The sequence below is a fragment of the Notechis scutatus genome, chromosome 12 (assembly GCF_049901735.1).
Source record: "Notechis scutatus isolate UNSWTSFEM ecotype Mainland chromosome 12, rNotScu1.2, whole genome shotgun sequence".
Classification (NCBI taxonomy): domain Eukaryota; kingdom Metazoa; phylum Chordata; class Lepidosauria; order Squamata; family Elapidae; genus Notechis; species Notechis scutatus.
Genome location: NC_142020.1, coordinates 9,194,669 through 9,436,803, shown reverse-complemented (window position 1 = coordinate 9,436,803; position 242,135 = coordinate 9,194,669). Strand labels below are relative to the sequence as shown.

At 44.4% G+C, this 242,135-nt stretch overlaps 7 protein-coding genes and 1 non-coding gene across 11 annotated transcripts; 5 read left to right on the top strand and 3 right to left on the bottom strand.

The window, feature by feature from the left end:
* Positions 1-13,398: 13,398 nt before the first annotated feature.
* On the top strand, positions 13,399-39,116 carry CCNF (cyclin F). Its single transcript, XM_026680711.2, has 17 exons — positions 13,399-13,532; positions 17,418-17,572; positions 17,829-17,935; positions 19,178-19,245; positions 20,478-20,671; positions 21,847-21,897; positions 22,984-23,088; positions 23,206-23,283; positions 25,062-25,213; positions 26,050-26,214; positions 27,939-28,062; positions 29,114-29,294; positions 29,646-29,733; positions 32,229-32,328; positions 32,866-32,990; positions 34,795-34,964; positions 36,707-39,116. Exons 1-17 carry the CDS (start codon positions 13,520-13,522, stop codon positions 37,129-37,131), a joined length of 2,301 nt encoding a protein of 766 aa, XP_026536496.2. The 5' UTR covers positions 13,399-13,519; the 3' UTR covers positions 37,132-39,116.
* Positions 39,117-40,857: 1,741 nt separating this feature from the next.
* Positions 40,858-200,190, top strand: VRK3 (VRK serine/threonine kinase 3). Of its 4 annotated transcripts, none has more exons than XM_087973248.1 (14): positions 40,858-40,977; positions 43,082-43,212; positions 44,272-44,418; positions 47,012-47,158; positions 47,465-47,514; positions 49,031-49,097; positions 49,304-49,388; positions 51,054-51,156; positions 51,504-51,596; positions 52,547-52,679; positions 54,071-54,191; positions 56,370-56,428; positions 58,443-58,591; positions 200,176-200,190. In XM_087973248.1, exons 1-13 carry the CDS (start codon positions 40,889-40,891, stop codon positions 58,589-58,591), a joined length of 1,374 nt encoding a protein of 457 aa, XP_087829374.1. In that variant the 5' UTR covers positions 40,858-40,888; the 3' UTR covers positions 200,176-200,190. The 4 variants fall into 4 exon arrangements, 3 of the variants coding, with proteins under 3 accessions (XP_087829374.1, XP_087829373.1, XP_087829375.1); XM_087973247.1 differs by lacking the exon at positions 200,176-200,190 and adding an exon at positions 59,987-60,570; XM_087973249.1 differs by lacking the exon at positions 200,176-200,190 and adding an exon at positions 59,987-60,570 and having other exon boundaries at positions 40,858-41,131.
* Positions 65,026-131,740, top strand: ABCA3 (ATP binding cassette subfamily A member 3). The gene is made up of 31 exons (XM_087973241.1): positions 65,026-65,135; positions 85,888-85,979; positions 88,998-89,256; positions 93,893-94,020; positions 95,334-95,499; positions 97,847-98,121; positions 99,349-99,465; positions 100,248-100,368; positions 101,950-102,123; positions 103,143-103,324; positions 104,069-104,215; positions 106,047-106,176; positions 107,498-107,652; positions 108,657-108,812; positions 110,032-110,242; positions 112,217-112,367; positions 113,291-113,389; positions 113,942-114,134; positions 116,265-116,568; positions 118,463-118,736; positions 119,298-119,502; positions 120,134-120,353; positions 120,451-120,609; positions 122,220-122,392; positions 124,299-124,433; positions 125,920-126,114; positions 127,383-127,570; positions 127,732-127,902; positions 129,408-129,595; positions 130,712-130,785; positions 130,986-131,740. The coding sequence occupies exons 2-31, from the start codon at positions 85,926-85,928 to the stop codon at positions 131,115-131,117; spliced, it is 5,136 nt and encodes a 1,711-aa protein (XP_087829367.1). The 5' UTR covers positions 65,026-65,135; positions 85,888-85,925; the 3' UTR covers positions 131,118-131,740.
* MCRIP2 (MAPK regulated corepressor interacting protein 2) lies at positions 141,922-155,680 on the bottom strand. Its single transcript, XM_087973240.1, has 5 exons — positions 155,246-155,680; positions 154,790-154,886; positions 144,854-144,981; positions 143,866-143,967; positions 141,922-142,323 (listed from the first exon to the last, which is right to left on the bottom strand). Exons 1-5 carry the CDS (start codon positions 155,298-155,300, stop codon positions 142,253-142,255), a joined length of 453 nt encoding a protein of 150 aa, XP_087829366.1. The 5' UTR covers positions 155,301-155,680; the 3' UTR covers positions 141,922-142,252.
* On the top strand, positions 162,381-162,451 carry TRNAG-CCC (transfer RNA glycine (anticodon CCC)). Its single transcript has one exon. It is a non-coding gene; the product is annotated as a tRNA-Gly (tRNA).
* Positions 163,966-170,996, top strand: METTL26 (methyltransferase like 26). Its single transcript, XM_087973239.1, has 6 exons — positions 163,966-164,356; positions 166,188-166,350; positions 167,278-167,337; positions 167,770-167,837; positions 169,076-169,154; positions 169,766-170,996. The coding sequence occupies exons 1-6, from the start codon at positions 164,157-164,159 to the stop codon at positions 169,811-169,813; spliced, it is 618 nt and encodes a 205-aa protein (XP_087829365.1). The 5' UTR covers positions 163,966-164,156; the 3' UTR covers positions 169,814-170,996.
* WFIKKN1 (WAP, follistatin/kazal, immunoglobulin, kunitz and netrin domain containing 1) lies at positions 171,623-198,344 on the bottom strand. The gene is made up of 3 exons (XM_087973245.1): positions 198,282-198,344; positions 177,481-177,803; positions 171,623-173,557 (listed from the first exon to the last, which is right to left on the bottom strand). The coding sequence occupies exons 2-3, from the start codon at positions 177,727-177,729 to the stop codon at positions 172,064-172,066; spliced, it is 1,743 nt and encodes a 580-aa protein (XP_087829371.1). The 5' UTR covers positions 177,730-177,803; positions 198,282-198,344; the 3' UTR covers positions 171,623-172,063.
* RAB40C (RAB40C, member RAS oncogene family) lies at positions 198,125-239,410 on the bottom strand. The gene is made up of 7 exons (XM_087973250.1): positions 239,272-239,410; positions 235,707-236,070; positions 209,269-209,329; positions 205,384-205,444; positions 203,739-203,816; positions 202,540-202,762; positions 198,125-198,830 (listed from the first exon to the last, which is right to left on the bottom strand). Exons 2-7 carry the CDS (start codon positions 235,858-235,860, stop codon positions 198,550-198,552), a joined length of 858 nt encoding a protein of 285 aa, XP_087829376.1. The 5' UTR covers positions 235,861-236,070; positions 239,272-239,410; the 3' UTR covers positions 198,125-198,549.
* Between the last annotated feature and the right edge of the window lie 2,725 nt (positions 239,411-242,135).

The following is a 242,135-nucleotide window of genomic DNA, read 5'->3' as shown; positions in this document are numbered from 1 at the left end:
AGTCATTTGTCTCTTCGAGCCAGCCCTATCCTTTGGCAGAGCACGACAACCCTTTTAAACAATCAATTTAGCATCTCATTTATATAGTTATTTCAGACAATCCACGACCCCTCTGGTCATTGTTTCAGAGTTATTTCCTTACCAGATTCCCCATTGCCTTCCACAATGGCAGAGCTTCAAACTCAAGGAGGTGTTCAGAGATGTTTCTGTTAAAAATTCTATTTAAATACAGCACCAGAGAGCAAAGAAAGTGTACAGTCACCATGTGTTTTACTGCTCATCTGTATAACTGTAACAGGAAATAGGACACTCTACTTAGAACAAAAGAGCTAGAGTATATATACCATAGACCCAAACTTGTAAACACTGCCATCTACTGGCTAAATACTACTGACAAGCAAAGTCAATGGGAAAGCCAGATTCACTTATCCCAAAGGTGCTTTTTCAAGAGGCAACTAGACCAGAAAGTCCAGTTGCCTTTTGAAAAAGCACCTTTGGCACAACCATGACCTGGATAACTCAGAATCTCCATAGATAGATTCACTTAACAACCATGTTACTAATTTAAACAACAGCAGTGATTCACTTAGCAAACGTGGTCAAAAAATGTTGTAAAATGGGGCAAAAATCACTTAACAAATTCCTCACTTAGCAACATCAATTCTGAGCTCAATTGTGGTCGTAAGTCAAAGGACTTCCTTTATCGGCAATTTGCTGCCAGACTCAAATTCCTTTGCCCCAGACTGATCCTTCACAGGTTGTTAAAGATATATTTCCACACACACACCCTTTGTGTTCTTCTAGAATTACATTTTAGTCTATTAAATCTGAGATTTTTTTTAAAATTTCACTGCTGCCGAGACAATTTTAATGGCTTTTATGATGCCGTTTCCACCAGTCTACATTTATTTTTATGTTTCTAATTCGCATTGCATTTTGCTTCTTCTGTGACTGGAAATTGGCTGGGCTGGTGATTTCTTTCGAGAGAAAATATGATTAAAATGAAAGAAAAGGAAGGAGAAATAATAAAACTCCTTGCCAGTCGCATGCCGTGCAAAATCACAGCTCATCGCTTGGCGAGGCCCTGCAATAACTTTGCGAGCAGAGTTCCCATCAATAATTTTGAAATTTTTTCTTTTCTTCCGTAACAGAGTTTGAGACAGCATAATCTGTTTGGGTCAGAAGAACACACGGTGATCAGACTGTGGTCAGGATGTTTTGAAACTGCAAACCTTTTATCCTCAGTGTTGCTGTACACAGCAATGGATCCAGAGAAGAGATTTGGCTAGGGCAGGGGGGTCTTCAAACTTGGCAACTTTAAAACATGTGGACTTCAACTCCCAGAATTAGCCAGTCAGCAGGGGATTCTGGGAGTTGAAACCCACAAGTCTTAAAGTTGTCGAGTTTGGAGACCCTAACTGGGGAATTCTGGGAGCTGAAATCCACAAGTCTTAAAGTTGTCGAGTTTGGAGACCCTAACTGGGGAATTCTGGGAGCTGAAACCCACAAGTCTTAAAGTTGTCGAGTTTGGAGACCCTAACTGGGGAATTCTGGGAGCTGAAACCCACAAGTCTTAAAGTTGTCGAGTTTGGAGACCCTAACTGGGGAATTCTGGGAGCTGAAATCCACAAGTCTTAAAGTTGTCGAGTTTGGAGACCCTAACTGGGGAATTCTGGGAGCTGAAATCCACAAGTCTTATAGTTGTCGAGTTTGGAGACCTAACTGGGGAATTCTGGGAGCTGAAACCCACAAGTCTTAAAGTTGTCGAGTTTGGAGACTCTAACTGGGGAATTCTGGGAGCTGAAACCCACAAGTCTTAAAGTTGTCGAGTTTGGAGACCCTAACCGGGAATTCTGGGAGCTGAAATCCACAAGTCTTAAAGTTGTCGAGTTTGGAGACCCTAACTGGGGAATTCTGGGAGCTGAAATCCACAAGTCTTATAGTTGTCGAGTTTGGAGACCCTAACTGGGGAATTCTGGGAGCTGAAACCCACAAGTCTTAAAGTTGTCGAGTTTGGAGACCCTAACTGGGGAATTCTGGGAGCTGAAACCCACAAGTCTTAAAGTTGTCGAGTTTGGAGACTCTAACTGGGGAATTCTGGGAGCTGAAAACCACAAGTCTTAAAGTTGTCGAGTTTGGAGACCCTAACTGGGGAATTCTGGGAGTTGAAACCCACAAGTCTTAAAGTTGTCGAGTTTGGAGACCCTAACTGGGGAATTCTGGGAGTTGAAACCCACAAATCTTAAAGTTGTCGAGTTTGGAGACCCTAACTGGGGAATTCTGGGAGCTGAAATCCACAAGTCTTAAAGTTGTCGAGTTTGGAGACCCCTGAGCTAAGGCATTCAGCCCCGCTTTGCTTAACCATGGTTGTTGAGTGAGCTGTGGTTGACTGGCTTCAGGGAACACTGCAGAACAAAGAGACCATTTTATGATTGACGTAATCCTCAGCCAAGTCCAGTTGCTGGAGCAAATCTGTCATCTGGGAAACGTATTTGACGGTGGAGAGGAAAGAAGAAACATTTCCTGCAGATTAACTGCCTGTCTACATCAATCTGTCTTTCCCCACAGCCAAGTCAGAAGAAGAGGAGGGTGGTGTGGGGGTGAGAGTGAGTGGGTGGAAGAGAGTAAGGAAGGTCCCGTTGCAGCATGAGTCAGAGAAACAACCTGACGGGCTTGCTGGCTGTCAGAAGAAATGAATCTGTGGCAAATTGATGGGTCTTTATTTATTGATCCATTTATACCTACTTGAATGGAGGAGCATTTAGAGACCGTCTAAAGCCCAACCACTTTGAACATAAATCATCAGGGGTGGTATTCAGCCAGTTCTGACCCATTCTGGAGAACCAGTAGCGGAAATTTTGAGTAGTTCAGAGAACCGGCAAATCCCACCTCTGACTGGCCCCGCCAACCCCATCTCTTCTCTGCCTCCCATCGAGTCCCAGCTGATCGGCTGGGTCTCCTTTGGTTGCCCTGCACAGGAGAATGGAGCTGGAAAGCAGGTTAAGTGGGGTGGGGAGGGAATGCAGATTTTGCAGTATCCTTCCCCTGCCACGCCCATCAAGCCACGCCCACAGAACCGGGAGTAAAAAAATTTGAATCCCACCACTGTAAATCATGCATGCTGGATTAGATTTCTGTTCCTGTGCCGGAAATCCTTGACTTACAACAGTCCTTTTAGTGGCCATTCAAAGTCGCAACGCCACTGAAAAAAAGGGACTTATGCCGGCTTTTCACACGTACGACCGTTTTCGGCATCCCCACGGTCAGAAGATCAACATTCAAGTCATATTTATGTTGGTTGCAGTCCTGTGTTTCCCTTTGGCGGAAGGAAGTCCAATTCGCTTCACAGCCGTGTTATGAACGTCACAACTGCAGTGATTGCCTTAATGACTGTGGCCACAAAATAGGGCGAAATTCACTTAACAACTGTCTCACTTAGCAACTTTGGGCTCCACTGTGGTCGTAAGTCAAGGATTACCTGTACTCTCTGTTCTCACAGGGGCCAACCAAATGCAGCCCAGTTTCCCGCCTTTGGAGAAATCACGGGGGTTAGTGCACCTGGACTGCAATAGAAAAAGCTACATCTTAGGTAATCCTCCTTTAATAATTAGGTTTCTCTCCTGTCAGGTAAGTCACTGGCTGACTCTGCACCCAAGGGAAATCACCATCATTCACTGACAGCTGTGGTATACGTTAAACTTTAAAAGGAAGAGAAGAAAATAGTGTAGTTTGATGAAGAGGACTAGGGGTGACATGATAGCAGTCTTCCAATATCTCAGGGGCTGCCCCAAAGAAGAGGGAGTCAAGCTATTCTCCAAAGCACCTGAAGGCAGGACAAGGAACAATGGATGGAGACAAGGAATCAAGGAGAGAAGCAACCTAGAACTAAGGAGGAATTTCCTGACAATTAATCAGTGGAACAACTTGCCTCCAGAAGTTGCAAACGCTCCAACACTGGGGGTTTTTAAGAAGAGATTGGATAACCATTTGTCTGAAATGGTATGGGGTTTCCTGCCTAAGCAAGGGGTTGGACTAGAAGACCTCCAAGGGTCCTTTCCAAATCTGTTATTCTAATTCTAACTCTAAAAATACAGAGTAAAAAAAAATGGAAGGAAAAATAAAAGGGGGAAAAATCAAGGAAAAGTAAAAATATAACAAAATAGAAGGAAATGTATAAAGAAGAAGTTTCAACCTTCATCACAACTCTTCCAGTTACATACATCAATCTCTTCATCTGACATTCCATCTCTTATCTATAAAACAACACCATAAAGCACCAACTTTTCCATTTTAGAGCCAGCAGAATAAGTGTGAATTTATAATCCTAACACTAACCCCCCCTCCTAATTGAGTACTGATGTGATCCTAATGCAAAGCCCGAGGTGATAATAAGCATGGGAAAATATGCTCTCTGGTTCTTCTAAAATAGTCTTTTTTTCAGAGTCAAGTACGGTACTTTCCGCCCGTCATCAGCTCGGTGAAATTTCTCAAGGGCTGCCATTTTTCCGATAGAAATGATTCCACTCCCATTCGCTTCCGTGTAATTGCGACAGATGATTAGAGATAATGGCAGGATGATGAAGGAGAAGGAAAGAGCTCCGTAAAGAGAAAGAAAGTGCTAAGGTTCCCAGGTTAGGTTCTTTATTTTTTTGATTCCTGAGCCTGAAAAGCAGCTGAGAATCATTTCCGAGGAGAGGTTAAATGTGAGTCGCACCTGATTTTGTGACCTTCTCTTTTTGCCATGGTTGTTAAGTAAATCATACAGTCATGAAGTGAATCACATGGTTGTTAAGTCAATTGTTAAGCGAATTCCCCAATTAGTTTTCAAGAAGGGACTGGACTGCCATCTGTCAACAAGGGTGTAGGGTCTGCTTCAGCGGGTGGGTTGGACTAGATCAGGGGTCGCCAACCTTTTGGACCTCAGGGACCACCAAACTCATAATTTTAAATCCCACGGACCAGAGACCCTGGGAAAATCCCCCAAAATGTCTGCAGGAAAATTCCCCACCCCGTTTCCCTACCGATCGATCTTTCTTTATTTGAGATTGCAGCTCCAGCTCCATTCTCAGGGGGAGAGAGAGTGAGAGAGACTTCATGCAAGGAAAGCAGCAGAAGTTTTTCTTTCTCTCCCCCAAACTCCACCAGAAATGAGTCTTTTGCGGCGCAGCCTCTTGGAGCAGGGTGCCTTGCAGGGTGCCCAAGACTCATTTCTGGCAGAGTTTGGGGGAGAGAAGGAAGGACTTTTGCTGCTTTCCTTGTGTGCAGCCAAAAGCAGAAGAAGAAAGAAGCGGAAAAAAGCAGCCCGGTGGCCAGGCCAGGTGCGTGGGGTGAGTGGGGCAAGTTCCCCCCCCTTCACCCTTTCCCCCCTCCCCTCGCTACCTTGTGTTGTTCACAATGCAAGCCATGCAAGCCCTGTGTTCCCACAGGCCATATGGGCGGGACAGCCTTGTGCTCCCGCGCAGCCTGGATTAATTGCTTTGGGGGTGACATTTCTCTGTGGACACCCAAATTTTCTCACGGACCACCAGTGGTCCCTGGCCCACTGGTTGGTGACCACTGGACTAGATGACCTACAAGGTCCCTTTCAACTAGGTTAATCTGTATCGGAAGGCAACTGGGAAGGTCACAAATGATCATCCTATCGCCCTGGGACACTGCAATGATTGTAAACCAGCTGGTAAGCGCCTGAATTTTGATCATGTGACCAGGGACACACTACAGTGGTCATAAGGCGAGGACCGGTTGGTTATATGTTCTACTTCAGCATTGTTGTCACTAAACAAATAGTCATAAGTTGAGGACTACCTGTGTGTGATATGTTCAGCCAATGGTTTCGTAAGGGGCGTGCATAAGCACACAATCGTGCCTACTGTCCCTGTCCTATTGTTCCCAATTATCAGTTCCTATTTCTTGTATTTAAACATGTTTGTTCTTGTTTCTGTTATATTGTAAGCTCTTGACTAAACAAACAAACAAACAAACAAACAAACAAATAAGAGCATGTTCTTCCAATTCTCTCTCTTCCCCCAAACTACATTCTGAATTAAACCTTCCTTTCCAAAGAATTGAGAACTAGGTATGAAGAGGAGGATAGGTGGGGGAGTTCCTAGCATTCTTCCAATATTTGAGGGGTTATCATATAGAAGAAAGGGACGCAGTGGCTCAGACGCTGAGCTTGTCGATCAGAAAGGTCGGCAGTTCGGCAGTTCGAATCCCTAGCGCTGTGTAACGCCGCGAGCTCCCATTACTGGTCCCAGCTTCTGCCAACCTAGCAGTTCGAAAGCACGAAGAATGCAAGTAGAAAAATAGGAACCCCTTTGGTGGGAAGGGAGCAACGTTCCGTGCGCCTTCGGTGTTTAGTCATGCCGGCCACATGACCACGGAGACGTCTTCGGACAGTGCTGGCTCTTCGGCTTTGTAATGGAGATGAGCACCGCCCTCTAGAGGCAGAAACAACTAGTGCGTATGTGCGAGAGGAAACTTTACCTTTTACCTTTACCACAGAGAAGATCTGTTTTCCAAAGCACTCTATGGTTTTTTCCCCAAACCCCAAAAACTTTAACCTTAGACTGTCTACTATTGACCTCACCCCTTTCCTAAGAGGTCTGTAGGGGGCGTGCATAAGCGCACCAACGTGCCTACTGTCCCTCTCCTATTGTTTCTTTTATTTTTCTTATATGTATCCATGTATTCATAAACTATGTTTTTACTTATACCTATTACCTTGTAAGCCATTGACAAATAAAAAATAAAACCTGAGGTCAGGACACAAAGTAACGGGTGGAACACCATTAAAGAGAGATCCAACCTAGAATTAAGGAGAAATTCTCCAACACTGAGAACAATTAATCAATGGAATAGTTTTCCTCCTGGCATTTTGGGTGCTCTCAAAAATACACTGGACAACCCTTTGACTGGGATGGAATAAGGATTCCTGCCTTTGAGGAGGGGGTTGGACTAGAAGACCTCTGAGGTCCCCCTTCCAGCCCTATGATTCTATCAAATAAAACCGGCTCTTGAGCTTAAGAGAACAGCAGCCTTCTTCTCCTCTTCCATTCCCCTCCTGCGGAGCAAGATTTATTTTTTTCCCAAGTCTCCCTTTCTTAGTGCCGGAGGCTTGTTCTAATGTCATGGTAGGTCCTCCCCTCTCGCTCCCCCCAAGACTTATAAACATAGGATGTCACAGAAATGCTGGGGAGCAATTTGGAGAGATGAGCTAGCTAGGTGGTGATGCAGCTGGAGAAACGAGAGGCTGCAGGAAAAAAATAATAATGATTTCGGGAGCTATTCTCGCACTAAATTGCTATGTGGGCTGCTATAGTAACAGGTCTTTTAAAGATTCTTTGACCTTCTTTGGACTGTCAAAAGGATCTCCTTGTCGAGCTGTACTTTTCCATCTCCCCCAGTTATGTCCAGCTTGGATTTTTTGTGGCTTGCCGTGGCCTCTAGAAGATTATTAGAAACAATCTTTATTGTCATGGCCCCCTTTTTAAAGGCATTGGATAGAGAGGCAGGCCTGGGGTTCGCTAAACCTTTCTCCAACGAATGGCTTCCGATATCTTGGACTCTTAAGGGCTGGATACAGGATAAAGTCCAGAAATATCATTGGCTGCATTTTAGGCGGTTGGCAATTGGCTCACAATTTACAATATGTCATGCCCCTGTCGAAATCTGACTCGGAGGAGGAAGCTGAACAGCTGACAGAGAGCGGGAGTGTGGCTCTGTTGGTTGTGGAAGAAACTGGGGAAGGGCAAAGTCTGGCTGGGCAGAGCAGGGCAGAGGTAGAGCAAGTGAGAGGGCATTCAAGGAAGACCCAGGCTCACCCCCTCTTCATCTTAGGGCACGCAGGGAAGAATGGAGAAAAGAGCAACGTGGGTTGCATGTCTTACGGGGAGGAAAGGGCCCTGATTCCCTTCATTAGCTGCAGCTGGGAACACAGTGTATAAAAAAGCTGCATGCAGCAAGTAAACGTGGAGGAGTAAATGTGACTTTACCTTGTATCATCGTGGCTTATCTGTATTCCTGGCGTCTTCCCAACTGTATGAGTTTTGCCATGCTTTCAAGTTTGAAATTCCTGCTCCTGCCCTGCCTAATTAATTATTTCAGTTTGGTTTGTTTGGATTTTAAGTTACAGTTTGTGTGTACCTTGTTTTGGACTGAATTTTCTAGTCAAAGGCTGTTCCTCGGAGAGTTTTTCTCCAGCTGAAGGTAACCTGGACATTGGGGGCAAAGCTGGAGGTAATAAAGGGGCTCTTATTGCTTATCTGACTGTGTTGCCTTTGTACCACACCCTGGGTCATCACACAATGCCTTTTTTTTTTTTTTTGCGCAAAAATCCAGAATGCACTCACTTAAAACTGCAGCATTTGTTTTGCAGCTCCTGGGTTCGCGTAACAACCGTTGGAGGGGGAAAAAAAAGGTTGTAAAGTTGTTTTTTGTCAAGCGGGCGCCTTGACTTACAACCATCGTGCCTTAGGATAGAAATTTTGGCCTCCCGAACCGGTCATACGCTGAGGGCTACTTAGCCATTTGTAAGCCCTTTTCAGATCTTTTTATTCTGGGCTTATTAAAAACAGGCATTCAAATGAAACCTCGCTGCAAGAAAGCACATTGAAATGTTTACCCATCCTTGTCACTTGAATGGCGTTTTTCCTTCCAGCGTCAAATTCCTAAATTACTGCAAGCGCTCGCTCTCTCTTTCTCTCTCTCTCTCTCTCTCTCTCTCTCTCTCTGCTGAATTACCAAAGTGAGTTTTTTTCTTTTTTCTTTTAATAAATGGCTTATTACGCCCAGGGAAATCAGACAGAATCTTAGAGCACTGGAGCGATCCTTCCTAGCAATCAACTGGTGTCTATCACTCATCCCCATGATTCACCCACTGCGATAAAGTTATCGCTTGCTTATGCAATGCTTGAGTGCACCACAACGGGGTATTTTCACAAGCAGTGTAACTGTATAAATCTGGGATGTATGCAATTAACCAGAGAGAAGCAAACGAGGGCTTGGTGGGTTTTCTGAAGTCAATTTATGAGTACAAAAATGATTCTTGCATAGGGAGTTAATATACTGTGCTATTTTTTTTATTTTTTATTTCCTTCCCATTCCACTCAGTTCCTTGAAGAGAGTATGTTTTTTTTCACTTCAGAGCTGGGAATACATTGAAGGCTGTGTTAAAGTGTGTGTTTGTGTTTCTGTGTGTTTGTGTGTGTTTGCAAGTTGCTTCTTTCAAATGGAGGGAAAACAAGGAACGGATTATTATGTAGGAAGTTACCAAACACCCCTCTCTTCGAAGAATGAAATGTTTTAAAGGTAAAGGGTTCCCCTAGCGCAGTGATCCCCAACCTTTTTGCGCCGCAGCCCGGTACCGGCATTAGCTGGGCACCGCGGCCCGGTACCGGCATCAGCTGGGCGCCGCCATCTTTTTGATGAAAAAGTGCTTCCGGTGACCTCACGGAAGCACGTTTTCATCAAAAGATGGTGGCGCCAGCGCTCGTGAGCTTTTCTGGCTAGAAATGGCCGGAAAAGCTCACCGGGCGCTGCGCCGCCATCTTTTTGATGAACGTGCTTCCCGTGAGCTTTCTACCCAGAAAAGCTCACGGAAGCGCTGGCACCGCCATCTTTTTTGATGAAACGTGCTTCCGGTGAGCTTTCTACCCGGAAAAGCTCACCGGAAGCACTTTTTCATGAAAAAGATGGCAGCGCCAGCAAGCCGCAGCCCGGTAGGAGTTGTTCCGCGGACCGGTACCGGTCTGCGGACCGGTGGTTGGGGACCCCTGCCCTAGCGCATATGTGCTAGTCGTCCCTGGCTCAGGGGGGCGGTGCTCATCTCCGTTACAAAGCCAAAGAGCCAGCACTGTCCGAAGACGTCTCCGTGGTCATGTGACCGGCATGACTAAACTCCGAAGGCGCACGGAACGCTCCTACCTTCCCACCCAAGTGGTCCCTATTTTTCTACTTGCATTTTTTACGTGTTTTTGAACTGCTAGGTTGGCAGAAGTTGGGACAAGTGATGGGACCTTACTCCGTTACGCGGAGGGATTCGAACCACCGAACTGCCGACCTTTCTGATCGACAAGCTCAGCATCTTAGCCAGAGAAGAGAAGAGAAGAGAAGAGAAGAGAAGAGAAGAGAAGAGAAGAGAAGAGAAGAGAAGAGAAGAGAAGAGAAGAGAATGTTTTAGGAAATATTAAAAAAGCAGGATAAAATATCTCCCCTAAAATATTTCATTCTTCTAGGAGACGGGTGGGTGCTAATTTCCTACATTATGTTTGGATCCTATTTTAGCATTATATGTGAGCAATTAAAATACAGGTAATCCTAATGTCCACAACTGAGCCCCAAACTTATGTCGTTAAGCGAGGCATTTCTTGAATTTCACCCCATTTTACGACCTTTCTTGCCTGTTGTTAAGTGAATCACTGCAGAGCAGTTGGTAAGTTAATATCATCATAGGGCATCATGTATGTTTTATGCACCACTCAGCAATTTAGAACATAGAATCATCGAGCTGGAGGGGATCTCAAAGCTCTTCTAGTCCAACCCCCTGCTCAAGGCAAGAGACCTTCTATATACCCTCCTGCTCAAACGGTTGTATTGTCATCAGGCTTATTTATGTGGTAAGCTTACTCCAGAAAGCTTTCTTTGCTTCTTGTGGGGCGGGTTGTCTCTCCAACATAAGTCAAGAGACCAAATCAGTTTTTAAACCACTTTTTAGCTGGTTTGTGTTAAGGCTGTGGAAGAAGGGGGAAAAGGTATGCAAGACAGTTTGGATGGGACGTCCCCTGGTGGACACCTGATGACATTGAAGGGTTTGGTGATTTGCGGCTGAAGAAATTACATAAAGCAATAGAGTAGGCTGGGCTAGAATAGAATAGAAAACAGAATACAAAATAAAACAGGATAGGATAGGATAGGATAGGATAGGATGGGATGGAATATTGGAATGAAGAACACAATATAATATTGGAATGAAGAATAGAATAGAATAGAATAGAATAGAATAGAATAGAATAGAATAGAATAGAATAGAATAGAATAGAATAGAATAGAATAGAATAGAATAGAATAGAATATTGGGATGAAGAATAGAATAGAATAGAATAGAATAGAATAGAATAGAATAGAATAGAATAGAATAGAATAGAATAGAATAGAAATTCAATGTAAACTGCTCCAAACTTGATTGCAGAAAGTACGACTTCAGCAACAGAGTGGTCAATGCCTGGAATGCACTACTTGACTCTGTTGTTACATCCTCAAACCCGCACTCCTTTAACCTCAAATTAACCACTATCGACCTCACCCCATTCCTAAGAGGTCTGTAAGGGGCGTGCATAAGTGCACCATTGTGCCCAGGGGTGGGATTCAAATTTTTAACAACCAGTTCTATGGGCATGGCTTAGTTTGTGGGCATGGCTTGGTGGTCATGTGACTGGGTGGACATGGCTTGGTGGTCATATTATTGGCTGGGCGTGGTCAACTCTACATCACTCACATCGAGGCACACATCTCCTCGCCTGGCCTCTCATGACGGTGGGGATGCTGCAACAGTCGTAAGTGTGAAAATGGGTCATAAGTCACTTTTTTCAGTGCCATTGTAACTTTGAATGGTCACTCCACACAAGCAAAGTGCCAGCAAAGGAGGAAAAAAAACTCAGAGAAGTTCCTGAGACAGGAAGTCTAGTCCTGCCAAGAATGTAATAAGGGTTAATGAAGAGGCAGTTTCTGTAAGCAACCCCAGAATGTTTCCTTCCTGCCTTCCTTACAGGATTAGGCCAGTAACTTCTTCTAATAACTGGTTCTCCGAACTGCTCAGAATGTTAACAACCGGTTCTAGCGAAGAGGTGCAGACTGGTAGAATCCTACCTGATCGTGCCTCCCATCCCTGTCCCCATTTATCTGTACCTATTTCCTGTATTCTTATTCAAGTTTATACTTGTACCTATTATCTTGTAAGCGACTGACCAATCAAATAAATAAATAAATAAAAATAAACAGATACAAACTCCAGGTAAACCGCTTCAAACTTGATTGCAGAAAATACGACTTCAGCAACAGAGTGGTCAATGCCTGGAATGCCCCATCCGACTCCGTTGTCACAGCCTCAACCCCTCACAGCTTCAACCTCAAACTGTCTACCATGGACCTTTTTTTTCCAAGACCTCACCCCATTCCTAAGAGGTCCTTAAAATGGGCTGCATGACTGCTGCTCTAGTTTGCTGGGTGTGTTGAGGGGGGGGGGGGGGGGGGGGTGCAGGGGGGGGGGGGGGGGGGAAATTTTTTGTCCAAGACTGGCGTCCTAATCTAATCAAATATTATATATTTATTATAATATTTTTATTTTTTTTTTGTTTTTTATTTTACAACCCTTCTCTTCATTCATGGGGTTTTTTGGGGGCCTGAAAGCAGACAAGCGTGGCCTACCTTTCCTGTTCTACTGTCCCCATGTATCTGTATTTACTGCCTTTGTTATGTTCATACCTATACTTGTTATCTTGTACATGTTTGACAAATAAACAAATAAATAACGTGGCTGAAGTTTGCCAAATGCCCAAGTTGGATACTTAAGTCATTGCTTTCCCTGATTTTCCCCCCCTCCCCTCTTTCTGTTTATAGAATACTTTTATTGTCATTGCATTCCACGAATACAATGAAATTTGAAAGCTACTCCAGCACAGTGCCCTAAACACATCACAATCACACTAGAGTATTTAAAAATTAAAATAATTATAATAATAGAACTGAATCACAAATGCACTGTTTGTTTAGATTTTTTTGCTATTGTTCTCTGCTTTTGCATTGTTTATTTGACTCTTTTTTGGGGGGGCAATATATATTTATATTTTAATTTAAATTTACATGTTGCCCCCCTCTCTTAAGAGGCGGGTTACATTGTGTGGATAACCTTTAAAAGAAAAAAAAGAATGAAGAAGTCTGGGCTAAAGCACCGGGTGCGAATCCAAGCTGGTACTCCCCCTCCCTCCAGGGGCATGGCAACGGGGATCGGGAAACCCATCCTGCGTTTCTTTCCATGGGACCCACGAGACTACACCGCTAAACTTCCCCGGGCGGCTTCCGCGCCTGCGCTTTAACGCCGCCGCTCCCCGCGCGCGCGCGCGGGATTCGAATCCTTCTCCTTTTCCCCAGGGCGAGGGAGCTTTTTTTTTTTCCCCGCTCGTCCCGCCCTTCGCCCCGCCCTCCGTCCAATCCGCGGCTCTTGCTAGGTTTAAAAAAGAGAGAGCGCGAGGTGACCGGCTCTTAAAAAAAAAAAAAAAAAAAAGGGGACGTGGTTCTAACTCGGCCCGCCCACTCTCAAGCGATTGGCTAGTTCGCGAGCCTCCGAAGGGCGGGGCTAAAGGTTTTAGAGCGGTAGGCAGCTTTAGTAAAGGGGGAGGAGCCTTCGCTGGGCTCCGCCCCCCGGCAGGCTCGGCGCTCACTGCGAACTAGCTTCTTGGCGCCGCGTCGGCCGTTCTGCGAGCGCTGCTCGGGGAGGCGAGAGTTCACCGGCCGGCTGGCAAGGATGAAAGCGGGCGGTGAGCGGTCTCCGCGGGTTCCCTGTTTGCAAAAGCCTGGGAGTTGCCCGTAGAGCTTGGGGAGAGGATGTACCCTTTACTAAACCTTTACTTTGGGAGGGGGTGTCTTCATTTAAGGGGGGGTTTCAAGCTTTGCTCCCATTGCTGGAAGGTCCTAAACGGGAGTGACTCATCCCCACGACCGGGAGTTGCTCGTTAAGCTTGGGGAGGGGATGTACCCCATATTAAACCTTTATTTTGGGGGGTTCTTCATTGAAGGGGAAGGGGTTCAAGCTTTGCTCACGCTGCTGGGATGTTCTACACGGGAGTGACTCATTCCCACGACCGTTCATCCCCGGGGGACCGGTGGTTTAGCCCCATTCCACCCTGCTTTTTTTTTGGAGAGGGGAGCCCCGCCTGGGTACGCGGGGGATGCAAGGCAGGGGGTTGGACTAGATGACCTCCAAGGTCCCTTCCAACTCATCTGTTAATCCATCACTTTATCCCCTCCTCCCTCAAATGGGTGCACCGTCTTCCCTCTTCCTTTTTTTTTGTTTGTTTGTTATATACCCCCGTGCAATCGTCGGAAAGCCTAATCCGGGCACGGGAGGGTAACGTGGGAACGGAGCCCCAAAGCTAGGTCGCAAGGCAAAACCGGGCTGGGAGAAATGGGATTCTGCTAGGAAAGGGTCCTCCTTTTTATCCCCCCAATGTCGATGGAGACCCTTTGGATTCTCCAGCAGCCCGTCAACTGGACAAACCCGCCGTCCCGAGGCAGAGGCGCCACCGGATGTCTTTGCAAAAAAACTTGGTTTAAAGTTGAGCTTCTCGTGGCTTGTTAGAACTTTTCCAACTTGGGCTAGCTTGTTTTTAAACCCACTTTTTTCTTTTGATAATAGTTTAGCCACCTTGCTTTTTTAATTTTATATATATATAGGAATATATATATTATATATATAATTTTTTAAAACCTCAACGGGGAGGACGTCCGTAGTTTTGGGCGGGTCGATTTAAAAAGTGAGCCGAGCCTATAAGAAGATCAGAGCTGGCTTGTCAGCGGTAGGGGATTGGCTTAAAGCTTCTGCATGGGCTCCATAAGACCATAATACAAGATTTTTCTTTTTTACAATAGGAATTGCCTTTGGGGTATATATATATATATTTTCCTCCCCCCTTGTACCAAAAAGACAGGTAGCTCATAAGTCCAGGTTTTTCATGGATTCAGAGCAAAATTTGATATGGGGAAAAACGATTCAAAGTCTTTGAAAGGAACATAGTTATCTTTTTTTTTTTTTCATGTATGGTAAAACCAGAACTCACTTTGATTAGAAGTTTTCAAAGAAAGAAATACAATTGTGTCTATTTTAAAACAACTTCCAGCTTTTAAAAGAGTCTTAACTGCTGGCTTCAAAGCTGTGCCATGAGGTTTCACCCAGTAGAATTTTGCTTTTTTTCTCTCTTTTTGTAAAGAGAAATGGATTTTGGGAGGAAAGAATAAATAGATTTCCTTGTTTTGACTTTCCTAAACATGTTTGAATCCAAGCATTCCCCCCCACCCCCCCAAGATGAGTTACTCTAATGCAATCTGAATAGACGCACACCTCAGATATATTGTGGGTTTAATTCCACAATTAAATTCTACCCCAATAAAGTTTAATTCTACCCCAATAAAGAGAATATAGAGTCACATGATTTTTTTTTGTTTCCCTGTGAGTATAAAACTTCTGTTTACACTATAATCTATTAAAGTGTGCAATGGCATCACGTCTTGAGGAAAAAGTCAATGTACAGGCCTTAATTAAAAATCCTTTTCTTGCTTTAAAATATTAATTTTAAAGTTATTTAAAATTAGTTAGCTACTACTAAATAATAGTAAATACTAATTACTAAATATAGGTGGTCCTTGACTTGCAATCACAATGGAGCCCAACGTTTCTGCTGGTGAGACAGTTAAGTGATTTTTGCCCCCATTTTACGACTTGTCTTGCCACCGTTCTTAAATGAATCGCTGCAGTTAGTTACGCAGTTGTTAAGTGAATCCGGCTTCCCTGTTGACTTTGCTTGTCAGGAGGTCACAAAAAGTGATCCCGTGACCGCAGGAGACACTGTAGTGGTCATAAATACGAGTCACTTGCCAAGCATCTGGATTTTGATCACATGACCGTGGAGATATGCTTGCAATGGTCATAACTAACTTTTTTCAGTACTGTTTTAACTCTGGTAACTAAAGGAAGTACTGAGCCATGGTGGCGCAGTAGTTAGAATGCAGTATTGCAGGCTAATTCTGCCGACTGTCAGCAGTTCGAATCTCAACAGGCTCAAGGTTGACTCAAACTTTCCTTTCGTGGTCGGTAAAACGAAGACCCAAATTATTGAGGGCAAGATGCTAGCTCTAAACCGCTTGGAGAGGGATATAAAGCACCGTGAAGCGGTATATAAGTCTAAGTGCTATTGCTATTGTAAGTCAAGCTCTACCTGTATGTAATTCTTATTAAAATGGATCCAAAAGGCACCAGGCTGGAAAGCGGGAGATCTTGAGTTCAAGTCCTGCCTTAAGCATGAAAACTGGCTGGCTGGCTGTGGGCCAGTCAGTGTCTTCTCAGCCCAGCTCACATTACAGAGTTGTTCTGGGGGAAATAGGAAGAGGAAGGGACGTTATGTATGTTTGCTGACTTTTGAGTTATTGTAAAAAAAAAAATAGCAAAGGCAGGAATACAAATGAATAAAATTGCCAACTTTGCCCATTTTAAAATGAGCTGAAATGTGGCGATCCTCTTTAGCAACAATTTGCTATTGCACAATCTGGGGAGATCCCATAATTAGCAAAAAGTAGCTTTTCAACAATGGTTTAAGGAGTCTTATGACATCGCCATGTCTCCTGCAGCTTCCTGGAGTCTTGCTAAAATTCCGAGACAGATCATTTTACAAAGGGTGGGTCAGGTTTGCTAGATAGCTTCTAGCCTAAGAGATCTAGGTGATCCTGCATGAGCCGGGAAAGAATTTGAAAGGATAGGATTCCCAGTTTATAAATCCTGACATATGTTAATGTTTCCATCAGTCAAAGAAATGGGTCAAACGTTTGCATCTTTGCTCAAAAGAAAAGTCACACTGAATTTTGTAGAGCTTTCTTTAAAATAAACAAGCACAGGATTTTTATGAGAGTAGGTCTGTTGTGGGAATTGGTGTAGTTTCTAGAAGAAACTCAAGACCTGGCGATGTCATTTGGCTTGGGAGTTCTACTGCTTCCACATCGGTTCCTATCGGAGAAGAGCAGGCAGAGCTGTGGACGGAGTTAAGCAAGTCATTAGCCAAGAGTCATTATGTAGCCACAAACGTTCCGACTCCCAAATTCCGTTGACCCTCATCTGGCACCAATTTAATATTAAACTTCAGTGGACTAGTTTCTTGTTTTCGCCCTTGAGCAATAAATCTTCTCAACTGCACCTTAGATGGCCCTGATTCTTTCATAGTTCCTCTCATTTTATGGCACTGATGTCAGGATTTCCAGCAGTTACCCCCATTTAAATCATGACTCTCGAGCCAAACTTCCAAAACTTAAAAAGGACTTATTAGGAGTTAAATTGTCCGGCACTGCCTGGGTGTAGCCCAACTCTGAGACACATCATTCATTGTCACCCTTGACCCTGGTTTTCCCCCACCCCCTGGGTGTATCCTAATTCATATTCTCCAATGGGACACATCCATAGCCAAGAGCCATCAATCATGCTCTCCAGTTAGAATTTTGCACGGCAGAAACTTCAGTCACCTAGTTACTATCTCTGAAAACATTGATGGAATGCACTTTCGGTTTGCAAGCTGCTGCACTGCTCCCCCCCTCCCTTTCTGTTGGCAACTCTAAAAAGACCATGGAAATACTTTATGAGTTGACAACTGGCTTTTTTGCAGTTACCCACTGCCGATGTTCCCGGTGCTTCTCGGTCCCTTCCAAGAGAAGGGTGAAGAAGAGACCCCGTATCCTGACCCTGCTGTCCCTTCCAGAAGATATTCTCTTCCACGTTCTCAAAGGTCTTCCAATAGAAGACATCCTTTCCCTCCGAGCTGTAAGTCCAAAGCTTGTTTATTTTTATTTTGCACTTTCCACATAAGGTGTTCTTGCGGAATAGTTAGTCCTACATTAGGACCCGCCATTGAGGCCAAAATGGTTGCTTGCGCCAACAATCCATTGATGCAAACAGAAGAACTTGTCCTTCCAGTCTCGCAGAATTGTTTTCCAGGGTATTCCACCTGGCTGAATGTTAATTGCCCTTAACTGAGGATTCCTTGGCTATTATGGTCTGCTTCTTCGCTCTCTTCCAGGTGCATTCTCATCTTAAGTATCTTATAGATAACCACACCTGCATTTGGGCCTGTGCAAGCTTTCAGGAACAGTGGCCGTCTCCGAGAAACTTGAATATTTTTGAAAGGTAACTTTTTAAATACTTTTTCTCAACCAACCCTAAAACCCGACTTTTTATTCAATATATCACTATCCTGAGAAGACATATTCTTGGTCAGCATTGCTGTTTTCTGTTTATTTATTCTGAAACTTGCCCAAGTCCCAAACTCATTCAATTTCCTCATCTTGTATTCTATATTAGTCAATGCTTCTTTTTCGTTTTTTTGTTTTCTTATCTTTCCTCACTTCTCCTTTCCCTCCCCGCTGTTTCCCTTATTTACTTTGCATTTTGTATTTTATATTCCTTTACAACTCAATAGAAATGTTAACTTGAAAGGTAACTTCTTAGAACTTGGGAAATCATCAGCTATGTTGCGCTATGCAAGAAGAGTTATTAAGTGACCGATTGTAGAGGTTATCACAGTGGGCAGAACAGTGAGTTTTAGTGCAAAAAAGTCTTCAATCTTTCCAATTTTCACCATCTCCCAGGGTAACTGAGAGGTTCTCTCAGGGTACCTGCATAAACAGGGATGGAATCCAGATCACGTGAAGTGTTAATATCACTTTATAATGCCTTGGTAAGGCCACACTTGGAATTCTGCATTCAGTTTTGGTTGCCACGATGTAAAAAAAGAAGTTGAGACTCTAGAAAGAGTGCAGAGAAAAGCAACAAAGATGATTAGGGGACTGGAGACTAAACCATAGGAAGAACAGTTGCAGGAACTGGGTATGTCTAGTCTAATGAAAAGAAGGACTGGGGTGACATGATAGCAGTGTCCTAATATCTCAGGGGCTGCCCCAGAGAAGAGGGAGTCAAGCTATTCTCCAAAGCACCTGAAGGCAAGAGAAGAAGAAATGGGTGGAAACTAATCAAGGAGAGAAGCAACTTAGAACTAAGGAGAAATTTCCTGACAGCTAGAAAAATTAATCAGTGGAACAACTTGCCTCTAGAAGTTGTGAATGCTCCAACACTGGACGTTTTAAAGAAGAGATTGGACAACCATTTATCTGAAATGTTTTAGGGTTTCCTGCCTAAGCCAGGGGTTGGACTAGAAGACCTCTAAGGTCCCTTCCAACTCTGTTATTCTATTCTATTCTAACGATGGTTTCTTCGAGAGGGGATGTTGGGTGGCCTGCCAAATGCTAAGACAGTTAAGGGGAGAATAAAACCCGGATTTGTTTTACAACTTCCCTGTATTTTGCTGAGCTCTGAATTCCTGCAAATAATGAGTCTGCTTTTCGGTTTCCCGCCCCCTCTGTGTTTATTCAGGGCTGCGGAAAAGGGTAACTTTGAAGCTGCTGTTAAACTTGGAATAGCCTACCTCTACAATGAAGGGCGTAAGTGTGTGTGCGCACCTCACTTTGGAGACAGTTGTTCTGGCCCTGCCAGGTTCAGCCAGGCCCAGTGTTGCTTGACACAGGGACCGTGGTTGTGTCAAATAAGTCAACACGTAGATGTACACGTCTGAAAAAGAAGCCCCCTGTTCAATCACCATCCTTCCCTCCCTCTCCTTTCCTTCCTCTTCCTTGCTTTCCCTCCTTTCTGCTTCTTTCTCCTTCCTGTCTTTCCTTTTCTCCTTTCCTTCTTCCCTCCCTCCCTTTTCTTTCCTTCCATCCATCCTGGTTCTCAGCAAATCTTTTTTCCTCCCTTCCCTTTCCTTCCCTTCCCAGTTCTCATCAAATCCTTCCTTTCTTCCCTTCCTTCCATCCATCCATCCATCCATCATGGTTCTCACCAAATCTTTTTTTTCTCCTTCCTTCCTTCCTTCCTTCCTTCCTTCCTTCCTTCCTTCCTTCCTTCCTTCCTTCCTTCCTTCCTTCCTTCCTTCTTCCTTCCTTCCTTCCTTCCTTCTTTCCTTCCTTCCTTCTTTCCTTCCTTCCTTCCTTCCTTCCTTCCTTCCTTCCTTCCTTCCTTCCTTCCTTCCTTCCTTCCTTCCTTCCTTCCTTCCTTCCTTCCTTCCTTCCTTCCTTCCTTCCTTCCTTCCTTCCTTCCTTCCTTCCTTCCTTCCTTCCTTCCTTTCCTTCCTTCCTTCCTGGTTCTCACCAAATCTTTTTTCCTCCCTTCCCTTCCTGGTTCTCATCCAATCCTTTCCTTCCTTCCTTCCATCCATCGTAGTTCTCACCAAATCTTTCTTTTTCCTTCCTTCTTTCCTTCCTTCCTTCCATCCATCATAGTTCTCATCAAATCTTTCCTTCCTTCCTTCCTTCCTTCCTTCCTTCCTTCCTTCCTTCCTTCCTGGTTCTCACCAAATCTTTCTTTTTCCTCCTTTCCTTCCTGGTTCTCACCAAATCTTTCCTTCCTTCCTTCCTTCCTTCCTTCCTTCCTTCCTTCCTTCCTTCCTTCCTTCCTTCTTTCTTTCTGTTTCACCAGGGAAACCTGGAGAACGCCTGCCTTGCCAGACCTCCTGGGGTGGGCAGAAAACCCTGGGAACAGATGGGCCCTGCTTTACGGGGTCTCTTGCCCCTTACGCTACAGCAGAGCCACGAGCATGGAACTTAGCCGGTAGTTGAAATTTCATCCTGCCTCCAAGGTTCATCATCTCTTCTCTCTCTCTCTCTCTCTCTTTAAGCATCCGTTTCCGATGAAGGCCGTGCGGAAGTGAATGGGCTCAAGGCATCCCACTTTTTCAGCCTGGCCGAGTGCTTGAACGTCTCCACCGTGCCTTTTGTCTGGCTGTTCATACGGCCCCCCTGGTCTCTGGGCGGGAGCTGTTGCAAAGCCGTGGTCTACGAGAGCCTCCGAAGAGAGTGTCAGCAGCGAAACGTAAAGCACCCTTGGTCCCGTGTCTTTCGATCTTTGCTTTGCAGAGCCTGCGGTTGCCCAGATTCATCGTCTTTTAATGACCCCATAATCCCTTGCGGGGTGGGGTCTGGGCGACTGAATGGAGCTGAGTGTTTACTGGCTGGATGCCCTTCCTGTCGCCAGTGCGGAGTTATATTCAGCAGACATACTCAGCGTGCCCAGAGAGAGAAAATATCTGCCTCTACCTAGGATTGAACTCGCAGCCTCCTGATTTTGAGGCGAGAGCTCCATCTCTAGGCCACCGCACTCATCATGGTTGCCCAGAATGGGCCTAGTCATTTTTGCATTCAGGGAAGTTAACATGAATGTACCAGCCACACAGTGCAAATCCTGAAAAAAACCTTTGACTTGCTTTAATTTTCTAGTCCTTACTTATTTCAGGAGATAGACTGATAGATTTTTTTTGAGTGGTGTGGTGGCCTAGACATGGAGTTCTCGCCTCACAATCAGGAGGCTGTGAATTCGATCCTAGGTAGAGGCAGATATTTCTCTCTCTGGGCACACTGAGAATGAATGACAAAACTCCGCATTGGTGACAGGAAGGGCACCTGGCCAGTAAATACACAGCTCCATTCAGTTGTCCAGATTTCACTTCACAAGGGATTATGGGGTCGTTAAAAGAGGATGATGATGGACCGATAGATTTTTGCTATGCCAAAGGAGCTACGAGTATATTTTCTAAAGCTGATAAAACCATAATCTAAATCAGTGTCGGGCGCAAACAACCATGAAGAGTTCAATTTAGCTGGTTTATTGCTTAAGTCTATAAACGGGAATCTTCTCAGACTGACCAGGTAAGACTAGATAAGGTTCAGCGGCATTCGAGGGGAGTCAGGTTTCACTCTTGTGCCCACCTAGGGATTCCAGCCTAAGTCCCCATTTGACTCAACCAGTCTCTCTGCAATAATCAGGATTTTTAAATTTTTCAGGCCCCTGAACAGTGGCAACATATATATTGAACTATAATGGACCGGTTCGTTTACGTGACTGTTCTCAGATTAATTTGCCATAGTAATGAAAAAGAAACTATCTTTGCAAGTTGAAAAGAAAAAAAGCATAAGACAATTCTGAAAATGTTGATTTCTAGTTTCTTTTTATACTAAATGTGTCCTTCACCCACTTTGATCTTTCTGTAGACTCGAGGATCGATTTTGTACTGTTTGGCAAAAGTTTTGAGTCTTTTTGAGGTAAGGACCGTTTTATTGTCCACTCCGTCAGCATGTGTTGGACGTATCTTTTGAATTCTGATGCTCTGAACGATACTAACGAAACAAGTTGCCTCTTGGAAGCAACCATCATTGGGCAGCAAAGTTGGCCGTTGTGCGAAGCAGTTGCCAAGTTGAAAAATCACATGAATGTGACAGCTTTTGTTTTTCTTACTCCCCTGACCTTTCAGATGCATACTCCAGCATTGGGATAATTAACAGGAGAGTTAATATCTATTTACATTCATTGGAGAGGAAGGGATTGCAAGGAAGTAAACAAGCACACAGTGAGGAATACACATCCAAAGGAATGTGCTAGCACCAGCAGCTGTGAGCACACTATGCAAAACATTCCCCTTTGTGTACCTGCTTACTCTCTTGTAATCCCTTCCACTCTACGCTCTGCTGGGTGGGCTGGGGAAGATAAAAGAGGTTATGTTTTCAGCTTCATCATAATATCCTATATTCCTGTTCCCAAGATCCCTATAGATGACATTGTTTAATCAAAGGGGACCAGAATGTGTCAGCCTTCTACAATCAGATCCGCCAGACAGATTGTGACTGTTTTACGAGGCTGAGTTGCTGTGGTGTTTTTATTTTTGGGGTTTAATGGTCACATGGTGCTCAATGGCTAAGACGCTGAGCTTGTCGATCAGAAAGGTCGTCAGTTCGGCGGTTCGAATCTCTAGCGCCGCGTAACGGAGTGAGCTCCCGTTACTTGTCAGAAGCATGTTAAAAATGCAAGTAGAAAAATAGGGAGCCCTTTGGTGGGAAGGTCACAGCGTTCCGTGCACCTTCGGCGTTTAGTCCTGCCGGCCACATGACCACGGAGACGTCTTCGGACAACGCTGGCTCTTCTTTGGCTTTGTAACAGAAATGAGCACCGCCCCCTAGAGCCGGAAACTATTAGCACACATGTGTGAAGGGAACCTTTACTTTTGCCTGTATGAACTTGGCAGCTATATGTACCTTGAAATTTACAACAAAATAAAATCCAGGACTGCTGACACTTTTGCATCCAGGACTGTTAAAAGAGAATTGCATTTGTTTCCCCCTTTCTTTTATTAGGATGAAGAGAAGAGGAAAGAAGCCCTGGAGATGTTTGATAACTCTTCAAAGCAAGGCTGCTTGCACAGCTCTTACCTCTTGTGGGAAAATAATAAAAAAACCGCGGTGAGTTCACAATTTCTGGTTGTAAGAGGCTGCAACGCGAAGGGGCTTCCGGGAAGAGTTCCTCGGCCCCCTGTGAGGATAGAGAGAAGGTGTGATGACTTCCTTCCTTTCTTACAGATGTCAGATCCTGGTCGATACCTTCAGAGCCTCAGACAACTTAGGGACTACGCAGCCAAAGGGTCTTGGGAAGCTCAGGTATGGTCTTAGCTCCTGGATCTAAAGTTTCCCACTTTGTAAAGGTATGTGAGCATGGCTTTCGGGGGATGAAGAGGAGAGATGCTGTCCATGAAACAATCGGAGAAAAGAGGCAGAAGCCCCCCCAAATGGCTTTAGGGTAGAGGAAGAAACTTAGGAAGGACCTGCCCTAATTGCTCGAATGGTTAAACGTGACTTTGAGGGATGAGGGAAAGAGAAGTTGCCTAGGCAACAATCAGATAACAGAGGCAGGAGCCTTCAGTCACCCCCATGGGTGGAGGGAAAAAAAACTTGGGAAGTCTAAGCTGTTAAAAGTGACGGTGGGCATTTTGTACTTTCAGACTTGCAAGATTCTGTTCATGTAGCTTTACAGTTAAGTAGAATTAGCTTATCTGGTTGTGTTTCCTGTCTGGTTTAGCTGGCAAGGCTGACATTAATCTTGCACATCTGAAGGTACCAATCTCCCACCATCCCCTTTTAACAGCCTGATCCATTAGGGTGGATGCTCCTTAAATTTCTTTCTCTGAGTGTTAAGTCACCGAGGCTCCCCTCTATCAATCCCTAGGCCGCAGCTCTTTTCTACCAAGGCCAGGGGTCTTCCAACTTGACAGCTTTTAAGACTTGTGGACTTCAACTCCCAGAATTCCTCCTCCAGTCATGTTAGCTCAGGAATTCTGGGAGTTGAAGTCCGCAAGTCTTAAACTTGCCCAAGTTTGAAAACCCTTGATCGAAGCCATTCTCACATACCGTTGCAATTTGGATGGATGGGTTTTGCATGCTTCTGCACCTTCCTGGGTTTCTTCTAAACGGCAACGCTCTGCATGTATACTCAGTGCCGTTCCCAGACCAGAAATCTTTTCCTACCCTTATGGCTAAGAGCTTTTTGATCCACAAAGGTTGATGGACCTAGTCAATGAACAGGAATCACAAGCCGTTGGCTTGGCTTGGTCCCTGCTGCACGGCCGGGTTGGATTTCCCAAGAAAGGAAGTATATTGCTCACTGGTGAGTCCGCAACTGAGAGAAGAGCCAAAACACAGTTGCACTGCTTGGAATTTGGCCCCCAACAGCTGCAACTAGGTGCCAGACAGTGATGTCATCTCTAAATCTCCCCCCGGTGTTGAGGGTTCAGTCACCGAATAGCAATAGACTTATATACCGCTTCACAGTGCTTTCCACCCTTCTCTAAGCGTTTTACAGAGTCAGCCTCTTGCCCCCACCAACAATCTGGCTCCTCGTTTTACCCACCTTGGAAGGAGGGAAGGCTGAGTCAACCTTGAGCTGGTCAGGGTCGAACTGTAGAGTCAACCTGAAATACAGCGTTCTAACCACTATGCCACTGTGGCTCTTTTGAAGAGCAACTAATTTGAATATTTCTTGAAATCTTGGCATCCCCAGGGAAAAAAAGTCTTAACTGAACAGTGAGTCTTTCCTTTGTTGCCCATCACAGCTGAGCTTTGCATTGTTGTTTGGTTGTTAAGTTGTGCCTACTCTTCACAACTTGCATGGACCGTAGCATGCCAGGGCTTCCACTGTCTCAGCGGAGTTTGCCCAAATTCACGTTCCTTGCGTCAAGGACATCATCTCACCATCTCATCCTCTGCCACCCCCTTCTCCCTTCCTCCTTCCATCTTTCCCAACGTCAGGGTCTTTGCCAAGAAGTCCTCTCTTCTCATTAGGTGGCTGAAGTATTTGAGGTTCAGGTTCTGTCCTCCAGGGTTGATTCCCTTCAAGCTGAGCGCCGTTGTCTTACCTTGAGTTGCTTTTCTACCTTGTGCAGATCACTCTTGCCAAAGCTTGCGGGAACAGAAACCAACTGGGGCTGGAAAGCAAGATGTCCGTCGAGGCGGTCTCCCAGTTTTTCCAGGCCTCGGTTCCTCTGAGCAAGCAGAGCATTTTCACTGTCCAGAAGGGCATGAATGAGACAATGAGGTAAAGATGTCCATTCTGCTGTTTTTGTCATTTATTTATTCAATTTATATGCCATCCATCTCGCCACTGAGTGACCCTGGGCAGCTTAATTAGCTGGGCCAGCAGGAATAAAACCACTTTACAAAACGGAATTGTTTTTTAACTTGGAATTTTAATCTCTCATCGCGGGGGGCAGGAAAACACCATTTATTAATTGCTCCTGAAACAGTCTGGAGCTCAAAAGTCGGTTTTGAAAGGTTTGAGATGTCACCAAATTTAGCAGCCTCACCCGGCTTCTGTCAGTTTTTTAAAAAAACATTAGGCTGAATGTGGCTTGGGGTGGTGGTTTCAATTTGTATTCCTTAAAGCATCCTCAAACACCATGTGGCCACTCATCGTGCTAAAAACTTGCAAGAAATAGTCTTGCACTCCATCGCTAAATGGTGAAAATGCTTCAAGTATCAATTTGGATTTGCTAAAACTGATTTTTTTTTTGGGGAAATGGTTTAGAGTTTTATGACACAATAAAGTTAATGTGGATTTTTTAAAAAATCATTACGTACAAGTGCCATACAGGTAGACCTCGGTTACAACCATTTGTTTAGCTACTGACAACGATGAATTTCTTAGCATCTATTAAAAAGAAGGTGACAAGTAGCTAATTTTAGTTTCTTCAGTCATTCCTCTTTGTTTTTAAAATTCTGTTTATTTACTTTGGAAGAAATCTTAAAATATATATATATATTGTAAAAAGGAGAAGGACTGATGAAAGAGGCACTGTGGGATAATTGTTACTCATCTTGACAGCAAAGATGAATTTCTAATTGCTTTTGTTTTATTTTGTTTTATTCTTTTAGATACATTTTGGTTGATTGGCTGGTAGAAGTTGCCACCATGAAAGATTTCTCCAGCCTCTGCCTTCACATGACCATTGGCTGCGTGGATCGGTACTTGAAACTGAGACCCGTGCCCCGGGCTCGGCTGCAGCTTTTAGGAATTGCATGCATGGTTATTTGTACCCGGTAAGCCCTGCAGCTCTTGGAGGTGCTAGGGGTGGCTTGGTCTGGTTTTACCAATTCTTGTTTAAGGGGGATTGCAACGGTTTCTGAATGCTATGGTGCTAGAGGCCCTGTATTTTGCTGCATTGGTGGAAAACACGAGGACTCGGGAACAGAACAAAGCAGAACAGAGCAGAGAGTAGAATAGAATATGGAGTAGAATAGAATAGAATACAGAGTACAGTAGAGTAAAATATGGAATAGAATAGGATACAGAATAGAGTAGAATACGGAGTGGAATGGAATAGAATAGAATACGGAGTAGAATAGACTGTAGAGTAGAGTAGAATACGGAATAGAATAGAATAGAATAGAATTCTTTATTGGCCAAGTGTGATTAGACACACAAGGAATTTGTCTTGGTGCATAAGCTCTCTGTATGTAAAAGATATAAGTGATGATCATAGTCGTTATAAATACATTTCATCATGTGATTTACATTCATTATGTAATACAGATGGAGAGATGGAGAGGAGATGTAGGTAGTGGTCTCAAGGTTATCCCAAAGGTGCTTTTTCCAAAAAGCGACTGGAGAATTTAGAATAGAATAAGCGGGAAGGGACATTGGAGGTCTTATAGTCCAGCCCTTTGCTCAAGCAGGAGAACCTGTCCTATATCATTTTAGATAAGTGACTGTCTGGACTCTTCTTAAAAACAGCCAGTGATGGAGCGCTCACAATTTCTGGAGGCCTTTCCGTGTTTTCACTTCTCATCTAAGAAGCTTCTTCAGAACTGTTTTGAAGAAGCTCCTTGGATGAGAAGCAAAACATTTTCAAAGAAAAAACCAAGAAAATCCAGTTGCCTTTTGGAACAAGCACCTTTGGGACAAGATGGTATATGTGAAAGACCTTGGGGGACTGGAGAAAGATGCTGCCAAGAGAATAGTTAGATAAGAGACAACCTAACCCACAATTGTATGATGGGTGAGGTAAGAACTCAGAAGACACCCTCCCTAGTTTCTTGGGCTCCAAAGGAGATGGGAGGATTGTACTTTAAGACTTGCAAGGTCCTATCCATGTAAGGGACTCAGTGGCCTAGATGCTGAGCTTGTCGATCAGAAAGGTCTGCAGTTCGGCGGTTCGAATCCCTAGCACGGCGTAACGGAGTGAGCTCCCGTTACTTGTCCCAGCTTCTGCCAGCCTACTAGAAGTTCGAAAGCACATTAAAAAAGCAAATAGAAAATTAGGGACCACTTTGGTGGGAAGGTAACAGCGTTCTGTGCACCTTCGGCGTTTAACCATGCCGGCCACCTGACCACGGAGATGTAACGGAGATGAGCACCGCCCCCTAAAGCCGGAAACGACTAGCACGGATGTGCGAGGGGAACCTTTTCCTTTATCCATGTTAGTTTTGCAATAAAGTAGAATAAACTCATCTGCTTGTGATTCATAACTGATTTAGCCTGCGAGGCTGGCAGGAGGTATCCAAAAGATAATTGCTGTGTTTTGCTGCAAATTCAGGCACACTTCGAGGCCCTGTCAAATGCTGCTTGAGCACATACCCTGGAGTTAGTTCTGCTGAGATTTGTTTTTTTTTTTTTAATTCCTCTCAGCTTCTGCCCTTTAAAAAAATCACACGAAGCCTTGGTGATTTAGCTGCTTCTGGAAGGGGGATATTAGTAAGAAACGGGGCCTCCGCTGTTTCTCCCATGGTTTGGCCTTTTCATGCAAATCTCTCTTGCGTTGCAGCTTCGTGAGCAAAGAGATTCTGACGATTCGCGAAGCGGTTTGGTTAACAGACAACACGTACAAGTACGAAGACCTCGTGAGGATGATGGGGGAGGTCATCTCTGCCCTGGAAGGCAGGATAAAGGTAAACTTGTATGGAGAGGATGGGCTTGGCCTTAAGCATTGGGATTCTAAGTCGAGGGCTACCTGTTCAATTGTTCCTGATAGCAATGTTAGAAGTGATGTGCTTGGAGCATATTTTGGACAATGAATGTGATCACTTTATTGCTACATGAAAAAATATTGAACAAATCCCATTCCTTTGAATTTTCCCAATGCTGCTTGATTCTGCTGTGACTTTCTCAGCTAGATTCAAAATTTAAACCTTATGTTTTCCTCCTCCCTTCCATCCTCTATTCATTCCTTCCTGCTATCCATGTCCTTCTATCCCTCCCTCCCTTCTTTCCTCCCTCCCTCCCTCCCTCCCTCTATTCATCTCCTTCCTTCTATCTGTGTCCTATCCCTCCCTCCCCTCCTTCCTCCCTCCCTTCCTCTATTAATCTGCTTCTATCCCTTCCTTCCTTCCTCTATTCATCTCCTTCTATCCATGTCCTTCTTCTATCCCTCCCTCCCTCCCTCCCTTCCTTCCTTCATTCATTCATCTCCTTCCTTCTATCCCTCCCCTACTTCCTTCCTCCCTCCCTTCCTTTCTCTATTCTTCTTCCTTCTTTCCTTCCTTCCTGTAGTTTGATTTATAAGAAACTATGGAGATTCTCAGTCATCCAGGCCATGGTTTTCCCAAAGGAGCTTTTTTCAAGAGGCAACTGGACTTTCTGGTTTTTTTCCCGACGTTTCACTTCTCATCCGATGAGTGTCTTCCAAGAAAAAAATCAGAAAGTCCAGTTGCCTCTGAAAAAAAAAAAGCTCCTTTTGGGACAAATAACCCAGAAGCAGCCACAAACTGGTGTTCATGCGTTTTGACTTTGAAACATATCGCACAACAGTGGGCTAGAAATTTAAGAAGCTGGTAGGGACTGGAAGTCTTAAAAAGAACCAAATATATTTAAACATTTAAAATAAATATAACAGCTAAGCCTCAGAAGACGTCATCTGGAGACTTACCTTGCCCAGGTTAGGAACATGTTTGACTTCCTGTTTTCTTTTTCTTTTATATGTTAAAAAAAAAAACCCCACAGATTCCTACTATTGTTGACTATAAGGAAGTGCTACTGAATGTTGTCTCGCTGGAGAGAAGGACAGCATCCCTGTATAGCTTCATCTGTGAACTTTCCCTGCTAAACACCGGGCTTTGCTGCTACTCCCCAGCCCGTCTGTCTGCAGCAGCCTTGTTGTTAGCAAAAGTGTTGCACAGACAAGGTGAGTTCCAATTTGAACAAAGCTGGCAACTGACTCGTGTTTATGACGGTTGCATTGTCCCGGGGTTATGACATCACCTTTGGAGATCTCCCGACTTTCAATGGGGGAAGCCAGATTCGTTTTAACAACCCCGCAAGCCACTTAGCTTCAGGTCGTAAAATGGAGCACAGTTCACTTTAGGGCTGCCTCGCTTAGCGGCAGAAATGTGGAGCTCAATTGTGGTCACAGGTCGAGGGCTGCTTATCTTCCCGAGTTGAGATAAAAGTTAAGCTTAAGATGTGCAGAAGATTTTTTTAAAAAAATTAACAATATTGATATGGTTTCTTTTTTTTTCATTTGTCTTCTCTCCAGCTCATCCTTGGACTAGCCAGTTGACGGAAAATACAGGATTTTCTCTGGAAGAATTAGTTCCCTGTGTGCTGAGTCTCCACAAGAAATGGTAAGCCTTCGAAATACAAGGAGGAAGAGAAAAGGAAAGAAAATGGGGGCACTGACTTCCAACCCTTCCTAGCACAGTATAAGATACACACTCCAACCACAACTTTTTTGCTTTTACACATTTAATACATAACCAGCCATTTCTATAACACCAAATCTTTCTAATCAACAAAACCAAAATCAGAGTTTTAGTTTTTTTGTTTTTGTTTTTGCACAAGCACAAATTCTAGAAGCGATATCCAAAAATGAGAACGTATTTTCCTCTTTAAATAAAGTAATCCATTTAACCCTTCCTGCTTTATCTTCCTCGCTATGGAAATAGTATGGGTTTCTATCTGCCCTTCACAGTCTTTGTGCACTGTGACCATTTTTATTTACAAAATTTATTGTATTCTTTCAAATTCTTTGGCCTGACTGAAGGGGTGGAAAAACTTTTTTTCCTTTTCTTTAAGCCTTTCTTTTTTCACACATACCCTTTCCTCAAAATACTAAATATTTTTTTAAAAAAAAAACGCAAACAAAAAAGCACCTTTTCTTTTAAATCAAAACTTTTTCCCATTCCTTTTCTTCCTTTAATTTCATTCATATATATATATATATATATATTTGTTTTCTGAGGTTCTCGCGGGTATTTGTATGTGGATCTTTGGTTATTCGGGTTTTCTCCCGCGTAAGATTGGAAGTATCTAGCCTAGATACTTCCAATATTGTAGTTATACAATAAGAGTAAGTAATGGAAGTGTGTGTGTGTGGGGTGGGGTGGTTGTGGGGGGTTTTCGCGTAAGAAAAGGAAGTGTAACCTTTGGGCTAAAATAAAATGGAAGTTAAGAAAAGAAGTGGTAAACCTTTGGGCAGAGAGGAGATTTCACAAAACTGGAACTTCAGCGAGTAACGGGCGGGTTTTTCTGCCCATTGAGATAAATAACCAGACATGCCCTCTAAATCAAGCAAGAGCTGATCCCAATAGAGGAGGACGTTTGTAGCTCAGGGTTGAGGATGCTCTCTGAACTTGGTGATTTTCTCGCAGACGTTTCATGACCCAGCTAGGTAACATCATCAATGCTAGAAGGGAGGTGGATTTGCGGAAAGGAAGAGGACTGTGGGTCCTTGGTTCTCTGTGGGCTTGGTTGTATTTATGCAGACGTTTCATGACCCAACTAAGTAACGCCACCAGTGCTAGAAGGGAGTTGGGTTTATATGCTATAGTAGTGGCTTGATCTGTCAGGGTTGGTGGGAGACACAGAGGAAGCCACTAATATATAAAATGAGCAGACCCCACTCCCTTCTAGCACTGATCATGTTACCTAGTTTGGGTCATGAAACGTCTGCAAAAAAACAAGCAAGCTCAGAGACCATCAAGGACTCCCCTCAATAGCTAATGGTTTGTTTGTTTGTAAATTTTTTTAAAAAAAATTATTTAAAGTACATACAATTCATCTTCCATTTAATGGCGTTTCGTCTGGGTACAAATATCTTGTGCAATAACAAATAAATTTTACATCCGTGTTCGTTTCTTTGGTATTAATGCTCTATTCTTATCTTATTAATGTACATAATATCTCTATTACTATAACACTCCTCTTCTTAACATGTTTCCTACTATAAACCTATTGTCAGGGCTCCGATAGTTACCCCAATTTAAATCATGAGTCTCTAGCCAGATTTCCAAAGGCTTAAAGAAGATTTATTGGGAGTAAACATGCCAGCACTGCCTGGGTGTAGCCGACTCTGAGACACATCATTCATTGTCACCCTTGAGCCTGGTTTTTCCCCCACCCCCTGGGTGTATCCTAATTCATATTCTCCAATGGGACATCTCCATAGCCCGGAGTCATCAATCATGCTCTCCAGTTAGAATTTTGCATGGCAGAAAGTTTGGTCACCTAGTTACTGTTTGTGAAAAACTATTTATGGAATGTACTTTCAATTTCCAAGCTGCCGCGCTGCTCTTTCAAACCCCTTTCCCCCCTCTCCCTTTCTGTTGACAACTCTAAAAAGACCACAGAAATATTTTATGAGCTGACACCTATTTTCTATATTCCACTAATCTATTAGCTATTTCTGGCTTTCATATTTTTTAGTCTCTAGCCATCGATAAAATAGTTCCCATGTCTTACAACATTCAGTTTGCTCCTCTTTAATTGCAAGTGTTAAATCTTCATTTCTGCACATTCTAATGTGTTTCTAATCACATTTTCCTCAGCAGGCATCTCTTCGCTTTTCCAATTTTGAGCAAACACAATTCTAGCTCCAGTTAACACACGAATAATCAAATATACCCAAATATAATAGCTGATCTTGATGTGGGTTCCTCCTGTTGTCAGAACCACAAAGGGGACCGTATTGGGCAGAAAATGATCGCGCCATTACTTGGGAAGCTGTAGTCAAACTTAGCTAGAGATTCCAGGCCAGAGAAAATTAAGGTATTCTGATACTCGTGACTGTTTTGGAGATTCATGGAGATGATTCCCTGTTTTTTTTTCTTTTTCTTCCTAGCTTCCATGAAGATGCTCCCAAAGATTATAGGCAGGTTTCCCTGATTGCTGTGAAGCAACGGTTTGAGGATAAGCGCTACGAAGAAATTGGAAAAGAAGAGGTAAGCTAAATAAAGAATCGGGTAGGGATTTGTTTTTTTCCACTGTTTTAAACATTTCTTTAAAGATTGTCATCTTAATAATATATGTGATGACCCGAAGGGGCGTGGCACAAAGGCAACACAGTCAGATAATCAGTAGGAGTCCCTTTATAAACTCCCAACTTTGCTCCCCATGTCCTGGTTACCTTCTGGGCTGGAGAAAAACTCCCAGGAACAGCCTTTGGCTGCACAGAATCAAATCCAAAATGTGGTCAACAAAAACTGTAAATATAAGTCCAGTCAAGGCAAAATGAGGTAATTAGTCCGGCAGGGCACAGGTTCACCATCATGGAACTAGACTCTTGGCTTGAGCAATAAATCCGAATTGCAACTAAGGGTGATCCTGGTTCTTCGCATCTGACTAACGGAGCAGTTGAAGAATCAAGTGGGGTTTTTTTGGGGGTTGGTTGGTAGAAGAAACGGCCAAATATTTGGCAGTGAGCAGCTTGGATGCCAGGATGAATGCAGTATCCCACCTCCGTTGACCTGTTACTCTAGGTGATGAGCTACAGCCAGCTCTGCTCCCTGCTTGGAGTGAAACAGGAAGACCCGGAGCCTGGATCTTCGTACGTGAACTCGGTGGAGACCTTCCTCACTTCTCCATCCGGAAAACGTTCCAAAAGGCAAGTTCGATACTTGGGTTCCGGTTGAATTGGCAGGGAGAGGGACCCTGCAGGGACAAGGAGGATCATGATCTCCCAACTCCAAATGGGAGTGGTTGCTTTGGGCCAAGCTGGTGGTCCTTAGGAGGCCTCCAAGGAGGAGAAAGATTGGACTGTAGGAAAACCACAGCGTCAGGGCTCTGATAATTCACCCCCATTCAAATCATGAGTCTCTAGCCACATCCCTCAGAGTTAAAAAATAATAATAATTTATTAGGAATGAACATGTCGGTGTTTCCTGGGTGCAACCAACTCTGAGACATATCATTCATTTCACCCTTGACCGTGGTCTTCCCCCCACCTGGATGTATATTCTCCAATGGGACACTTCCATAGCCAAGAGTCATCAATCATGCTCTCCAGTAATACTTTTGTGCGCCAGAAGCTTTGGTTGCCTAGAACTTATCTATGAAGCATTTAAGGAATGCACTACTTCTCCCACTCCCTTTCTGCTGTCAACTCTAAAAGACCAGAGAAATATTTTTGAGTTGACACACAGCTTCTGTTGTCTATAGAGATTCTCAGTCATCCAGGTCATGGTCGCTCCAAAGGTGCCTCTTGAAAAAGCACCTAAGGGACACGGGTTCTATTGCTTCAAAAAAATGCGGAATGGCTTTGAAGACGGCAGAAGTCAATGGGCGGAACATTCATTGACATCTCCAAGCTTTTCGTAGAAGGAAGAAGGGGTAGCATTTGCAAGACTTCTTGACTTTGCAGGCCCCAAAACCAGTCGAACTTTTGATTTCCATCTCTGTGTAATAACGGGATTCTAAGTTCTGCTTCCAAATTTGTTTTTACAAGCATTTTTTGCTGTCATTCAGGATTACTCGCCTTCTCAAGGGAAAACCTAGTCCGTGTGGCCAATGGGGAGAGAGATACGGTTGGGGGAAATGTCTAGGTGACCTCATGGTTTCCCTTTCCCTTAGCATGTTTCCCAAAGCTTACAGTGGCGTAGTGCAGAGATTCCTTCCAGGTCTTTCCGACACCTGGATTTCCGTTTCAGATCTGGCTGACTTGGCTGTTTTCCTCTGCACAATGCGAATGAAATCATCTTCGATTCTATTGCAAGAAAAAGCATAAAAACTCTTTGTATGTGAACAGGCAGCTGTTCGTTCATCCCAATCTCCCTTCTCAGTAATTGCGCTGCTGCTTTTATGATGGGGAAAAGCACAGGCAGTTCTTTGCAGCTCAGGCTGATTAAGATAATTGCAGATAAATTGTATTTTTATAGTATTTTATTCCCTCTCTCTCTCTCCCTCCCTCCCTCTCTACTCTACTCTACTCTACTCTACTCTACTCTACTCTATCTATCTATCTATCTATCTATCTATCTATCTATCTATCAAGGGTCTTCAAACTTGGCAAGTTTAAGACTTGTGGACTTCAACTCCCAGAATTCCTGTGCTAACATGACTGGAGGAGGAATTCCGGGAGTTGAAGTCCACAAGTCTTAAAGCTGTCAAGTTTGAAGACCTTGCTATAGCCCCTAGATTGTTAAAAAAAAACAACAGGTTATATTCCAGGTCACAGGATGGGGTGGACATAAAAATAAATCACGATGGAGCTACAATCATGCTATGCAAGCCTCACCTCCTTTATACGTGCCTTTGCATGATCTGATTGCAATGGCCATCTTGACTGTTCTCATGTGTGCCTACAAGCACCAGGCCTCAACCACCCTTGTCCTATATCTGGAGGTGTAGAGTCTCATCCTTGGCTCAGGTCTTCTGACAAAGAGTCATTCATGGTGGTGTTCCCTTCACAGGAGAAGGGAAGACAGCATCCAGGAGGATCGGGGTAGCTTTGTCACCACTCCCACGGCTGAATTGTCCACTCAGGAAGAAAGTCTTCTGGATAATTTTCTGGATTGGAGCTTGGATGCTTGTTCGGGATATGAAGGAGATCAAGAAAGTGAAGGCGAGAAGGAGGGAGATGGTAAGGTCCCTGTTTCTCTATAATGTTTCAGGATGTCTGTTGGTCTTGCTCTTCTGTGTCTGGATTTTAATTTCATTATGCAGCTTGGATACAGCCGTCTCTGGATTAAGAACGATTCCATCTTCAATTCAAATTTCTACTTATGTCAGAACTCGTACTTACAAACGGGCTGCCTATTGCCAATAGTTCTCGACTTAATAATCCTTCGTTTAGCCATCATTCGTAATTATAACACCAAAGTGGGAACTAGTCCGTGCACTTAACAATCAATGCAGACCAGTGCTGTTGTAACTTTGAACGGTCGCTAAACGAATGCTTGTAAGTCAAGGACTATCTAACAAAATAGGGAAGTAAACCTTTGCTGAATTTTGTTGTTGGTTCATTTCAGGGAAATCCACTTGGCTAGTTTTAGATCACAAAAGCAAATTGTCCTGGCCTAATTTTGAATTCCTCAGCATGTGTTTGACTGGAACAGGAAAAGTAGCAGAACCTGGGGGTGGAGTCAAAAGGGGGTTCAGCCTAGAATCTTTACGTAGCCACAAGTGAACTAAGTCCAAATCTCCTTGAGTGCCATTGGCCCTTATCTTAACTCCAGTCAGATGCTAATCGTTCATTGAGAAGATTCCTTTGCAATAGGCATGTAGAGCAATAAATCAGTGTAATTGGACCTTCATGTGTAGACCTGGCCTTCTAGGTCCGATACTGATGGTTGTGGTTCACTGATAGTTGAGTCAGAGGAGATGGAGGGGGTCTCTGGGTTGCCATTGGGGCCTGCGGAAGGCTCTGAGGAGCAGGAGGTCTCAGAGCCAGATGCAGAGCAGGGCCCACCTACTCATGTTTAGGCGGAGAGGCAGCTGTTTCCTGGGCCTGAGCTGAGTGAGGGGGACGAATAGGTGGGGCCTGTCCCAGATGCGTGAATGTGTAGAGAAGTGCAGAAAGGAGAGCAATGTAGGACTGAGGGCCAGCTACCAGGAAAAGAAGGAGACTTAAGTCCCTCCCTGGCTGGGATATAAGGAGGAGGGATGTGGGAGGCGCAGTTGTCGGAGACAACCATTTATGTTCCGGAAGAATTCCCTCCGGCGGATTCCTTGTCTGGATTTCCTACTCGGGTTGGTCAGGACTCTTGGTGTTGGGATTGAAGTGTCGAGCCAAGCTTCAAAAGAATCCAAAAGATTTATTAGGAGCAACATGTCAGCATTGACCCATATGAAGCCAACTCTGACACATGTAATTTACAGTCACTTGTGACCCTGTTCCCCCCTCCCCTCTGGGTGTGTCAAAAAAATCAGATTCTCCAACGAAGCACACAGGGTGGGTGTCATCAATCGCATTCTCCAGTGAAGGGTTTTCGAGGGCAGAAGATCCGGTAGCCTAGGCTACAATTTTTGTAAGATAAGCATGGAATGTACTTCTGGTTTTAATTGCCATACTGCTCCTTCAGGTGTTTTTTTTTCCCCACCCCTGCTTATGGCAACTCGAAAACAGGCATAGGAATGCTTTACGAGTTGACATGAAGTATTCATTGATGCTCCCTGCGGAAAACTCAGAGACTGCTATGGCTTGCAAATCACCTAAGGATGTGTGCACCTGGAGCTTTGTCCGTGAATGCCGTGTATTCCTGCCTTTCTAAATAAAAAGGGATTTCTCCTCACGAGTAGGCTGTAGAGTGGGGCTCATGAAGGCTGGGTCAGAACACTGACCATCTTATTTTAAGAGTTTTCTTCTGTTTCCCTGTGGTATAGTTACAGCTCCTCCTGGAATTCTGGATGGAACTCTACCGCCTCAGGACCTGAAGAAGCCTTGCTGTTGCCAAGAATCCAGCGACGATGAGAGCCTTCCCCAAGGAGGATGTCGGTACATCTTCAAGGATTATGACCATCCCAACGAAGAGAGTGGGTTCACCATCACCCAAGCATCTCCTGGGGAAGCCAGCTCAGGCTATGCCTCTGTCAACGGCACCAGCCCTCCTACCGACGGCACATTTCTCAAATCCAGCTTGGGGCAACCCCTGAGGCTGTTGAAGGATAAAATCGTACAGCTGCCTTCGCGCTCAGAATCTTGTTTACATTCCGCCAACGGCCGGTCAAGCAGGAGACAAGCCAAGCGGAAGAATGTAATGCCATACAGTGAAGAAGAGAAGAACCACTTAGGTTTCTTAAGCCTTTGAAAGCCGGAGGTTGTTGAAGCTTGAACCTTAGACTAGGCTGTTTCTCAGAACGTCAGAATCCTTCAAAGCAAAGAGCTAAAATGAGAGGTTGTTGTACCAAGTATCTTGGATGTTGTGGGTCATCACTCTCTAGGCTTCCCATGGTAGTTCCTGACTCCCTTAACACAACGGTCAGCTTTTCTTGAGGTTGCCACCATCTCTACATCCCAACACGGTAGCCAAATCAAAGGTGGCGGTGCTAAGACATGCAACGCAGAGGTCCTATTTTACATGGAAGACCGGCCTATCCTCCAAGACCAAATCATAGTCTTTCCCAGGAGATGTTGGGTTTGCTTGTGGGACAGAGAAGGTTAACCAAGTCAATCTTGGTTCACCTTCCACATCGTACAGCTGAGTGCTTCACTCCGATCTAGCAATTCAGAAGCAATCCTCTGTGAATTTATTTCTTTTTCTCTTGCAACTTCTCCATGAAATGAAGGAGGTCAGATTAGACACACACACATACACACAAATCCTTGGCCATCCTTTGAAATGTAAACATCTCATTGATGGATCTTGAGAGGGTGTGGAGCAGTGTTTTCTTAGCAGCTTGGAACTGTCTGGTCTTATTTTGGGAAAGTGGGGATACTACCTCATTTAAACTCTTCGTTATCTCAAATTGCTTTTTCTAATGTGACCCCCTTTTTCCAAGTTGGTGAGCTACTCTCTTGAGGGCACAGAGATTAGGAAGGATGGTCTGGAGCAACATTTCTCAACCTCAGACATTTTAAAACGGGTGGACTTCAACTCCCAGAATGCTCCAGCAGGCTGGCTGGGGAGTTGTGGGAGTTGAAGTCCACCTGTTTTAAAATGGCTGACGTTGAGAAACACTGCCCTGTAACTGGATTCTGCCATTTGTTGGAGAACATACGGCCACTGTTTACCAATATTTTTTCTATACATGATGATGTTTCCTGTCTTTCTATTCAAAATGATCGACGCAATTTGTGGACTAGTGTCATAAAGTTATTTAGCAAATGCATCCTGTCCCCTTTTGTTATCCTCTTTTTTAACCTTTCCCAAATTTTCCTTTGTCATTGTGTTCTTTCTTTCTTTCTTTGCTTGCTCCTTAACTTTCTCTGATTTTACATGTTTCTTTCCTCCTAAAAATGCAAGTCCATGGCCACACAACTGTGATGACAACAGTGTTATGTGGAGCAAGGGGGAAGAAGGCTGTGTGACGTTTGTATGTTTGCTTATTCGTGTCAGAAGCATCACAATTAAAACAAGGTATACTATACAACAGGAAATTTAAAATATATTAAAAAACAAAATTAAAACATGTACAAATTAGACAAATCTTGCCCAGAAACTAGCAACATTGTGTTCTGTCACGTTGCCGTGAGGTCCTAAAGTATACACTGTTCAGGGCACAAATGGCAGGTAAACTTATGTGTTCGCATGTCATCACAATCGCAAAGAGCACAATCTTTGCGATTGTGAGCCCGTTGATGGAAATGATGCCCGCGTTGATCAATTTAATAGGGTAGAAATTTTGAAAAATAAAAAAAATCCATTATATGGAAGGTCCATTCTATGGAAGAGCCCACGGATTGTCAGATATGTAATATGGCATTTTAAATGGGTTTGAATGACCTTGAAGAAACTAACCAGTTTCTTTTTGGATTGAATGATCACTGAAAAACAACCACCTTTCCATCTTTATATGACCAGGAGACATTGAAATAATGGTTTTTGTTATTTGTTGTCATATTGTACAATCAGAGCCTGGAGAAAAAAAATGTATTTTTTTTTTCAATGAATTATGCCTCTATAAACTGTCTACCAAGATTTTTAAAAGGCTTGTGTTTTTGAAGACTGCATGAATTTGAGGAATATTGGACCTGGTCAATGAGGTTTTTTTTAAAAAAAGAAAAGATTAATGTTAATGAAAGTTCATGTTGGCTAGTGATTTTTTTTTATATATAAAAACTAACTTTGTATACAAATGCCTGAGTCTTTATGAAGCATCATTTTGAAGTGTTTCAATATCTTAACAGGGTGGGTGAATTATAATCACAAAAGTTGTTTTAGCCTTGAAACCTGGAGCCAGAAAGTTCAGGTCAAACTGGCATGCTTAACCATGCTCTGTGGTTCAATGAGTTTGCTCTGTAGAGTGCTCCACTTATGGCCACTTGCATTTATGACGGCCAGAGAATGGGTGCTTTACCTCCTTGTAAAGCCGACACACAACCTTCAGCCATTGTAAATGGTCTCACACACACACTCATCCCCATGATCACCAGATTGCACATTGGGTGCTTGGTAACTGGTAATCTTTATGACTGCTGCACTCTGCAATCGCGTGACTGATATTGCCACTTTCCAGCAAATCACAGTGTTCACTTAATGACTGCCCTGACAGAGCTAAAAACCACTTTCGGTTCCATGAGTGCCTCAACCAACAACTGGGGACTTGTTTTTCTGGTTGTAATTGTGATCATAAGTTGAGGGCTACTTGTATAATTTATCACTTACAGCTTTTATGTACACGGAGAGCTTATGCATCAAAGACAAATTCCTTATGTGTCAAGTCACCAGGCCAATAAAGAATTCTATTCTGTTCTATAAACCACATGGTTGGGTCCGTGCAAGATTAAACCACAACTAAGCAATTCTGTAATGGCTTGGTTGCAATAGGGTAATATGAATGGATGATGAGTAGTGCAGGTTCGGTAGGACATATAAAGCAACGTCTAGTATATATTGGCCTCTATATGACTTATTAGAGGGTTAGTGGGGAATATCGTACAATATAATGGACCATGATGGACATACAGCCTCCTGGGGGATTTCCTGAAGTATTTGCAATAACAAAGTCACAACCAAGGCATTGTATGTCCTTTATGGATTGCCTCCAAGCAAGATGGGTAACATGCAAATCTAATAAATGATGCATTCCTTGCTTTGTTTTCTTCAATTTTCTTTCAGTACCACAGAGTCACCAAAGTGTGTTGTGTACAATACTGTACAAAAAATCCATTACATTGAGCTATGGAGCCTGCAATACAATACCCATGCTGCACTGCCCCATTGGCTCATTGGGATAGTCCAGACCCCGAAGGGGAAAATAGAGCAATATGTTGAAAATACCGAATACGCTGTCTCTTGATGGTTCACGTCACACATTTCAACCTCCAAAGGAGGAAATACGGCAATACGGACCGAGTTTACCCCGAAATGGAAGCTTGTGTTGTGTTATGGCACATGCCGCCCCTGGTGGCTGATGGGTGTAACTGCACGTTCGATGGGGAATCTAAGGCAAACGCCTGTATTGTGGGCAAAATAGGATGAAACAATATGTACGTTCATCGCCTTGAGTTATTTATTTAAAAAAATAATAAGATTGGGATTAAAAATTAAAGTCATGGCAGCTGTACGGCTCAGTGACCGGACGGGGTTTTAGTGAGGAAAATAGGAAAAATGCATCGTTTGGTACGTTCTGCCCCTGGTGGCTGATGGAGGTACTGCAGGCCCAAAACTCATGGCATGCATAAAGGTCCGTGGAGAAAACGGCCCATCTATCTTGGAGGACCAGTTGCTCTCTATCACCCGATAGCTTTTTTTTTTTTTTTTTGCCTTCTTCCCCCCGGAGCAATAAGTTTTCAAACTGCAGGGGGCGTGGCCAGGAAAGGAAAAGGGCGTGGCCGCGCACCGGAAGCCTGGACGCGCTGACGCTGCGAAAGCGAAAGTGAAAACGTCCTTAGGCGACGCCGCTATGAGATCCGGCTGGGCGGCTCAGAAGCGGCGGCTGCGGGCCGAAGAGGGCGACGTGGCCACCAAGAGGACCTCCGGGCAGGGCGCCGGGTGGGTATCCCCTTGCGCGGTCCTTAGGCCTCTGGATAGGCCGGAGCCTCCGATCTAGTACGCCTGCCCATGGGCCTTGGCGTTGCCAGGGGATACGGGGAGCTGACTAGGGAATTCTGGGAGTTGAAGTCCATACATTTCCACGTTGCCAGGGGTAATAGCAATAGCACTTACTTATATGCTGCTTCATCCCTCTCTAAGCAGTTTACAGTGTCGATCTCTTCCCCCCAACAATCTGGGTCCTCATTTTACCCACTTCACAAGGAGGGAAGGCTGAAGTCAAAACCTTGAATCAGGATTGAATTCCCGGTGGTGGGCAGAGTTGTGCACCATGGAAGGAAGGAAAGAAGGGAAGAAAGGAAGGAGAAAAGGAAGAACAATTGCAATAGCACTTAGACTTATATACCACTTTACAGTGCTTTACAGCCTTTTCTAAATGGTTTATAGAAAAGTTATAGATTCTTGGGGGCAATATTGTTGCCCCCAACAATCTGGGTCCTCATTTTAACCACCTCGGAAGGCTGACTCAATCTTGAGCCTGGTGAGAAAGAAAGTAGAAGAAAGAAAGTTCAGAGTATGTGGGAAATGACAACTGCAGATCTCCAGATCTGATTAATCCCTTACCTTGAATAATCATAATTTATTGAAGGAAGAGCAGTTGTTTGACTCTGCAAAAGATATTAAGCCAAAATTAAGTGAGCTAGAACGTTGTTTTGTAGACAATAGGTACTTTTCTAGGTGTTAAAAGACTTACAAAGGTCCTGTTTGGTTTTACCTTTTTATAGAAAGCTCATGAACGTGAAGGTCTATGGAGATTGTCATCTGGACCATGGTTGTGCCAAAGGTGCTTTTTTTCGAGAGGCAACTGGACTTCCTGGTTTTTCTTTGAAGATGTTTTGCTTCTCATCCAAGAAGCTTCTTCAGCGCTGACAGGATGGTGGGGAATGGAAGGATTTATACTCCTTGCAGACACCTGGTCATTTGCATCCTTTTTAGAGGGTCCTTGAGACCACTTGGAGGTTTATCTGTGTCCTTCCATTCCCCACCCTCCAGTCAGAACTGAAGAAGCTTCTTGAATGAGAAGCGAAACGTCTTCAAAGAAAAACCAGAATGTCCAGTTGCCTCATGAACATAAAGGTTTCTCCAGAAAGGATGTTTTTGACCATTGTAGACTGTGTATAAATAAGTAGCAAAGGAAATTTGCCAAGGTGGACAATATTTGTAGGTCAAGGTAGGGTTATTTTCTTGGTGTTCTCAAGTTTGCTTGTCTTCTGCAGAGATTTCGGGCCTGATCATGAGAAAGAGAAGTAGCCAGAGTGGCAAATATTCGTAGATCAAGTGTAGGATGAGGGTGAAGGTTCGTTCTCCGAGGTTGTGGGTTGGTTTCCAAACATTTCATTACCAGGCCAGGTAACATCTTCAGCGGAGTTTAGGGGAATTTATAAACAGAAGAACACACACTGACACCCCCTAAACTCCGCTGAAGATGTTACCTAGCCAGGTAAACAAAACATTCAGAAACGTGAGCAACATGATTCCAAATTACAACATTTATACATAGTCATACTTACATTTTCAACTTTCTTATTTAATATCACATCAAATTATTATCCACTCCACTAATCTTTAAATAAATGTCCATTTCATATTTCAATTCATTAATTCAATATCAAAGTCATTTCCTCACATATATTTTCAATTCTTTATCCCCTATTATTTCCATTTTCAGCTTACTACCTATTTTATTTTTCATTGTACATTGTTATCTTCATTAACTTTCTCAAGATCACAAAATAGTAAACAATAAAAAAGAGTAAAAATAAAATAAAATAAATATATTTAGGATCCACATGGTATATCCCCCAATCTACAGTATGTCTTATATTTATTCCAGCAATTTTATTTCTGTTATATGGACTTCTCTTTTCTTCACCCTAATAAAATAAAAGTTTGGTAGGTAAAGACTACTAGGGAGTTCACTGAGGTACTCAGCCCGTATATATTAAATACTCTTTTTTTCCCCCTGAGCACGTTCAGCTTTTTGGTATGCATCAGTTACTTGATGGATTTGACCTTTTTTTCTTTGTTGGTGACTTTTTTCCAGGATGGTCAATTTCTGTCCACAATGTGGACAGAAAGTTGAGGAAATGTTTCACTTCTGTCCGGCCTGTGGAGGCCGGCTTCCGGTTCCAGAAGAAGAGCCCATGCAGATCACTCCATCTCCTTCTTTGAAAGGTGTGTAACATTCATTAACACGTGGGTTAGTTGAAGGCTGAGAAAATGGCCTGGAAATCGGCTAAGAGGAAGTCATTCCCCCTTCGGCTTAGAGATGCTCATCGTGACACCATTGCGCGAATCACTTAATGCAAGTAGCCCTCAACTTATAACCACAATTGAGCCCAGAATTTCCATTGCTAAACCAGGTAGTTGTTAAGTGAGTCATGACCCATTTTACGACCTTTTAGCCCCTTAGATCAGAGGTCTCCAAACTTGGCAACTTTAAGACTTTTGGATTTCAACTTCAGCATAGCTGGTCGGAGAGTTAACAGATAACAGATAATCAGAGTTGGAAGGGACCTTGTAGGTCATCTAGTCCAACCCCCCGCCCAAGCAGGAGATGCCACACCATTTCTGACAAATGGCAGTCCAGTATCTTCTTGAAAACCTCCAGTGATGGCGCTCCCACAACTTCCAAGGGCAACTTCTGTTCCATTGGTTGATTGTTTTCATTGTCAGAAAGTTTCTCCTTGTTTCCAGGTTGAATCTCTCCTTGTTCAGTTTCCATCCATTGTTCCTTGTCTGACCTTCAGGTACCTTGGAGAATAGCTTGACCCCTTCCTCATCTCTGTGGCAGCCCCTCAAGTATTGGAAGACCGCTCTCCTGTCTCCCCTGATCCTTCTCTTCTTTAGACTAGCCAGGCCCAGTTCCTGTAACCGTTCTTTGTATGTTTTAGTCTCCAGTCCCCTAATCATCCTGGTTGCTCTTCTCTGTACTTTTTCTAGAGGCTCAACATCTTTTTTATAGTTCTGGGAGTTGAAATCCACAAGTCTTAAACTTGCCAAGTTTGGGGACCCCTGCTTTAATAGGTTCCCTTTTAAATGAAGTGCTTTCAAGGTTGGGGTCTCAGCCCCTCAGAATCACTCATCCCGTCTGGCTGCTGCTACCATATGTGCAGACAGATGAATGACCCCTTTACTACCCATAGCTGCTCAAGCATGCTGCATTTTTCTGGTTTGGGGTTTAGCGGTGAACATTTTGGCTGCTCCAACAGCGCCTCCTCCTCTCTTGCTCAGAATTAAACGAGGGCATCCAGGTTGAGCTGCCGCTCTTGCCTCAGAAGAAAAAGGTGCAGATAGTTTTTCCGAAAAAGGAAATGTCTTCAACTTTTGTCAAAGCTCCTCCCAAGAGCTCAACGGCATCCGTTTCTCCAAAGGCAAAAGGTAAGGAATTATGGACGTGGTCAGGACTAGAATTAGAATTAGAATTAGAATTAGAATTAGAATTAGAATTAGAATTAGAATTAATTAGAATTAGAATTAGAATTAATTAGAATTAGAATTAGAATTAATTAGAATTAGAATTAGAATTAATTAGAATTAGAATTAGAATTAGAATTAGAATTAATTAGAATTAGAATTAGAATTAGAATTAGAATTAGAATTTATTGGCCAAGTGTGATTGGGCACACAAAGAATTTGTCTTGGTGCAAACGCTCTCAGTGTACATAAAAAGAAAAGATACATTCGTCAAGAGTCAAGAATCATCAGGTACATCACTTAATGATAGTCATAGGGTACAATAAGCAATCAAATCCTACTAGGAAACAGTCAATACAAATCGTAAGGATACAAGCAACAAAGATACAGTCCTACAGTCCCAAGTGGGAGGGAATGGGCGATAAGGAGTGATGAGAAGATTAATAATAATAGTAGTGCAGACTTTGTAAATAGTTGGACAGTGTTGAGGGAATTATTTGTTTAGCAGAGGGATGGCGTTCGGGAAAAAACTGTCCTTGTGTCTAGTTGTTCTGGTGTGCAGTGCCCTATAGCATCGTTTTGAGGGAAGGTGTTGAAACAGTTTATGTCCAGGATGATGAGGAGTCTGTAGATATTTTCACAGCCCTCTTTTTTGACTCGTGCAGCATACAGGCCCTCGATGGAAGGCAGGTTGGTAGCAATTGTTTTTTCTGCAATCCTAATTACCCTCTGAAGTCTGTGTCTGTTAGTGACGTGGAGAACGTGATTGTTCAAGCTAATAGCAATGGCTGGATCACAAATGCTCGTTCTTTCACATCTGAACACCAACATTATGCCAATATTAAGCTTGTTTATTTATGTTACACAGTTTTTCTCAGCTATGCTGGCTGGGGAATTCTGGGAGTTGAAGTCTACCCACCTTAAAGTCGCCAAATTCAAGGGACACTAATCTGATCCCTTGACTTTTGTAGCCTGCATTTATTACATGGGTTCCTAACTGGGGGCGCGAGACAATATTACAGGGATTCCTAACTGGGGGTGCGAAAACTTGGGTTTAGAAATTTCAAAATTATAGTGTATATTTATATAATGATACGCATATAATTATTTCTTTTTTTAAGGAGTACGGAATATATTAGACATGTTCTAGGAGTGCGGGTATAGAAAAGGTTGGGAACCCCTGACTTATTACTATCTCATCCCTGTCTCAGTTCAAACTATGTTTTTAATACAGGTATCCTCATCTTATAACAACAGTTCATATTGTGACTGTTCAAAGTTCCAACAGATCTGAAAACTTACGACCTTTTTTTCACACTCAGTTGGTCACATAAACAAAATTCAGATGCTTGGCAACTGGTTCAGATTTAATGATGGTTGCAGGGTCCGAGGCAGAGCTGGTATTTAGCAGGTTCTGACCAGTTCTGGAGAACCGGTAGCGGAAATTTTGAATAGTTCAGAGAACTAGCCAATACCACCTCTGACTGGCCCCACCCCCATCTATTCTCCGCCTCCTGAGTCCCGGCTGATTGGCTGGGAATTCTTTTGTTGCCCTGCATAGGAGAATGGAGCTGGAAAGCAGGTTAGTGGGGTGGGGAGGGAAGGGGAATTTTGCAATATCGTTCCCCTGCCATGCCTACCAAGCCACGTCCACAGAACCGGTAGTAAAATTTTTGAATCCCACCATTGGTCGGAGGGTCATACTATCCCCTTTTCAAGGCCAGTTCTGTCCCAACTATTGTGTTAGTTGTATCGTGGCATTCTGCCAATTGATTATTGATAGTCCTTGAATTACAACGGTTCGTTTAGTGGCCATTCGAAGTTACAACGGCACTTTCAAAAGGGACTTATGACCATTTTTCACACTTACCACCCTTGCAGCGCTCCCCATTGTCACATGATTTATATTTGGATGCTTGACAACTGACTCACATTTATGACGGTTGCAGTGGCCTTGGGTCACGGGAATCTCCTTTTGCGACCTGGCAAGCAAAATCAGTGGGGAAAGTAAACTCACTTAACGGCCGTGTTACCAAATGAACAAGTGCAGTGATTCACTTAACGGCTGCGCCAAGGAAAGTCATAAAAATGGGGGGGGGAACTCACTTAGCCAGCGTCTCACTTAGCCATATAAATGTTGGGCTCCATTGTGGTCGTAGCTCGAGTGGTGCAGTGGCTTAGAGATGGAACTCTCGCCTCACAATCAGGAGGCTGTGAGTTCAATCCTGGGTACCGGCAGATATTTCTCTCTCTGGGCACAATGAGAAAATATCTGAATAAAACTCCACATTGGCAACAGGAAGGGCATCCGGCCAGTAAACACTCAGCTCCATTCAGTTGCCCAGACGCTGCCTCTGCTAAGGGATTACGGGGTCATTAAAAGACAAAATAGGGGTCATAAATTCGAGGGCTACCTGTCCTCCTCCCGTTTATCCGCTTGGAGAACACGATGGGTGGGGAAATCCTGGATCCCCTCAAGAACTTTCGGTTGGTTTTTGTGGAATAGAAGCGTATCTCTCTCGATGCCCAGTCAAAATCAGCATCTCTCCTTACGAAGGAAAGACGGCTTTCCGCTCACCGAAGAAGGAAAGATGCCCTTGCGTGAAGCCTCTCCCGGAGCGTGAAATCTTGACAGACCTGAACGATAAAAAGTGGATGATTTCAAAGCTTCTGAGCCAGTCGGATCGTGGGCTGATCTATGAAGGTATTCAGGGGGATCACCCATTTGTGGAGCGGGGTGGGTGGGGGAGAAAACTTGCACCTTGGTGTGCTCTGTATTTTTCTGAAGGTGAACCTGTCTTGAAAATGATAGGTTTTCCCTCCCTGAGGTTGGAGTCGTATTGAATAAAAAAAACCAACCTTAAAATAAACTGAAGGGGTAGGCTGACATATTGTCAATATTTCCATTTTTTCTCAAATGGTAAATCTTCGTTAGATCCTGCACATTTAAGGGCCTATAAATGTACCTCTCTTTCATTCCCTACCAATTTGTCATTTTATTTTTTCACAGCCAAATTAACGTCGGAACTCTCACCAAAGCACAAATACACCCTCAAACTGGTGAGTTCAAATCTCTGGGTTTAGATATAACGTAGGATTTCTCCATGGAGCTTGAACTGGCTTTTCTAGCTTGCTAAAGATAGGATTGCTTGCCTTTCTGCTTATTACTGTCATCGACCAACGTTTTATGCACATATAAAATTGAAAACAAGAAAATCGCTTCCTTCTCTAAGCGGTTTACAGAGTCAGCCTTATTGCCCCCAACCATCTGGGTCCTCATTTTACCAATCTCGGAAGGATGGAAAGATGAGTCAACCTTTTGGGAGTCCAAACAAATCCTTTTCTTAACTTCCAGTGATCAGCAAACTCATTTGCCTCTGAGATATTTAAGAAGCTATATTGTCTGGTGGTTAAGGCACCACGCTAGAAAGCGGGAGACTGTGAGTTCTAGTCCTGCCTTAGGCATGAAAGCCCATTGGGTAATTTTAGGCCAATCACAAGGAGACTGGGAATTCTAGTCCTGCCTTAACACATGAAAACTAGCTGGGTAATTTTAGGCCAATCACAAGGAGACTGGGAGTTCTAGTCCTGATTTAGATATAAAAAGCCACCTGGGTAATTTTAGGCCAATCATGAGGAGACTGGGAATTCTAGTCCTGCCTTAACACATGAAAACTAGCTGCGTAATTTTAGGCCAATCACAAGGAGACTGGGAGTTTTAGTCCTGACTTAGGCATAAAAGCCACCTGGGTAATTTTAGGCCAATCATGAGGAGACCCTGGGAGTTCTAGTTCTGCCTTAACACATGAAAACTAGCTGGGTAATTTTAGGCCAATCACAAGGAGACTGGGAGTTCTAGTCCTGACTTAAGCATAAAAAGCCACCTGGGTAATTTTAGGCCAATCATGAGGAGACTGGGAGTTCTAGTTCTGCCTTAACACATGAAAACTAGCTGCGTAATTTTAGGCCAATCACAAGGAGACTGGGAGTTTTAGTCCTGACTTAGGCATAAAAAGCCACCTGGGTAATTTTAGGCCAATCATGAGGAGACCCTGGGAGTTCTAGTTCTGCCTTAACACATGAAAACTAGCTGGGTAATTTTAGGCCAATCACAAGGAGACTGGGAGTTTTAGTCCTGACTTAAGCATAAAAAGCCACCTGGGTAATTTTAGGCCAATCATGAGACTGGGAGTTCTAGTTCTGCCTTAACACATGAAAACTGGTAATTTTAGGCCAATCACAAGAAGACTGGGAGTTCTAATCCTGTTTTAACTAGCTGGGTAATTTTAGTCCAATCACGAGGAGGCTGGGAGTTCTAGTCCTGTCTTAGGCATGAAAGCTAGCTGGGTGACACTGGCCCAGTCCTTCTCTCCTATCCCAATCCACCTCACAGGGTTGTTGTGGGGAAAATAGAAAGAGGAAGGTATGTTGAGTCCACCTCTTTGAGTTATTTGTAAAAATAATCATAAAGGCAGGATATAGATCTAGATATCCCAACTTTGTCATACGTATATACGTCTGTCTGTCTGTCTTTGTCCAAGAACTTCAGCGCTACCTGTTCCCTTTCTTTTCTCAGGATGCTAAAGAGGGAAAGCTGTTTAACGAACAGAACTTTCTACAGCGAGCCGCCAAGAAAGTCGCAGGTAAAAATGAACGTTGGAGGGTGTTTATAAGTGGGTCGTAGGGACATGAACACAGGACACCATCCTCAAACGTCTCCTGGACCGCTGTGAATCTTGAATCTCTTCTTGTTCTGCTTCCAGAGTGGGGCAGTTTGAGGGGGTCTGTCAGCCCAAGCTGTGCTACATCTATCTTTGGTTGCACTGTCCTGTTTGATCTCTCCCTGCAGTGGAGAAGTGGAAGAAGCAATATTTAATGCCGTTCCTGGGGATACCTGAATGTGTTGGTTTTGGCGTCCATGAGAACAGCTACAGGTGAGTCCCAGTGATTAAGAGAGTTTGATCTCTGTACTTCTCCCTTTTCACACCAACCCTGTGGATCTTCCTCTCTTTTTTGGCGCATGACTGAAGCCGTTCTTTTGTTACCATCCCTCGCGTGGCCTGTGATTTAAATCTTCAACATTCTCATTTTGTATTTAGCAAAAGTTTGTATTTTGTTTTTTAACAATAGCGCTCAGACTTATATACCACTTCACAGTGTTTTACAGCCCTCTCTAAGCAGTTTGCAGAGTCAGCCTCTTTGCCCCCAACAATCTGGGTCCTCATTTGACCCACCTCGGAAGGAGGGAAGGCTGAGTCAACCTTGAGCCGGTTAGGATCTAACTGCTGGCAGTGGGCAGAATTAGCCTGCAGTACTGCATTCTAACTACCACAGCTCTTACTTTTTCTTCCTGTTACAATACCTATTTGATTTGCACACTTATAACGAAGACTGAATTTTGTACACATTAGCTCCAGGTGAGAAGAGATTCTCCAAAGTTTGGAAGGATGTCTTGAAAATAAATGACCAGCTATCAGGCCCCAAGAGCAATACATAGAATTATAGGGAGTCCTTGACTTACCACCACAATTTAGCCCAAAATTTATGTTACTAAGCAAGACAGTTGCTAAGTGAGATTTCCCCATTTTACCACCCCTGCCACAGTTGTTAAGTGAATTGTTGCAGTTAAGCCAGTCATACGGTTGTCCAATGAATCTGGCTTCCTCATTGACTTTCTTATCAGAAGGTCACAAAAACAGGCAGGGATCACATGACCCCAGGACACTGCATTGCTCATAAATATGAGCCAGTTGTGAAGAATCCGAATGTCGGGGCTCCGGTAGTGACCCCCATTTAAATCATGAGTCTCTAGCCTGATTTTCATAGCCCAAAGAAGATTTATTAGGAGAAATCATGCTGGCGCTGCCTGGGTGTAGCCGACTCTGAGGCACATCATTCATTGTCACTTTTGACCCTGGTTTTCCCCCCACCCCCTGGGTGTATCGTAATTCACATTCTCCAATGGGACACATCCATAGCCAAGAGTCATCAATCATGCTTTCCAGTTAGAATTTTGCAAGGCAGAAACTTTGGTCGCCTGGAAAGTATGAAACATCCATGGAATGCATTTTTAATTTTTGCAGCTGCTACACTACTCCCCCCCCCTCCCTTTCTATTGGCAACTCTAAAAGACCAGAGAAATATTTTATGAGTTGACACCGAATTTTAATCACATGACCATGGGAATGCTGTAACAGTTGTAAGTGTGAAAAACGGTCATAAGTCACTTTCACCAGTGTTGTTGCAACTTCGGTCACTAAACGAACTGTTGTAAGTCAAGGACTACCTGTACTTCTGAGCAGTTTCCTGCATGGATCTTCACCTATAGACCGAAATCTCACCAAACTAAAGCAACTATTTGCAGCACAAAACCTTCTCTGAAAATCGCTAGGGAGCAGCCTTCTTGACTCTTTCTCCCACCAAAACTATCTAAGCTTCACCACTTCTTTGACCTTGGGAAGGCAGCCCCTCCCACCTGGGAATCCAGACTACATTCCACCCCGCTAGCCTGCCTAGTGTGGTTAAAAACCTGGTGGTTTTTAACTAGCAGACGATCAAGAGTAGATTCACATGCAACTTCAATCTCCTTTGATTGGCAGGTTCCTGGTCTTTCCCGAATTGGGTCGATCTCTTCAGTCAATCCTGGACGACAACAAAAATCAGATGACGGAGAAAGCTGTATTGCAGTTTGCAGTCAGGCTGGTATGGGATGCGAGGAAGGCACAGGGTGGGGAAGGAATTTCACTGATGGGCAGAAAGGGTGGCCTTAAAAGGACAGGAAGAGCTTTTTACTAAGGCAACAATCAGATAAAAGAAACCTGAGTCCAGGGCAGACCAGTAATCTGAGAAAACATCTCAAACAGGATCCTGCCTAGTTCCAATCAGTATAAAGCGGTGTGGAGGCGAATGGAGGTTTTCAAGATATTGTTAAAAACTGACTCTGCTGTCCCAGAGGTGCTTTTTCAAGAGGCAGTTGGATCAGCAACAGTCCTGAAAAACGGGAATTTGCATTGCTGACACTTCCCATCTGCCTTTCTCTTTGCCTCTAGCTTGACGTCCTGGAATATCTTCATGAAAATGAGTATACTCACGGGGATCTGGCTGCTGAAAACATATATGTGAATCCGGCTGATCTTACTGTGGTAAGGAAAGGAGTAAGAGTCTCTAGGACAACTGGCCACGGCCAACTGGCCACTGGACCAACGTTACATAATATCAAAGAAATGGTGAAATAGAATAATTAAAGAAAGGATGTAAAAGGAGGAACAAAATAGCAATAGCTCTTAGGCTTATACACCGCTTCACAGTGCTTTTACAGTCCTCTCTAAGCGGTTTACAGAGTCAGCCTCTTGCCCCCAACAATCTGGGTCCTCATTTTACCCACCTCAGAAGGATGGAAGGCTGAGTCAACTTTGAGTCGGTCAGAATCGAACTTCTGGCAGTGGGCAGAGTCAGCATTCTAACCACTGTGCACTATGGAGGGAGGGAGGGAGGGAGGGAGAAAAGGAAGAGCAATCACAATAGCACTTAGACTTATATACCGCTTTATAGCGCTTTTACAGCCCTCTCTAAGCGGTTTACAGAGTCAGCCTCTTGCCCCCAACAATCTGGGTCCTCATTTTACCCACCCCGGAAGGTGGGAAGGCTGAGTCAACCTTGAGCTGGTCAAGATCAAACTGCCAAATTGCAGGCAGCTGGCAGTCAGCAGAAGTACCCCCTGCAGTACTGCACTCTAACCACTGCGCCACTGGGGCTCCTAAATGAAGTGTGCATGACAAAATGAAAGTAATTTTTAAATTACTTTAAATAATCAAATAGTTGTGGGAGTTTTCTGGTGGTGAATTGTCTGCGGGGAATTGCCCCTGGTAAGCTGGCCACGGCAAGTTGGCCGGGGTCAATTGGCCCCCGTTCCAAGGAGCAGAGGGCAGGAGAACAAATCGGGGCGTTCTAATCAGGTTGTTACAGATCATAAAATGGGACAAAACTCATTTAACGGATGTCTCACTTAGCAACAGGAGTTTGGGGCTCGGTAAGTTGTTCCCTGTAGCTTTATTTTGAGGATCTTCAGCTCTTCTTCATTCTTACCCTCCAGGTTACTTTAGCAGATTTCAGCTTCGCCTTCCGATACAGCCCTGGAGGGAAACACGTGCCGCAGAGGGAATGCAGTCGGACTCCTCATGAAGGCACCTTGGAGTTCATCAGCCTGGACAGCCACAGGGGAGCTGGTGAGAGCCTGTTGCAAATGCAGGTCTAGATTTGCCCGTATCGCCTCTCTCGGTTTGGGAGGGTTGCTGTTCTGACCCAGCTCCCCAAACACGACAAACCCTCTTGACGTGAACTCAAAAAGATTCCTGTCGGCATTCCAGAAAGACCAAACTCCCCAACACCAAGACTCCGAGGCAGGCATTTTCTCAAAGTCCCTTTTTATTAGAGTTGACATACTGGCATATCATCTGGGAAAACCCGAATCTGAGAGATCTGGATTTTCCTCCAATAATTAAAAAAAAAATCACAAAATCCATCCCCTGCACCCGTCAGTCCATCCCCTGGTCCAATCACCATCCGTCCCAACTGGAGACATCCCATAACCACTCCTCATCCAGGTGCAGGGAAGGCATGACTTTGACTGCAAGGAAGAATGCTATTGTGTCTTAACTACCTACACTCTACAACAAGGATCTTCAAACTTGGCAAGTTGAAGACTTGGGAGCTTCCAACTCCCAGAATTCCTGAGCTAACATGACTGGAGAAGGGATTCTGGGAGTTGAAGTCCACAGCTTTTAAAGCTGTCCAGTTTGAAGACCCCTGCTCTACAAAATCCCACCTCCCAATTTCCCAGGCACAGGAATGTGGCAGCATGGAAGCTTCTGGTGCTAATATGGCTTCCAAAGCCGCCAATTCCTTTACTAGGAATGACGGAAGCCAAGTAGGTGTAACTGGGGAAAAACGACCCTTCAAATAACCTGGGCAGGGGTGCACAACCTTTGGGCTACAGCCCACTACTGAGCATGGTCTATTCCCAACCGGGCTGCGTTAGTGCCGGGCTGACTTCTATCCCACAAAATTATGTTGACATCAAGGGTTGTCCTCAGCTGATGTCTGAACATGGCGTAGATCCCCCCTCAAAAACATGGGGAAGCTGCATTCGCTGCTTGATAACTGAGACAGATCAACTTTGGAAATTTATCTATTTATTTATCCCACCCTTTTATTATTTTTACAAAGAACTCAAGGCAGCGAACACATCTGGCATATCTTCCTCCTCCTGTTTTCCTTACAGTAACAACCAGCTTATTAGTTCAGTTGGGGTGAGAGAGAGTGTGGCTGGCTGAAAGTCATCCAGCCAGCTTTCCTGGCCAAAGCAGGACTAGAATTAAACAGTCTCTTGGTGATTGACCGAATTACCCAGCCAGCTTTCATGGCTAAGGGGAGGAGTGGAACTCACAGTCTCCAGGTCATTGACCCAAAGTCTCTTAGCTAGTTGTCATGGGTAAGGCAGGACTACAACTCCCAAGCTCCTGGTCATTGGCCCAAAGTCACCCAGGCAGCTTTTATGCCTAAGGAGCATGACGTCTGCTTCCAATATTTCGTATGGGGATCTGCTTGTTCTTTACAGCTCCGTCCCGTCGAAGTGACCTTGAATCCTTGGGTTACTGCCTGGTAAAGTGGCTGTGGGGTGCCCTTCCCTGGTCTGCAGACCTGACAGATCCCTGCGTGGTCACAGAGGAAAAAGAGAGGTGTGTGCACACTTGCAACTCTTGGCAACTGCCTGCTGTTAGGAAAAAGACAAGGGATATTTCAGCTACCACCAGCCAAGGTTGCGGTGCCTACTGAGTGTTGATAATAGGATCCTGTTTGGTTTTTTTTTTTTTTCATCTTGGTCCCACATCTTTATTTTTCATCCTGGAGAGACAAAAAATTCCAATAGAAGAGAATGTCTGTAGACCAAGAGTTGAATTGTAAAGTCTTTGGTGCTCTGAGAGTTGGTTATTTCCTTGCAGACGTTTCATTACCCAACTAGGTAACATCATCGGTGATAGAAGGGAGTGGGGTTTGCAAAGAGGAGGAAGGAGAGAAGGAGGTGGAGGAGACCTGTGGGGTCCTTGGTGTTCTCTGAGCTCGGTGCGTTTTTTTGGCAGATGTTTCATTACCCAACTAGGTAATGTCATCAGTGCTAGAAGGAATGGGCTGTGCTCTTCATTTACATTCAGTAATTCGCCCTGTCAGTGTCAGTAGGGCTGTTGCTTACTCCATGGTTACTCCTTGGTTAGGCTGTTGTTTCCTGCTTGATTGTCTGGTTCCAATAGAATAGAGCAGTAGTGGCTAACCTTTTTGGGCTCCTATGCCAAAAATTGTGTTCATGCTCGCGTGCCAGCACCCAGAAGGCAATGCACAGCCCTCCCATGCCCCCTGTGCATGTGCGTGTAATCGCCACCACGCCACCCCCTTACCTGCACTGTGCCTCCCAGTTGATTTTTGGCCCGTTTGAGGCCTTTTTCGGCCTCCCAGAGGCTTGAGGAAAGCTGCAGCCTTTGTAGGCCCGGAAATACAGGAAGTGACGAAATGGTCCTATTTTTCGGCATGCAAAGGCTTTCCTCAAACCTCTGGGAGGCCAAGAAAGGCCTCAAACAGGCCGAAAATCAGCTGTGAGGCGCGCATGCGCAGTGAGGTAAGTTTACCTGTGGCTGGAGTGCCGGCACAAATGGCTCTGCATGCCACCTGTGGCACACGTGCCAAAGGTTCGCCATCATGGGACTAGAGCATCAGGGTTGAACCGTAATGTCCTTGATACTCTCTGGAATTGGTTTGTTTGCTTGCAGGTATTTTATTATCCAACCACACAAATGCTAGAAAGGAGTGCTAGTTGCTGTCTGTTTATACACAACAACTAAACCAAAAGCAGCAGCCTAACCAAGGAGCTATCCAAGAGAAAACAACAATTCCCCAAACACCTAGTGGGCAAGCTACCATATACAGGGAGTCCTTGACTTACAACCACAATGGAGCCCAAAATTTTATGTTGCTAGGTGAGCCATTTGTTAAGTGAATTTTGCCTTATTTTACGACCTTTCTTGCCCCAATGGTTAAATGAATCACTGCAGTGGATTAAGTGAGTAACTCAATTGTTATACAAATAATATCCCAATTACAACCGTAATGGGGCTGTCCATCACGGTCAAAATTCATGGCAGTCATAAAACAGGTTGGTTGCATGACAACCTGATTTTTTAGCACTTCTTTTTGCCATACTGGTTAAGTGAATCGGTATTGTTAAAGCAAACGCCATGGTCCTTCATTTAACCAGTGGTCCTCTAGAGGCACTGTCAGGGTTCCGGCGATTGCCCTAATTAAATCATGAGCTTCGAGCCAAGCTTCAAAATAATTCAAAAGATTTATTAGGAGCAACATGTCCTGGCACTAACCCATATGAAGCTAACTCTGAGACACGTAATTTACTATCACCTATGACCCTGTTTCCCCCCCAGCCCCCTGGATATGTCATAAATCAGATTCTCCAATGAAACACCTTCACGGCTGAGTGTCATCACTTTCCAATAAAGGATTTTCGCAGGCAGAAGATCCAGTAACCTAGGATACAATCTCCACAAGATAAGCGTGGAATGTGCTTCTGGCCTTCATCTGCTGCACTGCTCAGGCCTCCCCCCCCACTTCTTATGGCAACTTGGAAACAGGTTTAGGAATGATTTACGAGTTGACAGGCACAGTTTTGCCAACCTTCAGGTGTAAATACTGTTTTGGGGCGGAACCATTATAAAGGACAGTCGTAGGGCCCCAGGATGCTGGCGAACAGCCATCAACTCAAGTCAATGTGTATTGTCAATGCACAAGTCTCATCTCAGCTGTACTTCTCCTCCTGTTTAAGAGATTCATGTTGATTGTCATTTCCGTTGTAGGTGCAAAGTGGATGTTATCAAAAATCCAAGACTGTCCTCTGGCTGGGGAGCCTTACCAGGTAAAGGCGAATTGACGTGTTCTCATTTTCACTTTAGGGTTTACTTTTTAGAGGGTTACTTGGTGGTGCAGTGGTTAAAATGGCAGTACTGCAAGCTACTTCAGCTGTCTGCCTGTAGTTTGGCAGTTTGATTCTCACCTGCTCAAGATTGACTCAGGCTTCCATCCTTCCCAGATCGGTAAAATGAGGATCCTGATTGTTGGGTGCAAGATGCTGACTCTGTAAACCTCTTAGAGAGGGCCGTAAAGCACTGTGAAGCGGTATATAAGTCTAAGGGCTATTGCTCTTGCTCTTCCTTTTCTCCTTCCTTCCTTCCTTCCTTCCTTCCTTCCTTCTTCCCTCCCTCCCTTCCCTTCCCCTTCTTTCCTTCTTTCCTTCCTTCCATGGTGCACCGTGGTTAGAATGCAGTGTTGCAAGCCAATTCTGCCCACTGCCTGCAGTTTGCTCCTGACTGTTCAAGGTTGACTCAGCCTTCCACCCTTCCAAAATTGGTAAAATGAGGACCCAGATTGTTGGGGGAATAATAGGCTGACTGTAAACCGTTTAGAGAGGACTGGAAAGCACTATGAAACAATATGTGTCTTAAATGCTTTGACTACTTCGTGGTTGTTCTCGCAACAGCTCTCTCCACATTACAGGTAGTCCTCAACTTATGACCACAATTGAGCGCACAGTTTTTGTTGCTAAGTTGTTAAAGTGAGTTTTGCCCCTCTTTATGACCTATCTCGCCACCGTTGTTAAGTGAATCACTACAATTGTTAATTTACAATACAGTTGTTAAGCAAAATTGGCTTCCCCGTTGACTTCGTTTGTCAGAAGGTCGCAACATGGGATCACATGATCCATGGGACACTGCAACCGTCATAAGTACATGCCAGTTGCCAAGTGTCTGGCTCTTGATCATGTGACCATGGAAAAGCTACGACTGGTGTAAGCGTGAAAAATGACCATCAGTCACTTTTTTCAGTGCCGTCGTAACTTTGAATGGTCACTAAACAAACTGTTGTAAGTCGAGGACTACCTATATTCTCAGTGAGAAATAACCAGCTACGACTGCACAGCCAGTTGTGACAGGGCAGCTGGCTGGGGAATTCTGGGAGCTGAAGTCCGCCCATCTTAAATGTTGCCCCAGTTGAGAAACGCTGCAGAATTTGCAGTTAGGAGTTCTGGCATCCCAGGTTATATTCTCCACCGTTGCAGCAGACAAGTTGTGTCCTTGTGCTGCACTTTCTGTGACTTGCAATTTGCTTTTTTGTCTATTTACATATCTGGGAGACATCCTGATAAATGGTTCTCATTTCCTATTGTCTAGAACAGCAGGCCCTGAATATTCTATAAATATTCAGTGTGATGTTGTCTCTTTTTCCTTCTAATGCCTGTCATCAGGTACAAACTTGGTTTTAATGGAGCCCATGGCCCATCCACCAAGAATAAGTTAATCTGCTTTGATTTCTATTCCTTTTGAATTTACATGAATATGGACAGTCCTGGGTTCAAGACCACTGTAGAAATCTATTGAGAGACTGAATCAATCCAATCTCAGTCCAGCCTTTTTGTTTTTGGATAAAATCAAGAAAGACTTCCCTGTAAACTACCTCAAACTTCTGGATTGATCAACCAAGCAGAATAATTGTACTATAATTCTCCATTTTACTTTTATTGCTGTGCTTTGCCAGTCTTCTGAGTGAATATTATGTAGAAAGGCAGGTTAAAAATGTTGTGAGATTGATTCTTGGGATTTCTTACACACTCAAAGCCTCGGTTGCTTGGTCTTCAGGAAGACCATTGCCAAGCTGGGTCAGAAAAACCAATAGTTTTTAATCTAGTGTTTTCCAACTTGGCAACTTGCTGGCTGGGGAATTCTGGGAGTTGAAAGTTGCCATGTTGAAAAAACATTGGTGTAAGCCATAAGTTGCGACAACACAAATACTGCAATTGTTACTTAGAGAGGCCAGCTCTTTTCATCATCGTCCATGGAGATCTGTTTGATTAACTGATTGATTGTTTTTTAAAGAATCCATACAGAAATACCTGCAACAAGTAATGACTTTGGAATATGAAGAAAAACCAAACTACGAAGAACTGCGAATGTTATTTACGAGGCCTCTTCAGCTGATGAGAGCATCGGCCTATGACTCAGTGGACCTCAGAGTAGCACCCTAGGTGAGCTGTGATTTCATTTCCAGTCCCATCAAAAGAACATCACAAGCCCTGCTGGGTGGCAAATTCTTTCCTGTTGAGAGTATTACTTAAAAAGAAAACAAAAACCAAAGGAGGACACTTGTTTAAACTGGCCACTTCTGAGCTTGACGTAGCTGGAGATATCTGGAACAGGTAGGCAAATGTTGGGGTGGTGTAGTAGATGGATGGATGGGTGGGCAGGTGGATGGATGGATGGATGGATGGATGGATGGATGGATGGATAAGATGTGAGAGAGATGTAGGTGTGTGGATGGATGGATAAGATGATAGATATGGATAGACAGACAGACAGAAGATGGATGTAGGTCAGTAGATGGATGGATGATGTAGACAGACAGACAGACAGATATGGATGGACAAATGGATAGATGAATAAAGATAGATACAGACAGACAGACAGATAAAAGATGGATGTAGGTAGATAGGTGGATGGGTAGATGGATGGATGATAGAGATAGACAGACAGACAGATTGATATGGATGGACAAATGGATAGATGAATAAAGATAGATACAGACAGACAGACAGACAGACAGATAAAAGATGGATGTAGGTAGATAGGTGGATGGGTAGATGGATGGATGATAGAGATATGGATGGACGGACAAATGGATAGATGGATAAGATGATAGATATAGACAGACAGATAGAAGATGGATGTAGGTAGGTTAGTAGGTGGGTGGGTAGATGGATGATAGATAGATAGATAGATAGATAGATAGATAGATAGATAGATAGATAGATAGATAGATAGATGATAGATAGATAGATAGATATGGACGGATGGACAGAAGAGAGACAGACAGGCTGTCAAGGCACTATATAGCTTCACCCAGTGGCTTGCTGGCAGAATTGAAGCAGCCAGTTTTCATACAAGATTCCTTCAACATGTGAGGAGTGTAATGTGTAGTTCAACCTTTAGTGAGAGTAAAGAAGAATGTCAATTCGAGAAGAGAAGAATGATAAACCTTTTGCTCATCTCACTTATCGCACCGTTCATCATTCACACACACACACACACCTCTTTGCCCTTGTGTTGTGAGCAGTGACATTGAAAGCGGTTAAAATCACCAAGCACAGATTTTGAGATTGGAAACAGCTTATCCTGGGACCTTGTCCTATCTGGGGTAACGACATTTTGCCTTTTGCTGTGATGCATTTCTGCATCAATATGGCTCCTGGTTAGTTCAGACATATTTAGCAATTACAGCTTCGTATTAAGCAATGCTGATTTATCCTTTCATTAGATGTTGTTTTCAGTAGCAGAGAGAAAATTGTCATTATTTAGCAGCTTCTCCCTTTACTCTGACAAACTTGTTTTTGGATGTGTGTGTGTGTGTGTCCCCTTCTTTAAAGCTTTCAGAAAAACTGAATAAGAAGAGAAATGAAGAACAAGAATGAGCTTTACGGGTCTTGAAAAATGCACTTAAGAGTCGAACTCACTGGAATGTCTTCACATTGGAACAGTTGGCAACGTGGTTGGTGTGTGCGTTTGCTTTTTATTTCCAATTTTTAATAAGAGAGGGAAAGTGGTTTTCTTGGAAATGCTGTTAGGGTTTTGCTGTGACCTATAGCAAGCTAAAGATTTATCCAGGGACATAATTTAATTTAATGAATTCTGGCAAATCTTCCTTTGATAAATGATTAGTTACACATTTAATTTATAAAGAGTTGTTGTCCAAATATTCAACTCAAACCCTGAACCTTTAAAAAAAAGTGGGGGGGGGGAGAAGGATTGTAAATATTTTAATTTTGTTTTTAATCTTGCTTTTAGTGTCTTGAAAAGTTCATTGTATTCTATTGCATAAATATTTTATTCTATTATTTTATCTCTAGTTTAAAGGGTGCTTTGTCAGGCAGAAGGACTGAGAAAAAGGTTTTAATCTTTTTAACGTGTGCTTTGTTGATTTTGTAGTAAAAAGTTGTACGGTGAGGTCCAAGTTTGTTTTGTGTGATCTTTGCATGGCAGAAAAATCCAGCAACATAGGGAACATTTGAGATCAGCTCCTCATCTTTGTGGGAGATTGCTACATTTTCCCCTGCTTTGGTCCATAATTATTATAAATTAATTTGTTAGAATATATTCTTACCAACAGTTCTGTTTATTGTAACAGAACTGGTGCTGAGAAACTGATCTAAATGTCAGATGAAGTTAAAAATAAGACACCGTTAACATAAACCCACATTTTGGATTAGGTAGATATCTATGTATTAATCTGTAAACTTCCAATTGGTGTTGAAATATGGGCCCAGTTGATGGGGAAAATGAAGAAATTACAGTTCCGGAGTGCCATACTTTTAAGAAATCTTGCACCTCTAGCCAATGCACCATCTTCATTAATAACTGTGAGTTCAATAGTAGTAACTGTGAGAGGGATCTTGGAGTCCTACTAGACAATCATTTAAATATGAGCTAGCAGTGTGCTGCAGCTGCCAAAAAAGCCAACAGAGTTCTAGACTGCATAAATAGATGGATAGAATCCAGATCACGTGAAATTAATAACTTTATAATGCCTTGGTCAGGCCACACTTGGAATTCTGCATTCAGTTTTGGTCACCACGATGTAAAAAAAGATGTTGAGACTCTAGAAAGAGTGCAGAGAAGAGCAACAAAGAGGATTAGAGGACTGGAAGCTAAAACATAGGAAGAACAGTTGCAGGAACTAGGTATGTCTAGTCTAATGAAAAGAAGAGCTAAGGTTGACATGATAGCAATCTTCCAATATCTCAGGGCTTGCCAACAAAGAAGGAGATTCTCCAAAGCACCTGTAGGCAAGACAGAAAGCAACAGATGAAAACTAATCAAGGAGAGAAGCAACCTAAAACTAAGAAGAAATTTCTTGACAGTGAGGATAATAAACTAGTGGGACAGCTTGCCACCAAAAGTCACGGGTGCTTCATCGCGGGAGGCTTTTAAGAAGAGACTGGACAGCCCCTTGACCGGAATGGTATAGGATCTCCTACTTGAGCAGGGGGTTGGACTAGAAGACCTCTAAGGCCCCTTCCAACTCTGTGATTCTATTCTGTTCTTTGTCTCTTTTCTTTATTGATCATGTATTTTTCTGTATCTAACAAAGTGACAGCCGTGCCTGCTGTACGAGACTTGCAGGATGAATAAGAAACGGCATACCGAAGAACAGAGTTGGAAGAGATCTTGGCTGTCCAATCTCTTCTTAAAACCTTTCATTGAAGGAGCATCCATAACTTCTGAAGGCCAGCCATTCCGCTGGCGAATTGTTCTGTCAGGAAATATCTCCTTATTTCTAGGCTGGTCCTCTCTTTGATTGGTTTCCACCCATTGTTTCTCACGCTGCCTTCAGGTGCTTTGGAGAATAGCTTGACCCTCTCTTCTTTGGGGCGGCTCCTGAGATATTGGAAGACTCGCTCCCTGGTCCTTCTTTTCGTTCAACTAGATCTACCCAATTCCTGCAGCCGTTCTTCGTGTATTTTAACCTTCGGTCCCCCCTGATCGTCTTTGTTCTTAAAAATTCTGAAAAAAAAGCACAAGGAAGCCACCCAGAATTTGTTGGTATCCTTTATCCGTGCTAAATGTGGCTTTGTGTTGCCATCTCATGTCTGTTGCCGGCCTAGCATGAGTTACATTGAATAACAATGTTCTCCGTCAGATGATGAATCTCTCTGGGATTGTAGCCAAGACAAGCTACTGAGAAACGAGAAGAAAATAAACATGCCTGGAGAAGACAGCAAACTGGTTTAATTGAGATGCAAGAACAGGGGCTCCTGAATCTAACAAAGATCAGAAGTGGCTCGTATAATCCTGAATTAACTGTCAGGTGCAAGAAGTCAGGAACCAGGGCAGAGTTCAAAACTACTACAAGTTTGAGGGATCCTTGATGGTCTCTTGAGTTTAGTTGTTGTTGTTGTTTGCAAATGATTCATTACCCAGCTAGCTAACATTATCATGAGCACCAGTGATATTACCTAGTTTGGGTAATGAAACATCTGCCCAAAAAGTCAACCAAGCTCAGAGCACACTGAGGACCCCTCATTTCAACCCTGAGCTCCAAATATTCTCCTGTATGGTACCACATATGGATGTCACTCTTCAGAAAGCACAGAAGTGGCAAAAATTTGCATGTAGGCAAAGCTAGTTAGCTAGTTGGGTCATGAAACATCTGCAGGAAAATAACCAAACACAGAGAGCACCAAGGACCCCTCATTTCAACTCTATGCTACAAATATTATCCTTTATCGGTACTAAAAGTTTACTCCATGCTAACTATACACAAGAATCTGAACTACTAACGGGCAAGGCGAATTGGCGCCAGATAAGAGTCAATGCACTTCAAAGGGAGCTAGACTTAGGTTTCTTAGAGGAGCGTAGGGATTCCAAACAGATGATGCATTTGATCCCACCCTCCAGCTCAGCCTGGTCATCTCCTACATCAACTGAGCTAGCCCATGTGAGCACAAAACCAGGACTCCAAACTAACCACCAAGACGGTCCACACTATTAAAAATTTTTTAATCAAGATTAACACTAACCAAGCCTAGTCCGGTCCCCAGATCTTTACTGCCTTCATTTACCAGTCACCAGGTCTTTAGATGACTTGAGGTGGTTGGGAGAACGAGCCTTCAATGAGAACCAGAAGGTTGTTGTAACGGAAGAGAGAAAGGCACATCGCAAAGAAGAGCCCACTAACTGGTACACATCCTCAGCTGAAACCCTTAGATTGGGAGGCGAAGACCTTGCCACAGCTTGTAGCTATCACATTTTGGTATATGTCAGGGGTGTCCAACCTTGGTAACGTTAAGCCTGGAGGACTTCAACTCCCAGAATTCAGCCTGGGAGTTGAAGTCCTCCAGGCTTAACGTTACCAAGGTTGGACACCCCTGGTGTATGTTATGACCACGTGGCTCACATTCTAACAAATCACATTTAAAAATAAAATAAAAACAAGGTTTCCTGACATGGAAAGATTAACCAACTCGTTAACCAAAAAGTAAACAGGAGGATGCAGAAGAAATTGGTTTTTTTTTTATTATTATTTTTATTGTGGCCTGTAGGGAGACACAAATCAGAACACGAACCTGTTCAGGTGACCCAAAGACCAGGCCCATCCCAAGACCAACCAGCAGTTTATCTTGATGTCTCCCAAGGAAGCAAGAAGAGTTGGACATTTAAGTGTTCCTCAGAACTGATCTTCCAGCCGTTCCAGATAGGACTCAAAGGAGGAATCAGCCTAGACTCTCTACGTAAACACAAGAGGGCTAGATCTGACCCCACCCCTGAATTCCTTAAAGTCTTGTCCGGTCTTTCTGTCTGCAGAGATTCCTGTACTATAGGCAGAGAACAATAAAGTCACTAGTTTCACCTCTACACCTAATGGGTCTCTGTTAGCGCCTGACACTGCCCCGCTGATGAAGGGGACCAAGACCTTGCCTTCTTCAATGCATCAAAAATCATGCGCTTCAATGCATCAGAAATCTTCCCTCCACCCCCTACACGTACAGTCACCGTCGAGATGAATGAATTTACTTATTGAATTTATACACCGCCCATCTTGCCTGAGTGACTCTGGGGAGCTTAGAAACACTGCAATGAAATCCCAATAAACCCAAATCAACCACGCAGGTTAAAAAACAAAGAGCTAAGAACAACTTAAAACTTCCAGCTGCAAAAAATAAAATAAAAATCAGTGTTAAAATGCAGAAGATTTAAAAGGTTAGCAAGCCACCCCAGGGCTGCGTCACACAGAAACACCCCCTCCCACCATTCATAGGGGCAAAGCCAGGTCTTCACACTGGAAGCTGGGGTGGTGGTGGTGTGTGCTCACCTCTTGTGGGGGGGGGGGTGTAAAATATTCTTGCCTTAAGCCAAAAGATGAAACGAAGCAGGCTTCAGGCCAGGCCAGGCCCACCTTCCTGGACGAAGCCGTCATTGGCTTGAGAAGGCACCATACCGTCTACCTGAATCCATCCATCACCTGTTCCTGGATCTTTGAGGGGGGCTAAGATGCCGCGTTGGGTCGCATCTTCTTCAGGCCGCCCCACCACCCCCGGGCGGGTCCTGAGTTCTCACGGCGCCTTGCAGATTTTCCGCGATGGAGGAAGGGAAATATGGTCCTCCGGTCCAGATGTGCTTTTAATCCGGCGTCACATCTGCAGCGCGAAGAGGCTTGCTTGTGCCATTAGCAACCGGGAGCCATCAGCTGGGATGGAGGGGAAGGACCAGGAGGAGGAGGAGGAGGAGGAAGAGGAGGCGGCACTGGGAGGGGTGGGGTGGGGAGAAAAGCGACCCGCTTGGCTCCAAAACAAGGCGTCTCTCCGTGTCCCCCACCCACGCGTGTTCCCTGCGCGTCAGCGGGGAGGGGCTCAGCCGGCACTCGGTGCCCGCCTCCCTCCTCCTCCTCCTCCTCCTCTTCTCTTCCTCCCTCCCCGCCCAGTGCCGGAGAGCCGGGATGGCAACGGAGTCGGCGGCCGCAGGGACAACCGTCGGAGGAGCCGCGGCGGAGAAGCCCGGAGCGCGGCGGGGCTGAGCAAGGTAAAAAAAAAAACAACCCAGCCCAGCATCAACCGGCGGAGGCGCCTCGGCTCCTGCCTCGGATTTGGCTGCCTGGCTTTGTCCAGCCTCCCTTCCCTCTCTCTTTTCCCACCGTCCCCTCCCCACCAACCCCAGGGTGTGCATTTTGTGCTCCGTCTGCGTGTGCAAAAAGCACCCCCCTCACACACTTTGCAAAGACCGCCCCCTTCCTTGCCCCTCAAAGACCCCGGGGGTCTCTACCACCTCCCCAGTTGCTCCTTCCCTTTCTTCCTCCTTCCCCTTCTTCCTCCTTCCCCTGGCCTCTGCCTAATTTCCATGCCACCCCCCACCCGTCTGACTAGCCTGCCCTGCCCTTCCCCCCCCCTTTTCCTCCTTCTCCCGACCCTCCCTGGTTGCAGGGCTCCCCTTCCCCACCTCTGGCTGGCTGGAGCCCTAATGTTATGTACAGGGGGATGAATCACACACGCCCTGCTGAATGACATCACTCTCTCCTTCCTCCCTAGAGAGAAAGCTTTGCTTCCCCCCCCCCCCTCCCCAACCAGCCTGCCGGGCATCTTTGGGGTGGGGGGTGGGGTTAGGGGCTGCGTCTGGTTCCTTGGCCTGTCTGGAGAGCAAGACTGGGGGGGTGAAGAAAAGGGGGGTGTCTGGGTTTCATAACACAAAGGCAGCAGCCCCATGGCCAGCCTAAAGAGCTCCATCTGCAGGTAAGCCAGTTCCGGTCCCTCAGGGCTGATAGTTTTATTTATTTATTTTGTCGAGAGCATGTATTAAGCTCACAGATACAGGACTAAACAGGACGATTAATAAATGAAATGGGGATGAATAAAGGGAACATGAGGACAGGGACGGTATGCGCTTTTGCTAAGGCACTTACGATGCACATCTCTGCTCTATGCTAGCCGGGAAGGTTGGCAAGGCCGATGATCTTAGAGACACGTAGCCCCCTTCAGTGTTGTGTCTTTGATTTGGGGTGGGTTATGGGATGTCTCGTCCTTAAAGGGGTGGCCGTCGGCCTGCAAACTCTTGGGCCGGAGGAGTTTTGTGCGGGAGCCTTGATCTTAAGGCTCTTCTCGAAGAGCAGCGGCATTGCTTTGGAAGGGGCAGAGGAGCTGGCTTGGCACATTGCAGCGAGAGGCCGTGCCGAAAGGCGCCATCCATCATGCTTTCTCTGCGGGTTGTTGTTGTTTTTTGAAATGTCACCACTAGACAACGCACAAGGCAAAACCGAATCTTTCCACACCTCATGCTGGGTCAAGCGGGCTAGGTGGCACCCCGTGCAATGTGGCTTTGCGAAAGATGGGTCCTCGGTTTGGCAATTGTGCAAACGGTCCATCGTTTCCACGCAGGAACATTGCTACGGTGAACGGCTTCTGCACTGCAACATGGGGAGCCAGCTGGCGTTGACCTGCTTAGAAAACAGCTTTCTCTGTTGCTAAGAGTTTGAGCCAGCTCTCTCCTGGGCTTAGGGATGGAGGAGGCACTGGAATTAAGGTCAAATGAGGGCAGCTGCCAAGAAGGGGGGGGGGAACTGTTGGTGGAATGGCAGGAACTCAGCTGGCTTCCCACAGGTGCCACTGAACAGGAATTGGCTAGTGTGTGTTGGATGGATTGTGTGAACCAAATCCGCTGGGTTAAGAAGCTCTCATATAGTTGTTGTTTTTTTTTTAAAGAATGACTTACGGTTGGACCAACACCCTCCGTCTTTGCTTCACACTTTATTATTTGGGAGAGGTTGTTTTGTTATGAATCCAACTACATGTCGTTTACATGGACATGGTGGCTCAGTGGCTAAGACGCTGAGCTTGTTGATCCGGAAGGTCGGCAGTTCGGCGGTTCAAATCCCTAGCACCGCATCACGGAGTGAGCTTCCTTCCTTGTCCCAGCTTCTTCGAACCTAAAAGCACATAAAAAAATGCAAGTAGAAAAATAGGGACCCCTTTGCTGGGAAGAGAACAGCGTTCCTCCATGCGCCTTCTGCATTTAGTCATGCCGGCCACATGGCCACGGAGACGTCTTCGCACAGCGCTGGCTCTTCTTCGGCTTTGTAACGGAGATGAGCACTGCCCCCTAGAGCCGGAAATGACTAGCACGGATGTGAGAAGGGAACCTTCACCTTTACCTTACATGTAGTCCTCGGTGTACGATCACAGTTGATCCCAACATTCCTGTGGCTAAGCGCGACATTTGCTAGCTGGGTTTTGCTCCACGTTACGACCTTTCTTGCCACCATTGTTAAGCAAACCCCCTGCAGTTGTGAAGTGAGTAATACAGTCCTTAAGCGGATCTGGCTTCCCACATGGACTCTGCTCGTCAGAAGGTTGCAACGGGGGATCACGTGACTCCCGGGACGTTGCAACCATCCTAAATAGGAGTCAGTTGGTAAGCATCCAAATTTTGTTCACGTGGCCATGGGGAGGCTGCAACAGCCGTGAGTGTGGGAAACGGTCGTAAGTCGCTTTTTTCAGGGGCGTTGTAACTTTGAACGATCACTAAATGAATGGTCGTTAAGTCAAGGACTGCCTGTCATTGTGTCCTATTCCATAGTCAACCTACAAATGCTTTCTTAGCGTCACATGAGTCTCCAAAAATAAAATATAGAATAGGGATAGGATAGGATAGGATAGGATAGGATAGGATAGGATAGGATAGGATAGGATAGGATAGAATAGAATAGAATAGGACAGGACAGGACAGGACAGGACAGGACAGAACAGAACGGAACGGAACGGAACGGAATGGAATGGAGTAGGATAGCATAGGATAGGATAGGAAAGAATAGAAATAGAAATAGAAATGGCATAGCATGGAATGGAATGGAATAGAATAGAATAGAATAGAATAGAATAGAATAGAATAGAATAGAATAGAATAGAATAGAATATTAGAATGAGGAATGGAATGGAATGGAATGGAATAGAATAGGAAAAATTGAATAGAATAGGAATAGAATAGAATAGAAATAGAATGGAGTGGAGTAGAGAGTAGAGTAGAGTAGAGTAGAGTAGAGTAGAATAGAATAGAATAGAATAGAATAGAATAGAATAGAATAGAATAGAATAGAATAGAATGAGCTGGAAGGGACCTTGGAGGTCTTCTAGTCCAGCCCCCTGCTCAAGCAGGAGAACCTATACCATTTCATGAATGAATGAATGTTTTCTTCTGATCAGTCTTAACTCACTTCTATACATGAGCCCTATTGGGTGGGAGTAGCTGGGGGGCGGAATGTCCATTAGGAAGTCCAAGGGGAATCTGGTGGTCTTTGTATGCCTTTCATTGAACTGACACCTATCCATTGACTTGAGTTGGTTGCCTAGCAGAACTTCCACTGCTATTGACACCCGTTTCAGTGGCAAAGAGAAGGGCGAATGTTTTCGATGCTGAAATCTTGAACTGTAAAGGTACAGCCCATTTTTCCCATAATCGCACCTTGAACTATCTGCTGGACTTTCCTCCCCTTCTCCCTCCAGAAGTAGATCTGCCATCATCCCTCATTCTTTCGAGATTATATTTATTCCTTTGCGAATTACTCACATCCCGCCTCTATTATTTTTTACACACACACCCCCCAAAAAAATCTCAAGGCAGCAAGTATATCCAACAAAACTTCCTTCTTTTATTTTCCCTACAACAACAACCCTGTGAGGTAGGTTGGGCTGAGAGAGAGAGGGACTGGCCCAGAGCCATACAGCTAGCTTTGATGGCTAAATCAGGACTTGAACTCATGGTCTCTCTGCTTTCTGTCTATCTCAGTGCCTTAACCACACTACTAGATCAAACTGGCCGGGGAAGGAACATACTGTAAACAAATCTTTCAGATAACAGTTAGAAGGAACTTTGGAGGTCATCTAGTCCTCCACCACCCCCGCCTTAGCAGACCCTACACCATTTCTGACAAATGGCAGTGCAATCTCTTGATTGAACTTGATTGATCTATCTGCAGTATGTAAAGTGGAAAAGATCAGGCCCACAGATGAAGGTCCAATTAAATTGATTTATTGCTACTTATGCCTATGTACAGGAATGTACTCAACTAACAGGTAATGCCTGCTTGGAGTTAGATAAGGGTCAACAGAATTCAAGGGAGTTTGGACGTATTGAGTTTGTGGCCATGGAGAGATTCTAGACTGATTCCTCTTTTAACTCCACCTGCAGGTCCTGCTATTCCTTCTCTCCCTCCTCTATCATCCATCCATCCACCCACCCATCCATCCATCTATCTATCTATTTCCATGATCTATCTGGTCTCCTGTCCTTCCTGCAACAAACCTGGTAAGTTCTTGGATAGGAGACCATCGGGAGACCCAAGGTCTATAGAGCTGCTCTGCAGTGAGATGGGTGGCACATACATTTAATAAATTAATTAAAAAGGATTGATTGAGTAGTTGAAAAAAATAATCCCTTAAAAAGTGATGGTTAATTCCTTCCACCCTGGGTGCAAGAATTAGGCTGATTACAGTCCCCATCATCAGTGGACCATGCAGGCTGGCATGATGGGATTTGTAATCCAACACTCCTGAAGGACATTGGGTTGGAGAAAAATAAATTAGACGGTAAGAGTTCCTTCAATGAGTTTAATGGTTTCATGGTAAAAACATGAAATGTTTTTAATGTCTTAATTGTAATATATTTTTAGAGATGGATGGATGGATGGATGGGGATGGATGATGCAGACCGAGGGATTTAAACTCCTTAACACTAGTTCCAAAATGTTTTTGTTCTATGTTGAATGTCATTCTGATATCTTTTTTATGAGGTTAGAATTCAGAATTCCTCAGATTTACCATTATACATGTCTGTTACAAAAGCAGAAAAGCTAACTGGTATTTAGAAGCTCACCAAACATTCAAACCGGTTTTCTGACTTCTTCTGGAACAGCAAGTTGCCATAAAAAAAAAAGAATATAACTGTGTTTTGCATTTCTGGGCATGTGAAGTGTGTAGATCATTTGTTCAAAAGCCTCTCTTTGGATTACACATTCACCTTACGTTTTCTTTAAAGGTGCTTCCATAAAAAAAAATTGGCAAAAATTACTATTCTTTAAAAAAAACAACCTGATATTATGCAGTCTTGATAGAGGCAGGGGTTAAAAAATATACATGGATGCATTGATAATTCCTTTTTGTATGTTTTTAAAAGCTGAATGAGATGAAGTAAGCTGTTAGCTAGGAATCGCTTTGTATTTTAGTATTTATTTTTTAGTATTTATTTGATTTGTCAATCGCTTACAAGGTACAGGTATAAGAATAAATATAGTTTTTGAATACATGAGATAGATACTTATAAGAAAAATAAAAGAAACAATAGGACAGGGACGGTAGGCACGTTGGTGCGCTTATGCACGCCTCCTACAGGCCTCTTAGGAAGGGAGTGAGGTCAATAGTAGACAGTCTAAGGTTAAAGTTTTTGGGGTTTGAGGAAGAAACCACAGTCAGGTAGAGTATTCCAAACATTGACCACTCTGTTGCTGAAGTAGTATTTCCTGCAATCAAGTTTGGTGCGATTAACCTTGAGTTTGTATCTATCGTTTGCTCTTGTGTTGTTATGGTTGAAGCTGAAGTATTCATTTGCAGGTAGGACATTGCAATGTATGATTTTATATACTATATTTAGATCAGACTGGAGGCGGCGTAGTACTAGGTTTTCTAGTTCTGGAGTTTCAAGTCTGGTGGCATAAGGTATTCTGCAATTATGTGATCATAAATGCCCCCCAAATTCTATTTTTCCCCTGTCAAATGGGCTTAGAACAGAGGCCTGTTTATTTTTTTTGTTCCTGAATTCTTATCACTTGGGGTCATAAGTGGCCTTGCTTGGGAGCTCCTGATTTTAAGGTTTATCTCTATAATCCACAGGCTTTAAATTTTTCCACCCTTGTGGTTAGAAAGTTTTGAAAACAAGCCTGATCTGATAGCTACGGCTCAGCATGTTCCTGATTCCACCTGTATCTCAACTTTGTTGTAGTTTTGAGTAGGTTGCTTTTAAATTGTTTTCCGCCTCTGGCCCAAAGCATAGAGTTTCTTTTTATCCATCTTCTTTAAAAATTGACAACATGTGACATTTTTACTCTCTGGACATCAGAATTGGAAGGGACCTTGGAGATGTTCTAGTCTGTTCAGGCAGGAAGCCCTATAGCATTTCAAACAAATGGTTGTCCAATTTCTTCTTAAAAACTTCCAGTGTGGGAACATCCACAAGTTCTGGAGGCAAGTTGTTCCACTGGTTAATTGTTCTCACTGTCAGGAAATTTCTCCTAGGTTGCTTCTCTCCTTGATTAGTTTCCATCTGTTGCTTCTTGTCCTGCCTTCAGGTGCTTTGGAGAATAGCTTGACTCCCTCTTCTTTGGGGTAGCCCCTTAGATCAGAGGTCTCCAAATTTGGCAACTTTAAGACTTTTGGACTTCAACTTCAGCATAGCTGGCTGGAGAATTCTGGGAGTTGAAGTCCACAAGTCTTAAAATTCCCAAATTGGGGCCCGTTGCCTTAGATATTGGAACACTGTTATTATGTCATCCCTAGTGCTTCTTTTCATCAAACTAGACATACCCAGTTCCAGCAACCAAGGATATCAAAAGGAAACATCAAAAACATCATCAAAAAAGCACAACAAAGAATGTTCTTTCTGCGGCAACTCAGAAAGCTCAAACTGCCCAAGGAGCTGCTGATCCAGTTCTACAGAGGAATCATTGAGTCTATCATCTGCACCTCTATAACTGGTTTGGTACTGCAACCCAACAAGACAGACACGGACTTCAGAGAGTAATTAGGACTGCAGAAAAAACAATTACTACCAACCTGCCTTCCATCGAGGACCTATACACTGCAGGCGTCAAAAAGAGGGCTGTGAAAATATTTACAGACCCCTCACATCCCAGACATAATCTGTTTCAACTCCTACCCTCAAAACGATGCTATAGAGCACTGCACACCAGAACAACTAGACGCAAGGACAGATTTTCCCCGAAAGCCATCACTCTGCTAAACAAATAATTCCCTCAACACTGTCCAACTATTTACAAAGTCTGCACTACTATTACTATTAATCTTCTCATCCCTCCTTATTTCCCATCCCGTCCTACTTGTGACTGTATGACTGTAACTTTGTTGCTTGTCTCCTTACGATTTATATTGACTGTTTCCTGGTATGATTTGATTACTTATTGTACCCTATGACTATTATTAAGTGTTGTACCTTATGATTCTTGATGAATGTATCTTTTCTTTTATGTACACTGAGAGCATTTGCACCAAGACAAGTTCCTTGTGTGTCCAATTCACACTTGGCCAATATAGAATTCTATTCTATTCTATTCTATTCTATTCTATTCTATTCTATTCTATTCTATTCTATTCTATGCTATGCTATGCTAATGCTATGCTATGCTATGCTATGCTATCCTATGCTATCCTATGCTATGCTATAGAGGAAGTCCATCCCCACTTCCTCAACCAATAACTGCTCTCATTCAGCCTTTTGCAAAGACTGAGGCTTGGAATGCCACTTTTCACCAACAAAATGATGATGAATCATGAGCGGGAAACAAAAATTGCTCTTTGCAGGAATACATATATACAAAAAAAATAAAAAATGTTTCCTGGCCTCCTGACAGGAAAAGCAATCTGCTGTTCTTTCCCAAAGTTGTTATGGTGCATTGTTTAGAAAGGATCTTTCTTTGCTTTTCTTTTCATTCCTTTTCTTTTCTTGCCTTTCCTCCCTCTTTCCTTTCCCCTTCCCTTCCTTCTCCTTTCTGTTTTCCTCCTTTTTCCTTCTTTCCTTTTTCCTTCTTTCCCTTTCCCCCCAGGTTCCTTCTCACTCGGTTACTCTGTTATTCAATCACCGGGTTCTAAGAACGATAGACTAAAGTGCTGTGCCAGGCAGAAGCCTGAAAATCCACGTACACCTCGCTATAATCAGTGACTCTAACCAGCCCTAGTTAACAAATCATGGTTGATGGTTAGGATTTGAGAGAGGAATCTGGAGAGCTGCAGTTTCTCCCACAATTGAAACATGTGAAAAAGAGTTGTGGAATTGGGTTATGTCTTGTTTAATGAAAAGAAGGACTAGAGGTGGCATGATAGCAGCATTCCAATATCTCAGGGGCTGCCCCAAAGAAGAGGGAGCCAAGCTATTCTCCAAAACACCAGAACAAGAAGCAATGGGTGGAAACTAATCAAGGAGAGAAGCAACCTAGAAACAAAAACTTTCCTGACAAATGAGCACTGAAAAGAAAAACTAGGGGAAACATGATAGTAGTAGTCCAGTTTTGGAGAGGATGCCACAAAGAGGAGGGGGTCAATTTATTTTCCAAAGCACAAGAGGGCAGAACCAGAAACAATGGATGGAAACTAATCCAAGAGAGAAGCAACTTGGAATTAAGGAGAAACTTCCTAACAATGAGGACAAATAACCAGTGGAACAGCTGGCCACTAGAAATTGTGGGTGTTTCATCCCTGGAGGTTTTCAAGAGGAGACTGGACAGCCTTTTGTCTGAAATGGTATAGGGTCTCTTGCTTGAGCAGGGGGTTGGACTAGAAGACCTCCAAGGTCCCTTCCAACTCTGTTATTCTGTTATTTACACTTTAGTGTGATGCATAAAACAGGCTGCTGTGTTTGGAATGGACCCATGGGTGTTCCAAATGCTGTAGATTCAGAGCCAGTATTGGCCAGGGTGGAGTTTGGCTCCCCTGTGGGTGCCCGGAGGGGTGGTGGTACTTGGGACAAGTTGCCAGAAGAGAACAGGCGCCTTCAGGAGATCTCAGGAGAACTTCAACTGAAGTCCCTCGGCCTTGTGCAACCCAGCAAACACCTCCAACCTTGTGAAGAGGGGGCTGACGAAACGATCAACATTTTAAGAGGAAGAGAAGAGGACTTGAAAAGAGCTGGTCCCTCTGGAGAACAGAAAGGGCTTTTGTGTGACGTGGAAAAATGTTGCTAAATCAAAAGGCAGCCTTAAGAGGGTTTGAGATGTTGCACAGATGAGTCTCCATCTTCCCTCCCTCCCTCCCACACCTTCTCAGGGCTCTTAGAAGTCAAATATCCCCAAGCACCCTTCTCTTTCAGCCGGTAGCTTCATTGCAAAGGCGTCTCTCAGTCTTCACATTCGGGCTTGCCAGCACCACTATAATTTCCCTCTGCTTTCAGTAGCAGAAGTTCAGATTATTTCAGGTAAGCGATCTATGGGTTGAGAGAGGAAGTGGAGATTTCGACACTTTCAGTCAGAAGGTTCGGTTTTTTCCGTTTCAGCAAGAGCTAGTAACCTTGCCTTGTGTTTGCAGCAGGAATAAAGAGTGAATAGAGTGAATGCTATCTGTAGAGGAGAGGAACATCCAAAAACCCACCTGTGCAGGTACAGTACAGTACAGTGATGGTTCAAAAAAAAAAATTTCCTGGGGGTTCTTCTGACAGTGGAAACAGGACAGACAAAGAATATAAGTACAATGATTTGAATTGAGATGAAATAAATAAAATAAAATTAAGAAAGTTAAAAGAGGGGAGAAGCTATATAGAAAATGTAGAATAGTAATAAGATATGGAATGGAATATAAAAATGAGCATGGATTTGAATTGGAGTCTGTACGAAGAGATGTAACCCGGGATCATGCTGCTTTCAAAAAAGATGTTTTATGTTTTTATGTTTTATGTTTTGTTTGTTTATGTCTGTTTTTAAAAACCAATAAAATTTAAAAAAAAAAAATTTCCCTGGGGGTTTTGCATCTGGTCAACCAATATAATTGGGCAGCAAAATTAAATTTATCCCATTTAAACCAGTGTTTTTCAAACCTGACAACTTGCTGGCTGTGGAATTCTGGGGAGTAAAGCCCACCCATCTTAAAGCTGGCAACTTTGAAAAACCGTGGTTTAAATCATGCTGGCTTTCTCCCAAGTGGTCAAAGCAATCTCGTGGAATACAATCCGCAATAGTTGTAACTTGCTCGGTTTTATCTTTGTATGATCTGTGGCTTACTTTATCGTGTGACTCCAACGAAGTATGGTTTTTTTGAATAAGCCATGGATCAACAAACACTGGCTTAGTGTCGTGTGTGAATTTAATTTATACAATCATGAGAAACTAAAGGGGAAAAAAGGCAGAGTTTGTGGCAGGTGGGGTGTTAGTGATATGCGCTGTGGGTATTAAAAAAGATACAACCGTTGAGCTACCATGAATTATTGATTGATATTGATTGATTATATGCCATTAATTTGTTATCGCCTCCCGGTGATCACATAAATAGATTTTCTCCATGATGATCTGTCCCTAACTTGGTCCTTCAGGTCTTCCAATGGTGCCTCTACCATCACTGAGTTCTTTCCCCTTGCTGCTGTTTTTCTTTTTTCTTCTGTTTCCTTCCATCTTTCCCAGCATCAGACCCTTCTCCAGAGAACCTGGTCTTGTGTTCAAAGTTGGATAATTTGAGTCTTGTCATTTTGCACCTTGAACGAGAACTCTGATTTGATTTGCTTGGTTTGGGCTTTTCTTGGGCCGTCTATGGTATTCTTTGACATCCTATAACCATGTATTACACTAACCCCCAATCATGGTTTATAAATCACAATGGCCAGTTTACACATTACAATTGTATTATGCAATAGGAACTGCTCCCCCCGCCTTTTTTTTTTTAACCTGACATGGATTCTGTGTTGATCAAATCAAGTAGGGAAGAAAGAGCCTCATAATCTGTTTGGGGAATTACAGGTAGTCCTTAACTTACAACCATTCATTTAATGACAGTTCAAAGTTACGTGTCATGCCCCTGTTGGAGACTGACTCTGTGGGAGAGGAGGAACAGCCGAACGGGGAGTGGAGGTGTGGCTCCGGAGGTTGTGGAGGAGGCTGGGGAAGGGAAGAGGCCGGCTGGGCAGTCAGAGGAAGACCCAGGCCCATCCCCTCTCCATCCTAGGGCACGCAGGGAGGAGAGGATAAGGGAGAGATGTGAATGGCATGGTCTACGGGGGAGGAAAGGGCCTTGATCCCCTTCATGGGCTGCAGCTGTGACAACTGGATAAGAGGACGGACATGCGTAAGGGCCAGTGCTGGAAACAAAGCATGGAAATATCTCTAGTCTGTCCTTCCTCTCTGAGTTTGGCTCTGAGTTTGGCTGTATGTTCCAATATCTGTGGACATCTTCAAGCCCTTATCTTGCCTGGTTCCCTTAACTGCTTCAGTGTGGTTTGTGCTGTTTTTACTCTTTATAATTTATAGACATTTTTAGTTTAAACAGCATTTCCTCCTTTTCGTAACTGCTTGTGGGGGAGTTTTTTGTCTCCAATCAAGGATATTTGGAGCTTTGAAGCAAAGTGAAGGAATAAAAGGGGCTTCACCTGTTTTTGTGACTGTGTTTATTTTGTATCCCACCCTGGGTCATCACATTACAACAACATCGGAAAAAAAGTGACTTGTGGCTGTTTTTCACAAGACCGTTGCAGCATCTCTGGGATCACATGACCAAAATTGGAATGCTTGGCAACTGGCATGTACTCATGTGATTCCCTTTTGCCACCTTCTGACAAGCGAAGTCAGTGGGGAAACTAGATTCACATAACAACCGTGTGACTTAACAACTGCAGTGATTCACTTAATAATTGTGCCAAAAAAGGCCATAAAATGGGCCACAACTCATTTAACAACTGTCTCGTTTAGCAACAGAAATGTTGAGCTCAATTGTGGTCACAAGTCAAAGGACTACTTGTACTTTGAGCAGTGGCAATATAGAACGAGCAGAAATAATTAAAATGGGATATTAAAAATGAGGGCGTCCTTAATGCTGGCTAAAGGTACAGTGTTGAACTGCAGGATGTGTGTGCGTGTGTGTCTTTTTTTGCTTCTTCCCAATCCCCTTGTTCTCCTCTGGGTGCAAGAAATCCTGGAGCTGGACTTCCAGCACTTCCACTCAGAATCTGAAAATTACAAAATTGCTTTTATGCAAGCCCTCTTCATCCACCCTCCCTGCATTACGTCTGCATTTAATGTGCATTATTCATCTTTGGTTCTTAATGAGACGATTGCAGCTGTTTAAAACAAAGGTATCTGCATAATTCATAAAGGTAATGGAATCCTGCTTTTCTAAGCGCGCGGTCTGGATCACAATTGTTTAGTGTTAAAACAGCCTGGCTCCTGGGCTTAAAAAAAAAATTGTGCCTTTTGTAGCCTGGGGTGGTATTTGCATAAATCCTTAATAATCTTCTCTGGGCTCAATCTCAGGCACCTCCACATTTGACAGTTTTAAGATTTGTGGGCCTCATCCTGAGACCTGAGGAATTCTGCAAGTTGAAGTCCGCAAATCTTAAAATTTAGTTTAGAGACCCCTATTCTACCACTTCAAGAAGGTTCAAAGCAGAGGTGGTATTCAGCCGGTTCTGACCAGTTCTGGAGAACCGGTAGCAGAAATTTTGAGTAGTTTGGAGAACCGGCAAATCCCACCTCTGACTGGCCCCGCCCCCATCTATTCTCCGCCTCCCGAGTCCCGGCTGATTGGCTGGGTCTTCTTCTGTTGTCCTGCACAGGAGAATGGAGCTGGAAAGCAGGTTAGTGGGGTGGGGTGGGGAATGGGGATTTTGCAGTAACCTTCCCCTGCCACGCCTATCAAGCCACGCCCACAGAACCAGTAGAAAACATTTTGAATCCCACCACTGGTTCAAATGAGATTTAACTTCCCTATTTTTTTTCCCCTCTAAGTTCCTTTTTCTCCAACTCTGCCCTTCCTTGCATAAGACAAAATCATAAAATTAGGTACAGTTACCGTACCTGCTTAACCACTGCCTTATGACCATGATACTGGGCCCACTTATGATCATAAATAATGAACAACGTGTGACTAGGCATTAAGATATATTAAGATATATATGGCTTGACTTTTGTGAACAGCTTTAAAGAATGGAGCCACATTCAAAGAAAGGAAATCATACAGATCTGATACGGCCTCTTTTCAAACAGGACTTTGTCCTTTGACGAGAACAAATAATATTTGTGTATTTCAACTTGCAGGGACAGTTCACTGAAAGTGACTCTTCTAGAAAAGCAGGATTTTAACAGCCATAAACTATGGCATTCACATACTTCAAAAGGCTCTTACTTTTGTCAACAATAGTATAACAGAGTTGGAAGCGATCTTAACACTAGGCCAACAGTCAAGACCCAAACAAAATCCCAATCAAGCAACTGCCAGCTTTCCTTCAAAAGTTGTAAGTGCTTCATCACTGGGGGGTTTTAAGAAAATATTGGGCAGCTATCTGTCTGAAACGGTATAGGGTCTTCTGCTTGAGCAGGGTTGGACTAGAAGACCTCCAAGGTCTCTTCCAGTTCTATTCTGATTGATTGATAGAATATAAATTGAGAGCAAACCCGACTCCTAGAATTGATGATATCACCTAATTGGGGGCAAGGACACATCTGCAAGAAAACCACTGAGCCCAGAGAGCACTAAGGACGCCACAGCTCAACCCTGAACTACAAATATCATCCTTTATCAGATTCCTTCCAAGGATGGTTCTGTTCCTAGTGGTTTTTTGCAAATGGAAACTGGATCAGAATCCTGTCTTGGCCAGTCTTCCAGAAGCACCAATGGAATTGTCCTAATGTCCAATTTTTTGCCATAACACTAACCCTCTGCAATTTAGGGAGAAATATACAATTGTGGCAGGCTTTGTTCCTCTTGCTACATCTTCAGCTTTGCCGTTAACATCTGTCAGGTTGGTATGGTTCACCTCTTTTGTCAACACAACAATGACCATCCTATAGGATCTTGGAGATGTTTCCTTTTGGTGGCCAACCTTACCCTTTGGAGATACATCTTCCTAAAACCCTTCTGACCCCAACCCTGCTGTCTTCTAGGAAAGTTTTGGCAACCTATATTTCTATTTCTTTCTTCCCTGAGTTGAAGATGATTCCTGACCCTGCATCAAATAGGGAGCACTTTAATTATTTTGGTATTTCCTCTGTGTGATCTGTTGTTTTACAATGTGTTCCTCTTTTACTTGGTTCCCTGATGCATTTTCAAATGTTGGTACAGCTGTTTGAGTTGCTTTGAGGCGAGACTGCTAATAAATGAAATAAGTTAGCTGAAGGTTGGAAAGGGAGGGATGGAGGTTTAGTCGTAAGATCAATAAATAGGTAGGAAGGTTAATGGGAAGAGATGGGTTGGTGGGCAGGTAGGCTGAACTGGTAAGCAAACTGGTAAGCAGGTAGGTTGAATGGTAGATGGGTAGGAGAGGTGGGTTGGTGGGCAGGTAAGCTGAATAGCAGGCAGGTTGCTTAGCAGATAGGTAGGCAAGTAGATTGAAAGGTAGAGGGATAGGCAGGTAAGCCAGTTGGGTGGATAGGCAGGTAGGTAAGGTAAGCAGAGAAGTCAGACAGGTAATTAGATAGGGTGGCAACAGATTGCCAACTTCATTAATACTGTGGTAATTCACTTATGTAGTATAGTGTTTTGTTCTGCTACTACCGGTATAATGGGTTTAATAATAAACCTATCCATAGCCAGGCAGCTTAGCCTAAAAGCAAAATTGCACTGCATTGTTAAAAATTTCACAGCTAATTTAATTTAGATGAAAGAGCACTATAAGTTCTTTCTGTGTTTACCTCTCCAGTTTCAGAATATTTGAAGTGCAAATTGATCCATAAAGAGTAGCAGGGAGAGAAAAACAAAACTAAGGAAACATATAAGCCTGTTCTTCTTTGGGCCCATAAATTATGCCTCTGGCTTTGAACACGGGCTTCCAGAAACTCTTGTCTTCCAAATCGGTAGGACTTAATCTCATAATTCCTTAGGGTTGTGCTGAGATTCTGAGAGCCAAGAGTTACTTTGAAGAAGGACCAGCAGTCTTTTAATGTTCTTTCAAGGGAGAGGTGATGTTCCAAACGTCCTATGGTGTTTTAAATCTCTTTTTCTGGCAGCCGGACTCCTTTCTCAAGCTTAACTCCAGGTGTCCTGGACTTTTCAACACGCCTCTCTTGGAAAAGAGATCAGTGGCTTGTTTATTTCACAGGTAGTAGAACTTTCCCCGTGGCATAAGAGATGCTCCTTTGATCAGGTTGTTTTCCTGCAGTCCAGAATGACTAGAACCGAGAGACCAAAGATGGCCAAAGGCCCACAGCCTCATATCACCTCCAGATGTGAACACAGGATTGTGAAATGAGGATATGGGAGAGGAGAACGGTCTTATTTACTCAGTAAACTTATAGCAATGTTTTCCAACCTTGGCCACTTGAAGTTGGCTGGTCTTCAACTCCCAGTATTCCTCAATTAGCTTGGCTGGGGTGGAGAATTTTGGGAGATTGAAGTCCACCCATCTTCAAATGGACAAGGTTGAGAAAGAAAGAAAAGAAAGGAGGGAGGGAGGGGAGAAGGAAGGAAGGAAGGAAGGAAGGAAGGAAGGAAGGAAGGAAGGAAGGAAGGAAGGAAGGGGCTCCAATCTCCAATTGCATGATTAGAGTTTCAGTGTGGGTCAGAAGAAAAGAAGGGAGAAGGAAGGAAGGAAGGAAGGAAGGAAGGAAGGAAGGAAGGAAGGAAGGAAGGAAGGAAGGAAGAAGGAAGGAAGGAAGGAAGGAAGGAAGGAAGGGGCTCCAATCTCCAATTGCATGATTAGAGTTTCAGTGTGGGTCAGAAGAAAAGAAGGGAGAAGGAAGGAAGGAAGGAAAAAGAAAGAAAGAAAGAAAGAAAGAAAGAAAGAAAGAGAAAGAAAGAAAGAAAGAAAGAAAGAAAGAAAGAAAGAAAAAGAAACAAACAAAGAAAGGCTTCAATCTCCAATTGCATGGTTAGTGTTGCTATCTTGACTTAACTCCTCTGTCTGGACAATCCCCTAGAGCAGTGTTTCTCAACCTGGGTTTCTTGAAGTTGGATGGACCAACTGCCAGAATTCCCCAGCCAGCCATTCTTGAGTGGCCAAGATTTTTATCTTTTTTTATTTATTTTATTCATTTGATTTGATTTGTCAGTCGCTTACAAGATAATAGGTATAAGAATAAAGATGAGTATGTGTTGTGGCTCCGATTCCTGAGCCTGCATTGTTAGAGGAAGAGGAAGATGAGGAGGAGGAATTGGGAATGCCTTCCTCCCCAGGACCTTCCTCTCTGGCAATGCCTTCCTCCCTGATAATACCTCAGGTTTCAGCAGATAACCGAGAGGAACAGCCTGAGATTAATCAGGAGGAGGAGGGCATATCGGGGCAGCCTCTGACAGGGAATCAAGTAGACGAATGTTGGCTTGATCCTAGGCAGCGTCGTAGGAAGAAGGGTGATCAGAGAGTGAGCTGAGTCATTGAGACATACCCCACAGGGGATAAAAGTGGGTGTGTTTTCTCTGGAGACCTTGTACGGGACAAAGTTTTAATTTTCTTTCAGGATTCGGTGTGTTTTGTTTCTTGTGGTCTGCGTTGGAAGCTTTAGTGATTAATTCTTCTGGTTATCTTTTCGGACTTGGCAGGCAGCGTTTGTTAGAATGCCAAGGACATTATCTGTATAAAGGAATTAACTCTGTAAGGACCGAGTCTTCTTGCCTGCCTGTATTTGTTGGAGTTTGGACTCTTCATCTTTCTTGGAAAGGAGAAAGGTGAGACATAACAAGTATGAATACAGGAAATAGATATGAATAAATGGGGATAAAAGGACAGGGACGGTAGGCACGATTGTGCGCATGGTAGCAGAAATTTTGAGTAGTTCGGAGAACCGGCATATCCCACCTCTGACTGGCCCCGCCAACCCCATCTCTTCTCTGCCTCCCATTGAGTCCCAGCTGATTGGCTGGGTCTTCTTTGGTTGCCCTGCACAGGAGAACAGAGCTGGAAAGCAGGTTAGTGGGGTGGGGAGGGAATGGGGATTTTGCAGTATCCTTCCCCTGCCACGCCCATAGAACCAGTAGTCAAAAAAAAATTGAATCCCAGAATTTATGATGCTGGCTGGGGAATTCTGGGAGTTGAAATCAACACATCTTAAAAGCAGCCCAAGTTTGAACAATCTCGGTGTTTTAGACCAGGGGTCTCCAACCTTTAGCAAGTCTAAGATGTATAGACTTCAACTCCTAGAATACCTCAGCTGGCTGAGGAATTCTGGGAGTTGAAGTCCACAAATCTTAAAGTTGCCAAAATTGGAGAGCCCTCTTTTAGAACTCCATCGTGCATTGGGAAGTATGGAGGCTGAAGACATGTATAAAAATGATGCCCAAACGCATCAATAAAGACATTGTCCAAACTGTTTCCCACTTTGCTTTCATTTATAAAATGAAAATGCTTTCAATCACCAACCCTAGCCTCGGTGCAGATACATTAGCAACCAACTTTTAGAATTACAGTCTATGAGCATCATACATCACTTAAAATTGTGGTGTGGACTGATTACAATGATAACGGCGATGATGATAATTTAATAAGTTGGTACACCTCCCGATTCCAAGCAACTCTGGGTGGTGCACAAAGTAAAAAGACAAGAGAAATAACAACATACAGTAACAATAAAGACAATGGAGAGGAAAAAAATGGAAAAATGTACCCACACTACCAAGGAGTTTCAACCACTCTTAGAAAAACTTAGTTGAAGAGCCAAAATGCCAGTTGGGTGGTAACTGTATGGATCTTGGGTACAATGTCATTCCAGAGAGCATGGATGAATGCTAGTGTCAGGATTCCGGCAGTTACCCCAATTAAATCATGAGTCTCGAGCCAAACTTCCAAAACTTCCAAAGGATTTATTGGGAGTTAACATGTCTGGCACTGCCTGGGTGCAGCCGACTCTGAAACACATCATTCATGGTCACCCTTGACCCTGGTTTTCCCCTCACCCCCTGGGTGTATTCTCCAATGAGACACATCCATAGCCAAGAGCCATCAATCATGCTCTCCAGTTAGAAGTTTGTGTGGCAGAAACTTCAGTCACCTAGTTACTGTCTTTGAAAACATTTATGGAATGCACTTTCAGTTTCCAAGTTGCCACGCTGCTATTTCAAACTACTTTCCACCTTCCCTTTCTGTTGGCAACTCTAAAAAGACCATAGAAAAACTATAGAAATATTTTATGAGTTGACAGCCAGCTTGGGCTAGAAAGGTCCAAGGCTCCACTTGATCAAAACCGTGGAGGTGAGATCCATCTTCAGCCTGTACCAAGAGCAACATGAGTCAGTCTGGTGCAGCAATGAAAAGATCAGGCTAGAAACCAGGAGACTGTGAGTTCTAGTCCTGCCTTAAGGGCAAAGCCAGCTGGGTGATCCTTTCAAAGAGGTGGTCCCTCTCTTTCAGCCCTAGGAAGGTAATGGCATATCCAAATTCTCAAACCTTACCAAGAAAATCGACTTGAAGAGACCAAAAAGCAAAACAAAACCACGCCTCCAAAGATATGGTGTCCATTCTCCAGATTAAGGACATTCCATAACCAGGGCACGTGTATCAAGAATGTGCACTCTCGGAACACTATATAGCAAATTCCTGGTCCATAAAGCATCTTCAAGAGGCCTTCATTTCTACAACCTGGCTGTTAGGCAGATACAGTGGGGATAATAATCACTTGGTTCTGGTCACCTCATGTTTGGGCTACTGTAGCTCACTGTACATAGTGTCAAGGTTCCCATAGAAAGAAGAACTCCGAGGCAGACAAGTTTTTCAAAGAACAATTTTATTGGAGAGATCATATTGGCACAAACTGGTGAAAACCAACTCCGAAAGTTCCCGCAGTTTTCACCTGATTATAAAAGTGATAGTTTCCCCTTTTCCCAAAACAATCAGTCACATTGTCCAATCAAGGTGCTGGCTGGTTGCCTGGATACTGTGCTCCTCCTCTCTCCAGCCACCTGTTGGAATGTCCTTGGTTCCCACAGGAAACTATTTTGTTTTGGCTACAAACCCTCATCTAACTATGTTCTTCCTCCCTATCTCTTCTTCACACTGTGGCAAATCCTGAAACCTTCCAAATGGCCCCAGCCAGATTCACTTCAGAGTTGACACGTAGGGCTATCCTTGAAGATCCTCAAGAACAGAAGTCTCCAAACTTGGCAACTTTAAGAGTTATGGACTTCAACTCTAAGAATTCTCCAGCCAGATGATTCTGGGAATTGAAGTCCACAAGTCTTAAAAGTTACCAAGTTTGGGGAATCTGCTCAAGAATCTCAGAATCATCACATTGGACTCTGTCCATCTAGAGAGCTTTCCATCTCACATGGTGGCCCAGCAGATGTATCTAAGAAGACCACAGAAAAGGAGACCAAGACTTCCTTACCTTACTTTTACCATCGCACTACACCTAGTATGTTGAGGTAGACTGTCCCTGGGCCAGCAGCTGGAACCCAGTCATTAAGACCTGTAATCATTAACAAGGTGCTCCAAGAGAGAGCCAACTGTTGGGTATTACTTTGTCTATTATATTGCACATACTTTAACATTTTGTTTGAGTCTGGCCAGGAGGTAAGTGGTGCCTTGCATAATGTTTCACCTGCCAAATACACCCAGCTTAGCTCAAACAGCTTTTTAAAAATAATCAGGAAAGCTTGGAGAAATGCTAAATGTATGTTCATATCTGATGTTTCATGTAACCAAAGTTCATGAGATGTTGATCAAAGACAGAGTAGTGGGAATAGTTAAATTTGCCACACCTGGATTCAGTTTTAATCTTGTGAAGATCGGGTTCTTTTTAGGATTAGATGTCCAGGGGACATTTTAACCTCAGTGCTGTTTATGGAAAAGTACTCACTCAAAAGCGCTTTGTTCCATAATCTTTCCTCTCTTTCTTCTTATCATTTATGTGTTTTTTTCTTCAAACACCTTATGACTGAACTTTCTTTGCTCTTCTGAGTTTGGTATTTGAAGCTGTTTCAGCTATGAAGCCTGTCTTGAACTCTTGGTAGTATTTACAAATCACAATAAATTGTAGGCTGCTGAGCACATCCGAATTTTTCCATCCTGGTTCTTGAAGGTCGTTGAAATACAAGTTTGGGATGTCAGCCAGAAGCAGAGTTGCAAGAGATCAGCCAGGTTGAAAGAAATCAAAGTTTAGAAAAAACAATGGGTTTCCAGGCCAAAACCAAGATTTTGGAACAAAGGTGGTGTTAAAGAAAGCAAGAAGAGGAGGGGGAAAATTGTAAATTTATCACCAGAGTGTCCAGCCTTGTAAGTTTGCAAGATCATAACTGTTGGGTAGAGACAATGTATATTCTCATGTGCACATACTCAGATGTTTCTCAGACTAGCAATATCAAGTTCCTCCTACCGGAATTGTGTGGTGTTGCTTACTTCATTTTTGCCAGTTGCTTATGGCGGTGAGGCCGGCTTGTGTGTAGTTTATGGTTGCTTGAGAAATCTGGTGGTTAAAATTGCAAAGCTAAACTCAGCAGGAATTGGCTACAGTTAAGAACTTAGATGCTTCAGATGATTAGTTTTTGAAGGCTAACTGTATAATTCATGGGTGACTGTTTGGCCTTCTGAGTAAGAAAAAAAGGGAAACAAAAGAGATCTCTGATTGGAGTAGAGGCAAAATAAGACTCTGTGTTCAGACAGAGTCAGTGCGAGAACAGATAATCTAACTGAAAGTACTATACAATGTTCTCTACTAGAACAAACGTATCTTATGTGGAAAATGAATGCATTATGTGCTTTGGCCAAAACAATTGAATAGAAAGAGAAAATTGATTTCTGCAATGCACCAAGAGCATTTTTTCGTGTGTGTCAAATCCACAACTTAAAATTGTATTTCCTAATATTTAAAAAGTTTGAAATCATCCCACCATTAAATGGCCCTTTGATGGTGGACTGGGTTTGTAATTTTATCAATTCTGCTTTTCCACAGAATTTGAGAAAGTTGGTCCTCCCATTCCAAGTGAAAAGATGGCTGTGTTACGGCAGTTTGGGCTTCTTCTCTGGAAGAATTACATCTTGCAGGTGAGTTGGTCCGGGGCCGTGGAAAAATGAACAGAAAAGATATCCATAAAAATGAAAGGGTGGAAGTTAAAGCTTGTTGTAAGCCAACCTTCTCGAATCTCCTCCAGACAGGCTGGACTTCTGTTCACCCTCAGCTTGAGGATTATGGGCGTTGAAGTCCAACACATCTGAAGAAGGCATCAGAATCAAGAAGTCTGCTTATTTTTGACGTGCCTTCATTTTTGATCCTGGCTTTCATGCCACACGAGATGTTTTAACTATGGATTGTTGAATAAACGATTGGATTTGCCCAATGTTCTAGCCGCAAGCCATAGTTCCAAGCCATAGTGTTGGTTTTGTTCACCCTGCTAAGCCCAACAAGCCCATATTATGGCTGAGCATAATCTGAGGGCTCTTGTGACCCTAGGAATCTTGGTTTGTCTCTCAGAAGTCTCCAAGGGCTATCATTACATTGCAGAGTTTAATGTGACGAATGGTGAAAATTATTGTCGGCTTTATTATTAACGAAATGTGTTTTTTTTTTCTTGATTCTTCCCAAAACCTTTGCGAAAGCTAGCTTCTGCCTTTCTTGCGCAAATCCCTTACTTAACTCAAGATAGAAATCTTACAACTGATTACAAGCGTTGTATCAATCAACCATTGTAATATGCTAAAACCCTATTGTGTTTGCATTTGCGTACCCAACCTATCTTCCCCACCCTTTCCTCAGTTTATATTGTAAAGGGGCAACTTTAAGACTTTGTGGACTTGAACTCCCAGAATCCCCCAGCCAGTGTGGTAGACTGAGGAATTCTGGGAGTTGAAGTCCACAAGTCTTCATGTTGCCAGTTTGTTCTAAATCTAAAGCATCCCTACATATCAAATGGTGGGAAATGCTGCTCAGGAAAGCTTAATAAAATTTATAATTCGCATGTCAGACTCTTGATTTCTTTTCTGTCGTCATAGACCAGGGGTCCTCAAACTTGGCAACTTTAAGACTGGCTGAGGAATACTGGGCGTTGAAGTCCACAAGTTTTAAAGTTGCCAAGTTTGGAGACCTCTGTCATATCCAAAATTCAGATTTGTCTTTACAGAAGAGTCCTAATATTTCAATTTTACAGGTTCTCTTAAATAGAACAGGCCTTTAGTAGCATGGGCAGAATGTATTGTAATTTATAACCTTATTTATCATTCTTATTATGCTTACTGCTGTTCTTGGTATTTTGACTCTGTCTAGACTGATTTGTAGTTTTTGAAAGGAAGTGAATATGCTGAGTCCGTTATCTCAAAAGGTTAAAAAATTTCAGACTTGTAAATTCCAGCTTGTTCATATTGCTTTTTTGTCCTCTTTTTTTTGTTCTTAAAATGCTCAGTAAAAGTATATTAAAAATTAAACCAAGCAGGATGTAAAGGCTACAGCAGTTGATCAATATTCATTGCCACTCAAAAGTGTGGAGGAAGAGGCGTTGTTAGCTTGACATCTAACAGACTTTAGCAACAGTAAACTGAACCTTCAACAATCCATAGTTAAACATCTGCCAGTCAACCGTGTCCACCGCCACATTCAAAGCTCCATTCCAACGTTTCATGCTCCATCATAGCTTCTCAGCCCAGTGGAACATTTTTTGAGTGGGGAGATTTTTGGTTCCATAGAACGACATTATCTTGAAAAGGGTTGGTTTGTACATCAGCAAATCTTGGAATTTCCGCCAAGCTTGTTGATATACCCTCCTGAATACAGCTAGTCCTCGACTTACAACACTTCAAAGTTATAACAACACTGTGGCAATACAATGGGGCAAACTCACTTAACAAATGTTTAGCAAGGTAAAAATTAGGCTCAGTTGTGGTTGTAATTCAAAGACTACCTGTAAAAGGATGGAAGTTTTGATTGATTCTGTACAGGTAGGCCTCGATATACCACCATTTGTATACAACCGTTTGGTCCAAACTTATAACAGGCTCAGAAAAGGTGCTTTATGGCTTGTAAACACACTGCCAACCATTGCAAAACGTTGCGTGCACACGCACACACCCGGTCATGCAATTGAAATTTGGTTACTTGGCAGCCAGCCCACATTTACTTCGCCCTTCATGGCTTTGGTCCAGGTTATCTTAGGAAACATCTCTTGTCAATCACATCCATCCAACCCATCAGAACGAGGAGGCAGGGAATGTTGCGGGTCCCACCCCTGAGGGAGACACACCTGGTGGGACCCAGAAGAAGGGCCTTCTCTGTGGTGGCTCCCTTTCTCTGGAACATCATTCCCCCAGATATTAAAATGGCCCCCGCTCTAGCTCTCTTCCAGAAGGCGCTGAAGACCTGGTTTTGCCAGCAGGCCTGGGGAACCCAGAGCGGGATGGAGTCCATCAGGTGGCTAGTATGATCTGCTGTCGTCAGGAAGGGGGGTGGGAGTTGGTTTTTGATTTTCTGTTTTTTTTTTGTTGTGTTTTTGTTTTTCCCAAATTTCGTTCTATTGTATTTTACTAATTTATTTGATTCTTTTTGTTAGTTATTGTTTTTATTTTTATTTTTTTGTTTTAAATATGGTTTTACATTGTGTAAGCCTCCTCGAGTCACCATGGGCGAATAGGCAGCAATATAAATTTAATTTAATTTAATTAATTAATTAATTAATGGTTGCTGCAATCACATGATCGCAATTTGCAATTTTTTTTCCTGATTTCCAACTTCCTTCTGCAGCAAAAAAAATAAGAAAAAAAAAATAAGAAAAAAACCCCACCCCATATATACTTAATGACAATATGATTCACTTTAACGGTTGTAAAATCGGATCCAGTCACGTGGTGCCTCAAGTTATGACCGCAATGACTTACATCGCAAGGACTTCCAGTCCTTATGGTCATAACTCAAGGACTACCTGTGCACTGTTCCGTTTCCCCCCACACACACACCCCAGAGCATTCTCAACGAATTAATGGCCATTTTAGTCTTCTTGAACCGCGAACACCCAGTTGTAACTCCACCTAGTTGCTTTCGCCGAGCCTAACTTGCATCGTCTCTGTTTCCTTCTGCAGAAACGGAAGGTTTTGGTGACGTTGATTGAGATTTGCCTCCCCTTGTTGTTTGCTGCCATCCTTATTGGCCTGCGCCATCGGGTCCATTCGGTCAATCACCCCAATGCCACTTTATACCACAGCAAGGAGGTGAACGAGCTGCCCAGGATCTTCCATCGCCGGCATTTGGGCGTCCCCTGGGAACTGGCGTACGTCCCTTCCAACAACACGGCCGTGCAAAACATCGCCGAGAGGGTGGAGAAGGACTTGAAAATCGAAGGTCTGCACCCCGCCAGGGTAGTTTGTGTTCCAAGGTGCCCTCCCGGGTACGGAGGGGAGTCTCTGTGCGACGGAAGGGCTTCGCTTTGAGCTGACGGATTGAGTTTTGCAATGCTAAAAATACTGCAAGGAGTCAGCACAGAGCGTTGCAACACTAGGAGATGCATGCACTTGAAAACAAGGGGAAGAAAATGGAGGGGAAAGCACCATCTGTTTCTCAGAATATTAGAATTTGGGGTCAGCCAGGAAAACCATTCCGATCTTCCCTTCCTTTCCTTTCCTTCTCCTTTCCTTTTCTTCCCTTCCCTTCATCCACTCTACTTTCCTTTCCTTTTCCTTTCCTCTTTCCTTTACTTTATCCACTCTACTTTCCTTTCCTTCTTTCCTTTCCTTTCCTCTTCCCTTCCCTTCCCTTCATCCACTCTACTTCCCTTCCCTTCCTTCTCTTCTCTTCTCTTCTCTTCCCTTCCTTACCCTTCCCTTCCCTTTTCCTTTCCTTTTCCCTTTCTTTTATTCTATTCTAAGTCATAGAAGCCATCAAGGCAGGAGAAGTCTACCTTATGCTTTGTAGATCAAATTCTGCATCTTGATTTCCACCTCCCCGCCCCCCAAGAAAAGCAAGTGAAATTGGAGAAAAGATGAAATATTCATTGCAAGACACAGGGATAGCCAAAAGGCCTGTTATTATAGCCCGTCTTTACCAGCGAGCTTCCACATTCATAGGCAGTCTATCGGTGTACAGAAACAAACGTACTGTTGCTTTCCTTGCCTGGCTTTCTGGTCTTCCAGAAGACCGTTTGGTCATGGTTGACTCATGGTTGGGTTCAACCAAGTCTACTTCCATCCTTCTCTAATTGGGTTGGCTGTTCTTATTGCTATAATACTTTATCTTAAATAAGGATTCGCGAAGAAGTTATAATTAGCTGGGTTTGCCATGGTATAATCCAATCTTTCGAATTATAGCATAGCTCATCAAGTGAAATCTTCCTAAGCCCACATGGTCTTGTGCAACCAACTCTCACTGGGAAAACATTGATCTCTTAGGATTTTTATGGCATACCACCTCTGGGCACCTGAGTCACCTTTTCCCAAGTCCAGTTTAACTTATTCCTGCTTCAATGTGGACACCTCACTTTTGGCAACTTTATAATTCAGGTAGTCCTCGGCTTATAGAAGTTCATTTAGTGGCTGTTCGAAGTTACAACAGTGCTGGAAAAACTGATTCACATTTATGACAGTTGCATACTTCTTTTGCAAACTTCTAACAAGCAAAGCCAACGGGGGAAGCAAGAGGCCCTTAACAACTATATGGCTAACTTTTTTTTTAAACAGATTAACAGAGTTGGAAGTGACCTTGCAGATCCTCTAGTCCAGTGGTCACCAACCAGTGGGCCAGGGACCACTGGTGGTCCGTGAGAAAAATTTGGTGATCCGCAGAGAAATGTCACCCCCAAAGCAATTAATCCAGGCTGCACAGGAACACAAGGCTGTGCCGCCCACATGGCCCTGCGGGAATACAAGGCTTGCATCGCTTGCCTTGCGAACAACATGAAGTAGTGAGGGGAGGGGGGAAAGGGTGAAGGGGGGGAACTTGCCCCATTCGCCCCATGCGCCTGGCCTGGCCACCGGGATGCTTCTTTCCGCTTCTTTCTTCTTCTGCTTTTGGCTGCACGCAAGGAAAGCGGATAAAGTCTTTCTTTCTCTCCCCAAACTCAGACAGAAATGAGTCTTTGGGACCCTGCAAGGCCTCCTGCTCCCAGAGGCTGCGCCAGCAAAGACTCATTTCTGGCAGAGTTTGGGGGAGAGAAAGAAAGACTTCTGCTGCTTCTGCTGCTTTCCTTGCATGAAGCCAAAAGTCTCTCTCTCTCTCTCTCTCCCTCCCTCCCTCCCTCTCTCTCTCTCTCATAAAATTATGAGCTTGGTCGTCCCTCAGGTCCAAAAGGTTAGCGACTCCTGATCTAGTCCAACCTCCCCGCCCAAAGAGGAAGACCCTACACCATTTCTGACAGATGGCAGTCCAGTCTCTTAGCAACTGGGACGATTCTCTTAAAAACGGTGGCAAGAACGGTTGCCAAATAGGGAGGAAAAAAACTCACCCAACCCTTAACAATAGAAATTTTGGGGGCTCAATTGTGGCCTTAAGTTGAGGATTACCTGTATTCCAGATGAATTCACGAGATTTGTGGGACTTCTCTGGAAGCCTTCTTAAGCGAAGTGCTCGGCCATTTTGGCCACCAAGAATCTGATAGCTGAGCTGGAGGTTGATCGTATTATTCCAGCTAAGCTGCTTGAAGTGACTGGGTGATAGACAGTTGCAATTTGAACCTCCTTTGTTTCCTTTATTAATGTGGACATCTCTCATTAAACCTCCCTCAGTTCACAGGGCTGGTTCTGCAAATAAGCAGTGGGTGAGGCTCATGAGGAAAATAAGTCATCCCTGGGTGAGGACATTGTTGAAAATATCAAGGTTAGGTGGAGTAAGATTGGTTTCTGGTTGAGGAGCAAGTAGGCTCCTGAGGAGGACATCTACCATAGATCCAGAGATGTTATGGGAGATGCCTGCAACGCCTCCTTGTCAGTCCGTGTGGCGCTAAATCTGTTTTTGATCCTAATTCCAGAGGAATGTTTTGGAGAAAGCTTATGGATGCAAAGATACAAGGCCATTTCCGCATATCTATGAACTAGCTCGATACCCAGGCTTTGCTACGAAACTATGTGGTCGGGCTTAGTTTTGGGGGAGGAAAATAAGAGGTGGGGAAAATTGTGCCTCTGCCGACCAGCATCCCTCGGTATTCATCTGGCCAGCGTCCTGTCAGTGTGTGAGAGAGTTGAGGGCTGTTTGGAAACTGAAAGAGTATTTGCTGTGCGAGCAAGAAGTTATTCTTTTGAGTACACTTTTAACATCTTGCTTACCTGCGGAAGGTAGATTGTAATCGAAGAACGAACCTGCCCGGGCAAGTCAGTGGCAGTGGAAGGAGCTATATTATGTCTTATTTTATCGCAAGCATGATGGTTGTGACACAGAGGAAGTTTACCTTTGTAACAAACTTCCTGGGTTATGAAGTGATGAAATCTTGTCAGTTTTCATCAGGTACACCAAACCAGGAAATGAACCCTGCAGGAAGGCTAAATTTTTCTTTATTGAGAGGTTGGTTATGAAAACAAAAGAGTCTTGCAAAATCTTGTTAGGGATCTTTTCCTCCCAAGCACTCCTTGACTCACCACAGTTCATTTCGTGACTGCTCCAAGTTCCAACGCCACTCTTAGAAATGTGACTTAGGACCGTTGTCTCATACTTATGACCATTGCAGTATCCCCATGGTCATGTGATCAAAATTCAGAATGGGTTTCATATTTATGATGGACACAATGTCCCTGGGGCCACGTGATCTCCTTTTGCGACCTTCTGACAAAGCAAAGTCCCTGGGGAAGCCAGATTCACTTAACAACCGGGTTAATTAACAATTGCAGTGATTCACTTAATGACTGTGGCAAGAAAACTGGGGCCAAACTCACTTAGCAACTGTCGCGCTCAGCAGCAGAAATGTTGGCCTCCATTTTTAGTCATACGTTGAGGACTATCTGGATAATCCAATGAATTAGGATGGCATCTGTTGAGCCATTTCCAAATACCTCTGTGATGACCCAAAGGGGCGTGGCACAAAGGCAATACAGTCAGATAATCAGTAGGAGTCCCTTTATTAGCTCCAACTTTGCCCCCAATATCCTGGTTAACTTCTGGCTGGAGAAAAACTCTCCCAGGAACAGCCTTTGGCTGCAGGGAATCAAGTCCAAAACGTGGTCAACAAAAACTGTAACTATAAGTCCAATCAAGGCAAGAGGAGGTAATTAGTCCGGCAGGACAGGAGCAAGAATTCCAGATGTGAAGGCATGGCAATAACAACACAGTTGGGAGGACTCCAGGAATACAGATAACCAAAGTCAATACAAGATAAACTCACGTTTGTTCCCAGCAGCTGCTGCACTCATCCTGCATCTCTTAAACTCTCTTCCCAGCTGTGGCTAATGAAGGGAATCAGGGCCCTTTCCTCCCCCGTAGGCCACGCAACCAACATTGCTCCCTTCTCCGTTCCTCCCTGCATGCCCTAAGATGAAGACGGAGTGGGCCTGGTTCTTCCTCTGGACTCCCTCTCCCTTGTTCTACCTCTCTCCTGCTCTGCCCAGCCAGACTTTGTCCTTCCCCAGTTTCCTCCACAGCCAACAGAGCCACACTCCCACTCCCTGTCAGCTGTTCATCTTCTTCCTCCTCGGATTCAGACTGACAGGGGCATGACAACCTCCTTGTTCTGGACATAATAAAAAATATTTCAGTCCCGTTTACTTGGGAAATACTCCCAGCCTATTTTCATTAAGGACAATCTGCATTCCCAGTGCAATTATTGAGTTACATGAGTTATTTATTTATTTTATTTCATTGATATATGGTATTTTAAAAAACCACCCATCTCCCTTACCGAGTGATTCAGGGCGGTGTACAAATATATATGGCTATTATAATAAAAAGGATTAAAAACAGGGAGGTGCTGTCATTTGTTTGCTCTATGCTGGGTTGGGTTGATTATAATATTCCCCTTGGGGCCTTCTTTTCATGATATGACTTATGTTTTACTCTGTAGCTCGATGGTTTCCATCCGAAAAAGAGTTTGAACGCTACATCCGTTTCGATAACCATTCAGGCAACATACTGGCAGGAGTGGTCTTTGAGAACTGTGTGGCTAACAGCCAGGATCCCTTGCCACTCCAGGTAAGATGTTCTCTTGGTTGGTCTCTTCAAGGACACCTTCTCAACTCTCAAATTGGTGCATGATAGTCTCTTACCCAGGAATTACGAAGGCTAGATTTTTGCCTGGAGATAAGAATAGAATAGAATTCTTTATTGGCCAAGTGTGATTGGACACACAAGGAATTTGTCTAAAAGAAAAGATATGTTCATCAAGAAGGTACAACACTTAATAATAGTCATAGAGTAGGGTAGCGTAGAATAGAATAGAATAGAATAGAATAGAATAGAATAGAATAGAATAGAATAGAATAGAATTCTTTATTGGCCAAGTGTGACAGGACACACAAGGAATTTGTCTTGGTGCAAATGCTCTCAGTGTACAAAAAAGAAAAGATACGTTCGTCAAGAGTCAAGAATCATAAGGTACAACACTTAATAATAGTCATAGGGTACAATAGAATAGGAAGAGGAATAGAATAGAATAGAATAGAATAGAATAGAATAGAATAGAATAGAATAGAATAGAATAGAATAGAATAGAATAGAATAGAATAGATATTAGAATGAATAGAATAGATATTAGAATGAATAGAATAGATATTAGAATGAATAGAATGGAGTGGAATGGGATGGGATGGAATGGAATAGAATAGGAAGAATAGAATAGAATAGAATAGAATAGAATAGAATAGAATAGAATAGAATAGAATAGAATAGAATAGATATTAGAATGAATAGAATAGATATTAGAATGAATAGAATAGATATTAGAATGAATAGAATGGAGTGGAATGGGATGGGATGGAATGGAATAGAATAGGAAGAATAGAATAGAATAGAATAGAATAGAATAGAATAGAATAGAATAGAATAGAATAGAATAGAACAGAATAGAATAGAATAGAATAGATATTAGAATGAATAGAACAGAACAGAACAGAATAGAATAGAAGTCTTTATTGGCCAAGTGAAAATAGCCTCCTCCGGGTTCTGGAGGCCCACCAGAAGCTGGAAACAGGCCCGCTTCTGGTACTTCCAGGAGGGCCATATTCCCCCCTTCCCAGAGCCCCCATGCGGATCCTGCACTTACCTTAATCAAAAATGGGCTGTGTGGAGACTCCTGGGAGGGGTGGGGTGAGTGGGGCCATCCGGTCGGTTGAAATACCTGTTGGGTGAACCAGATGAACATGTAATATCCGGTTCGCCTGAACCGGTAGAATCCCACCCTGGGCAAGAGGTCGGGTGCAACTACTGTAGTTTTGACTACACCTTGGAGAATGTCACGGACTCTACTTATGTCATTAATGTCAAGTCTGGTTGTGATTTGTCTGCAGGTTAGTTACCGGCTACGTTTCAAATATAGTCCTAGAAACGCTCCTCCGAGTGAGAGGACAGGATTGAATCCCAACTTGGATCGAGACTGGAAAACCCGTTACCTCTTCCCATTGTTCCAGCTGCCAGGACCCAGAGAGGCAAAAAGTGACGATGGAGGCACACCAGGTAATTTTTTTCCCCCAATGGTTATTTTCTGCTGAAAGGTCATTTGATGACCCGGGGCACAGCACAGAGATAACACAAATAGTTGGCAGTTCAAACCGTCCCTTTATTGCACCAAATGTCCCCAAACACTCCCACGCTTCTGGCCAGTCCCCGAGCAAAGTGATGTCAAACCCTTGCACACACCTCAAGCAGCCTCTGGCTGGCAAATAGCCCAGCCCAATGCTGTGTACCCCAAGGCTGCACAGCAATAAATCCAGCAGGGCAAATCAAGGAGTTCACAGGAAGCAAAGGATCCAGGTAATTAGTGCGGAAAGCCAGGAAGAATGCAAGGACTCTTGGGAAGTTCAAACGTCGGCACTCAACACTTCAGGATATCAGTGTTTGTTCCTGACAAATGCCCCTCCCCACAGTGTATCCTTAAGTCTCATTCCCCAGGTCTGCCTTGTGAAGAGGGGTGGGACGCTCCTCTCCTGAGTAGCCTGCTCAGTCTACGCTGTTCTCGCCTTCTCTCCACTCTCTGTGCTCTTGGATCAGGAGGGGGTGGCTCCTTGCTTGAGCTCTGTCTCTCTTGTTTATCCTGCTCCTGTTCCTTCCTGTCTACAAGCTGTCCTAATCCTGAAAGGCCCTGGCCTGACTGGCCCTGCCCTTCCCCATTTTCCTCTGAAGCCAACGAAGCCACCGCTTAATCTCTGTTGGCTCCGGTTCCAGCTCATCTCCCCACCCCACCCCGCTCCGACAGGGGCATGACAGATCACTAGATCTTCAAGAGGACCTGGAAACACATGGAGCTGTCTTCTACTTCTGACTGGTCTTAGGTCTTTCACGTTCTGTGAAACATGAGATATTTTTTAACTGAAGAGTCTAAAATTCATGACCCTTAACAAGTCTCTAGGATCTATGCTGTCTACTGTCCTCACACCAAGGATCATTTTTGTGAAAGACAAAGTTGGCATAAAATATGACAACGTGGCTCAAGTGTTGAACTAGAATGATGGGCATCGAGGTTTGAATTCCACCCATATAGTTTCAGAAAGTGAGTGGATATCTTTTGATGGTCTCTCAACCCAACATCCTTCACCGTGTTGCTGTTTTGAGATAAAATGAAGGTGTACAATGAAGCCACCTTGAATTAAAAATATAAATTTAATGAAGAGAACAAATAAGCCAATAAAGTCTTCAAAAACACTGAATCAATGAAGAGTCCTTCATACCTTGCTAGGCTTCTGATGAATCTGACTCAGGATGATGTCATTTTTTTGGCAGCAGTATGAAAATGCATCCGCATATGCATTTTTCTGGGTTGTGACCTTGACTACTGTAGCTTATAGTTTTGATATTTCAGATGGTTTTCTTTCAAAATATTAACCATGCCTGATCCCACTTAGCTTCCAAATTTAGAGAAGCTTTATCCATACTAAAAAAATAAATCCATATACATTTAATTATCCTTTTAATCTTTTTAATTTCTAACCCCTGTTTCTGTTAGTTAACCATTGGTAAAACAAGCCCTATGTTAGGAAGGATTCTGTTTCTTCCTTTTCTTTTAAGTATTAGTCTATCCATCTCTGCACATTCTAATATTTTTTTTATAACACTTTCATCTGCAGGGATCTCTTAATTTTTCCATTGCTGTGCAAACACAATCAATGCATGCAAAATTAAATATGTATTTCCTTTATTATACTGTTCTGGGAAGATACCCAACAAAAATATTTCTGGTTTAAAATCTATATGTTGCTTGATCGTTTTAGACAGGGGTCCCCAACCACTGGTCCGCGGACCGGGACCGGTCCGTGGAACAAGTCCTACCGGGCCGCTGGTTTGCTGGGCGCCGCCATCTTTTTTTGATGAAAAAGTGCTTCCGGTGAGCTTTTCTGGGTAGAAAGCTCACCGGAAGCACTTTTTCATCAAAAAGATGGCGCTAGCGCTCGGTGAGCTTTTCCGGGTAGAAAGCCATTTCTACCTGGAAAAGCTCACCGAGCGCGCGCCATCTTTTTGATGAAAAAGTGCTTCCGGTGAGGTCACCAGAAGCACTTTTTCATCAAAAAAAGATATGGCGGCGCCCAGCTGATGCCGGTACTGGGCCGCGGCGCCCAGCTGATGCCGGTACCGGGCCGCGGCATAAAAAAGGTTGGGGATCACTGGTTTTAGAGAAAGCAGAGCAGCTTTATCAGAGGGGGCTACCTGTTGAAGTTCTGAATTGAATTGAGCTGATGTGTTGCTCCTAATCAATAGTTGGATTTCTTTTGAAACTTGGCTCCGAGGCTCATGAATTAATTAGGGCATCTGTTGGAACCTTGACAGCCACCTCTTTTTTACATGGCTTCCTTCTTCTTGCTTTGCTTAGGGTACTTCCGTGAAGGTTTCCTTGCAGTGCAACATGCGGTGGATATGGCCATCCTTCAGTACCATGCCAACACATCTACTTCTGATCTTCTGGATGGGGTGAATTCTTCTAGATTCCACTTCTGGATTCAGCGCTTTCCTTATCCCCCTTATGACAATGACCTCTTCCTCATAGCTATTCAGAACCAGCTTCCCTTAGTACTCATGCTGAGCTTCACCTACACCTCCCTCAACATTGTCCGCGCTGTGGTGCATGAGAAGGAGAAGAAGCTGAAGGTAATGGAAGGATCTGCTCCGGGGTTTGGTAGGACAAGCCTAGCTGGTTGGCTACCCCAACCATGGGAGGAAATGTGTTCCTTGACGTGATGCGTTGTTGACTTTAGTTGTAATCAAGTCCATTTGGAATCTAGAACGCCAGCGCCTACCCTGAGAAATGTGGCATTTTTTAAAAAATGAGAAAAGAAAGAGAAAGAAGGAGAGGGAGAATAAGGGAGAAATCATGGTGTGGTTTACAGCTAATGCTAAACTGCGGTTGGTCTGCTTCTGTCTTGGTGTGATGGGCAAACTCATCTATGATGCCTTAAGTGTGATGTCAAAATAAGCATAGTTTAACAAATTGTGCCTCAGAATTTGGTACGAACCAGGCCCTGAGGGTGCTTTGAGAATGGCTTTATTTTAAGGCAGACAAAAATACCCACAAAACCTTAGTTGCTTGTGGTAAGTGTGCAAACAGCTTTGAAAACCTAATGTGCAAATGGCTATATAAAAAATGAGGAAAGCTCAGATGGATAATTAAAATAGGCGAATAGAATTCCCTAATAGAATATAGCACAGAATAGGGTAGGATAGAATATGGAATGGAATAGAATATGGAATGAAAGGAACGGAATAGAACAGATTAGAATATGGAATAGAATGGAATAGGGAATAGAGAATAGGGGATAGGATAGGATAGGATAGGATAGGATAGGATAGGACAGGACAGGGCAGGACAGGACAGGACAGGACAGGACAGGACAGGACAGGACAGAACAACAGAATACTGGAATGAAGAGTAGAGTAGAATAGAATAGAATAGAATTAGAATAGAATAGAATAGAATAGAATAGAATAGAATAGAATAGAATAGAATAGAAATTTTATTGTCACTTTAAACATAACCTAATCAGCATACATTAAAATGAGGTTTTGTTGCATTCAGCTCTCAAGTGATAACCATTTTGCATATATCTACCTACACACACACATATGACGCAGAGAAACCACAGTCTCATCTGAATGTATACATATAAATGGTGAAAGAAAAGAGTTTACGAGACCTAAGGATCAAAGCGGTTCCAGACTCTTAACAGTCCTGCTGTAGATACTCCGAAACCTCCTCTCAAAGGGGAGCAACAGAAACAGACCATGGAGTGGGTGTGTGGAAATACAAATGATAGGCGTTTGCTCCTCCCTGTTGCTTAGCAGGTACGTGTAATTCCATGTGGAATTTTGTGTCCCTAGGAGTACATGCGCATGATGGGACTCAGTAACTGGCTACACTGGAGTGCATGGTTCCTCCTCTTCTTCCTCTTCCTCTTAGTGTCCATCTTCTTTGTGACCATCCTCTTCTGCGTCAAGGTGAGCATCCTCATTTTCTTTTTTTTAATCGGACCCTTTGAAGAAGATATATAATATAAACAAAAACAGGCAGTCCTCGACTTCCAACAGTTCATTTAGTGACCAAGATACAACGCCACTGAAAAAAGTGACTCAGGACCGTTTCTCACACTTAGGCCCGCCGGCAACCTTTTCTCCATGGTCACGTGATCAAAATTCAGTCGCCTGGCAACTGATTCATATTTATGACAGTTTCCGTGTCCACGTGGTGTCAACTAAAAAGATACTCCTTTGGTCTTTTTAGCTGCCAGCCGAAAGGGAGTGGGGGGAAAACAGTGCATTCCTTAAGTGCCTAGATAATCGCCCTGGCAGCCCAAAGTGGTTGGAGCGCAAGAATATTACTGGAGAGCATGATGGATGACTCTTGGCTATGGATGTGTCCCATTGGAGAATACACATCCAGGAGATGGGGGGGGAGACCAGGGTCAAGGGGGAAATGAATGATGTATTTTAGCGTCGGCTGCATCCAGCTAACGCCAACATGGCCACTTCCAATAAATCAACGTTCTTTTTTCTGAAATGCGGCTAGAGACTTATGATTTGAATGGGGGGGTGGATTTGTTGGAGTCCTGACACGTGGGATCCCCTTTTGCGACTTTCTGGCAAGCAGAGTCAATGAAGGAGGCGGATTCACTTAAAATAACCAAGTTATTAAATTAACAACTGCAGTGATTCCCTAGGAAAGGATGAGGCCTGAAAGAGTAGGAGAGCTTATTAACAGGCTTCCATTTTTTTTTTGGCAGGTGAGTGAACAGGGGGCTGTGCTGGCCAACAGCGACCCGACTCTGGTCTTCACTTTCCTGGTGGTGTTTTGCATCTCCACCATCTCCTTCAGCTTCATGGTCAGCACGTTCTTCTCAAAAGGTGAGCAAGAGGGTTTCTACTATGGGCTTCCTGTTTAGGGTTGCCCCGTTGCCACACAATCCCGACTAAGCTGCCACCTTTCCTTATTACGTAAACGTTTTGTCTCTCGATAACTACGTGGATATTTTATTGATGTTACGGAAGGGATTTCCCTCCTTGTGTTGTGTTGTTGTTGTTGTTGTTTTCTTTCCGTGTTAGTCCTGGGAGTCTCTGGTAGGCTTCCATCTGAGCATTAATCATGTTTGACCCACTTTACTTTACCAGCACAGTTGGGATATAGACAGAGGCAATATTCATTCCTGCTTACCTTATCTGAATGTCTAAACAAATTTTACTTGTCTTTCCATAGCCAGAAGAGAATTGTGTTGTAACTTTAAAGAGGGAGGAGAGATAATGAATTTGTTTGCCACTGTTGTAAAGCAAAATGGGAATCCTTTCCTTTCCTTTCCTTTCCTTTCCTTTCCTTTCCTTTCCTTTCCTTCATCCACTCTACTTTCCTTCATCCTTTCCTTTCCTTTCTCCTTTCCTTCTCTTTCCCCTCCTCTCCTTTCCTCTCCTCCTCTCCCCTTCCCTTCTCTTCCTCTTCCTCTTTCCCTTTTTCCTTCCTTCCTTCCTTCCTTCCTTCCTTCCTTCCTTCCTTCCTTCCTTCCTTCCTTTCTCCCTTCCTTCCCTCCTCCCCCTCCTTATCTCTCTTCCCTTCTTCCCTTCCCTACCTGCACTGTCCTTTCTACTTCTTTTATCTTTTTTTTTAAAAAAATTCACTTTTTATAATATTACTTTCATCTTTTATATGAAAATCTTGGAAACCAGAAGTATGTTTGTTGGGCATAATCCCAGAGGGTTATGAAAAGGGAACTGCATATTTAGCTTTACATATACTAACAGCAGCAAGGATTAGCTGTGCAAAATTTTGGAAAAATGAGCATACTCCACCAGATGAGGAGGTAATCAGAAAGATCCTAGAATGTGCTGAGATGGACAGATTAACTTTAAAAATAAAAGAAAAAGAAGAGTCAGAATACTATTTGACATGGAATAAATTTGATGAGTGGCTTAAAGCAAGGGATAGAAGTTAGAGGAAGAAAAACGATGAATGTTCTTATTAAAAACAGGGGGGATATAGAACTACAATTGTTATAAATATTAAAAATATGAATGAGTTAAATAGAATAGGAACATTGTATGGGAATTGTAGTATTACTAGAGCTGTTAGTTTAGGTGTTATTATATTATGAGTATTATTAGTAAACAGACAATATTTTTTACAGTATTAGTTATGTTTCCCTTTTTTTGTAAATAATATATCTGGACAAAATGCTGTATTCAAAAAAATGTTTATGAATAAAATCCCCCCAAAATATATACATTAAAAAAAGAAGAAGGAGAAGAAGAAGAAGCTAGCGGTGCATTGCAAAATTCCCCATCTCTGCTCAGAGTTGTCCCCTCCCTTTATTCCTCCTCCTCCCCTCTGCTCCAGCCATTCTGAGGTTGCCCCTGGTCTATCACAAATGCATTGGCTCTCCAAAGGCCACCAAGCCCCGTTGATTCTTTTTACAGTCAATATCCACTTTGTGTTTGCAGCAAATGTAGCCGCAGCTGCGGGAGGTTTCCTCTATTTTTTCTCCTACATTCCGTACTTTTTTATCTCCCCCCGCTACGACCACATGACCCACAGCCAGAAACTCTCGTCCTGTCTTATCTCCAACGTCGCCATGGCTATGGGGGCACAGCTGATCGGCATGTTTGAAGGGAAAGGTGAGCATTGCTTCCTTCAACATTTCCCCCCCACCCGTAGGTTGGGTGCCAATGTCAGGAATATTATGCATGTATGTATGTATGTATACAAAGTTGTCCAACTTGGTAACGTCAAATCCCAGAATTCCCCATCCAGCATGCTCTAAGTCAGTGTTTCTCAACCTTGGTAACTTTAAGTTGTGTAGATTTCAACTACTAGAATTCCCCAGTCAGCCAGCCAGCCAGTCAGGGATGAATGGATAAATGATAGATGGAAGACTGGATGGATGGATGGAGAAATGGATAGAAACAAAGATAGAAATATGGATGGATGGACAGAAGGACGGATGGATGGATGGATGGATAGATGGATGGATAGATGGATAATAGATGGTTAGATGGTTAGATAGAAAGATAGATAAGGTAACGTATGATAAGATAAGGTGATGAGATGAGACATGTATGTATGTATGTATGTATATGTGTATGTGTATGTGTATGTGTGTGTATATATATATATATATATATATATATATATCTTATCATTATTCGGGTTTTCCTCGCGTAAGATTGGAAGTATCTAGGCAACGTTTTGATGAAGTCTCATTCATCATCTTCAGGCTTGTGTCTTCCGCTCTGTGCTTCACTCTGAGAAGCACAGAGCTGAAGACAGAAGCCTGAAGATGATGAATGAGACTTCATCAAACGTGCCTAGATACTTCCAATCTTACGCGGAGAAAACCCAGAATAACAAAGATCCACATATCAAATATTATGAGAACCTCAGAAAACATATATATATATATATATATATATATATATATATAAATGAAATCCTTCTAGCATGCTATTTATTTGTTTTAAAAGTTTGCACTTCCAAATTTATATACTTTAAAAAAAATAATTTACATGGTTTTAAATTTTTAACTGCTTTTCTACTATTTATGGTCTATGAACTTCTCAGAGTCGGCTTATGGTGGAGATGGATGGCGTATAAGTTTAATTAATGAAATAAATAAAGAAAAGCTTGTATTTTCCAGGCACGGGGATACAGTGGGGAAACCTGATGAGAGCTGTCAGTGTTGATGATAACTTCACAATGGCTCATGTGCTGGGTATGCTTCTCCTGGATTCTGCAATCTATGGCTTTGTTGCTTGGTACATGGAGAACGTGTTTCCGGGAGAATATGGCATTCCACAACCCTGGTATTTCTTTGTCATGGTAAGCATTGGGCCTCTCTCTCTCTCTCTCTTCATCTGCCCATCTATCTGTCTCTATCTCTATTTCTCTATCATCTATCTCTCTATCTAATATCTATCTACCTATCTACCCATCCATCCATCCATCATCTGTCTGTTGAATTTTCATAGCCACCTATCTGACAAGAAGTGAGTTTTTCCCTTCTCCTATATATGTTTGGGTTAATTATTTTAGCAGAGAGAACAAACCTACATTCCAAGCTGTGTGTTGGAAAAGGTACTTACAATTTTAGCCGCCACTTTGTCAACATTGATATCTTGCGAAAATTTAAGCTGCCTAGGTTTTATCCGTATACAATAAGAGACTGTGTAATTCACCATATAACATAAATAAAAATTAAGAGACTGTAAACCAGGTTGAAGACAAATCTTCCTATAGAAAAAACTATCTATGCCGTGGTCACTAAAGGTCAACACTAGCTTAATGGCAGACAATCAATCAATAGACTATTAAGATTAAAAATGTATTTTGCAATAATGTACAGTATTGGGGATTTGTGCACATCAATGTTTGAAAAGCATCTTTTTGGCTTTCTGCTTGGAAAAGTGGATTTCACAGCCTTCAGAAATAGTTTTGCTGTCATTCACGAGGGACATTTCCTCCAGAGAGGAAGAAAACTTGTATACTTTCAAAAAGAACCTTCTGATATTCTTTCCTGGGTCACTTTTTTTGGAAAGGAATGATGGATTCTCTTTGTTTCTTTAGCCTTCTTACTGGTGTGGGAGCCCCCAGACTGTTCTGGGAAAAGAGAAGGAAGAGGAGGAAGACCCAGAGAAAGCCTTGAAGAGTCAGTTCATAGAGGAGGAGCCTTCGGACTTGGTGTCAGGCATCAAAATCAAACACCTTTTCAAGGTGAGCTTCTTCTGCTGGTTGCTCCCCTCCTAAGTTCCAAACCCGGTTGTGTTTGTGGTGATGCTGGTTGTTGGGGAAGGTTTCTAATGGACAGAGGTGTGGCTTTCAGAGCACTTCCTAAGAAAAATAAACATGCACTTGTTCGAGCAAGATCAAACTTTGTAAAATCGTGTGAGATTTCCAGAAAAGGTAACAAAAGTGGCCTATTGGCCGTGAGAACTACAGATCTCCCATAAAACTGGATGAGGATATGCAAAGCTCTGGAGTTCCTTCAGAAAGAGATTCTTCTTCTTGCTTCTCTGCGAGACTCTGCTGATATAGATAGTGTCAACTCGTAAAGCATTCCTAAGCTTGTTTTCGAGTTGCCATAAGCACTAGGGGGAAAATCCTGAAGGAGCAGTACAGAAGTTAAAACCAGAAGTACATTCCACACTTACCTTACAAAGATTGTAGCTAGGCTACCGGATCTTCTGCCCAGGAAAATCTTTCATTGGATATTTGATGGATGATGAAGGTGCTTCGTTGGAGAATCTGATTTATGACACACTGAGGGGGAAGGGGGGAAACGGTCACAGGTGACCATAAATCATGTGTGTCAGAGTTGGCTTCATACTGGTCAATGCTGACATGTTGCTCCTAATAAATATTTTGGATTCTTTTGAAGCTTGGCTCGAAGCTCATGATAGGGATATCGCCGGAACCCTGACAGGTAGTAGCTGGAAGAGATTCCTGCATACATGTTACGGGTGCATCAAATGGGGAGGCACATGGAAAGATGTATGTCACATGAGGTGCCTCTCAAGGTTTGCTCTGTATTCCTGACCCCCTTCTAAGCAGTGATGATGTTACCTAGTTGGGTAATCAAATGTCTTCAAGAAAATAATCACACTCGGAGAACGCTAAAGACCCCTCGCTTCAACCCTGAGTTACAAATAGTCTCTTCTATCAGCACTTATATATAAACAGAACAAACTCCACTCCCTTCTAGCTCTGATGATGTTTCCTAGTTGGGTAGTGAAACGCCTGCAAGAAAACAACCAAGTTCAAAGAGCAACAAGGACCCCACAATCCTCCCCCCTTCTCCTCCTCTACCACCACCACCACCAGTCTGCAAATGCCAGTCCCTTCCAGCACTGATGATGTTGCCTAGTTGGGTAATGAAATGTCCACGAGAAAACAACCAAGTTCAAAGAGCAACAAGGACCCCACAATCCTCCCCCCTTCTCCTCCTCTACCACCACCACCACCAGTCTGCAAATGCCAGTCCCTTCCAGCACTGATGATGTTGCCTAGTTGGGTAATGAAATGTCCACGAGAAAACAACCGAGTTCAGAGAGCACCAAGGACTGCATAGTCCTGCTCCTCGTCTCCTTCCCCGTCACTTCTTCCTCCTCCTCCTCCACTTCACAAACTCCACTCCCTTCTCGCTCTGATGATGTTCTCTAGTTGGGTAGTGAAATGTCTGCAAGAAAACAACCAAGCTCAGGGGACCCCTCACTTCAACCCTGAGCTACAAATAGTCTCTTCTATTGACACGTGTATATATAAACAGAGGAAATTCCACTTCCCTCTAGTACTGATGATGTTGCCTAGCTGGGTAGTGAAACGTCTGCAAGAAAGCCGCCAAGCCCAGGGAGCACCAAGGACCTCACATTTCAACCCTGAGCTACAAATATTCTCTTTAATAGGTTCAATAAGTTTTTTTTTTGTGACCCTTCAGTCATTTGATTCTATGTACAGTATAACTTGAATACTCCAGGGCATTTTTGCTGAATCTGCTTTAGGAAAAGGACCTTTTATCTTTATCCTTTTTTTCCTTGCTTGTCTGCAGGTGTTCAAAGTGGGAAACAAAACCAGAGAAGCTGTGAAGGACCTGACTCTTAATATGTACGAAGGACAAATCACTGTCCTGCTTGGACACAACGGGGCTGGGAAAACCACCACTTTGTCCATGCTGACAGGTGAAGCTTGGACCTAGCTTGGATCTGGAATTCAGACCCTATCATCATCATCATCATCACATCTAGAGGTCACGTATGAACAAAAGAAAGCACCATCTTTTAAATGGAGCTCTATGAAAGCCTTAGCTTTAATGGAGAGTAGGAAGCAGAGTTGGACCTACCATTGAGCAGCAAGCATGAAAAGGCAGCAACTTCATAGAATAGAATAGAATAGAATAGAATAGAATAGAATAGAATAGAATAGAATAGAATAGAATAGAATAGAATAGAATGGAATGGAATGGAATGGAATATGGAATATGGAATATGGAATGGAATGGAATGGAATATGGAATATGGAATATGGAATATGGAATATGGAATATGGAATGGAATGGAATGGAATATGGAATGGAATATGGAATGGAATGGAATGGAATATGGAATATGGAATATGGAATATGGAATGGAATGGAATATGGAATGGAATGGAATATGGAATGGAATATGGAATATGGAATATGGAATGGAATGGAATGGAATGGAATATGGAATGGAATGGAATATGGAATGGAATGGAATGGAATGGAATGGAATGGAATGGAATGGAATGGAATAGAATAGAATAGAATAGAATAGAATAGAATAGAATAGAATAGAATAGAATTCTTTATTGGCCAAGTGTGATTGGACACACAAGGAATTTGTCTTGGTGCAAATGCTCTCAGTGTACATTAAAGAAAAGATACATTCGTCAAGAGTCAAGAATCATCAGGTACAACACTTAATGATAGTCATAGGTACAATAAGCAACCAAATCATACTAGGAAACAGTCAATATAAATCGTAAGGATACAAGCGAGAGGTTGGATGTTAATTTAGTTAACTTTAAAGTTGATTTATATGGGATTTAACAATTGCAGCTAATTTCTTCCCATTCATTCTAACGTCCCTTAAGTGGTGTGATGGCCTAGAGGTGGGGCTCTCGCCTCACAGTCAGGAAGCTGTGAGTCCGATCCTAGGTAAAGGCAGATATTTCACTCTCTCTGGGCACACTGAGAATATATCTCAACTGAGAATATAAATCCACATTGGCAACAGGAAGGGCATCCAGCCAGTAAATACCCAGCTCCATTCAGTGGCCCGGACTCCACCCTGGCAGGGATTATGGGGTCGTTAAAAGATGATGATGATGATGATTCTAATGTCTCTTAAATCTCCTTCTTCTTCTATTGACTTATTTATAAATAATTCAGACTTTTACGACTGCCCATTGTTACGTTGCCCGGAGTTATATTTGGCCCTAAGCTGTGTCCCCTTTTTCTCCTTGGCTGTTTCTTAGGACTGTATCCCCCTACAAGTGGACAGGCGTACATCAATGGCTACGAAATCTCCAAAGACATGGTTCTCATCCGGAAGAGCCTGGGTCTTTGTCCTCAGCACGATGTCCTCTTTGACCACATGACGGTGGAAGAGCACCTGTACTTCTACTCTGGGGTAAAACTTTGGTCAATGTTTACTTGGACTTAATGTTTAATTGGGCTTAGTTTTGGGGGAGGAAAATAAGGGGGAAAAATTCTAGCTCTGCCTACCAGCATCCATGGGTCATCTGGCTAACGTCCTGTCAGTGTGTGAGAGAGCTGAGGGCTGTTTGAAAACCGAAAGAGTATTTGCTGTGTGAGCAAGAAGGAGACAACAAGGAGCCTGGGCGTGGCTTAGCTCAACTGTTCTGTACTAAAGCTGCTTGGTGCTGTGAAACTGAAACTAAAACTCCTCTGCTTGTGTTTTGCATTTGGAATAGATTTCTTTTCAGGTGGGGAGGGGAAATAGAACTCCTTAGCATCAGAGCATGTTAATAATAATAGTATACGAAATACTAATGCTCTGATGGTCATTTCAAAAATGCCAAATTTCAAGTTTGTAGGCTTTACAGTTTTGGAGATTTTGTGATGATGCATGAGTGGCATTTTGCTTTTATATATATAGATGTATACAGTTTCCCAAAGCATAAACCGTAGTCACCGGCAACCAAAGGATGACCAAAGGCCCTTTGGAATAAATGAAAGGGAAGGAGGGGCTTTCCAAATATAAGGACACTTTAGAAGAAGCCATAGTGGGAAAATAAGTTTGCAGCAGTCATTAAGGGAATTTTGTGATCGAAAAGTGAGCTCATTAAAACCGGAAGTCAGTGCTGGTTTGGGGCAAAAACATTGTAAGAAAAACAGTCACGTGACCACAGGACACTGGGAACGGTCGTAAACGCAGGTCGTTGATGAGTCACATGACTGCAACGGGGAGGAGGATTGTTGGGTTCCAGATTCAGATCATAACTCCCATTTTCCTGGTCCACTGTAACTTGGAACCTAGCGCTTGTAAAACGAGGACTCCCTGGATGCAAGACAGGGCTAGATGACCTCCAAGGTCCCTTCCAACTCATCTGTTAATCCCTAAGGCCAGGTTGAGACCTCACACCCTTTTTTTTTCTTTCTCTTCCATCTCAGCTGAAAGGTTTTCCTGCTGAAAAACGCCTGGGGGAGATCGCCCATATCCTGCACATCCTCAACTTACAAGAGAAACGTGGCACTTTGTCAAAGGCCCTTTCCGGGGGCATGAAACGCAAGCTCTCCATTGCCATTGCTCTCATCGGGGACTCCAAGGTGCGGCTCAGCCAAGTCCCTCCCTCTCACCCTGGTTCACCTGTGCAGGTGGTTCTGAGAGAGTCTGGTGGACTTGGTGCCTTGCAGGTTGGATGGGGACCACCCAACAGCAGAGGATGGAGTGGAGAGGTTGGGTGTCTCCACCATCTCGCACTGTAGCTCTTGTTTTCCCATCAAGGTCCTTCTTTGTTTAAAATGTGAATGAAGGGTCACATTTTACGGTACCTACACCCTGCCATTTGGGACAGTTGAAAGGAGGGTGTATGTGGACCTCCCAACATATTACAACAATCCTGGGCACCAGACTAAGAGTGAATCATTACAGTGAGTTGGGCTCTTTGATTGAACGAGCGAGTTGAACCTAAATCTTTCTTTCTTTCTTTCTTTCTTTCTTTCTTTCTTTCTTTCTTTCTTTCTTTCTTTCTTTCTTCCTTCCTTCCTTCCTTCCTTCCTTCCTTCCTTCCTTCTTTCCTCCTTTCTTTCCTCCTCCTTTCCTCCTTCCTCCTTCCCTTCCTCCTTTCTTTCCTTTTTCCTCCTTCCTCCTTCCCTTCCTCCTTCCCTTTCTCCTTTCTTTCCTCCTTCTTTCCTTCCCTTCCTCCTTTCTTTCCTTCTTCCTCCTTTCCCCCTTCCTCCTTCCCTTCCTCCTTTCTTTCCTCCTTCCCTCTTCCCTTCCTCCTTCCCTTCCTCCTTTCCCTCTTCCCTTCCTCCTTCCCTTCCTCCTTCCCCCTTCTTTCCTCCTTCCCTTCTTTCTTTCCTTCCTTCCTTCTTCCTTCCTTCCTTTCTTTCCGTCCTCCTTTCTTTCATAATAAAACTTTTATCTTCTCATTTTCAAACCATAGTATCTACCACATGGCCAAATTGAAAACAAAAGTGGGTCTTTTTAGTTCTCCTTTTAATGTTCGCATTCACATTCTTGATACAATGCATATGGTGGGGTTCTTCCAATAAGCTGACCTTCAACAGCCCAGGATGATAGAGAGGGATGGCGAGAGGGGCTTTTCTCCCCTAGAAGGGGAATAATGGCTAAATCAAACTACTTCAGATTGCGTCCACTCCTCCCTCTTCCTTCTGACTGTGCCGTTACCTCCACCACCTCTTTCCATTAGGCTTCCCCAGTCCTCCATTCAAGACCTGAGAGGCTGGGTTCCAGCCACATTGGGCCCACCAGATTGCAACCAATTCTCAACCCAACCCCAACCTCCCTCTCTCTTCTCTGCAGGTGGTGATGCTGGATGAACCTACCTCAGGCATGGACCCCGTTTCACGACGGGCCACGTGGGAGCTCCTGCAGCAGCAGCGGAGAACTCGCACCATCTTGCTCACCACCCATTTCATGGATGAGGCAGACCTGTTGGGCGACCGCATCGCCATTATGGCCAAGGGGGAGCTCCAGTGTTGTGGATCTTCCCTCTTTCTCAAGCATAAATATGGTGAGGAGATTAGACTTAGAATGATGTTATTGTCGCTTTGAATGCACACCAATCGGCGTCCGTTGAAATGAGATTTCGTTGCTTACAGCTCTCAAAGGGACACCGCCTCCAATATACACTATATAAACATGACAAAATAAATAAATACAAAATTATGTATATACCCACATATATTATATGAATACTAGCTCTATATCCGTGCTTCGCTATGAAACTATGTGGTCTGGCTTAGTTTTTGGGGAGGAAAATAAGGGGAAAAATTTTCTGCCTCTGCCTACTAGCATCCATCGGTATTCATCTGACTGTGTGTTGAAGAGTGTTGAAGGCTGTTTGGAAATTGAAACAGTATTTGCTGTGTGAGCAAGAAGGAAACAGCAAGGAGCCTGGGCGTGGCTTAGCTCAACTGTTCTGTACTAAAGCTGCTTGGTGCTCTGAAACTGAAACTCCTCTGCTTGTGTTGTGCATTTGGAACAGATTTCTTTTCAGGTGGGGAGGGGGAGTAGAACTCCTTAGCATCAGAGCATGTTAATAATAATAATAATAATAATATAGGAAATCCTAATGCTCTGATGGTCATTTCAAAAGATCCTTTCTTGGTGAGCACCTAGAAGCCAAGAGGAACATTCGTGCCACATTTCAAGTTCATAAGATTTTGTGATGATGGATGAGTGGTATTTCGCTTTTATATATATAGATGATTGTGATTACTCTAGATCTTGGCTTGAGGAGAAGAGAACAGGACCTCCTCATCTTAACTTAATTCTTACTTTCTTATTGATTACATTTTTGCAGAGCCCTTGGTGCTCTCTGAATTTGTTTGTTTCTAGAGGGGAAAAAAACACAAACCCAAGCTCAGAGACCACCAAGGACTCCACAATTCAACCCCTAGCTACAAATATTATCTTCTATTGATTGCATTTCTTTGCTGTGTTTCATCTGAGAAGTTCAAGGTGGAGCCTCCAGGCTTATCTACCTCTGTGATTGAAGACTATTGACAGGCCCAGAGTTCGCCCCTGGTCAAATTGAATCTTGAATTTGGGATTTTACGGATTAGGGTTAAGATTAGGACAGCTACCATCCCCATTCAAAGTGTAAATGTCAGCATTCCAGAAAAACCCAACCCCAAGACAGGCATTTTCTCAAAGTTTCCTTTTATTAGAGTAGTTATACTGGCACATCTGGGAAAACCCGAATCTGAAAGTTCCAGGTTTTCCTCCAATAAAAAAATAATAAAAATCACCATCTGTCCTAACTTGAGACATCCCCTCTACTACTCCTCATCCAGGTGCAGGAATAACATGACCTTGGCTTTAAAGAAGAATGCTATTATGTCTAACCACCTAAGCGCCATGAAATCCCTCCTCCCACCTTCCAACACTCAAGAATGTGGCAGCATGGAAGCTGGTGGTGCTAATATGGCTTCCAAAGCGGACAGAAAGTTTGCAATAGTGGCAAATATTTGTAGCTCAGGTGTAGGATGAAGGTGAAGGTTTGTTCTCCAAGCTGGTGGGTTGGTTTCCAAATGTTTCATGACCAGGATAAGAAACATCTCGAGTGGAATTTAGGAGATGTCAGTGTTCTTTTGTTTATAAGGGCTTCTGGTGTGGTTGTATCGAGTGATGGGTCAGGTGTGAGTCATCAGTGAGAGTGTTGTGACGTGTCTTGTGATCGAGAGGTTACATCAGGTCAGGGTCATATAAGTTCTCCTTGAGCATAATTGGTAATTTTAAGGAAATGTCCATATTCTTAACAACAGCGTGGAAGCGTTTTCCCATTGCTTTCTTCCAGAGAGTTTTTTTTTTTTTTTACTTCTGAGTCAATTCCTCAACTCTACATCCAATCCTGATGGATTTTTTCAAGTCCAACCATGGTTGGCTGAGTGGAGCCATCTCTTTTGCTCTGAAGGACATGAAAGTTAGGGATGATGATGATCCCAAGAAAGCATCATCAGGCAATATCCTTCTTCCTTTTCAGGTGCTGGGTACCACATGGTGATGGTGAAAGAGCCCTATTGCAACCTCGGAGAGATCTCCCGCCTCATCTATCATTATGTCCCCAATGCTTCTCTGGAGAGCAACGTGGGGGCAGAATTGTCCTTCATTCTACCTAAGGAGAGCACACACAAGTAATCTCACCCTTAATAACTACGGGGGATGCCCGGGTGGGGGTCCAAGTTTGCCAAAGGCTCAAAGGCTCAATGGAAGTGATGGGAGTTGGATTCAATTCACCTGGAGAACATGGGCTTGAAGGATGCTACCTTGGTTGTACCACCAACTTATCCCTTCAGTTTTGCTTGCATAATGGGCCTTAACCATCTGTTGAACTCCAGTGCACTTCACCATGTCATAACCAAGGCCAAATTTGATCATGGTTACCTCGGTCAAGGGCTCGTTTGATTGAACCCAATTTCTGCACTCATCATCTGCCCTGAAGAGCTGCGTGGGGTGGGTTTGAGGACCACGTCAGCCTTAAATGGAATTTGGTCGTATGGGTTGTCGTATGTTGTGTGAACACACACAGCCAGAACTGAGTTTCCTAAGCTTTTGAACCTGATAGGCAGGGTTGAACAGAATAACAGGATAACAACGCTGGGAGGGTCCTTGGAGGTCTTCTAGTCCAACCTCCTGCTAGAAGACCAGATTATAGGTGCTCTCAGAATAGCTTAAAAGAATCTCAAACCATCTGTTTTACCAGGCAGACGCACACACACACACACACCCTTTAGCATTTCCAAATTTCTTAATTTTTATCTTTTTTGACAGACAGGGCCAATTCCAAACAAAATTGTCACTTGCTCTCCTTTTATTTTCTATGAGACCATTAGGCCTCTGTTATGGATAAAGATGACGGTAAAGGCTATGGTTTACTTCACAGCATATCTTCTCCTATATTGATTAAAATGCTATAATTACTAAGAGCCTCTTTTAAAATGAAGATCGTTACGGCTGACCTGAAGGGAGTTATCCATGGGCTTCTGAAAATCAACCTGGGTGTTGCTGTGAATGTGGTGACTGAATTCAAATCTTCTCCCTTACTTTTTCCTTCCAGATTTGAGGCTTTGTTCACAGAGCTGGAGTTACGCCGGGAAGAACTGGGCATTGCCAGTTATGGAGCTTCCGTTACTACAATGGAAGAGGTCTTCCTTAGGTAACTCTTTGATGAGCTTGCCAAGCGAGGTTGAAAGGTGGGCTTGGAAGATGAATTTGGCATGGGGTTGAAAGATGGGTTGAAAGGTGAACTTGGAAGGTGAGCTTGGGAGGTGGGTTTGGAAGGTCAACTTGGAAGGTGGGTTTGGAAGGTCAGCTTGGAAGGTGGGTTTGGAAGGTCAGCTTGGAAGGTGAGCTTGAAAGGTGGGCTTGGAAGGCGAGCTTGGAAGGTGGATTTGGAAGGTGAGCTTGAAAGGTGGGCTTGGAAGGTCAGCTTGGAGGATGAATTTGGCAGATGAGCTTGAAAGATGGGTTGAAAGGTGAACTTGAAAGGTGAGCTTGGAAGGTGGGTTTGGAAGGTGAGCTTGGAAGATAAATTTGGCAGATGAGCTTGAAAGGTGGGTTGAAAGGTGAACTTGGAAGGTGAGCTTGGAAGATGAGCTTGGAAGATGGGTTGGCCTTCTCAAGAGATCACATCCCATGAGGCTTCTTATGAGAGTAAAATGGGGGGAGTGGGAGAAAGTAAAATTCTGAATTTTGATCTTTCTTGAAGAGTTGGCAAGCTTGTGGATTCCAGCATGGACATCCAAGCCACCCAGCTGCCAGCTTTGCAGTACCAGCACGAACGGCGATCCAATGACTGGGCCACGGATGACTCCAGCAGCATGAGTGGCATGACGAACATGACCGATGACAGTGGGGCGCTCATCACCGAAGATTGCTCTAACATTAAGCTGAACACAGGGGTGAGTCCCTCATACTTGTTTCCATTTGGTGGTTGGGTTCTTTTTTGGTGGAGAGAATAACAAAGGGAACACAGATAGTTCTCAACATACCACTACAATTGGGAGCAGAATTTCTGTGGCTAAACAAAGCAGTTGTTAAATGGGCCGCACCCAATTTAATGTCCTTTTGTTAAGTCAAACTGCAGTTGTTAACTAATCCAACTTTCCCCACTGGCTTTGATTGTGGGAAGCTATCTGGGGTCACAAACGGTGATCACACAACCCTGGGATCCTGCAACTATTTGGAAATACATGCTGGTTGCCAAACACTTGAATTTTGATCATGCAACCATAGGGTTGCTGCAATGGTTGTAAGGGCAAGGACCAGTTGCAAATCACCTTTTTCAGTTCCGTTGTAAGTTCGAACAGTCGTTAAAGAATGGTTAGAAGTCAAGGACTCCCTGTGTTTTCGTCATGGTCCAGATTTTGAGGGGCGAATCCAGAGAACGGTTCAGTATTTGAAACAATCAGAAACTGGCGGCAGTAGAACTCATGATTTAAAATAAGGGGGGTTGCCTTTAAGCTATGCAGGGAGCCTACACATTTTGGTACCCTCTGGAGCCCCGAGCTTGAAATCTGCAGAAATTTGGCAGCCTAAATTGCAGGAAGTCCTTGATTTATGATCGAAATGGATCCCAGAATTCCTATTACTAACCAAGACAGTTGTGGAGTGAATTTTGCCCCGTTTTACAAACCTTTCTTGCCCCAGTTGTTAAATGAATCACTGCAGTTAGTCACCCGTTGTAAAGTGAATTGGCCTTCCCCATTAATTTTGCTTGTCAGAAGGCTACAAAAAGGTTATCACGTGACTCCAGGACACTGCAACCATCATAAATATGAGCTGGTTGCTCCAAAGACTCTGAATTTTAATCACGTGACCGTGGGGAACGGTCGTAAGTGTGAAAAATGATGTTTTTTTCAATGCCGTTGTAACTTCGGTCATTAAAGGAAAGGCTGTAAGTCAAGGACTACCTGCATTTGTGGCGGAGCAAAAGAAATAAGGGCATGAATTCATTTCCTAATTTTATATCAAATTCTTGTAGCCGCACTTTGGAGTCTACTATGACTCCAAGAACATTTTTCTAGGTAATTCTAAACATCTGGAATAAAGGCAGGGGTGGTCTTCAAAAATTTTAGCAAAGGCAGGGGTGGGATTCTACCAGTTCGCACCTATTTGCTAGAACCGAGTTGTTAACATTCGAAGCAGTTGGGAGAACCGGTTGTTAGAAGAAATTACTGGCCTAATCCTGTAAGGAAGGTAGGAAGGAAACATTCTGGTGTTGCTTACAGAAACTGCCTCTCCGTTAACCCTTATTACATTCTTGGCAGGACTAGACTTCCTGTCTCAGGAACTTCTCTGGAGTTTTTTTTCCCTCCTTTGCTGGTACTTTGCTTGTGTGGAGGGACCATTCAAAGTTACAATGGCACTGAAAAAAGTGACTTATGACCATTTTTCACACTTACGACTGTTGCAGCATCCCCACAGTCATGAGAGGCCAGGCGAGGAGATGCGTGCCTCGATGTATTGAGTGACAAGCGTCACATGACCACCAAGCCACACCCACCATCTAAGCCATGCCCAGAGAACCAGTTGTTAAAAAATTTGAATCCCACCCCTGAGCAAAGGGTTCTCTGCCTGGATGCTGGGTGGGCGTGGCCATGGTGGGCGTGGCCTAGTCAGCCTCCTGCAACATGGCGGGAGGGTGTTTTTGTCTCCCCGGACTCCGGAGGCTTTTCTCGAGCCTCCAGAAGGGCAAAAATGACCTCCCCGGACTCCGGAGGCTCTCTGGAAGCCAGAAACGGGCCAGTTTCCAGCCTTCACAAGCTTCCTAGAGGCCTGTTTTTCACCTTCCCCAAGCCTCCGTGCACGCCCTGCACTTACCTGCATCCAAAACAGGCCACGTGGGGACTCCTGGGAGGGGAGGGGAGGGGTGAGTGGGTCCAGAACTTGGGGGTTCTCCAAACTACACAGAATCTTAGCTAGGGACACTCCTGAACCGCTGCGAACTCCCAGCAGCCCAGCCCTGAGTAAAGGGGTTTGCAGAAAACTCACTCCCCTGTGTAAATCTTATCCTTTCTGCTCTCCTGTAGTTCTACCTCTGCTGCCAGCAGTTCTACGCCATGTTCATGAAGAGAGCGGTGTACAGCTGGCGCAACTGGAAGATGGTAGCAGCCCAGTTTTTGGTGCCTCTTATTTTCACTGCTTTTGCCTTGATCTCCGCCAAGACCTTCCCGGGACCGCAAGACTCTCCGTTGTTGAAGCTGACTTTAAATCCGTACGGGCAAACCACGGTGCCTTTCTCCGTCTCCCAAGGCTCCAGGCTGGGCGAGAGGCTGGCAGCGCAGTACAGGGATGCGGTTGGTGCTCAGCGCCAGGAGCCGTTGGAGGTGGTAGGTCAGTGACAATCCGAAGCTTTCCTTCTAGAGCAGAACTCAAGACACACAGGGGGCGGGGGGTCCTTTGTGCTCCTAAGAGGTCAGCCTATCTAGGTAGACCAGATAGAAAACACAACCTGATGAGCTAATTCTAACTTTTATTGTAAGGCTACATTAAAAAGAAAAAGGGGTACGGTGGCCTAGCAGGATGCTGGGGTTCTCATTTGGAAGATGGGCAGTTTGAGACCCAAGCGTCAGGGGTGAGCTCCCCACTCTTGCCTCGGTTCCTGCCAACCTAGCAGTTCGCAAGCGTGCAAATGCAAGTAGATAAATAGGTACCATTTGTTGGGAAGGTAGCCGCGTTCCATGTGCTTCGGCATACAGCCATGTTGGCCGTATGATCACAGAAGCATCTTTGGTCAACAGGGTCTCCCTCAATGAAGAAACGGAGACGAGAATCAACCCTTAGACTTGGGAACAACTAGACAGGGGAAACCTTTATCTTTACATCAAAAGAATCTAGCAAGTCTAAAAGTACAAATCTCCCACCACCTTCTTTGAGACTCTGGGAAGCTTCTTTCTTCACCCATTATGTAGCTGTGGGCTACGCCCTCTTTTATCTGGCCATTCCTTTCTTTGTTCTGTTTGCCAAGGTTTTTCTCACATATCATTCCTTAAGCCTATAGGCATCATCGCTTGACTGCTGTCAACCCCACGAGGTAGACCAGACCAGGAAATCTGCTGCATAAGGAAGCTAAAACCTCATTTATTGAGAATGACTAGAACAACACAAGTCAGACTGGGCTAGGCCTCATCCCCTTCTTATCATCTTCTTTTAATGACCCCATAATCCCTTGTGGGGTGGATTCTGGGTAACTGAATGGAGCTAGCAGAGTGTTTACTGGTCAGATGCCCTTCCTGTCACCAGTGTGGAGTTTTGTTCAGCAGATACATTTTCATTGTGGAGAGAGAGAGAGAGAGAGAGAAATATTTGCCTCTACCCAGGATTGAACTCCTAGCCTCCTGATTGTGAGGCGAGAGCTCCACCTCTAGGCCATCCCGCACCACTACCTCATCTCCTTCTTCTACTCCAGTAAACTAGAGAAATGTCTACTTGAGCCATTTCTGCATGTTATCTCTTTGTTTTAGGCTTTAAAAAAAATGCTTCCGTCCCTTAGAACAAGGGTATCCAAACTTGGCAACTTTAAGACCTGTGATATAATAGTTTGCAAAGATCACACAGCAAATGTAGGTTTTAATTTACTTTTACTGAAGCTGCTGTAATTTTTGAACCACTGTTAAATGGACAATTGTAAGCCAAGGACTACCTATAGTTCTCACGGTTAGACATTCCTGAATTATCACTCTATAAAAAGCTTCAAAGCCTTCAAAGTTTAGAAAAAGCCTTCAAAGTTACAAAGGTGCTTTTTTTTTTCAAGAGGCAACTGGACATTCTGGTTTTTCTTTGAAGACGTTTCACTTCTCATCCAAGAAGCTTCTTCAGCTCTGACTGGATGGTGGGGAAGGGAAGGACACAGACAAACCTCCAAGTGGCCTCAATGACCCTCTAAAAGGACGCAAATGACCAGCTGTCTGCAAGGAGTATAAATCCTTCCATTTCCCACCATCCTGTCAGAGCTGAAGAAGCTTCTTGGATGAGAAGCAAAATGTCTTCAAAGAAAAAAACCCAGAAAGTCCAGTTGCCCCTTGAAAAAGCACTTTGGGGACAACCATGACCTGGAGGACTGAGAATCTCTGTAGACCTTCAGTGTCATAGTTTATGGCCCTTGTGGTTAGAAACATTAGTGTGCCACGTCCCCAATAAGTAGTGCTAATGGCTGAAATGGGGGTGCTAGTCAGTGAGGAGGCCCTCTTGAGGACATCTTCACTCTATAAAATGGATGCCCTTTCAGGAGACTTGGAGGAATATCTGATTTCTCGAGCATCCGAAGAAGCCGGAGCCTTTAATGAGTACCACATAGCGGCAGCTTCTTTCCAAGAGACCTCGGACCAGATAGACATCACCGCTCTTTTCAACAACCAAGCGTTTCATTCTCCTGCCACTGCGTTGCTACTGGTGGACAATGCCTTGTTGAGGCTAATAGCGGGACCCAATGCCTCCATCACGGTGGCGAACTATCCGCAGCCTCGCAACATGACCGAGACAGCGAAGGACCAGCTCATGGAGTGAGTCCAGACTTCCTTTGTTTTTAATCTGTTTGCTTGCTTCACCTATATCCCATCTTTCACTCAAGATGGCTTATGTACGCCTGTTCCTTAGTTAGCAATCAAGTTCCATTTCAAGGGTCGGTATCAAGCAAGCTATCCCTGATTCCCCATCCAGATCAATTGTAGTTCCACCCAAACTGAGATTAAAATGTGTCAGGTAGCAATTTAAGAGCTGACCAGCTGATGCAATGATGTAATGATGGGAATGGGTCAGCAAGGTTTTTGGCTGTTATCCCTTTAAGAGCCTGTATAATAAGAAGAGGCTCTATTAGGGCATCTCTTTCTCTCGCTGTGTGTTCTTCCCTGCTGTAATTGCTGGTTGTTTGACCTCTGCCTAGAGTACATGTATGTATAGTAGATATTCTATTGTAGATAAAACCACTATTTATTATAAACCTCTGTTTGCTGTTATTGCTCCTGGGTTGTCTGACATAGTAAAGCTGACAAAATAGTTTCTGGACCTAACTTTTAAACACAGTTTTCCAGCTGATTGTGCTTTGTCTTTGCAATATCCCGTAGAAGCCAGACAGGTTTTGCGATCGCCATTAACTTGCTTTACGGAATGGCCTCCTTATCCAGCACCTTTGCGCTCCTTCTGGTCAACGAGAGGGCCATCAAAGCCAAACACGTACAGTTTGTCAGCGGTGTTTACATGGTGAACTTCTGGCTCTCGGCGCTTCTATGGGACCTCATCAACTTCCTTACACCTTGCACCCTCATTCTGGTGAGTCATTCCTGGATAGCCTGTGTCATGCAAGGAGCCCTGGCGGCATAGTGCTAAGAATGCAGTATTGCAGGCTGGCTCTGTCCACTGCTCTCTGCCCTCATTTTACCCACCTCGGAAGGATGGAAGGCTGAGTCAACGTTGAGCCCGGTGAGATTTATACTGCCAAATTGCAGGCAGCCAGCAGGCACCAGAAGTAGCCTGCAATACTGCCTTCTAACCACTGTGCACCATAGAGGGAGGGAGGGAGGGAGGGAGGGAGGGAGGGAGGGAGGGGGAGGGAGGGAGGAAGGAAGGAAGGAAGGAAGGAAGGAAGAGCAATAGCAATAGCCCTTAGATTCTATGCTGCTTCACAGTGCTTTACAGCCCCCTCTAAGCGGTTTACAGAGTCACCCTCTTGCCCCCAACAATCTGGGTCTTCATTTTACCCACCTCGGAAGGATGGAAGGCTGAGTCAACCTTGAGCCTAGTGAGATTCGAACTGCCAAATTGCAGTCAGCACAAGTAGACTGCAGTACTGCACTCTAACCACTGCGCCACCGTGGCTCATACCAAATGAGCACATTAAATGATCCTTCTGAGTCTTAAACTGTAATAACTGTACTAATCATTTCTGCTGGTCTTTCTTCAGGTGATCTTCCAAGCCTTTGACATCAAAGCGTTCACTCAGGACAACCATCTCGTGGATATAATGCAGATATTTCTTCTGTATGGCTGGGCCATTATCCCTCTCATGTACCTCCTCAGCTTCTTCTTTTCTGTAGCAGCCACAGCCTACACCCGCCTCACCATCTTCAACATCTTCTCTGGCACAGCCACGTTCTTGGCGGTCGTCATCATGAGCATTCCCGGTAAAGCAATTTGGACTTTGTCGCTGTGGTTGAAACGTTTTCATGGCTTTGAGCCACCAAGGTTAACTTTGTTCTTCCCACCTGTCTTCTCTTCCAGAACTTGGAATGGTGGATCTTTCCAATATGTTGGATAAAATCTTTCTAATCCTACCCAACTACTGCTTGGGACAAAGTATCAGCAAGTTCTACCAGAATTATGAGTTCATTCAGTTCTGCACTTCTTCTTTTGAGTCGGTGCTCATCTGTAAAGTATTTAGTGAGTATCTTGGGCAGTTTTGAAGGAGACTATTTGTGACTCAGGGTTGAAACGAAGGGTCCTTGGTGCTCTCTGAATTGGGTGGTTTTCTTTCAAATGTTTCTTGACCCAACTAGGGAACATCATCAGTGCTAGAAGAGAGGAGGAGGTGGAGGAGAGAGGGAGCAGAGGAGGGATAGAGGAGGGAGGAGGAAGAGGAGGAGGAAGAGAATGACTGTGAGGTTCTTGGCGCTCTCTGAACACTGATGACGTTACCTACTTTGGGTAATGAAACATCTACAAGAAGACAACCAAACTCAGAGACCACCAAGAACCCCTCATGTTTTAATTAACAAGAGACTGCTATTAAGCATGGCAGATGTGCATTAGTGAGGACTTAGAATTCAGATCAGTGAAGGAACCTGGTTTTATCCCAAGCACACTCAGGTCTAGGTTCTCAGGTCTAGAGGCCCATTGCAAGTCAACATACAGTTGCTTTCATCCCACCAAGTAGACGTAGATGCAAAGTGTAGACACACTCAGAACGTATTGATGGGTTATCAAGCAACTGAAAAGAGGTCAACTTTTAGCTTCATTGCCAAGTTCTCAGTCCCAACAGACCATTATATTAGATCGTCTGATGTAGTATATTTCTTAAGGTAAGTATTATGAGTTAATTAGGTGACACTGAATTAGGTTCAACTTCTGGTATGGACAAATGCTCACCATCCTAATCTTATTTAGTAATCATTCCAATATTAATCTCATCCATAGACCTTATCTATTATCTTCCCTTTCTTCTATTCCCTCGACTTTTTCAAGTGTAATTGTTTTCTTTAGTTCCTCATCCACTCTCATCACCTGCCCAAAGGACGTAAGTATCTGCTTGCTAATTGACCACTGAAGGAAGCGGTCAAGCTTTGTCCAGGATTGACCAATTCTTTGCCAGGTCATGGTTCTCTTGGGAACCATCCTGAAATCCATAGTTCAAATGCATTTATCTTAGTTCTTTCGTTCTTTCTCAACTGTCCAGTTTTCATAGCCTGGCATTATCATAGGAGGGTTCATTGCTTCAACACTTCCGATCTTTGTTGCAATAGAAATGACTAACCTTCATAAAATAGACAAAGTCCACATGTTCCTTTGTCCGGGTAGTGATTTAAGAGCTGACCAGCTGATGCAGTGATATAATGATGGGAATGAGTCAGCAAAGTTTTTGGGCTGTTATCCCTTTAAGAGCCTATATAATAAGAAGAGGCCCTGTTAGGGCGTCTCTTTCTCTCACTGTGTGTTCTTCCCTGCTGTAATTGCTGCTTGTTTGACCACTGCCTATAGTACGTGTATGTATAGTATTCTTTTGTAGATAAAACCACTATTTATTACAAACCTCTGTTTGCTGTTATTGCTCCTGCATTGCCTCACGTAGTAAAGCTGTGCACCCTCTGACATCCTTGCCCAAAACCCAGCAACACCACCCATCTCAACCCCATCACTCTGCCCTCTTTGCATAATTGTCCCATACCCTTGACTCTCAGTTAGAAGATTGGTGGAGAGACTTCAACCATCGCAAGATTGCTGTCTCCTGAAATCATCTTTTTTTTTGTCCTCTTCTCCTCTCATTCCTCTTCCAGATATCACCTACCAGACAAACTACTTCGCTTGGGAAAGCCCAGGCGTTGGAAAATACTTGACAGCTATGGCAGCTCAAGGGCTCTCCTTCCTTCTCCTGCTCTTTCTCATCGAGACTAACCTTCTCTGGAGAATGAGGACCATTGTTTGCGACATACGGCGGAGGCGGAAATGGGTGAGGCTTTCCTACCAAGGAATCCCTTCCTTGGCTGAGTCCTTCAGACTTTCTCAATGTTGCATGTAGATTAACTTTTCACCCAAATTTCTCATGTAATGGAGGGGGGAAGAAGGTGGCATCATCTGATGAAAGCAAAGCAAATTGTTGGCATCTGGGAATGCAATAACAATAGCGATAACAATAACAATAATGGGAGGAGGAGGAGGTTTGGTAATAATAAGATAAGGTTTGGTTCATTGACATTGACACACAGCAAGAAAAAAATCACAAAGTATCGGGACTTACAAATTGAAGTTGGGAGACTTTGAAAAAAGAAATCATGTGTTATCCCAATTGCAATTGGAGCCCTTGGAGTAATACCTCGCTATTCGGAAATTCTGAATTTATCAGACTTGAGTACCCTGATTCTACAAAAAAAAACACCCTACTTGGAACAGCTTATATCCTCCGATGCTACCTTAACAGTTCCAAGGTCCTTGGTTAGGACTTGAGCTGTTGAGCTATCAACCAGCCCCAAAGGCTGTGAATCTCACTAAAGATTAAATAATAACAACAACAACAACAACAGCAATAATAATAATAATGGTAGTGGTAGTAGTCTATTGTCATTGTACATATATACACAATATACGCATACAATGAAATTCACTTAATACCCAGAGACCAGACCCAACACACACACACACACACACACACACATGACAATCCCCAAAAACCTCCCTACCCACCAAAATTCCCCATCCCCTAAAAACACGCAAGCATCCACACAACAGTCCAAGTAATACTGTCCAATAGCTGACTGATGATGGTCCTTAAGTTCATTGTTAAGTGCAATTATAGCTCTGGGATAAAAACTTCAGAAAACGTGGGGTCCGAGTTTTAATGGTTTGGTATCTTCTGCCGGAAGGCAACAGTTTCACAAAGATTGTGAGCAGGATGGGAAGAGTCTGAGAATGTTGTGCGACTTCCTCAAACAGCGAGATGCGAAGATGTCATGAAAGGGCTGGTAACTGGAGCTTGATGATATCCTGGGCAGTTTTAATGATTCTCTGTAGAGCTCTGTAGGCCTTGCAAGGCTGTTGAGTAGATCTCAACAGTCTTCCAAGAATTGCTACCTCAGTATACAATGGTGGGGGAAAGATTAAAACCTGTTGTGTAGTCATATTAAGTACAGGTAACCCTTGACTTACAACAGTTCGTTTAGTGACTGTTCACTGTGGTCACATGATCAAAATTCAAGATGCTTGGCAACTGACTCATATTTATGACGGTTGCAACGTCCCGGGGGTCATGTGATCCCCTTTTGCGACCTTCTGATGATCAAAATCAATGGGGAAGCCAGACTCACTTAACAACCGGGTTACTAACTGCAGTGATTCACTTAGGAACTGTGGCAAAAAAGGTCATAAAATGGAGCAACACTCGCTTAACATCTGTCTCACTTAGCAACATAAATTTTGGGCTCCTTGATTTACACAGTCCTTGATTTACAACCAAAATTAAGCCCAAGATTTCTTTTGCTAAGCGGGACAATTTTTCAGCGAATCCTGTCCCAATTTTATAATATTTTGGCCATCATTGTTAAGAGAATTCACTGGCGTTTTTAAGGAAGGAAGGAAGGAAGAAAAGGAATAGCAATAGCACTTAGATTTATATATTGCTTCACAGTGCTTTTACAGCCCACTCTAAGCCGTTTACAGAGTCAGCCTATTGTCCCCAATAATCTGGCTCCTCATTTTACCCACCACGGAAGGATGGAAGGCTGAGTCAAAACTTTGAGCCAGTGAGAATCGAACTGCCAAATTGCAGGCAGCCAGCAGTCAGCGGAAGTAGCTTGCAGTACTGCAGTTTAACCACTGCGGCACCGTGGCTCATTTGCTTGATTTTTCATGCCGTTCAACAGGTCATGCTGCTAAACCAGGTTCCGGTGCTTCCAGAAGACCGGGATGTTGCTGATGAAAGAAAGAAGGTTCTGGAATCTCCAGTAGCATCAATTTCTTCTCTGAATAGTCCTCTGGTGATTAAGGAGCTTACCAAGGTAGATGTTCAAGGTAGCTTCTAAAACTCCCTGGTATCGCTCACCAAAACCTCGTCAAAATAATGTAAACCACTTTTGAAGCAGAGGTTCTGACCAAGTTCTGGAGAACCAGTAGTGGAAATTATGAGTGGTTCAGAGAACCGGCAAATACCACCTCTGACTGGCCCTGCCAACCCCATCTCTTCTCTGCCTCCCATTGAGTCCCAGCTGATCGGCTGGGTCTTCTTTGGTTGCCCTGCACAGGAGAAGGGAGCTGGAAATCAGGTTAGAGGGGTGGGGAGGGAATGCAGATTTTGCAGTAAACCTTCCCTTGCCACGCCCCACCAAGCCACGCCCACAGACTCTGACTGGCCCCGCCAACCCCATCTGTTCTCCGCCTCCTGAGTCCCAGCTGATCAGCTGGGTCGCCTTTGGTTGCCCTGCACAGGAGAAGGGAGCTGGAAAGCTGGTCAGTGGGGTGGGGAGGGAATGGGGATTTTGCAGGATCCTTCCCCTGCCATGCCCACCAAGCCATGCCCACCAAGCCACACCCACAGAACCGGTAGTAAAAAAATTTGAATCCCACCACTGTTTTGAAGTACATACTTTTTATGCAAAAAAAAAATTCCAACTGAAGAAATAGTAGATGGTTTTACTGGTCCCTGAAGTCTAGAAAGTAACTGTGGTTCTCCAGAAAAGATTTACATATTTATATTGTTTCTCCATAATGTTAATGTTAAACCCTTAAATCTCAGTATAAGCCATAAAGATGATATAAACCTTCTAAACATAGAACTGGCTTTCTGTGAAAAAGGATTGGCTTTTATTTATTGATTTGATGTTCATCCTGCTTTATTCTGAGGTCTTTATTCAAGACCGTGTCCATAGCTACATGTTCATAGCTTAAGGAAGAGAATTTATGGCCTCTTGGTTTCTAGTCTGATGCTTTAACCACTGCACCTAACTACCTCCCTACACTAAACTTTTGCTTGAATTATGGTAGGACGCAGGTTCTTTGTTATTGGTTGAAAACGTTGAGAACCACTGGAGTGGATTCTCTCAACCTTGACAACGTGAAGATATAGGTGGACTTGAACTCTCAGAATTCAGGGTTCTGGGAAGTGAAGTCCATACACCTTAAAGTTGCAAAGATTGAGAAATTTTACACTAGAGCAGCGGCTCCCAACCCTTTGGCTAACATGAATTTAACAAATTCATCAGTCAATTGCAAAAGGCAGCTTGACTTGGAATAGCTTACATCCTGAGATGACAACCACATCTATCTATCCCAGGTTCTTGGGAAGGACTTGATAGGCACACAAACATGCCAAATCCAATCTGACTGTGCAACCAGCCACAGTAGCACATAATAATAAATGATTATTTATTGATAAGTCTACAATAATAAAGTAAACGATAATGAATAGTATTAGCAGCAATAAGGCCAGCTTTGTGTGTTTTACATCTGCCACTGTTGGTTTTTTTCCCCCCACTTTTGTTTTTCCAGGTGTATAGTAGCAGGGATTCTTGTCTGGCTGTGGACAGAATCTCTCTTGTGGTCAGCAAGGGAGAATGTTTTGGCCTTCTGGGTTTCAACGGGGCAGGCAAAACCACAACCTTCAAGATGCTAACAGGGGACGAGAGCATCACCTCGGGAGATGCTTACGTGGATGGACACAGCATCCTGGACAATATCAAAAAGGTAACGGGAGAGTTGAGGCAGAGTGGCCTAGTGGCCTAGAGATGGAGATATTTCTCTCTCTGAGAGCAATGAGTAATTGCTGTGAACACCGCACAAGCGTCAAGAAGGGCATCCGGCCAGTAAACTGCTCAGCTCCATTCAGTCGCCATGACTCAACCCCGATGCAAGGGATTACAGGGTCATTAAAAGAAAAGAAAAACGGGGGCGTTGAGAACAGACAACAGCTGTTGTTGATGAAGTTGACAAAGTCATGGATTCCTGTTCTAGGTTAGATAATTCCAGTTTTGTCTTTGGGGGACCCTGAGGAATTTTTGCTGACAATATCTGCAATGGGCTAACTCATAGGTCCAGGGGATTGAGTTCTCCAGATTCTGTAGTTTGCAAAAAGACAAAGCCACAGGTCAGTTGAGAGGAGGAAATATCAGGTGTCCAAATCCTACTTCAGATTCATTTCTGATGTGGATATTGTGGCCCTTATTGGGAGATATAGGGAGACTTCCAAGCCTCATTGGGAACTCCAAAACTTTGCCTTCAACACCTTTCAAAAATGCCTGGCAAATTGTTATTTTGACTATGAGAAGAGAGAAAGAAGCCATCTTCTTTAGGATATTGCATTTAAGTAAATAAACTAAATTACACTTGGTCTTCTGCATCTTTATCTTGACCTTTGTCCACCTCTGGGGGTATGAATTCCAGCACATCATTCAAGGGCCATCTACAGTGGTTGGCCGTTCCACAACCTTGATTTGAGCTCAGTCTTGAGAAGTTCCCAGGAGCCCCAAACATCTTGGGGGCAAGGGAGATCCAGATCACACTGTGTGTTCTCCTTTCCGGTTGTTGTTATTTTCTTGGCAAATTCTAACCTCAAGTGCATTTCTCACAAGCTCTCAAAGATCAGCATTGAGCATTTGGAAGGAAAAGACACAATTGCTAAGTGCAGTTAGGATCCTTCTACGTGCTGGTTTTCTTGCATACATGTCTACCTCAAGGAGAATAAGTGGGAATTGTTCCTTATTTGCACCATACTCCTATGACTGAACACGAGCAGTTTGTGGCTTGTGGTTGAGCAAGGACTTAAATCTGGGTCTTCTTGGTTTCACTTCAGCCCCTAAGCTGGTTTGGAGGAGCATCCTGGTGGCTACTAGCTATGGAGCTAGTTGTCCAAAGTTCACCTCCATACGAAGAAACCAGGATAATTGGGACCATCACCGTCTCATAAGCAGGTAGGCTGGAGATGTTCTTCTCAACTTGATTTGATCTGCCTCCAGATCCAGCAGCGGATTGGCTACTGTCCTCAATTCGATGCACTTTTGGATCACATGACTGGAAGGGAGACCTTGAGCATGTACGCCCGACTGCGGGGCATCCCTGAACGCTACATCGGCAGCTGTGTGGAGAACATGCTTCGCGGGTTGCTCTTAGAACCTCATGCCAACAAACTCATCCGCACATACAGGTGAGAAGCCTTCTGAACCAGAGGCGAGGTTCACCTCCTACACTCATCCATGATGGGAGGTGGGATGAAGTGGGAGCAGGGGCTTTGTTTCATGATCAGAAATGGCTGGTGGCAACTGGGTGTGGTCCCACCACTCATGACCTTCTTCTCTGTCTCTGCAGTGGTGGGAACAAGCGGAAACTAAGTGCAGGAATTTCTCTCATTGGTGGACCTCCTGTGGTGTTCCTGGATGAACCCTCCACGGGCATGGACCCTGTGGCCAGGCGCCTATTATGGGATGCAGTCGCTCGGACACGGGAGTGTGGGAAGTCCATCATTATCACTTCTCACAGGTTGGGCCTGTTTCTCTGTCTTCCATCACCCTGGGGAAAGATACGGATATCTGTCAATCTCTAGGCCAATGTTTCTCCATCTTGGCTGGTGCTTGAAGATCTGTGGACTTCAACTCCCAGGATCCTCCAGCAATTCTCAGAGTGGGGCAAAGGATCTTCCTTTTTGTTATTTTTAATATTCTGCACCAAACAGTCACCTGCCCATTTAGTTTAGTTTTAGTTTACTTTATTGTCATTGCACCTCGTACAACGAAATCAAACCCCATCTTCAGGGCACATCATGACCTTGAAAATAAACACAAACACACATCCTTCACCCTCCACACATTGAATTGAAAACCCCCACCCGCACCAACACTGCACTATACGGTAGAATTCAAAAGAGCTCCTGCCCTGGGATAGAAGCTGTTTTTCAGCCTATTTGTCCTTGTTTTTATTATTCTGCACCGTCTGCCAGATGGTAATAGTTCAAAAAAAGGGTTCCCAGGATGAGATGGATCAGAATAGAACTCCTTAGCATCAGAGCGTGTTAATTACCATATTAAGAAATAGTAATGATCTGATAGTCATTTCAAAAAATCCTTAGTGAGCACCTAGAAGCCAAGAGGAACATATGTGCCAGATTTCAAGTTTGTAGGCTTTATGGTTCTGGAGATTTCATGATGAGTGGGTGGTACTTGGCTTTTATATAGTGTTATGGTCTGTCGGCAGCCTGCGGAGATGGCAGCAGAGTCAGACAGTAGGGAGGAACATGGGCCAGTCCGGGAGTCCGTAGAGGGTCCTGCATCTGATACAGAGATGGGGCCAGGACCATCTGGGAGTTACGTGCTGACTCCGGAGCTTCCAGAATCTGACAGCAGCAAGGCAGAGGAACAAGGGGAGCCTGTTCCCAGTGCGCATGTGCACAGAGCTGCTAGAAGGCAAGAACAGTTAAGACAAAAGGGTTGAATCAGGAGTAAGGCTTGGAGGTGATTGGCTCCTCCCATAAGACATAAAGGAGGAGCAAAGGGACAGGAATCTTTGCAGGAAGCAACTTTGTTCGTACTGGTTGGTTTGAAACCTGAAGCTTGGTGTTGAATTTGTGTTCCGTTTTGGCCTCATATAACTAATTGGAAATTTAGTCATTGGCAGCATTTCAAGGAAGATAAAAGTGGGTGCTTATCAGACTTATCCTGAAGGACATTGGCAGACTTCCATGGGACTATTTACAAACTGTTTGAGACTCATTACGGGCTGTAAATGACTAAAATTCATAGCCGTTGAAATAAAGAAAACAGGGTTTGGGGACTAACGTGTGTTTGTTAGTGTCTCCATAAGTCTTGGTCAGAACATGTAGATGATTAGATAGATAGATAGATAGATAGATAGATAGATAGATAGATAGATAGATAGATAGATAGATAGATAGATAGATGTTACATGTCCCTCATCTCACGATGGAGTGACTCTGGATGGATTACGAGTCTTGCGCTTGCTGTTCTAACATCTACATCCTTCTCCTGCAGCATGGAAGAATGTGAAGCTCTGTGTACCAGGTTGGCCATCATGGTCAACGGGCAGTTCAAGTGCCTGGGCAGCCCTCAGCACCTGAAGAGCAAGTTTGGCAGTGGATATACCCTGCTGGCCAAAACCCACTGTGATGAAGAAGGCCACGTAGAAGACTTCAAGGCCTTCGTGGAGAAGACATTTCCTGGTAAGCCAGCTTTGGGATCAAGCATGTCTTCCAGCTGCTCGTATCTGACCAGCCTTCCACCTACAGGTAGTCCTTATGACCCATGGCTTAGTTGACTATTCAAAGTTATTGATGGAACTTGCGACTTTGTTTTCGAAGTTCCAACTTCATGCCCCCAGATCATGTGATCACATGACCGCATTTTGGGTGGCCGGCAACCAACTTGCATTTATGGTGGTTTATATGTTCAAAACTTGAGCACATTTGACAACATTTTTGCTGAAAACCGACATTTATTTCCAGTTTTTGGTAAAACTGGGCCATAGCAAACAATTGTTCATTTAATGACCATGATGGTGAGTTAAACAAGCCCAGAGCAACAAGATAACATTCAGAAGTGATTCAGGCAGGCAGTTCCCTGATTCCCTGAAGCATGAAGGATTGAGAAGGTCCAACAGAATCAGCCTTGCAAGATTTGGTTATTAGAGCAAATCTGTAGAGAAGAGCAGGCACAGCTGGGGGAGGGGGTGGGGGAGTTAAGTGTGTCATCAGCTTAGAGTCATTACATTGCCAGAAACATCCAAGTTCAACCCCTCTTGATATTTTGTTGACTCTTATCTGGTGCCAATTTAGTATTGAACTTTAGTTGACTAGATTCTTGGATATACATTTGACTTGAGCAATAGATCTTGAACTGCAACTCAACGCATGGTCTTGATACTTTGCACCTTTTTAAAATCTTTCTTGGGAAATTGATTTACTGGTCTAGTCCAGGGGTCTCCAACCTGGGCAACTTTAAGACTTGTGGACTTCAACTCCCAGAATTCCTCATCCAGCAATTCTGGGAGTTGAAGTCCACAAGTCTTAAAGTTGCCAAGGTTGGAGGAGACCCCTGGACTAGTCTACTTAATGGGATTGACTGCATGGGACATTTGCAGTCTATTCTACTTATTGCAGAACATTTCATTGGGGCATTAAAATTCAGAGTGGCACCTGGAAGGCAAGGGTAGGAAACGAGGACAGAGACTTTCAACAAATTATTGACCACAGTTAAGAACGATTGCAGTTTGATTTTGAGGGAATGTGGTTGTCTTGGGAAGCAGAACTTGGCTATATCTTCTTTTTTCCCTTTCCCAGAGAGTGTCCTGAAGCATGAACACCAGGGAATGGTCCATTACCACCTCACCAATAAGAACCTCAGTTGGGCACAGGTAAGGCTGGAGCAATGGCCAATGGGGGTGTACAAAGGCGAACATGGGAGGATCTAGAACAGCTCAACCTGTGAAAGCTAAGATCTTCAGTAGGAACTCCCAACTTCCTTTTCCCACACTGGCCTTGATATCTTCTAAGCCTTGGAAGAGGTATTCTGTTAATTACCCCTTTCTCTCCCTGTGTGTCTTGCATCTCCCAGGTGTTTGGGACACTCGAAAAAGCCAAAGAGAAGTATTGCATAGAAGATTACTCCGTAAGCCAAATCTCCTTGGAGCAAGTCTTTATGAGTTTCACGCGTTTCCAGCACTACACAGAAGATTGCAAGAAATGAGTCTTAAGTCTTCTCCAGCCTCTTTTGGCGGACTGACCTGTTGCCTATAAGATAGTCTATAAAGAGAAGGTAATTTATAGTATCAGCCATGTCTCCAACAACAAGAAGAATGGACATATTCTCATTGGACAATTGGTACACCACTGTACTGACTTTATGAAGTTGAATGCGTGGGTTGTGTGGATGTGTTGTATGTCCATTTGTCTGTGTGAGGCATGAGAAGGAGGAGGAATGCTTAACCAACTTTCAAGGCAGCTGGGATGTCCTACCAACTCTCACTCCATTTTGATGACAATGGGAGGGCATAGCCTACTAACAGTCGTGGAAGCAGCTAACCCTGAATCCTGGGACAGTTCAGTATCTTGGATGCTAGGATGCTCGTTTCTTCTTCCTTTTCCAGCCTCCCAATCTCATCTTCTTGAGAAGTTTCCACTGGACCAGTGTTGGTGTCATTGGCCCGCCTGCATGTCCCCAGTTTTGGAGCATTGACAGCACATATTCACCCATGTGGTTGTGATCCATATCTATAGGTTCAGGCAAAAAACTCTTTGGGATGAACCCACTTGTGGTCCTTTGGATGGTTTGCATCTTTTAGATGATGAAAAAGCAAACAAGTGAAAGAAGCAAGCCATTTTGAGCCCTTCCTTAGATTGTATCCAGGAAATTGACTCTGCTCTTCAAGAACTAGTGAAGCAAGATTTAATGTCTCCACTTTCTTGGTGAGAATAAGACAAGTTTGTTTTGACAGTCTTCAGCATCCATACTGCACACACCAGTATCTAAATCTGCTTTCCAAAGATCTCATGAACATCAGATCACAAGCAGCAATCATGAGCTTTCTCATTGCAAAGCTGCCTTTGATGCCATTTAGAATAACTTTTCCCGGTCTGGGTGCCCTCAGGATGGATGTGGACTTCCAACTTCCAGGAGTCCCCAGCCAGCATGCCACTCCTGAGAACTCTGGAACTTGGTATCTGTACCTCTAGAACTCATTCAGGCCGAGGAAGTTGATTCAGAGAGATCGTCCTTGAAAAACCTAAGAGTTTGATGTTCACATCAGCTCCAAATTGTTGTTAGCTACCACAAGGTACAGGAGTCTTCAGACTTGATAGCTTTAAGACTTGTGGACTTCAATTCCCAGAATTCCTCCTCCAGTCATGTTAGCTCAGGAATTCTGGGAATTGAAGTCCACAAGTCTTAAAGCTGTCAAGTTTGAAGACCCTTGAGGTAGACGATCCATTTTGTGGCTATCTTATTGCCAGCTAACTCTTGTAGACTTGCTGGATTTGGCAATAAAGCCATAGCTCTGTTTCTGGAAACATAGAAAGTCAATGAATTCACCTTCAGTGAACCTTCCCTCCATCCATCTGTCCTTTCCGTATCTGTATTCCTTCCTTCCTTTCTTCTATATCTGTATTACTTCCTCCCTCCCTCTACTTCTAAATGCTTCTGGATGATGCTTCTAGACCATAATAAGTGAGCTTGGAAATGACAGTGGTTGGGTTTTTAAGGCAGGCCAGGTTCTCGGGCATCAGAGAGTTACTCTCTGGACAATCCTTCCCTTCTGAGTAGTTCAGTCAAATGATGGTTGCATCTCAGTTTTCAGTTGTGGTTTCCCTTGCTGCACCGAAAGTGTGAGGCCAGAGTCCACAATCCGTCTGCCAGTTGTGTCTTGCAAAAGAGAGCATTCTCGGGATCTAAAAAAAGACTTCCGTGCATTTCTTCTCTGCATAAAGGACTAGGGTTTTAAACTCATGACAATTTGAATCAATGCAAAAACTCTTTGCTGCTTGAATCAACCAATGACACATGGAATGTATATTATCTGAGCATCTGCACCTCTGTTAGTCAGAGGAGAATTGGAAAATATGTGGCACCAGAAAGGGAAGAACTAAAGAAACGCCCAGGTTTTATTTTGTGCTATTTCTGAATTAATAGTTAACTTTTAGTTTGGGCTTCTGGTGCAGGTGTTATATAGTTTGTCCTTTAGCTGGTCTGTGCCTTTCAGTACTTGCCTCTGTGTGGAGTCTTATCAACGCAAACACACTTCTTTCTGTTAAGAAGAGCAGAACGCTGAACGCCCAGAATCTATTTGACTTTAAAAAATTATCCTCTTTTTTGAAAATTATGTCAACTCTTTTTAACCATAATGTCAGTGTTCCAACCACTCCTTTCCTAGGTGCAGGATGGCTTGTCCTTGACTCAGAAGAAGAATGTTGTTATATCTAAACTTCCACCTCTCTGTAAGATTTCCCCACCTCCCAAATTCCCAGGCTGCAGAATGTGGCAGCGTGGAAGCTTATAAGTAAAATGTGGCTTCCAAAGTTGATACGTGCTGTATTATCTGGACCTGGTTTCTAAACAGACACGCAAAACTACCTATGTTCTCTTCGCAAAGAACTTCCTTACGAGGTCAATTGAATAGCTTTAGATCAGGGGTGTCCAACCTTGGCAACTTTAAGACTTGTGGACTTCAACTCCCAGAATTCCTCAGCCAGCAAAGCTGGCTGAGGAACTCTGGGAGTTGAAGTCCAAAAGTCTTAAAGTTGCCAAGGTTGGACACCCCTGCTTTGGATTTTTTTAAAAATGGCAAACCAACCATTCGAAACCCCACGACGGCTACAAGGAGCAGAGTTTGAAGGAAAGTCCAGAAACCCTTTTTAAAATTACACCAAGGAGCAAATCAGGTGGAGTTAGTCCTGAGTTTAGGACACTCACTCTGTCCCTGGATGCGGTCGTGTTTTCCAACGGGATAGAAGGAAATATGTGCTTCCAATTGTCCTCCTATCCCTGGATACCAGTTGTAAGAAGCGATGATTCGGAATAACAGTTTGTGTTTCCTGTTCAACCTATGGGCCACTGTGAGATTTTTGATCGTTGCACACTGCTGGTACCTCGTGTGCCTCTAGCAAGATTCAGTTGTATGGGTTTATTTATTTCAAACATTTGTATAGCTGCCCATCTTACGATCAGCTCTGGGTGCCCCCCGCCCCAATCAATTGGACTTGGTTACAACTAAGTCAGCAAAGTCTGCTAAACACCAACCAAGGCTATTTCAGCAAGTGGTGTAGACTTCTCCTCCTCCTCCTTTCTCCTTTCTCCTCCTCCTCCCCCCTCCCTCTTCTTCCTCCTCTTTCTCCTCCTTCTCCTCAATTAACCAGTGGAACAGCTTGCCTCCAGAAATCATGGGCACTTCATCGCTGGAGTTTTTTAAGAAGAGACACTAGACGGTCACTTGTCTAAAATAGTATAGGACGGGTTCCCCTGCTTGAGCAGTGGGCTGGACTAGAGGACCTCCAAGGTGCCTTCCAGCTCTATTCTATTCCTTCTCCTTCCTCTTCCTCTTCTTCCCCCTTCCTCCTCCTCTTCCTCCCTCTTCTTCTCCCCCTACTCTTCCTTCTACTCCTTCCTTCCTCCTCTTCCCTTCATATTTCATCCCAATCAAGGATCCTTTCCCATCAATGCAGGGGGTGCGAAGAAGAGAGCAAGGAGGAGAATCAATCCTGTTAGAAGAAGTTGAGATGGACCCCTTCTTTGTGGTCTCTGTGTCGGTAGATTGGGCTGTTTCAAGGGATTGGTAAAGCACCATGACAAGGTTGGAGGTTTTTTGGGTGGGGTGAGGGGGGGGGTTCCTTTTTTCTCAAGCCGTGTGAGAAAGGTATCAGTGGGTGAGGCCCCTTTCTCCCTTGGGAAAGAAAGCCCCTCTTTCTTTGATCCCCAAATCTCCTGCAGTCCAGTTTTCAGGAATGACCCATCTTCAGACCCACCGTGAGTTTGGGCAGCTTCGGTTCCGCCTTGGCTGAGGTCTGCAGCAGATGCACAACAGGAGGCAGTGTTGTGCTGCCCAGCAGAGGCTCAGCCAGAAGATTCCCGTGATCTTGCCCGTCATTGCAAGTGGCGTGGAAATATTCCTCCTCGTAGAAGGGCTCAAAGGAAGAACTCTCGACTTCCTTCCGTGCCCCTTGGGATCTCTGCAGTGGGACCATCACTTCCCCCTCCCCCCAAAGGCATCAGCGGCTTTGAAAAGATGCTTACGGAGGACTGGAGGCTAAAACACACAACAAACCGTTGCAGGAACTGGGCCTGGCTAGTCTAGGGAAGAGAAGGATCAGGGGAGACATCAAATAGAATAGAGCTGGAGGAAGGGACCTTGGAGGTCTTCTAGTCCAGCCCTCTGCTCAGGCAGGAGAACCTATACATCTCAGACAAGTGACCGTCCAGTCTCTTCTGAAAAACCTCCAGTGATGGATATCAGTCTTCCAATATTTGAAGGGCTGCCACAGAGAGGAGGAAGGGGTCAAGCTGTTTTCTAAAGCGCCCAAAGGTTGGACAAGGAATCATGGATGGAAACTGATCAAGGAGAGATTCAGCCTGGAAATAAAGAGGAATTTTCTGACAGTGAGAAAAATCAAGTTGCCTTCAGAAGTTGTGTGAACTTCATCACTGGAGGCTTTCAAGAAGAGATTGGACCGCCATCGGTCAGAAATGGTGTAGAGACTCCTGCTTGGATGAGGGGTTGGACTAGATGATCCCTACCACAATTTAGCCACAATGGACCATTTTCCTTCCCCTCTTGGTGCCTAGCCACTTTTTGTAAGGTTTCCGGTTAACGCTTGTTGCAAAATGTTCTTAAGTTGTCCACACCTGTTTTTTTGGTCATGGCTGATTGGCTAGAGTTGGTATTTTGGCTCACACTACAGTTCCCTTCCTCTTGCACAAGTCCCTGCATTTTTTGCACAGTGTGTGTGTGTGTGTGTGTGTGTGCACGTGCGTGTTGGGCCTGTGCGTGCATGTTCGTGCGAATCCAGTTTGCACTCTGATTTCTCAGGTCTTGTCTTGGCATCCTTCGCAAGACGCTAGACCTCAAGTGATTTTTAGGTGAGAAAAGAGATTGGGGGAGGGGGGTGGAATCCAAGGATTGGAAAGTTATTATTTTTTTGTTTTGTTTTCCTCTCCAGCTCTTGGCTGTGTGAAATACATTGTGGTGGAACTTGCCACGGATTAAGCCACAAAGATGTCCATAAGCTATGATGGTTTCTAATGTGTGTGTCATTATTATTTTTTTAATATGTTCACGTTTTTCTCTTCCGTATTTTGGCTTAAGTTTTAGAATTGGGGTTGGGCACTTTCTGTGTCTGCATGCCAAAAGGGAGTACTCTCTAGAAAAAAAAAATTAAAAGAAAAGGAAGGTAGGTCAAAAGTAGACAAGGGGTGAGCTCATTTCTCAGAGGTGTATGTCTGCTCAATCCGTTGCTCTTCTGTACCAAAATCAGCTGTAGTGGTGACATTTCCCCATCTCAAAACCAAGAAAATAAACTGGATTTTCAGACACAGAGACTCCCGAGTGTTTCTTACGCATGATGCACGTTTACCCTTGCACTACAGAGAGTCCTTGACTTAAAGCAGACCCTCCAGAGTTACCACGGCACTGAAAAATATGACTTACGACCGCTTTTCACACTTGACACCTTTGCAGCATCCGCCATGGTCATGTGACCAAAATTCAGATGCTTGTCAACTGGCATGTATTTATGCCGGTTGCAGAGTCCTGGGGGTCATGTGATCTCCTTTTGCAACCTTCTGACAAGCATAGTCAGAAAGAGCCATGGTGGCACAGTGGATAAGAGGGCAGTACCACAGGCTACTTCTGCTGCCTGCCGGCTGCCTGAAATTTGGCAGTTCGAATCTCACCAGGCTCAAGGTTGACTCGGCCTTCCGTCTTTCCAAGGTGGGTAAAATGAGGAGCCAGATTGTTGGGGGGGCAAATAGGCTGACTCTGTAAACCAGTGGTCCCCAACCACCGGGCCCCGGACCGGTACCGGTCCGTGGATCATTTTCTACCAGGCCACCGGTTTGCTGGGCGCCGCCATCTTGTTTTGACGAGAAAGTGCTTCCGGGTGAGCTTTTCCGGTTGGAAAGTGGCGTTTGGTGCTGTTGGAATCCTCGCGCCTTAGTTTCATCGAAGGCGGGGGGCGGCTTCGAACGAAGAGCTGTCCCGATGGCGGAGGAGATTAAGAAAGCACAAAAAAGCACAAAAAAGGTACAAAGGAGGAGTTGAAGGTGGCGGGGAGAAGCAGGGGACGGCTGGCTGGCCGGTCGGTCAGCTCGCCTTGCCTTGGTCATGTGTGCTGATGCCGGTATCGGGCCGTGGCACAAAAAAGGTTGGGGGCCACTGCTGTAAACCACTTATAGAGGGCTGTGAAGCAGTACACAAGTTTAAGTGCTATTTCCATTGCCCTCCCTCCCTCTCTTAATTCCCTTTCTCATTCTTCTTCCTGGTGGCGCATTGGTTAAAATGCAGTATTGCAGGCTGACTCTGCCCACTACCAGCAGTTCGATTCTCACCAGGCCTCCTGGTCAAAATCTTGAGCCAGTAAGAACCAAACTGTCAAATTGCAGGCCTCCTGATGATTGGCCCAAAGTCACCCCAGCTGGCTTTCATGCCTAAGACAGCACTAGAACTCACCATCTCCTATTTTTTAGTCTGGTGCCCTTTCTACTAGTTCAACCTGGCTCTCTTATTGACCAAACATGCTATTGATATCCTGGTAAAGCAGTGGCCCCCAACCTTTTTTGTACCACGGACCGGTACAAAATGTACAAAATGATCCACGGACCGGTACCAGCATCAGCACGCACGACCAAGGCAAGGCGAGCCGAGCGACCGGCCAGCCAGCCGTCCCCCGCTTCTCCCCATCACCTTCAACTCCTCCTTTGTACCTTCTTGCAGTAACGCCTCCACCGTCATCGGGACAGCTCTTCGTTCGAAGCTGCCCCCCCACTCTTCGACAAAACTAAGGCGCGAGGATTCCTTCAGCACCCAAACGCCGCTTTCCAACCAACGACCGACAAGCTCACCCGGAAGCACTTTCTCAAGCACCGTCGAAACAAGATGGCGGCGCCCAAGCAAAATAGACGGCCCGGTACAAAATGATCCACGGACCGGTACCGGTCCGGGGCCCGGTGATTGGGGACCCCTGCTGGTAAAGGACATCAAGGAAAATCAAACTTCACCATCGTGTAATTTTGAAGATTAGAATTGGGAGCTGTCCAAGTCCTGCTTTTAAGCGACTGGGGTTTCCATTTTAATAGATTAAAACAGCTAATTCCTGGCCAGATTGAACCTTCAGCTTAAACCACGGAGAATTCAAATCACTGAAAAATCTGTTATTTCACATGTTTGTGGAAGTTCATCAGTAGGCTATTGAGTATGTGCAGATGGAGGAAGATAATCAGTGAAACATTTAAACAATATTTTTTTTCTTTAAGATGTTACAAGGCTCTTTATATTTTTCTGAAGCACGAGGATCATCCCTGGAATACATTTGCACCACATGCTTCAATCTGGTTTCTGAGTTATTCCATTTTCAGGGATCCTGCAACATCTTTTAATAAAATGAGGCTTATTAAGCTGCCCAAAAAAACCTCTAATCATGGTTTAGAAATATCCAAGCTTATCAGGTCATGGAAATGCCACTATAAAACGTTCAATTGACCCATTTAAATATGGTATCTAATTCTGACTCAGCCTCAGTGAACTGGAAGGGAAAATTCTACATCCTTTTTCAGAAGTTCCTGCATTTATGTATCGTTCTTTTACCATGTTAGGGAGTTCTGTCCAAGTTTTTTTTTTTTATCTTCCAGAACCTTAAACAAGAGAAGCTCACTATCAATGACCTTTTCTACATTTAAGAAAGTCAATGGAACTTGTTTTTCATTATGTTTCTCCAAAAGTTCCAGAATGTCCAAAGCACACCTAGTAATTCTCCTTTTAACTGATTTTTAGGTGAAAATCCACAATGATTCTCATGAATAAACCCCCTGCAAAATTATTTTCAGCCTGACTTACAAGAGTTTTAGTGACCGCTCAAAGTTACGACGGCGCTGAAAAAAATGTTACAATCATTTTTCACACTTAACGACTGTTAAGATGCGTGACTCATATTTATGATGGTTGTAATATCCCAAGGTCACGTGAGCCCCTTTTGTGACCTTCTGACAAAGTCCTTGGGGAAGCCAGATTCACTTAACAAGCGTGTGACTAATGTAACAACTGCTATGATTCATTTAACGACGGGTTTTAGGCATCGCACCCATAATTCCAACTTGCAAACTGTAACCAATCACTCAGCATGGGTGAATTTGGCACTCGTGAACCAATCCAAGAAACCACGTTCAAGCAAACCATCGTTTACCACCGTAGGCCAAGCCAACCAAACACAAAAATACAGGTACTCTTTGACTTACGGCCACAACTGAGCTCAAAATTTCCTGTCGCTAAGCAGGAGAGTTGACTTTTGCCCCCGTTTGCAATCTTTCTTGCCACAATTGTTAAAAATCTAAATTGTTAAAAATGTCTGCAGTCGTTAAGTTAGTAACCTGGTTGTTAAGTAAATCTGGCTTCCCCATTTTAACTTCAAAAATGGTCATTAAGTGAACTGTTATAAGTCAAGAATTATCTGTACCCACTTATGGACAAACTGGATGCTCAACCCAGTTTTCGTGACCAAACATACAGGTGGAAATTCAACTCCTATTGGGAGGAGAGGACTTGTTTTAAGGCAGGGGTAACACAACAGTTCTAAAGAGCACACAACCAAGAAGGAAGGACTCACACACACAACACACACACACACTCTCCATGCATTTGCTGAAGGCATGTTTGGAACATGGGCTCCAGAAGGATTCAACCCCCACCTAAGGCGGCTTGCTGGCAAGCCAGCATCTGACCTACTTTTCTCATTTAAATTTTGGACACCTCAAGGTTGAACCTGCACCCCATACCTTTGCCCTATAAATGTGTGGACCCAGCCCTCCCCTGGAAACGGGTTTGTTTAATTCCAGGTGAGGATTTTGCAAGGCAAATGACACAATTCTTCCCAACCGTTTTGGCTGGGCCTGTTCTGCTCTGTATTGTAAATGCCAGCCAGGAAGGAAACTTGCCAGCTCTTCCCCCAAGAAGAACAGCAACAAAAAACCTCTTAAATTTTTGCATGCAAGAACTGGTGGAGTTGCTAAGAGCAACTGGAGGATTGGACAAAAGGACACCGACTGTGTTCCCACAACCCCCAAACCGGGGTGAGATTCAACCAGTATAACAACTGGTTCAGTGAGTGTGTGCAGTGTTTGAAAACCACCGATTTTCACCTCTAAAACTTACCTTCTGCTGCACCTCCAGTCAGTAAAACAGCTGATTCGCACACGGCAATCGATTGCTTCGCTTGCATTATGAACAACACGAGGTAGTGAGGGGAGGGGGGAAAGGGCGGAAGGGGGGGGAACTTGCCCCACTTGACCCACTCACCTGGCCTGGCCACCGGGCTGCTTCTTTTCCGCTTCTTCTGCTTTTGGATGCATGCAAGGAAAGCAGCAAAAGTCTTTCTTTCTCTCCCCCAAACTCCATCAGAAATGAGTCTTGGGGACCCTGCAAGGCATCCTGCTCCAAGAGGCTGCGCCATTCTGGCGGAGTTTGGGGGAGAGAAAGACTTCTGCTGCTTCTGCTGTTTTCCTTGCATGAAGCCAAAAGTCTCTCCCTCTCCCACTGAGAACGGAGCTGGAGACAGTAGCCTGCGATCCCAAATAAAGAATGATTGAGGAGAATTTTCCTGCAAGCATTTGGGGGGATTTTCCCAGGGTCTCTGGTCCGCGGGATTTAAAATTATGAGTTTGGTGGTCCCTGAGGTCCAAAAGGTTGGCGACCCCTGGACTACAGCTGGGGTGGGTGGGTGAGGACCAACTAATCACCAGAACTACCGGTTTGCCCGAACCGGTCGTACCGGCTGAATCTCACCCCTGCCCCAAACTCACCAACCCCACTTTTGGGCTAACCCTGAGCTAAACTCAACAACACTGGGTTATATTATTACATTAAGCCGTAAGATTTGCAAAGCCTGTAGCTCGTTCGTGCAAATTTAGGGGTTCTTGTGTTGCCGGATTCAAAGCATGGAAACCCAACTCAGCTACTTCCTTGCAAAAATTCAAAGCACCAGAGACCAAAGACACTTCCAGACCTTACATTGGTCTAAATGTTGACAAGGTATGAACCAGGATACTAGACTAAATCCTAATATGGTTTGCAAAGCCTGTTGTGGCTTGTTCACCCAGGTTTGGGGGGTGGGCCTCCTGTGCTGGGTGACCAAACTCACGGTCCCTCTTTGCCACTGGAATTCAAAGCTCTGGAGAACCGAAGGCACGGTGGCGGAGTAGTTAAAGTGCAGTATCGCAAGCAAACTCTGCCCACATCCCGGAGTTCGATCCTGACCGACTCAAGGTTGGACTCAAGCCTTCCATCCTTTGGAAGTCGGTGAAATGAGAATCCAGATTGTTGGGGGCAATAGGCCGACATTGCAAACTGCCCTGAAAGTGCTGTAAAGCATTAGGAGACAGTATATAAAGCCTAAAGGCTAGAGGTGGCCTAGAGGTGGAGCTTTCGCCTCGCAAATCAGGAGGCTGTGAGTTTGATCCTAGGTAAAGGCAGATATTTCTCTCTCTGGGCAGGATGAGAATATGTCTGCTGAATATAACTCCACATTGGTGACAGGAAGGGCATCCGGCCAGCAAACACTCCGCTCCATTCAATCTCCCAGATTCCACTCATTCAAAGATGATGGTGGTGCAAAGTCTAAACGCTATTGCTACTTCCTGAGCCTACATTCACCTAAACATTGACAAAGCTGGTCTTTGGATGTTTCTCTCTGAATAACTGCAGCCCTGCCTCTCCTTGGCATTTCACTTCCGAGAGAAACGTCCTTGGGGAGGGAGGCCAATCCCCACACCCACCCAAAAACTCTCTTTCCATGCAAGCTGCATTTGTGCCACTGGCAGGACCAGCGGTGTTTATTGTGAACACAGTCTAGGCTCCGGGGCCAAAATGGACTCGGTGCTGGGTGCCAGGCCCAAGGCAGGAGAAGAATGCCCCCTTCATCCACCCCTCCCTGGACACCCCAGCATTCCCACAATGCTGCAGGCTTCTTCCGGGAAGTGGGACACTTCAGCATTTCCAAGGCTATCTGAGCAGCCAACATCTCTCTCCCCCCTTTATTTGTCCAGTCCTGGCTGCACTCCAATGCGTCTGCATTTTCTTAAGAGTGAAATTGAAAATTTCTCTTGTAAAGCGGCCCCTCCCGCCTTTCTCCTTAAGAGCCATTCTTGATTTTGGCCAGGAACTGTTGACCCCACCAGTCTTCGAGGTCAATGGGAACAAAATCTGAAAAAAGGAAAAGAGGAAAGTTGGAATTTGCAAGGCCAGACACCCCCAGACACACACACAAAAAAAGCTGCTTAAATGAGTTATTTCTTTCCACCAAACCTTCAGAGCCATGTTTCTCAACCTGAGCAATTTTAAAATAGGTGGATTTCAGCTCCCAGAATGGAGTTTTTCACTGCTGGCTGGGGAATTCTGGGAGTTGAAGTCCACCCCTTTTAAAGGGGTGAGAAACATGGCTTCAGAAATGTCCATGGAGATTCTCAGTCCTCCAGGTCATGGTTGTCCCAAAGGTGATTTTTTTTCCCCAAGAGGCAATTGGACTTTCTGGTTTTTCTTTGAAGACGTTTCGCTTCTCATCCAAGAAGCTTCTTCAGCTTCTTCAGGTGGTGGGGAATGGAAGGATTTTACCTTAATGACCCTCTAAGATAACCTCGCACGTAAGTGCTACTTGTTTCCAGCTCTACGGGGCGGTACTCATCTCCGTTACAAAGCTGAAGACGACCCAGCGTTGTCCGGAGACGTCTCCGTGGTCATGTGGCCGGCAGGACTAAACGCCGAAGGCACATGGAACGCTGTTCCCTTCCCATCAAAGGGGTCCCTATTTTCCTACTGGCATTTTTATATGCTTTCCCAAACTGCTAGGTTGGCAGAAGCTGGGACAAGGAACGGGAGCTCACCCCGTTATGCAGCGCTAGGGATTTGAACCACCAAACTGCCAACCTTTCTGATCGACAAGCTCAGCGTCTTAGCTAGTGACCCACCGCATCCCTTCATGACCCTCTAAAAGGATGCAAATGACCAGCTGTCTGCAAGGAGTATACATCCTTCCTTTCCCAGTCAGAGCGGAAGAAACTTCTTAGATGAGAAGCAAAATGTCTTCAAAGAAAAATCTGAAAGTCCAGATGCCTTTGGGACATTGCTTCTGAAGTGTTGAATTACAGCACCCACCATGCTTTCTTACTATTATAAGCTGTAAGCCACCTGGAGTCACTTTACATGGGAAATGGGTGGCACAAAATAACCGAATAAACAAATTTAATATATAAAAATTATCTGCTATCTGGAGTGATTGGTTATTGGAGTTCGTGACCACTTAGAAGAACACAGTTCTCTATCCCTTCAAACAAGTCACAATTTTGAGCTGGGCTGCAGTGGTGCAATGGTTAAAGTGCAGTTCTGCAGGCTACTTCTGCTGCCTGCCGGTTGCCTGCAATTTGGCAGTTCAAATCCCACCAGGCACAAGAATCTCACCAGACTCAGCCTTCCATCCTTCCAAGGTGGGTCAAATGAGGACCCAGCTTGTTGGGGGCAAATAGGCTGACTCTGTAAACTGCTTAGAGAGGGACGTAAAGCACTGTGAAGCGGTATATAAGTCTAAGGGCTACTGCTACTGCTATTTCTCCTGTGTTGTAGAGTGCTGCTTCTCAACCTTAGCAACTTTAATATGGGTGGAGTGGAACTCCCAGAATCCCCCAGCCAGCTTGCTTCTACTTGGATTTGGGGAGAAGTAAAGGCCTGGCAAGGAGTCATTTCCCTACTGACCTTTCAGCTCAGGGCTGGGTGTTTTCTCTGTGTATTGTACTGGGCCAGATCCACCATCTCCCTGCTGTCGACTGTCCAACTGCTGTTCCACTTGTTGCCAAGCTAGAAGCAAGAAGAAATGAACATACAGGGAGCCCTCCGCTTAACAACCGTTCATTTAGTGAGCATTCCAAGTTAGAACGGCACTGAAAAAGGTGACTTACGACCATTTTTCACGCTTACAATTGATGCAGTGTCCCACCAAGGTCCCATGATCAAAATTCAGGCATTGGGCAAGAAAGCTCTCAAAATGGGGGCAACTCAACTGTCTTGGCATAGCAACGGGAATGTTGGACTCCATTGCGGTCGTTAAGTCAAGGACCACCCGTCAGATCCCCACGCTCCATAAAAATGGAAGTCCAAAAAGTTTGATTTGGCCGCCCTGCAGTTGTCTAAGTTTCATTTGTGTCTTTTGACAAAGAACAGCAAACAAGACACGGGGGCTCCATTGGTGCTTCAACTTCCTCCTAGAGCAAGGGTCTCCAAACTTCACAGCTTTAAGACTTGTGGACTTCAACTCCCAGAATTCCTGAGCTAACATGACTGGAGGAGGAATTCTGGGAGTTGAAGTCCACAAGTCTTAAAGCTGTGAAGTTTGAAGACCTCTGTCCTAGAACAAGGGTTAGAAACCGTAAACACTCAAAGAGCCACAAAGGTCCGACCGCAAGTCCGGTTCCCCCACCTTAGTCTCTCCTCCTAGCACAGCGTCCTTTTTCCTTTTACCGACCGGTGACAGGGAGCCGCAGCAAAGGGATGAAAGAGCCACATGCGGCTCCAGAGCTGCGGGTTGCCGACCTCTGTCCTAGAGCAGCGTTTTTCAAACTTCAACTTCCAGAATCCTTCAGCCTGCGTGCTGGGAGTTGGGGGATTCTGGGAGTTGAAGTCCACACTTCTTCCACTGGCCACGCTTGAAGTCTTCTATCCCAGAGCCAGCCAGGAGCCAGCTTACCTTCGTACACAAACCGGACATTTTCTTCGTGAGCTACGGTGTAGTTTTCTTCTGTGGTTGTGGGGGGCGAGATCATCAACGGGGGTCTTTTTCCATTGACCCTGTTGAACACAAGCTTGGGAAGGGGGCTGCAAAGAGAAAACAGAAGAGGATTTTATTGGTGCTTCCTTAGGAATACAGGTACAGCCTGTGAGTTAACGGCTGTTCAGAGTTTGCAAAATTCAACTTGATCATATATGAAGATATATACGATATAATACACCAGTTTCTGATCTTTTTTGTTGCTTTCTGGCAAAAAGCAATTGCCCATTTGGGGGAATTGGTTTGAACTTAACAATTCGTGCTTTTCTTAACCACTGCATGGTTTGGATGGCGTGATTCACTCAATAATCTCCGTAAAAATGGTTTTAAAGTTGGGTTTGGACATGGGGGTGCCTTGACTTAGGACCAACATGACTTAGGACTGAAATTACAGCCTCAATTGCAGTCATAAGTCAGGGACCAGAAGCTAACCAAGAAAACTGAGTTGGATTGTTTGGTTCAGTGAATATAAAACTTTTCCAGGGTTTTTTTCCCAGGAGATTTTATCAAATCCCTGTCAGTCCTGGTCTGCATTCAACTTCTAGTAATTACAGGATGTCCTCAATATATGACCACGATTTGCCCAGGGTTACTGTTGCTAAACAAGACAGTCATTAAGTGAGTTTTGTCCCATGTTATGACCCTTTTTTGCCACAATTTAGCAATTGCGGTTGCTAAATGTGGACTATCTCCAATTCTTTCATGAGCCAATGCTTTCTGTATTGCTGGCAAGATCATGGATAGGTTCATATACAGATCGTCCTTGACTTACGACAGTTCATTTAGTGACCAAAGTTGCAACGGCGCTGAACAAAGCGACTTACGACCATTTTTCACACTTACAACCATTGCAACAGCCTATGGCCCGGTGGGGGGGGGGCGGGAGTCATTTGCGAAATTGGTTCTCACAAAGTCAGTGGAGCAGCTGGGTTCACTTAACAACCTATGTTACTAACTGGACAACTGCAGCAATTCATTTAACAACCATGGTGAGAAAGTTCGTAAAACAGGGCAAAACTCACTTAACAAAATGTCTGGCTTAGCAGGGCACATGGATATTTTAGAAGATGTTATGTCAGGGACGCTTTATTAACAGTATAGGGAAAAGTAAGGGAATATCATTATATGAAAAATACCAGTCTGGTTATCAACAATAGAAGCATTTGCATATCAAAATGTTTTTAAAATGGAAAATATTATTAGATATGAGGAAATTTTAAATGAACAGGGTGGACTCCAAACAACAAAGCAAGAACTAGAGGAACAGTATAGATTGGTATGCATATTTGCAAATACATTCAAGGTATGAAAAGGACACCAAGACTGCTGGGTTTGATAAGGAAATGATTGAATTAAATAAAATCTTAACAGGCACCGAAGAGAAGATGGTTAAAGCATTATAGGGTTATTTGCTAGGTGTGAAATTAGAAGAAGAACAAGTTAAAGAAACAATGATTGCTTGTGGTCGTAAGTAGAAGACCACCTGTATGAAGAAACAAGAAGAAATAGAACAACCTGTTCTACCTATTGGCTGCGTATTTGATGTAACCGTGCCCGTATTGCGCAACAATTCAGTCCAAACAATTGTGAAGAAAATATATATATACATATTTATTTACATGGTTCACCATCCACCATCCAAGCTAATCCTTGCGCTGGCTGGTCCCAGGGATTTAACAGTCCATTTTTAATCTTTCCTAATCCTGAGTCAGATTAGTGAAAGAGCCACAATCTTTGGCACAGGACGGTGGGAAGATTTGCATACCTCTTCAAAGGAGACGGATCGGAGCCCTCATAAAAGGGGAGTCCCTGGGTTTAAGAATCAAAAAGAATCACCCAGCAGATCGAAGGCGCCTCGCCTCCCACTCGCTCAACCAGAACCATTTTGGAATTGGAATGGAATTTGCAGGAAATCAATTTGGAATTGGAGCTGGCAGAGTCAGACCCAATCGGGATTGGAATTCCTAAATGAAACTCTTGTGTGTGAATCCAGACTGGGAGCGCTTGTGAGAAAAAAATGCAGAGAAGAGCAACCGAGATGATTAGGAGACTGGAGACTAAAACATGTGAAGAACGGTTGCAGGAACTGGGCCTGGCTAGTCTAGGGAAGAGAAGGACCAGGGGAGACAGGATAGCAGTCTTCCAATATCTGAGGGGCTGCCACAGAGAGGAGGAAGGGGTCAAGCTATTTTCCAAAGCACCTGAAGGCCAGACAAGGAATAATGGATGGAAACTGAACAAGAAGAGGTTCAACCTGGAAATAAGGAGAAACTTTCTGACAGTGAGGACAATCAACCCATGGAACAGAAGTTGCCCTTGGAAGTTGTGGGAGCGCCATCACTGGCTTGGACTCCCACCTTTCAGAAATGGTGTAGGGTCTTCTGCTTGGGCAGGGGGTTGGACTAGATGATCTACAAGGTCCCTTTCAACTCTGATTAACTGTTATCTGTGTCAACCTTGGAAGCCATATTTTACTTGGAAGCTTCGAGGCTGCCACATTCAGTGCCTGGGAATTTGGGAGGGGGAGATTTCATAGAGAGGTAGAAGATTAGACACAACGTTCTTTCTCAGAAAGTCAAGGACATGTTGTCCTGCACCTGGAGGGGAGTGACTGGACGGATGTCTCCAGTTGGGGCAAAGATTTGATTGGGCCATGTGATGGACTGATGGGTGCCGGGGGATGGATCTTTGATTTCTCTTTTGGGAAGGGAAGACCTGGAACTCTCAGATTAGGGTTTTCCCAGATGTGCCAATATGACAACTCTAATTAAATGGACCTTTAAGAAAATGCTTGTCTCTGAGTTTATTGGGGTGGAGGTTGTTAGTTGGAATGCTGACAGTAAGCTTGCCTGCATTGGTGCAAAGGAGAATTTTTACGAGGAAGCATAAGATTTCAGCCTACACTGGCATTTCTCAAACTTGAGCTCTTTTAAGTTTGAACCGTCATTAAACGAACAGCTGTAAGTTGAGAACTATCTGTATTCCTTGAATGAAGAGACAATGAAGACTAATTCTACTCCTCTTATTACCACTAATATTTGTCCTTTTGTTTGAGAATATGCAAGTCACTATTCTGGGATGCGATTCTGGACTGTGTCCCAGTGTCTAAGTTCTCTGGGGCAGGAGTCCAATGGCACATGACCCAGATTCTTCCACCTGATCGTACTTCCACAACATCAAGCAAGTCACATGTTGTTTACTCTTCCTTCCCAACCCTCCTCCTCCTTCTGTGTCCCATCCAGCCCTCTCCCAAATTCTCGTTGCAATTGGACACACATTTTTTCCAAGGTCAGTGGAACAAATGGTCATTGTAAAAAAAATGGTCAACACCAAAGCTTGAAAGAGACACCACAGTGAGAAATGCACAAGGTCTGATCGAAGGTGACCAAGTTACGCACCTATGCTGACGTGCGTCTGACCTCACTCTGGTGCCTTCCCTGGGCCAAATTATATATTTTATTAAATAAACTTTGAGATAAAAGTCTTTCTTCGGGGAAAGAAAAACCTTCAGAGAATGAATTGCACTGTTTTCTATCCCCTTTCCATGCCTAAACATTGCAATGTCCAGATTTTGTTTTCCTTCACTCCATGAGGTCTAGAATCTTGTGCAAAAACAGAAAGAGGAAACTTTGCAAGCTGCCACTTGAACTACGTATATAATACAATGGTACCATAGTCTTAACTTTGTATTAAACTGTGATTGCTTAAACCATACCACATTTGCAGAGTGTACCCAAAAGCACAAAGACCAGTGGTGGGACTCAATTTTTTTTACTACCGGTTCTGTGGACGTGGCTTGGTTAGCGTGGCAGGGGAAGGATACTGTAAAATCTCCAGTCAGAGGTGGAATTTGCTGGTTCTCCAAACTACTCAAAATTTCCACTACCGGTTCTCCAGAACTGGTCAGAACCTGCTGAATGCCACCTCTGATGAAGACATATCCTGGATTAGTAGCTCACAGTGGCTAGGCTTATACGACAGAAATTAGACAATCATATCTTAGTTTAGTTGCACCAATTCAGCCCACAGGATTCCTATATAGTCCAGCATATTCTTACCAATGTAGACACCTAAAGAAAACTATGGTTCCCTTAACCATGATCGACTCTTATCGTTCAAATGCAGCCGAATGAATTTATTGCATGATCTTCCACCATAAAGTTGCTGTTTGCGGCAAAATGTAATTTCTCTCTAGTTTTAGCATGTAATTCATGTTTTCAAATTATTTTCTGGCTTTAGGCTTTAAGAGGTAGGGGGGCGCATTGGGTTAGTTCATGCTTTCGCAAACTCTTCCTAGCCAGAAAATGAGTTAATTTTGTTACATCATTGTTGTGCAAACGCTGCTATTAAGTAAAGAGAGATTTATGAAGCAGTTGTTGGACTCTTGCTACATAAGTAAACACAGCAGGGCAATAAATTATGTAGACCAAAAGGAAGATAACTTTGTCAATGGAACGTTGAGTATCTCCCAAGTAGATGGATATAATGTCAGGGTCTTGCGTAAAAGTCTTTTATTTTAGCAAAACTGTCGCATCACTCAACAACACATTTCATTTTCAAGCAGTTCAGCTATTCAGCAGTTCTACTAGTCCTGTCTTTGGCATGAAACCAGCTAAGGTGACCTTGAGCCAGCCGCTTTCTCTCAGCTCTAGAAAGGAGGCAATGGCAAATCGCTTCTGAAAAATGCAGGGACTTGTCTAGGCAATGCCAGAGAATCGAACACAATGGAATGGAAGAAGGGGGGAAAAATACTTACAATGGCTGGGTTTGCCATTGGTAAACTGGTATCCAACTAGCTAGAAACTAAACAAACACTGATTGGATTTCAAGATATGTGTAACACAAAGTAATAATTTGCTTTGCGACATAATTTTTTTCCCCTAAAGGCTGGGAAATATTGTCTGTTCTTTCAAGGGCCCTTTGAGGCATGGAGAAAGGATTTTTTAATCCAATTCAACTACTTATGACCACCATCGAGCCCAAAATTTAGCTTGCTAAGTGAGGCATTTGTTGCATGAGTTTTTGCCCTGTTTTACGACTTTCCTTGCCACATTTGTTAAGTGAATCACTGCAGTTGTTAAGTCAGTCACACGGTTGTGAAGTGAATCTGGTTCCTCCCCCCCTTGGACTTTGTGGCTTAGAAGTTTGCCTTCCGTGGAGGACCTGCATACTGCAGGAGTCAAAAAGAGGCTGGGAAAATATTTACAGACGCCTCACATTCCGGACATAAACTGTTTCAACTCCTTCCCTCAAAGCGACGCTATAGAGCCCTGCACACCAGAACAACTAGACACAAGGACAGTTTTTCCCCGAACGCCATCACTCTGCTAAACAAACAATTCCCTCAACATTGTCCAACTATTTACAAAGTCTGCATTACTATTAATCTTCTCATCACTCCTTATCACCCATTCCCTTCCACGTGTGACTGTAGGACTGTAACTTTGTCGCTTGTATCCTTACGATTTATATTGACTGTTTCCTAGTATGATTTGATTGCTTATTGTACCTTATGACTATCATTAAGTGATGTACCTGATGATTCTTGACTCTTGACGAATGTATATTTTCTTTTATGTACATTGAGAGCATTTGCACCGAAGACAAATTCCTTGTGTGCCCAATTACACTTGGTCAATAAAGAATTCTATTCTATTCTATTCTATTCTATTCTATTCTATTCTATTCTATTCTATTCTATTCTATTCACTGTTTCCTAGTATGATTTGATTTCTTATTGTACTCTTTGACTATTATTAAGCATTGTACCTTATGATTCTCGACTCTTGACAAATGTACCTTTTCTTTTATGTACACCGAGAGCTTATGCACCAAAGACAAACTCCTTGTGTGTCCAATCCCCCTTGGCCAATGAAGAATTCTATTCTATTCTTCATTCCTATATCTATATCTATTCCATTCCATTCCATATCCCATATCCTATTCTATTCTGTTCTATTCTATTCCATATTCTATTCTATTCTAATTACTCCAGGACATAAATGTGAGTCAACTGTGAAGCATCCAAATGTAAATCAAGTGACCATGGGGATGTTGCAATGGTCATGTGTGAAAAATGGACACAAGTCACTTTCAGTGCCATTGTAACTTCAAATGGTCACTAAACAAACTGCCGTAAGTTGAGAAGTACCTGTGCAGTATTACAATTGTGTAATCAAACTTAAAGACTCATGCTGTTGTGCAATGAAAACGGCGGTATCAGGTGAACTCAAGGGCGGATCCATTTCTCACCACAAACAAAGCCTACACCTGTGGGATTAGTTTTTCAGCCATGAAATAGTTTTAATACTCAATATGCTATAATTTACCCCAGATTACCCAAGATGTTGTGTTCATCGAACTTACAGTCCCCAATTAAATGAACAATTAATATTATGTCACGATGATGAACTACTTCAGGGGTTTTCAAACATTTTTCAGGCTGCAGAACCTGTTTAAAATGGAAATAAACAAGCAGAAGTTTCCTAGATTAAGAGGTGAAGCTTGAATCTTGCACAGATAATCCTCAATTCACAATCCTTCGTATAGCAACGGTTCAAAGTTACAATGGCACGGGGAGAAAGAGTGACTTGCAACTAGTCGTTGCACCTATGACTGTCGTAGCATCCTCACCGTTACGTGATTCAAAATCTGGGGGTTTGGCAATTGTTATATTATTCACAATGGCTGCAGCATCCCAGAGCCACTTGTGACCTTCTCAGCTGGCTTCCCACAATCAAATGGCAGGGGAAACTGGATTTGCTTTGCAACTGCGTGATTCACTTAACAACTGGAGAGGTTTGGTTAACAACTGTGGCAAAAAAAATAAAAAGTTGCACAATCCAGCATTAACTCACTGAACAATTAGCCTTGCTGGACAATGGAAATTCTGGTTCCAAATTGTCATAATTCGAGAAACATTTGTACAAAATATTTGAGTGAATATTTTTGTTTCACCCTTAGTTCTTCCGAGCCCACCAGTTCCAACACTATTTCCAAAACTCTGCCCTTATTCAGACAGAGACTTCAGAGGATAATTAGGACTGCAGAAAAAAACAATTACTACCAACCTGCCTTCCATTGAGGACCTGTATACTGCACGAGTCAAAAAGAGGGCTGTGAAAATATTTACAGACCCCCTCACATCCTGGACATAAACTGTTTCAACTCTTTCCCTCAAAACGACGCTATGGAGCACTGCTAGACACAAGAACAGTTTTTTCCTGAAAGCCATCACTCTGCTAAACAAATAATTTCCTCAACACTGTCCATCTATTTACTAAGTCTGCATTACTATTACTATTAATCTTCTCATCACTCCTTATCACCCATCCCCTCCCACTTGTATGATTGTAACTTTGTCACTTGCATCCTTATTTTTATTGACTGTTTCCAAGTATGATTTGATTGCTTATTGTACCCTATGACTATCATTAAGTGTTGTACCTGATGATTCTTGACTCCTGATGAATGTATGTTTCCTTTTGATGTACACTGAGAGCATTTGCACCAAGACAAATTCCTCGTGTGTCCAATCACACATGGCCAATAAAGAATTCTATTCTATTCTATTCTATTCTGCTTAACACGATGAAGAGTAAAGATTGCATTTCCACTATAAAAGGTAAAAGCACATCCGTGCTAGCTGTTCTCGGCTCTAGAGGACGGTGCTCATCTCTATTACAAAGCCTAAGAGCCAGCGCTGTCTGAGGACGTGTCTGTGGTCATGTGGCCAGCAGGATTAAACGCCTTTGAAGGCGCACGGAGAGCTGTCCCCTTCCCACCAAAGTGGTCCTTATTTTTCTACTTGCATTTTTATATGCTTTCGAACTGCTCGGTTGGCAGAAGCTGGGACACGGTGCTATCCGTTACACGGTGCTAGGGATTCAAACCACCGAACTGCCGACCTTCCTGATCGACAAGCTCAGCATCTTAGCCAGTGAGCCATCATGTCCCATTTCCACTATAGGCTGGATTATAAACCACAGGCTGTCCTTGATTTACAACGGTTCATTTAGTGGCCATTTAAAGTTACAACAGCATTGAAAAAAACAATATCAATATTTTCACAGTTACGACCTTAGCAGCATCCAAATTCAGAGGCTTGCTTGGCCACTGGTTCATATTTACGACAGTTGCTGTGTCCGGAACTTGGGGACCATCTGAGTAGCAAATTCAATGGGGAAATCAGATTCCGTCAACAACAACCGGGTTACTAACGTGCCAGCTTGAGTGACTCACTTAACAGGTGTGGCAAGAAAGGTTGTAAAATGGGGCAGAACTCATTTAACAAATGTCTCGCTTTAACCATAGCATTTTGGGGCTCCCTTGTGGTCGTTAAGCCGAGGACTGCCTGGATTCAGCTCCAGTTTAGTGCATTGCTGCTAATCCAAGCAGACAACATGCAAACCCCAAAGCAGGTACATGTTTGAACAAAAGACCTCTTGCAATCAGCCATCCAACTAGAATTGTCCAGTCTTGCTTATTTATTAGAACTTGTCAAAGAAAAAAACAGAAGAGGAATAAAAGAATAAAAATACAATGGGACAATAGGCACGTTAGTAGTGCACTTAGGCACTATGCCCCCTCTACTAACCATTTAAGTATGACATAAGGTCCACGGAAGCCAATTTGCAACTGAAACTGTGAACATTTGTAGGTGAGACAACTGATTCAGGGAGAGCATTCGCCAGCCAGCATCTTAAAAGCTGCCAAGGTTGAAAAACACGAGCCTAGAATTCAGGGGTCTCCAAACTTGACAGCTTTAAGATTTTGTGGACTTCAACTCCCAGAATTCCTCCTCCAGTCATGTTAGCTCAGGAATTCTGGGAGTTGAAGTCCACGAGTCTTAAAACTTGCCAAGTTTGAAGATCCCTGGTCTAGATGCTGGCTGAGGAATTCTGGGAATTGAAGTCTACCTATCTTAACCATTAACTTTCAGAACATCCCTTTTTGTCCACCAGGGAAGGTTTCCAAGCCAAGGACCCAGAAGAGCAAAGGCTCTGTGTGTGTGTCTGTGTGTGTGTGTGTGTGTGTTTGTGCCTGTGTGTCAGTGTCTGTCTGGGCACCCAGAGGAATGCAAACGAGCCCCAACCGCCCAGTACTCAGCACCTCCTCCCCACCCAAGGAAGGGGGGCGGCATTCCACAGGTTTAGCAAGCCTCCTTCATACTCCTGTACTCCCCCCACACACACACACAACCCCCCTTCTCCTCTGCCTTTGGCCCTTCTCTAGTCTAGGGTAAAGGCTCCCTCCTGCCTCCCTCCCATCTCGTGACGTCCTTTGACGTCACCTGCCTACTCCCCCTTCCCCCTCCTCCAAAGGAGATTCCCCTCCCTCCAGGCGCGCACGTGCCGGGGTTGTCCTGCAAGCCACGTGGCTCGGCGGGGGCGACCGCGGCCGGGCGGAGGGGGTTTGGGAGCGCCCACCCACCCCCTCTCCTTCCCCCACCCCACCCCACCCCCACCCAGCCCCCTCCTCCCTCCCCCGCCCCTTGGGAGCCATGTGGCCACAAGGACAGCAGCAGGCAGGCAGAGCCTTCCGACCAAGGTCACCTCCACTTCCCTTCCGGGGAGGCTGCCTGCCAGCCGGTCCGGCCGAGAGACACCCCCACCCCACCCCACCCTCCCCGCCCGGGCCAACCAGTCCCGGACCCCCTGTGCTCGACCCATCGCCCCCTCCCGATCCCGGGCCAGGTGGAGCCATCCCCGGAGCAAGCCGACGCGCAAGGTCACCGAGGCACCGGGGACGTCCTCTCTCGCTTTGCCTTCGCCGGCCATGGCCGAGCCTGGGACGGGACCCCCGCCCCAGCCACTCACCCGCACGGCCCCCTCTCCTCCTCCTCCTCCTCCTCACCTTGCAAGGGGCCACGAGCTCAGCTCCGGCTGCTGTTGCTGCTGCTGCCGCCGGCATTTCAGGTCGACCAGTTTGCTCTCCACCTGCTGCGTGGGACCTGCGGGGCCAGAGAGAGAGAGAGAGAGAGAGGCACGATCCGTATCACCTGAGGCCTGCGGAACGGTCCGAGACTTGACAGCCCGCCCGTCCGTCCTTCCTTCCTTCCTTCCTTGGGGGAGAGGAGTTGGAAGGTGGGCTGCTGCAGTTCAGAAGGAGAGGCGGTGGGCGCCTTTTGCAGAAGGAGCCGAAGAGAAAGAGCTGGGAGGTTTCCCCAAGGGAGGAGATCGCGACTTCCCCGGGCTGGCCGGGGAAGATGGGCATGGTCGTCCAGCGCAGCGCAGCGCAGCTCAGCTGCAGAAGGAGGACCGGGGTGAAGCCCACGTTCCCTCCTCCTCCTCCTCCTCCTCTACGCCTTACCTGTCCTCCTCTGCGTGGCTAGCTTGCTCGGGCCCTTGGTGATGGTGTACATCATCGGCGTCCCCTCCCCGGAGCAGGCTGGCCAGGCGTCGGACGCGCGCACTCAAGCCTTCCCGATCCTAAGGAAGGGCATCCAGCTGGCTGCGGGGCATTTCCCGGGAGCCGGGTTCGAAAGAGGCTCCTCCCGTTGGGTGGAGGGGGGAGGAGGTGGAGGAGGAGGGCCGCCCCGCCTCTCGGCCAGAGTCCCCGACCGCTTTGCAGCAAGGGACCCAAAGGCGACGACCACAGCCAGAGGACTCTTCCCCCCGCGCCGGCCTGGAACTTTTAACTTGGGCCGGCCAAGGCGCGAGTCCCCTTTAAGGCCGCCCAGCCCAGGGCCGGCCAGCCCGACCTGCCTCCAGCACGCCCCCTCCCTCCCTCCCTCCTCGTGGCTGCGCTTTAAAGGCGCCGCGCGCTTTTTTGGCCGGGACTCCGGGCTTGGGTTGCGCAAGGGAGGCGCCGACTGGGAGCCTTGCCTGGATCGGAGTCCCGTGACGCGCTCCCACGTGTGCCGGGCGATGGCGAGATGAAGAGGTGCCGGGGGCGGCCGCCGGTTGCGAGTTCCCCTGGGTGTCACCTTGCAAAGAGGAAAGCGCGCCCAGGTTGGGGCTTATAACAGAATCACACCGTTGAAAGGGACCTTGGAGGTCTTCTAGCCGAACCTCTTGCTCCAGCAGCAGAACATCCTATACCATTTCCAGATAAGTGGCTGTCCAAGTCTCTTAAAAAAAAAAAAACCTCCAGTGACGGAGCACCCGCAACTTCTGGAAGGCGACCCATTCCACTGATCAATCAATCAATCAGAATAGAGCTGGAAGGGACCTCAGAGGTCATCTAGTCCAGCCCCCTGCTCAAGCAGGAGGCCCTACCATTTCAGGCAGGCACACCCACAACTTCTGGAGGCCAGCTGTTCCACTTGTTATTTTTGTCCTCACTGTTACGAAGTTCCTCCTTCATTCCAAGGGTCATGGGACACGAACACTGAAAGATTTCTGGAATGTTCTTAAAGCAAAGCCAATTCGCCTTAACTTAAAACCGTATGACTTTTTCAATCGCCATAGCAATTGACGTGTTTGTACATATTTTGATATAATCGCCAGTCTCTGCTTTAGCGAGCAGGACAACAGTAGGAAAGTTGGTGCTTTGGAGTTTCACAGGCTATGGTTCATAAATGAAACAGTGTATGTATTTATTTCTAAGATTGATAAACTAACTTATTCCAGGGGGTAAAAAATAGCAAATATGAAAAAAAATATTTTTTAAAAATGCAAAGAGTAAAACATACTGTATTAAAGTGTATATGTGCTATTTATTAAAGGTACAGATAAGATACAGATACAGATAATCAGAGTTGGAAGGGATCTTGTAGGTCATCTAGTCCAAGCACCATTTCTGACAAATGGCAGTCCAATCTCTTCTTGAAAGTCTCAAGTGATGGCGCTCCCACAACTTCTGAGGGCAAGCTGTTCCATGGGTTGATTGTTCTCAGTGTCAAAAGTTTCTCCTTATTTCCAGGTTAAATCTCTCCTTGTTCAGTTTCCATCCATTATTCTTTGTCTGGTCTTCAGGTGCCTTGGAAAATAGCTTGACCCCTTCCTCTCTGTGGCAGCCCCTCAAATATTGGAAGATGCTCTCCTGTCTCCCCTGGTCCTTCTCTTTACTAGACTAGCCAGGCCCAGTTCCTGCAACTGTTCGTTGTATGTTTTAGCCCCCAGTCCCCTAATCATCCTGGTTGCTCTTCTCTGTACTTTTTCTAGAGTCTCAGCATCTTTTTTATAATGTGGTGACCAAAACTGGATGTAGAATTCCAGGTGTGGTCTCCCTAAGGCTTTATAGAGTGGTATTAGTACTTCCCTTGATCTTGACTTGATCTTGGTATATGTATAACTGTGTGTGTGTGTATTCAGCTTTGTTCGGATATTTTCCCATGTCATTATAGTTGTGCTAATGACGTGGGAAAATACCCGAACAAAACTGAATACCATATATATATATATATTACTTATATACATACATTTATATATACAGTTGTTGCCATGTTATATCTTTTCGTTTTGTTCCATGTACTTTGCAACAAATGAAGGATTGTTTCTCAACTTTGACCATTTGAAGAGGTGGGCATATACCACTCTTGCTGCTGGCAGGATGTATATATTGACCCTTTACTATAACCATCTGCCATGCCCCTGTTGGAATCTGATTCCGAGGGAGAGGTGGAACAGCTGACAGGGAGTGGGAGTGTGGCTCTGGTGGCTGTAGAGGAAACTGGGGAAGGGCACAGGCCAGCTGGGCATTCAGAGAAGACCCAGGCCCACCCCCCTCTTCATCCTAGTGCACACAGGGAGGAATGTATAAGGGAGCAACGTGGGTTGAGTGGTTTATGGGGAGGAAAGGGCCCTGATCCCCTTCATTGGCTGCAGCTGGGAAGACTGTTTAAAAGGGCAAACTGCGCATGGCAAAGTTGCTGGAAGCAAAGCGTAAAATTATTCTGGTTTGTCAAGTCTTATCTGAGTTCTGGTGTCCTCCTAAGTGTGTGTGTTTTGTTATCTTTTGACGTCTTCAATCCCTTATCCTGCCCTTTCTCGTTAATTGCTGCAATGTGGTTTGTGTTGGTTTTTTTATTTATAATTTATATATACTTTGAGTTCGGATGGAATTTCTGCCTTTTGAAAACTGTTTTTGGAAGAGTTTTTTTCTCTCCAGCTGATGATAACTGGACATTGGGGACCAAGTTGGAGGTATTAAAGGGACTTTACCTACCGTATATGCCGGCGTATAAGACGACCCGGCGTATAAGACGACCCCCAACATTTCCACTCAAAATATAGTTTGTTATATACTCGCCCCCTCTTCCGCACGCCTTCCACTTTTGCACTTTTTTTTTTTTTTGGCACTTTTGTCTACCGTGGAAACGAATCCAGTGAAGCTGAAAGGAGCAGCCAGCCTTCTCCCAGCTCCCAAGAAGCGAGGCTCGCACCGCCCGGGCTCCGCTGAGGTATCCGGCTGGGGCTGTCAGGAGTTGTTACCGCTGGCGCGCGCTCCAGTCCCGCCCGTTGCCTCGGGAAGGGAAAGGCAAAAAGGAAGAGCCGCGGCGGTGCTTTGCAATGGCAGCAGCGGCTCCTGGTTTTGCCTTTCCCTTCCCGAGGCAACGCGGACTGGAGCCGCGGAGCCGCGCCAGCGGTAACAACTCCTGACAGCCCCAGCCGGATACCTCAGCGGAGCTCGGGCGGTGCGAGCCTCGTTACCTTGGGAGCTGGGAGAAGGCTGGCTGCTCCTTTCGGCTTCACGGATTCGCTTCCACGGTGCGCAAAAATGCCTCAGCCGCGGGCAGCCGCAGTGCTTCCCAATTACTATTTGCCGGCGTATAAGACGACCCAGCGTATAAGACGACCCCCCCAATTGGAGGCATCTTTTTCAGGGCAAAAAAGTCGTCTTATACGCCAGCAAATACGGTATTTTTGTGACTTTGTTGCTTTTGTGCCAGGCCCCAGATCATCACACCATCTGTTATAATTCCTAATTTTTAAAAAGCTGGGCTTCTTAAGCTCACCTGTAACTTTGGATCTCTTTGGAGAACAGAAATGAGGTAACCAAGCCATTAGCTGCTCACGGGAGGCCCGATCTTAAGCCACACCTGATTTCTGTGGGTTTTTTTTTTTTTGGTTTTTTTTTAAGCCATCTTATTTGGAGTATTGATAGCAAACAGCAGCTAAAACTCCAATACATTTTCAGAGTTTCATGATTACGGTCCATTTTGAATTAACTTTGGCTGGAAAAATCCGGAATGGGTAGTCCTCGATTTACAATCATTCATTTAATGACAGTTGAACAGTTCTTTGGCAATCGGAATGTATTTACAACCGTTGTAGCATCTTGTGGTCATGTGTGATCACCCTCTGGGGCCTTCCCAGCTGGCTTCCAACAAGCTAAATCAATGGGTGAAGCTGGATTCGCTCAATGACTGCAGCAATTTGCTTAGACTTAGAATAAGTCTCTTTATTCAAAATAACAATAAGTTTATTGTCCCTTCGAATGTACACTAATCGGCCTACATTAAAAGGAAATGTTGCCCAAAAAGTAAAAAATACTGGGGGGAAATAAGAATTTGGATAAAAGAAATTACAAATATTCAACTAGATCTCAAGGCCAAATTTTTTCTATTGGGAATGATAAAAGGTGATCACGCAAAGGAAATGAAATACTTAATTATACACATAATCACCGCAGCAAGAATAGCTTTTGCACAATGTTGGAAGGGTGATCAGATGCCAGCAAACAATCTGATAATCCAGAAGGTCTACGACTGTGCCAAAATGGACATACTTACCCAAAAACTAAAAAATGAGGTGGACTCAAAATATTGTACAGTTTGGGAAAACTGGTACAATTGGATTAAAGGATAAAAGCCAGTGAATAAATAGATAAGAAAAGGAAAAGATAAAGGGTTTAGATTAAGAGTATTTACCAGAAATAGGAAATGAATATCAGAAAAAAAAATTATAAGAACACACTGTTCAAATAATTAGAAATACGTATGTTTCGTGTTTATTGGTTTTGTCTTTCTCATTGGTTTCCTTTTTAACAAAATGTGTTGTATTATGTATTGCATATTTTTTTTAATCTTTAATAAAGTTTATTTTTAAATTTAAAAAAAAAGGAAATGTTAATCGCCAGGGTTAAAGCTCATGAAATTGAGCGTAGCTCAGTTTAATAACCTTCTTGCTTAGCAGCAGAAATTCCAATTCCAGCTCAGGTCGTAAGTAGAGAACTCAGGTCGTAAGTAGAAACACATCTAGCTGGTTCTACCTCTTCAGTTGCAGAGAAGAACTCCAGAGAGTTCTTAGAAAGGCAGTATGGTGTAATGGTGAAGGTGTTAGCCCTAGAAAGCAGGTGGTGAGTTCTGGTCCCTCCCTTTGGCGTGAAAACCAGCCGGGTGACTTTGGGCCAGTCCCTCTCAGCCCAACCCCTTCAAAGGGTTCTTTCTGTTGGGAAAAAATAGGAACAAGGGGCATTAGGTATGCTCTCTGCCTTTTATTTAAAAAAGTAAAGTCAATACAAAAATATAAAAACAATATTAGTTTTATATGATTGGTTTATACAAATAATAAAAGGTGGGATAAAAATCTAATAACTAAAAAAAACAAATTTAGGGGAAAGTTTAAATTTCTTCTTGCAGTTAGCTAGGTAGCTCTCTCCCTGCTAGTAAAGCAGCTGTTTTGTTCATTTTGCAGAAGCTAATATTGATGCCAAAGAACTTTTAATTTTTCAGTCCCCGATCTTTCATTTAACTGTAGACCAAGACATTTTAAAGTTTGAGAGTGAAAGCAAGGCCCTTTTCTCCCCTGTGCTTTCTTTGGAAAACCAAAGTAGTCAGTGTTTTGTTTTGTTTTTTAAATAGATTTAATTAAAGGTTTTATAAAGAAAATTAACAACATACACACCAACTACAAAAAGCAGGAAAGGGGAGAAGGAAGGGAGCGAGCAAGCAAGGGAAGGGAGGAATAGAAGGGAGGGAGGGAGGGAGGAAGGAAAAGAAAGGGAGGGAGAAAGAAAGGACAGAAAGAAAGAAGGGAGGAAGGAAGGAAGGAAGGAAGGAAGGAAGGAAGGAAGGAAGGAAGGAAGGAAGGAAGGAAGCTGTCCTTGGTGATTAATATCTTTGTACATTCTGTTTCTAAGCAACAGTACTACAGGGATTTGATTTCACTCTTGCATCTACCGTGGGTAATAATATGAACCAACTTAGCTTAAAAAGTGTTGAAAGAATTCTTAGGTTGATAAACACATGAGTGCCAAGGGAACATTGTTAACTCCATTCCAAAACTGTAGCACGGCCACAACTCAAGAGTTTGTTCCTTAACAATAATAATAAAGAAGAGACGTGTTTGAAAATGTTTCCTTGGGAGAAACCTAGCGTTTCGTCCTTAAAATACACCCTCCAGGTGGCCAAAGTCCTTGCCCTGCTGCAAACCGATCTTGCTTAAGTTAAGGATTGACCTACAAATGGATTTAATGTCTGGGTCATAGGTGAAAAGAATGAGCTGGAAGATTATCTTGGCGAATGGACAGGCTCCTGCTCAAATCTGCGTTCTGCTTTGCAAGCAAGGGAAGACGAACCCAAAAGAGATTCACACACACAAAAAACCGCCTCTCCATTACAGGGAATGCTTGACTTAACAATAGCAGTTGGGAGCAGAATTGCAACGGTTCCCCAGCCCCAGTCAGCATGCTCAGCCACTGCAAAGAATAACAGGAATAGAATTTAGAATAGAAATAAGAATGGAATAGAAATAAGAATGGAATAGAATTAAGAATAGAATAGAATTAAGAATAGAATAGAAATAAGAATAGAATAGAATTAAGAATAGAATAGAATTAAGAATAGAATAGAATTAAGAATAGAATAGAAATAAGAATAGAATAGAATAGAATTAATAATAGAATAGAAATAAGAATAGAATAGAATTAAGATTAGAATAGAAATAAGAATAGAAATAAGAATAGAATAGAATAGAATAGAACTAAGAATAGAATAGAATTAAGAATAGAATAGAATTAAGAATAGAATAGAATTAATAATATAATAGAAATAAGAATAGAATAGAATAGAACTAAGAATAGAAATAAGAACTAAGAACTAAGAATAGAATAGAACTAAGAATAGAATAGAATTAAGAATAGAATATAATAGAAATAAGAATAGAACAGAAATAAGAATAGAACTAAGAATAGAATAGAAATAAGAACAGAATAAAATAGAATCTGGAAGGGAGCTCAGAGGTCTTCTAGTCCAACCCCTTGCTCAAGCAGGAGAACCTATACTATTTCTCTATTTCAGACAAGTGGTATGTGTCTACAAGTGGTAGACAATTCTGCGCCCAGCTGTCCGCTGGGGAATTCTGGGTGTCCGCTCCTCTTCAAGAGGTCAGGGATGAAAAAACCAGCCTTACCCCACGTCATTTGGTTTGCTGCTTTGCAAGAATTCATCCTGGCCTTCTTCAAGCTTCGGGGCATCGCGATGTTTAATGATTGCACGGAAAGGAAGGAAAGGCCACCCGCGAATTTCAAAAGGGTTTGAACAAAGCCTACTTCGCCAGCTGCGCCGCTGGTGTAGTGGTATCATGCAAGATTCCCATTCTTGCGACCCGGGTTCGATTCCCGGGCGGCGCACAAGTTCCTTTTGTTTGTTTCCTTTTTAACCTTTTGCCAAATCCGTCTTCTTTGCAATGCACCACCGCTTTCACCCTTTACCGCGTTCCCACGCCTTTCCTTTCCTCCCGGGGCTCCTTCCCTTGCAAAAGCGTGCACATTTCATGCCGGTTTCCCTTTGTTGCTCCTGCACTCCTCTTAAAAGAAATTGCAAGAAAAGAGCTCTCTTGCAGACTTTTGGAGAAGAAGACAGAAATATCTGAACAAGCATCACCCATGTCTGAGTAGGCTGTTTTTTGTGTGTGTGTTTTTTTTTTTGCAACCCACATTTTTCAGAATGTCTTTCAGGAGCACCTCCCGTTTGAACAAGGCTGCGGCCAAAGAATGCCAAAGCCTCCTGAGGACTAGCGCCTTGGCTTCTGAGTCCCATGTGCTCCCCTTGCAACACAGGTTGTTGTTTTTTAAGGAAAACCTAGAAGCATTGGTAAAGTTAGTCCCCATGGCATAGATCAAGGATCTTCAAACTTGGGCAAGTTTAAGACTTGTGGACTTCAACTCCCAGAATTCCTAAGCTAACATGACTGGAGGAGGAATTCTGGGAGTTGAAGTCCACAAGTCTTAAAGCTGTCAAGTTTGAAGATCCTTGACGATCTCTCTCTCTCATCTATCTATCTATCTATCTATCTATCTATCTATCTATCTATCTATCTATCTATCTATCTATCTATCTATCTACCTATCTATCTATCTGGTTTTCAAACTTGGTAAGTTTAAGACTTCAACTCCCACAATTCCTGAGCTAACATGACTGGAGGAGGAATTCTGGGAGTTGAAGTCCACAAGTCTTAAAGCTGTCAAATTTGAAGATCCTTGACGATCTATCTATCTATCTATCTATCTATCTATCTATCTATCTATCTATCTATCTATCTATCTATCTATCTATCTATCTATCTATCTATCGGGTCTTCAAACTTGGGCAAGTTTAAGACTTCTGTTTAAGTTTAAGTTTAAGACCCGACTCTGTAGTCTCTTCCCCAAACCCCAAAAACTTTAACCTTAGACTGTCTACTATTGACCTCACCCCTTTCCTAAGAGGTCTGTAGGGGGCGTGCATAAGCGCACCAACGTGCCTACCGTCCCTGTCCTATTGTTTCTCTTATTCTTTATTTTTTCTTATATGTACCCATTTCATATATTCACAACTATGTATACACTTGTACTTATTATCTTGTAAACAATTGACAAATCAAATAAATAAATAAATAAATAAATAAACTCCCAGAATTCCTGAGCTAACATGACTGGAGGAGGAATTCTGCGAGTTGAAGTCCAGAAGTCTTAAGGCTGCCAAGTTTGAAGACCCCTGCCAAGACTCAAGGCGGGGAGCGGGTTGTTGGCATGTCTTCCACTCCCCCCCGCCCCGGAGAAACCTGAAAGGCAAGGACACGCCTCTTCAGATCCAGCCAATAATAACCAGAGACGGTCCTCGCCCACCCCCACTGCCTTGTGGGAAGCGTAGTCTTTCCTGCTTTGGCGTTCGTCCGTGGCAAGGAAAGGGAAAGGAAGGTGGGCAGAGGAGCTGCTGCTGCTGCTGTTGGTCCCAGGGGCGTCCGGGCTGGTGGCGGCTCCGGCTTCTTCAGCCTTCCTCCTCCTCCTGCGCTCATCCCTCGCCGCCTGCGCCCGATCCCGGCTGGGTTGGGGACGTGGGCTGGAGGGGAGAGCCATGAACCGAGGCTTCGGCTCGGCGGCGGATCGCAACAAGGAGCCCATCCTGGCCGTCCTGCGGGGCTACGTGGGGACCCGGCCGGGCGTGCAAGCGCTGGAGGTGGCCTCGGGCTGCGGGCTGCACGCGGCGCATTTCGCCCAAGCGCTGCCCAACCTGGAGTGGCAGCCTTCCGACGTGGATCCCCAAGCCCTGGCGAGGTGAGGAGGGGCAAGGCAGGGTTAGGCGGGTGGGCGAAGCCCCCCTCTGGGCTTTCCCTGCCTTGCTTTCCACGCTGGCGGGCTCTCCCCTCTCGCCCTTAGACTTCTCTACCGCTTCACAGGCCTCTCTAAGCTTATTACCTATTAATACCTAATATTACTATTACCCCCTTCATTTGACCCACCTCGGAAGGAGGGAAGGCTGAGTCAACCTTGAGCCTGGTGAGAATCGAACTGCTGGCAGTGGGCAGAGTCAGCCTGCAATGCTGCATTCTAACCACTGTGCACCATGGAAGGGAGAGAGGGCAATAGCAATAGCACTTCGACTTATATACCGCTTTATAGTGCTTTCCAGCCCTCTCTAAGCAGTTTACAGAGTCAGCCTCTTGCCCCCCAACAATCTGGCTCCTCATTTTACTGACCCCGGAAGGAGGGAAGACCGAGTCAACCTTGAGCCTCGTGAGATTCGAACTGCCAATTTGCAAGCAGCTGGCAGTCAGCAGAAGTAGCCTGCAGTACTGCACTCTAACCACTGTGCCACCGCAGCTCATATGCTCTGGTTTGTCCTGCCAAAGTTGGTGGGATGCAGGAGTGGGGGTGTTTTCCTTTGGGTTTCTTTTATTATTGTTTTTCTTTTGCCTGTTTATATGGCTGGTTTCCAATAGAAGAGGATCTCTGTAGCTCAGAAATTGACTGTGGGGTCCTTGCTGCTGTCTGCACTTTTCTTGCAGACGTTTCATTACCAAACTAGGTAACGTCATCAGTCTTGGCTCTGCCTACCTGCAGAGTTCTCCCATTTCCATGCTTTCTGAAGGGTGACATCCATATGTAGTACCAAGGGAAGAGAATGTTTGTAGGTCAGGGTTGAACTACGGGATCCATGATGCTCTCTGAGCTTGGTGGTTTCCTTGCAGACATTTCATTACCAGCGCTGATTACATTACCTAGTTTGGTAATGAAACGTCTGCAAGGAAACCACCAAGTTCAGAGAGCACCAAAGGACCCCACAGTTCAACCCTGAGTTACAATTACTCTCTTCTATCGGAGTTTAATAGATGATTTGAAAGAGGGATGAAAAGGAGAACTAACCTGCTTTTAGGTTTTGGAGATGGGTCAGTTTCACGAAAGCTTCTTCTGAAGACATTAAGGGCTTTCCTTCGAGGAGAAATAATAATAAATGCAAAACTCTTTGACTGGAGGGTATTATTATGCAGAAGGCATGTCAGACAAACCTTCCTTGCATTGCTTGGCTGGTAGTTATTAACTCAGAAGCTCATCTCTCTTCTCCTGAAGGAGTCTACAGCCATAACTTGCTTCTGTGGAGAAATACCCCTCCTAAAAATTTACTGCCCAGAGTTCCAACTTAGAGATTCCACCGATGTCTTCTGCAACATGGGCGTCAAACTATTCTCCAAAGCAGGGCTCTCCAACCTTGGCAACGTTACGACTTGCGGACTTCAACTCCCAGAATTCCTCAGCCAGCATGCGCTGGTTGTAAAGTTGCCAAGGTTGGAGAGCCCTGCTCCAAAACACCCGAGGCCAGGAGAAGAAGCCATGGGTGGGGGAACTAATCCAGGAGAGAAGCAACTTGGAACTAAGGAGAAATTTCCCTGATAGTGAGAATAACAGAGTTGGAAGGGACCTTGGAGGTCTTCTAGTCCAACCCCCTGCTTAGACAGGAAACCCTATACCATTTCAGACAAATGGTTGTCCAATCACTTCAACAGTGTTGTTGGAGCATTTACAACTTCTGGAGGCAAGTTGTTCCATTGGTAAGTTGTTCTATTTTATGGTGGTCAACAGATTCTCCTTCCTCTTTCTCTCTTTGTAGCATCTCAGCGTTTATCCAAACGCTCCAGCTCTCAAATGTCAAGCCGCCCATCTACTTGGACTCCTCCCAGAGCTGGGAGACTTGGGGAGGCCTGCGTCCGAATTCTTTGGATCTCATCGTCAACATCAACATGATTCATATCTCAGAAATGAAGTGCACTCAGGTGGGGAGGCTTGACTTTCAAAGTTTGCTCAGCCATAAATCCCTTTCAGCTCGCTGGGATCGATGCTGGACTTCAGTTGGTTTCGCTTTGGGCGTCTCCGGATTAGGCGACAGTAATGTAGGATAGCAAAAAAAACAAAAACAAAACCCCACAAAAAAAAGCCAGAAATCTGGTAGCACTTTTTCTGACGAGCAAATTCTATTCAAAGGCAGTTGCTTTGACAAGTCAGGTGCTAAGAGAAAGGGAGTAGGAGACCTGTGAGTTTTTGCCACGTAGGCGAATGGGGCTCTCTTCTGACAGTTTAACATACAGTGAAGCTTTGTTTTAACCAACTTCATGGTAGGGAAGCTTGGTGTCCCAGTTAAGGCACTAGGCTTGAAAATGGGAGAAGGTGAGTTCTAGTCCCATCTTAGGCACGAAAATTGGCTGGTTGATTTTGGGCCAGTCACCAAGAGAGGGTGAGTTCTAGTTCCGCCTTAGACATGAAAGCCGGCTGGGTGATTTTGGGCCAATCACCAAGGAGACAGGGAGTTCTAGTTCCGCCTTAGACATGAAAGCCAGCTGGGTGATTTTGGGCCAATCACCAAGGAGACAGGGAGTTCTAGTTCCGCCTTAGACATGAAAGCCAGCTGGGTGATTTTGGGCCAATCACCAAGGAGACAGGGAGTTCTAGTCCTGCCTTTAGACATAAAAGCTGGCTGGGTAACTTTGGGCCAATCGCTAGGAGAAGACTGAATTTGAATCCCACTTTAGGCATGAAGGTCAGATGGGTTGACCTTGCCTCACCTCTCAGCTCTAGGATGGAGGCAACAGCAAACTTAATAACCACAGCAAAAAAAAACAAAAAAAAGATTGTGACCCTCCTAGACCTTCTTTCCAGAACTCATGGCTTCTCCCTTCTTCCTCTCCTGGCTTCTGTTTGTGCAGGGTTTGTTCCAGGGAGCTGGAAAACTACTCAAACCCAAAGCAGTGATGATCACCTATGGAGTAAGTGTTTTGCTCCGGGATGTTGTACGTTTAGTCATCAAAAAGCAGAGGGAGATTAGCTACTCCTGATTCTCCCAGGGACGATTCAAGGAGAAATAATCTGGTTTTGGAGCTTGGCATTCTGCCTCGCCATTAATGAAATTATTTAAATTGATTTCCTTGCTTCTATTTTTTCTTTCGACCAGAGGTCTCCAAACTTGGCAACTTTTAAGACTTGTGGACTTCAACTCCCAGAATTCTCCAGCCAGCGTAGCTGGAATTCTAGCATAGAATTCTGGGAGTTGAAGTCTTAAAGTTGCCAAGTTTGGGGACCCCGCTTTAGACCGGAGGGCATGGATGCTCTCGATAGGGGAGAGACTCCCCACTCTGTTGGAGGATGACTTTATCTAACAATTTGTGATGGTGTTGTTGTTTTGCTTCTGTGCTCCGTAGCCCTACGCAGTGAATGGTTCCATCACTCCACAGAGCAATGTGGATTTCGATTACAGGTTGAGGCAGAGGTGAGCAATGCAGAGCTTGACCAGGGGAGTTAGGTGGGAGGAGTAGAAGTGGGGGTGGGGGGAGAGTAAAAAAAAAAGTCAGGATGGCAGTACAACTACGCAGAAATTGTTTTTAGTTTGCAGAATTATTTTTTTAATAGAAGGCTAATGATCTTCCTTCCTTCCTCTTCTTCCTCCTTCTCTTTCTATTTTCCTTCCTTCCTCTGCTTCCTTCTTCTCCTCTTTCTCCTCTACATTTTCCTTCCTTCCTCTCCTCTTTCTCTTTCTTCCTTCCATTTTCCTTCCTTCCTTTGCTTCCTTCTTCTCCCTTTTCTCCACTTTCTCCTCTCCATTTTCCTTCCTTCCATTCCTCTTTCTCCTCCTTCTCCTCTTTCCATTTTCCTTCCTTCCTTCTTCTCCTTCTTCTCTTTCCATTTTCCTTCCTTCCTTTGCTTCTTTCTTCTCCTCTTTCTCCTCTCCATTTTCCTTCTTCCTCTGCTTCCTTCTTCTCCCTTTTCTCCACTTTCTCCTCTCCATTTTCCTTCCTTCCACTCCTCTTTCTCCTCCTTCTCCTCTTTCCATTTTCCTTCCTTCTTTGCTTCTTTCTTCTCTTCTTTCTCCTCTCCATTTTCCTTCTTCCTCTGCTTCCTTCTTCTCCCTTTTCTCCACTTTCTCCTCTCCATTTTCCTTCCTTCCATTCCTCTTTCTCCTCCTTCTCCTCTTTCCATTTTCCTTCCTTCCTTCTTCTCCTTCTTCTCTTTCCATTTTCCTTCCTTCCTTTGCTTCTTTCTTCTCCTCTTTTCCTCTCCATTTTCCTTCTTCCTCTGCTTCCTTCTTCTCCCTTTTCTCCACTTTCTCCTCTCCATTTTCCTTCCACTCTCTTTCTCCTCCTTCTCCTCTTTCCATTTTCCTTCCTTCCTTTGCTTCTTTCTTCTCTTCTTTCTCCTCTCCATTTTCCTTCTTCCTCTGCTTCCTTCTTCTCCCTTTTCTCCACTTTCTCCTCTCCATTTTCCTTCCTTCCACTCCTCTTCTCTCCTTCTCTCCTTTCCATTTTCCTTCCTTCCTTTGCTTCTTTCTCCTCCTCTTTCTCCTCTCCATTTTCCTTCTTCCTCTGCTTCCTTCTTCTCCCTTTTCTCCACTTTCTCCTCTCCATTTTCCTTCCTTCCACTCTTCTTTTCCCTCCTCCTTTCCATTTTCCTTCCTTCTTCTCCTCCTTCTCTTTTTGTTTCCCTCCCTCCCTCCCTCTCTCTCTCCACCAGCAATCCATCTTGGGGACTCAGGGACGTGGCTGTCCTGCAACAGCTTGCTGAAACCAACGGGATGCAGTTGGAAAACATGGTAGGCTGAATGGAGAAAAGTATCCCGTTCTGTTTAAAACTGGAAAAGGGACACTTTTAACTTTGGCTGCAGTTTTAGTTCCAGTTTCAGCTTTCCTGTTTTAAGTTTTAGTTTTGCTTTGGTTTTAATTTTGCTTCAGATTTACAGTTTTTTGCTTTGCTTCAGTTTTATCATGTTAGTTTTACGCTTTTCGTTTTAGTCTTAGCTCAAGTTTTACAGTTTTAGTACTAGTTTTACAATATTAGTTTTCATCTGGACAGGGGAATATCCCAAAGTCAAGATGCCCCTTGGTTATTTTGATCAACCCCTGCAAAAAAATCCCTGCCTGAATGAACACCCCTGAGCAGCCCAAATTCTACCTGCAATTTCACCGGGCAACAGCCTCTTCCAATTTGTTATGTTAACTTTTGCCTAAAAATAAGCTGAGCTTCTCTCCTATACGCTGACCAAGCCTTTGTCCAGCTAAATTCTTTGGGCTCCAGCTCCTTCTGCTGATCTCTGGGGTCCCCAATGCCTCCTGGTTCCTCAGTCTGAGGAGGGGGTTCTCTTAACAGCCTGGCATCAATTGCAATTTTATTGCCTAGAATAACCACAAGAGTTTCTGCTTCCAGGTCGACATGCCGGCAAATAACAAGTGCCTCATTTTCCGCAAACACTAAGTCGCTGGACTGCTGTCTCCACGAAGGAACTTCATGGACCCCTTTGAAATGCTGTGGAGGTCTTCTCCCTTGGCAGGATTTCTTCTGCTGAGCTCTGCTTCTTGACACATCCATGAGGAAGTGCTTATGGGGTATTGGGACCAAGTGCCATCATCAATTCATAACTGGGGGAGAAAAAAAATTTCTGCAAGAATTGTGGTCCAACAGAGATGGTTGCTCTTGACTTTCTCTGGTGGACAGAGAGTATGCAAATGGCTCTTTGGAGTTGGGGGCTAGATGCTTGTGTCCTTGGACAAAGGAGAGTTCGAGGACCACTGTTGTTCATGCAATGGCTTGGCCAGTGTGGTCATGCACTTATCTGCCTTGGATATTAATGCTTCAGAATCAGTTTTGGCTTCTGGGTTATGGCTCTCACATCACAAATTTAGAGGCAACCCTCCAGCTCAGAAACAGGGTATGTAAACATATCAGGGTACACTAAACTCAGTTAACAAGACTGTTTCCCTAATTAAAGCTCTGGTTACCAGCTGCATGGTAGTTTGGTAGTCCTCCATAACAGAGACCCTGCTTGCTGGATTTGGAACACTGCACATTGTAACCAAAGTTTGAAATCCTGGTATTTCAAATTCAGGATGCTTTAAAAAAGGTCTGCGGGTTTTGATTTGGGCAGCATGGCAAGCCATAAATCCTGGTTAATACATGACGGCTGGGATTGGGAGGTGGACTGAGCAATTTTGCTGGTTGTGATGAGGTTGTGGCTTTGGAGAAAGGTTATGAGTAGAGGCAATTTGGGAAGAATGCCTTAAGACAGGGCAACTTGTGGATTTCAACTCCCAGAATTCCCCAGCCAACAGAATTCTGAGAGCTGAAGTCCACAAATATTAAAAGTGGCTGAAGTTACATGCTCTGGCTTTAAGAAGTCTGGAACATAATTTTTCCTCCTAAATTACTAAAATGTTTGCCGTTTATTTCAGTGGAAGGGAAAATCCATGACTCTCTAATTTGCATGTAGAATACTCTCTCCCTCTAGTGGTGATGTGTGGCATATCCATGTTTCTTTAATTATTTGGGTGATGTGTGATAACCCACAAAAAATAGCCTTGGCTAAGAATCAAGGTAATGGCAACTTACATCATCTGTGTTGCATTTGGGTGCAAATAAATATAACGTTTTGGCATTCCTACACGAGTATCACTTGGTTGTTATCCAGTTCACTATCTACAGTGGAGCCATTTGGAAAGGTAAATCTGATAGTGTGTCACCAGGGGGCAGTATTTGATCACGTTTGTCTGGGCTCAGAAGCTAAGCAGGGTCTGTCCTGGTTACAACTTGGATGGGCCTTCAAAGAACTTTAGGGCTGTAGGGAAACAGTAAAACAGCTTCCAAAATGTGAAATAAAACACTCCCCCCCCCCTCAATTTACATAGTCCTCAACTTAAAATCTGTCACTTAGCAACTATTATGATAGGAACCCCCCCAAAAAAATTATATATGACCTGGTTCTGAAGTTCCAGTGGCCACACACACACACACACACACACAATCTTGCGGTATATGACAATCTTATAGGTGCTTAGCAACCAGTGCCCGTTAGGGCCATTTGCAGCACCTTAGAGTCAAATTACCATGATTTATGATATTTTTTTATCCCCCAGAAATTGGCAGTTGCCCTCCTAGGAAGGGCGAGGAAGCTAGTCCTCAAGAACAGTGATAATTTGTCTAAGGAAAGACTTTGCCACCCTGAAAGGATTTTTTAGAAGAGCTTCCATTTGACCTCCACTGTAAAATGGAGAAGAAACCTGGTTTGTTGGTTTAATTAATCTTCATTTCACAAAGATTGGAGCAGCTGAGAAGGGTGTACAGCAGTGGGACCTAGTGGTTGCAGTTAAGTTACAGCTCACACAAAATCAAGACGGTAGACCGATACAAGCACTGGCCAGCCCTCGTCATAGTAGAGTTCGGATTGTGACAGAAAAAAACACGTATTTTTAAAAATAAATAGAGCTGGCCTGGACCGAAGATGGGAAATGTAGATTACCCTTCATCAACTGTTTTCACCCAGCACATTAAACCAGGTCACTTAACAAGCCTACTACAACCACCCCTCTGTGGATTGAAAAGGGCACCAGGTCATTGGTTCATCTTCCCACCCATCCTTCGTTTCTATAACAACCGTAAGGATGGCTCTGCCTTTGAAGAGGGAGCGGCGTTTCTCCTGCCTGTTCTACTTTCCCTCCCCTCAAGCCCACCTTAGTCCTGAAACCGGTTGAACAACTCGCAGGTCTTCTTCTCCAGAAGCTCATAAATCTTCTTGACCCGCTTGTCGTTGGCAGTCCGGACGTAGCTGTTAGGATCAAGGACAGCCATGCCGTCATGAACTTCTCCCATGATGATGAGAGGCCCATCCTCCATGGTCATGTTGGGACAGGGGCAGTTCCAGTCCATGTCGGTCAAGGTGACTTCCAGATACTTGATGTCGAAGAATTTGAGGCCCATCTTCTCGTCCTTGAGGACGTCGTCCAGCGCAAAACGGGCGATCCCGGAATCTTGATCCTCGATGATCTCCATCAGCCGCCCCACGATGGCGAAATCACTGCGGCAAAGGCTCAACACCATCTTGCTTTTCAGGCGACATGCTTTGCACAGCAAGGTCTTGGGGAAGGGACAGGCGTCCTCGCAGCTCTCCTTGCTGTCGAAGTTGTTCTCGTTGCCCTCGCAACTGCCGTAGATGAAGGAATGGCACTGCTTCATCAGGTGGTTGTAGGCCCAGCGAGGTTCCCAGTTCTTACAGGGTCCTTGCACCATGGGGAGGGTGCACAGGTTGACCGTGCTGCTGACGCAAGACAATTGACACTCCTCGTAAGTGTTGAAGCGGTTCTGGTTCGCTCCGCAGCCACCGTAACGGAAAGTCACACAGGAGCCCTTTTTGGAGTCAAAATACCAACGGGTTTGGTAGGTCTCACAATCCTGGGTATCGGGTTCCCGCAAGCATTCATCGGGCGGGAGCTTCACCGTGCCGGAAGCTCTCGGTTCTCCTCTGCCATGTTCCTTCTTGACCACCGAGAGTGGGAAGTCTGCTCGCAGGAGACCGGCAGAATTCCTGGCAGTACACGTGTAGATTCCAGCATCTTCCGGCTGAGCATTGTAGATGACCAACTGCCCAATGTTGGTCACCACCATGTTGCCATACATCTGATCGGGCCGCATGATGAAGTTCTCCTGATGGTCGCTCTGCTTCTCCCAGGTGATGTCAGGACGAGGACGCCCGCTCACGTCACAGTGGAAGCTCACGGTGCCCCCCACGTAGACAAGCTGGTGGAAAGGGTTGTTGTAGAGAGCCGGAGGGATAGGCAGCTCCGGAGAGGCCCCAGGGGTGGGGTGAGTGGTGGTCTCCACCGGCACCGGGCTAGTATTGGGCCAGGTAAAGATATACTTGCATGGCACCACTGCCAGGCTGATGCCCCGGATACAGGCCTCGGCATCCATGTAGCACTTGTTGTAGTAGGTGAGTCCATCAGAGGCGCAGGTGAAGTTGGGTTCCTTCTCACACCTGTCCTTGCACTTGCAGACCGGTTGCCCGTCCCAAATATCACAGTCCGAGCCCTGCTGGGTACAGACAAAGCTCTCGCAGGTGGCTTCCTGCACCTGTTCCAAGGAAGAGAGGCTTCCATCGGCGTAGCGGGCAGCCACGCAACTCCGCAAGCCGCAAACGTTGGTGCAGCATTTCTCAAAGCCTTCGCAGTCCTGTTGAGGAAACAAAGACAGGGTGTTCAAATGCAAGGCTGCTGCTTCTCAGGAGGTTTATCGCACAGGTGGAACATACCTTGTCTAACAAGTCTAACAAGAGTCTGCCTGTTGTAATGGTTGGTGCAAGCCCATGGTGCTAATCCGCAACTGACCAAGGTTCACAGGAGTGCATTATGCTGGTTTGCTAAGCATTCTGGATATTTCAAACAGCACAATAAACAGCAAGTTTAGACTTAGCATATTGTACCAATAGAAGGTATGAATGTCTATAAATGTATGTATGTATGAATGTACACTGCTCAAAAATATAAAGGGAACACTTAAACAACACAACGTAACTCCAAGACAATCACACTTCTGTGAAATCAAACTGTCCACTTAGGTAGCAACACTGATTGACAATCAATTTCACATGCTGTTGTGCAAATGGAATAGACAACAGGTGGAAAGCAGAGACAGTTAGCAAGACATCCCCAATAAAGGAGTGGTTCTGCAGGTGGTGACCACAGACCACTTCTCAGTTCCTATGCTTTCTGGCTGATGGTTTGGTCACTTTTGAATGCTGGTGGCGCTTTCACTCTAGTGGTAGCATGAGACGGAGTCTACAACCCACACAAGTGGCTCAGGTAGTGCAGCTCATCCAAGATGGCACATCAATGCAAGCTGTGTCAAGAAGGTTTGCTGTGTCTGTCAGCGTAGTGTCCAGAGCGTGGAGGTGCTACCAGGAGACAGGCCAGTACATCAGGAGACATGGAGGAGGCCGTAGGAGGGCAACAACCCAGCATCAGGACAGCTACCTCCACCTTTGTGCAAGGAGGGACAGGAGGAGCACTGCCAGAGCCCTGCAAAATGACCTCCAGCGGGCCACAAATGTGCATGTGGCTGCTCAAACAGTCAGAAACAGACTCCATGAGGGTGGTATGAGGGCCCGACATCCACAGGTGGGGGTTGTGCTTACAGCCCAACACCGTGCAGGACGTTTGGCATTTGCCAGAGAACACCAAGATTGGTAAATTTGCCACTGGCGCCCTGTGCTCTTCACAGATGAAAGCAGGTTCACACTGAGCACATGTGACAGACGTGACAGGGTCTGGAGACGCCGTGGAGAACGTTCTGCTGGCTGCAACATCCCCCAGCATGACTGGTTTGGCAGTGGGTCAGTAATGGTGTGGGGTGGCATTTCTTTAGGGGGCCGCACAGCCCTCCATGTGCTCACCAGAGGTAGCCTGACTGCCATTAGGTACCAAAATGAGATCCTCAGACCCCTTGTGAGACCATATGCTGGTGCGGTTGGCCCTGGGTTCCTCCTAATGCAAGACAATGCTAGACCTCATGTGGCTGGAGTGTGTCAGCAGTTCCTGCAAGACGAAGGCATTGATGCTATGGACTGGCCCGCCCGTTCCCCAGACCTGAATCCAATTGAGCACATCTGGGACATCATGTCTCACTCCATCCACCAATGCCACGTTGCACCACAGACTGTCCAGGAGCTGGGGGAAGCTTTAGTCCAGGTGTGGGAGGAGATCCCTCAGGAGACCATCCGCCACCTCATCAGGAGCATGCCCAGGCATACAGGCACGTGGAGGCCACACACACTACTGGGCCTCATTTTGACTTGTTTTAAGGATATTACAACAAAGTTGGATCATCCTGTAGTGTTTTTTTCTACTTTAATTTTGAGTGTCACTCCAAATCCAGACCTCCATGGGCTGCTAAATTTGATTTCCATTGATAATTTTTGTGTGATTTTGTTGTCCGCACATTCAACTATGTAAGGAACGAAGTATTTAATAAGAATATTTCATTCATTCAGATCTAGGATGTCTTATTTTTGTGTTCCCTTTATTTTTTTTGAGCAGTGTATATAAAAATAAGAGCTAACTCCACTCCCTTCTAGCACTGATGATGTTACCTAGTTTGGTAGTGAAATGTCTGCAAGAAAACCACCAAGCTCAGAGAGCACCAAAGTCTCCATAGTCCTCCTCCTCCTCCTCCCTCTCCACAAACCTAACTCCCTTCTAGCACTGATGATGTTACGTAGTTTGGTAGCAAAATGTCTGCAAAAAAACCACCATGCTCAGAGAGCACCAAGGACCCCACAATCCTCCTCTTCCTCTTCCTCCCTCTCCATAAACCCAACTCCCTCCTAGCACTGATGATGTTACTTAGTTTGGTAGCGAAATGTCTGCAAGAAAACCACCAAGCTCAGAGAGCACCAAAGTCTCCATAGTCATCGTTGTACTCCTCCTCCTCCCTCTCCACAAACCTGACTCCCTTCTAGCACTGATAATGTTACGTAGTTTGGTAGCGAAATGTCTGCAAGAAAACCACCAAGCTCAGAGAGCATCAAGGATTTTACTTTAGCAATGTTGTGTGAATCCAGCCACTACTTAGCTTCTCTTGTTGCTCCAAATCATAGTTCCCACATTTGTGTCTTGCTGAATGCTTGCTCACCATTGACTGGCTTAAATAATTATTTTTAAACCACACATCAGGGTGGATTTGACCATGCTGGCTGGCTGGGGAATTTTGAGAGTTGAAGTCCACAAGTCTTCAAGTCGCCAAGGATGGACACGCCTCATTCTAGGCAATTCTACATCTTCCCCAAGCAAATGCCCAGGGATTGATAAGAAAGCCCCCAGCCCAGTTTACAACCAGACGTTTGGTCTTGTCCTTAACACACCGCTGACAAAGATTCATTTTCCTCTTCAGCAGCTGCTGTTCATTAGAAGGAACCTTCTCACCTCCTGCCCTCCAGCGTGGACACACTTGCTTTTGCTCCGCTTTTAATTCCTCCCACCCGCCCCGCCAGTTCCACCACCTAAAGAGCCTCACCAGTTGCTCTGTGGCCGAATTTTTTAATCCAGTAAAGTCAGGGAGGGGTGTGATTTCACCCCACTCCACAACTACGCGGTGGCTTTTTGTACGCTTTCCCGAGCTTGCTTGTAATCGCTAGTTTGGGGAGAAGGAATGTGGGAGAAAGATGGAGCTGTAGAAGGCAAGAGGACATTCTCCTGGGGGTTGACATCTGGTCACCCCCACAGACGACTCCGAAAGGGTTTTGCCACTGCTTTCCCCCCCAAAAAAATTTCCTCACTTCTCATGGGTGCCAGCCCTTAGGTGGGCAGTTTCAAAAACTGAGCAGTATTTAAAAACTGAAAGAAAAATGTCCTCTTTGGTTTAAGTATGAAGTGGGCATCTTTCGGTGCCCAACAAAACCACCGTAACCTTCTACGAACTCTGATAAGAAAGTCTGTCTCCGATACAAGGTTAGAAGAGAGCTTATGAAGGCTACTGACTTGACACAATCAGGGCGAATTCACTCAAGAATCCTGATTCGGTTCTGGGAGCAGAAGATTTGCCTGAATGTCTAACAGGAGGCCCCCAAACAACCTTACTAAAGGTTTACACACTCCTTAAAATGAGGCTGTGAACGGAATAGGGACGGAACACCTCCCTCCTCTGAACACGGTCAAAGCTCTTGTCTTTTGTCATCAAGGAAAAAGCAAACCGGAGCTACAGAATCCCGGTTCCAGTGAACCACAGCAAGCAGTTGGGGGGGGGAATCTACCCAGGATCTGCTCAAAATCCATTTCTGGGATCCGTTAAGGAGCTTCCTGAACTAGAGATGCGCGAGGCTCCGCTGTCCAGCGGATGCACCCTTAAAATCCCCCCCAAAGAGGTCCAACTTGGAGAGAATCTTTTCACCACTTCTGGGTGAGAAGCTGCCCTGTTCACCCACCCCATCTTCTATCTGTACCCCTCCACACACACACACACACACACACACCCTTCATCTGTGTTTTATCCACCCCCCTTCCTTCCACCCCCCAAGAACGACCCAAGTCTTCTGCTCCGTCCAGGCTGGAGATGCTGGAGATGCGCCTGGGGAACAGCGCCCACTGTGTGCGAAGTCTCACCTGGTCGGTTTGGCACTCCCGTTCACAGGTGCTCTGAGCATCCACCCAGAGGTTTGGGTTCAGCTGGTTGGGACACATCCCCAGGTGGTTGGTTCTGATTGGCTGGAGGCTGGCTCCTTCTGCCAGGATGGGGAGCAGAGAGAGGAGAAGTGAAGGCAGCATGGAGTCCAGAAGCAGCCCTGATCTTCGAAGCTTTCCCGGGCAGCCTGCTGCCTTCCGTCGCTTCCCTGTAGGAGCCCAGAAAAGCATCCGGCTGAAGCAGGCTCCTGTTAAACTATCTGTGTCTCTCCCTCACCCTACCAGGAACAGTCTTCCACTCTGCCCTGTGTGATAGACAAAACAATCACATTTGCAAAGAGAGGAGGTGGAGGAGAGAGAGAGAGAGAGAGAGAGAAGGAGAGAGAAAGAGAGAGAGAGAGAGAGAAAGAGGAGGTAGCAGTCTGATGAAGGAGACACCCAAATAAAATAAAAAAGTGCTACTTTCTCCCTCCCTGGAGAATCTTTTCATCTTCTCAGCATCCTTCGGGTCTAGGGTCCATGCCAGGCAGTGCCCCGAAGCTCGCCGGGCCTTTCCCAAGCCAGCATCTTTGACACAGGATCACCCTTCACAAGAACTGCCTCCCCAGCTGGATGCTCCCGTTTTTTTTTCCAACTTCACCCCAGCACGATTTCTTTTGTCTTGTCTCTTGTCTCTCCTCACTCAACAGGGTCTCTCTCTCTCTCTCTCTCTCTTGAGTGCAATTGGGGGGGGGGGAGCCTCGTTGTTTGCAAACAACAACAACTGGGGGTTTGTCGGGGTGTTGGAGGGGTGGCTCTTGGATCCGGATCCCAAGCAAATCACCAAGAGTTTGCGTTGGAAAAACGACAAAAGCATAACCCAAAGAAAATCCTCTCTTTAAGATTTGGGGAGTAGAATTTTGGGAGCATCAGAAACCTGGCCAGCTGCTAACAGGGTTATAAAGCTCTTCTGTTTGTGTGTGTGTGGGGGGGGGAGCAGAGCAGGAGGAAGAGAAGGAGGAGGAGGAGGGGGGTCTGTAACCTGAATCTTTCCTTCTCACCCGTGTCTAGGATTTGGGAATAGAAGAGAAGCTGACCTCAGATGCTAACCCTGTCTGGGTTGACCGACTGAGCAAACACGAGCAGAAGATCAAAGTTGGGGGAGGAAGGAACCTTATGGAGCCCTCTGGCTTCCCAAAAAGACAGCAAGACACCCCCCCTCCTCTTTCTCTCTCTCTCTCACACACACACACACACACACACACGGAGGGGATGGATTTTTTTGAGTTGAGAGAACATCACAAGGTCTCCTGCCCCTGAGAAACGAGGCTGACCATAGGGAGGTTTGGTCAAGACGAGGCCTCTGGTACCACTACCTGGGGGTATTTTTTTTACATGGGAGAAGCGGGAGAAAGGGGGTGTTCTTCTCAACCTTGTCTTTGAAAGCTGAAGCCAAGTTGGTGAACATCAAGTTTCAGTGCCAAGGATAGACATTTAGCCGAGAAGGTGGTAGGTGGATGGAAGCGAGGAATGTCTTACTTCCTAACGATGGAAACCTTGGGATGGATTCAGGAGGAGGAGGAGGAGGAGGAGGAGGAGGAGGAGGAGGAGAGGGATGAGCTGAAGAGGGTTGTGCACAAGAGATGCCCTCGCAATCTGAGCGATTTGGAGTCAGAGAATAATAACAAGAGTTGGGAGGGACCTTGGAGGTCTTCTAGTCCAACCCCTCCCTGCTCATTCAGGAGACCCTACACCATTCCAGACGAACGGCTGTCCAGTCAAAGCCTCCAGTGATGGAGCAGCCACAACTTCTGAAGGCAGGATCGAAACTGCTGGCGGGTCGGCAGAGTCGGCCTGCAATTCTGCATTCTAACCACTGTGCCACCGCGACGGCTTTCGATCAGAGTTGGAAAGCTGCTTCACACAGGGGTCTCTGGCGATGATGAGTTGATTCTTGCCTCTAGGACAGGGGTTTCAACCTTGGGGACTTTAAGCCTGGTGGACATCAACTCCCAGAATTCCCCAGCCAGCTTTGCTGGCTGGGGAATTCTGGGAGTTGAAGTCCACCAGGCTTAAAGTCCCCAAGGTTGGAGACCCCTGTTCTAGGACACCCGTCAGCTTCCTGGAAGACCAGAGAAATGACTAGACCTGTTCTCCCATATTGTGGTGCGCAGCAATCAGGCGTCCTTCTGCAGAATTTCTCCATGCAAGGCAGAGGTCTCATTCTCGTGGCCCGCGGGCCAATTGCGGCCCGCGGGACGATATCCCGTGGCCCCCCACCGTGATATGAAAGTATAACATTTGAGGATATTTTTTTAAACAATGTTTTTTGTGGAATCCCTTAGGCGGCCCAGCCTCACCCAGGCTCTGCCTCCAGCGGCCCCCAGGTAAATTGAGTTTGAGACCCCTGATGCAAGGGCTTTCCAAGGGTACAATTGTGGCGGTCTTGCAATCATTCATGCGTAGAGTTGAAATCCTGTTGCAAGCCATTCTGCAACGACACTGGTTCAGCCCAGATTGGGTGGGCATTGGCTGATGTCTGTATGCCAAGGGACAGAAAGGGTCTCCTTAGTTGTGTGTGTGTGTGTGTGTTTGTGTGTTACAGCCTCCTTTGCCCTTTCTACTCACCACAATTGTGACATTGGCCTGTAGCACCGATTTGTAACAAGCCCCTCCCCTTTTATTTCTGGCCCCACCCCATTCATTGGAGGCCCCTTCCTCCTCCTTGCCTTCTAAAATCAATCCTAGGACGTCTATGGAGATTCTGTTACCCAAGTCATGCTTGTCACAAAGGTATTTTTCCAAGAGGCAACCGGACTTTCTGGTTTTTCTTTGAAGACGTTTCGCTTCTCATCCAAGAAGAGCTGAAGAAGCTTCTTGGATGAGAAGGGAAACGTCTTCAAAGAAAAAAGTCCAGTTGCCACTTGGAGAAGCACCTTTGGGACAATCCTAGGACCTTCAAAAGAAATGGGAAAAGGAAAACCCTTTTATTAGGTCTAGATATGCTGCCAGAGAGGTACAAAATTTCCTAGGTGCAGAATTTATGATGGAAAATCTGTATCTGAATCTTGGAATACCTGATTGGAAAATGTTCTTAAATCAAAATGTAGTGACATGATTGCAGAGTGTTCCAGTATCCAAGGGGCTGCCAAAAAGAAGAGAGGGGTCAACTTATTATGCAAAGCACCTGAAGGCAGAAGGAAAAGAAGCAATGGATGGAAACTAATCAAGGAGAGAAGCAACTTAGAAATAAGGAATTTTCTGACTGGCAGAACAATTAATCAGCGGAACAGTTTGCCCCCAGATGTGGATGCTCCCATCACTGGAGGTTTTCAAGAAAAGACTGGACAGCCATTTGTTTGAAATGGCACAGGGTTTTCTACTTGAGCAGGAGTTGGACTAGAAGATCTCTAAGGTCCCTTCCAACTCTGTTAAGTCAGATCTTGGCTTATTTGGTTCAGGGATGCCACAGGCCCCCAAGTGCTACTTGAGCAAACAAATCTAAGCTTAGCATGGCAGGGAGGCAGGGAACTCAGATTATAAAACACAGTGGGTAAGCAAGCATCTTGGGGGTTAAATATAAGGTTGGGCAAAGCTAATGGATTTTCTTTGGACCTCTGAAGTCTTCTGGGCCACCAAGGTGGCAACATATTCTAGCAAGAACAAGAGTCAAATCAGAATAACAATAATTGGAAGGGACCTTGGAGGTCATCTAGTCCAAGCCCCTGCTCTCACCGGAAACCCAATACCATTTTAGACAAATGGTTGTCCAATCTCTTCTTAAAAACTTGCAGGGTTGCAGCATTCACAACTTCTGGAGGCAAGTTGTTTCATTGATTAATTAATTAGTAAGACTGTATATTACTATTATTCTCATTCTTCCTATTACCTATCTCTTCCAACTTATAACTATAACCCTGTTGCTTGTATCTTTACCATTTATATTGTTTTATTTGTTCCCTAGTATGATTTGATTGCTTAGTAGTAACCTATGACTATTACTAAGTGTTGTATCTTGTGATTCTTGATGAATGTATTTTATTTTTTCTTTATGTACACTGAGAGCTTATGCACCGAAGACAAATTCCTTGTGTGTCCAATCACATTTGGCCAATACAGAATTCTATTCTATTCTATTCTATTCTATTCTATTCTATTCTATTCTATTCTATTCTATTCCATTCCATTCCATTCCATTCCATTCCATTCCATTCCATTCCATTCCATTCCAATTCCAATTCCAATCCATTCCATTCCATTCTATTCTATTTTATTCTATTCTAGTTCTGTTCTATTTTCTATTCTATTTTCCATTCCATTCCAATTCCAATTCTAATTCCAATTCCATTCCTATTCCTATTCCATTCCATTCTATTCTAGTTCTGTTCTATTTTCTATTCTATTTTCCATTCCATTCCATTCCATTCCATTCTATTCTATTCTAGTTCTGTTCTATTTTCTATTCTATTTTCCATTCCATTCCATTCTATTCTATTCTATTCTAGTTCTGTTCTATTTTCTATTCTATTTTCCATTCCATTCCATTCCATTCCATTCTATTCTATTCTATTCTAGTTCTGTTCTATTTTCTATTCTATTTTCCATTCCATTCCATTCCATTCCATTCCATTCCATTCCATTCTATTCTATTCTATTCTATTCTATTCTATTCTATTCTATTCTATTCTAGTTCTGTTCTATTTTCTATTCTATTTTCCATTCCATTCCATTCTATTCTATTCTAGTTCTGTTCTATTTTCTATTCTATTTTCCATTCCATTCCATTCCATTCTATTCTATTCTATTCTATTCTAGTTCTGTTCTATTTTCTGTTCTATTTTCCATTCCATTCCTATTCCTATTCCTATTCCATTCCATTCCTATCCTATCCTATCCTATCCTATCCTATCCTATCCTATCCTATCCTATCCTACCCTATCCTATCCATTGTTCTGTTAGGAAATGTCTCCTCAGTTCTGGGTTGCTTCTCTCCTTGATTAGTTTCCACCCATTGCTTCTTGTCCTGCCCTCAGGTGCTTTGGAGAATAGCTTGACTCCCTCTTCTTTGGGGCAGCCCCTGAGATACTGGAAGACTGCTATCGTGTCGCGCCTGGTCTTTCTTTTTGTTAAACTAGATGGACTAGGGGTGTGTGTGACACGATAGTGCTGTTCCAGTATCTCAGGGGCTGCCACAGAGAAGAGAGGGTCGAGAGGGGCTCACAAAAGGATTGGGAAATCCTCTTGTGAGTTTTGTTAAGCTTCTCAAAAGCTGTCATGGAAAAAAAAAAAAAGTCTAGCACCAGGCAGTTCACTGAACAGTTGGTGGAGCTAAAATAAATCCTCACCGAGAATTGTGTTGCTAGGAAGAAGAATCAGCCAGCAAATTTTGGACCCACAGGTTGGTGCTGTCCGTAACCACATCTTTGCCAGGAAAGGCCGGGAACCTGGACATTTCAGAAGTGCCTTTAAATTTTAATTGAATTGAATTTAAACCCCTTAACTGTGAAAAAGAAAGAGTTGCGGACTCAAAACACACAAACACGCCCTGCTCTTTGCCATCTTAATAGAAGCAACTGCAGAACTGCAGCAAATCAGAATTATTTGGTGAACCTATTTATGCATTTATTATTGATGGATTGAATTAAATTTTTTATATAGCTGCCCGTCTTTGGGCGGTTCCCAAAGATTGTTTTAAAAAAACTCAAAACGTTTTAAAAACTATACAACACACATGAAAACAGAACACATTAAAAACAACAAAAACATGGCACCACTCCATGCTAACAGACCATTATCTAATCTCCCAATGCTGAATTGAAATCAATCTCTCTCTCTCTCTCTCTCTCTCTCTCTCTCCCTCCCTCCCTCCCTCTCTCTCTCTCTCTCTCTCTTTGCACACGTGTGCATATGTGCATTCAGGATACCATCGATTTTTATTCCCACAGAGGAAGGGAAACAAAGTTGTTATACATAAAGAGTTGACTATAGTCTATAACAGAAGGGAAAAAAGCAATGTGAAGCTAGGAAAAATAGTCTGTGATCGGCTTTAATTATAGCAATTTTTAATTGTAGGTGTCACATCCTTTTCTCCTTCCTTGCTATTGTGCGTGTTCTAATCCTGCGTTTCTCACACTCAGCAACTTAAAGACACATAGACTTCAATTCCCAGAAATCCCCAGCCAGGATTTCAATTCTGGGGATTGAAGTCCACGTGTCTACTGGTTGACAACTTTGAGAAACTCTGTCTTACTCCTTTGTAAGTCAAATGGTCCACCCCAACTTATTCCTTAACCTAAATTGCTCAGTGCCACGGGGATAAATTGAACCCATAAACCAGATGTGTGTCAGATTTAGACTAAATGTCACCCCAGTCCTTTTCATACCTCTTCTGTTTGTTCAGCTGTTGACTTTTATTTATTTATTTTTGCAAAGGTTAAGTGTTACATAGAGAATACATGAGGAATGCATATAAGAAGGAAGGGGGGGGGGGGGGGGGGGATCTTAGGTCTCCTAGTCTATTCCCTTTTCTTTTACTTAGGCTAGGAAGGGATCTAGCCTATATCCCATACAGGACCAACGGTTGTCTAGACTTTTCTTGAAAATCTCCAGCAGTCCCAAATTTAGGAGGAAGGTAGCTGTCATGGTCAAAAAAAAATTCTTCCTTGTTTTAAGTTTGGATCTCTCAAGGTAAGGCGTCCATCCCATGGTTCTTGACTTAACCCTCTGGTGCTTGGGAGAATATAAGTCAATCCCTCTTCCATGGGATTTCCCCTTCATCTACCGCGATTCCCCGAAAATAAGACCCTGTCTTATAATTTTTTGCCATCAAAAAAGGCACCAGGTCTTATTTTCGGAGGATGTCATCCACTGACTAACCTTACTTGTGTGTGTGTGTCGCCCCTGGCCTCCTTTTCGCTGTCAGAGGCCTTCAGGAAGTTCTTCTGCAGCCGGCAAGGCCTTCCTGAAGGTCTCTGCAGACGATAACAAGAGCTCCGGATCGATCCAGAGCTTTGTTATCAGATACAGAGGCCTTCAGGAAAGCTTTACTAGCTGCAGAAGAAATGGGCCGGCAAGGCAGATGTTGGGGCATGTGAGACCTGGCTACAACTGTCCAAAAGTAAGTAGTAGGGCAGCTCCACCCCTGCATCCCCACCCTAGCTTAATTTTTACCCGTCCATTCTGTGATCTTAATTAGGGCTTATTTGGGGGGGGGGGTAGGGCTTATATTGGGCGCACGTGTAAAAATCAAGCTGGGACTTACTTTCAGGGTAAGGTCATATTTTCGAGGAAACAGGGTATCATGTATCTGGCTGAGGTTGGTTGATCTGACAAAAGGGAAGTACAATCAAATCAGATTAATACTTGGAATAAACCAAAGTTGCACAGGATCCAAGAAACCATTCAGAGATGGTTCCATCAAAAGCCAATCTCAACCTGGAGAACTTCCTTTTTAGTGGGTTATGAGGTTTGGGGTGTTGATGGGTCAGCATGTGACCCTTAAAAGCTGAAAACACTTGAAAAAGTCAAATTGGAAAGCCCTGGTTGAGAGCTTCCTCCTTCCTTCCTCCTCCTTCCTTCCTCCTCCTCCTCCTCTATCTCCTCTTCTTCCTCCTCTTCTTCCTTCTTCTCCTCCTTCTCCTCCTCCTCTTCTTCTTCTTCCTCCTCCTCTCCTTTCCTTCTTCCTCCTCCTCCTCCTCTACCTCCTCATCCTTTATCATCTCCTCCTCCTCCTCTTCTTCTTCTTCCTCCTCCTCCCTTCTTCCTTCTCCTCCTCCTCCTCACCTTCTTCTTCCTCTTCTTCTTCCTCCTCCTCTTTCCTTCTTCCTCTTCCTCCTCCTCTCTTCTTCTTCCTCTTCTTCTTCCTCCTCCTCTTTCCTTCTTCCTCCTCCTCCTCCATCTCCTCCTCCTCCATCTCCTCCTCCATCTCCTCCTCCTCCTCTTCTTCCTCTTCTTCTTCCTCCTCCTCTTTCTTCTTCCTCCTCCTCCTCCATCACCTCCACCTCCTCCTCTTCTTCTTCCTCTTCTTCTTCCTCCTTCTCCTCCTCCCTCCTCCTCCTCTTCTTCTTCTTCTTCCTCTTCTTCTTCCTCCTCCTCTTTCCTTCTTCCTCTTCCTCCTCATCTTCTTCTTCCTCTTCTTCTTCCTCCTCCTCCTTTCTTCTTCCTCCTCCTCCTCCATCACCTCCACCTCTTCTTCTTCTTCTTCCTCTTCTTCTTCCTCCTCTTTCCTTCTTCCTCCTCCTCCATCTCCTCCTCCTCCTCCTCCTCCTCTTCTTTTCTTCTTCTTCTTCTTCCTCCTCCTCCTCCTTCCTCATCTCCTCCTCCTCCTTTTTCCTCCTCCTCCTCCTTTATCATCATCTCCTCCTCCTCCTCCTCCTCCTCCCTCCCTCCTCCTCCTCCTCCTCCTCCTCCTCCTCCTCCTCCTCCTCCTCTTCTTCTTCCCTTCCCCCTCCTTATTTTTCTCCTCCTCCTCCTTAAATGGGATAAGACACTTTCCTTTATTGGCCAAACAAGGAGAAGAGGTCCAATTTATCATTTTTTACAAGAAAATAAAAGTAGTACTATTACGTAAAGGAACAGAGGAAAAATTAACACTGGTAGTCCTTGACTTATAACAGTTCACTATACCACCGTTCGAAGTTACAACGGCTCTGAAAAAAGTGGCTTTTGGCCATTTTCCATACTTATGACCGTCGCAGCACCCCCATGGTTCACATGATTTACCTTGACAGCTGCCTCACATTTATGACGGTTGCCGTCTCTTGGGATCAAGCGATTCCCCTTTCGCAACCTTCTGACAAAGTCCACGGGGAAACCAGGTTCTCTTCACAACCGTATTACTAATTTAACAACCGCAGTGATTCACTTAACAAAGGAAAACCGTGAAAATGGGGCAAAACTCAGTTAATCAATTTCTCACTTAGCAACATAAATGTTGGGCTCAATTGTGGTCATAAGCTGAGGAGAGATACAAGTACGAATGTAAAGGAATACAAAGAATAGATAACACAGATTTAAAAGAATCAAACTTAATTAAACTCTCCACGGCGTTCAAAAAACCTCAAGCCACAGTCGGGCCATCAAATCGCCCCCCCTTTCTTACTCGCCCGGTGACAGGCACGAAAAAGGGGGCGGGGCTTCAATGACACCCCTTCATCTTATAAACGCTCTTGGCTTGTCTCTCTGTGCCGAACGGGTGAATTTCTGAAGGTGTCCTTTGGGGGAACGACGACAAACAAGGATGCCTTGGATCCAATCCTGGTTAAGGAATGTGTTTTCAGGACCAGAAATAAACTCAGCGCCTTCCTCGCACATCTACAAACATCCGCAGCCTCAGTGCCTCCAACCTCTGCCAGCTTCATTTCAAAGGGTCGGCTGGTTTGAACAAGAAAACCCAGCCACGTGTCGCTATCATGAAACAACTGGGATTAAAAAACCGCCCAGAGATATTTCATTAGATCTTTTCTGCTCTCCGCCTCTCCCTCCGAGGGGAAAAAAAAAAAAATCTTTGTCAGAGTTAGGTAAAAGCTCCAAGAAGGAACATACCCTCAAAGAGGGAAGGTCCAGGAGAAAGAAAGAAAGAAAGAAAGAAAGAAAGAAAGAAAGAAAGAAAGAAAGAAAGAAAGAAAGAAAGAAAGAAAGAAAGAAAGAAAGAAAGAAAGAAAGAAAGAAAGAGGGAGGGAGGGAGGGAGGGAGGGAGGGAGGGAGGGAGAGGAAGGGAGAAAGGGGAAGGAAGAAAAGAAAGGAGGGAGGGAGGGAGGAAGGAAGGAAAGAAAGAGAAAAGAAAAGAAAAGAAAAGAAAAGAAGGGAGGGAGGGAGGGAAGGAAGGAAAGAAAAAGAAAAAAAGGAAGGAAGGAAACAAAGAGAAAGGAAAGGAGGAAGAAAAGAAGGAAGAAAAGAAAGAAAGGAAATGAAGAAAGGAAAAGATGGATGGATGGGTGGGAGGAGGGTGGATTAATAGGAGGAAGGAAGGAAAGAAAGAGAAAAGGAAAGAAAAGGGAGGGGAGGAGGGGAAGAGAAGGAAGCAAGGCTGGAAAGAAAAGAAGGGAGGGAGGAGGAGGGAAGGAAAGAAAGAAAGAAGGAAAGGGGAATGAAAGAAAGAAGAAAGGAAGGAAGGAAAGAGAAAGGAAAGAAGGAAGAAAAGAAGGAATGAAGTAAAGAAAGAAAGGGAATGAAGAAAGGAAAGGATGGACGGGTGGGTGGGTGGATAGGAGGAAGTTAGGAAGGAAGGAAGGAAGGAAGGAAGGAAGGAAGGAAGGAAGGAAGGAAAGAAAGAAAGAAAGAAAGGAAAGAAAGAAAGAAAGAAAGAAAGAGGGAGGGAGGGGAAGGGAGAAAGGGAAGGAAGAAAAGAAAGGAGGGAGGGAGGGAGGAAGGAAGGAAAGAAAGAGAAAATAAAAGAATGAAGTAAAGAAAGGGAATGAAGAAAGGAAAGGATGGACGGGTGGGTGGGTGGATAGGAGGAAGTTAGGAAGAAGGAAGGAAGGAAGGAAGAAAGAAAGAAAGAAAGAAAGAAAGAAAGAAAGAAAGAAAGAAAGAAAGAAAGAAAGAAAGAAAGAAAGAAAGAAAGAAAGAAAGAAAGAAAGAAAAAGACTCGGCATTTTCCAAATGTTTGACACCTGGAACCCCAAAGGTTGGCCACGAAGGAGAGAGACCCAGATGTGTCCCTGTGTCTCTTAACCAACCAGTCCCTCCGTGACATCCGGTTCCTCCCTGGCGGTGGAGAGGAGACGATCCTGGGATGCCTCTCGCTCCGTGCCCCCCCGGGAGATCAAATGCCAGGAAGCCGGGAGTTGTCAAGGGCAACGTTTGTGTGGAACAGCAGCCCCGGCTTCCCTCGGAGAGGCCCTCTGGCTTCAGGAAGCAGCAGCCGCTGCCTCCGGCGATTGATCCCGCAGTCCCCCAGCCACCCCTGGGGTGACCCCGTCACCCCCCCCAAGCCAGGAGCCTCCCCTGCTTCCCCCAGAAGAGAGCCAGCCAGGCCAGGGGGCGGGAGGGCTCCTCCGTATCGGGATGGATGGCTTCCAGATGGGCTGCATCCCAATCCCCATCATCTCCAACCGGTCCAGCCATGGCGTAGGCCGGGAATGAGGGGAATTGGAGTGCAGCTCATCGGGATGACATTTACAGGTCATCCTTGCCTTACCACAGTTTAGTGACCTCCTCCTCCCTCCTTCTTCCTCCCTCCTTCTCCTCCTCTTCCTCCTCCTGTTCTTTCAGCTTGGTTGTTTTCTTGCAGACGTTTCCTTACCCAACTAAGTAACATCATCAGTGATAGAAGGGAGTGGGGTTTGTGGAGGAGGAAGAGGAGGAGGAGGAGGAAGAGGAGGAGGAGATGACTGTGGGGTCCTGGGTGTTCTTTCAACTTGGTTATTTTCTTGCAGACATTTCATTACCCTACTAGGTAACATCTTCAGTGATAGAAGGGAGTGGGGTTTGTGGACAGGAGGAGGAGGAGGAGGAGGAGGAGGAGGAGGAGGAGGAGGAGATGACTGTGGGGTCCTGGGTGTTCTTTCAACTTGGTTATTTTCTTGCAGACATTTCATTGCCCTACTAGGTAACATCATCAGTGATAGAAGCGAGTGGGGTTTGTGGACAGGAGGAGGAGGAGGAGAGGAGGAGGAGATGACTGTGGGGTCCTGGGTGTTCTTTCAGCTTGGTTGTTTTCTTGCAGATGTTTCCTTACCCAACTTAATAACATCATCAGTGATAGAAGGGAGTGGGGTTTGTGGAGAGGAGGAGGAGGAGGAGGAGGAGGAGGAGGAGGAGGAGGAGGAGGAGGAGGAGGAGATGACTGTGGGGTCCTGGGTGCTCCTTCAGCTTGGTTATTTTCTTGCAGACGTTTCATTACCCAACCAGGTCACATCATCAGTTCTCAAAGTCAGTGGATTTGCTCTCTGCTTATATATGAGGAGGAGAAGCTGATTGGGTGTGTGTGTGTTCCTTGGTGCTCTCTGAGCTTGCTTGTTCCTTGCAGACGTTTCATTGCCCAACAAAGTAACATCATCAGATCGGTGAGTGGAAAGCAGAGAGCAAAGGGAGGGGAGTTGGAATCCCCCCACCATTGGGCCCCCAGGCTAATTTCCAGGGCGAGGTCTTCGGGCCGTGCAGAACGAAAGAAGGTTGGGGACAGATCTTACCCTAGAGAGGTTCATTTGTTCCAGCAGGGAAGGCTCTTCTTCAGTTTCCCAACGGTTAAGATTTCTTTTGACCGGTGGGATTTGAGGGAGGCCTTCTCTGCTGGCACGGAGTAGAACAGGCCTGTCCTAGCAGGACGAGATCGTGGATGGCTTGTTCAACTTGGAGGAGTAGCTTCAGCTTCAGCGCTTCCCCCATTATTACTACTGTTGGAAGACCGCAAACTGTTCCTTCTGGAGTGTTCTGAACTCCTGAAAATATCACAGGCCGGCAAACTGCTTTCTTTGGAAACTGGGTGGCTAATAAATCAGCGCAAGGACCAGAATAACTAGCCATCAGTTCAGTTCCTCTCTCCTAAAAGATCTGCCAAGTAATAATTTGCTTTCTTGAAGCTGGCCTTTTGCAAGGGGGCGGGCGGGGGAGGGAAACATGGCTGCACCAGGCAAGCTTTGGAGAAGGGGGAGAGCAAGAATTCAGCGGCAAATTTCATCTTTAGATTAAACCCCCAGCCCCCACCCCAAGATCGTGACCCCCCCCCCTCGAGCACAGGAAGACATCTGGCTGGAAACAGAATGTACAAGACCCGTCAGTCATTTGCTCCTGCTGTTTTGTTTCTTAATTGCACCTGAAATTACATCAACGCCTGGAGAGGAGAGAATCCGTGCAATTGTTTGTTGATCCTTCCCAATTTTGGATGGCGGTGGGTGTTTTTGTTTTGAGAGAAAGCAAATAAGCACCGAAAGGGTTTTTGTTTTTTTTTTCCTGTATTATTCAATCCCTGGTTCGGCTTTTGCCTTTGACCTGATTGATGGGTGGTTACTTAACTGGGAAAGAGCAGTTTGAGGGATGAAATTCTGTTGGAAGAGGACAGATTCCATCGACCAGCTCTCTCTCTCTCTTGGGTTCCCGGTTGATCAGCAGGATGAGAAAAAGATCAAGAGGGAATAAATGACTTCTCTACTCCTAGGAAGGAGACAAAAGGTTCTCCCCAAAATTGAGCTTGTATGGCAATATTATCTTGTGTAATAGCTGGATTTGGGCAAGGTTTGAAATTTTATCTTGTCGAGTGAGGGGTGATGGGCAATCTGCAGTCCTCAGAGCACTGGATGTCTTTTTATACAAAACTACCTGTGCTTTGCTACGAAACTATGTGGTCGGGCTTAATTTGGGGGGGGAGGAAAATAAAGGGGGAGGATTCTGCCTCTGCCTACCAGCATCCATTGGTATTCATCTGGCTAGTGTCCTGTCAGTGTGTAAGAGTTGAGGGCTGTTTGGAAACTGAAGCAGTATTTGCTGCATGAGCAAGGAGACAGCAAGGAGCCTGGGTGTGGCTTAGCTCAACTGTTCTCTACTAAAGCTGCTTGGTGCTGTGAAACCGAAACCGAAATTGAAACTGAAACTCCTCTCCTCTGCTTGTGTTTTGCATTTGGAACAGACTTCTTTTCAGGTGGGGAGGGGGACTAGAACTCCTTAGCATCAGAGCGTGTTAATAATAATATAGGAAATCCTAATGCTCTGATGGTCATTTCAAAAAATCCTTTCTTAGTGAGCACCTAGAAGCCAAGAGGAACAGACGTGCCAAAAATCAAGTTTGTAGGCTTTATGGTTCTGGAGATTTTGTGATGATGCGTGAGGGGTATTTCGCTTTTATATATAGAGAGATGTATAGTTTCCCAAAGCATAAACCGTGGTCACCAGCAACCAAAGGATGACCAAAGGCCCTTTGGAATAAATGAAAGGGAAGGAGGGGCTTTCCAAATATAAGGACACTTTAGAAGAAGCCATAGATCTAGTGGGGAAATAAGTTTGCAGCAGTCGTTAAACGAATTTGTGGTCAAAAAGTGAGCCCATTGTTCACGATGGGGCGTTTTTGCCCAAAACTGGAAGTCAGTGCTGGTTTTGGGCAAAAAACATTGTAAGAAACACAGCCACGTGACCACAGGATACTGGGAACCGTTGTAAACACAGGTCGTTGAGGAGCTCTGGATACCTAGAAGTCAAAAGGAACATAAGTGCCAAATTTCAAGTTTGCAGGCTTTACGGTTCTGGATATTTTGTGATGATGTGTGAGGGGCATTTCGCTTTTATATATATATAGATAGGACTCTAAAATGGATTCTAGATTTATGATTATCCTGGAAAAGATATAATAAACCATCAGGTCTTTTCAGATGCAACAATAAACTGAAAGACACAAACATCACATGCTCAGGTTCTGGTCCAGCCAAAAGAAATGGGAAATTTTCCCACCTTTTTGGAAACTATAGGTAGCCCTTGGCTTAGGACTATTAGTTTTAGTGGCCGTTTGGTTACAGCGGCACCAAAAAAAAAGTAACACTTACAACCACTTCACACTTACAACCATTGTAGTATCCCCAGTCACGTGATCAAACTTCGGATGCTTGGCAACTGGCTTGTATTTATGATGGTTGCAGTGTCTCGGGGTCACGGGATTCCCTTTCGTGACCTTCTGACAAGCAAAGTCAACGGGGAAGTCAGATTCACAAACGTGCTACTAACCTACCAACTGCAGTGATTCACTTAACAACCGTGGCAACAAGTTGTAAAGCGGGGCGAAGTTCACTGAACTGTCTCGCTTCACAACAGAAACGTTGGGCTCAATTGTGGCTTGTAGGTTGAGGACGCGAAATGACCTGTAGTCGTTTTCTTCTATTGGGAGAGCTCTTGGTTAAGTGGTAGGGGACGAGGTGGCTCAGTGGCTAAGACGCTGAGTTTGTTGATCAGAAAGGTTGGCAGTTCGGCGGTTCGAATCCCTTGTGCCGCGTAACAGAGTGAGCTCCCGTCACTTGTCCCAGCTTCTGCCAACCTAGCAGTTCGAAAGCATGTAAAAATGCAAGTAGAAAAATAGGGACCACCTTTGGTGGGAAGGGAACAGCGTTCCATGCGCCTTCGGTGTTTAGTCATGCCGGCCATATGACCACGGAGACGTCTTCAGTGGCTCTTTGGCTTTGTAACGGAAATGAGCACCACCCCCTAGAGTCGGAAATGATTGGCACGTATGTGCAAGGGGAACCTTTACCTTTTGTTAAGTGGTGGCTTAGGTGAAAGGCTGAATTCTTCCATCCTTTTGTAGCGTTCTGTGTGAACTGGATCGCTGAGGTTTGCTCAACAGCCACGGTTAAAAAAAAAAAAATGTGTCAGTCCCATTAGTACATCAGGAAAATCTCTGAACTACCATCCCTTTGAAGACAAATTTGGGCATCTATTTTGACCTGTCCATAAGATCTTGTTCACACCTGGGGCGTAAGTGTACAACAGAATCTGCCTTTTGGTTGTGCTAAATGTTGGACTGATTTTTATCATTTTTTCCCCAGTTGCTTTATGGTCTGTATGTAATGTATGTGTCTTGTTAGCCAGCTAGAGTTCTGTATTTGATACGGACCGGCATATAACTATCCTAAATAAATGAGTAAATGAACAAATAAACAGAAGTCATGTCTACTGTATTAACCTAGTTTAGTGTTACCAGTACATGTTATCTGGGTCATTACATTTTTTTAACAGGAGCACTATTTGAGTTTAGAAATAGAGAAAGACTTCTGAACTTTCAAGATTTTTATGATGGACAAGTTACTGGTCAGTAACTGAAATCTCAGGTAAGATTGTGAAATAAAACACATTGCATTAAAAGAAAAACCTTTCCAGGATGTCTGCCCGTAGTTCAAATGGAAGAGTCCAGAGATTACAAATACCCTCTGCTCCACTTCAGGAACAGAGCTGTATATCAGTACTGACTGGATAAGCTGGGTCATTGCAGGAAATTAAAATATAATTTTGAAAACTATTCAAAAACACGTCTTATCTGTCCTTCTGCTGTGTAACACACAGCGTCACAATCTTGTCCCATCTACAGGAAAGCTCCATAACTTGGGATAGTGATAAAAATGTTTTCGAAGACTCACTTATCTTGTAAGGTCTGTAAGTGTCCGCATCACTAAATGTTTTACTAAGCGAAGAGATTAAAGACTTCGTAAATAATCAGGCACAATTTGACCATGGCATGATAACAAGGCCTGAGATGGGGTTAAGAAAGAGGGCCCGGATTAATGGCTGAAAGGAAAAGTATATGGCTTCTATATATGCTACTATATGTTCCGTAAGAACGAGGATACAAATCAAATCGTGAAAGTGTAATTTTTTTTTTTCTGAGAGATTTCTTAAATTTAAGCGGTTATTTTGTCTAGCAGTTAAGGCACTAGGCACAAAACCAGAAGACAGTGAGTTCTAGTGCTGCTTAGGCACAAAAGCCAGCTGGGTGACTTTGAGCCAAAGCACCAGGAGATAGTGAGTTCTAGTCTGAGGGCAACAAACGATGGAGGGGAAAAGAAGGGGACGGCAGAGAAGGAGGTGGCTGGATATTGTCACTGAAGCGGTCAGCGTGAGCTCAAATCGACTCCGGGGAATGGTAGAGGACAGGAAGTCCTGGAGGAACATTGTCCATGGGGTCACAATGGGTTGGACACAACTTCGGAACGAACACACCACCAGGAGATAGTGAGTTCTAGTCTCACTAGGCATGAAAGCCATCTGGGTGACTTTAGGTCAATCACCAGGAGATGGTGAATTCTAGTCTCACTAGATTTACTCATGAAAGTCATCTGGGTGACTTTAGGTCAATCACTAGGAGATGGCGAGTTCTGGTCCTGCCTTGGGCACAAAAGCCAGCTGGGTCTCTTTGGGCCAACCACCCAGGACTGGAAGGCCTGGAGAAATGTTGTCCATGGGGTCGCAATGGGTCAGAGATGACTTTGCAACTAACACCACCACCAGGGAATGGTGAATTCTAGTCTCACTAGACTTAGGCATGAAAGCCATCTGGGTGACTTTAGGTCAATCACCAGGAGATGGTGAGTTCTGGTCCTGCCTTGGGCACAAAAGCCAGCTGGGTCTCTTTGGGCCAGCCACCCAGGAAACAATGAGTTCTAGTTTCGCCTTAGGCATGAGAGCTGACTGGGTGATTTTAGGCCAGTGCTTCTGTCAGCCCATCCCACTTCAGAGGGCTGTTGTTTTGGGGAAAATAAGAGGAAGGGGTATTACCCATGTTTGTTGTCTTATTTCTAAAACCAAGACAGGATTTTTTTTTTTTTAAAAAAAAAATGCCTGCCTTCTCTCTTCGTCAACACAGCAGTTGTAGTACTAGAAGACACTATTTTCTAAAGATGCTGAAAAACAAAACACAGGGAGGTCAAGCTGTTGTTGTTGTTGTTTTAACTTTCCCAGGAAGTTCTTTTCTGAAAACTTCCAAATAAAATCTACCTGCGGGACCCAGGAGGGAGCTGCAGGCCGTTGTGTGCCAACCCTCCTTGCCCTGGCACGGAAGGGAGATTCTCTACCTAGTCAAGTGCGAAGAAAACGTCTCTCTTCTTTTGATCCGGCTCTTAAGTCCCCGGCTGCTTCAAATGAGGCCGTTAATCAAGTGCCTTCCACTGTCCTCTCCTGGGAATATCACATCCACACAAGCTCCCTTAATCCCTTTAAATCCACCCTGCCCATTCTTTGCCCTCGCCCTGTCCTTCAACGTCATCCTCTGAAAAGCAGCGCCGTCTAAGCTCATCCCCGGACAAAAATTCTGCAGCCAGAAGGAAGGAAAAATGTGAGTTTTTTTTTTTTCTTTCCCCGTGATGGTGTGTTTAATTTATATAAAAACCGTCACTTTTTAAACATCGACTGTACAAAGCCATTTAAAAACAGGAGGAAGAGTATCCCACAGCAGCGAGTTTTTAGTGTTTGATTCTCGGATCACATTCTTGGAACGTTAATAAAATAAGGTACAAACAAAACCCAGCTCGGATTGGATCAGCCAGCGTACTGGAGCAAGGCACCTCTGCAAAAATCTTCCAGGATTGAAAACAAAAATCAAGAATGCATATAGGGGAGGACTGAGGAGAAATCTGCAGAGGTGAGGTTGAAACGATTCTCACTTTGATTCGAGGTGGAAATTGATAAGAGGCGATCGGATCTCGATTCTCCATCGGCAGCCTCTTTTGGCTTTCTGGATGGAAAACAGCCGTGCTTACTACCTCTTGGGATCAAAGGGAGACCGCAGGGAGAGTTGCTAAGTGCCAATCCACACCGGGTTGAGGATTCCCTGTAATTCTACAGAAGAAACACACACAATGCACGCATTCTCGGGCTGTTTGAGCAAGGGGCTATTTTAAAACCCAGGGTGGAAAGATGGCTGCCTCCTGCATCACCTGTTCCCCTGCGCCGCTCCAGAATGCCAGGCCTTTGAGTCAGCGATTTGTGTCCTGCTCTGTTTTGAGCAGACGGCGACAGGTGGCAAAGGCTAGGCGGACATACCCCGTAAATCTCCCTGCGCTTTGGCGCTCCCCGCCCTTGGCTTGGCACTTGCTTTCTTCGCGGGCCAGGAAGAGGCCGTCGGAGGTTTTATCCCCCCTGCCCTTGACCCTTCCCCGCCACCTGGCTTCGAGCTGGTCCGAGCGCTGGGACTCGCTCGGTGCCAAGCGATCTCCCAACGGCCGAGGGAGGCATGGAAGGTGCCAACCGGGTGCTTGTCAAAAAACAAACACACACATTTTTTCCCCCTGGAACAAAATGGGCGATCAGCTGTGCCCTCGGGTGATGAACAGCATCATGCAGCCCACTTCATTCGTGGCAGGGCGGGGGGGGCGATTCCTCTGGGTGGCACCTGCGGAGGGAGAAGGAGGCTCGGAGAAGACGCTAATGGGGAGCCATGAGGAATGGAGTAGGGGGAGAAGGGGGTCTTGGGTTGGGCGAACTAGCTAAACAAAAAAACAACAACCCAAGGACCCCTTTGTGCTGGTGTCATCCAAATTTAAGCCCTGCCTGGCTTTTAACGCTTTCCCTGTTTCTTTTAGGGTTCTTTCAACGTCAACCCAGGTGAGAAGGCCTGTGGAACAGGGGTCTCCGTCCTTGGCAACGTTAAGACTGGTGGACTTCAACTCCCAGAATTCCTCAGCCATCATGGCCAACAGGGGAATGCTTGGAATTGAAATCCACAAGTCTTAACGTTGCGGAGGATGCCATGCTTTAGAAGACTTCTAACCTAGGTTGGAAGACCCATATTTGCAGACGTTAACAGCTGGCTGGCGTATGAGACACAAAACTAGCCCAAGTCAACCTTTAGCTGGAGAGCACCAGGAACAGCCCAGAAGCCACACACACAAACACACACACACACACACAAAAGAGCAAAGCTGCTACTCGGTTTGAAGAAAGATTCTGCCACGGAGCGAGAGGGATAACACTGAAGGACAGCTTCAAGGATTTTTTTTGGGGGGGAGGCGGGGGCTAGTTGCACCTCCTCCCAATATCCCTTCTGGTTTTCAAGAAATCTGTGCTTGGGCCTGGTTCTTAGGAGAGGCTCTCACCAGTCCAGGGCTTCTTGGCACAACCTTGGAGCGGCCATGTGGCAGAGCCTGGAGAACGAGGCAACCAGAGTCCCTGAATTGCTACGGTCATCTTGGAAGTCTCCTCCCAACGGCTCTGGATTAGCCAGTCCAGCAGGTTGGAGCACCACCAATGCCAATTGCAGCTGATCCAAGCTGATGCCAAAAACATGCAAATTATTCCTGTATGGGCCGAAAAACTGGGCTAAAGAGGCTAGTTACACCAGGAAGTCTGGATGGTACATCGCCCTCCGCCTCCCAACTAGGCTTAAGCCGTAGAAAAGCAACTGGGGAGAGAATATCCTGTCCCGCCCCAACCATGATCTTCTGGGACTCCTGAATTCTGATATCCCCAACCTTTTTGCCTTCCTTCTCTTGAGGGCTTCAGCCTGACCAGCCGCTAACCAACTCCAGATGTGGACGTTAGCAAACACCCCCCCACTCCCTCCCACAAGCAGGTAATCCCAATTCAAGCCTAACTTTTTTTTTGCTGTCTGTCTGAGCCGTGTGCACTTGCTACCAGCAATGCCTGGGAAACTTCGATTTAAAAAAGAAAAGAAAAAGAAAAAAGAAAAAGGGGAAGGAATGGAAACCCTTTCCTCCTCCTTTCTCTATTCATCTTCATCTATTCTTTTGGAGAAGAAGAGAAGAGAAGAGAAGAGAAGAGAAGAGAAGAGAAGAGAAGAGAAGAGAAGAGAAGAGAAGAGAAGAGAAGAGAAAAGAAAAGAAAAGAAAAGAAAAGGAATCTCAAAGACTGCTAACAACTCTCCAGAGTGTTAGATCATTTCACCTCCTGACCCCTGCCAGCAACCCCCCCACCCCTCTGACTTCAATTAGCCCCAAAATTCAAGGATCAGGGCTTCTATTTACAAGAGATTTCCCTCCTCTCCTTGGCCTTGGCTTAAAAAAACAGACCGGAGGTGCAGAGTTTTGGGGTGGGGGGGGGGAAGAGGGGAGACGGCAGGGAAATGAGCTAATTTTCTTTATAAATAAAAGCCAAAGAGACTTTCGAAGTGGCCTGCTTCCTCAGGAGCCCCAGGCAGCCACAGTCTTCGCCTGGTCAAAGCAGGGCTCCGTCTGGGTCACGTCGGTCCAACGGGGGGGAGGGGTCCCCATTTATGTTGGGGGGGGGGGGTTTCTTTTTCCATGTAGCACCGGCAATCCCCTTGAAAAAGCAAGGATTAAAGTGACAGCACGCTGCCCTCCGTTATCGACCCCCTCCTCAAACCCCCTGCTCCCCCACCCACCCCCAAAAAACATCAGAAGAAGAAAAATCCACACCCTGGAGGCTGCTGGTCCTTTCCTGCCAGAGAAGGGGAAGACCTATTGCATTCTGGGAAAGCTAACGTGGTACGGCCCTTCTCCTTCCTTTTGCCCAGGCTCCCGCCACGCTGAGCCGGTGTCCTTTGCAAACCCGTGGCCGATGGAATGGGTGACGTGCGGTGTTCAACATCTGTACATCGGCGAGCAGGTGCAGGTGCATGCGCTTGGAGGGGACACCCGCCCCCCTCCCGTCCCGTCCCGTCCCGTCCCGGGGGCGCTTCGCCCGCTAAGAGATCTTGCAGTTGTTCCGCGAGCAGTTCTGCGGCGGGCTCTGCGGCGGGCGGATGGACTTGGAGCGCTTCAGGCTGTTGCCTTTGCTGCCGCTGCCCCCTCCGCTGCTCGCCAGGGAGTACGAGCGGCCGTGCATCATCACGGCGTTCATGCCGTTGGCCATAGAGAAGGACTTCAGGTGGCTCTTGATGGTGACGGGAAGCGGCAGCTTATCGATCAGGTGGACCGGCGTGCAGGAAACGATGGCCCGACAACAGAGGTCTTGGAGGCTGAATACTGAAGGGCGGGGGAGAGACGGGGGTGGAGGAAAAAGGAAGAAAAGTTTAATTCTGGAAGGGTGGAGTCAAGGATGTAAGTCTAGTATGGTCTGGTGGTTAAGGCACCGGATAGAAACCAGGAGGCTGTGAGTTCTAGTCCCACCTTAGGCATGAAAACCAGCTGAGTGACATTGGGCCAATCACTGGGAAATGGTGAGTTCTAGTCCTGCTTTAGCCATGAAAGCCAACTGGGTGACTTTGGGCCAGTCACTCTCTCAGTCCTACTCACCTCGCAGGGTTGTTCTTGTGGGGAAAACAAGAAGGGGAAGAAATCTCCGGAGATGACCATTAAAATGGCTTCCCTGGCTGAAAACAGAATGTGAGAGGACTGGCCTAGTCTAAGAGGTGCGAACGATGGAATATGAGAATGACCTTGAGGGGCGAGGAGGCGAGGGACATTAGGGAAGGACCAGTTAAGAAAAGGGGGAGCCCCCAGTGACTCAATAATCAGATGAAGAAACTTAGGGAGGTCCTGCCTTGACTTACGGACGTTAAAAAAAAAAAAAGATGGCGGGAGATTTGTACTATTAGCCTTGCAGTACTCTGTTAATTTAGCCTTACAATGAAGTAGGTTTGGCTCATCTCCTCCTATTCCCTTCTGGTGGGAGGAAGACTTGAACCCAGTCCAATGTGGATATGCTTGGACAACCTCAGGCAAACCATTCTGAACTCTGACCCCTTCCCAACAGCTGGACCGGACTCTACAAGCAGCAAAGGGGCATAACTGCCCATGAGAACTTAAGGCCTTGCACTGTCGCAGCTTCAACCTCAAGCTGCCTACCTCACCCCATTCCTATGAGGTCTGTAAAGGGGGTGTGCATAAGCGGACCAGCGTGCCTACCATCCCTGTCTTACAGCCCCCATTTAATCTACTGTATATTTACTCCCTTTGCTCTTGTTTATGTTCATAGCTATACTTGTTATCATGTGCATGTTTGACAAACAAGTAAAATAAAAATAAAAATGGTCTGGTTAACTCAATGAACTCAAGGGTCTGCTTCACGAAGCTGGGACGTTTGCTCTGAGGCAGACATTAAAGGAGACGGTGATGTCCAGGCACGGCTTCAGGCTAACATCTAATGCCACATCCCAAGGCAACCTATCGAATTACTACTCCAGCCAGGTAGAGATAAATCCACTTCCTTCCCTTCTTCCTCTTCCCGTGAATCCAACGCTCCTGGATCGACACATGAGCAGTAAACCCAGCAGCTCCTCTCCTGGTGCAGAGCCTACAAGTTCCCCACTTTTCAGTGCGTATTTTTGTCCACAAACCTCAAAAGGGAGGGCAGGAGAGAACATGGCAGCTTTCAGAAAAAAACGGGGTGCTTCTGTGCCAGACAAGAGATTCGTATCCGGCCCAGAAATTAGGCATTGCCATCTTCTGGCCAACCAGATGAGCTGCACCTCAGAGGAAGACAAGAAAGTTGGCTTGCCAAGAAACTTTTGCAAAAATTAAAGGGGGCTGCAGGCCGCAGGCAAGGTGGTGAAAATGATCACTAAGGCCCCCACTATTCTATGGCTTTAATTATTTATTGATTAGATCTAATTTATTAATCCAATTCTCCTCTGCTGTGGTGCCCACCTTTATGGAACATCCTTCCCTCCTGAAATTAAGATTAACTTCATTATTTCTTTTGATGTTCTGGAAAGACCTCAACAGCTGGTTATGATATCAAGCCTGGGGCTACAAAGGATATATATATGTGTGTGTGTGTGTACATGTGTCTATCTATCTATCTATCTATCTATATATCTATCTATCTATATATCTATATATCTATATATATGGATCTTTGGTTATTCGGGTTTTCTCCCGTAAGATTCAAAGTACTTTGAAGATTTCGCGGAAGTATCTAGGCAACCTCAGAAACATATATATATATATATATATATATATATATATATATATATATATATATATATATATATATATATATATTGTGTGTGTGTGTGTGTGTGTGCTTGTGTGTGTGTGTGTAAAAATGTAGGATCTTGCAGCTGCGGGTTTTTCCTTTAAATTAACTGCTAGTGGGGTGTGACTCATTCATTCTTCAGGCTTGTGGGGTGCTTCTCGGCTGCAGCTGTTCTTCCTTTAACTGCTAGTGGGGTGTGTTTGATTGGTTGGGGTTTGGCTGTGCTCTGATTGGGTGGGGTGGGGGGGGTTTGGCTGTGTTCTGATTGGCTGGGTGGATAAGTCCAGGGGCCCCAACAATGTATTTGGGCCCTGATCCAATTGTTGTGTCATAGCCATCTTGTCCGCCTCCCTGGCCCGTTTCTGCCACTGCCTTTCCAAGGCTTGGTGCTGTCTATGGGCATCCTTATCCACCGCCTTAGAGGCCTTTTTGGGGCCCACTGACTCATCTCGGGACTTATTTGTCTTGGAGCGGAAGACGTTGTCACCTTCCATTGTGGAGGACTGAATCTTGTGCCTCTAACTTTAATTTTTTAAAAAAATTATGATGATGATGATGATGATGATTTGTACTTAGGGGTGGTGCCTACCCCTGTGGTTGAAAGTAGGGCGCTTCTCCAGGAGTGTAAGTCTATATATATATCTCTATATACAAACACACACATATATATACATATACCTATATATATATGTAAGCCCGTACATATGGGAAACAGTATCTAAGGGTCCCCAGCAAGGGAAACCCCCCAAACGCTCCAAGCAAGAAATATTCAGGATCCCTGGTCCCCAACAAGGGAAACCAGCTATACAGGTCCTGGATGGATCCTTTCCCGTCAAAAACATCCCGCTGTTTGAAATGGCACTTGAGGCTTCGCTCCAATGTGACGATCCAAAAGCAATTCCTGTTTAAGGACTAGCCTGCTTATCCAACGTCAGCAGGCTAAGAGAGAAATAATCCCAGGAAAGTGGAGTGGGAAAGTACTTGCCCCGGTCCCCAAGAAGGGAATGGCGCCTGTAATATTTAGGCGCGAACTTGAAGCCAGCCATTTAAAAAGGCGGGAAGGCAGAAACTCCGATGTTAAATGCCTGAGCAGTTGAACGAGCCGCTGCTGCTGACTCTCCAAAATGTCAGACAAATGATCCTGTAAGGAAAAGGGAGCCGCGGCTGCGAGCGTTCCGGCACGATCGCAAAGATAAGACGATCGGGGAATTAGATAGGCTAATTGCCAGAAGCGGCCGTCTCAGACTGCTGCTCTCAACTGATCGGGTGATAACCTAATAGAGCCACAAGCCTTGAAATCGCCAGATTAATGGGGGGATTTGCAAGCGAATTAACCCAAGAGCAAACCTGAATCTTGACTAGCTGAATCAGAAAACCGTTCCAGTCAGGGAGTGCACAACCTCTTACCACGAAGGCTGAGCTAAAACTTGGGGACGCTGAGGAGGTGTCCCGTGGAGGAGGAAGAGGAGCGTCCCGGAGTTTTAAGCCCAGCCTTTCCAGAAGAGACTGAAGCACCTCCCCAATTCTGGATGCTCTGAACAGCTCAGGGGAGAAAGGGAGAAATTTCCTGACAGGGAGAGCAATCAACCCGTGGAACAGAAGTTGCCTTCAGAAGCTGTGGGAGCTTCATCCCTGGAGGCTTTCAAGAAGAGGCGAGACAGCTATCGGTTGGACTAGATGACCTACAAGGTCCCTTCCAACTCTGTTAATCTGTTAAGGACTCCACAGAAAGGGGAGTGAATTAAGCTTACTCACCTCTGTTGGGCCTCCAGATCTTCTCCATGCCATGTCTCATCAGCACAATGCGGGACAACTCGGTGAAGGACTCGATCACATTGAAGTTGCACAACGGGCTGACTTCGAAGAAGGTCATGCAATTCTTCTCTGCGTAGGATCGGGCTTGCTCCGTGGGCACCTGCCGCTTGAAGGCTAGGTGAAGGCGGTTGCCAACCAAGATCCGGGGCACCCCGGGGGCATGCTTTAAATAGACACAGAAGGACGTTAGGCACACTGGTATTCATGTGCCATCCAAGCTTCCATCTTAAGCATTCTTTACATTTGGCAATCTATTGTACCGATCAAGCAGTTCTGTGCACCTTTAATTAAACTTTCTAGTTTAATTAAACTTTGTAGTTTAATGAGAAGAAGGACTAGGGGAGACATGATAGCAGTGTCCTAATATCTCAGGGGCTGCCCCAAAGAAGAGGGAGTCAAGCTATTTAACAAAGCTCTTGAGGGCAGGACAAGAAGCAATGGGTGGAAACTAATCAAGGAGAGAAGCAACCCAAAACTAAGGAGAAATTTCCTGACTGGACTTCCTTAGTTTTATTTCTTGAAAACGTTTTGCTTCTCATCCAAGAAGCTTCTTCACTTCTGGAACCGAAAAAGCTTCTTGGAGGAGAAGCAAAATATTTTTCAATAAACAAACAAACAAATAAGAAAGTCCAGTCGCCTTTTAGAAAGCACCTTTGGGGCGATCATTCCCAACTGCAAAAAGATATGGATATAGTTAATAGCAATAGCACTTAGACTTATACACCGCTTCACAGAGCTTTCCAGCCCTCTCTAAGTGGTTTTACAGAGTCAGCCTATCGCCCCCAACCATCCGGGTCCTCATTTTACCCACCTTGAAAGGATGGAAGGTTGAGTCGACCTTGAGCAGGTGAGATTCGAACTGCCAAATTGCACTCAGCCGGCAGTCAGCAAAAGTAGCCTGCAGTACTGCACTCTCACCACTGCGCCACTGAGGCTCTTAATGGGGCAGGTATCCCCTGGTTTAGCTTTTCTTTTCTTTACTTCTCCCATGCCTTTCTCCTTTACTTCGCTTCCTGTTTCTTACTCCTTTTTTTAACATAAGGTTGCTGACCTCAGAACGGAGCATTGTGATCGGACCAAGGTAAGGTCACTTTTACTGCATTTAAGAGCATTCAAAACCCCAGCTCTGCCCCGCTTACCTCATCGATTTCCTTGATCCATCGGTCTATTCCATCAAAAGACCAGCGATTGGTGATGTCGTACACCAAGAGGATGCCCTGTGGTGGATCAAAACACTCTATTTATATTTTTTATGGATCAGTTTTACAGGGCTGTCCATCTCATGGGAAGTGATTCTGGGTGGCCTACCCGACACCCTAAGCTGTGGGCTGTGGCCCACTAAATCGCTAAATTAATTTTAGGTTTGCTCTATCAAAAGGCATCTCCATGTCAAAATGTTTTTGCATTAAGGGCAGGCACGGAAGCTATCTCCCCTTTGGCTTCCATGTCGTGTCGCTGAGGCGGTTTCTTTGAGTGGCAAGAATAATTGTGCAATGCAGGAAAGCAAACTGCCAATGCAGAAAACTGACTTTTCAGTTTTTTTCTTATTCTCCAGAAGCATTTCATATGGCATATTTTGCACACAAGGAGAAATATCAGATCTCTAGAGCTGAGAAATCTGATGCATGGAGCCCCCGTGGGACCCACTCTGTCCCCTGGTTATAAGTCACAACTATTCTGTGAATCGGTTCCTGAGACTTATCCATACGGGTGCTAAACTTACTTGTTACTATGAGTGGGGAAAAAAAATTAATAAAACAAGAATGAATTAAAATATTGACAAGTACACATGACAAAATGAATCAGCCTGCTTTGATACTGAAAGTAATCTGAAAGTTCACACAATACACACACACACACACACAGACACACACACACACACATATCTTATATATATCTTATATATATCTATATATATAAAAGCAAAATACCACTCACGCATCATCACAAAATCTTCAGAACCATAAAGCCTACAAACTTGAAATTTGGCACATATGTTCCTCTTGGCTTCTAGGTGCTCACTGAGAAAGGATTTTTCAAAATGACCACCAGAGCATTTAGAGTATTTCCTATATTATTATTATTAACACGCTCTGATGCTAAGGAGTTCTACTCCCCCTCCCCACCTGAAAAGGAATCTCTTCCAAATGCAAAACACAAGCAGAGGAGTTTCAGTTTCACAGCACCAAGCAACTTTAGTACAGAACAGTTGAGCTAAGCCATGCCCGGGCTCCCTGCTGTCTCCTCTTGCTCACACAGCAAACCCTTTCAGTTTCCAAACAGCCTCAACTCTCTCACACAGTGACAGGACGCTAGCCAGATGAAAACCGATGGATGCTGGTAGGCAGGGGCACATTTTTTTCTTCCTCCTTATTTTCCTCCCCAAAAACTAAGCCCGACCACATAGTTTCATAAGCAAAGCATGGGTATCAAGCTAGTTTGGATAGAAACAGAGCCCGAAGAAAGAAAAGACCAGTTGTCAGAATTTAAGTTGAACAGGGAAGGAATCCTTTAAGGCAGTGGTCCCTAACCTTTTGGGCACCAGGGACGGTGTGGTTTCACACGTTACCTAGATCCCGCCACATATACAGGATGAAACTTTGCTTGTGCAGCCTGGCTTTGAATGGGCCGTGGGCCAGGATCATATCCACGGCTCCAGAATTGGGGACCCCTGCTTTAAAGGAAAGCAGAGATGATTTATGGCAAGGCTCTCGTTCCAACTGGCTCTTGGTCTGTGCTGAGGAAAAAATAGCAGCCTCGTTTAATATTGCTAGTGGGACTCACCTGGGCTCCTCTGGAATAAGATCGAAAAATAGTACAGAACCTTCCTTGGCCAGACGTGTCCCTGGAAGAGAGAAGGGTGGGTTTAAGTCGGAAGCTCTGAAAGGCTTCCTCACCTCACCATAGGAAGTACGAGACAGCTGTACGTTTTGACTGTTCACTGGCTAACACTGGAACATATTATTAATTACTGAGCAATTATTTTCAGCTTGCTTAAAGTTGCCAAGCCATCTTTCTGCCCGGGGTCCTTGGGCCTCTCTGAGCTTGGCTGTATTCATGCCGACATTTCAATAGCCAAACTAGGTAACATCATCAGTGCTAGGAGGGAGTGGGGTTTGCTCTCTGTTTATACTCTAGTCCAGTGGTTCCCAACCTTTTTTTTCGCCCCGCACCCCTAAAGAAATTTCACTCGAACCTCGCACCCCCTGAAATTTAGACTTTAGGAACTACTGAACGCGTTAAATATATGGTAGGATTGAATCTTTTCAGCTATGTATGTGACGGCCACTAAATAACGATACTTAACTCTAAAATGAAAACAAAGATAATCCATTGCAAAAGAAAATAAAAATGCCAACATATAGCCAATATCCTATTATTTACCTGGACTTTTCTTGCACCCCCTAGAATATCGTCTCGCACCCCCAGGTTGGGAACCCCTGCTCTAGTCAGTGGTGGGATTCCAATTTTTTTACTACTGGCTCTGTGGGTGTGGCTTGGTGGGCGTGGTAGAGATACTGCAAAATCCCCCCTTCCCTCCCCACCCCACTAACCTGCTTTCCAGCTCCATTCTCCTGGGCAGGGCAACCAAAGAAGACCCAGCCAATCAGCCGGGACTCAGGAGGTGGAGAATAGATGGGGCTGGGACCAGTCAGAGGTAGGATTTTCCGGTTCTCTGAACTACTCAAAATTTCCGCTTCCGGTTCTCCAGAACTGATCAGAACTGGCTGAATACCATCTCTACTTCTAGTGTCTTCCCTGTCAGTGTTGCTGAAAGTGGCCTTGGGGCAGATTCCGCTGCCCCAATGGCAGTTGGTTAGGCTGTTAGCTTGATTTTACTCCTATTGGGGCAGTAGAACCTCCCAAACCATCCCCACCAACGCTGACCTGGCAAGCCACTAGAATGTAAACCCGAGAGCAAACCCCGGTCCCTTCTAGCACTGATGATGTTACCCGGTTGGGTAATTAAATGTCTGCAAGAAAACTACCCAGCACAGAGAGCACCATCATTTCAAGCCTGAATTGCAAAAATTCTCCTTTTTGTCGCCTTCTGGGGTAGAAGTATGAGGAGAAGGGGGGATAAGAAAGGACGAGCGTGTAAAAACAACTTGGGCTTGACTCCCTTGTGTTTTTGTTTCGGACGCTGTCGTTTATGCAAGGATCGTACACTGAATTAAAAAGCTGTTTCTTTGAAAATATTTTACAATGCATGAATATGTGTTTGTACTTTCTAGTCAGTCAGTCAGTCAGTCAGTCAGTCTGTCTGTCTGTCTATCTTGACATGAACAAATAGAAAAACTGTCAGCCCTTACGAGATTGTAGGTTTCTACTAGCAACCTCAGGACAGCTTTGGCGATGATACTGCCTTCCTGCAAGATTCCCCATCCTCAGATCAAATCACCCATGGTTGGTGGGTTGTTGTTGTTGTTGTTGTTTTGTTCCAGAAATATGCATATTCACATATATATGAGAGATACCCAAGCATGGAGAATGTGTGTGTGTGTGTGTGTGTGTGTGTGTGTGTGTGTGTGTTGTATGTATGTATGTATATATATATATATATATATATATATATATATATATATATATATATATATATATATATAAATAAAAATCGTATCAGCTTTGGCAGAGCGGAGGGCTTTAATGCTTTTCCCTGGTCCTCCGTATTAAACCAGGTTTTGGTTGAGTAACACGTCATTTATGAACGCAGATCATTGTTCCCCCTTCTTACTGGCCGTTCTTTTCAACTCTTGTCAGGAACGATACTCGGGACCTCTGAAATCTCTTCTTCATTGTGCAGTTAAGACTGGAGAAGTCAAGGCTCCGTCATAAATCGTCCTCGTGATTTTTGGCCAAGCAAGTAGCTTTTTCTCCCCTGGGCCTCTTTCTGAGCGGAGGTTCCAACAGGACAGAAAGTGCTTGGTGCTTTATTGTGTAAGTTATAAAAACAGATCTCCTTCTGTCCGGAAAAGAAAAATAGTGGGGCCCAGGCATCAAGGTCGATGGCCGAGGCCATCATTACATCACGGGGGATGGTTACAACCGTATTTGTTTAGGAGTACAACGTGTTCCGTAGTAAACAGAAGGCGGGGGTGCCTTAAGGATACCAGCTGCCTCCCTGTTTTTCTCGCCCCTTTGAATTTACCTACACAGTGGAGCGCACCAAGGGGCATCGCCAGACATCTGTGGCGTGGCGTGGCGGGGTGTGCACAACTTTGCAAGTCTCCACTGAAAGGCAAGCGGAGGTCAGATTCCCTTGGCTGAGGGCCTCATCGGGGTGCTTTGAATCCTGCTGGGCTTCTAATGATCTTGGGAGGAGGACACCACAAGCCGCTGGAAGCCTCATTAGCCGAAATGCCCTACGTCGGGTTTCTCTTCCCGATGGGATTGTCTGTACCGCAAAACCAGAGGAACTTATGCCGCGCTTATTTGATCGGTGGCCGTTGTTATGGAAAGCCTGCAAGGGGGCAATTTTGGCGAACATTTCCTTGGAAGTGTCCTCTCTCTGCATAAGCAGCTTGATGCAGGCAGTCCTCTAGTTAGAACAATTTGCTTAGCTGAACATTCAATGTTATGGCAACAGCTGTCACCAGCATTTTGAACATCTGTGTTTAAAAACAGAGTCAGTATTTCTTCTCGTTATAACTTTTCCTCCTTTTTCTGTAGAGTATATATTTAGATATTGTTTAGCGAGCCAGTCTGGTCTAGTGTTTCATGTAGTCCAGCACCAGGCTAGAAACCAGGAGACGGTGAGTTCTAGCCCTGCCTGATATCAATGGAGATTCTCAGTCCTCCAGGTCCTGGTTGTCCCAAAGGTGCTTTTTTTTTTTTTTTTTCAAGAGGCAAGTGGACTTTCTGGTTTTTTTCTTTGAAGGTGTTTCTCTTCTCATCCAAGGAAGCTTCTTCAGCTCTGACTGGATGGTGGAGAATGGAAGGATTTACACTCCTTGCAAACAGCTGGTCATTTGCATTCTTTTTAGAGAGTCCTTGAGGCCACCTGGACAGAGATTGCCACACAACACGTATAAACCTCCAAGCGGCCTCAAGGACTCTCTAAAAAGAATGCAAATGACCAGCTGTCTGCAAGGAATGTAAATCCTTCCACTCCCCACCGTCCAGTCAGAGCTGAAGAAGCTTCCTTGGATGAGAAGAGAAACATCTTCAAAGAAAAACACAGAAAGTCCAGTTGCCTCTTGAAAAAAAAAAGGACCTTTAGGATAGCCCTGCCTTAGCTATGAAAGCCAGCTGGGTGACTTTGGGCCAGTCACTCTCTCTCAGTCCAACTCACCTCACAGGGTTGTTGTTGGCAAATTAGATGGAGGAAGGAGTATGAAGTATGTTCACTGCCTTGAGTTGTTTATATATATATATAAAAAAATAGAGGCAGGACGTACAAAAATAAAAATAATAAACTTGTGGGCTAGATTTCATAGCTTATTTGACATTGTACAAAATCTTGCTTTCTTGTAGAGTAACATTCATCATCATCATCATGGAGGGGAGATTCAACATAAGCTAATTTACAGGTTATATATTTCATATGAATTACAGCATAACTAAAACAGATTTTAATAACGATATAAAGTTGCAGATTATCTTTAGTGAATTCAGATTCCCTGCTCGGGTTTTCCACTACTTTGAAAGATTTATATAATGCTGACTCACCAGAGCTCCAGTTTGACCCTTCTGCCATCTAACAGAATTGTTGTGGTTTTGTAATCAATTCCTGCAATGAAAAGAATGAAATAGGGTTCTGTAAATAATGGCATATGGACATATTTAATACCACGGGGTTATCAGTAAGACAGTACTTTAGTGCATAAGAGAAAAAGGTTGTCACTTTGGGAGGCTTACTACCTAAGTCAAGGAGCTAAACTTTACCACGATCATGTATACCCAAATATTTAACAGAATGAGAATGAAGTATCACCACTAAACCAAAATTATCGGTGTCCTGACGCAGAACTGTGTCAGCAATGTTAGAGACCTGCCTATTCGTACTAATAGTTCCCCCTGGTCATCTCTCTTTCTACCCCTCTGAATATTTAATCTGCATAGTTCTTAGTAGAAGCAGGTAAACAGATTCAGTATTTTGTTAATTGGCTACTTTCATGCACTACATTCTGCCTTCCAGGGGATCAAGAACCATTTTGTTCGACAATTTAAACCTTTAATTAATTAATGTCAATTGGATGTAAACAAATAACATTTACAGACTCGGTGATTTGATTGACATTTTGCATCCTGCCAAGATAGCCACGGGCTGCATAAGATTTGAGGAATTAAAGGATAAGTAACTTTGGCTAAGCAAAATAAACAGTTTTCAATATTTTGGTTTCAAACTTGAACTTTTCAACTTGGTGACTCTAATCTCATTTTAGCATCTTACTAGTATAATTCAGGACATGACCTGCTCGGAGGGCACACTTAAGTATCTTCTATTAGTACAGACTACTATGGGCATCCCATGTTAGGAGCTACTATTGTTCAGCTTACTAGAAATTAGCCTATATTTCTGGAGAGTTTCTGGCAGCAAGCCCATCAATAAAATCCAATAAGTATCTTCCTTAGTATTACTATTCTTCATCTCATCCTTCCTATTACCTCTCTCCTCCCACTTATGACTATAACTTTGTTGCTTATATGTTTACAATTTATATTGTTTTATTTAGTTTCCTAGTATGATTTGATTGCTTCTTTAGTATCCCATGACCATCACTAGGTCAGTGATGGCTAACCTTTTTTGTCTCCTGTGTTGCAAATTGCATGCGCGCTCACATGCCAGCACCCAGAAGGCAATGCGCGCACCCCCCAAGCCCCCTGCGCACGCGATCCCTTGCACACCATGCATCTTGGCGCATGCACGTGAGACCCCCGACAATCAGCTGTTGGGCGGGTGGCGTGCATGCATGCGCAGTGGGACTCTTCCGGGCGACCTCTCATGTGCCATAGGTTCACCATCATGGCACTAGATTCAGGGGTGGGATTTTACAGGTTCGCACCTATTCGCTAGAACCGGGTTGTTAACATTCTAAGCAGTTCGGAGAACCGGTTGTTAGAAGAAATTACTGGCCTAATCCTGTAAGGAAGGCAGGAAGGAAACATGCTGGTGTTGCTTACAGAAATTGCCTCTCTGTTAACCCTTATTGCATTCTTGGCAAGACTAGACTTCCTGTCTCAGGAACTTCTCTGGAGTTTTTTTTTTTCCTTCCTTTGCTGGTACTTTGCTTGTGTGGAGGGACCATTCAAAGTTCCAATGGCACTGAAAAAAGTGACTTATGACCATTTTTCACATTTACGACTGATGCAGCATCCCCACAGTCATGAGAGGCCAGGACGCCACAAGGTGCGTGCCTCGATGTGAGTGATGTTGAGTTGGCCACGCCCAGCCAGTCACATGACCAAGCCATGCCCACCAACTAAGCCACGCCCACAGAACCGGTTGTTAAAAAATCTGAATCCCACCCCTGATCAACATGTTTTTTTATATCGTGGCGACCAAAACTCGACACAAGCTTCCAAGTGTGGCCTGACCAAGGTCTTATAAAGTAATATTAACACTTCATGTGATCTTGAATATCTGAATAGGTTGACACCCCTTCTCCTCTCTGTCTCAGCCTCTCAAATATTGGAACTGCTATCAAGTCCCCTGTTAGTCCTTCTTTTCATTAAATTGCTAGACAATAGACAGCTGTTTATATTTTTCAAATCCGGAGACACTCTCTGCAGCCATGCCATCAACACCCTGTCTAGGTTCGCCTCACGTATCGCAATAACTGGCAGCTACAGGAAACATTGCAGAGAGTGTGAAAAACAACCCAGACATTGTCGCTTTGGCAAGTCTGCGCGGTGCTAACAGGAAAAACCGACACTTTCAAAAGTCAGATCTCAGGGAAATATGGAAGCTGTTATTCCATTTCATTTTATAGTAGCTTTTTTTTTCTTTCCCCCGGAAGCTTTTCTATATCAGGGACTGATGGACTTTTTCCTTTTTTCTTTCTTTTTTTAATCAATCCTTTACTTTGGCACGATCTCCCCTGTGCAGGCTGCAGCTCTGCGTTTCGAGCTCCCACTCTCCCTTGATCATTTTGCAAACCGCTGCAGTTTTAAGATTGTAACGGCACCTATTTTAATCCTATTACAAATTAAGGGAGCCCTTTTCAGCACCGAAGTCTTTCATTACAGCTGCTGTTTGTGTTTAAAAGCCTGTCAGGCCAGTTCAGACAAGCTGCGCAAAGCAGAGAACTGGGCTGTTCCGATAGGCTTGATAAAACATTGACGCAAACAAGGCGGATTTAACCTGATTTTAACACTAGAGGGTGCTGCAGCATAAAAAGCTTCTAAACTCCAGGGAAGTTTGTTGATATTGGGATACAAAATTAAAAAGCAACCTGTAAAAATTTAAAAAGAACAATTTGACACAAAATTAAAAACAGGAAAGATAAAACATAGCATGTTTGCTTTGTTCATCTTTCGCGTTTTTAATTTTGTGTCTTCTTTTTTGTTCAACTGAAGGCAAGATTGTATTTGATCTTATAACTGTATCCATATTGAAGAGAATTGGAAGTAACTTTTTTAAAAATGTTATTTTTTGGTGGGGGGATTTATGTCATTTTTTTCAACTTCCCCCATTGCCCCTCTCTCCCAGTTTTTCCCTTTATATTGTAATTTTGCAGGATAACTTTATTTTTGAAAAATAATAAAGTTCTTTTAAAAAAATCCAATCACAAAGCACCATTCTGTGGGGGAAAAAACAGGTGAAAAAATTATCTTAACAACTATCTTGTTCAGCAATTGGGCTCAACTGCGGTTGTAAGTTGAGGACTAGTTGTATTATAAGGTAAGGAATAGCAGTAGGCTTCATACTGTTCGCTTGTTGTAACCTGGCAAACCAAAATCAACATTGTGTTATAAAAAAATCTCCTGCCAATGGCAATTTCTTCTTATTGGGTGTTAAAAAGATGCCAGAAAAGGAAAGTTAGCTCTTAGATAAACATCAAAGTGATAAAAAAATTGAATGTTTCAAGACTAGTATATACTTGGAGAGATATTCAGTGAAACATAGTGTTGAAGTATTTAGAATACTTATGGAATAGACAGATTTTAAGGTTTTCAATTACAGCATGATCTTCATAGAAAGATTAATTTTCTTGATTCCCAGCTATACCAGGGTTATATGTTGACCTCAAAGAAATAGCGCCTAAGTGATGCATCTTGAAAATTATTATTGTATGAGAACAAGTTATTTGACCCTCTTAAAATCTTGGCGGCGGTTCAGTTCCTGTTTTAAGAGCTATAAGTACTAATACAAGCAATGAAGGGAAGGAGCTTAATTCTGATTCCAATTATCATGAGAAACAGACATTAAGGACATTATAATCCTACCCTGAAAACTGCTGATAAATCTTTCTTCTGTGTTCATGGGTTAAAAAAAATGGCATTAACACTTTGGATCAACTCACCGTTAATTAGTCCTTTAAAACATTGTTAATTAGTTTTGGATAATTTCCAAAAAAAATCTGGGATTTCTTAAAATCTGTCCTTGTTTTACAATTTGGACATGACACATTAGCCTCCTAAATTACTAATATTATTGAGAAAAGTTTTTGACGTGAGTAAATTTGAAGTAATTTTTATATGTACAATGAAAAAGTAGTGCCAAAATATAAGAAAATGCTGAAAGCAACAAAGAGATGGAACATCCTGTTTTAACAAACCAAATAGGCTTTAAAGGAATGTCAAATTAATATCCTGTTGTCTCAAGACACAATTAATACAAAAAAATGACTTTCTGGACAACCAGATGGGTGGCCAAGGTTGTGTTTTAACTTCTGTATGTTAGAAAGAAATGTAATGTTTAAAAAACACAATGACTCGATGTTGCTTTGCTCTACAACACCACTGTTGGACTTCATTAAGTTATTAATAGGGCACCGAAAAAGCAAGCAAATAAGGGTTAAACATGGGAATGTATTATTACATTTTATCTCCCAAAATTGGCAACTATTGAAGAAATTTATAATTGCTGTGGGGGAACCACAGCTAAAAAGACTTCGAAGATATTGAAAGTCTAAGATTTAAATCTTTGGAGGGAGGATTTACGTGTTCCCTTTCAACACTGATCAGTCTGATGATCAACATTATGCTTTTTCAGGGCTGCCAAAACCCCAGTCCATGCCAGCAACTGGTCCACACAAACAAGCAAAGCCTTATCCATGGGATGCAGGCAGCACACGAAACCACACCCCCTCTGACCCGTGGGAAATACTCTCTCCATGGAATCGGTCCTTGGTGCCCATAAGGTTGGGGGTCAACTGCTCTTTAGGGATCAAGGTTAGGAAACAGCAATAGACTTATATGCCGCTTCGCAGTGCTTTACAGCCCCCTCTAAGCGGTTTACAGAGTCAGCCTATTTGCCCCCAACAATCTGGGTCCTCATTTTACTGACCTCGAAAGGATGGAAGGCCGAGTCAACCTTGAGCTGGTCAGGATCGAACTGCTTTGCAGTCGGCAGAGTTTACTTGCAATACTGCATTCTAACCACTGTGCCACCATGGAAGGAAGGAGAAAAGGAAGAGCAACAGCTCTTATATACACTTATATACCGCTTCATAGTACTGTACAGCCCTCTCTAAGCAGTTTACAGAGTCAGCCTCTTGCCCTCAACAATCCAGGCCCCCATTTTACCAACCTTGGAAGGATGGAAGGCTGAGTCAAACTTGAGCCGGTCAGGATCAAACTGCTGGCAGTCGGCAGAGTTTGCCTGCAATACTGTGTTCTAACCACTGTGCCACCAAGTCTCTGTTTAATCTGTTGCTTAAAATTCAAGCTTTTTGTTGCATATACATTTATTTCAACAGTTATTTGTTTACCGTTTATTTTTTGTTTGCATTTTTTTCTTTTTAATCCCGCTTTTTTCAAAAGTTTGCTTCAGTCTGCACAGAATATAAACAACACAGAATCTATAATAACCCTTAAACAGGTTGGATAAAAACAGCAGCCAAAACACCTGAACAAAAGCTCTCCCACCTATTCTCTCACAGGACCTCAGGACAGAATTAGATTTAAGGGCTTGCTTAAAGGAGGCCCACAGGAATGCCCTTTTTCCTCTTACCTATATATGAAAAGCAGTAAAATAAATAATAGATGCCAGCTTGCTAGAAAACCTGGTAATGGCCGCAATGCCTGTAAGGTAGGAAGTGAAATATTACAAAAAACCATAACGAATATTGACCATACCCAGCATAAAAGCAAGACTGGCAAAGGTTGAAAAACCAGTTTGGTCTGTTTTCTATTTAGAGCTCATTCCAGCTCTGACTCGCTGCACGAGTTCGGTTTATTTTATGAAAAGAAACTATTTTGCTATCATTGTCTCTTCCGAAGCTGTCCGCAAACACTGTTATTACCAGTACATAGTTTAGACAAAAGAAACAGAGACAGGTGTAAGACGCTCGACACATGTACAATACGCCGTATTTCCGTGCAAATTATTATACCCATTAAATGACAACTCCGAGGATTATTTCCAGGGTCAATTAACAGTCTCTATTCTTTATAAGGTTACAGGTAGGTTTAGATGACCCTGAGAATGATCCCTCGCTTGGGCCCTCTTTAAAACAGATTTTTTTTAAAAAAATCATCCGTCAAAATCCACGGCAAATAATCAGCTGTTTTATTTAGTTTCATGCACTACGTTCATGCAGGGAAACCACTGTTGTGTTTCCTGAGGAACAAGTCCATTCTCTAGAGATGCTTCACAACTGTTGTGGTTCGCCGGCAGCCAGTACAGATGGCCAGTGGGGAAGAATGGGGACCAGTCCGGGAGTCTGGAGAGGACTCGGACGAGGGTCCTGTGTCTTGATGCAGAGATGGGGCCAGGACCATCTGGGAGTGGGGTGCTGCCCCAGGAGCCTCCCGAGTCTGGCCGCAGCAAGGCAGAGGACCCAGGGGAGCCTGTTCCCAGTGCGTGTGTGCGCAGAGCTGCTAGAAGGCGAGAGCAGCTGAGACAAAAGGGGCGACTCGAGAATAAGGCTGGGAGGTGATTCCTCGTCCCATAAGGGATAAAAGTCATCTCCTGCCCCCAACCCCCATCCCTCTGGGCCTCCTTTTCTGGAGTCCATAATTAAACAAGCATTTTAAAGAGATTTAGGAATACCAAGCTTGAGCTGAGAGACAAAAAAAAAGAACCAGTCAGCTCAGAAAATTCAAGTGGATAGGAAAAAAAAATGATGTTGCATAGATGCACCGTATGTAAATACACAGGCATGCACACAAATTTGTGTGTGCACAGAGGAGACATTGGTCTAGCTAGCTTTTAAAAACTGACAGATTGCTATTCAAATATGAGGGATAATTAGTCCAAGTTTCACCATTCCCAGAGCCTGCAGGCACAGAGAGGATTTGCAGATGGCAGAGAGTATAAAACATCAGAGGCTCATCCACAAAGCCTTTAGAGAATAACTTTAATGCATGGGGATTTCTGCATCCCCATCTCTCTCTCTCTCTCTTTCGAATAGATACCCAGGGCAGCTTTGCCCTCATAAAAATCACTTGTTTGTATTGTTAAGCAAGGAGGAAAGGAAAGACAAAAATGGCCACAGAAACATCATGGTTATAAGTACAGCTTTCTGACATGTCAACAGAATGAATGACACGGATGACATAAAGCTGAATAAGAATGCTGGAAAGATCAGCAAATTTAAGGCTTTGCGCAAGTCGCTGGAGAAATGACACAGCTCGTACTGAGCCTGGACGCAAATGTTTGCTTCTTGAATCTACTTTAGAATTGTTCTGTCTGAAAACGCCAGCAATTCTGAGCAATGCCATGTATCAAACAGCACTTTTTTTTGCCAATGGAAACTTGCACTGCCCCAACAATGTGGTTCAGAATCCGCGGTGTTAAAGAATGCACTTTTTATACATTATTGTAAATCTGGGTTTCGAATTGACCAGCTGAGTCAATAGGAAGCGGTGTGGCAATCTTTCTTTTTAATATATACGTTTCAGGGTGTGTCGCACCCAGGCAGCAATTATTTCAGATGAAGTGGCTTTTTATGAAGCCCTGTCAGTCAACACACTTTTTCAAATTCCAGGAACAGTGACAAGGCTTTAGAGGTTCCAAGGAAAGATTCCCACTTGCATTTTAGAGAGATTTGTTTAAAAAATTTATTTTTAAGGCCAAGGCAAACGGTTGTGAATGATATAGAGGCAGCTTTCTCTGGCTTGATTTCTAAATCTCTTGAAGTGTGACCATAAACGAAAATTAAGACCTTGGTAATTTAAAGGAAGTTCTGATCATCACTGGACAGGAATGGTCATATCGAATTATCAACAAGGCTGAAGGGGCATTTAAAATGGGCGATGGGATGGAGAAGGAAAAGAATATGGAATTGTAATGTGATGCTGGAGGGGGACATATTATCACTAAGCTTTTCCAAACAAATGATCCCAAAACATGAGCAGTGATGGTAGATGCCTATCCAAGAAATTTGGACAGCATCCTTGAAGAAGTCTTAAAAGGGGAAAGAAGGTTAAGCAGTATGGAAGAAACTGTGGATTAATGCTGCAAATCAAACCGTGTAAAGCAGGAGTGTTCAACCTTGGCAACCTGTGGACTCCAATTCCCAGAATTCCATGCTGGCTGGGGAATTCTGGGAGTTGAAGTCTGCAGGTCTCCAAAGTTGATCTAAAGTGGCCGAGGTTGGACACCTCTGGTGTATAGTATGTTGAGGCTACACTCATAATCTTAAACAAATCTGCAGCACATTGAAATTAAGTCTAGAATAGACTAGTCCTGCCAAACATGGGTTTGCCAAGCTTGTGACTCAATAAAACTCAATAAATCTACCAGATCTTCTTGCCACTGCTGGGAAGGAATGGCTGCCAACACCCCAAAATACAAACTTCCAAGTCCCACTAAGCCCAGTTTTGTACTGGTACGGTAGTTATGTACTCTGCATTGCTTTGAATGTTTGCAGAAAAGATGGGGGCACCGATGTATCGCACTTCAGAGCTACATCAAGATGCTATCCTGATACAAACTGCAGATGGAAGAAAAAAGTACCAAAAACCATACGAAAATGAATTCACATTTTTATTGCATATTACTGTATTTATTTTTTGCAGGTAGGGAAAATGCTAACCTTATCATCACCGCTGCAGTCAAGGAAATTTATCGTGCAAAACCGTGGGGGAAAAATCGTAACGTGGTACCCTAAAAACCCGAAAAGTTACATACACCACACGACCCTTCTTATATGTTTTAAATCATACGTGGTTAGGCATATGCTTCTTTATATTAATACTTAAAATTTAAAAAAAAAAAGAATGAAATATTAGATCAATCTTCTCATGCAAATCTGCTCTGCGACCATATTTCATACAGCCATTCAGGACGTATTTTGCATTTTTGTAAGGAAATGGATGCTTGCAACATACGAACTGGTACAGAATGCTTGATCCCTCCCTGTGGAACTTGAAATAGGATTTACTTAGAACAACAGGAAGTTGCTTCTATGGAATCTGCACATGGACAAATCTGTGCCTTCATTCCAGAGGCAGCTTAAAGGATCGTTCAAATATTTTAATTACATATGCCAGGAGACAGTTGATTAATTCTCTTTGCAGCTATGTTCACACAAAACCATTGATTATGACAAGGTCTGTCTATCCGCCCAGCCTCCCCATTTAATCACTGGCTCCCAGTTCCCTATATAACTAGGCCATAATCATACTTTTAAAAAGATGGGGAGGGGGAATGAAACAACAATGAGACGGGCAAGCTTTTAATTAGCCAAGAGCACTTCTTTATTGCAAACTCGGATATCGTATTAATTAAGCTACTAAAGCATTTCTCTGGCAGGGCAACAGATGGTTACAAACCGTGGTTAGATGGCCAAGGCTTATTGAGACACAAACAAACACACGTTAATCCCCAAACCCTTTTTTCTTTATTTCAACGGCTGTGAATTTTAGTCATTCACAGCCCGTAATGAGTCTCCAACAGTTTGTAAGTAGTCCCATGGAAGTCTGCCAAAGTCCTTCAGGATAAGTCTGATAAGCACCCACCTTTATCTTCCTTGAAATGCTGCCAACGACTAAATTTCCAATTAGTTAGATGAGGCCAAAACGGAACACAAATTCAACACCAAGCTTTAGGTTTCAAACCGACCAGTATGAACAAAGTTGCTTCCTGCAAAGATTCCTGTCCCTTTGCTCCTCCTTTATGTCTTATGCGAGGGCCAATCACCTCCAAGCCTTCCTCCCAAGTCACCCCTTTTGTCTTAACTGTTCTTGCCTTCTGGCAGCTTTGCGCACGCATGCCCTGGGAACAGGCTCCCCTTGATCCTCTGCCTCGCTGCTGTCAGATTCTGGAAGCTCCGGAGTCAGCACCCCACTCCCAGATGGCCCTGACCCTATCTCCGTATCAGACACAGGACCCTCGTCTGAGTCCTCCCTAGACTCCCGGACTGGCCCATGTTCCTCCCCACTGTCTGACTCTGCTGCTGTCTCCGCAGGCTGAGGGTGGACCACAACAGGCATTTACTATCTCAGTTAAGATGTAGGTATGGCCCACAGAGACCACCTAAAGGGCTTGTTCCCCAAAACAGGGAAACTGCTTCAATGATCTTGCATTTCTGGAAATGACAGGTACTTCTCAACTTACGGCCATTCATTAATGACCGTTCAAAATTACAACGGCACCCAAAAAAGTGTTTTAGGATCATTTTTCACACTTCTGACCGTTGTAGCATCCCCACAGTCATTCGATTAAACCTACTTGATTAGTAACTGAAATTGTGTTTGGAAGCTGAGGACTACACAATTGAGCCCAAAATTTCTGTTGCTAAGTAAAAAAAGAGTTAAGTGAATTTTGTCCCATTTTACGGCCTTCCTTGCCACGGCTGTTCAGCGAATCACTGCAGTTAAGTTCGTAACACAGTTGTTAATTGAATCTGGCTTTCCTGTTGACCCAGCTCATCAGGATGACGCAAAAGAGGATCACATGTCCCGGGGACACTGCCACCGTCACAAATATGAGTCGCTTGCCAAGCACCCACATTTTATTCATGTGACCGCAGGGGATGCTGCAATGGTCGTAAGCGTGAAAAATGGCCATAAGTCATTTTGCCACGGTAATTTTGAATGGTCAACAGATTAAGAGAGTTCGAAGGGACCTTGTAGGTCATCTAGTCCAGAAGGAAGTCCAGTCTCTTCTTGAAAGCTTCCAGGGATGAAACTCCTACAACTTCTGAAGGCAACTTTTGTTCCATGGGTTGATGGTTCTCACTGACAGAACAATTCTCCTTATTTCCAGGTTGAATCTCTCCTTGTTCAGTTCCCATCCATTATTCCTTGTCTGGCCTTCAGATGCTTTGGAAAATAGCTTGACCCCTTCCTCTCTGTGAATCAGCCCCTCAAATATTGGAAAGATTGCTCTCCTGTCTCCCCTAGTCCTTCTCTTCCCTGGACTAGCCATGCCCGGTTCCTGCAACTGTTCATCGTATGTTTTAGCCTCCAGGCCCTTAACCATCCTGGTTGCTCTTGAATGAATTGTCATTAAGTCGAAGGCTGGCTGTACAGGCAAGATGGCCGTGAAGTCTTTCTCATTGCATTGAGATGGTCTCCAGCGCGTGATTGCAGGGAAGAAAGAGTTAAATAGCCCCATCTGGAAAGCTCCTTTACATAATGAACCCTGAGGCTTCTAAATCTTCATTCAGCAGCTATATACCCCATAGGATTTCTACTCCAGGCAATGGACAAGTGATTTATATTCCTGGTACCCACAACTCGTATTTCACAGACGAGGCCCATTTAATTTTTCCATCCCTAATCGTTCTATCTCGTATGTAGAAGCCCAGCAAAATCGGTATTAGCTCTTCATTTAACAGCACCTGCCCAATTATCCCATTATGGGCAGTCCTGGACTTACGACCATAACAATCTGAAATGACATTCGACTTAAGACTTAGAATAACTTTATTGCCACTTTTAAGGTACACTGATCGGCATACATTAAAACGAAATTTCATTGCACGCAGCTCGCTCAAAAGGAGCACCGCCTCCAACATACATTACATAAAGACGACCAAAATGTAAATAAATAAATTATCCTGTTGACTTTGCTTCTCAGAAGGTCGCAAGAGGGGTCACTGAAACAGTCATAAGTATGAACCACTGGCCAAGCATCTGAATTTGATCATGGGGAGGTTGCAAAGATCGTAACTGTGAAAAATGGCCATAGGGCACTTTTTTTTCAGTGCCGCTGTAACTTCGAACTGTCACTAAATCAACTGTTGTAAGTCAAGGACTACCTGTATAGGTCTATAGATTATTCTTTTGTAGCTCGGATGAAGGTTTGGAAAGCAGAAAGCACATCAATAGAAAGAAGTCTATGTTGTTTCTGCCAGCAGAATTACCTACTTTCCCCCAAAAGCCAAGAGGAGGCAAAATTACAAAAAAACGGAACTCTACGGTAGATATTTACAACCTGGAATCAAAGAGTTCGAAATTGCAGCCTTCAAAATTGCAGGGGTTGAAAGTCAATGAATAACCATTGAATCTGCCACATGATCACAAAAAAAGTGTTTTGTTTCCCTTAAAGACGTTTCTTCTCTTTTCTCGCTTGCTTTCCAAGGGTACGATTTAGTTTAATCTTGACAGGGAGTGATTTTGTAATCGGTCAAAGGAACAACGGACAAAAGAATGCGGTTTTTTTTAGTTTCCTATTCAAACTAAACCACAAGGAAGGTTGAAGAAATAAAATCAAATGGCACGTAAAGGAAAAATGGGAACGACTGCAAGTATGCGGTGCTTTGATGATAAAAATCTGTTCCCTTCGAGGGCAGGATATAGAATTGTCATCCTCCTTCTCTTACTTCTCCTTCAGGGTTCTGCAAACAGCGTTAGCAGAATTCTGAAAGGCATCAAAAGTTTTCAGGCAGTATTCTTAACGCTGTACAAATTTTATGTAGCTATGGTAAGGAGGGTCTCAAATGCCAACAGCTAGTCCTTGACTTATGACTGAGCCAGAATTATGGTCACGTGCTGGTGGTTAAGCAAGTCACTGTGTGGCCACACCCGAATTTACAACCTTCTTTTCCCTGATAATCATTAAGTGAACACCAGAGCTGTTAAACGAATTCCGCAGTCGTAAAGCAAAGATGTCGGTTGTTAAGTGTCTTGCAATGAGTGCTGCTTGCCAGGATCAGAAAGGAAATGGTGACTTTCAGCCAAAAACCTCATAAATCGCAGTTCGTAGGGCTGCAGGATATGGCAAATGGCCATAAATTCAAGCTGTGCTCAAATTGCGAAGACGTGATTCAGGGAGGCACACTGGGTCTTTCAATCAATCATGTGCTCCACTACCGTAGTAATAGCCAATCTCCCACAAGAGAAGCTGTGTAAGAACTCTTTAATTAATTAACTTTTTATAGCGCCATTGGTGGTGCAGTGGTTAGAATGCAGTACTGCAGGCTAATTCTGCCGACTGCCAGGGGTTCGATCCTGACCGAGCTCAAGGTTGATTCAGCCTTCCATTCTCCTGAGGTTGGTAAAATGAGGACCACGATAGTTGGGGGCAAATAGGCTGACTGTAAAGCATTGTAAAGCAGTATATAAGTCTATTGCTGTTGCTATTTTTATGCTGCCCATCTCGCTTACAAGTTGGGCTTGGTGGTGCAGTGGTTAGAATGCAGTACTGCAGGCTACTTCTGCTGACTGCCTGCAATTTGGCAGTTCGAATCTGACCAGCTCAAAGGTTGACTGAGCCTTCCTTCCAAGCTGGGTAAAATGAGGACCCAGATTGTTGGGGGCAATATGCTACGTAAAGTGCTTAGAAGGAGGCTGTGAAGCACTGTGAAGCGGTATATAAGTGCCATTGCTATTGCTACAAGGTGACTCTGGGCAGCTTACAAGATTATAACTCTATTTAGATGATCATCAACACGTTGCATCAACCCTGTACAGCTGACGAGAGAAACAGATCATCTATACAACTTCTTCCAACAAAATGGATATCTATGCAACTTCGACAAAAAGTGCCTGACCACTCAACTCAATATAGCACATCCAATACCAGCTGTAAAACACCTGCCATATTTCAAAAACACGTCAGAAACCACAGACTAGTGCAACCACATGGCATCAGCGTAACACACAAGCCAACTAGAGCCCTTCAAAATAACCTAAGTACACCACAAGTAGACCCAGCAGCCTCAGAAAAAAACAAAACAGAGGTCATTTACAATAGTGTAAAGACTGCAACAGCCATTATGTATGAGAAACAGAAAGCAGAACATCAACTAGCAGTCAGAAGACATGAAGGAAACTCTCTAATTTCACAACATAACCATAGTTTTAACTGGGAAACCATGACTATCCTAGACCACATCAAACCCAAAACTTCTAGAGAATTTCTAGAAGTCTGGTAATCTGACAAATTAGCCATCAACAGACACATATCCATAAACAGCAACTACACACTGTGCAAAAGCGGCAATCAACATGTCAAAAACAAAGCGAAAAAAACCAAAACTCCTCCTGACCAGCAATCAACACCCAGATGAGCATCGATTAATACCAAAATTAACATCAGACCAACAATCAAGAAGTAAACAATACCCCAATCAAGGAACTGTCCAACAAGCTAACAGTAAACAACCCGAACAAAGAACTACCAAGACCACTTCCACCAAGGTCTACGACAATTTGCCACAGTCAACTTGCCACAACCGACCTGCCACGGCCAAATCGCTTGCAGGACAAGAGTTACATTAATATCAAAGAAATGGTGGAATAGACTCATTAAGGAAAGAATGGAAAAAGAGGGACAGAATGAAATGTGAATGTCAACAATTAAAATATTTTCTTTAATTTACTTTAAATGATTAAAATGCAGCGAGTTATCCTGTGTCGAGTTGGCTGTGTCGAGTTTTCCCATTCTGCTCTCACCAACACTCACAGGGCAAGCCACTAAAATATGAATTAAAAGCAAACTTCACTCCCTACTAGCACTGATGATGTTACTAGTTTGGGTAATGAAACGTCTGCAAGAAAACAACCAAGCGCAGAGAGCACCAAAGAGCCCTCGTTTCTGGATTTGTCCCCAAGAATTTTAGGGGCTCTAAAACTCTGCAACGAATGAACTCTCTAAAACAAATCTCCTCTAAAAGCAAATGCATCCTACAATTTAAATAATATGTGCTTGACTCTGCACAAATTCTGTTTCTACTTGTTAACAGAAGAAAAAGAGGCAGGCAGCACAGAGTGGGGGGGGGGGGGAAATGCCTTCCTTTTCACAATAAATATCACTATGACATACTTTGGTTTCTGAAAAATGCCATCTAAAATGGTAAGGATTCTCTCATATCCCATTAAACCTAATTAAAGCAAACCAAACTTCCTTTATTCCTTCCTACATTCCTTTGGGTTGAGGTTCCACCCAGGAGTGACAGCCACTCCTTTTTTGATAACAAAATACCAACGATAAATAAGTCAATGCAAATGTTAGCATTGGATTGAATCTGTTTCCAAAGCCTTTTGAAAACGAGCAGGCTGATACCCTTCCAAACTCATTTTTTTACAGCGAACAGGGACTATTGGGGACATGCAGAGGTTAAGGATTAGGAAAGAGTTACAAGACAGCCTAAAAACCGAAAGGAGACAAATGGCTGGGCTGCCAACTTCTCCAGTCCTTCTCATTTGCACCAGGACAAAGAGAAGAAAAAGTATATCTTGCAAACAAAAAACAAAAAAAAACCACCCACTAGTGCTGCGTAAAGCTTAAGTAAGTTGTTTTTACTTAAGCTTTAAGTACCCTGGTTCTACCAGGGAGGTGTATAGATTTTTATACTCTCAATTATCCAAAAAGTAAGGTAGAATTCTGTATATTTGATTCTAATGACAGCACGTGATCCTTTCAGTTCTAATTACTGGACATTAAACTAACGTGGTTATCTTCCTTTAAACAACCTCCTTAACTTGCCAAGAAAACATGCATATTTTTTGGGGTGGTGGTGGAAAGGAAGCACTTTTATTCTCTTGACTAATGACAGCTGGTTACACACAAGAAACTAGAACTGCACATTTTGAAAGTTAGAAAAACCTAAAAATTGGACCTATCATATTGACGCTTCACCACTCAGCCCATCTGGTGGCTTCCTAGCCAGATGTCAGTTATAGGTATCCTCAACTTACAAACCGTTCATTTAGGGATCATTCAAAATTACGACAGCACTGAAAAAAGTGATCTTCAACCAGCCCCTCACACTTACGACTGTAGAAGCATCAAAATTTGGGTGCCTGGCAACCAGAAAGTATTTATGATGGGTGCAGCGTCCCTGGGGGGTCATGTGATCACCATTTGGGACCTTCCCAGCTGACTTCCAACGTAAAATCAATGGGGAAAGCCAGATTCACTTAACAACCGTGTGATTCACTTAACAAACTGCAGTGATTCACATAACCGAGGCAAAAAGGTTTGTAAAACTGGGTGCAATTCACTTAACTGCCACCTTGCTTAACAGTGGAAATTGTGGTCCGGATTGTTTGTTTATTTATTTATTTATTTATTTTATTTTATTTATTTTTATTTATTTGATTTGCCAATTGTTTACAAGATAAGTATAAGTGTATACATAGTTGTGAATACATTAAATGGGTACATATAAGAAAAATAAAAGAAGAATAAGAGAAACAATAGGACAGGGACGGTAGGCACGTTGGTGCGCTTATGCACGCCCCCTACAGACCTCTTAGGAAAGGGGTGAGGTCAATAGTAGACGGTCTAAGGTTAAAGTTTTTGGGGTTTGGGAAGAAACTACAGAGTCGGGTAGAGTATTCCAGACATTGACCACTCTGTGGCTGAAGTCGTATTTCCTGCAATCAAGTTTGGTGCGGTTTACTTTGAGTTTGTATCTATTGTGTACTCTTGTGCTGTTATGGTTGAAGCTGAAGTATTCATTGACAGGTAGGACATTGCAATGTATGATTTTATATACCATGCTTAAATCAGACCGAAGACGGCGTAATTCAAGGTTTTCTAGTTCTAGAATTTCAAGTCTGGTGGCATAAGGTATTCTGCAACGAGTAGAGGAGTGGAGAACTCTTCTTGTGAAATATTTCTGGACTTTCTCAATTGTGCTAATATCAGATACGTAATGTGGGTTCCAGACTGATGAACTGTATTCGAGTATTGGTCTAGCAAATGTTTAGTATGCTCTGGTTAGTAGTGTGATATTACCAGAGAAAAAGCTACGTAGGATTAGGTTAACAACTCTTAATGTCTTTTTGGCTATGTAGTTGCAGTGGGCTCTACCACTTAGATCAGGGGTGGGCAAACTACGGCCCGGGCCACATCCGGCCCGTTGGTCTGTCCAATCCGCCCGCCCCTGAAAAAAATAGCTGCCATTGGTCTGTCCAATCCGCCCGCCCCTGAAAATAAATCGCTGGCCGTGGCATATTGCCCTGTGCCGCGTGGCCCCCAAAGTTGCAAAACAGTGCGGAGCGATCTAGGGGTAGGAAAGAAAAGAAATTTGCAAAGGCCTCGGCTGGGAGTTCGAAATCACCTTCGAGTGCGACCTCTCCGAAGGTGAGTCCCCGCCGATCCTCCTTTTTTCCGGGCTTCCAGGCTTAAACTTTGCAAAGGCAAAGCTTGCAGGCTGGAGCGTCTTCCCGCCGAGGAGCGGGAAGTGTTCCGCCGGCGGGCGGGGCGGGCTGCTTGGGCGGGCTGCTTAAACTTTGCTCGGGCGGCACTTTAAAAGCCTGCTCCCAGCACCCGAGCAACTTCCCAGCAACTTTCGGCTTCCTTTTAACTCGTGGGCGCTCACGCCTGGCCCGAGCTGCACGGCGGAAGGGAAGCCCGGCGGGCGGGCAGGCAGGCTGCTTGGAGGAGGCTCGGGCTTCCCCTCCACCAGGCGCGGCGCCCGCGAGTTAAAGGAAGCCGAAAGTTGCTGGGAAGTTGCTCGGGTTTCTGGGGCTTCCAGGGCTTTGCAAAGGCAAAGTTTGCAGGCTGGAGCGTCTTCCCGCCGAGGAGCGGGCAGGGTTCCGCCCGGCAGGCGGGCAGGCTTCTTAAACTTTGCTCGGGCGGCACTTTAAAAGCCTGCTCCCAGCACCCAAGCAACTTCCCAGCAACTTTCGGCTTCCTTTTAACTCACGGGCGCTCATGCCTGGCCTCGAGCGCGCGGCAGAGGGAAGCCCGGGCGGGCGGGCTGCTTGGAGGAGGCGACCGGCGGTGCTCCGGCAGCAGCAACAGGCAGTTCCGCCTGGGCTCCGCTCAGGTGTCCGGCTGGGGCTGTCAGGAGTTACGCCGGCGCAGCTCGCGCGGCTCAGTCCTGCGTTGCCTTGGGAAGGAAAAGGCAAAACCAGGAGCCGCTGAGCCTGAGCCTCCGGTGCCGCTGCTGCCGTTGCAAAGCACCGCCGCGGCTCTTCCTTTTGCCTTTCCTTCCCGAGGCAACGCGGGACTGGAGCCAGCGAGCGCGCTGGCGGTAGCAACTCCTGACTCAGGGGCCTCCGAGGGGAGGGAACGAGGAGAAAAGGGGGAAAGGGTGGGGGTGATTCCCAAAAAATCTTGTGCTGACCCGGCCCGTCTGTCAAATTTTAAAAGTCAATGCGGCCCCTGAGCCAAAAAGTTTGCCCACCCCTGACTTAGATCATTAGAGGTGAGGTTATAATTTTGATTGTAACTTGAGAACTACCTGTAACAAGGACTCTACCCTGGCCTTTGAGCCTAGACCAGCACAACGTACTGTCATTTAACATCCGCAAACATGTTCGTAGAGGTGCACAAAATATTCTGAATATTTGTTCTGCAAGGTTCAGATTCTAACCCAAAACGTTGGTCTTTTGAGTCCCTATAATGCACACGCATATAATGTCCCTTAAGAGGTTGCTGTTCGAAAAGGACAAATTGCTTTCATGTCTCTATTTTAGGGATGATTTGAGCAGAATGTTTTATTGAAACTTACGAATCTCTTTACAGCTGTTTAGGAACATAGAGGGAAGATTTACAATCTTTTGCCCCACCAAAACATATTAAAATGAGATTTGTATCTTTAAAAACATGTGTCTCTTACAGACTACATCTTCCAAACTACATCTTCCAAACATTTATAATGGGAATATTAACCCACTAATGTCCCTAAAAGATTTGCAATTACTGTTTGTTTTATCAATATGGGATGTGGTTTTAAAAAAAATAAAAAGAGGAACTTTAAAACAAAAGCTTGGATTATCAGTAAAGCCCTCTCTTTCCCAACACTGATTTTTTTTTTTTACATAGATAAAATCTAAACTTTCTTTAAAGGCAACTGGGCAGGCCTTGCATGAATTAAACCCTTAAATAAAATCTGGGTCTGGCTCTTTGAAGGACTGTATTCTTTTGTATTCATCTGCCAAATCTTCTTCCTCATCCAAAGTCTCTGTTTTAATCTTAAATTAAGCACATGGGGCTATAAGAATGGGAAAACTCTCCGTTGTGATATAGGACTTCCTTCTCAGAGAAACTTGCATAATACAAGTTTTGATGCTTCCTTGGCATTGGCAAAAGACCTTTCTTTTTTATTTACTATGGCATTCCAGCCTATTGCATGATTTCACTGGATTTTGCTGTGGCTTCTAAAATTTTATTTCTTTTTTAAAATATATGCTGCTTTGATCAAGTACTCGAAGCACCATAACATAAATATCACCTGTGAGGTTGCTAATATCAAACCTCAGGACAAGAACAGGTTACATAACATTTTGAAAATTCCTATGTAATCTAATCTTGGAGGTCATGTAGGCTAAATATGCTGGAGGTCTCAGGAAATAACGTTTCAGAGGAAGTACAATATTGAACAACACAATAATAAAATGTAACCAAACCAAAGCTAATTTAACTGCCCTATTATAAAATGTATCTTTATAACTTGATACAGTAATTCTCATTTAGTGATTGTTCAAGGTTACAAAGGCACTGAAAAAAAGAACTTATGACCGTTTTTCCCACTTACAATCACTGCAGCATCCCTATGGTCACGTGATTGAAATTCAGGCACTTGGCAACTGGCATGTACTTATGACGGTTCCCGTGTCCCAAGGGTCATGTAATCCCCTTTTGCAACCTTTTTAAAATTATCATTATTATTTTTATAAATTTTCATTCATAAACATGCTCCACTGGACGAGGTTATAATTAGGAAAATTGGGGACCGACAAATCAAGACAAAAAAAGCTACAAAACAGACAGAAGATATTAGAAACACCAATCAAGCAGAACACAGCAAACTCCAAGACCAATAAACACAGATCAAGACTCCCAACCAATCAGGATGAAGAAAAAACCATTCTGACTTAGAGCAGTAGGCTAGCACCAAATTTAAAACAGAAACGGCTGTGAAAGTCTGACTCAGATCCTCTTAGAGAAGAAATGTTTCTTCATTATGATGCATGCTTGCGGTGTCTTTCCAAAATCATGATGGATTTTTATAGTTAGTCCTTCCATTTATGACCACAATTGGGCTTGCCATTTTTGTTGTAAATTGTGACGGCCGTAAAAAAGATGTGGCTGTGCCTGATTTTACAGCCCTTTCCCCCCCCCCCCAAATGGTCGTTGAACGCGAGACTTTCAAGAAGAGACTGGACTGCCGTTTGTTAGAAATGGTGTAGGGTCTCCTGCTTGGGCGAAGGGTTGGACTAGATGACCTACAAGTTCCCTTCCAACTCTGTTAATCTGTCATCTGTACGAACGGGGCAGTTGTGTCTTTTGCTAAGTGGTGTTTTTTTGGGGGGGGGTTGGAAACCGGAAAAAAAAAAGCCAGTTTCTTGCCAAATCATAAATCACAGGTCAGATGCTGCGAATGGTAAAAAATGTGAGCCGGTGGCCGAATGCAAAATGCAGTTACGTGATCACAGTGGTGGTGTGGGAAGATGTTGGAACTCTAAATCTGGGTCGAAAGTCCCTTTTCCAGGGTTCATCATGAACCAGTCATATAAATCAAGGACTACCTATACATACTAAAAGTCACCTTTAAAATCCTTCATGGCTTGGGACCGGGTTATCTGAAGGACTGTCCCTTGCTGGTCACATCTACCCAACCTATCGGAATGGGAAGACAGGGAATATTGTGGGTCCCATCCCCGAGGGAGATACACCTGGTGGGACCCAGAAGAAGGGCCTTTTCCGTGGTGGCTCCCTTTCTCTGGAACCCCAGAGATTAGAATGGCCCTCAACCTAACCCTCTTTTGAAAGGCGCTGCAGACCTGGTTCTGCCAGCGGGCCTGGGGAACCCAGAGTAGGATGGAGCTGGGGGGGTGGTGTGATTTTTATTTTTTTATTTTTTTTCCAGATTCGGTTCTATTGTACTTTAATTTGATTCTTTTTGTTAGTCATCATGGGCGACTAGGCGGCAATATTAATTAATCAATCAATTAAAGCATTTAACTCCTATATAAACAGTTACAATTCCACTGGGATTTTCCCCAGTCCTTCCTCATTTTATTTCCACTGGAAAAATATGAACCCCTCCCGTCCCCATCAGGGAAGAAAAAGTGTGTGTGTGTGTGTGTGTGTGTGTGTGTGTGTGTCCTGCCTCAGGTTTGCTCATATGCCATCACACCTCACAGAAAGCTCATATATTTGTTTATGCAGCAATTCCTTAGAATCACAGCTTTTATCTCCTGGCAATCATCTTAATAACCTGCGGCCTCTGAAGCTGTTATTTGCAATTACAAAGTGCAACGTATCTGTAAACACTTAGGTAAGGTCCATCGATAGGCCTGATCATAAAATTCCCCCTTTTGGCCGATGTTTAATGCATGTTTTTTTCCCTCATATTTGCAGAGCTCTCTGTATAGACTGCATTCCCACCTCAATTCGTCTTAGGAAAACGCGTGAGAAAAAACCAAAGAATCTGCGAGGAGCTTCTCTCTAGTAGAAATTGACTCACGTCTCTTCTGAAAATTGAACTGCGCACAGCCAGAACCGGGGCTACAAGTGACAGGAATCACACAATCGCACACACAGGCCATGCTTTTCGCAGTTTCGATGTGGAAGAATTTTATTTCGGGGGCAGGCTTTCTAGTCTGAATGCATCCACGTTTTTTTTTATGCGGCTCTGAAAAGACTGGGGGAGGAAGAGGAGGGCATGAGAAGGTCCAGGAAGGATGTCTCAAAACCAGGCTCGGTTCCTTATGATTTGGGGGACCCATGTAGGTGCAGTTTTATGGGGAACAACGCAAGGCACCCGAGCAGCCATTTTTCCGCCAGCCACAGCAGCTCTCGCCGCGAAGAATTCACGTGAAGGAAAATATGTGGAAATCTGCACATGAGGGAAGCACGGCCTATTATGATCCAGCTGTGAGCAAGCCTCCCCCATTCCCCCCAACCAAATCCCTTTGTGTGGTCATTTCTGTTTGGCGTGCAACAATCCAGAGACTGGGGCAAGGCGTTCACATGACTCATGCCTTCAGAATGCACACCAAACAGAGTGTTAATCCAGCAGAAATCAACTGGTTATGATTTATTGCAGTGGCCTCTATTTAAAGGAGACAGTTGGAATACATGATACATTTGGCCTGCCCTTTAACTGGGAGGGGACTAGATTCCAATGAAGGCTTCCTGCAAAAACCCATAGACAGGTAGGCCTCGACTTACGACCGCAAACGAGCCCAAAATTCCTGTTGCTAAGCGAGACATTTGCTAAGTGAGCTTTGCCCCATTTTACGACCTTTCTTTGCCGCCGTTAAGTGAATCGCCACCATTGTTAAGTTAGTAACACGGTTTGTTCAGTGGATCTGGCTTCCCTAACTGACTTCGCTTGTCGGAAGGTCGCAGAAGGGGGTCACGTGAGGCCGGAACGTTGCAGCCGTCATAAATATGAGTTCAGTTGCCAAGCCTCTGGATTTGGATCACGTGACCACGGAGATGCTGCAGTGGTCATAATTGTGAAAAATAGCAATAGCATTTAGACTTAGATATTGCTTCACAGCCCTCTCCAAGATTACCCTTTAGCAATAAAGTGGAAGAAAATTATACTTGCAAGATTGAGACAGGTAAACAAACTCTATTTTATTGTAAATCTATATTAACAAAGTCTTGCAAGTTTGAAAGCGCAATAGCAACAGCGCTTAGACTTATATGCCACTTCACAGTATTTTACAGCCCTCTCTAAACGGTTTGCAGAGTCAGCCTGTCGCCCCCAACAATCTGGGTCCTCATTTTAACGACCTCGGAAGGACAGAAGGCTGAGTCAACCTAGAGCCTGGTAAGACTCGAACTGCCGAACTGCTGGCAGCTGGCATAAGTCCCTTTTTTCAATGCTGTTATAACTTTGAGCAGCCACTAAATGAACTGTTATAAGTCAAGGACTACCTGTATTTTGAGGATGGGCTAGCTGTTTGGAAATGACTACTGATAAACCTTCCAACCTGTGAATATTTCATCCAGATAAGCTACCATGGATCAAGCAATTTAACTTCAACTGTTATTTTTCAGTCCGCTGTGAAATACAATCGTTAATGGACAAGTTCTAGAACTAAGTGATGCAAGGCGAGAATTGCAAGCGTTCTTCCTGATCCTTGCAACAGAGAAATGGCTTGAAGCCAAAGGAAGAGAGGGGGGAGAAACGCTGCAATGTGAATCCTAAGTAGAGAAGAAAGATCACACAAAGCTAACTCAGGAACTGTTTTAATATGCTAGGTCAGTTCCTCATTATATCCCATGGCCAGATCAATAGAAAATCTAAGATCGGTTCTAGGCAAAGCATAATCTTCCCATTTCCTAAGAGCTTCTGTCTTCCCTGGTGGACTTCTCTGGACTAATCCTGAAATGCTTTTGACTTCAGCTCTAACCGCTAAACTCACGCAGAAAAAATATCAAAGATCATTATCGGGATTTATTCTTTACTTTCCTTGCAAGTGAATTTCCTGAACACGCCTGAAAAAAGCTCTTAAGATATATTTTTTACTGTACTTTTTTTTTTTAACTTTTTTTATAACCCATCAAGACAAGGTTTGTTTCATTCTTAAGAATTGAGAAAAAGATGAGATTTCTACCGTTCTTGCACCACGGCCATATAACAGACATGGCATTTCAACATGGATTCCTGTGAAAACTAAGATTTGTCTGCCTTTCAAAAAAAAAAAAAAAGAATGGCGTCAAGACATAGATTGTTCCCAGCTCATACCTCTGAAACAAACTTTGGGATTATCCTGGGATTATAGCAATTTCATACTGGAAGAGAGCTGTCTTTTAAGAGGACAATGATAGCATGCTGGAGCATCTGTTTACAAAGGGAACTACAATGTGTTAACTATAGTGGTTTCCAGGTTTCGGGGAAAAAAGAAGACCCTCAGCATAAGGCTTCAATTTTGTGGTCCGGTGACAGTTTTACAGCTTGTTAAACTCAGGACAGAAGAAAATTGAACATTTCACTTCCGGGTTACTTGTTCAGACTCCATCATCCACGATTACAAATGTTGCAAAACAGGGTTTCCTCAATCTTGGTAATTTTAACATGGCTGGACTTAAATTTCCAGAATTCTGGGAGTTGGAAGTCCACCCATTTTAACGTTTGTGATGGTTGAGAAAGAATGCTGTAAAAGCTTAACTTTAAGGCTTAACTCTCATCACAAGCGACTGTACCCAAACCAGGCCATTTAATTTCCCATAGGGATTAACAACCTGCCCTTAGAAACTCCGATGCAGATAGAAGGAAAAAACTTTATTCTCAATTAAACCACGCAGAGGCATATAGCTTCACCAAACCTAAGGGCAAAATACATCCAATGTGATTGAAGCTACTGATGGATATTCTATGCTAGTGAAATGAGCGGCACCAAGAAAAGCTTGTGCCTTTTAAAACAAAACGTGCTAAGTCAGAAAAGGTGTGATCACGCTCCTCTTGATTATTATTATTATTTTTTGCCACTAAGAGAAACAAATGGACAAGTATGAAAAGTCACGCCGTCTCTGCATTTTCATTTTTATAAGCCAGGCTTTTGTTTTCCTAGAGAATCTAAATTCCATGGAAATTTCTGACTGCCTGAGACTCAGCCAAATCTGGAGCAGGCTAACCAAATATATATATATATATAAAAACGCGATAAAACACTTTTGCATTCAAAACTTATTGAAGCATTCCTTCATCCCAACATGACTCACTTCCTTCATCCCATCAGAGCGCCGAGTCCAAATTGATGTCAAGAATGAGGTGTTTTTGCTGCCTAGCTGGGAGCGAAGAAAAGAAAAGAAAGTTGTTGGTATGCTAAGTGAAGACTAAGAGAATCAGCTCTTGATACAAGTAGTCCTCAACTTACAACCATAATTGTAATAATTGTAATTATAATAATAATAATTGCAGTGGTTGGAGTGCAGTACTGCAGGCTAATTCTGCTGCCTGCTGGATGCCTACAATTTGGCAGATCGAATCCCACCAGGCTCCAGGTTGACTCGGCCTTCCATCCTTCCAGGGTGGATAAAATAAGGACGCAGATTGTTTGGGGCAAGAGGCTGACTCTGTAAACCACTTAGAGTGGGCTGGAAAGCACTGTGAAGTGATGTGTAAGTCTAAGGGCTACTGCTATTGCTTTCCCTTTTCTCCTTCCTTCCTTCCTTCCCTCCCTCCCTTCCTTCATTCCATGGTGCACAGTGGTTAGAGTGCAGTACTGCAGGCTACTTCTGCTGACTGCTGGCTGAGTGCAATTTGGCAGTTCGAATCTCACCAGGCTCAACGTTGACTCAGCCTTCCATCCTTCCGAGGTGGGTAAAATGAGGACCCAGATTGCTGGGGGCAAGAGGCTGACTCTCTAAACCGCTTAGAGAGGGCCATAAAAGCACTGTGAAGCAATATGTAAGTCTAAGTGCTCTTGCTCTTCCTTTTCCCCTTCCTCCCTTCCTTCCCTCCCTTTCCTTCCCTCCCTCCATTCATTCCATGGTGCACAGTGATTAGAAGGCAGCAGGCTACTTCTGCTGCCTGCCGGTTGCCTGCAATTTGGCAGTTCAAATCCCACCAGGATCAAGGCTGACTCAGCCTTCTGTCCTTCCGAGGTGGGTAAAATGAGGAGCCAGATTGTTGGGAGCAAAGAGGCTGACTCTGTAAACCGCTTAGAGGGAACTGTAAAGCGGTATATAAGTTTAAGTGCTATTGCTATAACTGAGCCCAAAATTTCAGTGAGACATTTCGTTAAGTGAATTTTGCCCCATTTGATGACCTTTCTTGCCACAGTTGTTAAGTGAATCACTGCAGTTAAATTAGTGACATGGTTGTTAAATGAATCTGGCTTCCCCACTGACTTTGCTTGCCAGAAGGCAATTGCAGAACCCCCAGGATATTGCAACTGTCACAAATACGAGTCAGTTGCCAAAGCATCTGAATTTTGAACACATGACCGTGGGGATGCCACAATGGTCGTAAGTGTAAAACATGGTCCTAAGTCGCTTTTTTCAATGCTGTTCACAAAAGCTGACCACATGGTACCAGGCCACTGCAACCGTCACAAATATGAACTAGCTGCCAAGCATCTGAATTTTGATCACCTGGCCATGGGGATGTTGCAACGGGTGGCCACTTTTCCCCAGTGCCGTTGTAACTTTGAACGGTCACTAAATGAACTGTTGTAAGTCAAGGGCTGTACCTGTACGCCGATAGTCATAAACAAAACGATCTGTTTCTCTCCTATTCTCTTGAGCCTCTCTTAACTTCGCCATCGGTGTAGGCAGAGCGTTCAATCCCAAAGCTGGTGTAAAGAACTGGCGTTTTCCCATCAAGGTTGCTTTCCGGTGGTTGCACAGAATTTTAAACGGCCAGCGCGACGGCAGCTTGCAAAGACACAACGCGACACAGCCCAGCTAGACAGCATTACATTTTAACTACCGTGAAAAGACACAAGGGAAAGTGTGATGCCGAGTCTTGGCTCTTAATTAAAGTCTTCTGGCACAACTGTTAATGATCTCTCCAGCTTTTCATTTAAAAGAAGGGGGGGGGGAAAAGGGTTTATTGGTGCAGAAGGACGCCGGATTTAGCGCGAAGCTCTTTGCACCCCGACTCCGAAACGCGATACAATTGAGCTAACCCAGCCACGATGTGCTTTGCGCAACTTCTGAATCGTACGCGCGACGCGCTTACCGTTGCTGTAGGCATAGGGCGATTCCGAAGCCCCGTCTTGAAGACTCTCAAGGATTTCTCCTTTGCCCACGTCGCTGTCCCCGACCAAGAGGAACTTCAGCAGGTAGTCGTAGCTTTTGACAGGGCTGCCCTGGGTTCCCATTCTCCCTCTCATTAGTGAAGGCCGACGATTCGCATGCTAGACACCCAGCCAGACTGAAAAGATGCCGGGGAAAACGCCAAGCTTGCAGCGGTGGTAATCTTGCGAGAATTCGTGCGATTCCGCTTCCCCCGAATTCTTTCCCCTCAAAAGAATTGTACTTCTCACAAGGGTCTCGTCATTCCTTTGTCGAATGAAGGGCTGCTGTCAAAAGATGTCAGGATTCTGGAGGAGGGGCGGGGGGGGGGGGAGAGAGAAGGGGAAGAAGATGACCTATTTAGTTTAAGAGTTGCAAAACACAAGCAGGCTTTTAAAAAGTCTCTAAGCTACCAAGAAGGGTATTACCGTAACGATAACCAGATCGGTAACTCTTCCAGATCTATATATCAAATAAGGGAGAAGAGCCATTGATTGCCACTTCAGGGACAAGGAAAAAGGGACTTCTGATAAAAAAGGAACTTTGTGATATACATATAGCTAGCCTATTGGGAAGGAAGAGACTGTTCCTAGATCAGTACATCAATCTAGGAGACTGGATCCTTTAAGAGAAGGGTAACCACAATTTATGTAGACACAAAAACACACAAGAGATTTTTAGATTTCTTGTCCCTGCCCTTCCTTTCTCCCATTCACACACCCAACACCTTTTGACAGCCCTGTAAGAGAAATCTCTGTGTGTTTTTGTGTTTCATTTGACTTTCCAGATCAATAAAGTGTAATTACAATTAATACGGTGTCCTGCAATATTGATATTTTACAGTGCCGGTCATTCTCTTTCTCTATCTACTTTTTCTGCAAGGGATATTATTATTTTCTGCCCTTCCTAATCTTTTCCAAGGCTAACTTGGATCAGGATTTTCCCAAACAAATGGATATTCAAGAAGGAACCATATGATAAACTATACTCACTCTCTCTTTCTTTTGTATTTGTAAATGAGAGTGAAATTGTAATCAAAAAAGGAGCAAATTGTTTTTCATTCAGGGTAGGCTTCCTCCAGAATTGTGAGCTAATAAATCATGTCAACCATTGCAATTACAGAAAGAGGGGGTGGCTGAGGATTAATTAACAAGGAACAGAAGGCTGTGAACCCCCATGCGGGAGAAGTCCAGAAAGGGACAAGAATAAAGATGAGGTATGAACACAAAGGTGTAAAACCATAGTGACTGGAAAGAGAATAAGGAGAAGAGTGTGACAGCGAAGGAAGCCAGGATATTAGACATTAGACAAGAATGGAGAAAGGAGAAAAATAAATGTGGCAATGAAGAGAGCCTAAGGGAGTCATACAAGAGATAGTATCTTCAAGTTAGTTAACTATTTATTCACGTTATCCACCTACGGAGAAGAAACGTGTGGCTTCTTCCTTCAATGCCATTAGGGTTGGGGTTGTTTTTTTTTTACAAAAAAGGTCAAGATTAAGAGAACAGAACAGAAATTAAACCTTGTGGTAACAGTGACAGCTGACAAAAGATTCAGTTGTGTACAGCACAAACAGCTCTAAGAAAGACAACCCAGGATGATTTAGGGTCTGTAGAAAGGAAATTCTACCAAGAAAAAAAAAAATCACATTCCTTTGCATTTAAAGAAGTCTGGATGCAAACAAACGTACTGGGAAAGAAAGAAAAAAAAATCAAAACTAGAAGATGAGTTATCTACAGCCCTTCTATTACTTGACATTCTTTGATCATCTGGTGGCATCTTTTTCCAAGACAAGCCAGTTGGAACTGGGGGCTGGATGACAACAAAAGCATTGCCTTTTGACAAATACACAGACTGCAGGTACTGTCAAACCCATCGGTCGGTTCATTTTTATCTCTATCGGGAGCAAACGCGAAAACAAAGCTGCAGGAAGTCCTAGCCAGACCAGCTCCGATACGAGACAATGCTAGATCAAATTCCACCCACCCCCACATGCCCAGGTTGGTTTTGGACTGTTCAAATAGACTCCGTTGAGATGTCTACGGAGATTCTCCATCAACCAGGTTATGCTTGTCCCAAAGGTGCTTTTTTTTTTTTTTCCAAAAGACAACTGGACTTTCTTGTTGTTTTTTTTCCTTCTTGAACTGAAGAAGCTTGTTGGATGAGAAGCAAAACATTTTTGAGGAAAAAAAAACACAAGGAAGTCCAGTTGCCTTTTGGAAAAAAAGCACCTTTGGGACTCCGTTGAGATGCAAACAAACATCGGGCTGGGATGTGCACCTCTGAACAATGCACACACACACACACATACCCACAACAGCTCCCCATCCCATAGTCAATTCTGGCTTCTTTCAGACTCCCCTAAATGTCTCTGATCTCTGTCCTCTGAATCCCTCCTGGATTTCTTTCCTTATACAACTTTTAACTGCACCATAAAAGCAGACCATCTAATGGATGGCTTGGATCTGGGTGGACGGAGGGAACCAGGATGAGGGCAGCAGGACGGGCAAGGCATGAGAGACTCTTCTCCCTTTCAGACACGGACCCTGGAGTGGGTGAATTTTGGCCGTCTCTCCTTCAGATAAGCCTACCTTACAAGGGTGTTGTCAGTGGGATAATATGGGGAGACCTCCCCTCCCCAGACACTGTCCTCAGCTTCCAGAGTAAGGGTGGGATAGAAATAATGATAATGATAATAATGATGATAATAATAATAATAATAGGTAATATATAAGGAGGTGGAGACTTGGGGAGACAGGACAAGCCTAAACAGGGGTATGAGACCGTTCACACTAATAATTAATAACAATAATAAAATGGATAAGGAGGTGGAGATGGGAAGCCTAAACACGGGTATGAGACAGGTCGTAGTAGTAGTAGTAGTAGTAGTAGTAGTAAGTAGTAGTAGTAGTAATGTACTTGGTTGATACCAAGGATGCTGGCAGCAACCTGCATCAACCATTAGCACCAGTCAATGGCATTTGTGATGCATTTTTGAATGTTCAGTTGACTGAGTTTCATGTTTAATGAATAAAGTAAATAATTATTATTATTATTATTGTACATTTTAAGATACTTGGCCGATACCTAGGATGCTGGCAGCAACCCGTATCAACCATCAATGCCAGTCAGTGATATTTGTGATACATTTTGAAATGTTCAGTTGACTTGAGTTTCATGTTTAATGAATAAAAGAAAATAATAATGATGACGATGATGATAATAATAAATGGTAGCATATAATGAGGAGGCGGAGGCTTGGGGAGGCAAGAGGGTCAAGCCTAAACACGGGTAAGAGGCAGTTCCCACGGTCCAGCCCCTTCCAGGGAGGCAAGAGGCTAAATCACGCCCTGCGTGTAAGGTCCGCACGTGTGAAGTCGCCCCGACACGTGTCAAGGGGGGCAGCAGGGTTTGTAAGGAGGGTGGGGGGGTCGCAGGGACCCTCCCCTCCCCCCACCCGGGCTCTGACTTCGGAACGAGCCGCGACGGCCACCCACGGGGAGACTCACCTCTCTCGCTCTCTCTCAGGCCGCTCAGGCCGTCCGTCCCGGGCTCCGCCGCCCCATCAGCGCCGCGTCTCCTCGGGAAACTGCGCTGGGCTGCCAACCACCCAGGCCTCCCGCTCGCCCAGCGACAGCGCCGCCGCCCAGCCACTGGCTCCCCGCCGCGTCAATCCTCCCACCGCCTCTCCCGTTGGCCGCCGTCCTCCCGTTCCGCCCGCCTCGTCCAGGAGACGCGGCCTATCAGGAGGGAGGGGCGGAGAAAAGGCTCTCGGGACGCTTCCTCTCTTCTTGCCCAGACCTTTACATAAAGAAAGGGAGGGAACCACAGGTTCCGGCATGCCTCGCGCCGGCTGCCTTCGTCCGCGGCCACGGTCGAGTGACCGCCGGGGAGGCTGGGAGTAGTAGTAAAGGCACGTGGGCGTGGGACTTGGTAGAGATGCTTGCTCGTTTGTTTGGCATTTAAGGCTAGGTTAATTGCAGAGAAAAAAGGGTTTTAGGATAGGGGACGGTCGGAGATCTGTAAGAGGCAGAAAGAGGTTTGGGGTGCAATAGAATTTAATACCTTAGGGAACCCTAGGAGAAATTATAAACAAGAATGAGAATTAAATGAAAATACCACTTTCCCCTCCACCTCTCAACAAGAGCAACAATAAAGTACACTGAAAGAGGCACAGCGTGAAAAGCTTAACGAGAAGTACATAAATTCTGCTTCGATTGCAAGAAGAGTCTCGACTGATCCTTTAGGCATTCAGGGATCACTTTCCTGCATAAATTGTTATATTTGTAAATTTAGTTATTTATATTATTTAGTTACATTTACAGATTTAGTTTACACAGGTAGGTCTCGATTGGTTCAAATAATAAAACCCAAGTAATGGTCTCAATTATGCGAAATGATCTTTCTACAGAAAACAGGATCATGGGTTCCAGTTCACCAGAAACTGGCAATGAATTTTTTTAAAATTACATTTGTACATGTTTATTAATGAAATACTGTCAGGAAAATACGCTCACTTTATCTCCTGTACCAGATATAACGCATATCGTAAAACACATCTGCTATCTCGTGTATTTTCTAGAGTTCTTTAAAAAGAACTTTTTTTTAAAAAAAAAATTCCTTTTCTCCATTTTGCACAAACAATGATTAGTGTCTAAAAATCCCAATTGTGCATGCAATCAGAATTGTGCCAGTTTTGCACTAATGAGAACATTGTGGCTCACATTAAATGCAACAGGACATCAATTTATAAATCTCACCAAATCGAATTTTGTACTATCCTAAATCAGCACTAATGGTGACCGATCTGCATCAAATAGTGGATGAGCCATCAGGGTCTAAAAGAACTACAGGCAGTCCTTGACTTACGACCATGATTCAGCCCAAAATTCCTGTTGCTAAGTGAGATAGTTGTTAAGTGAAACTTGCCCAGTTTTATTATCTTTCTTGCCATAGTTGCTAAGTGAATCATTGCAGTTTGTCAAGTGAATCTTCCCCATTGACTTGGTGTAAGGATGTAGCCAACTCTGAGACACGTCATTCATTGTCACTCTTGACCCTGGTTTTCCCCCACCCCCTGGGTGTATCGTAATTCATATTCTCCAATGGGACACATCCATAGCCAAGAGTCATCAATCAGGCTCTCCAGTTAGAATTTTGCATGGCAGACACTTCAGTCACCTAGTTACTATCTTTGAAAACATTTATGGAATGCAAGCTGCCCACTGCTCCCTCTCCTCCCTTTCTGTTGGCAACTCTAAAAGGACCATAGAAATATTTTATGACATTTGGCTTGTCAGGAGGTCGAAAAAAGTGAACACCTGACCCCAGGACACGGCAACTGTCATAAATATGAGTCAATGGCCAAGAGTCTGAATTTTGATCATGTGGTCATGGGGATGTTGGGGGAAAATGGTCATAAGTCACTTTTTTTCAGTGCCGTTGTAACTTCATATGGCCACTAGATGAACTGTTGCAAATGAAGGGCTGCCTGTAATCGTTGACTTCCTCATCCCCTAACTCCCTTTCCTTTTCAGATGATTCACACTTAACAAGGCAGTCAACGGGCAAATCCGGGGTTTTGGACAAATTGCAAAAAAGACCCTTGCTTAGGGCTTCCGGTCTCCAGACTTGCATGACTGCCAGCAGTTCGACAGTTCGATCCTGAACGGCTCAAGGTTGACTCAGCCTTCCATCCTTCTGAGGTGAGTAAAATGAGGACCCAGATTGAGGCAAAAGGCTGGCTTTGTAAACCGCTTAGACAGGGCTATAAAAGCACTGTGAAGCAGTATATAAGTCTAAGTGCTATTGCTCTTCCTTCCTTCCTTCCTTCCTTCCTTCCTTCCTTCCTTCCTTCCTTCCTTCCTTCCTTCCTTCCTGGGTGCGCAGTGGTTAGAATGCAGTATTGCAGGCTAACTCTGCCAACTGCCAACAGTTCAATTCTCACCAGGCTCACTCAGCCTTCCCTCCTTCCAAGGTGGGTAGAATGAGGACCCAGATTGTTGGTGGCAAGAGGCTGACTCTGTAAACTGCTTAGACAGGGCTTTAAAGCACTATGAAGCGGTATATAAGTCTAAGTGCTATTGCTATTAGGAGTCCTTGTGGCGCAGTGGTTAGAATGCAGTGTTGCAGGCTAACTCTGCCCACTGCCAGCAGTTGATCCTGGCTCACTCAAGGTAGACTCCGCCTTCCATCCTTCTGAGGTCAGTAAAATGAGGAGCCAGATTGTTGGGGGCAATAGGTTGACTTTGTAAACCGCTTAGGGAGGGCTCGAAAGCATTGTGAAGTAGTATATAAGTCTAAGTTCTATTGCTCTTCCTTTTCTCCCTCCCTCCCTCCCTCCCTCCCTCCTTCCTTCCTTCCTTCCTTCCTT

Bases quoted from the DNA above. Each gene is read 5' to 3' on its own strand.
- CCNF (XM_026680711.2), top strand. The intron at 23,284-25,061 runs GTATGGTCTTAG...TACCTTGTGCAG, and splicing joins AAGGGTCTTGGGAAGCTCAG to ATCACTCTTGCCAAAGCTTG. The intron at 25,214-26,049 runs GTAAAGATGTCC...TTATTCTTTTAG, and splicing joins GGCATGAATGAGACAATGAG to ATACATTTTGGTTGATTGGC.
- VRK3 (XM_087973248.1), top strand. From the start codon at position 40,889: ATGAGATCCGGCTGGGCGGCTCAGAAGCGGCGGCTGCGGGCCGAAGAG. The intron at 47,159-47,464 runs GTATTCAGGGGG...ATTTTTTCACAG, and splicing joins TCGTGGGCTGATCTATGAAG to CCAAATTAACGTCGGAACTC. The intron at 54,192-56,369 runs GTGTGTGCACAC...TTTCCGTTGTAG, and splicing joins GTCACAGAGGAAAAAGAGAG to GTGCAAAGTGGATGTTATCA.
- ABCA3 (XM_087973241.1), top strand. From the start codon at position 85,926: ATGGCTGTGTTACGGCAGTTTGGGCTTCTTCTCTGGAAGAATTACATC. The intron at 122,393-124,298 runs GTGAGGCTTTCC...GCCGTTCAACAG, and splicing joins TACGGCGGAGGCGGAAATGG to GTCATGCTGCTAAACCAGGT. The intron at 124,434-125,919 runs GTAGATGTTCAA...TTGTTTTTCCAG, and splicing joins TGATTAAGGAGCTTACCAAG to GTGTATAGTAGCAGGGATTC.
- MCRIP2 (XM_087973240.1), bottom strand. From the start codon at position 155,300: ATGATGTACACCATCACCAAGGGCCCGAGCAAGCTAGCCACGCAGAGG. The intron at 154,887-155,245 runs GTAAGGCGTAGA...CTGGCCCCGCAG, and splicing joins AGCCACGCAGAGGAGGACAG to GTCCCACGCAGCAGGTGGAG. The intron at 144,982-154,789 runs GTGAGGAGGAGG...TTCTCTTTGCAG, and splicing joins AGCTCGTGGCCCCTTGCAAG to CCCCCTTCCCAAGCTTGTGT.
- METTL26 (XM_087973239.1), top strand. From the start codon at position 164,157: ATGAACCGAGGCTTCGGCTCGGCGGCGGATCGCAACAAGGAGCCCATC. The intron at 166,351-167,277 runs GTGGGGAGGCTT...CTGTTTGTGCAG, and splicing joins CAGAAATGAAGTGCACTCAG to GGTTTGTTCCAGGGAGCTGG. The intron at 167,338-167,769 runs GTAAGTGTTTTG...TGTGCTCCGTAG, and splicing joins CAGTGATGATCACCTATGGA to CCCTACGCAGTGAATGGTTC.
- WFIKKN1 (XM_087973245.1), bottom strand. From the start codon at position 177,729: ATGCTTTTCTGGGCTCCTACAGGGAAGCGACGGAAGGCAGCAGGCTGC. The intron at 173,558-177,480 runs GTGAGACTTCGC...TTTCCTCAACAG, and splicing joins GGGAGTGCCAAACCGACCAG to GACTGCGAAGGCTTTGAGAA.
- RAB40C (XM_087973250.1), bottom strand. From the start codon at position 235,860: ATGAGAGGGAGAATGGGAACCCAGGGCAGCCCTGTCAAAAGCTACGAC. The intron at 203,817-205,383 runs GTGAGTCCCACT...GATCCACCACAG, and splicing joins CTTATTCCAGAGGAGCCCAG to GGCATCCTCTTGGTGTACGA. The intron at 198,831-202,539 runs GTGAGTAAGCTT...CCCGCCCTTCAG, and splicing joins GATCTGGAGGCCCAACAGAG to TATTCAGCCTCCAAGACCTC.